At 37.7% G+C, this 288,358-nt stretch overlaps 3 protein-coding genes and 1 long non-coding RNA gene across 4 annotated transcripts; 2 read left to right on the top strand and 2 right to left on the bottom strand.

Moving 5' to 3' along the window:
* Positions 1–84,813: 84,813 nt before the first annotated feature.
* LOC125233063 lies at positions 84,814–86,221 on the bottom strand. Its single transcript, XM_048138910.1, has 2 exons — positions 86,089–86,221; positions 84,814–85,314 (listed from the first exon to the last, which is right to left on the bottom strand). The coding sequence occupies exons 1-2, from the start codon at positions 86,095–86,097 to the stop codon at positions 84,841–84,843; spliced, it is 483 nt and encodes a 160-aa protein (XP_047994867.1). The 5' UTR covers positions 86,098–86,221; the 3' UTR covers positions 84,814–84,840.
* Positions 86,222–116,888: 30,667 nt separating this feature from the next.
* On the top strand, positions 116,889–245,262 carry LOC125233205 (protein eva-1-like). The gene is made up of 9 exons (XM_048139115.1): positions 116,889–117,104; positions 128,656–128,870; positions 176,119–176,336; positions 184,796–184,931; positions 186,804–186,953; positions 202,463–202,606; positions 214,179–214,271; positions 220,090–220,254; positions 241,109–245,262. Exons 2-9 carry the CDS (start codon positions 128,798–128,800, stop codon positions 241,624–241,626), a joined length of 1,497 nt encoding a protein of 498 aa, XP_047995072.1. The 5' UTR covers positions 116,889–117,104; positions 128,656–128,797; the 3' UTR covers positions 241,627–245,262.
* Positions 176,194–181,430, bottom strand: LOC125233206. The gene is made up of 3 exons (XR_007177837.1): positions 181,264–181,430; positions 180,875–180,962; positions 176,194–176,330 (listed from the first exon to the last, which is right to left on the bottom strand). It is a non-coding gene; the product is annotated as an uncharacterized LOC125233206 (long non-coding RNA).
* A 22,659-nt stretch (positions 245,263–267,921) lies between the features above and the next one.
* LOC125233554 (uncharacterized protein K02A2.6-like) lies at positions 267,922–272,043 on the top strand. Its single transcript, XM_048139608.1, is given in 2 exon segments — positions 267,922–269,066; positions 269,069–272,043. Coding segments are annotated over 2 exon segments (4,044 nt in total). The 5' UTR covers positions 267,922–267,997.
* Positions 272,044–288,358: the final 16,315 nt, after the last annotated feature.

Genomic DNA, 288,358 nt, shown 5'->3' with positions numbered 1-288,358 from the left:
TGATCCATTATCAATCGCTATCAGCTAATCATATTTATTTTAATTTAATGCAAAATACTTTTTTCCGAAATTCTCTAATTCAATATACTGCGTGTACTTCGTAAGTATCATTTCGTGGCACTTTATTATTTATTTTGATCAATCAATCAATCAATCAATATCTTTATTGCTTACTTTTACATAAAAGTATAACGTATGACATGAAAATTGGTATATTACAACGCTATTCATATAGATATAACTACTTATTTCTATGAATGGACGTAGAAAGTATAGCGAAAGCAAGCTACCCTCCGTACTAGTATAATACTGTATTACGGCAAGGTACTGTAAGAGGTTTCGCATTCAGAATGAAACCTTTTACAGCAGTCATGGTCGCTGACTGGCAGTCCCTGATTTAAAATTGGAACAGTATAAAAACGTCAAGGAAAACAGACACTTCAATGGGGCATTCATATAGAAGCAGCGATTGAGAGTGAACGGTTGTTACTTAGCTCATAAAATATAAAAAAATATTGATTCAAAGCGTTGTTTAAATGTTTGGATGCTCTCCACTGATAGGCCGACTCTCTTACATGGTGGAGGCGCTAACGTCTGAAAGTTTCCCTTAGTTTCGGTTTCAGAGTTTTCAGACAACGAACCCCGACCTCATAGCGCGAGGAAGCGCATGCCAAGCGATAAGCCAAACGCGCTTTAAGAAGAAGGAAAACAAAGTGACCATCGTCGCCAATACGAAGAGCTATTCCGGGTGATATACTTCTTATTATTTAATACTCATTATCACCCATTCCGTAGTTAAAATATAGCTGTGCAGAATTGACGTAAAAATGGAATGCGAGACATTCAACAGAGCAACGGGCGCTCAAGATTGTGTTATTCAAGAAACGCTACGACTCCTCTTCGGTGACCATGGGCGTCGACGCAAATTGCGTGAACATCAGCTCCATCATACCTATATACTTAATCATACACATATGCAGTAAATCTTCCTAGATATGTAGGTTACATTAGATAGGCAATGTAAATTTAGTTTCAATCTTTTAATTATACATTATATTGTAGAACTTACGGAATAATTGTGATTAGTGAACTAAAATGTACATTATTTCAAAGGAAAAACGACTTGTGACAGAAAATGTCATTTGCCTATCCCTAATGTTAAAAAGGATAATTATTTGTAAATAACCACATAGAACTAATTATTTTGGCGCAATATATAACATGTAGAATACTATACATATTATTTATGCAAGGTTTATATTAGAATAAAAACTATTTGATAGGCTTATTTATTCCATAATGTTTTCCTATAGCTACCAATAAGGTTAAGTTATATAAAAACATGTAAACTGTGGAATAAAACACACCCCAAACTGTAAATATTTAATAAATAGATATAATTGTTTAAAGTTATAGAGTAATACGTCACAACACCCTTATAATTTCCTGACTACAAAGAACAATGTTCATACACATTTCTTTTACATGTATCAAGACAAGGCCGACTAGATGACCAGTTGATCCAGCTGTTCACGGTGTGGCGAGATGGCTGGCGGTCATATGCAACCCCCACTTCGTCGTCATCACCAACGTGCAGCGCACTGCAGCTGCAGCAATCTTCATGAGCCGTTCGGGCTCCACTTCACTTCGCAACCGGCGCGGCGGGAAGATTGGCGGCCATGAGAAGCCCCCACTTCAACGCCACCGCCAACAAGAATCGGCATCTTCAAAATTTATTATGTTTTTTCATGTGAAATAAACGTTTTGCCTTGTTTTTTTACTTGAAGTTAGGAGAATTTGCTAACAGCTGTCATGTCAATGTCATCTAGTCATGGCCACAGACAATTAGCTGTCAGAAAGTTAAAAAAAAAAGGGTTTAGTCGATGGGCAGGGGTTAGGTTTTTGCCATTGGTTTTCCTAACCATAGTCCATATCTGACTAATTTGCGAGGACCTTGGCTATAGTCCAACTATCCAAATTATGGCGGTCTCAACCGTGGACTAGGCAACCACGCAAAGAGCGTTAGATGTTGGCTACCTTGAATGAGGCTGTCACTATTGGGTGTTAGGAGATTTTTTTTTGTGTGTAGGGGGGCCTGGCTTAGGTAGGGCCAACCGGTAGTTAGGGTAGAATAGGATAGGATAGGGTGTAGTATTGTGAACAATGGCTGCTTCTAACATAAGGGGGAGGGATATGTAAGAGGTTTCGCATTCAGAATGAAACCTTTTACAGCAGTCATGGTCGCTGACTGGCAGTCCCTGATTTAAAATTGGAACAGTATAAAAACGTCAAGGAAAACAGACACTTCAATGGGGCATTCATATAGAAGCAGCGATTGAGAGTGAACGGTTGTTACTTAGCTCATAAAATATAAAAAAATATTGATTCAAAGCGTTGTTTAAATGTTTGGATGCTCTCCACTGATAGGCCGACTCTCTTACAGTACCTCCTCCCTTTCTGCCCGCGGTCCATTATGTCAGTTTTAGTGACTTCGTGTAAGAAATTGATTTTATACAGTACCAAAACCCTTATAAGGAATGAAATCAGGCTAGCTGCGTGTGTGTGTGTGTGTGTGTGTGCGGGCGCGCGTGCGTGCGTGTGTGTGCGTGGTGTGTGTGTGTATGTGTGTGTGTGAGAGAAAGAGAGAGAGAGAGAGAGAGTCAGTGAGTGCGTGCGTGTGTGTATGTGTGGATGTGTCTGAAAGTGAATATATGTATGTAGTCAAATAAGCCAAGGTTGTTAACCAAACTCGAAAAGTGTATATGTATAAAAGCACAGGGAAATCCCGACAGATAATAAACAGTAAGAAAAAAACACAACAGTTAACAGTATAAAACAGTGCACAACAGGAACAAACTTCACCAGTTAAATAACAGTCAGTTTTTTGTTCAATTAAGCGTTGCCAGTCATGAAGTCATGATAAAATAGTAATAATTCAGTATCATCATAATTCAGTTGTTTGAGATACGTAGTTACAGCATTTTTGCAACCTCTGCTGGTGTACTTCTGCAGGTCAATATGTTTAGCTAAGCGGTTATACAAGAAGGGCCCCAAGAAGAATTGAAAGTTGTGTGCGAACTTCGTTTTACAAGGTGGAATACTAAAAACTCGATCTCGTCGTCTTTGGATAGTTCTTACACCAGAAATATCCCTGTGCTGTCTACAAACCAGCGCCGCAATGAATAGCTGTCTGACAGTAAGTGCATTAAATTCCTTATAAATAAGAGCTGTAGGATAACTTCTTTTTTTGGAAGTGGAGACCTTGATAATCGCACGCTGGGCGCGCTCAACTTTTATCAGATGAGATTTCTTGGCTGCACCCCACGCTTCAATGCCATATGTTAGTATGGATTGACACAAAGCGAAATAAACACTTTTTACCAACGGTTCTCCTAGGTGCTTAATATTTTTAAAAATATATATTAGTTTTATTACTCGTGTTGAGAGTAAGTTGATCTGAGATATCCAATTTAGGTTTTGATCAATAAGAAGTCCTAGGTACTTTGTTTCACTTGCTGACTCTAATCTATAGCAACCACAAAGCGATATGAAAGGGTAAGCACACGAGTGCGCCTTGATACCGAAAGTATTATCTGGTTGAGTGGAATTCCTTATACTAAAAGTAATATATTTAGTTTTATCAAGGTTCAGAGATACTATAGGGTATTGAATTTGAGCCACTCCATGACTTTAGCTAAGCCTAATTCTGTATTGATTTTAACCTCGTCCCATGATAATCCATGAAAGATTAAAACAGTGTCATCCGCAAAAGTGATAATGTCCGCTTTGTGTAATTGTAGTTGGCACAACCCGTCGATAAAGATAAGAAAGAGGGTAGGACCTAGCACGCTTCCTTGCGGCACTCCAAAGGTTAGAGGTTGCACATCACTCATATATTCACCCACCCTGACAGTCTGTGTTCTTCCGCTGAGGTAACTATTAATTAATCGTAAAGGAATTCCTCTGACACCAAGATGTTCCATTTTGTTTAGAAGTGTTGGGATATGAACAGTATCAAATGCTTTGGCTAAGTCTAAGAAGACTCCCAAGCATTTAGTATTAGAGTCTAGTTTACGAGATATTAGATCAACAACGTGATTTATAGCATCTGTAGTGGATTTTGATGTCTGTCTTAAAATTGTTTATTGTCTGTGTGCTTACGAATATAGTACACTAGCGACCCGTTCCGGCTTCGCACGGGTACTATACCTACATGTAAACCTTGCTCTAGAATCACTCTATCTATTAAAAAAAACCGCATCAAAATCCGTTGCGTAGTTTTAAAAATTTAAGCATACATAGGGACATAGGGACAGAGAAAGCGACTTTGTTTTATACTATGTAGTGCGAAAAAAAGTAAGTTCGAAACGAGTGGCGATAAATTAAATCGAAAAGAGTTACGAATTTCCTTTTCGCACGTGTATCGTACGATGTTTTTTAGTACAGATGAGCCTCCGAAGTTTCGACCTGGCATTTAATGAACCACTTCTCGCACTAGTGCGTAAAAAAAGCACCATCTGTACTGAAATAGTACATTACGATAAAAGTGCGTAAAAAAAAGTTCGAAACGAGTTACGAATTTCCTTTTCGCACGTGTATCGTACGACGTTTTTCAGTACAGATGGCCCTCCGAAGTTTCGACCTGGCATATAATGAACCACTTCTCGCACTAGTGCGTAAAAAAAACACCATCTGTACTGAAAAATCATAATCCTATTCTATTCATTTCACACATTGATAATACTTATGAGTTATGAGCTGTGGAATGGAAGACCGCTTTGATTCTAAAAACAGGTCAATAACTAAACCAAGGCAAACTTTCAGATAATAAGGGACATGTCATTTCACTGGCCATCTACATACAACTTTTGGCCGAGACGCAGGTGGTTTCCGACCTCTGGGGACAATTCTGCAGGATTGAAAAAGAGAACGACGGTCAGAAAACACTTACGGATGTTACCGTCGACCTCTTATATTTTCCAAACGACTACGGGCTTTGCCTCTATCTCATTTAGGCTGTGTAGTTTACATATCCGTCGCGACGCGTCGGCTGGGATACAAAACTCTTGCAAACTGTGTTTATTTAGGTTTATGTAGCAAAGTTTTCCTATGTTACTATTTTTGGCGCGCGTCTTATACACTATTAATAGAACCAAAAATTACATACAATTTCCGAAACGTTTACACTGTCGAGAAACGCATTAAAAACCAGCATCTCTAAAATATAATCTTTTACATTATTTTTCTGAATGAAAATTAGAAGTTTTATACAGAAATTAACAAAGAAAGTTACCTTTTTATGTTTTTAATAAGATACGTATACCTCACCACCTAGTTCAAAAACTTGAAAAGTTTTATTTTGCAGCGGTTATTAGTCTGACAGGCAGGACATAATATTATCTGCATAATGATTGCTTCGTCACGCTCGTATAATTTGTCCGTCTACAATCAATATAATTATTTAAATAAATGAAATGTAAGATGATAAGATGTAATGGAATTTAAACTGTAGTAAGTCCAATAAGAAAAAATATGCAGTAAGTTTTATGTTCGTACCTAATACTTTTTTTTTATTTATCAGAAGAACAAACAGAGTTAAATGTACACAATTTTGTATAAAAACTAACTAAGTACATGGTAAACATGCATTTACCTCCACATCAGTTCTCACCGAGACATACATTGATACATTTCAGTTTACGAAAATAATGTTTGGAAAGTAACTGAATAGTAAAGTAAACATTATGTGACCTACAGCATAATATAGGTATATAATTTTACACATGAAGAAAATGACAGAGGGCTTAGAGCCATATGCCATTCATTTATCTGTCGGAATTGTACAAATGATGGACTTAATGCTAGGTATATCAAAATCAAAATATACATTAGGTACGTACTTGCGTACGGTGTACTTACCTACTGCCATTTTATTTACTTATAAAAAACCGTGATATTTGCGTACAATTTCATGCGCAAAAAAGTTGATCACTACTCGCTTTGTCACTGCTGGGCGAATTGCTTTAAATATCATTCCGAATCCCAAGTAATGTATTCTGGGACGATCCCAATATCGCGGTGTATGGCCAATTTCTCCCAAACAGTTCAGGATGTTGACCTTTGCCTCTAAATTTATTCTGTTGACAAAACAAGCTGCTGTACTCGATATAGCCAGAGGCGAGTTTATAATAAAGTCTGTTTAATATTTTACTTAATCAGGAGTCAATTAGGTATTATGATTTATGAAGGTGGAAAATCGTGCACGATTAGGAGTGCACAAAATAACTGCATAACTTGCATAGAAGTATCAGGCCCCGTAGTTGAATGGAATACGACTGACTGCTGAATGGCATATGACTACGACGCGAAACTAAAACGAAACGCTGCGAAAGGTAGTCTGGCTCTGTCACGAGCGTTTCGTTTCGTGAGCGTTTGTGCATTTGGCTACGCACACAGGATACCATTGCTTATCGTTATCGTAGCGTAACGTTTGCTAACTCGTAGTGTAGCGGTTGTAACGTTTGGTAAATAGCTTGTGCTTTGTCCTTGACAAGCTTATGCCAAATAGATGAAACCATTCTGTCATATTAATTTATAATGTCTTAAAATTTGAATGTGGCATCTTCTGGGACACTGTCAAGTACCGATACTTTTACCGCACTTCATTTTAATCGCGATTTCCAGTCATGAAGAACCGAGGAAGAAGAACTGGCTTCATCGGTAGCAATCGTACATACATACATATAAATCACGCCTTTATCCCATAAATGAGTAGGCAGAGCCAATGAATACTAAGTTTCAGTGCCACTTTTGGCAAAAAGGGGTTGAAAGAAATCCAAATTGTGACATTGCAGTGACAGATTACCAGCCGCTCGCCTACGCCACAATTTAAGCTATATCCCACAGTCGACTTCTACGACACCCGCGGGAAGAAAGGGGGTGGTGAAATTCTTAACGGGGTAGTAGCAATCGTTCACAATAGTATCGTAGTACCTCTATCGCTCTTCCGTATTGGCGCGCCAGAGGCTAGCCACGGAGCGTGAACGATTGCCACATCACATCAGCTATGCCACATGATGACAAAAGAAAATGCACGAGTCATCGTTGACACCCTTTACAACGATGAACAATCTCTATTATTTCCTAATCTGTGTAATAGTTATAGTTGTAGTAAATTTATTTCGGCTAGCTTGCACGTACAGTGAGTAAACATGTTTCAACACGGTATGTAACTGGGATACATGTTTGCATTAATTATCGGTGCAAAATTCGTAGTTACCTACCTCTTTTGATAAAATGGGATTGCGCTTTGTGTGTAGTTTCATAAGTAAAATAAGTAACTTAGCATTATTTGTTTTATATAATTACTAGATTTTCCTCGCGGCTTCGCCCGCGTACTAAAAGTAATCGTATTCAAACGTTTAACTTTGGACCCCCTTTTCACCCCCTTAGAATGTGAATTTTGTAAAATCCTTTCTTAGTACTCCTTTACACCTTATAAGGAACCTACATGCCAAATTTGCAATCTCTAGGACCAGCGGTTTCGGCTGTGCGTTGATATGTCTGTCAGTCAGTTTCTTCTTTTATATATATTATTATATAGACGACCGGTCTGGCTCAGTCGGTAGTGACCCTGCCTGCTGAGCCGCCGTCCCGGGTTCGAATCCCGGTAAGGGCATTTATCTGTGTGACGAGCACAGATATTTGTTCCTGAGTCATGGACGTTTTGTATGTATATAAGTATGTATTTATCTAAGTATGTATATCGTCGCTTAGCACCCATAGTACAAGTTTTGCTTAGTTTGGGGCTAAGTTGATTTGTGTAAGGTGTCCCCAATATTTATTTATTTATTTTATTTATTATTATAAGGAAAACTGTGTTATACAGGTTGTCCCTAAAACCAACGCCAAAATGAAAAGGGGTGACAGAGAATCTCATTAGCTAACTTATTATGGGAATTGGACGTTATTTAAAATGTCATGGCTTTCAAGATATTTACATACGGACATTTGGTATGTATGTGATATCCGTGTGAAGACACAAACTCAACATCGTGTACGTGGGCCATTTTTTATTCAAAGTGGTCCACCCCACTTTTTTGTAACATGGGTATTTTTTACGCGATTAATACTCAAATCGCGAGGTCTTTCGATCTTAATAGGAGGAAAAAATGTCCCAAGATTTCCATACATTTTTTCGAACCTTCCATCCCGTTATCGCCATACAAATGTATGAAAAAATGGTAACGGAATGGGAAAAAAACCTTGGGACACTTTTTTTCCTCCTATTAGAATTGAAAGAGCTCGCGATTCTGAGTGGAAACCGCGTAAAAATTTCCAAATCCAAAAAAAGTGGGGTGGACAACTTTGAAAAAAAATGGCCCACGTATTCTTTTTTTAAAGCTAAAACAGCGAGGTGAAGGGCATATTCTCATGTTAACCCGAATAACTCCGCACTATCGTGACAAATACTGCCGCAGCTGAGCAAGATTAATTAAACGAGAGAACATCCATCATTGGCCATGGATTGCCGTCGTGGAACTTCGCGTCTGCGAGTGCGAAACTCTTACATACTAATTCTAACTTACACTGGTATCGTAATACAAGCAAAGAGGATCGAGTATATTTTAAAGAAGTAGCTTTTGCCCGCGGCTTCACTAGCATTAAATTCGAAAATTACGAAATGCTTCATACAAACTTTCACCCCCCTTTTTACCAGTTAAATGGGGGGTTAGAAAGCGACAAAAAGCCATTGTCACTGTCCATCCCTTCAACTATCTCCACTTAAAAATTCACGTCAACTCGTCGCTCCGTTTTGCCGTTAAAGGCGGACTAAAAAACAGACACACACAGTGCATAGACTGCCATCTTTCGCTCACAGAATTAAAACTTCTTAACCTCAGATTTGAAAATGTATTATCCCACACATTTTTTTCTTTCAATTCAACGCCAAAATAGTAGAAAAAATGCTTCATATGGTTTTACATTTTAAACAGGAGTGTTAACTTATGTACTTACGTCATTACTAGAGAGCGGATCTCAGGTAGCGATTTTCAACATGGATATGACTAGTGCAATTCAAATACATGTCATGTGGTTTATAAGAAGGTCTTACAATATATTTTTGTTATCTATTATTATTACATCGCACACCGCAAACTTCGCTGAAAAATAACATTAATTTAATTTTTGGAACAATCTACATTTAAAGGAAATTATTTTATTCTAAATAAAGGAGTTTGTATACAGGAAGCGAAGTATTTTTATTTTTCTATTGTTTGAGTCGTAATAGAAGTTTTTACTGTGCAATGCGCAAACGAAATATTAAAAAAGAGGAACTTAATAAATTTAATGTTAATAAAAATAACAAACATATTTTTTATTTACTATCATAACAATCTTTGCCCAATATTTTACAATTTAAAAAGGGCTTTATTTTTATGTCCGATACCTTTTTTGTTGTGTGTAGAAAAAGTAATAAATTATGCGAGTCATATCCATATTAATATTTAAATCGCTACATGAAATCCGCTCCCTAGTCATTACGATACGAATACGAACGATAGTACTCTTTATTATACTGTGCTTACCTAAATAATTGCAAATATTGTAATTAATACCCACAATAACGTAGGTAGAGTTTTTGGATGTATATTTTTCGTTGGTAAATCAATTTCATTAAAATTGTAACTCCGATATTGAAAAGGCTCGAAAACGAATGAAAATTACAATGAAAAGGCTCATTCATAGAATTTTTTTTGTAAACTATTTCTCAGCACAAGATTAATTTAAACATTTGGAGCATAGAATAAAATGGGTCATAGGTCCCTACCTACATTTTTAAGTACCTATATTTAACGAAAATTAAATTAAGTAGTTACAGATTTTTCTGAAATTTAATGTTGTTATTGGATGAATAAAGATAATTAAATTTATTTAAAATGTACCTGATAAACATAACTATAATATTGCATCTAAGTTTCCTAGCTTTACCTTATTCAAAATTTGTTGAAAATGGATGACGTGCAAGTGAGAAAACTCCAGCATCTTCGCATTTTATGAAAATAAGGATATTTCCATAGTAGAATTGCAAATTTGAGTGGATACATAACAAGCTCTGCTTCGGTGCCTGCATCTCTATTGCACAAGATGTTTCGTCTCACAAGTGGTGTCTAGTGTCTAGTATAACATTATCTCGAGACCTAAACACAACGAAGACTTATTGCAGACCACGCTAGGATAGTGACTCACTTCGTAAATATTTGTGAATTCTAGGAGATTCATAGGTACCAACTGTTCATCGAGCATAGTACAGTTAGTGTAAGGGTAAAGCCTGAGGACGCTCGAAACGGATTCCGCATCAACTCAGAACACTTGTGTGAAATTCATTTGTTTGACATGATGGGGTGAACTACAGTATGGGGTTCTTCAGAAAAGGAGTGTACCTACAAGTTTCTAATGGGTCGGAAACGCGCATGTGACACCCCTTGAGATGCAGGCGTCCATAGGTTACGATGACCGCTTTCCATCAGGCGGACCGTATACCTGTTTGCCACCGACGTGGTATAAAAAACATGCACGCCGAACGCTCGACCCGGTGCACGCCCAATATCTTTAATCTCTATTCGTAAGAGCCGTATTTAGAAAAAAAAATTGCACACTACTTATTCTTTTATGTATTTTTTAAACATGGTCTAAAAAAGCACACTTTTATCGAAATTTGATTTTAGTGAAGGGTGGTTACATACATGAAATCGACACGTTTGTATTTACCTTTGACTTTTCTAAAAATGCAAGAGAGATTTTCATTTTAAAGTAATTAAAACAAAAGTTATTTCCAAAAACCCAGTTTGTGACCCTAAAATTGTTTAACTTTGATGCAATAACAATATGACAGAAACGATGAGCTGTGAAGGAATTATGAGATACTATTTTGTTTAATGACAATGTTGTGAATATGATAGGTTTTAGAAACTATCATAATATCAACAGATTCAAATCGAAGGTCATTGGCGCAGGGAACGCCCTTAAGTCTTCATCTGAATATATCTATCTGTGACGCTTAATGATCGTGTACGTGTCTCGAAATCTCGTTAATCCGTCTCGCTCTCGCCATGCAATCAATTGGAATATATCTTGGAAATAATCCGACATGCGTACCCTGTCAAAGATTGAGAAGATTTTATCGCAATTATCATGTTGATACTATTCTTTCTTCCCGTGGGTGTCGTAGAAGTCGACTGTGGGATATGGGTTAAATTGTGGCGTAGGCACGAGGCTGGCAAACTGCAATGTCTTAATTTTGAATTCTTTCAACCCCTTTTTGCCAAGAGTGGCACTGAAACCTGAGTAGTTCATGTGCTCTGCCTACCCCTTTATGGGATATAGGTGTGATTATATGTGATTATATGATACTATTTTAACTAAAGAAATATTGTATTAAGTTCTAGTGTGAAAATAAATAACCGAAATCGAACAAATTATGAAACGATCTTTATATAAAAAAATATTGGAGAAACGTAATTTTTCACACTGATGTAAAATATGTCTAAAATTTAAGCCGAAATGAAACGTCTGTTTTCGCAAATCAAATAAGGACCGTTGTTTCTTCATTCTAATCGCCACTCAGCAGGTCTGGTGGACTCTTCAGCGAAAGGTTTGAAATTAAATTGAATAAATTGGACCGTTTTTTCGTAATTTTGGGTAATCTAATTAGAGCCGAGTTAGCGTCGTCGGGCCAGGGTACGTAGCCAAATGAACAAACGCTCACGATAAATTTGTTTTGTAGCTGTGTATCTCTATCGCTCTTGCGTATTGGCGCGACAGAGCTAGACTGCATTTCTGTCGGCGTCAGGCGTCGACGATTGCCATTCGGCCAGCTGATTTGTTTTCGGAGCTACGTATTTTTGTAAATACTTTGTTCGTAACTTAATTAAAAATGTTTTTGTGAAGATTTGCTGAAGTTGCTGTATGTAAATCATAGTTCAATATTTTTGCTGCTTTTCAATCTTGTTTGCTGTTTAGATTTTGGTCGCTATTTTAAATACTTTGAAATAATTCTCTCTTCAGTTGCCAATCTAAACGTACGGACTGTTAGGGTACTTAGTTACTAGTTTGTCCCTATCATGTAAATTTCTGACGACTTTAGGCATTATAAGTAATCTAATTAATAACCTAACCACAAAATTAAAATTTTGAAAAAACCCCCGACCGCGACATAGTGGACCCATTTTCATGAAACATGGCTAAGTACACTCCCGACTAACTCAGCTTTCAGACAAAAAACTAAATCTAAATCGGTTCATCCGTTCAGGAGCTACGATGCCACAGATAGACACACACACAGACAGACAGACAGACAGACAGACACAGACAGACATACACACAGACAGACACGTCAAACTTATTACACCCCGTTGTTTTTGTCAGGACACTGCACTACATTTATGCAGATTTAGAAACTCGGCCTGTGGGCTCCCGGCGCTCAGACATTTTCAGGACTTGTCAAAGAGGCTAGTAGATGCGGCTGGAGACCGCAGGACTGACGATTTTGCCGCACAGCGCATTAGTATTGAAATTGACGGCGCTAGCATCTAGGTACGGCACCATGCCGATTTTTGTAGGTTGGTTAACATGTTCGGTTCTTATGCACTTACTTCGTTCGTGCGATGACCAATAATGTGCATTACCTTCCAACACAAGAGCACACCACCTTGCTCGGTCCAGAGCGATGTCACGCCAGCTTTTGCCGACGCCGATTCACTTAGGTATTCTTATATCTAATCAATGCTATAAATAACCTAACCACAAAATTAAAATTTTGAAAAAAACCCCGACCGCGACATAGTGGACCGATTGTCATGAAACGTGGCTAAGAACATTCCCGATTAACTCAGCTCTTAAACAAAAAAAACTAAATCGAAATCGGTTCATCCGTTCGGGAGCTACGATGCCACAGAGAGACACACACATACATACAGACAGACAGACAGACACGTCAAACTTATAACACCCCGTCGTTTTTGGGTCAGGGGTTAAAAATATAGGGTTAGCGGGTTAATCAATCAAGTGATACGTCGTAAGGTACAGTCAAATTTATCGATATGCTTACATATAACATAACCTAACTTAACCACAAAATTAACATTTTGAAAAACCCCCGACCGCGACATAGTAGACCGATTTTCATGAAACATGGTTAGCAATCGGGAGTGTTCTTAGGAACACTCCCGATTAACTCAGATTTCAGACAAAAAAAACTAAATCTAAATCGGTTTATCCCTTCGGGAGCTACGATACCACAGACAGACACGTCAAACTTATAACACCCCGTCGTTTTTGCGTCGGGGGTTAAAAACATAAAAGGGATGAATTCAGCTCGTCTCTAATTAGTAACACGTAAACCGCTAAAGCCTTTGTTGAATACGATTTAACCGAGGAACCCACTTTAATGTTAGGTAACCGTTTCAGAAGTACATTAAACACTTTGGGCAGAGTGGGGCACAGCGCAGCGCTTGCATTCAACGACAGCCAATTTAACTGTAGGTATAATAAACATTCAAATGTAATTCTTTTAGCAAATTTAACTGTGATGAATGAATTTAAATATGTTACAGCTAGGTTTCTGAAAATCTGAGTAAAATCTATTTTTACCTAGGATTTTTCAGTCGACTTAAAACCGATAGGAAGCAAACAAGCCGACAGGTCGCCAGATGAAAAGCGATTACGCCGTCCATGGACCTTCAAGACACCAGAAATGTGCGCTATATCGCAATTAATGATATAAAGTCTAATTTTACATCAAGTGGAGTAATTCATTTCTGCAATTTTATAAAAAGGCCTTAATGATCTCAGCAATTGAATAGGCGAGACGACTAAAAAAATGTTTAGTCCGTCTGTTAGACCATCAAAAAATTTTGGGCACATATTTTTTCTTTTTTCTCGTAAAGGAAAAATGACGACGGTACGGTGCGTTGAAGTTTTGCGTGACGTCACGCCTAGGTACAATTTTTACCTAACAGTGACGTTACAAGCTTCGGACGTCAAAGTTCCGGAGTGGGGACTCCGGAACTTTGATGCCCTGTATCTTTGTATTTTTTCATTCATTAGATAAAGCGAAAAATATGCACTCGTATTCAGTATTTTTAGACGATCTAACTGACGGACTAAACAGAATGCCATTTTTTTTAATGTAGCCGTCATCCCTATTATCTTCCTCGTCCTGTAGATTTCAAGTAAACTTTTAAAAAGCGTAATGAGCACTAAGAACGTGACAATACGAGTACAAATTAGCCGCGTCTCAGACGTTGCATAAACAATAAACATCGTCTCCATTTCCCGTCACTTTGACGTTTATTAATTTGAACAGCCGGCACTTTTTATTAAATTACGACAAACGCTGAAAGGAAAACATGATTTATAAAGAAACGGCTCCCTAATACAAACCATTGTTTGTGTTTACAGAAAATTTGCTGGATACAACGTTTATTAAATCACCTTTCTCCGTAGGTACTCAATATTGCAGCGGGGTCTAATAAAAATGAAGTAATGGAAATTGGTGCACGTTTTATGCGAATGCTCCGAGTTGGAGAAGTAAAGTGATTAGGGTCCTATACGACCAGACCAGGATTAGTGATGTGACGATGAGAACCTCTTCGTTACTGAGAATTCCTTTCAGAGAAATTTCCAACGACATATTTTATTTAAGTAATTTAGTTTACATCATTTGATTCAAATAACTTTGGTTTTGTGAATTACTGTATTTTATCAATTACTGTATTTTTATATAACCATGAAAATTACAAAGTGTTTGCTTTCACTGCTTCTGTAGTATTTGTATTATCTCCTTTACTAAGCGAATAAACTAACTAATTCAAGTTTACGATGAAAAGGGTTTAAGTCACAGCCGGCCTAGCCGAGGTGACAATCGTGTCTGCCGCGCCACTACAGAAGAGCTATATAGAGAGCTATTAGCTATGACACGTATACGAAACGTAATCGGTTGTGACGTTGGCTAGGTGCCTAGAGACCATTTCCGTTCGTAGAACTGATCGCATCAGAAACAGGGAATTATGCTCCAGAACGGGAGTTGTAGATGTGGGCGTAAAGACCGTTAAGTTAAATTCGGACTGAGCAGGACATGTTTGCCGTATTCTCCCGGACAGGTGGGCCAAAATGGTAACAGACTGGGACCCGCGGAACATCACAGCCGATGCGGCTGGGGTTCGGACAAAACAAAAAGGAGATGGCGGGACGACCTGGACGAATTCTACCCAAAATGGTGGGAAAACGCTGATCACAGGGTTGAGTGGAAAGAACGAGCGGAGGCCTTTGCCCAGCAGTGGGGCACTGAAAGAAGCTAATAATAAATAAAAAATCGGATAAATTTCTCTGTTCCCGGGAAAATTGCGAGAACGGCACATCGCTAACCCAGATTGAATAAAATGCTGTGCAGATAGGCCAAGTTTGTATCGTGTGAAGATTCGTTCTCATTTCATTAAAGATTGAGAGATTGGTAGTGGTCTAGTGGTTTATAATGGCACAGTATAATAAAAAGGGTACAACATTTCAGCTCAATCGGTTATATATATATATATATATATATATATATATATATATATATGTCGCAGGGAAATGGCCAAAACAGAGATTTGATCAAATCTCTAAGGGATATGATCAAATCACGCAGGATGTCAAAATGGCGAATCCATTTTATCATTTCTCTAGAAAATTTCAGTCATTTGACTAAATCCCTGACTCTGTTTAGTGAAATCACAAAATCGGCCAACAGACACGCCACGTCTTGTCATTTTACTAGATTTGTTTAGGGATTTGATAAAATCCCTGAACCACGACAGTAAGTTGACGAAACGAGCTTATAAAGTCAACTAGTTTTATCATTTCGCTAAACAAGTTCAGTGAAAAGTCAAAATGTTTTAATAAAAAAGAAAATAATTAAAAATGAAACATTTTTAGCTTTGTTTCTTCACTTATTTTAATTTTTTTCAAATTTATAGAAAAAAAAATTGATTAATTTACTTAACCCTTAAATCGACAACGTCCACTATACAAGACATCCCAAGTAAAAAATTCTACACCGAATATTAAAGCATATCAATACTTTTGATGCAGCGTAAGTGAATCCTTAGTTATTTTTAAGTAAATAAAAAAATATTAGAAACCAGTGGAGACCTAATATTTGTGTCAAAGTCCTACAGAACACAGACCTTACTAGGAAGCATCCGACTGACTGATATCGTTGCTAGCTGTTTTTATTTTTTTGTATGACAGTATTATGCAGCGTTAAAATATATAATATGTTAATAATTATTTAATAAGTCACAGTCTAAATAACACGAAAAGGTGTTGTTTTTATGGGTATTAGACACTTGAAAAGTGCAGTGTGCAGTATTTTACCCGTTGTCAAGTTCACGATACTTTTGCTACGTCCAGTATGTTGGACGTTGCCAAGTAAACGAAGATTAAAAACAATTCTTTTTTTATGATTTTTTTACTGTAAATAACAATAATATATGATTTTTAGATATTTCAAAACCTCAACAAGTTCGTTATTTGGTATACTACAGGTTATTGAGCCAAATGGATAAAAAAAAAAATATTTTTTACTGAGTACTTTCCCTATTAGTCCGTTACAAGGAAGAGCCAATTTCAATATAGAAATTTCTTATGAAATTTTTGATAAATGCACATGCTTATAATACAAACAATAGCTTCTACGTTACTGTTTCTTATGACATTCGGCTCGTTTAATTTTATGTTAAATATATGTGTCAATAACTGGAAAAATATGACCACCATAAAAGCTATGAAATTATCTCCCAAAAAAATTGGATGACACATGTTTATTATATCAATATATTTTTTATTACAGGATGTTCTTATGGAAAAAACACAAGTGTTTTATAATTAGCAAAACAAAATAATTTGATAGAAAAAACCGTATGCGGATAAAATACCGTATACTCGGCATTGTCCAAAATACTGCACGTCTTCTCCTAACTCCATCCTGACGCCATCATTACAGCAAACCTGGCAGTGTCCAACATACTTGACATAGGTTTTTTTCAAAACTATTATAAATATATTTTTTTTATGATTTTTCTACAATTAATTATCACATAATAACTTCAAAAAACAGATGCAACCCCATTTTTTCGAGATTTTTTTTCCTTGTCGATTTAAGGGTTAAAATGTCTATATGGATCAGATAACAGGGTAAAATGAGTGCTGTAAAGAAATCGCCCACTAATTTTACCAGTGCAATTAGTCAATGCGGGGCAGCTTGTGGCGAGCTGTTGGGGAACAGCGACCTCACGTACCCATGTGCTCCTGGTGAGTTCTGTTAGATTTAGATTCTATTAACTCTCAAATAGTCCTTTACACCCTGGCGGGTGCTGCCTCTGCGTTCGTCCCATGACACGGACAAGGGCAGCATCTGCTCGTTGTACACCTTACATTTCATTAAAGTGCCAAAAGGGCCTCTACATATTGGCTTCAGTTCCGCGCACGCCTCCCAAAGGTCCAGAATACCCTATGGTTTCCATGATGGGATAGACATGTATTATATTCTTTGATAGACATACAAATAATTATATTTCAGTTTACAACCAGCTAGTATTTGATTAAAATTGCTGGTTTTAAAAAGAAGTTTAATACCTATTTGACATTTGACAAATCAAGTGACAAAGGCAAGAATTTAATAAATCAAATTGGATAATATTAGATTCTTGCCTTCGTCAATTCACGAAACCAGTTCAGAGACTTGATCAAATCACCATATACCAGTTGAGACTTTATCATTTCCCTGAATTTGTTTAGCGAAATGTTAAAACTAGTCGACTTTTTGAGTACGTTTCGTCAACTAACTGTCGTGGTTCAGGGATTTTATCAAATCCCTAAACAAATCTAGTGAAATGACAAAACGTGGCGTGTCTGTTGGCCGATTTTGTGATTTCACTAAACAGAGTCAGGGATTTAGTCAAATGACTTAAATTTTCTTTTCATTTTGACATCCTGCGTGATTTGATCATATCCCTTAGAGATTTGATCAAATCTCTGTTTTGGTCATTTCCCTGCGACATATATATATATATATATATATATATATATATATATATATATATATATATATATATATATATATATATATATATATATATATATATATATAACATATATATATATATATAATATCATACAGATAGATATCATATCTTGTTGCACACTGTTAGTTTAATAGCTGTTGGTTCTCCATAATATAAATAAATAAATAAATATCTGCTTCAAAATTGTGTCGCGACATTTCGCCAGTACATACAGTCATACTAACCTACTAATTTATTAGTTTATAGTGTAGTTTTATTTGTATTAGTTTAATTCCTTTTGTATATTATAAATATTTAAACTAACCCACTTAGTTACATTGCAAGTTATATAAAAGCTTTTACACAGTTTTTGTAGAATTATAATATAAGCAATATAAGCATCAATAAATCAAAAAGTCCTTCATTTCACCCAAAAGATTGCTACAAATTGCAAAAGAAAATTGTGATTCTAATTTAGTTGAACGGCTTTGGTCCTGTCTGGAATAGCAGACGGAAATAAATATAAAATGCAATTAATCTTTTCTTCGTAGTAATTTGCCCTTTGCTGACCCCTTTTATTCGAAATCTATTTAAACACCTATTTTTAACCCCCGCCGCGAAATCTACGGGGTGTTATAAGTTTGACGTGTCTGTCTTTCTTGTCTGTTTGTTTGTTTGTCTGTTTTTCTGTTTGTCTGTATGTCTGTTTGTGTATGCGTCTGTCTGTGGCATCGTAGTTCCCGAACGGATGAACCGATTTAGACTTAGTTTTTTTTTGTTTGAAAGCTGAATTAGTAGGAAGTGTTCTTAGCTATGTCTCATGAAAATCGGTCCACTATGTCGCGGTCGGGGATTTTATCAAAATTTTAATTTTGTTGGTAGGTTATATTGTAAACATTTACTTAACATTTTATTTCGAGATAAAAACAATTTTACAATTCCTTTCAAGCATAATAGAGAGTTCTATTTTCGAATTTACATAATTAATGTTATGAAGAAGGCTCAAACAACTCGATATATAATTATAAGTAGGTACTTGAATTCAAACTTCACAATACGCTAAATTTTAGCTCCCGATATGACAATCGTTTTCAATTAAAAACGTCACTTTCAACGTTTTCTTGTATACCCGAGCTTATATTTTGGTTATACACATTTTCAACTTTATGGGAGGAACGTATTCTCAAAGAAACTTAATTTATTTTTCTTGCTTTCCAAGGTACCTTTCGTTCTTATTAGTCTTATTACGTTAGGTAGGTGCCTACCTTTTACTCTTCTCTTCATAAGTCATAATATTCATGTTTCGTAGAAATAATTTACATTTTACTCATACCTATGTATCTTGTAAATATTCATTATATCTTTACTGTTAAAGGTTTTCCTGTACGGTATTATACTTTTTTTATTACAACTTCCAAAGGAGGTATTAGTTGGAAGAATAAAAAATATACTTGCGTGAATTTATTTTAATAATATAGGCGCTAGATGTAAACGCAACCTCACTCATAATTAACGAGTCCTTTAACACTTTCGAAACCGGGCTCTACGCGGCGCTACGACATTTTCGCTACATACGGGGAAACCCATGTAATCGGCTACGCTTCTACGAGCGGTGTGCCCGACAGTCGGGTTCTTGGTAGCGAAAGTGTTAAGAGCGTACAAAATTATTTAACGTAAAATGGCAGACTTTGCGACGTCAATCTTCGGCGTTACATTTCAATTTACTAAGGATTAGTATACTTGAGTGTTTGTAGACCAGCGTTCAATGACCCGTCTGTCCTTTCTTGTACCATTGAGATCAGACTACAAAGGGGAAATGTTATGTACCTCCAAAGTTCAGCTTAAAGTGGTCACGCGTTACACTCCGCGATGCGTTTCGAGTAAAATCTGTTTTCTCTAACAAATTCTGAGACGTGACTCTGTGTGAATAAAGGGATCCCTTTAATGCTGCCTTAAGTTGAGCGGATTTGGGAGTTACTTAATAGATGCCTATCTTAAGGACAAATGGATTACTGTTATACGATCCAAAATTAGGCTGAACATGTCGCGTCCTACTTCTAATTATTAGGGCATTCATAAACACAAACAGAGTGGTGTTACAGGGAAACCTCTGCTACGTTGTTTTTATATTTGACTACTAGTAACTAAGGTTCATCATCATCCTCCTTGCGTTATCCCGGCATTTGCCACGGCTGATGGGAGCCTGGGGTCCGCTTTGACAACTAATCTTAAGATTTGGCGTAGGCACTTGTTTTTACGAAAGCGACTGACATCTGACCTTCCAACCCGAAGGGTAAACTAGACATCGCAATTAGTCCGGTTTCCGCACGATGTTTTCCTTCACCGAAAAGCGACTGGCAAATATCAAATGACATTTCGCACACAAATTCCGAAAAACTCATTGGTGCGAGCCGGGGTTCGAACCCGCGACCTAGTAACTAAGGTTATTAAGTATGAAATGGCGCAGTCAGATTTGAAGAATCAACCTACTACTTAGAGTCTGTTTGGAAAGAGTAGTGTCGTGGAATGTATTGGACCCCACACATTTCACGAAGATTTTGAGAAGGCTTTCCAGGGAATAACACAGGCGCCTATTATTACGACTGCAGAAGACCGTGGGGAGTGGAGAGCTTTGGTGCGAAAAATAACGACCTCATGTGGTCGCGATCCTTAGCCATGAGGAACCGAGGAAGAAAAAGAAGAAGACATTTCACGACTCTTCTCTTTCGGAACAGACTCTACAACGGCATTTATTGGCATTTATAGTTATTCTCACATAAATTAATTATTTGATGTGAGATACCATTAAAAATAACATTACAGTTATTGTCATAAATAATACTAGGAAGTTATATAGGTCACCCTATACCTATTGGAACAATTATCCTCAAAGTTAACGGAAATAAATAAAAACAGATTATATATGCATATAATATTAACAAGCAGAAATAGTTACCAATCATTAATAGAAACCACTATTTACATCAATAATAAATGAAAACTAAACAAACACAAATTGCAGTTATTTAAATATAGAATTATATTATTTGCGTAATGTTGGTTGGATGGAAAAGTAAACAGTATTATAGTCATTAATACTCACTACTACCATAGAAGAACAAGTAAGGGGAGAGATCAGTAAATGCGGGTTATTTGTAGTGACATAAAGCGAGAATAACGCGTCAATCACGAGTCAAATATCGTAAATTATTAGTACCACTACTCGATACTAGGTGTCAACAATGTCTCGTCTGCCAAAAAAATAATATTAGGACAGTTTACAACTATATCATGATTTATTTAATAACACATGGTAAAGTAAATGTACTACATGTTTACAACTTATATTACAAGCAGAAGGAATTGAAAACAGAATACTGATTAATACTATTGTAATATTAGATAAAAATTGGTGAAAATTAGACTCTTCGTTCGTCGCGACATCTATTGACAAGTAGCAGTACTGATAATTTACGCTATTTGATGCGTCATTGACGCGTGATTGTCGCTATATGTCACTATAAAGAACCCGCATTTACTGATGTATGGAGTTACAAATCTCCCCATACTTATTCCTCTATGCTACTACAAGAATTAATTGTTCAAATTTACCCTCAGAATTTCGATGAAAGCGTTACAATATATTTATTATTATAGTCGATTGTTATATTTATTTACCAATTTTACCCTTGAATTACGAGTAGGTATTTAATAAGTACCGAGACACTTAATTCCCTTAGGATTTTGTCTACAAGCCCGTTTATGACGCAAAAAAAAACAGAATTTAGTGATGCATGTATCTCATTAAAGTGTAAATTTCTTTTAAGATGAATACAAATTCTTTTACCACAAAAGTGGTGGATTTTGGCAATCAGACAGCAGACCTATTTGTCCGGTTTGTGAATCTCGGAGACACCCGTCCTCTTCTTGATGTATTAATTAGAGTGGGATGGGTAGTATATCTCGCGCCCATCATGTGCTTGTCCTGCAGATAAGACTTTCATTATCCACCTACCATTTGTCCAAGTCCGAGCAATTTGTCTTCCCGTTAGTTATGTGAAGCACAAAAGACAGGCGATTAGTACTGCAATGTAGACACGATCTTATCTCGTGCCATCTTGGTCAGACAATTCACGTTTCTTTCACTGAACACCTACGGTCTACACATATGGGCTGTTTTCTTCACCACAACTGGTAAATCGTCACTACTTTGAAAAAATCTCGTATCTCACGCTGCTCCTCAAAGTTAAAACGCTGTAAGTCTATATGCATTCCATACATACTTACTACAATTTTCATTTCATTGACAGACGAAGATACAAGTTTTTTTTAAAGTAGTGACGAAATGCTCTCTTGAACGTTCAAAACTGACGAGAAAGTTGTATTTTGAACTAGGTATATGCAAGGACGATATAATACAGGACAGACAAAGCCCATACAAAAAATCGTACCCCTGAAATGTATGAGCCTTTTAGGCTAAAAACTGGATGGTGCTGTTTTGCAGCCTCGAAGTGGCCAAAATCATATTTTCCCCAAATATTTTTACATGTTTTTATTTTTTATGAGAACAAATGACTTGCTTCTTTATTTTAATATCATGATATCACGTCAATACACATTTTGAAAAAAAAAATGTAGGCCGGTATCATAATGCTGAAGATTGTAAATCCTATATAAATTATCCTTGGTTTATGTGAGGTAAAATTTTAGTTGTTTCCACTCATAGCCTTGCGTCAGGTTCACTCGCAATAATAATACTAATAACCACAAAATTAAAATTTTGAAAAAAAACCCCAACCGCGACATAGTATACCGATTTTCATGAAACATGGCTAAGAACAGTCCCGAATAACTCAGCTTTCAGACAAAAAAAAACTAAATCTAAAACACACACACACACACACACACACACACACGAACACACACACACACACACACACACACACACAGACACGTCAAACTTATAACACCCCGTCGTTTTTGCGTCGGGGGTTAAAAACACAGCAAAAATGTGATGCTTAAATAGTGAACTACCTAAAGCCCGTACGTACACGGATGCAAAATCATACACTCGACGATAATCTACTCTTTTCTTTTAAAGGCTGCAGATGAGGGTAGACAGTAAAGTGGCACATTAAATTATGCGTGACGTTAGGTAAAGAGGGATAATCCTACAAAAGTTCCTCCCTTTATTGGACACGGTCGCATTAAGCCTCTCCTTTTTTTTAACGTCATCTGAAATTGTACATCTTTACGCAACCTTTGTCATTATTCAAATTTACATGACAGTGTTGTTAAATAAGGTAGCGATTTTAGGCAGAGTCGTTTGCTTGAGTGGATAACAACGAGGACGAGGTAATGGTAAATAAACTAATACTGAAAAATTAGCTACATTAGGTACTTCTTTGACAATTAGATACCCTATCTTTGTCTGAAGCGACGTGTGTAGTGTAGGTAAAGTAGTCGCAATAATGGTAGTGAGTGAGGAAAGAATGCACATTATTTTGGTAGGTATGCCAGCAATTTTTATACGCCTTTATCAATACAATTTGATTAGGTAAATTAATCTTAGAACGTTGATCAGTTACGCCTTTTCATCTCCTAAAAGCAACCAATCTCACCACCAAGTCACCCATAATATGTAGTATATGTACCCATTCAGATTTTTATTGCACCCATTCTATTCCGTATTGACATTTTGAGTACGAAATATCTACGTATTGGTAGGGACATATTTTTTCTCTCAACACATGTTCAGGCGAAACAAGGAAAATCCATTAGGGATTTACGATTTCCTTGAAACCAGAATAATGCGTTTAATAAAAGAGAATCGATGTTTTGACATGTTATTCCTGTGCTTTTTATCATTAATATAATCCTCTTATGAGACATTTATTACAGGATACGTATATGCATATGTATTTTAAAATAAAGCTTTTATTAAAGGACGAGGTCTGCACGTATTATTCTCATTAGCCTATGATATCAATTATATTTGAAAGAAAGAAATGAAAGAAAATACATTTATTACGACCAAGAAGGTACTTACATACTAAAGTACATAAACACAACATGAAAATACATAAAGTTTGGTATAGTGGTCGCAAAAGGACACCATTCAGCATATGCTCTGGCACAGATGGTACCACAGCGCTGGTCTTCCGTGGAGCCCAGGGTCGGACGATAGTGCAACACAATAAGTGTGGGTGCAGTACAGTAAGATAATATTTATAGAGATACAATACACACTTAACCATAATAAAAAGTCAATAGAAAAATGTATAATTATGCACTATTAAAACAAGACAAAAAAATATATTAGGAGCAGCGAGGAAAAGAAAATAAAATAGGGGGGAAATAAGAAGGAGCTTACTAAAACGTCACTTCTGTGGACAACATTTTAAAAGTTAATGACTATATTATGTAGATACGTATCACATGATTCACATGTAAGAAACATTTAGATCACAACTGTCTCAACATTTCCTTAACTTTTGTCATGTCCATTTCGTGGCACTCCTGTGTTACTTTTCCTTATATTTTGTTGGTATGGTGTGGCATAAAGCATCAAACTCAAAATTATATTGAACTAGCTTTTGCCCGCGGCTTCTCGCGCGTTAGAAAGAGACAATAAGTAGCCTATGTCACTCTCCATCTCTTCAACTATCTCCACTTAAAAAATCACGTCAATTACATACATATAATCACGCCTATATCCCATAAAGGGGTAGGCAGAGCACATGAACTACTAAGGTTCAGTGCCACTCTTGACAAAAACCGGCCAAGAGCGTGTCGGGCCACGCTCAGTGTAGGGTTCCGTAGTTTTCCGTATTTTTCTCAAAAACTACTGAACCTATCAAGTTCAAAACAATTTTCCTAGAAAGTCTTTATAAAGTTCTACTTTTGTGATTTTTTTCATATTTTTTAAACATATGGTTCAAAAGTTAGAGGGGGGGGACGCACTTTTTTTTTCTTTAGGAGCGATTATTTCCGAAAATATTAATATTATCAAAAAACGATCTTAGTAAACCCTTCTTCATTTTTAAATACCTATCCAACAATATATCACACGTTGGGTTTAGAATGAAAAAATATCAGCCCCCACTTTACATGTAGGGGGTACCCTAATAAAACATTTTTTTCCATTTTTTATTTTTGCACTTTGTCGGCGTGATTTAAATACATATTGGTACCAAATTTCAGCTTTCTAGTGCTAACGGTTACTGAGATTATCCGCGGACGGACGGACGGACGGACGGACGGACGGACGGACGGACGGACGGACGGACGGACGGACGGACGGACGGACGGACGGACGGACGGACGGACGGACAGACAGACATGGCGAAACTATAAGGGTTCCTAGTTGACTACGGAACCCTAAAAAGGGGTTGAAAGAAAAACAAATTGTGACATTGCAGTGACAGGTTGCCAGCCTCTCGCCTATTCGCAACAATTTAACCCATATCCCACAGTCGACTTCTACGACACCCACGGGAAGAAAGGGGGTGGTGAAATTCTTAACCCGTCACCACACGGGATCAATTCGTCGCTCCGTTTTGCCGTGAAAGACGGACAAATAAACAGACACATACACTTTCCCATTTATAATAATAGTATAGTATGGATAATAAATACCTAATTAAACATTTATGATTCAAAATCATCATTTGTCAATTTACAGGCCAGTTTAGGACGTCTTTACGGACGACGTTTGACGGACGTAATTACTTTGCACTCTTATGGATAAAATGCAACGAATCCGTTTTCGTTAAAAATCCAGAGAGCCTTTACCGGTTAGTGCGATGTGATATTTTTGTATATTACTTAATTATATGTCTTTGTGCTTAAGATTAAATATTGTCTCTAGTTTAAAAAACCTATAGTGCCATTGCAATTTCCCTCGCAGAATTTTAATACATCAAAATGTTCCAAAGGGTTAAAGTAAACCGTCAAATCTTCAATAACTTTTCCCATAGAGAGAATATCGTTACCAGGTTTGTTTAGCCAGCCCATAAATTCACTCGTCCACCGATATTTCAATTCAGGCCATGCGGTATATCAATCCATGCCAACTACTTCTGTCAAGATCCCAGTAATGTATTGCTCAATTTCTCCCAAGTTAAGATGACCACTACAAATGGAACTGGTACCTCCAAATTAATTGTGGTCGGGTATCCTTTTGCACACAAATTTGGGAAATTATTCATCTATTTTACTGCGTTGGGGAGCTGTTTGTTAGGGAGAGTTGTGACGGATATAACAGAAACTGGAAGGTAAACAGGTATAGTATATTAGTAGTTAGGTGTAGTGTTTTAAAATAAGTTTTTCTGGTGTTTCGGGTGTCCATGGGCGGCAGTGATCGCTTACCATCAGGCGACCTGTCTGCTCGTTTGCCTCCTATCCCATAAAAAAGATATAAATAATTATAAATGTAAATACAAATTTAAGTTTCATATTTAAAATCATTTTCTAAACGTGAAACGCATGGATATTTGGAACTAGGGTGAAATGATTTATTAGAAGAATAAACAAGTTAAAATTTGTACAATAATATCATAGTACATTTCGATACAAGTGCGAAAAAGAGGAAGTTCGAAACCAGTGGAGATAAATTAAAACACTCCCGAAGACACGAATTAAGAATTTCCTTTTCGCACGTGTATCATACGACGTTTTTCAGTACTAATGGGCCTCCGAAGTTTTGACCAGGCATATAATGAACCACTTCTCGCACTAAAAAACACCATGTGTAGTGAAAAATATATTCTATTGATAGTCTTCTTAGACGAATATTTTACGCAGCCGGTATTGAGAGGTCAGAAAAGGCGAGCGGCTTATGTGACAATTCGTAGCGAAGCCGCCACGAGTTTGTTTTGATTCAGGCAAACGACGTTGCACACGAGATTTTTCACGACCTTGCACTTATATTATTTATTAAATAGGTATCAAGAATATTCTTCTAGAAGTACTTACTTTTTACTGGATCTTGGCACAAAGTTCTCATACTAGCTAGACTATTAACGAAAAACGTGTCTATGGTTCACATAATTATATTTGTCAGATGTGACATGTCTTTTTGTTATAACGTGGATGTTAAATAGTCAAAAACTCACGGACACTCAGTTCAGGCTTACTTGTCCGATCATTTAAACAAAGACTGCTGGAAATCATTAACTCAATTTTCTCTGGAATTACACATTAACCATCACTTAAAATGTTATTATAAGTACACTTAAATAAACTCACAAAGTATTGAAATCAATCAAAAAACCAGTGAATAATATCATTTCTAGAACGATTTTCGTCAATAATTTTAATTACGAACGGATGACATAAAAAACTCCTGACATTACGAAGTCTAGATTGTCTATGAGCGATCGATATTAACGTTAGAGTTTGTATAGCTTGGAAAGAATGCATTGATATTAACTACAATAATTTATCAGATTTTTAACCGACTTCTTTACGTAGAAGGAGGAGGTTCTGTATTCAGTTTCGTATTTATGTTTTATGTACTTATGTTCACCGATGACTCCAAGAGCCATGATCCGATTTTAATCATGTTTCTGAAGAAAGCGAAAGTGAGACAAGCCTTTTTCACAGGCTTATTGCAAATGTGACGAAAGAGAATTAAATTTTGGTTTTAACATAGATATTGTGTGACGTAAAATTGAAAATCCTCTGATGACATCAGCAGCGAAATTATCGTTAACACATCATTTTATCGACACTTCCAATCCCTAGTAATTGTCTTTGACCATATTTGACGTTTCGTTTGTTTACTATATTGGACAAGTAAGGCTGAACTGACTTTAGATGGTCTGAGCTATCATGATTAAAACATCTACATATTAGTGCACAAAGCAGTTTGTATCCAAAATGAATCGCATGGAAGTGACACGATAACAATCCATAGAACAAACTATTCCAGCCAAAACAATTTACTTGTGTAATTAATGACTCTCAGTGTTCTTCGCCAACTGCATTTGGAAGCCCAAAACACACCACTGCGCTGATGCAAAATTCTCATATTTGTAAGTGCACATCTTTTATGCACTCCTTATTTTACATTCCGTATGTTTAAGCTGGATTATTTTACATTTTTACCGGAGTATGTATGCATATTTAATGTTTTTAAATTTGCATAATATTCTTCGGGTTATTATTGGTTATTATACGAAGAATATTATTATATTTTCTTTGAACATATTTACATAATTATTTGAAGACTTTAAGTTAGTCTATGAGTTATAAAAAAAAACTACTGTAAGAATTTTATTAGAGACAATAAATACACCTTTACTTAGACATATTGACCGGGATATAGACCGTGATAACATTTTTGATTTTTTAAATATCTGGACCTAAAAAAATATCTATAAGGTAATCATCACGGTCTATATCCCGGTCAATGTCTAATAAAACTAACCGAGAATCATTTAAAACACCTTCACTTAATAAAATAGTTAACGAAGTGTAATGTAAAACAGTCCATTTTATTTTTTTAAGTTTTAAAATATGGTCCTTACACATAGGTGTAAGGACCATTAATATAGATTAATTAAATATAAAAATAACGAAGGGGTATATAATGTATATCTGTGGTCTATATATCTCTAATTGTATTAAAATATTTTCAATGATGTTAGAATAAAGAATAAATAGAGCTTTTTCTAAACGGTATCCCGTTATGATTATTTTATGCATGCAGTGGGGTAGGTAGGTACCATGGTGAAATGAATATTTTCATTTCGGAAATGTGAACTTGTATCGATTTTCGTTGGAACGTTGTAGCATTTTTTTTATTGTAAGTTGCTACTAGTCGGTAATATACCAATGAAAAGGAATTTATGAAAAGTAGTCGGCCGGCGTGTTCTGTTAGTTTCTTCGTCTTCGTTTTTTAACTCGGGTGAAATGCACGTTCAGATGCTCAACTGATCATCGTGAAATGAAAATTTTGTGACCAGATTTTAAGTCTGACCGGTTTTATTTTTAAATTAAAGGAAAAATGAAAAATTCACATATCCTTCCACCTACCTACCTAATCTAAAGCGTTCAAGAATTGAGGGAATCAAGGCAGGCCTCCCTAGCTCGGTTGGTGAGAGCGATGGCTCCGGCAACGCCATAGGTCACAAGTTCGAATTCTGCCGGAGGTATAAAGTTTTCCATTTTTCCATAAATTTGAAGATATGTAGTATCGCTCGCAGACGTTTCTGCAAGATAAAAAACAAATTCCGTCAGGTTTTCTAAAATTTTTAATGGACATTGGCAGAAGGGACTTAAGGTTACTCAAAAAATATTTTTATTTTTTTACGATTAACAGTTAAGTTTATATAACGCATGTACCTTAAAAGAAAAGTAGGTTTCTATAGTGTCATGAATAACGTTTTCAAGAACAACACATCTCTCTTTTGAGTCTTTTGCACATATATTCGACCCATGTTTAGATCTAATTCTAATACGTGTCGTTTCTTACAGTTCGTATCGAGCGAAAAGTCTAAGACACGCCCCCGGGAAAATATTGCCGACGTTAATATTTCAACTACTTGTCACGTTCCCAAAGTTCCAAGCTGCGAGTTAAAAATACTTTTCAAAAGCTTCAAAGTTTGATTGAGATTTTCGTCCCCACCTGGAATTTAAACCCTCCGGTATTAGGAAACTTTTAGCATACATTTTATAAGAAAGGATAACGAAAGTTGATCTCAATTCCCGACTAAGGTACCTATTATAATTATAACCTATTTTAATTATAGCTTGCTATTACTCCTGAAAATATTACATTGAATACTTTTTACATTAACAAACTATAGTATTAATTAGTATTTTAAACATTCTAGGACTTTTAAAAATAGGTTTGAGCGCCTAAAGTTATATATATATATATATATATATATATATATATATATATATATATTTTATTATTATAAATGGGCTTACTCTTGACCACAAATAAATTAAATAATATATAGATACCTACACGTGTTTCATACGACGTTTTACATATAAATAAATAATTATTGGGGACACCTTACAGTCCTTACACAAATCAACTTAGCTCCAAACTAAGCAAAGCTTATACTATGGGTGCTAAGCGAAGCTATACATACTTAAATAGATAAATATATACTTATATTCATAGAAAACATCCATGCCTCAAGAACAAATATCTGTGCTCATCACGCAAATAAATGCCCTTACCGGGATTCGAACCCGGGACCGCAGCTTAGCAGGCGGGGTCACTACCGACTGAGCCAGGCCGGTCGTATTCTTCTGTTATTATGCGATATGCTTTTTGAAGTTTCGACATAATTATGCCCATAAAGCACTATTACTTTGCTAAGTAGTGAGATAAAGAGCATTTGTGTACTATATATTATGTATACAGGGTGATTCATGAGTCGTGAGCAGGAGTGAACAGGGTACTGGGGAGGGTCACGCTGAGCAACTTTCATAATGGGGCAACACTGAATTGTGATTATTTTTCTTAACTATGACTTAATTGATAAGTACTTAATTGATAGCTAATTATCAATTACGTTCTAATTATGACTTAATTGATGATTAACTATCAATTAAGTCATAGTTAAGAAAAAAAATATATCACAATTTAGTGTTGCCCCATTATGAAAGTTGCTCAGTGTGACCCTCCCCATGAGTCGTGAGCAGGAGTGAACAGGGTTGTTCACTCCTGCTCACGACTCATGAATCACCCTGTATAAGCAGGTAAGTCTCATACGGATAACGAGCCACAAAAAAGAACCCTATAACTATTTTGGAACTGACAAAGCAATTTCAAGTTCCGTTTACAACAATTTAAACGTCAAAAGAATATTATTGTATGAGATATTTAATTTCCTTATAAAAGTTCAAATCACTTCGGGAACGGAAGTTGGAAAGTCCAATTTTGTACTTAATTTATGGAAAAAGTTTACCAGCTTGGCATTACTACAAGATTAGTTTGTAAAATTATTTTACAGAATACTGACACAGAAAGTGACTCAAGATAACCGACACCGCATTTCGATAACAGTACGTATGTTTCGTATAGAAACTAGAATTAAGGGATGATTAACAAGGCACGAGATCTTATATGCAAGGTTCAACGTAATGCGTCATTTGTTCGGCCAAGTGACTTGATCACAGAATATAATTATTATCTCTCACTCTTCCGGCCTAATCTAACCATGGTGACTGTTTCCAACTCCGTACGGCCACGTGCTCACATGTGGTCATTTGATTTGCAAACACTCGTGTACACGACGGGCATGACATTCCATCATACGTAATAGCCGCAGGTGGGTGGCCCTTCACATCTCGTCGGATATCGAGTTCCAAAAGTCGACAGGATTGAAATATGTAAGTAAAAGTATCAAAGGCTCATGCTTTGATGTTCACGAATCCAAGGGCATAAGGTGTTCGCGATAAGTAAAATTGCACGAGAGTTCGCTCATATTGTAGGTAAATGGAACAGACTTAATAGGGTCAGCTGAACAAGAGTTTACTAATTTGAACGAAACGTCGGGCTCTGGATTGAAAGCCGCACATTCTTATCACTAAGCGAGCTTTATCAAATAAAAACAGTCTATAAAATTTTAAATACTTATCCGGAATCAAAATAAAGCGATTAATATTTATTTACTTCCGATAGCTGCCAGCGTCATATTATTTCAAAAGCTTTTAAACATTCTTCTTATTCATACAGTGTGTAAACCTTATTCGGGCGATTATAATTATAATATAGAATTCTTTAGTGTTATTATTTAGAGATGTTTTTAAGTTACTCTTAATTTTCACCCCTTATTATTTTTTGAAATTTTTCTCCTTAGCAATGTACCTACTGCATACATGATATTACATGACGCCGTATGTATGAGCTTTTAGAAGGAACTGTCAACGAGCGTTTAACGCAAATGTGTTTCATTATTCATTATAATGATGCTATATTACAATGCTGGTCGAATTATTTTATATAGATAACATTTAAATTTTATTATTATTTATTCTCCGTATTGAAAGTGTAAGGTGTGTAAGGTGTCCCCAATATTTATTTTTTATTTATAATTATTAAGAAAAAGTTATTTATTATGCTCCTATACTAACCCCACCGTTAAGAGATTCGCCCGTATTAGATTTACACACTGTATACGAGCTACAATCATGGCGGCTTTCTCCGAGATTATCTACTTACCTTTTTGTTTACCAGAAATATTTACACCATTAAGTTGAGGAAGTAATGTCCCCTGAGGCGTACTTAAATGGATCTCGGAGTCACCGAAGCTTGCTTATTATTGTGGATTTAACAACGAAGATTTATAACTATGTTGACATTTGTAACTAAGACGGAAAACAATCGTAATACGCGACTAATTAATTACCGGTGCTATATGTATTTATTTTAGTTACAGTTATATACTTATTCATATAACTGTTATAGTTGTAACGCGTAATGTGCTATAGAGACAGACCGAATTGGTAAGAACAGACTAAGTTTTACTGATCACCAGATTATTTAACTAAAAATAATGCGTAAAACCATTTCAATGTACGACAAAAATAGTAATTAAAATTAAATTATAAAAAAATATTAAATAATAACAAAAAAAACCATACTTACGTCAAATAACGTTTTCTATCCTATAAAGATAATTACGACACAATTATCAATGGTTACCTAAAATAGTAAATTATCACTTTATTTTAATGTAAAGTGATAACCAAATGTTAATATAATCGGTATCAAATGACTCTAAAGTTCTTTGATAACTCAAAACAAGTTTATGATTGCCAAAATCGTAATCTTGAAGTTGTGCCTATTTTTAGACAGTTATTATGATAATAATTAGAGATGGGCCGAAAATGGACTTTGCCGAATACGAATATTTGGCCGAACATTCGGTTCAGCTCTTACCGAACCGAACATTCGGCCGAATATTTGGTTACACCATATTTTTAAAGCGAATGTTAAGATAAAAACTATGAAATTATTGATAATGTTCATACATACTACATCTATGTTCTTATGATTTAGTGGATAACTAAAACTTAGTAAAACAACTCTGAACTCTTCTCAACTCTTAAACTACGGTTTTTAAACTTTTTTACAAAACAATTGTGTTTATATTTTGACGCATTTTTAGTAGTTCCTTAGAAAGCCACTAAAATAGGAGCTTATTATCCAATGGAATACATAAGATCTTCATTAGTTATTTACTTTGTTTATTCGGTAAATATTCGGCAATGCATCCGAACTATTTGGCCGAATACGAACATTGAAAAACTTGCCGAATATGCCGAATACCGAATATTTACCGAATATTCGGCCCATCTCTAATAATAATCGTAGTATTTCATTTCGTTTGCAAACAAAAAACGGTTACTTAATATCTACTATGGACGAAGCCTGTTTACTTTACTCATCTAACCATCAACAAAAGAAACAAGATACAGATAATGAAACCTTTGTTATGCCGTTAACAATATCAAGGTAGAATAAAATCAAAAACAACATTACGGCTCCCGGATGCCTAGGTAACGTCACAATCGCTCACTATAATATTATTATAGTACCTATAGCTCTCCCTATCGCCCTTCGTGGCGGGACAGAGTCAGACTAAGTTTCAATCGCCCCATAGCGGCAACCATTGTAACTTCGGATAGGCTGGCCAGTATGACAACACAGCGCAGCGGTATAAAGACGCAGAAAAACAAAATTATTGTTTCTTCTCTTCCCGAAGTAAGCTTGTGTCGTTCACGAACTATGAACTGTTAGGAATAAAATCCCATCAATGACCGAAATGAACTGAATCTTTCCGTGCTCTGTGAATCGGTCTTTGCTCATTTAGTTCAGTATAGGATCGGCGAACGCGAGCGGTTTGGATCAAGAAAGAGTGTGTGACGGCGCCGACCGGGAGCGAGGTATTTAGCAAAGCGACACAAAAACGTCAAGTTTTCATATTAAGCTTCGGTTACTTACAACCTTTCGGCCCGGAATTGTTATTGTCTGTGGAATGTTCGTATCATTTTGACACTAGTCGGTCCCATTCGTTCTGATCTTTCCGACCGTAGTGGTCGCTGGTCTGACTGAACTAAATGAGCAAAGACCTAAAAGAGCGAACTAGTTCGTGGGAGCGATTGAACGAGATCGGAGCGCTCCGATCAACGAACGAAACGGCACAAGCCTATCCCGTCCCGAAGTCAAAACTCCGTCGTCCGTCAGTGACATCCTCGTTTTTGGGTGTTGTACGTTCTTTCCCATTGACCAGTTAATTTTCCTTAATTGCTCTAAGGTTAACTGGAACAAATCCCTAAATGGGATAAGTTCGCCTTTGTACTAATGATGTGTGTGTTATTTTTTTCTGTTTGATATGTTTTTTTTTGTACAATAAAGTGCAGTTTTTGTACAACTACTACTAATTTACGCATAAATCACTCCTACTACCATAAAATTTGGTCCCTACTTAAAGCCTTTATAGGCGTTATTCATAAACGCGTAATTAATCTGAATTAGTAAATAATCGTTTGTCATGTTGATTTATGTATTTGTGAGAAAGGGACGAAACACTTTATAAACAACTATCTTTTTCCCGCGGCTTCGCCAGCGTATGTCTTGTTTTCCCATACAAACTTTGGACTCCCATTTTACCTCCTTAGGAGGTGAATTTTGAAAAATCCTTTCTTAGTGCTACACCTTATAAAAAACCTACGTGCCACATTTGGGATCTCTAGGACCAGCGGTTTCGGCTGTGTTGGTATCAGTTTAGTAAGTTTTTTGTGAATACATAAGGGGTCAATATTTAAAGGAAGGCGGAGGGGGTGATTATTAAAGAGGCATGTGCCAAATGGAAAACCAAAGCTAGTAACAAAAACCGGCCAAGAGCGTGTCGGGCCACGCTCAGTGTAGGGTTCCGTAGTTTTCCGTATTTTTCTCAAAAACTACTGAACCTATCAAGTTCATAACAATTTTCCTAGAAAGTATTTATGAAGTTCTACTTTTGTGATTTTTTTCATATTTTTTAAACATATGGTTCAAAAGTTAGAGGGGGACGCACTTTTTTTCCTTTAGGAGCGATTATTTCCGAAAATATTATTATTATCAAAAAACAATCTTAGCAAACCCTTATTAATTTTTCAATACCTATCCAAAAATATATCACACGTTGGGGTTGGAATGAAAAAAAATATCAGCCCCCAGTTTACATGTAGGGGGGGTACCCTAATAAAACATTTTTTTCCATTTTTTATTTTTGCACTTTGTTGGCGTGATTGATATACATATTGGTACCAAATTTCAGCTTTCTAGTGCTAACGGTTACTGAGATTATCCGCGGACGGACGGACGGACGGACGGACGGACGGACGGACGGACGGACGGACGGACGGACGGACAGACAGACATGGCGAAACTATAAGGGTTCCTAGTTGACTACGGAACCCTAAAAAAGAAATGAATCATCCTCTCATGCCAATTCATGAGTCGTAACCGTCTAACCACAGCGAAATTACACAACACCATGCAAAGTTTACGCAAAAGCATTCTCTCCTTCTTGTATATAAAGTTTTATATTAATTGAACTGAATAGAGCATTAGGGGTGAAAGTGTTAGCGGTGACTATAATACTGGAATGATTAATGTGTGAGTGATTAATCAATTGCCCCATGCAACTGATTGAGGTCAAGATGGTTGTTCTAGTGTTGAGATTAATTTTGCCTGACTACCGGGTGTTACTGTAACACGAGCGAATAATAACAACATAATATTGTATTGTATTCCTCAAACGAATACTTACCTATACGTTTGTTTAGTAACCTTTGAAAGTGTACAATTTTATGATTTCTAAGTAATTTTTAACCCCCGACGCAAAAAAGGTGGGGTGTTATAAGTTTGAAGTGTCTGTCTGTCTGTGTGTGTGTGTGTGTGTGTGTGTGTGTGTGTGTGTGTGTGTGTGTGTGTGTGTGTGTGTGTGTGTGTGTGTGTGTGTGTGTGTGTGTGTGTGTGTGTGTGTGTGTGTGTGTCGTAGCTCTCGAACCGATTTAGATTTGCTTTTATTTTTGTTTGAAAGCTGAACTAGTCGGGAGCTTTGTTAGTCATGTTTCATGAAAATCGGTCCACTATGTCAAGGTTTTTTCAAAATTTTCATTTTGTGGTTAGTTATTCATACTAAATTAGTGTGAGTAAAATTTAGTTTCATTATAAGTATTTTTTGTAACTTAAAAACTTTAAAGAGTGACAAAGACAAACATAAAAAAAAACTATTTGATAAATAAATTGACCGTCCCTCATTGCCGTCACTGGAAACTTAAATTGAGCAATCTAATCTAACCATACAATTAGGTAATTTTAAATTCTTAAGCTGATTTTAGACCGGCAAGTTTTGAGACGCAACTATAGGTAAGAGTGAGTGGCAGATATCTGCATATCTTTCTTGCATATACTTCTGGCTCAAAACTTGCAGCAATAACTTGCACGTCTAAACTCAGCTTACATAAAAAGTCTGAAACAAGCCGAAAGCGGCAAGCTGGTTAGAGCCGGCGTAGCTTTATTTGACGTTCATATGCGCATTGTAATATGCCTACTTGAATAATAAATATTTCATTTTCATTTTCATTTTTTCAAGTCCCACAAACTGTTTCATTTTTGTCTAAGCCAAGATAATATATGGCTCGAGTTAAAACTTAATATTCGCCGCACCTAAGTGTTTTAGGCTAAGTGCTGGAGGCGTGAATATTGCTGCAAAGTGTGTCCATTAACAGTCATTTAAGTTCACCGTTAAACTCCGGATGACGGAAACTGGGGCTTAATTTGAGCCCTTGGGTTCTTTTACGGGGCTATTATTAAAACCCAGCAGATTGGTAATAATATTTTCACACTATATGACACTTGAGAAACGAATGAAAAAGTTACATTTGCTGTTAGTTGCTGCTAGAATTGACGTTTAAATGATGATTTTGAAGTATCTCATCCGTTTTTGAAGAGTCAAGAGAGACTTTACCAGTTGTGTGGTGAAAATTAATATTTACTAATGAATCTTGAAGGCTTCGCACAGGAGATTAAGGAAGGATATGGAAGGGACCATCAGGTACGAGAAAGCAAGGCAAACCCAAAGCCCGATGGACTGACGACATAGTAAGACTTGCTGGTGATCAATGGATGCATAAAGCAAACAATAGAGACGCTTGGAGATCACTAGAGGAGGCCTTCACCTTCGAGTAGCGAGGGGTTCTTACAAACCGCAATAGTTAAAAGTATTAGTATGTAAAATGTATTAGATTAGATTATGTAGAAATAAGTTTAAATGGTATTTTATCGTTTTATAAGTTGTAAGAAATATAAGGCTTTTTTATTTTTATTTATTTATTTTAATGAATCTTGAAGGCTTCGCACAGGAGATTAACGGCCTAGCCACGACAATGGTCTAGCAGCGGCAAGCGATAAGTCACAAAAACAAAAACGCAGCGTGCGCGAGGCATGCCACGACCTTGCCGCTGTTCGAAATCGCGCGCGGGTTTTTACGGGCCTACCCGCGGAAGCGGCGCGCGGGGCGGCGCGCGACGCGACTCAAACAACTGTAGCGCGCCGCGCGGGCACCGCCACCGCCACGACATTACAGCGGCGCGACCGGCCTAGGCGGCTAGATGGGGCTAGCGATTTCGCGCGAAACAAAACATTTTGTTTTTATTATGAGCGTCTTGAACCCGAAACCTTTATTTAATGAAAATTGAATTGTACTTTCGCGTATGTAGTATGTAATAATGTTTTCAAACATATTTTTGTATAGTATTTATTCGTATTTACTCTTAATTTTTTTCTAAGTGTTTATTTATATTAAGTATCATTTAACTAGCCATAAAATAAATTCCATGTACTTAGTCATCACACATATTCTCTTGTACAAGACGTAATTGACTAATTAAAGTATTCTATGCACTTTAGAGTCATATTCGACGGTAAAAAACATGTTTTTAAATATGAAAACGTTTTGGCCGCTCTTAGGCCCTGCCGCCGCTTCTAAAAGTACGTGGCATGGCTAGCGCCCGCGCGCGTTTCCCGCGCAGCCCAGCCGCCCCGCTCGGCGCCTTAGACCATTGTCGTGGCTAGGCCGTAAGGATCGGTTGCACAAAACTGTATGTCACCGTTAAAGCGTTCGTTAAATTTTATTGTATGGGAAGTTCTATAGACGACTGCTGCTTCACGATGATGTGTCTGTCAAATGTGGTTGATGCAACTGGCCCTAACGTATAAAAAACAATTTCAGCATACTTTCAATTGTTATATCTCGAACGATTTTCGAAATCATTAAATGGTCGTAGTAATATTAAAATACCTATACATTCTAACACTAGAACAGTCGTTTATGGGTCTGTTAGACCCAGGACTTTCATATTCAACGCTAACTTGCTCATCTGGTATTAGATGATCAAGTCGTTTTCAGTACCTTCAAGTGCCGTTCCTCGCCGCCATTCGTCATTTAATCCGTCAGGGAGTCATAATTACGAGCGATGAACGTCAACGGGTCTGTTAGACCCCCAGTAGCGGACATTGTAAGATCGAGACAAACTACGAAATTAATGCAATTTGTATGAAATCTACGCAACCGCCGTGCAGTAGGTGTGCGGTTCAAATATAAATTGCAGTCACGTTACATAATATCGTTCGTTTCCATTTTACGATTACTTTAAGTACTGGGTCCAGCGGACCCAGTAGCGACCAAATGTGTTTGAAACCGGGGCGCGACTATTCGAGTGTTAATATTTAATTTAATCCCTGTCAAATATACACGTGCAAAGGCTCGTGTAAATGTACAATACTTATTATTCTATTGTACCTCCCACTCCCACGCACAATACAAAATAATCCCCAAACTCATAGACGTCACGACGACGACACTAAATTTCAAAATCGTCATAAATCTCATTTCATATCGTTCAAAAAAGAGAAACAGAATTTAAGACATAATTCAATTTCATCGCCTCATCGCGACATGTCTCAAACAGCGGGCTGTTTTACGTCAAAATTAAGACAGGTCGGTTATAAAAATCCATGTCACAGGTGCTTTAGATCGTTAAAGAGCAACTTAAAAATTCCAAATGGTCCAAATTATATATGGCAGTCGTACCGAGTCTCGTCAGTCAACGCTCGGTGTTTTATTACAGTCTGAGGCGCTTCGTCTCCCCTCTTAATTATTTCTTCCATTTTGTTCAGAAAAAATCAAGCATCAGATTTTGTGATATATTTAGTTCACCCTCAACTTTTTGCTTTTGCCTCTCGGTGTATAATTAACACCTTTTTCAAGTAGCGTTCGGATTTAGTTTTAAGATAGAAATGATTTTGTTTACGATTTATTTTTCTCTTTATCGTAGGAGTATTTTGATGTCTGGATCTGGATAATAAATATTACGAGTATTCTCAATTTGCGTTAAATGGTTTTGTTTTCAGTAAATTCGACATAAATGTGCATGCTAGCCAGTTTTCATTAATTCGGATAATAAGTATTAAATGTACCTAAGTATGCAATTAATTATGTTCTTCGTTACTGGACTACGTTGTACGTTTACAATTTAGTTATTTCGTTTTCGGAACACACATAACATTCAGTTAATATGATCATCGATCGTATGTTGTCTGTTTATATACAATATAATATTAAATAATACTACTGCACTTTTAAAAAAATATTGAGGTATTAACATACATAGGTAGTTGTTTACAGTTTTTAGGGTTCCGTACCAAAAAGTTACAAAAGGAACCCTTATGGCGACGCTCTGTCCGTCTGTCTGTCTGTCACATTTCTAAATATCTCGAGAACTACTTATGCTATCGAATTGAAATTTGAAACAGTTATGAACATTTATAACCTCTACAAGATGAAACTATTATTTTTTTTAAATATATTAATAATTATTAATTATAGAATATGGCCAAAATGGAAGGGGGAAAAACTGTAAATGTCAAGTTACTAGGTCAAGTGGGGTATCGTTAGAATGTGTTCAAATTATACATATCAAAACTATTTTCTATATTTTTTTTTTTGTAAAAATTTTTAAGAAACATAGGTTTAATACTGAATACTACAGGAAAAATAAAATCGTGTCTGCAATTTCAAAACTTTTTTTTTATAAAAAACTTTTCAGATTTTAGCTTTCATTTTGATTCATTTATTATTTATATGATAAATATATATATTCAGTATTGAAAGTTTGTACGGATACGGAACCCTATGTGGGCGAGCCCGACTCGCACTGGGCCGGTATTTTTTCTTTGAATGTATACCATTTAAATAACAATGATGATTATGTCACTTAAATCACTCTATACTCCATACCTTATGTAATATTCTACTCAATGTAGGTAGGTATCTAACCAACAGTAACTATATCAAATCAACATTAAACATCATTCATCTTTATTCTGCAATAACAAAAAAGGTAATAACACATTATTCAAGTAATTAACCGTCGTATAAAAGTAGTTAGCTCGCAGCAGGTCGTGTTAAACTCGCAGAACCGAGGTGACTTTTTCTTTTATTGCAATTCCTGTCGCCTAGCCAAAGAGACAATCGTTACCGCTAGTGTGGCCATCGAAATGCAGTCTGGCTCTGTCACGCCACTATAGGAGAGCGATAGTGAGAGCTATACTCTGTCAACCAAGTCTGTCATTAAATAAGAACAAAGAAAACTATATGCATCCTTTTCTTTAGGGTGCTAGAGAAAAGGATACCTATAGTTTTCTTAGTTCTTATTTACTGACAGACTTGTTTGACAGAATATAGCTACAAAACGCTCACGAAGCGCAAGCGATTGTGACGTTTGGTTAGGTACCCTGCAGTTACTAACACCTGGTCACCCAATAACGGGCCGATAGATGTTCCCCTGCTGTTATTGGTTCTTATGAATTATTATGAGCAATGTCGTGGTGCCGGGTTATTTGAAAATATAGGTATTTTTTGAAACTGATAATAAACTGTAATAGGCGATGAGGAAGGTTCACCTTCTTTTTCATGAGCTTCAGCTCATGATAGAAGATATTTTTCTAAATAAATCTATCACGGGAAATATTATGTTCATTTAATGTCAAAATGACATTTGAATAAGTCTATTTTAGGTATTTTAGGTACGTAAAATTACAAAAATCTACACAATAACTATAAGACTGACGCCGAGTTGGCGCGACGTCGACGCGGCGTCTTTTTTCATGCAGTTGGCCCGACGCTACGCTCGCGAGACGCTAGATGTGGGGGGTCCTAAGGGTCAGTTGCACCACCGAAAATGGAGGGTTAACCCGAGGTTAACCCACCATTTCATATGGAATTTGACAGTTGACAGTCCACTAACCTTGAGTTAAGCAGGTGGTCCAAGTGGCCCCAAGACATTATTCAAATATCTTTCTGATCCTGATTTTGATTTTGTTCGTTCTGAATGTGTATCAATTATCTTTATTTTTTTTTAAATCGATGCTAGTTCTTTTCGCTGATTGTACTTACTCTTCTTTTAACAGTTAACTAATTCTTTAGGGTAATTCTAACGAACCCAAACAGAAATAATAAGTAGATACTTATAAAAACAAAAAACCTGAAATACATTCACATGGGCTTATGAAAAAAGAAGATTATTTTTTCATAAGCCCATGTGAATGTATCTTGGCTGGGTCGGCAGTCATGGCTTGTATAATGGTTGTCCACAATTATAGTTGCTCCATGTTTTTCGTATACAATTGAAATCAATCAATATTACTATATGTACATATATTCGCCTACTTACTCTACGCACACGTTTTTATTGGCCACCATCTTACTACTTTTACATTCTTACGGCGCTGTTACACGGGCAACACAATTGCCAGCAATTCACATACCATTGCCGCGTTTGTTCATACGCACCAACTAACTATGGAGCAAACGCGGCAATAGTATATGAATTGCTGGCAATTGTGTTGCCCGTGTAACAGCACCTTTATACACTTAGGGCCGGTTGCATCAAACCGTCTGCCACTGTTAAAGCGTTCGTTAAATTTTATTGTATGGGAAATTCCAAAGACGTCTGCTGCGTGACGATGATGAGTCCGTCAAATGTGGTTGATGCAACTAGCCCTTAAAAAAATGATACCCGCCGAAGCACAAATAACAAGTGTAAATCTAAATTCAAACGTAGCAAACGAACTGCCGACACCAAAAAGGTATTCCCACATGTGGCACTTCATTCCGGACGTATCGGAAACGTGTTGCTGCCCAGCACGTGCCTAGGGTACCTATAAATAGAAACGTTTCCCTGTCAAAGGCCAGAACCCTCTTATCATGTATTGTGATCCTTTAAAAGGTATAGACGAGGTATAATCTAATTTCTGTTTAATTTAAAGGAATACTTTAGGAAAACAAGTAGGGACCGACTTTGATCTGCCAAAATGAATGATTAATCATTTAATTTAATCATTTAATCGTTTATTTAAAACATCAACACAAAAGTTTACAGTGTTACACCAAAGCACTTAATAGTGGTAAACATTAATTTATAATATTATTATAACTATTAACTACATCGTGCATCGTAGTTACAAAAAATAAAGAAACAATTATAACATTTATAATAACAATAAAACTTAATGATTGAGACCATTTCTGTTCCGTGACCTCTGGGTTACTTCTATTTATAGTAACCAACGAAAGTAAAAGTTGCTCTGCGTTACGTATATAATTGGGTTACAAAATATTTTTTTAGTACCTAGTTACGTAACAATTATCTTGAGTATAATTATAAATTACTTACGCCCTGCTGCAAAAGGGTTGGATTTCATGGATATTTATATATAACTACATAGTAAATTTGGTTATGTTTTTTCTTGAATTTTTAGAATACTTAAGCACTATCTTGTAAGCGTTTTGGGATCACCTGTAGGCCCACAAGAGTTTAAATAAAATAAAATAAAAGTAATACTAAAGTTCATATTTCGTACATTTTATAATTTTTTCAGATAGGTAGTGTAAGTTCGTTTTCGCACTTTCCGATCCGATATCGGATGTAGGATGTAAGATGTCAAAAATGGCGCTTTTAATATACCTAAAGGTATCGCTGAAATCGCTCTAAGGTGTAGACTTGATATGTCGTATAACAAATTTTCTTAAGTTACTAAAAGTCATCACATACCTATAGATAGCACACATTTTACATCGGTATAACTCGGTAAATATAAATGCATACAATTTAAATATAGGGAGTCAGCCTACCAAAATTGTTTGCAACAAAATGTTCAATTAAATAGCCCTACTTCACAAAACCTTGTATTTAATGTTGAGCGAAGTCTTCAATTACCTTGATCACCGCGATAAAATAATAATTCCAGGCATAGCATGACCGGAAATAATATCCGTTGTTATAAAACAAAGGGAAGTAATGACGGCTCGTTCTTTTAGCAATATCGGGAATTCGCGAGGTGTGGCCGGGCAATAAGTCTCGTCGAGTTTTATTAGGGCTTCATTAAATTATCCAGCAATTTTATTTTTAATCAACGTGAGTAGATACCGCCGGCGTATCTGATTATTAAAGAGAAAGTTTGGGTTCATCATTTTAACTTTTTAGTGTTTGGTAGACAAAATGGCAAAAACGGAACCTATATTGTCTGTCCGTCTGTATATCCTAGTCACAGTAACAAAATTACATGTTGTGCAGTAAATTATATGGGCATTTATATGTCTTACGATACGAGCACAGATATTTAAATGAAGTATTCGTATTTATATCGTTGTATGTATCTGAGTATCCACAACACAAGTTTCTGTTTAAAACATGTCCCATAAAAAAAACATACCATGATTTTTACCAGTACCTGAGTTTCTAAGGACCTGTTTGTTATACAAGATTCTTGCTCGTCTTCGTTTTTCAGATTACTCACGTTCCTAGGACAAACAATTCTAGGAAGCACTTTCTATCAAGCTACATTGTTCACGAGTAGAATAAGTTATCAGATAATTTTTAAGAAAAAAAAACCGTCGCCTTTCGGGTTCTGGTGAAAGTTACTTGCGAATGTTGGATTATGTAGAAATGTGTAGGTATTTTTTAAAACTGCTTTTAATGCTTTAATTATTAGATGGCAACATAAATGAATATACGTATAACGTTAAGGTTTGAGGAGTTTCCTCAATTCCTCATGAATCCGATATTATATTATAAGAAATCGAAGCTTGACAAACTTTGACTTGAAAACTCAATATGCTTAACAAACATAACTAAATAAATAAATGTCACTGTTCTGAACTTAAATGCATGCTTTTCTTGCAAAAATACCAAAGTCACTTATGAGTGTGCCGTTCAGATTTGAGGAGTACGGTTCTGACTATCATCAGCAGTTCCACTGCACCAAATGTCACTGTTCTGGACGCAAGTGCATGCTGTTCTTATAAAAATACCAAAGTCACTATAAGCGTGCCGTTCAGATTTGAGGAGTTCGGTTCTGACCATCAGCAGTTCCACTGTACCAAATGTCACTGTTCTAGACGTAAGCGCATGCTGTTCTTATAAAAATGGCAAAGTCACTATAAGCGTGCCGTTCAGATTTGAGGAGTTCGGTTCTGACCATCATAAGCAATTCCGCTGCACCAAATGTCACTGTTCTGGATGAAAGGGCATGCTGTTCTTATAAAAATACCAAAGTCACTATAAGCGTGCCGTTCAGATTTGAAGAGTTCTATTCTGGCCATCATCAGTAGTTCCACTGCACCAAATGTCACTGTTCCGTACCTAAATGCATGCTGTTCCTTTAAAAACACAAAAATCACTATATGTATGCCTTTCAGATTCGAGGAGTTCCCTCGATTTCTCCAGGATCCCATCATCAGAACTGGGTTCTGAGAAAAATGGGACCAATCTGTATGCATATACATTCAATTAAAAAAAAAATTTCAAAATCGGTCCAGTAACGACGGAGATATCGAGGAACAAACATTAAAAAAAAAAAAAAAAAACATACAGACGACTTGATAACCGTCCTTCTTGAGATATGAGGCGACGGTTAAAAAAGTGATAAGTATTCCTTCAGTGAACAGTTTTTAAAAATCAGACTTGATAACGACTTTAAACTAAATAAATTTATAGTTTAAAAAACTCTAGAAAAACACGCTTTTATAAATGCACGTAAAAGCCAAAAATGAATTATGGATCGTTCAAGTTGTCTCTATTGCTGGGATGAAGAGTAAACTATGTGCTTTTAATTATAATATTTGATTGTAAAAGCGTGGGGCGCTGCAGTCGTGCTGCAAGTCCAGTTAGCGCGCCAATCTGTGTAAACTGCTTCTCGTAATATAGCTTAACTTGATTTCTCAGCAAGTTATACAAAAAGTTTTTCCTGTTACAGCGCCCCACGCTTTTACAATCAAATATTATAATTAAAAGCACATAGTTTACTCTTCATCCCAGCAATAGAGACAACTTGAACGATCCATAATTCATTTTTGGCTTTTACGTGCATTTATAAAAGCGTGTTTTTCTAGAGTTTTTTAAACTATAAATTTATTTTATACTTTTTAGTCGTTAATAATGAAATATATTTAAAATTTAAACAAAAATATTATTTCAAGTAGGCGAATTTCGAAAAGCCATTTGTGGCTTAACACGTATTGCTACTTAATAAGAATTAATACCACCTGATGTATAGGTACCAAGTTTATCGCAATAAAGTCATTCATTTAAAAAAAAAATCATAGTGCTGCGCTAATTTGAAGATTAATGCAATACAGAACTTAAGGATTTCATCTTACAGAGTAGGAAAAAGACAAAAGGTTGAATTTTCTCAGTCGCTCTCTAGTATATTTGCGTGGGGTTGAACCTGGATATGGAACGTGGACGCGACAGTTTGCTAAGCAACTAAAAGACTGATAGTGGCTCTGGGATCTGTAGACCTTCGCAACGTGCTTTAGCAGTGGCGTGGCGTGAAATTTTTCGTTGATAAAGCCCTTACTTTTGCTCTTAAGGGTCACAAGAAAACCCTAACCCAACTTATTTTAAATACTACGTTGATCTTTCTTTTATGCGGGGGGCTTCGCCACCCCGAGCCCCCCTTTTGTTTATTTACTCTTGAGGGTCACAAGAAAACCCTAAACCAACTTATTTTGAATACTACGTTGATATTTTTTTATGCGGGGGGCTTCGCCCCCCGAACCCCCCTTAGTTTTGTTCTTCAAGGTGACAAGAAAACCCTTACCCAACTTATTTTACATACTACGTTGATCCTTTTTTTTGCGAGGGGCTTCGCCCCCCGAGCCCCCATTACTTTTGCTCTTAAGGGTCACAAGAAAACCCTAACCCAACTTATTTTAAATACTACGTTGATCTTTCTTTTATGCGGGGGGCTTCGCCCCCCGAGCCCCCCTTTTGTTTATTTACTCTTGAAGGTCAAAAGAAAACCCGAAACCAACTTATTTTGAATACTACGTTGATATTTTTTTTGAACCCCCCTTAGTTTTGTTCTTCAGGGTCACAAGAAAACCCTAACCCAACTTATTTTACATACTACGTTGATACTTTTTTTGCGGGGGGCTTCGCCCCCCGAGCCCCCCTTTATTTGCTCGTAACCCAACTTATTTTACGTACTACGTTGATCCTTTTTTTTGCGGGGGGCTTCGCCCCCCGAGCCCCCCTTACTTTTGCTCTTAAGGGTCACAAGAAAACCCTAACCCAACTTATTTTAAATACTACGTTGATCTTTCTTTTATGCGGGGGCTTCGCCCCCGAGCCCCCCTTTTGTTTATTTACTCTTGAAGGTCACAAGAAAACCCGAAACCAACTTATTTTGAATACTACGTTGATATTTTTTTTGTGGGGGGCTTCGCCCCCCCCCGAACCCCCATTAGTTTTGTTCTTCAGGGTAACAAGAAAACCCTAACCCAACTTATTTTACATACTACGTTGATACTTTTTTTTTGCGGGGGGCTTCGCCCCCCGAGCCCCCCTTACTTTTGCTCTTAAGGGTCACATGAAAACCCTAACCCAACTTATTTTAAATACTACGTTGATCTTTCTTTTATGCGGGGGCTTCGCCCCCCGAGCCCCCCTTTTGTTTATTTACTCTTGAAGGTCACAAGAAAACCCGAAACCAACTTATTTTGAATACTACGTTGATATTTTTTATTGCGGGGGGTATCGCCCCCCGAACCCCCCTTAGTTTTGTTCTTCAGGGTCACAAGAAAACCCTAACCCAACTTATTTTAAATACTACGTTGATTTTTCTTTTATGCGGGGGGCTTCGCCCCCCGAGCCCCCTTTTGTTTATTTACTCTTGAAGGTCACAAGAAAACCCGAAACCAACTTTTTTTGAATACTACGTTGATTTTTTTTGCGGGGGGCTTCGCCCCCCGTACCCCCCTTAGTTTTGTTCTTTAGAGTCACAAGAAAACCCTAACCCAACTTATTTTACATACTACGTTGATACTTTTTTTTTTGCGGGGGGCTTCGCCCCCCGAGCCCCCCTTTATTTGCTCGTAAGGGTCACAAGAAAACCCTAACCCAACTTATTTTAAATATTACGTTGATCTTTCTTTTATGCGGGGGGCTTCGCCTCCCGAGCCCCCCTTACTTTTGCTCTTAAGGGTCACAAGAAAACCCTAGCCCAACTTATTTTAAAAATTACATTGATCTTCCTTTTATGCCGGGGCTTCGCCCCCCGAGGCCCCCTTTCTTTCCTCTTATGGGTCACAAGAAAACCCTAACCCAACTTATTTTAAATACTACGTTGATCTTTCTTTTATGCGGGGGTCTTCGCCCCCCGAACCCCCTTTAGTTTTGCTCTTAAGGATCACAAAAAAACCCTAACCCAACTTATTTTACATACTTTGTTGATCCTTGTTTTTGCGATGCCATGCCATGCCATCATGGAATGCCAGTGCCAATCTTCGGGCTTCATTATCAGACCTTGAAACCTAGTCGTGGTCAAAATTCATTATAAGACTTTTCTAAGAAACCAGAAAACAGCTATGATACGAAGTTCCATCATGTAGTTCCAGTTCATATCTTCCGGCTCCATCATCAGACCTTGAAACCTATTCGTAGTCAAAGTTCATTACAAGACTTTTCTAAGAAACCCAAAAACTGCTATGATACGATGTTCCATCATGTAGTTCCAGTTCATATCTTCCGGCTCCATCATCAGACCTTGAAACCTAATCGTAGTCAAAGTTTATTACAAGACTTTTCTAAGAAACCCAAAAACAGCTATGATACGATGTTCCATCATGTAGTTCCAGTTCATATCTTCCGGCTCCATCATCAGACTTTGAAACCTAATCGTAGTCAAAGTTCATTACAAGACTTTTCTAAGAAACCCAAAAACAGCTATGATACGATGTTCCATCATGTAGTTCCAGTTCATATCTTCCGGCTCCATCATCAGATCAGTTCAACAGTATCATATTATTGTATTGTCATCAGAACTACATACAGCTGCCAATTTTCATTACGCTACGATCCTTGGAAGATGGTTAAATTAGCCTCCGCAGATTCCATTACATAGTTAGTTACATACACGACGACCTAATAAAAGCGTGTTAAAAATGAATATTAATTATTTAAGAACTCAAGTGCACACTGAAACTGTCTACCAATAAAACAATACAAATACGTACATATAAATACATTATGAAAAACCTAACCTAGGGTGCTGCCAGCAGCGGGGCAGGGCCCAACCTGCCGGTGGTTAGGGCTGCAGAGAGGAACCGTCGGACTATCGCCTTATCCAAGATCTCCGCCTTTTGCATCGCTATTTATTTTATTTTTACTAAAAATATTATTTGTTGTTTTATTTTGAATCCTAATTTAAATTTCAACAGGCCTAATAGTATGTTATAAATATTCATTGTTTACCCGCCACTTCGCAAAATACGCCCCCATCAAATTCCTTAAAATGAGTTGTGGGTTATAAATAACTTATTTACGTAAACAACAGTATTTTATGTTTAATGTAATCTCTCTTGCTATATCGTACCTAATCCTGTAAAGGTTTCGTACATAGAGGTGTAAGCGGGATGTACTGACAGCTTAATCCTGGAGTTGGATAAAGACGACTAGACATTCTAAGATATAAACAAAAAAAAACTGTGCATACATGTGCACATAATCATATAGAAGCAGAAATGATGAGTTTCGCCGTGACGGAATGGCCTAAGGGTTCTTGACATTAGCCCAGATTCGAAGACTAGACACCGGTTCGAATCCGTTCTTCGAAACTGGATGCATCCTTCGTTTTTTCTTAAATATTTATTCTAATCTATCTATGACTTCTTGTTTCAGTTTTTGATCAAATTAATTATCATATCAACGAAATTTTGCCTCCTCCAACAACAAAATGGCTTAGTCATCGATTAGTGGGAAAATATATTTGACTGCGCATATTGTGTCGTGCGTGGTTGAAATTAATTTCGGTTTAATTCCTAACGCAATCCTCCCGTGATTGGGCCAAAAAGGGGTAACCGCACGTTGTTCTAATCTCACCCTTGTACATACAGCCTACATGAGATACCGACTAATTAATAAACATCATGTGCCGCTGTAGAATAAAACAGACTGTGTGCGTAGCCGAATGCATAAACGCTCACGATAATATCTCTTTCGTAACTATCTATCTCTATCGCTCTTGTGTGTTGGCGCGACAGAGCCAGACTACATTTTTGCGGCGTTTCGGTGGCGTTTCGCGTTTTAAAAATGCCATTCGGCTACGGGGCTTGGTAACTTTTAACGTAAGGCCCTTCCTTCGCGAGAACACAGTATAATAAAACCGGCCAAGAGCGTGTCGGGCCACGCTCAGTGTAGGGTTCCGTAGTTTATCGTATTTTTCTCAAAAACTACTGAACCTATCAAGTTCAAAACAATTTTCCTAGAAAGTCTTTATAAAGTTCTACTTTTGTGATTTTTTTCATATTTTTTAAACATATGGTTCAAAAGTTAGAGGGGGGGGGACGCACTTTTTTTCCTTTAGGAGCGATTATTTCCGAAAATATTAATATTATTAAAAAACGATCTTAGTAAACCCTTATTCATTTTTAAATACCTATCCAACAATATATCACACGTAGGGGTTGGAATGAAAAAAAATATCAGCCCCCACTTTACATGTAGGGGGGGTACCCTAATAAAACATTTTTTTCCATTTTTTATTTTTGCACTTTGTTGGCGTGATTGATATACATATTGGTACCAAATTTCAGCTTTCTAGTGCTTACGGTTACTGAGATTATCCGCGGACGGACGGACGGACGGACGGACGGACGGACGGACGGACGGACGGACGGACAGACAGACATGGCGAAACTATAAGGGTTCCTAGTTGACTACGGAACCCTAAAAAGTAGTATGGCCACTCCCGCTCCCCGCTGAAAGTGCTGACGCGAAAATGCGAACAGTCGACCTGTCATATTTCACTCATACAAGCGTAGTACGTGTTCACCTACACGAGCTTAGACAGTGTGCTAGGAACGCGCCTCTTTCATATATTTGAACGCCAGTGTCCGAGGTGTGGCGAGAGTCAAGACTACATAATATATATTCAAATGATACTTAGATGCAACTCGTACACGACACGAGTAGCGAGCGACTAAATAAGGCAGTATCATGTGAGTGATATCAAAGGCGTCGTGAAACGAATAAAATATGACTGATACTAGCGACGCGTAGGATATGCGTACGAAACATAAGTCGCTTGAGAGTAGCCTCGTGAGAGATGGACCTAATGCGTAAAAACATGCGATAGGACTGACCAGGAAATTTAAATGGAAGGACTTCAGAACCAGTTTTCTTTTAACCAAATAATTGTTGTTAGTAAGTTGACATACCTACGTAGTTCAATATGGCACAAAATATTAATGAAGCCTTTGAGCTTTGTTTTACATAATAAACTGCATTGTTTTCTAATTTAAAAAGGCAAAGCCTCAAAAAGAAAACAAATTTACTCTAGAGGTAATATAAAACACACACCAATTTTATTGTTCAACTTTTCTAAATTATTTCTGAACTCTAGGATTGCAGAATTGTAAGGGTTGTCAGGTCAAAAACACTTGAATTATTCTGAGAACTATTAGGCTTCTATTTTTCTTCTTTTCTTAGTATTCAAGAGAAAATATAATTTTGTATAAAAGTAAAAATGTAGGTACATTGTTTGACCATTTCTAAATATTTACGTATATTTTACTAGTTCTATAAAATATGAGTAGAAATGGTATGATACACTTTGGTATCATACAAATTCTACAACTATTTTCAATCGAGTGATACAATTTCTGTAGATTACATTTTAAGAAACTGTTATGTACATCATGTACGTTATGTATTGTCCCTATCCACCACGTATTTTTATTTAAAAAATCTGCAAATTTTCAAGCAAAAAGCAAGTGAGTTTTAACTCCCAAAGATATTTTATAACCAATATACCAACCTATTATCATAGCCCTGTAAATTTTTCAAACGATTGCTCTAATTGAATTGGGTCGGGACGGTGGAGCACTGGATATTAACTGAAAGACAAATGGCCACGTTTCATGCTCAACACCACTAAATTCTCACGGCGCCAATAAATCGTGAGTTCGCTTTCGGTGATTAGGGCACGAATAGATACTTGTTACCTGGCTGTTTTTGCACTCAAACGAGTTAATCTAAATATAGTGGAGGTTCTACGGTGTTGCAATATTCATTATTTATGACTGAAGCATATTAAGGTTTAAGAGAAAGCAAATACGTATAACTCGCGTCGAAGCTGACGATGCCTGCAGAAGATGTTTCAAGCGAGTCCACAGACAAGACCCAAAATAATAATTAATGCCTACCAAACGAATATATATTTACGTACCCCCTTACAGTACGTTTACTAAAGTTAATAAGCCGCTTATGACGAATGACATATTGTATGATTTATAAGTGACAAACGATTTTATAGCAAACTAGCTTTTGCCCGCGGCTTCGCACGCGTTAGAAAGAGACAAAAAGTCCTATGTCACTCTCCATCCCTTCAACTATCTCCACTTAAAAAATCACGTTAATTCGTCGCTCCGTTTGGCCGTGAAAGACGGACAAACAAACAGACACACACACTTTCCCATTTATAATAATAATTATGGATTATGGATGTCATATGATTGTATTCGTACCATGTTGTACACAATAGATACATAATAAAATAATATACTTATTCTAACATTTTGTTGTTGAAATCTGATGAAAAAAATTACACAGCTGAATAGAGATCGGTCTGAGACAACAAAGTAAACAGATGCTTTGTGTTGTATCTTCACTTTCTATCCCACACAAAATTATCCCACAATTTAAATAAATTTATTTAAATATGACGGGAAAGGAATTGCGCAATCCATTACAGATTCGTCTTAATGAGAGTACAAAGTCAGCACATAAAACACGAGACGCATCACACCTCAGGGACCCGAGTACCGCATTTATTCAGAAGCTCACGAATTAACAAAATCCCACACCGATGTTTATACAGGCTGGCAACATGCTTTCGTGATCAATGGAACCAAATGGCAAAATATTTCCGCATTCATCCATTTTCGATAACAGGCCCCGTAGCCGAATGGCATTTTTGCGACGCGAAACGAAAACGAAACGCCGCGAAAGGTAGTCTGGCTCTGTCTCGCCAATACGCAAGAACAATAAAAATATATAGCTACGAAAGAGATATTATCGTGAGCGTTTCGTGAGCGTTTGTACATTTGGCTACACACACAGGTCTGTTAGATTAGCCGAAGTGACAATCGGTAACGGTACGTGGTGTGCGAAACACAGTCTGGATTTGTCACTGAAGACTGAAGAGCGATCGGGAGAACTAGCTACAATTACGCTTACGAAGCGTAAGTCATGGTGACTTTTGCTACTCTGTATTCCTGTCGTAAAGCTTTGTATATTTTCCGATTGTTTGCCTTTCCCTGTTTTCATTATTTCTTATTGAAAGAGAAAGCTGCACTTTTATGAATGTTGAAAGATATCTCGACAATATGGTACAATATGGAATTTATTTTTAGATGTTTCTGCTAGACATCTGGTTTCGATTGTGATTGCAAAGCAGATCTACATACTTACATACGGACGTCAGTTTAAGTATGTGCATCGACATACATGGTAAGAAACGATCAGTTTGATGCCAGAAATTCGTTTTGCACATATTTGTCAGTTTACGGGACTGTTATAAAAATGAAAGAGGATTTTATGTTTACAATCTGTATTTGTATACTCTTTACCTTGAATGTATATTATTCGATTAGTAGACTTATTTTTTGTACCTACGTAAATTCACGTCTTTATGTCCAAAAGAGCTATGTTCTGCCTACATGAACAATTGAAGATTCAGTGCCAATCTTTCTCAATTGACGAGTGAAAAGTAGCCGAAATTGTACATTGCAGTGACAGCATTAGCTACATTCTGAAAGATATTTAACATTCAAAAACCATTCCTGCGATATACCGTCTTTAAAAAACAAAACTACTGTAAAACTGTATTTTTAACCCCCGACGCAAAAACGACGGGGTGTTTAAGTTTGACGTGTCTGTCTGTTGGTTTATCTGTGTGTGTCTGTCTGGGGATACCCCCATTTGCCAGAATTTCATTTGCCATAATTTTATTTGCCATCCTATTCAACAATCATAATATTGTTTCTCATAACATCTTATGCCATAATCATTGTTTACTATATTAATCTAGTGCCAGAAACTTTGTTTCCCATAAAGTCAGTTTCCATAATGTCATTTGTCAGAATCATCGAAATCCGTAATTACCACATTCCATACCATCATTTGTCATACAAATTAGCGTCCAGAAAAGTCAATTTCCATAATGTGCTTTGGCAGAATCGAAAACTACTATAATAGGTACTAGAAGGACTAGAGAATGAAACTGCTATCAGAAAGTAGGTTAGGTTAGAACTGTGACCCCCTGGAAAATGAAACTGCTATCAGAAAGTAGGTTAGGTTAGGTTAGAACTGTGAACCTCTGGAAAAGGAAACTGCTTGAAAAGTAGGTTAGGTTAGGTTAGAACTGTGACCCCCGGAAAATGAAAATACTATCAGACAGTAGGTTAGGTTAGGTTAGAACTGCGACCCCCTGGAAAATGAAACTGCTGGAAAAGTAGGTTAGGTTAGGTTAGAACTGTGACCCCTGGAAAATGAAACTGCTATCAGAAAGTAGGTTAGGTTAGGTAATAATATGGGCAACAATTAATATGGCAATAATTGCTTATGGCGTTTGAATATTCTATGAAACCATATTATTGCACTTAATAATATGGCTAACAAATAGTATGGCATTGTATGATTATGGAAGGTAATATTCGGATAAACAACGAGTATGTCATATGATTTTTATGGTAAACAAATCATTCGGGCAAATGAAATTCAGGCAAGTTAGATTCGGGCAAATGAATATTATGTTAAATGACTGTCGGGCAAACAATAGACAACCGTCTGTCTGTGGCATCGTAGCTCCCGAACGGATGAACCGATTTAGATTTTTTTTTTGTTTGAAAGCTGAATTAGTCGGGAGTGTTCTTAGACATGTTTTATGAAAATCGGTCCACTATGTCGGGGTTTTTTTCAAAAGTTTAATTTGTGGTTAGGTTATAATGGAGTGTATTTCATGGCTGCTAACGCTGTGCAAAAAACATTCCGTAAACTCTTTCACAATATTTGCGCAAGCCATTCAGTTTGTAACTAGCTAAGACTCGTGTAACTCGTGTACTCGCTAAAAGATTTGTGTTTCTGACACCATCAGAAGAAATAAAAATCTCGTCTTTATCGTAATACGTTGTAGATTACATTTTGATATTTTAACTATAAACCGAGAAGCTACCAAGTCTACCGGGGGCCGAGGTAGGAATTGAACCCGGTTCTTCAACGTGGCTTAAGCTGCTAAGATCTGAACCACCCGACCGCCTACCGTCGTTGCCTGCCATCGGTGTACCTACTTTGTCGCTTTTTCTAGTGATACGAGTATGTATTTTGGTTTAATTTTTTAATTTTTTTATTTAAGGTAAATGAGAACGAACCTTTGTGTATGGGAAGGTGAAATGCCGGAGACTTTTAAAGGTACAGTAGCAAGTTTGAAATGAATCCGCATGGCACCATTACTCAGTCAAGCGTAATTTGGCATGTTAATTGCTGGCACATCCCGCGGACAAAAACCTTTTGCACGTCATTCCATCTTGCTTATTAGTGGAAACAGAGTTGTTAATGGAGCCGGCGTATACACGGCGTCAGACCTTTAATGGTTCCCCAGTGAAAAACGGCAGAGTAACGTGTCGTGGAAAACTAGATGGCCGCTGTGAACACCGAAGTTTTCCAGATATTGTTCATTTGTCGTGCTCTGTTCTGCAGGTGTGATTGTTGTTCTAATCTTAGAACAACCATAAGTATTACCTACACTTCTGTGTACCTACTTACAGAAAACGATACATTTCTTTACTAGACATTTTGATTATCCGGTAAATTTTCTTCTATTAATGTACGATAAGGAAGATATGTAATGAATTTAATCTATGTACAATTTACATTCTGATATTTCAAATCCATTCCATAAAGGATAAATTGTTAATTGAAAATGACCTTTTTAAGTTTTCTCAACATCTGCATCCTGCCTATCTTAAGTTATGGCGCTCAAAAATTAATTATAATAATTTCGACTAAAAAGTTTCAGTTAAGGTTTGCAGGATTGATGGAGAGCAGTATACCTACTGGTCGTTCGCAAAAATGATCGAATCAGGAAATCAGAACTGCATTCTAGAACTCGAGTTGTAGATGAAAGTTTCAAGACCGCTTAAGTGGGACTGCAATGTTATGCCGCAAGTACCTACCTACCCTAAACGGTGAGCAAAGTTTCCAAAATAGTCACCGAGTGGGCTTCGGAGCAACTAGATGGTACAATTCGGGGTTAAGGCTTGTCCAGTATGAAAATAATATATGTTAGGTATACGCTTAAGGGCCCATTTAGACGGTACGAGAACTCGCATACGAGTTTTATTACATTGCGGTATTTGATGGCTGTGCAAAATTGTATGTAAACTCAACAGCCCGCAATGTAACTAAAAGCGCATGCGAGTTCACACGCCGTCTAAATCAGGCTTAACAGTCGCCTTACCTTATCGACATTTTTTTTCCGAAAAAGCAAAATGCGGGAAAAATTTGTCATCAGCCAGTAAGAAGATGTTCGTAGTACATAAATAAGTGATGATTTCTGTATCTTGTCGCTTTTAATCGTTTGAAAATTTCGTATGACATTTCAAACAAGACGTTAATGTGACAAGGTATAAAAATCATCACATATTTATGCCGGTGACTGTACGTAAAAGTAATCATAAATCATATTATCAAAAGTTTCAAGTTTTTTATGATCGTATATTTTAGATGACATAAATTATCCTCATTCAGATATTCATGGTAATTAATTTACAAAGTAGTGTAAAATCTATACCACAGTAGAACAATGTCAAATTGTTAATGGTTTAATTTACAAATACACATAGTATTGTCTTCGGTTACCGCGATAATTACTCATGAAATAAAACTATGGAAACGGATTAAATCTCGTATAATGAATTTATAATTCCGAATTGGAAATTATGTATATTTTCGTTTACGAATAGTCGAAATAAAGGAAGGAAATATTCATATCGGTGTGAATAGCAGCTAAAGATAAAAGAAAAAGATGGCAGCGTGTTTTCACTAATTCTGTTAACTGCTAATTTCAGACGAGACTACGAATGTTCTCGACACTGTTTTTTTTATGTTTTGGTCATTCTATTGTTGTTGTTTGTATGTGTATATGTGTCTTGACTTACTTGACTTAATGTCCTATATCCCCTAGGTGGGGCAGAGGGCGTCCACAGTGCGCCGCCACCTCGATCGGTCTTGAGCTTCGTGCTTCAATTCGCTCCAAGTCTTTCCAATAGCCTTAGCCTCTGCAATAATAGTCCGTCGCCAAGTTTGCTTTGGACGGCAACTTTTTCTTTTTCCTTGGAGGTTCCAGTCTAAGGCTTGCCTCGGTATATGGTTTAGACCCCTTCGGAGTGTGTGCCCAATCCAACTCCATGTGTATATGTGTATACGAGTATTATGTTCCATTCCATTCGCGTGAAATTCGCGCCAAAAATTGTTCACTGTACCGACATCAAATAGATTAGAGCAACACTTTAACCGTTGTCATACCATTTTCAATCTCCACTTAACCGACGTATCGCATTTATAAAGTATACTTTAAGCGACAGGTTCGTCCGCGGTAAGAAGTGTCGCTTAAAGCAATTAAATAACAACGTAATTTTTCGTAACATTCATTTAACCGACAATCGTTTTATTAAGCAGTTTTGAAGAACCACTTAATTACAGAATTCAAGATATATGTGCCCGTAATAATCAATTAAGGGACATTACATCGGAAACGAACTCTTTTTAAAAATAGTTTATACGACTGTGGTAATATTGGAGTAGGTTTTAAGTGACACAGATAATATTTTATTCAAATTGTGTGTCGCATAAGGGGTGGTTTTTCAAATTCAGACCTCATTCGTGAATTACTTTAAGCGACATATAACTCATCAGATCGCCGTGAAACCCAATTCAAACGACGCAGAAAAAAACGCTGATTCCAATGATATTTATAACTCATTTTCGACCAAAATGTCGCTTAAGTGGTTCTTCCTTTCCACCGTCGATATAATAAAAAAAAATTAAAAAAAATCTAATAATAATATATTATATTGTCTTCGGTTACCGCGATAGTTACTCGTGAGCTAAAACTATGGAAACGGATTAAATCGCGTATAATGAATTTACAATTCATCCCGACGTTTCGAACACTTAACAGCATTCGTGGTCAACAGGTGACTGAATAATATTATTCAAATTATATTAAGTAAGTACCTACCTAATACCAGTTCGCTCAACTTATCGGGTTTCACCAGTAAACCCTTGATATAAGCATTAGCAACTTGTCTTTTCTAATTTATACTTTCAGAACATTTTGAAGAATTTTATCTAACGAGCGAACCGAACTTCTTACATTCAACTTTACACGGCTGACTAGGGGCACATCACGGTATTTCGATGATTTTAACCTGGCCTGCTAGTCAAATAGCATTTCTGCGACGCCAGACGCCGACAGAAATGCAGTCTAGCTCTGACGCGCCAATACGCAAGAGCAATAGAGATAGATAGCCACGAAAGAGATAATATCGTGAGCGTTTGTGCATTCGGCTACGCACACTGAACTCTGAGAGAAATTCTTGAAACGCGATAACTGTGTAAATGAGTTATAATTGAAATTAAATTCCACTCAGCGTACACCGCGTCTAATAGACGCTGTACTGATTTTTTCACGGAACCCGGAAAATTAATAATTAAAAGTTAGAACTAAAATAAACACAGAACAAAATTCTTAGGGAAAAGAGAACTCATACATGTTGCTGTAATGCCCAACTTCTTTGAAAAGAGGAAGCGTGGGCATATGTTGTCTGGTCAATTGTGGTTAGTACATGAAAAACTCGTTGTAACTAATAGACTTTTCAAATATTCTCGTAATATGAAGGCGTTGGTTTGAAACGCTGTTGATGAGATAAGGATACGGAACATTCTTCTCCAGCACTTCACAAACGTCAATGCGTTGACGGTTTGCAGCTTTCAATATTGCGGGCGAACTACTAGATTTTATAATATTTTTCTACATAGCTATCATTATAGCTAGGTATCATTAAATAAAAAATAGTTATTTGTTATACAAGGGGGCAACGTTGTATTTTAACGCCGAGTGTGGAATTGAAACTTGCGAGTTTTTTAAGACGATACTATACCGAAGCACGAATTCAAATTTGAGATTTTTAGGTCTTTATCGCCGTCGCGCTGACGGGGGCGGCACCCACAGAGAGGCCCTGTGTGCGTGCGCGCGGCGCACGCACACACCCACGTCCGCCGTCGGCGCAAGTACTTACACTACTTACTCGCGCTCAAGCGCTCTCTATATTTGTCTAGTTTCGGACTTGATGCATAATGTTTTGGACTCCGTGAAGATATTAAGTGTACTGATTTGACTGAAATGCAAATTTGTAATGTTTTAAGGAATGGTAGAAACAATTCCTTATCTTATACATAATGTGATTATCTTAAAAGATGATTTCTTTTAAGATAGTCACATTGTTAGCGAAATAAAGTTATTCGGTATGTAAAAAGCTAAAACCTTTTCGATTTCAAAGAGAAGCCATATTAAGTATAGGAGTAGGTACGTACAATCAACCAATTAATCTGAATCCTAGGTCATAGGCCAATCTAGACCCTTTCACAGTAAAAGTAAAACTGACTTCTGTAGCAAATAAAGGACGGTGTCAATACGACAGGGTTCTAGAGTTGCCTAGGATTCTACACAATTGGTTGACAGTATCTACCTACCAAAAATGTATGTGAATCTTATTCTTTTTTTTTGCACATGTTTGACAGAAGTGACAGCGTAGGAAAATTTAACTAGGTAACAATTTGGTACCTATTATACTTACCAGACACCGGATTATGTTTCAAGGTAATTAGAACTTTTTAGCAGAATTCTAACAAAAAATCTGCCAAACAAAATCTTATTGCATATGAAGCATAAGGACCTTTATGGAAAGCTACATATGCATCTTATATTTCTAATTTTCTAGGGTTGTGTATACATATTACCTACCTAGCATTAGAAATACAATGCTTAGCACAGAACAAGACCAACCATAAAAATGCTTAACTAATTTGCCAGCTAAATTTAAACCTAGGTATCGGTACTTAAACGTATAGATACTTTTGATATTTTTATTATTTAAAACTTATTTATACTTACATATCAGCATTTCTGTTACCGTAGAATTAAAACGTATATAACACTCATTTCATCTACCAACTAAGGGCATCCTGTAATCTACATACAAATAAGGCCCGGTTAAAAGTCTCGAAATGTTATGTACATTTTATAATTGTAAATGTAAATGTGTAAATGGGTCAAAAAATTGAGTCCATGTGCAATTGTGCATTAAGTAGGTGCACTTTTCCCAAATTGCTGTATGTATGAAATAAGGCCCATCAGTAACTTAACAGAAAATAAGGTATTTCTTACATACCGAATTAAGCGTAATTGTGTCGCTTAACTTCAAACCTGGATAAATCCATTCTGCTACAAGGTAAATATATATTTTTTATATATTCAATCTTAAAGCAGAATGGATTTAAGTAGCCAAGTTTGAAACTAAGCGACACAATTGATAGTATGTATCTAGGAGATATTTTCTTTACAAAATCGTCTTATTCAAGAGCACAGAACTTAATTTAGATAGAAGAAACAAATTCATATATTTGTGTAGGGGCCGAGCGTGTCAAATTTTGTACTGAAGTTGATTCTTGCCTGGCCCCGTAGCCGAATGGCATTTCTCCGACGCCAAACGAAAGCGATACGCCGCTGGCTCTGTCGCGCCAATACGCAAGCGCGATAGAGATAGATATCTACTAGCGCTTCGTTTCGTGAGCGTTTCGTGAGCGATTGTGCCATTCGGCTAGCCACCCTGTAATTTTAAATATGTCTCAGGCTCTTCATTGTTCATAATTTTTGTGTTGTTGCAATTGAATATCACGTAACGAGGCATTTTTTATGTTTTGGTTGACTTCAACTTACAAAAATTGACGCCCGAAAGCTGCAAGCTGCGAGTAAAGACGGGCAACTCAGTGGATTTCACTGAGTTCATTTGACACGCTAAGTAGATACGTTTGCTTGATCTATGGTATATATGACATCTGTGTTCAAGAGCGCTATGATAAACGCACGTCGAAATAAAGTAAAATTGACAATATTTACCGATGAGATTGTGCTCTGTGTGTAATGGTAAACATTAATAATATGAAAAGTAATTGTTTCAATCAGAGCATCTTCACTCGTCAATTTCGTCTTACTCTTTAGTTGTGAAACATGGGTGACAAAGGACGGTCGCCGGAAGGAAAAGAATAAAAATATATGGATACCTATATATATTATAATATTTATCCCGTAGGACAGCAGGTTACTTCAAAGTACTTTAATTAACTACCTAATTTTAATGTTGTCTTCGGTTCCCGTCGTCGGTCGTCGTTCGTCGAATCCCGGTAAGGGTATTTATTTGTGTGATAAGCACAAATATTTGTTCCTGAGTCATGGATGTTTTCTATGTATATAAGTATGTATTTATCTATTTAAGTATGGTTTTGTATTTATCTATGGGATATGGGTTAAATTGTGGCATAGGCGAGAGGCTGGCAACCTGTCACTGCAATGTCACAGTTTCGTTTTCTTTCAACCCCTTATTTGCCAAGAGTGGCACTGAAGCTTTAGTAGTTTCATGTGTTCTGCCTACCCCTTTATGGGATACAGGCGTGATTGTATGTATGTATGTTATCTATTTAAGTATGTATTATTTATTTATTTATTAGTAAAAACATGTTTACATGACATTACAGTAAAACCAATGCGTCACGAAACTTAGATAACAAAAAAAAAAAAAAACAGTAAGTAAGAACATGAAAAAAAAAACAAACAATAAAGTTTAAAACTAAACAATTTATTTGGGCGATGACGTAACAGCGTGGCTCCGTTGCGTCGTTTGCCCCGGTGTAGGATTCGGCAAGTTGCCCCGGAATCGCCGAAAAACCACACCTTTCGGCCAGAAATCTGCGCTTGCGATGGTGTCCTGCGCTATATCGTCGCCTAGCACCCATAGTACAAGCTTTGCTTAGTTTGGGGCTAAGTTGATCTGTGTAAGGTGTCCCCAATATTTAATTAATTATTTAATTACTTACCATAATGTAATAAAATGTGCATTTTTTCGTGGTTACCAACATGCATACCAACCATAAAAATGCTTAACTAATTTGCCAGCTAAATTTAAACCTAGGCTATTTAAACGTACTACTAATACTTTATATACTTTTATTATTTAGATCTTATTTATACTTTTCGGCAAAGCATTTTTGTTACCGCAGAATTAAAACGTTGGTAATACTCATTTCATCTACCTACTAAGGGCATATGTAATGTCAATGCAAACAAGGCCCGGCTATTAAGTTTCGAAATGTTATGTACATTTTATAACTTGATAAGTGTAAATGGTTCAAAAATTTCGTGCAGTAAGTAAAAAAGTAAAAAGTAAGTATTATTAAACAGAAAAACTATGGGTCTTATTTGATGCAGGTATGAAATAAGGCCCATGCCGCCCATGTGTCCACATGTTCACAACCTTCGATACCCAAGAAGTAGCGCTGCGGAAATAGAGATGGATCGGATATAATCTTCAAAGATGAGCTATCAACAGCGCCAGTATATGAGTGGTGGCCTCAGAGTGGAAGGCGACCCCGCAAACGCCCAGTACTTATGATACACAATACACATAAACACAATACATTATAATATTTATTGCCCCGTAGGACAGCAGGCTACCCCACACTACTTTAATTAAGTACCTAATTTTGTCCCTTTAAACTTAATATGAAATAAAGTCTGCCTATCTTGACCACATTGACCTTGACGCACTGTTTGTTAAGACTTGAACCCCTCTAATTTAGAGTACCATATCCTAAATGCATAGTCCTGAATAAATGTGTTTTAGACGACAGACCGTAGTATAAATACTTATCACAAAAATTGATGATTGAATTCATGAACACAATGTTTACACAAAGTTATAAAACTTAAGAAGCGAGCGATGGGCCTTATTTAGAGAAGTAACTATTTAGGGCATTTTTTGATTCTATGTCTGCGAAGAAAATATACAAAACGGCATGATTGATAAAACTTAGAAGAAATATAAGCACTGGGCCTTATTAAGGGCAGGTACTGTTACTAACCGGAACAAACTATGTATTACTAAATAAGGCTCATTGTTTTTTAAATATTTTAAAACATGACTTAAATTATTAATATTATGTCTGTTTTTATTGTGTGTAAATAAGTACATATAATATGACTAATATAACTACTTACCTAATTGGTGTTCGGCAGAATAGTAATAAATAAACAATGATGACCGAATACCAAATTTTCGGCAAAATGGCTGAAAAGACCGAATACCAAATAGTTGCCTAATATTCGTGGAATCTATCGTAAAATACAGCATTACTTTATAATTGTTACTAGTAAACCAATGACGAGAAAAGTTATGCATGTATAAAATAAACCTATACCTGTATGCAATTGTTACGTACCTATACTTATAAAAATATGGACTTAGTATTTCCACAGAATATATAATACAGATTCAAACTTTCACGATTTTTACACATATTTAAAATTGCAAACGGGACTTAATCGCGTATTACTATGTTTTAAACACTAACCTCCGACGTTTCAAGGACGGCATTGTCCCCGTGGTCTCGGGCAGACTGGTCTTTTTTGGACCACCAATTTTAAATATGAACATATAATAGTACGAGTACGTATTTCTAACTAAAAAGTTCGTCAAACACGGTATGTCGATATTTCGACGTAGTATATCGATAACTTTTCACATCACTAGATTATCGACATTAGATGTCGAGTATTTCCCATCACTTTATTTCAGTGTACGTATATAAAAACTTAGCCCCGCCCCTAAATTTGGTGCGATAGGGACAACTGCAGCTCAGGCGCGAAATCCCGCGTAAAAACTGCAAAAATCGAGGTTCCGCTCTCGACTGTTTCCTCCTCCAAAACTTAACCAATCGTTACGAAATTTGGAAATCAGAATGACAAGGAAATTATCTGTGTCGGACCGTTTCGTTTTTTTGGATAATTGATCTCAGTTTTGAATACCACGCCTTTCTTTCTGGCAAATTCAATTAAGCCGTTTTGGCCAACTTTGAGAGGCTCTAATTCCTTTTAAAACAAAAATATCAAAAAAAGCAAAACGGTCCGACACAGATATTGATAATAAAAGTCTGTGTTGAAAAAACCATTGATCTAGCTTCAAAAACCAGAGAGGAAACAGGCGAGAGCGTTTGTATGGAGAAATGAGGGGTATCGTAGCGTCTTAACACACGAGAAGTAAAATACATTTGTGTAGCACAAAACTTTTCCCCTCACTATAGCGAGGAAACTACAACGCAAAAATTGCGTTTATCACTGCTTCCAGTAGTTCCACAGGTGGTAAATCATCCTTATTACTAGATTCACCTACTTTTATCAATTTTGAAGCAGTTAATTTGACTTTATTCAAGGTCAAATTACTTTACCCACTAGTGGATAAAATGCGTTTTTACCCGCTGGTATTAAAGGACAAAACACGTGTTTCCGAGCTAGTGAGGGGAAAAAGTACTTACTTGTATTATGTGATTATTAATTTTGTATCTGTTACCACTAACTTGCTTTTTTAATTCTAACCCTTGAGGTGCTAGGCTCAATAGACTACTTGACCCTTATTTAAACTCTGTCTTATATGATTAAGTGCTGTCCAATTAACCGAAATAAAATATTACCATATTTTATTATGACTTAAAAACAGCAAAAAATGTTTTTAGGGTTTACTTTTACGTAATGAGGCGAAAACAACACTGTTGATAGATAGATATAAATTGATATGACTGTAGTATAGTCATGTGTGACTTTTTACTCAAAGAAATTGTTGTTTTCAAGTGGAATGACCTGATCCTGATTTACAGATAATCTATAGATTAACATGACTACACGGTCATATTAATCTATATCTATCTATCAACAGTGTTGTTTTCGCCTGATTACGTAAAAGTAAACCTTAAAAACATTTTTGCTGTTTTTAAGTCATAATAAAATATGGTATGAAGGCATAAAGTTCAATATGTCAGTGATTGTTTTGACATGCAGTAGGTAAGGTTCGAATTCGATGACGTCACTACATTGCTGACAGCGTTTTCGGTGGCCAAAATAAATAAAAAATCACAAGCATTTTTACTTAATCGAAAATACCCTAGTCATAGTCACTTTTAATGCCCAAAATCTATAAATATTGTTTTTTTTTAATGTCAAATACTACAGAAGACAATTATTTATTGTGCCTAATTCGATATGAGTCTAGTAATAGAGTAGGAGCGAGTTTTCAGCTGTGAGTTTCTGCAATGGGTACATATATGCCTATATGGGCTAAACAGCAGCGGCCATCCTTTGACATCATCATAATGACGCCATATGTACCTTCATAACATACTCGTTACGTTATACGCATGTCGCGCATAATCCTGTGCCATCGTATTTTCTCGGAAATATTTGTGTTTATCATGCTACTTCAATCAATCCCAGTACCTTTGTACCGAAACTGATTATGGAATGCCACGTTCGTACGTATCCCTGTATACCTGAATAAGTACGTTGAAGCAATGGCTGGCGAAATTAAACATCATGAAAGTGTCGTGTGTTATGGATGTGTATCGTGGGAGCTGAAGCTTTATACGACTTACCAACACTGATGTTTCGTGGTGATTCTCCGTTGATTTAGATATAATCGCATGTTGGAAAAAAGGTACAATCACTTTTCAAAATTAGACAATGCAAGCTTATCAAACTATTATTAAACCGTGCAGTAGTATTAAGTAATAAACTTGATTTTTTTTTCTTACTACGTAATAAGTACTACGTCCTGGTTGTGCATTTGATCAAATCAAGACTTGATATAATCAATCTATCTATCTATCTATATCAGCCTCTAAAGCGCCCGTCTTCGGACATAGGCCTCCTCTCCATTCCTCCACGCTTGTCGGTCCATTGCCATCCGCATCGCATATAATCAATATGCGCTAGTAGTTATCGACATTTGGTTTTTAAATTATAAATTCTTGTTGAATAAGGCCCCTGATTAATACTGAAAATGTAAAGTAAATTACCAACCCTATACTAAAGTAACGATGCGCAAAATAACAAATTACTAATGAGGCAAAGACTCGGGGTTAATTCGCGAAAAACCCATCCCAAAACAATATTAAATGGAATCGCTCCAAAATAAATGGCAGAGAACTCGTCAAAAACAAAGGGAGAGAAAAATATTATGTAAGACGCGGTATTTGTCTACTAAACGCTTGGATGTCTGCAAAGGGGATCTATTGAATAAAAAGCGTAACAATCATTTTTCTTCCTCTTGAATAAAAGTGGAGGCGGCGAAGGGAAATGTCGGAGGCTGTGAGTGCAGTTTCGTGCCGTCGATGTCGTTAGCACGTTTAGTTTTCGGTGTTGTGTTGTTTGACATCGTTTTTTTAAATAGAGAGTGTAATTTTTATAACCGGCAATATTTAAGGAGTTATGTCATTATCATATAGCTGATGGTGTTCCAGGTTTTAAAACTGTATTACTGAATATACTCACAGTCAGCTACAAAATCTTGTACCAAAAATATCATCATTTAACCGGAGTATCAACTCTACAACCACCACTTATTTCAAAATTACTAATTTATACATATTGGTACCTGTTTTTAAGATAGCTGGCTAAGAGATTTATGCATTTCCCCTAATTCCATAAAACTTAAGCTTTTCCAAAAGAATTACATGATCGACCGTATCAAATGCAGAGCTCAAATCTAGGAAAAGACCTACAAGTTTTCTACCAACGTGTAATTTAGTAATCACGTCATCTAGGGCAAATACATTTCGCAAAGGCTTAAGAGGGGGTAGAGCAGGGAGAATTTTCAGAATCTGTCAAATTACCCCATTACACACACAAACACCCTTCACTCACACTACCTCAATTTACTGTGAAAGGTCAGTGACCCTTAATTTTTTTCAAGAGTGTTATTTTGAGTTTGTAGTCAACTACTGACCTCCTTTGAGAAATTAAAACTGTAAAAAAGGTAGCATACAAGAAGACAGAGAAAAAATACGCATCATCTAGCTTTCCTTCTCTGTTCATGTCTCATGTGACTTAAATTTACCTAAATATGTAGATAACGTTCCTTATTCAATTGATTGTTTATCTAGGTGTATTTCAAATTACATTGCACTTCATTTTGCGTTACTTTTCTATACTTAGATTAAAAATCGTCAGCCTGCCTATCCCCGCAAACATTATTCAAAGACGTCTGTGAAGGGCTAAAGGCCGATACCTCCAGGCAAACAATTATGGTCGCGTGATAAATGATAAACCATCAGCCCTATCACACTATTTGTAAGTGCGATAGGGACGGCCCGATGTTATACCATTTATCGCGCGACCATGATTGCCCTGCCGGTCTTCGGAGGCCTGTGCTGTGCATTACGTATATGCGGGGTGTATTAAAGACTAACAGATAGGTACTTTATTCTTTTTGGTCGTTAGGTTTTTTATCAATTTATCATTTATTTTGATACAAAAATAAAGTATGTGTATAAAATAAAAACCTAATGAATAGAGTACAGCTAGCAGCAGTCATGTCAGAGACACAAAGAAAGACAGGGAATATCGACGCATATCTTATCTTATCCAATACTGCCATCGCCATCTGCATCAGACTCTTGATCTTACCCAATTTCCGAGTCCCTTCTCTTAATTTCAGTTCCTTGAGTTGAAAATGTTGAAATTCATACTTAGTATTAAATAAACCACAAATACATATAAAAAGCACAATATAATTTTAAATTATGGCTTAGGCCCTGTACCAGTTGCAGTCGCCACGTCTGTAAAGCCCCTTGTAGTTTCTTTTAAATGGAAAAATACCTAGATGTCATGTCATACACATCTGTGATGTAACTGAAAATTAAAAAACATCGCTTAGAGATAAGGTTCAAATTAGCATGGCAAAAAATACAGTGCAGTCAAAATACCATCAAAATACGAAAAAGCATATGTCAATGTCAATATCTGCCGTATGCCGTATTTCAGGCCATAAGGGCTGTTTTCTCAAATATGAAAAAATCTCAAAAGCAGAACTTTAAATAGTATTTTATGCAACAGGCGTTTAAAGGAGATCAAAAAAGACGAGTGGCGTGGGTAACAATTTGAGGCGAAGCCGAAAATTGTTATTAAGACGCCACGAGTATTTTTTGACTCAGTTAAACACCGTTGCATACAATACTTTTTCTACGACCATGAAAATGAAAAAAATGAAATATTTATTTTTCAAGTAGGCATATTACAATGCGCATATGAACGTCAAATAAAGCTACGCCGGCTCTAACCCTACGCCTCAGCCTCGAGAAGATTTCAGTCCCCCCTCAGTTGGGAGGGGGGTATCCACTATGGGACCGGCAAGAAACTCGGCGGGCAACTTCTTTTCAAAACATTACATCTTATAATTAACATGCATTAAATAACAACATACAATTTAACATGCAAAAGTATTCATCAAAGAATATGAACAGACTAGGTACTCTATGGAAATCAATTTCAATAAATTATATTATTGCTTAATAATACGTCGTTCTTCTTCAGAGAAAACATATCAAATTGTCATAGAAGAAAAAGATAATATGAATCTCAATATCATTAAATATGTAATTTACCTACACAACATAAAATATAAAATATTTGATGTGCTTTCTTATCTGAACTGTGTCCTCTATACATAATACAATTATTTTAATTGCTATTCGTTTTTTGTAGTTTCTGGTTCGGGCCATGCATGTTTGTCTGTCAAATAGTCCTCGACTCTGTAATAAGCCTTTAACATCAATGATTTTTTTAAGTAGTTCTTAAGAGCTGGGAGGGGTAATCTCAAAGCAGTGTCAGGTAACTTATTATAAAAATGAATGCATTGCCCAACAAATGACTTCTGTACTTTACGGACACGAAACTTCTTTATGGCAAGCTTATTTTTGTTTCTAGTGTTATAATTATGGATATCAGAATTCTTAGTGAAACAGTCTAAATTCTTAACAACATAAATTATACTATCATAAATGTATTGGGAAGCTACAGTTAAGATATTAATTTCTTTGAAGAGTTCTCTTACTGATTCACGTGTTCCTAAGTTGTAAATAGAACGAATGGCTCTCTTTTGTAATACAAAGATAGTCTGTATGTCAGCTGCTTTGCCCCAAACCAGAATACCGTATGACATTACACTGTGAAAATAACTATGATACACTAGGCGAGCTGTCTCAACATTAGTCAGTTGCCTGATTCTCCTAACGGCGTATGCGGCTGAACTTAATTTGCTTGCTAGTTTCTTTATATGAGGACTCCATTGTAGATTTTTGTCCAATGTTAAACCAAGAAACAGTGTTGTATCTACCATCTCTAAGCATTCATCATTCAAAAGTATTTTTGTATCGATTGGTTTAACATTCGGCAGAGAAAATCGAATACATTTGGTTTTCTTAGAATTAAGAAGTAAATTGTTGACAGTAAACCACTGCAGTACATCAGCTAACGTGCTATTAATTACATTGTAATCCGTAGATTTTCGGTCAACATTAAAAAGCAGTGATGTATCATCAGCAAAAAGTACTATTTCACAAAAGTTTTTCACTATACATGGCAAATCATTTATATAAACCAAAAACAGGAATGGACCTAAAATTGAGCCTTGTGGCACTCCTAATTGGACTACAGTCCCGCTAGAGCGAGTTTTGTTAACAACTACTGTTTGTGTTCTATTGCTAAGGTAAGAAGACATAAAGTTTAGGGCATTTATAGACAAACCATAGTGTTCTAATTTCAAAATGAGCGTTCCATGATCCACATGCACTTAGTTGTTAATAGGTTTCTCGAATAACTTTCGTGAAATTCACACTGTTTCCTGTATTTTGACGCAAAGGTTTGCACTGTCAGCTCAGCTGCCCAAAGCCTTCCCGCGCACGCGCGCCGTATCGTTATAAGGCGTTGCCATGGTTACAGGGCCAAACAATGCGTTTTCAGTTTTTTCGATACTGCGCGCATGCGCGGAAAGCCGGCGGACACTGGCTTTGGGGAATAGACTTTTATGTAGGGTTTTAAAGATCTATGCACGACCCTGTAAATGACGAATAATAGTTCGGGAGTAGAAAAAAGACTTTCTAGGAAAATTATTTTGAACTTGATAGGTAGAACAATTTTTAAAAGTTGTACAAAAAAAATCTGAACTAAGTTTGTAACTATATGAAAAGCATTTTTTATCTTAGATTGCATATTTTATATACTTACATATTATCGTAACGAATTTTCTTTCAAATAAAAAGAGAATTATTAGAATAGGTTGACGGTGTCTACCGTAAACTGGGGTTACATTGACCAATTTGGGAATTTAAACGTAACGTAACTAAGGAAGAAAAAAAATGGGACCATCAACTTTTTAGGGTTCCGTAGCCAACTAGGAACCCTTATAGTTTCGCCATGTCTGTCTGTCCGTCCGTCCGTCCGTCCGTCCGTCCGTCCGTCCGCGGATAATCTCAGTAACCGTAAGCACTAGAAAGCTGAAATTTGGTACCAATATGTATATCAATCACGCCAACAAAGTGCAAAAATAAAAAATGGAAAAAAATGTTTTATTAGGGTACCCCCCCTACATGTAAAGTGGGGGCTGATTTTTTTTTCATTTCAACCCCAACGTGTGATATGTTGTTGGATAGGTATTTAAAAATGAAGAAGGGTTTACTAAGATTGTTTTTTGATAATATTAATATCTTCGGAAATAATCGCTCCTAAAGGAAAAAAAAGTGCGTCCCCCCCCTCTAACTTTTGAACCATATGTTTAAAAAATATGAAAAAAATCACAAAAGTAGAACATTATAAAAACTTTCTAGGAAAATTGTTTTGAACTTGATAGGTTCAGTAGTTTTTGAGAAAAATACGAAAAACTACGGAACCCTACACTGAGCGTGGCCCGACACGCTCTTGGCCGGTTTTTTCAGTCTTTTCCTGCTAAAAAGCTAACAAGTTAACAAAATAAGTGATATCAGGATTATTGTTTTCTGTCACAATGCCTGCACGTATGAAATGTTTCTTTTTAACCCAGTGGTTGACTGGTAGAGAATGCCTTAAGGCATTATGTCCACCATTTGTACTTATTTTTTTATGTGCAATAAGGAATAAATAAATAAATAAAATAATGTACGCAGAAAAAAACGATGTGATCAAACATAAACTGACATTGGGGTTACTTTGATACACTATATATTTTTTTTAATGATAATCGAATGTAATCCCTTACAAAAGTATTTTATGTCAAGAAAAGATAAAAAAAAATGGTTCGCAGTCAAATATTACAACTCTTTAACGCTATTTTGGGGTTACTTTGATCAAGAATAAAAATTAACATCTTCGAAAAACCAACTTTTTTTGCAATTATTTCAATATTTATCACAAGAAGCGATCAAATTATCAGCCTCAACAAGTACCGTGACAAAATCAGACAATAATTAACTATGTGTCATTATGGTCAATGTTACCCCATGCAAGTGATCAAAGACACCCCACAGAGTAAATCATTACTTAGTAGTAAATACCTAGTTTGACTTTATGATACAAAATTCAATACAATGGTATAGCTAAACACATTTCTGGCAACCTAATATTCACTGTGAACCTTTTACTTTAATACCCACTACGTTAGTTTATAAGTTTATTTAAACATGAAAAATAGCAATAAACTATGCTTATATTTTGACACGTTATCCGCACTGCCCACGACCATACTTACTTATTCACCGCGTCAGAGCACCATCTAACTATAAAGGTTGGTTAAGGGTTATCATAATATGTGTAGATTTCATTACCGACCACTCATAACATATTTAATCCTTATTTTTTGGTAAAATAAATATAATACGCTCGTGACAGGTCATATTTTGTTCGCAATCCGAAAGAGTCAACCCTTTTCCCTATTCACCCCCTTCCCGACCCTATTCACTCCAACGTTAGGGTGAGCGAAAATTACTAAATAAAACGACATATTCTCAAAGACAAACCGAAGTTCACACTGCCGGAAGATTTTTTTGTGTAAAAAATTAGCATGGCACATATAAAAAAACGGCTATCGACGTTCAAAAGTCGGTTTTGGCCCAATTCACCATAAATTACGTTAGTTATACCCGTTCCGACCCCATGAACCCAAAATCTTCAGAAAACGATGTACTATGTAGCCCAATTTTATTTGGTATTTTGGAGGTAACTAGTAAAAATAATTTAGTTTTACAATTGTGCGAAAATAAATTCTCATCTGGCCGGTTTTTTTAACCTGGCCTGGTGGCCTAGTGGTAATAACGTTAGCTGCGTAAGCTGAAGACCCGGATTCGATTCCCGGCTCAGCCACCGTGGGCCTTGTCGTTTTTTCTTTCGTGTATGATATCTATTTCAATATATGTATGTATGTGAACACTTTATTGTACATAAGACAAGTTAGGACATAAAAATACAGTATAGTTATGATGTACAAAGGCGAACTTATCCCTATAAGGGATCTCTTCCAACCTTTGAGCGAATTGAAAATGTATTATTTATATAAACTTGAAAAAGAACAAATCAAAAATGATTCAATAAAATAATTTTATTTCTTCCCTAGTTGTATAGTTTCATACTTATGATTTTTATTTTAAAGTAATCCGTCTATATTATAGCAACCATGGGTGATTTTTGCGGACTTAAGTAGAAACGTGGAGGTAGACAGAAGTGTGATTAACATTTCTAAGTGTTAATTTCTTGTATCTAGTCTAACTACGAAGCAATACATTGACGTATAAATTGCGTCCATATACAGAGAGGTCATTCATAAAAATACCACTTTAGGTAAGTTATTGTATACAATGTGACAAGCATTGACCACACATCCCAATTCACCCCTCTTCCGACCCTAATCAGCCCCTTTGTAAACCTATTCACCCCCTTTGCGACCCGATTCCCCCCATTCCTGATCCCATTCACCCCTCAGGCCGCGGATATTTATTCATCCCGTAAAAATTCCCCAACACAGTTGCATCGCTTTCTTCATGAAAACCATTATAAAAATGAAAATATGTCGTATGATTTTCTGTTATACATAAACTTTAGAAGTGTATACACATTCAAAAGGATAATGAACGATTAAAATGAGTAAAAATCCAATAAATTTGAACGTCAACTTTGACAGACATGAAACTGTAAATAAAAATGTGTGGCTTGCACATTTTCACTGTAATTTTAAATATGTAACACATTTTTTTTTAGTAACATATTGTGTATAATACTTTTCATTCAACAGATAACTGTTATTGGCCTAAGACTATGTAAAAATACCTATGTAAGTTGAATATTTACGGCTGTTGTCCTAAATACCAATAATAATAATAAAAAAAAACATAATATATTATTTTCCTACTTTGATTGCGGAAAATAGAAGGAATATGTCAAGAAATATAATAACATTATATACCCCGGAACCCTTTTCACCCCAAATTACGGTATTTATTAAATTGTCAAGAGTGAACAGGCATCTTCTGGGCGAGCTCACTCCATCGTAGGCCACGTCTTTGCCTTTGGCTAGTCTGTGGTCAAGAGTAAGCCCATTTATAATTAAAAAAAAAAACCGGCCAAGAGCGTGTCGGGCCACGCTCAGTGTAGGGTTCCGTAGTTTTCCGTATTTTTCTCAAAAACTACTGAACCTATCAAGTTCAAAACAATTTTCCTAGAAAGTTTTTATAAAGTTCTACTATTGTGATTTTTTTCATATTTTTTGAACGTAGGGTTCAAAAGTTAGAGGGGGGGGGGACGCACTTTTTTTTCCTTTACAAGCGATTATTTCCGAAACTATTAATATTATCAAAAAACGATCTTAGTAAACCCTTTTTCATTTTTAAATACCTATCCAACAATATATCACACGTTGGGGTTGGAATTAAAAAAAATCTCAGCCCCCACCCTAATAAAACATTTTTTTTTCATTTTTTATTTTTGCACTTTGTTGGCGTGATTGATATACATATTGGTACCAAATTTCAGCTTTCTAGTGCTTACGGTTACTGAGATTATCCGCGGACGGACGGACGGACGGACGGACGGACGGACGGACGGACAGACGGACAGACGGACGGACGGACGGACGGACGGACGGACGGACGGACGGACAGACAGACATGGCGAAACTATAAGGGTTCCTAGTTGACTACGGAACCCTAAAAATTGTCATTATGTAAAATGTCGGAAACTACGAAACCCTACATTGACGCGCTCTTGGTCGATTTTTCGTCTTAATGCTATGTAAGAGATAATAAAAAATTACACCTCCCAATTTATAATAAGTTTTTTTTGCAAAAAAAATATTTATTGCTCTCCGAGACATTTTTAAAAACCCCTGACTCAATGGGTATACGACGTTTCATAACAGAGTTCCTATGATCACCTTTCTGCTCCATCATCAGATTAGCTCCATGATACCATAATATTGCATTGTCACTTGATTTACATAGGTGTGCAAAATTTCAGCTCAATTGGAAACCGGAAAGTGGGTCAAATTTAGCTTCTACGTTTTGACTCAAACTAACATACCTACTAACAAGGCAAGTTGAATAAAAGCTTGTATAAAGGCTCGTTTTCGTGAACTGTCAAATCACCTCATACAATTTACGGCTGTAAGGCAACCAGGTAGAGTTTATTATTGCACTTTAATTACATATTAATGATTTCTAGCCCGTAAGATATATATTTGCTTTAACAATGGATAGATATTTATGCGGGTGAAAGTGTAATTTAGGTTTTTATAAAGAATCAAATATTTTTAAGCGACCCGATCAGATATGTATGCGGATAAGGACCCTCCCACATCTACCGTCTTGCGATCGTAGCGTCGGGCCAACTGTATGGCTAAGCCGCGCTGACGCGGCGTCTTTTTCCATACAGTTGGCCCGACGCTATACGCTCGCGAGACGCTAGAAAGAGAGACGATGTTTTTGCCGGTCACGGAGCATCACAAATTTTTGCCGGGAACATGTCGTCATATACTTATGTTATGGCCCACTATAGAAAATCAGATATTTTTGCACGGCTGTTCATAGTCATTTATGCTGGTCACCAGCTGGTGTTCCATGAATATTTGGTTTAGTTGAGTGGAGAAGTGCCATTCAAAACAAGCGCTTTGTAAACAACGATGTATTTAGGTGATTTATAATTATTATTGTTTTCAACTTACGGTTACGTGTTCGCGGTATGCACAGAGTAAATCTTTAATGAAATTGAGTCATTTTTTTATATACACAATTAAATTTGAACCAGAAGCACTATACCTATACCCGCTCGCATTCCCCTTTTTTCTATTCTAAGTAAGAATCGATTAATACGTATCTGAATATGTATGAATAAATTAAATTGTAATTGTTTACATACAACCTGTGAAGTTTGGTTGACAAAATTTGACGTAGGTACTGTCATATATATTTTTAAAATGACGTATTGTTAATACCAGCGTAATGAAAATGTATTCCAATGAGTAAAACAAAACATTAAACTTTTTTCAATTTAACCGAACTAGAATGAAATCATTTATACTCATTCGGTTGTGTTCGTTATTTTCTTTGATAATGTGATATATTTTTATTTATTTTTTATGCACAAGCCATGCACCTTTAAATTTTAAATGAGATTGGATCTCCACCTGACATATTTGATTTACCCTATTTATTTTGAGCACAGTTTTACACTGGTATGGTTTTTCGTGTACGTACACTATTTTCTGTCAAAATATTTGTCAAATTTAATTGTCAACGCGGAGCGACCGGCGACACGTCTGCCTCCGACGAGCCGCTCACGGCATCTAATCGAAAGGAGAATTCTGACAGCAATGGCGAATGTATGGAAATTTTACGATAGTTTAAATTTAAGGTAAAATTTCTTTGTTGCCTTTGAGAGGAAAAATATAAAAAACCTCAAAACTTCTAGTCCATTTATCTGGCTTTTAGAATCACTTAATGTTATAACTAAAGTATTGAATTTTTTTAACAAAGTTTACTAAACGGCGACATACGTTTTTCTCATTTTAGGTCAACTTTGCGTGGGTTTATTTATTATACCTTTAATAATTAGAGATTCTGAATAGTCAAAAGTTGTAGACACACTCTTTAAGATAATAACTCCATTTATTTTATTTCATTTAATTTAGAAATGTGAGCAGCATTTGTTAAACGCCGAATGCACTTTTCGAGGATTTCGTACAAACGTAGCCTAAAAAAGTAGGTATACGGTCTAGCTAGCTGATAAGTGATAGCATACTCGAAAATTGAAAAGTAGAAAAATGGTGCCTCGCATTTGCTCTTTCGCTTGAATTCACACCTTCTGAGATCTGATCTGATCAGTGATTTGATGATATATTTATGTAAGATCCAGAGGCTACTGGATCACGTCTAATCTAAGGTTAAAAATACAATTCAATTTAAAAATTCTTACTTTACTAACATCGTTCCCAGACGTGTTTGCTTGTGAAAAATTAGTTTTGATAACATCATTTAATCAACGTCTTTCCAAGTGGTTTTGCCATGACGTAAACAGTCTTAGAAATTCTTCTGACTAACAAACAAGAGAGATATTCCTAAGTTTCTACCGTAATTAATGTGGGTTTAATCAACTTAATTTATTAAGTAGACGGCCCTCGTAGTCGAGTGTTATCTCAGCATGCTTAATTTACTAAGCGATAGCCTCGGCCGGCGAAACTTGCTAAGTTTTATGGCGTTTAAATGCTGAAGTCATTTTCACTGGCCCAATTTTCAGTTCATTTGAGATGGCACTTGGTAGGGCACTCATATCGTTTGATAACCGTGTTAACGGTTTCGCCACGAATTTGACGAGTTTTTGGGAATTTATGTAGTTAAAAATTTCAGGTAAATATCATATTGTGTACATGTAGTACATGTAGGAACCAAACTAGTTGATTCATGACGGTCAACTTGTATACAATATCGTGTTTGTCGAGTGCCTTTTTCTTATTTTAAAATTAAGCTATAAATAGGTATAACCCTGTCGGCTGTCTATATGTCTACGTACTTATAAAATTTGTAACCGTTTACATGAAGTCCTGATTTATAACAGGAATCAGGATTTCATGTAAACTCTGTTTTGACTGCTTATTGTTGCTGTAATAATTATACACAAATGTATTAGTTTATAATTTGTACAGGGGTCCATTTTAATAAATTGGCGTGTAATCAATTTCAATTAATCGAAATATTCTCCATTTTTTACTAGGTACTATATTTTGCTTCCACTAGACTAGAGGCCGTAACTAATGCTATCTTATTTTATTTTGGCAGCCTTGCTGGGCCTAAAAAAAGCTAATTACATATTATATCCACTTTAGGTATGTAATTATAATATTTTTGATACAAACAAATAAAACATACAAACCAAATGTACTGAAATATTTAATGATTAGCTGAAAAGACGATGAAATTCTCAGTGTTCGTTATTTTATGTTTATTTACTAATGATAACTTTCTTGTCTAACTACAACAAGATAACATACATTAAATATACAAAAAATATATTATGCCCTGTTTAGTGTGGGATGCTACCTGCGTAGACACATTGGCACCGTCTCACCTCCAACGGACCAAGATAAAAGCGGGCGCAGCGGCAGAAAGTGCCGAAATTTTGAAACGTAATAAATACAAAAATCTTGCCAAAGAATACCTTTTTGTACCCTTTGGTGTAGAAACTCTAGGTCCATGGGGCCCCAGCGCGAACAAGTTGTTCACAGAAATCGCGAAGCGTCTGGTTGAGGTAACTGGTGACCGAAGAGCTGGCGACTTCCTCGCTCAACGTATCAGCATTGCGATACAGCGAGGAAATGTCGCCAGTATCCTTGGTACAATGCCTCAAGGGCCTATTTTAGACATTAGCTAGCTTTTAAGTTAAGTCTTAGTTTCTTATGCCCTTGTATTTGCCAATTATAATGGCTACCTACGACGATTTACTACATTAAATTATGTTTTTTACCAATCCATCAATAGGCTACTTGACCCTTTTTTAAAGTCGGTCTTATATGATTAAGTGCTGTTCAATTAACCGAAATAAAATATTACTATATTTTATTATGACTTGAAAACAGCAAAAAATATTTTCATATATATCTATACGTAATCAGGCGGAAACAACACAGGCCCCGTAGCCGAATGGCATTTCTCCGACGCCAAACGAAAGCGATACGCCGCTGGCTCTGTCGCGCCAATACGCAAGCGCGACAGAGATAGATATCTACTAGCGCTTCGTTTCGTGAGCGTTTCGTGAGCGATTGTGCCATTCGGCTAGCCACCCTGTCATGTTAATCTATAGATTATCTGCGCATCAGGTCATTCTATTCGAAAACAACATTTTCTGTTTTTAACCGACTTCAAAAAAGGAGGAGGTTCTCAATTCGACTGAATGTTTTTTTTTTTTTGTATGTATGTTATTCGATATCTCCGAGAATCGTGGACCGATTTTCAAATTTTTTTTTTGATCGAACCGGTATAACCCCGAGATGGTCCCATTGGCACCAAGTCAGGGTCTGATGATGGGATCCTGGAGAAATCGAGGGAACTCTTCAAATGTTATAGGCACATGTAATGTTTTTAGTCTATTTTTCAAAGGTACACCAGTATTTACGTCTGATGGTAATAATTTCATGTGGCTGAGCTGATGATGGAAGGTCAACTCCTCAATGGTTAGGAGTTAAAGGATAATTCTTTCACTACTGTACATGTATTCGGACTGATACATATAATATCACTAGGAACCACTAAAAATCAACAAATAAATAAACTTTTTAACAAAAAATAAAACCGCCTTCAAAAATAAGCGCGTTACAAAACACGGAGAAACTAAAAAGCCAAAAATAATAAACCTTTCAATTCAGATTTGTTATCGTATTGCAATAAGCTAAACATCCAAATTATAAACAAATCAATTATTTTTGGAGTCGGTACCAGCCTGTGTATGGTTGGGTGGGGCAAACAGGCAATAGCAAGGCGACGAACAGGTCTGGTACCGACTACAAAAATAATTGATTTGTTTATAATTTGGATGTTTAGCTTATTGCAATACGATAACAAATCTGAATTGAAAGGTTTATTATTTTTGGCTTTTTAGTTTCTCCGTGTTTTGTAACGCGCTTATTTTTGAAGGCGGTTTTATTTTTTGTTAAAAAGTTTTTTTAAGGCCGATAGTCCACTATCATATGTTTATCATAGAAATATGATCATAGGTCTGTATGCCCCCCTTTTCCTCCAACGTAAAGAAAAAGGACGGCATGTTGCCTATGATCATATTTCTATGACAAACATATGATAGTGGACTATCGGCCTAAGTATGAAGGCATAAAGTTCAATGTGTCAGTGACTGTTTTGACATGCAGCAAGGTTCGAATTCGATGACGTCACTACATCGCTGACAGCGTTTTCGGTGGCCAAAATAAAGAAAAAATTACATACATTTTTAATCGAAAATATGGTAGTCATCATATTACACTTTTAATACCCAAAATCTATAAATATTGTTTTTTTATGTCAAATACTACAGACGACAATCATTTATTGTGCCAAATTCGATATGAGTCTAGTAGGTAGCCTATTATAATACTAGGTAGGTATTACTTATAACAATATAATGACATGTGATTTGGTTTCAAATAAAACATCTAAATCAGTGATAAGAAATAATATAAAACTATAGATAACGACTTGCCAATAAATCCAAAGTTATACGTCCAAAAAAATAAAAAGTAACTTGTAAGCAAATCTCCATTCTGCTCAGAAGCGTTTTTTTACGAGATGTTTTGGATGATGAACCCTTCCTTGCCAAAGGCAATAAATTACGAAGTAATGAAGACAGCGGCGCTACTACGGGTCAAATCAACTGGAAAAATAATCAAATTAGTGTTTTTTATTTGCAAGCGTTAAGTTTAGTATACACCCTGTTTTGAATTCCGTCAACTGTAAGGAAAGGTTCTTTAGATCAAATATAATTAATTTCTCTAAGAAAGTAGCGTCTTAACTCTTACGGTTATCGAGTTATTAAGAAAATAAAGATAATTACTGAACACGTGTGTGACAGCCTTTACCAATTTCTAATGTTATTTGTTTTGACATGTGCCGTCAATCACTTGACACTAACTTGAATGTTATTCTTAAGAATCTCTCACACTAATAAATTCATTTATTATGTATGAAACTGATGAAATCTGTTTTTTTGCGAATTTAACTAAAACTGATATACAACCTAGCTACGTGTCGAATTTAACGGAAACCAAAAAAAACACGGTGTATATCTGACAGCTTACAAATGGTCACAGTATATTTAATAAAGAATACTATCGTGACATGGTGGTTGGCTTATTTTTTGGCTGATGGCTTATTTTTTGTCTATTATGGCTGATGTATCAGTTAAAAGTCTTGCCGAATGCGATCATTTTCCGAAGCCAACGATTGTAGACGATTCTGCGTATTAAAACGAATTCATAACTATACTTAGGTGCTTTATCAAGCAGAAATTAACTAACTCATGAAATCAAGTAGTTAATTCATTTTCACGATGTTGTTCGTTAATGCCAACAAAATATAAATAGATAGTTATCAATTGATATTACATTACAATAATTACATAGCAAATGATCATTAGTTTTCGTAAATATCCTATTTCAAACTGATAAATAAAACCGCATTGCGCACTAATTTGTTGGTGGAAATCGCTTCAAACTTGACCTAAATAACACTAAACTTCACAATTTTGAAATAATTTATTGCAGTAACAATAACCTAACCACAAAATTAAAATTTAAAAAAAAAACCCCGACCGCGACATAGTAGACCGATTTTCATGAAACTTGGCTAAGAACACTCCCGACTAACTCAGCTTTCAGTAGGCCTAGCACATGATGGCCGCGGGAGTATGTCGCCGCGAGATAGATGACACGTCTTTGTCTAATTGTATTAATGACATAAGGACAGGTAGTCTATCTCGCGGCGACATACTCCCGCGGCCATCATTAGGCCTAGCACATGATGGCCGCGGGAGTATGTCGCCGCGAGATAGATGACACGTCTTTGTCTAATTGTATTAATGAAATAAGGACAGGTAGTCTATCTCGCGGCGACATACTCTCGCGGCCATCATGTGCTAGGCCTGCATGTGCTAGGCCTGCAGGTAAATCTAAATCGGTTCATGCGTTCGGGAGCTACGATGCCACAGACAGACACACACACAGACAGACAGACAAACAGACAGACAGACAGACAACAGATAACAGACAGACAGACAGACAGACAGACAGACAGACAGACAGACAGACAGACAGACAGACAGACAGACAGACAGACAGACGGATAGACAGACAGACAGACAGACAGACAGACAGACGGACAGACGGACGGACGGACGGACGGACGGACGGACGGACGGACGGACGGACGGACGGACGGACGGACGGACGGACGGACGGACGGACGGACGGACGGACGGACGGACGGACGGACGGACGGACGGACGGACGGACGGACGGATGGACGGATGGACAGACAGACAGACACGTCACCTAAGTCCTAAGCCACGTATAATTATATAAGTAGGAACTATCCTCCAATGATTGACCTGAACATATTTCGTTTAAAGTCGGACCAGAAATATGTATATGACTATTTATTGTCAAGAAGGCGCTGCTATTCTGACGTATGCTGTGTCAGTTCAGTAAAATAATTATGAATGATATAGTGATATAACATCGGGCCGTCCCTTTCGCACTATTTGTACTATTTGTAAGTGCGATAGGGACGGCCTGGTGTTTTATCGTTTATCGCGCGACCATGCTATCGGTGCTGGTTAGGCTTCAAATAAATAGTAGGGGTCACGAACTGCTGTAGCTAACGGAACAGTGATCCGATGTCGATGGCCGCCATGATGGATGATCGCCTATCCGAGGACTCTGGATATTAGGAAGTACTTCTATCGTGGGTGTCAACCCTGTGTCATAATTATCATTTTGATGTGTGGGAATATGGTATGGAATGATTATGTAAATAATTCATAGTGAATGTGCTATATTTTGGTCATACATACGAAGAGATATTGTCTGTAAGTGATAACTTTTAATGCACGGATTATTAATAAGTTACTAACGTAACAGATCCTTCACTTGGCCACAAAACGACAAATATGCTTTAATTAACTAATACAAATAAAATAAAACTATGGAAACGGATTAAATCGCGTATAATGAATTTAAAATTCATCCCGACGTTTCGAACTCTTTATAGCGTTCGTGGTCAACGGGTGACTGAGGAAAATTACAATGTGCAAAAGCTACCCACATACAAGAAATATTAACGAACCATGACCACATGTAAATAATATAGATTTCTAAGGCAGGTTCACACACTATTAATAAAGCTAGTTATACAATATTCAATAACTTTACCATTACTATATATACCATTATAAACCATTATATTTCGGTTAAAATGAATCGAACGCGGAGACGGAAGCGCCCCCGTCGGCCGTTACGACTCACGTTGTATAATGTAGTCGGCCAGTTTCAGAAGGCGTCGTCCCTTAATATGTAGGTACTTTATATGTATTGTAAGCGATTAGTTCCAATCTGAAAAAACACACGTCTTGATTTATGATTATCATATGAGCCAGGGGGCCGATTTTTGAATGTTGGCCATTCGATTTCGTGAAATTCGTTCAATAATATTTCCACTACTAGCGATTTAAATTATACTAACAGAATCGAAAACGAGTGGTCATTACCATTAGTTTTAAAGTTACTAGCCGTCCTTTTTCAAAAGTAGAATTACGTCGTTTTCCAAATACTTTCGAACGGCTAATTCGTGTGTTCGAAGTTCAAAAATCGATCCCCTGTTATGAGCAAATGTGTTGAAGAATAAATTAATAATACAATACTTACCAGACACCCGGACGCCGAACAATTATCGTAAATTGATGTTTTCTTAGCTCGCACGTGTATTTAACTGTTTGTTACATGTATTTCGTAACAAAATCAGGTTTCCCTTTCCGAATGAATTTATTTATACAAACTGTGAATGTAAAACGTGCATTTTCGCGGTATTCAAAATTCCATATACTTACAAGAGGCCTACAGAATAAATACCTTACAAAATTTATACTAGAGGTGTATATTTTTCGCGAGGGGCACGGCACATCTTAAAAGCATAAAAATCAAAATCTGACGCTTCCTTGCTGCTGAAACTACACTCATGCCAATAATGAATTTGGGCATAATGAATTTTCCTTTGCGCTAACTTTTTAGTTTTTACTACTTATTGTAGTGTGTGGAAAAACGTTTTTTGGCGTTTTTAGCAAACTAGAAATAATAGAAAAATCACAACCTACGGATTTCAAGCGTGTTTTTAGAGTTTTCACATGGCACCTTTAGCCGGCCTTATTGATCTATTATTATACATATAACGGGAATTGCGAAAATTACGTAGACATAGAGAATATCCGCATTTTACCATTAGACTCTTAGACGTACGGCCGGTTTCCGTCCTTACTTGGTAGATATTTCGCGAATTCGCATGAAGCGTTTTGCTTCTTCTTTTCTTACGCGCACTGCCAAGGAGTGAAATTCCTTGCCGGCGGCTATATTTCTGAGCTCATAATATAACCCGGCAACCTTCAAATCAAGAGTGAACAGGCATCTTCTGGACGAGCTCACTTCACCGTAGGCCACGTCTTTGCTGAGATAAATTGAGATTAAAGCCGCAAAAATTTTGCAATGTTGTAGACTTAATAATTTAAATGGTTTTGACAACCTATACAATCGCCATGTTATCAGATGGCTCTCGCGCACAACTTTCATTAATAACTTAATAAGTTTTGCAGGGTTTTTTGAATGGTGGTTTTCTCCAGAGGTGGAGATACTGAGGCTGACAGCAAGTTTCAAAATGCACCAATAATATTAAATCGACATTTATTTGATTGGTGGATTTTGAAGCTTGTTTGAACGGTTAAGAAAACTCTTATTACAGTGAGCTATACATATCAAGGTCACCATGATATATCAAAACCGGAACAAGTTATAACTTCTGAAGCTGACCTCGATGCATTATTGAAGTTGCAGCAAAAATCAAAACTTTATTAGGCACGAGAAGTATAAAATGCAATTAAAGTACGACCTACAAAATGCAATTAAGTGAAGGAGTGCACCCGCCCGATACCGTGCCTTTTGAACTTTATTTTAATATTATTGCGTTTTCACATTACCCGATCCGATATCGGATGTAGAAGGGATGTCAAAAAAAATCAAAGATGGGGCCTTTAATGTATGGGATATCGGTATATCCGATATCTGGTCGGAAAATGTGAAAACGCACTTATGGTACTTCAAATAGATACGATTTGGATCGGATGTCAAAGTTAAAAACGAGGTTATGTCAAACAAAAGACGTCACATTTTTATGTTGATTTAGGTATCTATGTGATCCATATCGTACATAGTTTACTGTTTAAATTATACATTATTTTAAAGTCCGAATTGCGCCAATAGTACTTTTTACCTCAAAGTACATAATTCCCAGAGGCAACCGTCTAACTATTTCATTTCATATAACTCATAAAATAAAGATATCCAAATGGTTAAAGGAAAGAAATGAATGTAGAATTATAAAAAAAAATTGATGACGTTTGAGTTATTATTTCGGTATGTTTTGTTTTGTTTATTTTTGATTAGACAGTTCAATTAGCAATCATTATTAAACGTGTGTAAAAGAATATTGATAATATCTGGGGTTGACTAGGACCCTCGTGTCTTGGCTATTCGATTTTATTACCAATTATATTTTCATATATAGTAACTACTAGAAGTTAGATGTTTCAAGAATAAAAATAAAATAAATAACCAAAAAATGGAAAGAAATAATTAAACTGATGTAAATATTCTTAAATGAAAATGTGTCATCAATCAAGCATTCTTAAGACCAGTGGCTCGCTCCTCAAAGGTGTATTAGTCCCATTTTCTTCTCGTTGCCTCAACGCCTTTGCAATTTGCCATTCTCTCAAAGTCATCACCTGAGTTCCTGGCACTATCGAGTCGTCCGTGTAAGTGGCATTATGTAACTCGTCTCTGTAAGTAAGCAGCTGTTCCTTTATGTAGTCTATGGGTATTTGCGATATAGCTATCACTGACGGCTTGTAGTCATGCGATGATGGAGTGTTAGGTATATTCTTAGTTTCGTATAGCTCGTAGATTAAATGTTTGTCGTCGTCGACAGGTGTTCTGAGGAATATTGAGTAATCGTTGCCGATGTGGAGAAAGCCTTCAAGGTTTGAGTCGTAGCGTAGTGCTGAACCGCCGTCTACTAGTTCAAAGAGCCTTTGGAGCCTTACTGCTGTGCATGGTGCCGTTAACAAACAGAGCGCGGTGAAAATTTTCTGCAGAAGATACATATAACTATTGAAGATTCAGAACATTTCAGTATCCTATTTCAGGTCTATTTTAATAATTTTTGTATGATATAAATATTTCAAATTTACACGAAATCATAGAATAGTTTTTCTATGAAACACTGGAGCAAATCCGGTTGATATACTATACACAGTGCTTTTTTGATTCCCGTTAAACTCGACGCGTCATCGTTAAGCTCACTCACGAAAGTTACCATGTTATAATCCCTTTGTGTGAAATTTGAACAAAAACATTTCTTTTTCGTTAATAATTTAATTAATAAGTGTGAGAGAACTTTAAGACTAGCATAAAAGTTTGTGTCAAATACCTGACGGCACATGTCAAAATAAGAGTAGTGGTTGTGATACACTTGATGAGTCATTATATTTTCTCTCTGTAGTAACTCATTTGGGAAATTAAATGCATTTGACCTATCACAACCTGCCCTTAAATTTAACGAAAAAAAACACAATGTACCTACATATAAAACTGTATATTATTACATTCTGGAATGTATTACAAAGATATGATTTAATCACTGGCCGTGAAACCATAGAACTACAAACTGGCACGCAAATGAATGCTGACTTTATTAAACATATTCCATGGAATAACCAAAAATAATTATTGACTATTAATGTTAATCGAATGGCTGTAATGTTAATCGCTTGCCTTAACATGAGTAATACCTCAAAAATAAAATACTTCAGTATTATACACATTCTAATAAAGTATAACTTTAGATTTCAAACAGAACTTACCAAATCCATAACTTAAATAAATAAACCTAGTAGTAAAACATTGCATTCGGGAGAAATAAAATAAAGAATGCGACATTACTTGTAGTCATTTTATTTACGCGTAAATGGTTTTAGTTTCATAGCTGTAGTAAAAACTTCAAACTGTTTTACTTTTGAAAATAGTTTTTAAAGTTTGGTAGGTATATATGTTTCAGTATGTAACTATTAAAATACATTATACACAGTGTAAGATGAGGAACCCGAAAGATTTTTAACCACGCATTTCTGAGGCCAAACGTAAGAAAAATAGTTACAGGAGTTAAATTTTGGCAAAATTAAAGTTAATATACTTTATTGCACCACAAAGATAACATATTTAAAAGTAAAATAATTACAATAAACTAACTTTTAAATATAAAATAACTCTTGTTTAGTTTTTAAATATACTTTCACTTTAAAGGTAACATAAAATCTATTTTTTGATATGTGTTACTGGTCACCTTTTGACATCAATAAAGATAATTAAATTATGCTACATAATGGTATCATCCAACACCATCAAAAAAACATTTTTTTAATATGAAATAATAATATAAATATTTATATTTACAACTGTTAAAATTATTCGGTTTCCTCCTGTCACACCATGTATAGTGCCTACATGTGCCTTACTGTCTTGTATGTGTAATGCTCAATTTTTTTCTATCGAGCCGATTTCGTTAAATCGTGTATCGAGTACGGCTATGTTTGAAATATAATGAATAATAACATATAATTTACTTGCCTTACTAAAACTAATAGTTTGTCTTAAAAAACTGCGCAAGTAACATCAATTTTGCGCAGTTGGGTGTTGTCAGCCCCTTAAGATAATTGTTAAGACGCTGACAACACTCAATGACCTTGACGCTAGCGTACACTGTCTAATTGTCTATTCGCATGGGAGTAAGTGAGAGCGCGATGTCACTAAAACAGGGCGGCTTGGTACGAAAAGTACGGAAAAATATTAAAATAAAATAGAAAGATACATTATTTGTGGAATATGTTTCGTCAGTGTTTTAGATATGTATATTTTTGTTATTGTAATTTTAATTAAAGACAACTAAGTGAATAATTTAACGACATAGAACCGTTAAATGACGAACTCGAGACCAGTCTTTGCAATTTTTTTCTATCGAGCCGATTTCGTTAAATCGTGTATCGAGTACGGCTATGTTCGTTGAAATATAATGAATAATAACATATAATTTACTTGCCTTACTAAAACTAATAGTTTGTCTTAAAAAACTGCGCAAGTAACATCAATTTTGCGCAGTTGGGTGTTGTCAGCCCCTTAAGATATATTATATGCGTCAAAGCTAGATATCATCTTGCTACCATAGGATTAATACTGCATGACTGCATCTTTATTAATATTATAGGGGGAATTGCAAGTAACTGGTCACCCATTATCATTTATTAACTTGGTTACCCATTATTATTTATTATTTTTAGCACAAGGTGGACAGTTACTGAAAGGGGACCAGTTACTTGTAATTTTCTAATTATGTTTTAAAAACATTATCAAAGAAGAGCCAGGAATTAAAAAGTGTCCTCGATCAGGTTTCACTTTGATACCTCTTCTGAAACGACACAGACAATAACACGGGTACTTAATCTAATACGGGGAAGAGATTAACTACATTTTACATTTTATGTAATCACATAGATTTACGGCTCAGGTCGCCATAAATCTCTGCTGCGATTACAATTAATACGGTTTTAATATTTTACCTCGTTAGAGGCTCGGTATCCTTGGTTATCCTTGATTATCCTTGGTTAATTAGTATGTGATTTATCACCAAATCCATTTTCAATGTAAAATCCAGAATCAAAATGAAGCTATAACGCTTGCGTTGACATAAGTATGTATCAGATATCTATTAAAGTCAAGCTTCTAAATGTACATGCTCCTTCTTTACAAACTCTTGTGTGTGTGTGTGTGTGTGTGTGTGTGTGTGTGTGTGTGTGTGTGTGTGTGTGTGTGTGTGTGTGTGTGTGTGTGTGTGTGTGTGTGTGTGTGTGTGTGTGTGTGTGTGTGTGTGTGTGTGTGTTTATATAGTGTGCGTGTGGATTGAGTGAGCACCTTCCGAAAATTAAAAAAAATATAATAAAGCACCACAGAAACTCTAAAGTACAACAACATCGGAAGGCGGGGAAAATCAGGAGCCGACATAGTGTGGCCACCCTACATGATACATTTGTATGAGAAAAGTTATATCTGAATATCTTTAAAACCAGACAACGAATATAAAATATTAGAGAATGTTGAAGTACTTTAGGGTTTCTGTGGTGCTACAAATCTTAAGATATCACATAATCTTAAGATAAACATTTTTAACTTTCTCAAAACGTGTGGACTGAGTGAGCACTTACAAAAATTTATTATAAAAAAACCTGACACGTTAGTGGTTCGTGTTGTATTTTACAAATTCCCATATTAGTTTTACTAAACTATACACATATAATAGCGGTCTAAATCTTATGTTTTTCATCAAAATTCGGGTTTTCAAAAGTGGGAGGATTGAGTAAGCATAAGAAACTATTTGTAAAAAATTAAATAAGTCACTAGGTGATCTAAAATGCATAGAGGTAAGTTGGCATATTTTTTACTAAATGTTAGTATATAAATATTATATGTTAAATGAATACATTCACTGTTTTCGTCGGTAGTTTGTGAGAACTGAGTGAGCACATGTTAATAAGTGTAGGTATCTTTTCATTTATCTTTTTACAAATTCAAAGATTCGTTTTACAATTGTTTTAGAACTTTTACTAAATGATCAGCATTATTTTTTTAATTTTCGGAAGGTGCTCACTCAATCCACACGCACACGTTTATATATTAAAAATATGTCTCACAAAAATACTTGTATAAAACCTAAATTGTCTAAAAACCTGTTATCTTTGTAATTCTTATTTGAAAATTATCGGGTACGAAATGTCGGGTTAAAATTGTAGCTTTTAGAAAATTACAAAGTCAGCATTTTGTGTGCCCGAAGCCATATTCTGAAAGTATTCGATTACAAACTACTTCGTTTCATTTTGTTAGTGTTATTTTACTTTTGTTTTGCTTCTATTATTTAACTCTATCGTTACCTTTTTGCGTTAAAACTGCGATGTTTTTCAACTAACACTATTTATTAAAAGAGTCTGCAGTGACATCTCAAACCCTTTAATATAAAGTTCTTATAATGTCAAAGTTTTAAATCGCAAAACTCTATCACTGTCTCGTACAGATAATCCTTTTGTGCGTATTTGTTGGCTAGTGCCAAGTCGACGCCCTGTCTCAGGTTTGTTAGCCTCAATTTTCATTCTGACGCTGTAGAATCATACATATATATTCAGCAACGATGTCGTTACTTCTGCGATTGAGCTGGAAACAGAAATGGCTTTATCTTTTCAACATTTTACACGAGGGATGATGAATAACATACTGTACAGTTTTTATCTGCATAATTTTTTCTAGTTAATGATATAGATTATAGTAGTTAATGATATACTATCACATCAAACACAAAATAAGTAGGCAAGATATAAATAATACGCGTCTAGAGATATAAATAATACGCGTCTTTGACAACTCTGCTGACAAAAAAATAAGATCTACGTGGGTGCCAAGTTAAAGTTCAGTTAATAAATAATAATGAATATTAAAGGACATTCTTACACAGATTGACTGACGATAAGCTCAAGGAGACTCAGACACATCCCACGTAGGTAATTAAAAGGTCAGAATTCGACCTTTAACCTAATATTTACAGGCAGTTTATTTGTCTATATTAATTTATCGACGATTATATTTGCGTGCTCTTTCGTACGAAGAGCGGTGCGTGCCGCTCAGAACTTCATAGATGAGAGCCTCTTGCCTCAGTATAAACCAGTAATAACTCTTCTAAAAAACGCACACAAGCGAGCAAGATATAATGTGGTATTATTATACTAATACTTATAGTTAATAGTATTAAATATCAATATCTTTCTTTGGACGATGTCGAGTAACATTTAATAGTCATTTTGTTCAACCACGTACTTTCGAACGCAGTAGGTACCTTTCGCGTCGCCGCTGCCGGAGAGTAATTACTGAGTCGTCCTTATACTGTGCTCTTGCTAAACGTAGAATCGTTGACGCTCCGTGGCGAATGATACGCATTTGGCTTTGCCACGCCAATACAAAGGAGCTATAGAGAGAGATACGGACCGTCAAAGATTTTTTTTTTTATACTACGTCGGTGGCAAACAAGCATACGGTCCGCCTGATGTAAAACGGTCACCGTAACCTATGGACGCCTGCAACTCAAACAGTGTCACAAGCGCGTTGCCACCCTATTAGAAACTTGTACACTCCCTTTTGCTGTGTTAAGTACACAGCAAAAAGGAATGTACAAGTTCTAAGGAGGGTTCGGGTTGCCGACGACTCAAAGGACAATAGACGGAACAAGTTAGTTCCGTAAGTCCTCCCGTCATCAGCACACCGCACCCTCATTGAGCTCTGGCAGCCTTACTCACCGTCAGGAACACAACACTATGAGTAGGGTCTAGTGCTATTTGGCTGCGGTCTTCTGTAAGGCGGAGGTACTACCCCAGTTGGGCTCTGCTCTAGATTCGAGCGAGATGATATCCGCTGTGCTGTGCCCTACCACACAAAGCGGAATATCATTCGCTATGCCCTACTTCCTTCTAGATTACTTTGTTGGTTACGTTGCGCAAAGCAGCTTTGGGCAAAGCAAACGTATGGAGGAAAATCTCACTAGCGAAACGTCATTGTCGCATTCCAATTCATCGTTTTGCACTTTGCAACGATATGTGATTATAATAGGCGAGACGACTAAATAGTTATTTGTTATACAAGGGGGCAAAGTTGTATTTTAATGCCGAGTGTGGAATCGAAAAACGAGCAAGTGAAAGGATTCTATAGTTGAACCACGAGCGAAGCGAGTGGTTCGAGAATAGAATCCTGAACTTGCGAGTTTTTTAACACACGAGAAGTAAAATACATTTGCACCCGAGTGTAACACAAAACTTTTCCCCTCACTATAGCGAGGAAACTACAACGCAAAAAATGCGTTTAACACTGCTTCCAGTAGTTCCACATGTGGTAAATCATCTTTATTACTAGATTCACCTACTTTTATCAATTTTAAAGCAGTTAATTTGACTTTATTCAAGGTCAAATTACTTTACCCACTAGTGGATAAAATGCGTTTTTACCCGCTGGTATTAAAGGACAAAACACGTGTTTCCGAGCTAGTGAGGGGAAAAAATTAATTAGTCCGTCAGTTAGATTATCAAAGAATTTTAGACACGTAATTTTTTCTTTTTTCTCGTAAACGAAAAATGACGACGGTACAGTGCGTTGAAGTTTCGTGTGACGTCACGCCTAGGTACAATTTTATGAGTTGGAAGTGACGTCACAAGCCCCCACTCCGGAATTTTGATGCTCTAATAAGAAAAAGCGAAAAATATGTGTTCAGTATTTTTGGACGATCTAACTGACGGACTTAACAGAATGCCATTTTTTTATGTAGTCGTCATCCCTATAGTACCTATCTTCATTGGTATACTTAAAACTAGTTTTGAACGTTTGTAATTTGTATTTGAAAAGGGCACGTCCTTGATAATAATATTTATAGACAAAAAACATCCCATTCAGGCTACTTGTCTTTGATTTATTTATGATTTTATTGTGGATTATATTGTTAGTGCCTGGCTGCGACGCGACGTGCCATTTTGTACAATGCCCTTTACTGTTTGTTTTCTTTAACATAGCATATATTTACTGTAGTAAATCTATTATATATCTTTCATATCGTCATGAAGGTACCTAGCCTAATATACAATAGGCTAGTTTCCTACTATAGTCAAATCAGCTTCTTTTTAAGAACTGTCAAAACGATTTGCTAATATGGAATTACTATGAAATACTGAGGAGTGACGTCACGGTCAATTAATTTACTTTATATCTTTTTCTTTGACTTTAGAAATTATGTTTAAACATAACTACTGTCCATATTTTTCTTCTAATTATTTCTTGTGGTGCTTTATTTCGTGCTCCATTTTTTTAAATTTAATATCTACACTTTAAATGCATCTTACGTACAAACTTACTATACGTCTGATATTAATATTACGTATGACTGAACAAAAATTTAATATATTTAGACCCACTTGCACCAACCACTTAACTCAGGGTTAGTGGGCTGTCAACTGTCAAATTCTATATAAAATGGTGGGTTAACCCTCCATTTTCGTTGGTGCAAGTGACCCTTAGGAGGCTTTTGGGGAACTCGACAAAGATCAAAAACGTAATCAGTGTAATCACGGTCTACATCCGTCAAAGTATGTAAAATATAAATACTTATATTTTTGTATTCCCGTTTGGCTCGCAATCTAATAACATCAAAAGTACGTATCTGAAACCCGTCAGTCGTTTGGTAAGTCAGTGGTGGCCGACACAGACGGGTCGAGTCTGTCCAACTGGAAGAGATAGTGCATATCGCCATCTCGCTATTTAATCCGGGCTAAACGACACAGATACTTACTGCAGATAAAGTGACTATTTTCTTTACTAAAACTGACGGCAATGGCATGTTATATTTATACCTACCTATTTTTTTTTTAACTCTCGACGAAAAACGACGACGGGGTGTTATAAGTTTGACGTGTCTGTTCAGATTGTTCTGTTGTTTATTTGCATAAAGTACAAGGTATTTAGTATTTACAACTATTTACATTATTTACATCAATTAGCAAATCTCTGTATCTGTAAAATAACTATCAATCTGTCTGTCTGTCTCTCTGTTTGTCTGTCTGTCTGTGTGTATGTCTGTCTGTGGCATCGTAGCTCCCGAATGGATGAACCGATTCAGATTATTTTGTTTTTGTTTGAAAGCTGAGTTAGTCGGGAGTGTTCTTAGCCATGTTTCACGAAAATCGGTCCACTATGTTGGGGATTTTTCAAAATTTTAATTTTGTTGTTTAGGTTAGGTTATTAAGTACTTCCTTTATTTCTCTGTTTGGTGACCGGTTAAGAATTTGACTAACCCTTTTTCTGAATTGTTGCTTTGTATACTTCGAGTACTACTATTTCTTAAAATAAAAGCTAATCGCAATATCAATTTATTGATGCATAAAATATTACAAGCTCTATGAATGATAATTAAGCAAAATTATGATTGTTGATGTTAAAGAATACACTTAGTACCAGGTATTTATTGTATTAAATCGATGTTTCTTCCCCTGTTTTTATGTTCATCGATATTACTTTGCTAGAAATTGAATAGTTTCATCCTATTATTACTTTATTAACGAAGATGCACTTAGCAAAGAAGATTTCATAGTCTCGGAAACTTTATCTAGTTAAATCTTTTCTTGTTAGCATGGTTTAAACAAATAATGATGTAATTATCCAAGTGTGCGATAATTGTACTTTTAGGGTTCTGTAGCCAACAAGGGTAAAAACGGAATCCTTAATATTTAAATTAGTCGGGTACGACACTGTTCCAATCAGGCGATTTTGGCTCCGTTCGACTAGTATTGCTGCGTAGGCAATAGGCGAGACGACTAAAAAAAACTAATTAGTCCGTCAGTTAGATTATCAAAGAATTTTAGACACAGAAAAAATACTTTTTTTTTTCTCGTAAACGAAAAATGACGGTACAGTACAGTGCGTTGAAGTTTCTCGTGACTTCACGCCTAGGTACAATTTTTACTTATTAGGGTTCCGTAGTCAACTAGGAACCCTTATAGTTTCGCCATGTCTGTCCGTCCGTCCGTCCGTCCGTTCGCGGATAATCTCAGTAACACTAGAAAGCTGAAATTTGGTCCCAATATCAATCCCGCCAACAAAGTGCAAAAATAAAAAATGGAAAAAAGTGTTTTATTAGGGTACCCCCCTACATGTAAAGTGGGGCTGATATTTTTTTTTCATTCCAACCCCAACATGTGATATATTTTTGGATAGGTATTTAAAAATGAATAAGGGTTTACTAAGATCGTTTTCTGATAATATTAACATTTTTGGAAATAATCGCTCCTAAAGGAAAAAAATGTACGTCCCCCCCCCTCTAACTTTTGAACCATATGTTTAAAAAATATGAAAAAAATCACAAAAGTAGAACTTTATAAATACTTTCTAGGAAAATTATTTTGAACTTGATAGGCTTAGTAGTTTTTGAGAAAACGCTCTTGGCCGGTTTTTTTACTTAGAAGTGACGTCACAAGACCCCACCCACCCACTCCGGAACTTTGATGCTAAATATCTTTGTATTTTTTCATTAATTAGAAAAAGCGAAAAATATATTGTGTTCAGTATTTTTGGACGATCTAACTGACGGACTAAACAGAATGCCATTTTTAACCCCCGACGCAAAAAGGGGTGTTATAAATTTGACGTGTCTGTCTGTGTGTTTGTTTGTCTGTCTGTCTGTCTGTCTGTCTGTCTGTTTGTCTGTCTGTCAGTGCGTGTGTCTGTCTGTGGCATCGTAGCTCCCGAACGGATGAACCGATTTAGATTTAGTTTTTTTTTTGTCTGAAAGCTGAGTTAGTCGGGAGTGTTCTTAGCCATGTTTCATGAAAATCGGTGTACTATGTCGTGGCAGGGGGTTTTTTCAAAATTTTAATTTTGTGGTTAGGTTATTTTATGTAGTCGTCATCCCTATTATTAGGGTTGATACAACTTGATATCCCTTTACGTGTGTTACGAACATAATAGGTAGGTACTAGAGAGCGGACAAACTGCCGCCGGCGGAGGTCGCTGTGAAAGTGTGTGTTGACAGCTCACCGGTCGTTCGCATGTACAAAAACATGGAAATGATACACGTGAATCGGAGCGTCCCCACAAGTGTGTGGGTTCAATATCTTGCGACAGGCGTATTCAATACAAATCGCCCGGCATATCCGGTTTCCTTCTCTCCTATATCTGTAATTGTAACACCCATAATAATTATTTCCACTTCACAAGTACTTTAGATTTGGACTAACTTCAACTATAAAAGTACCTGTTTATCACGATTCATCGAGATTTCGCTATAATAATGCAGTGAATACAGGTAAGCCGGAGAGCCGGGAACTTCCCGTAAATTCATTCATTCAGTGTAAAATAAAATTTATTTGCTCGTGCCGCAAATCATGGTTCTGAATAATATAATAAAGCTGCGCTCAACTACTTTTTTAGTGATGGTTATTGGATTCTTAATTTAGCTAGAGGTTTTTTCCACAATTTCACAATTATTAAGAGCTGATATGAAATCTTAATCACATCTAAGACAGACGAGGATATCTAGAAGAGTGTCGGATGCATAATTATTAGACCCAGTTTCTCTGAAAATAAAAAATTACAATTTTCATTCAGCAATTTCCATGGCGTCTTACCCCCAAGGTAGTCCGTTTATAACGAATTCTTAGCCACATACGCGACTTGAAAAATATGCTATTAAATCTGCTATATTCATTTGCTGACGGTACGTGGACAGCCTAACTATTGCCGCAGAAAAGACATAGGTATACAGGATGTAAACATGTTTTTCAAACTCGTTTTCCTATTGCTGACACACTATGTTAGGTCGCGTGTTAATAAACAAGTTAATAATCATTGTTTTCCTAAATCCTGTTATTTTGGTTTGTTATAATCAACACCTTGATAAGACACCTACAAATGACGTATAGCAAGATGCCATGACATCACAATGAGTGACCACATTTCGAGAATTTTATTTATTTATTTTGTTAGAAAATTAGCAAAATTTAATTACGTAGAATGTTAAGACTTGGATACGTGCAATATGCTCTTCGTCGATAATAGAGCCGGAATCACATATTTTGTATTACGTTCATTGAAACACCCTGTATATACATGAACAGTGCATACATACGTTCAGTGACAGTACGGCGACAGGCGGAGCACTGTCATCATACTCCATATGGAAAATTCAATTTCAATTTCAATTTATTTATTTCAATATAACAATATACATTGTGTGTGTACTTTAGGTACCTATACACGATGATTTTTAATCCGTGAACAGGATCCATTTTTTCTAACTCAGTAATTGATGGGGATTACGTTAAAATAGTAATTACGTGGAAACAAACTTGTTCTTTTTTAAATCCTAATTTTAATTTTGAGTTAAATTTTATCCTAAAATCCTTGTCACTCTACTACCTTATCAGTTTTAATGAGTTTGTAACCTTTACAAACTTATTAGTAATTGACAATTTATGAGTAAATCTTGTCATTGACATTGTCAATTACTTTTGTCATACGCGTAAACAAAGTCAGATTCGTGGATATTGAATGAGAAAATTATAATTTATTTTCTAAAAGTCATGCCTCAACCATATCCGTACTCAAATATCGAGCGTTACGATATTATACGTTTGTCGATACAAACAAACAGCACAAGACGAACCCAACAGTTATTCCACGAACTTCATCCAAACGTCCCGATTCCCAGACACAATTTGATAAACCGCATGCACCAAAACCTACGTGACGTGACTTCGGACAGTTTACAGTGCCGCAACATGCTCAAGCACCCGGACGACCTCATCGTCATCCTGACGATCTGGATCGACGAATCTTAAGATTCTTTGCTCGGGATCCACGAAGGACCACTAGGCAAGCAGCAAGAAGATTTCGAGTGAGTCAATCCTTCGTGTGGCGGCTGCTTAACTCGTCCGATTTACATCCCTTTCATTTTCGACCTGTGCAAGATATTCTACCAACAGATTTTGAAGGGAGGGTTGCTTTCTGTCAGTGGTTCGAGAGAAACATCGAAACCAATATCTTGTGGTCGGATGAATCGACCTTCACGCGTGTCGGTCTATTTAGTGTCCATAATGAACACTTTTGGGCTGCCGAAAATCCACGGCTCACCCGAAGAAACGCGTTTCAAGTGCGTTTCTCGGTAAATGTGTGGGCAGGGATAATTAATGAGACATTAATTGGACCCATATTCATAGAAGAGAGATTAAATGGAGGAAACTACCTAAATTTGCTAAGGCATATGGTGACAGAACTGTTGGACGAAGTGCCCCTGCGGAATTTGAACAACCTGCATTTCCAGCATGATGGTGCCCCTGCACATTTCGAATATAGGGTTCGCGACTACCTGAACGCGGAATTCCCTGGGCGGTGGATCGGCCGCGGCGGTCCCATCGCATGGCCTCCACGCAGTCCAGATCTCACTCCATTGGATTTTTACCTTTGGAGTGACGTAAAACGAATTGTTTACGAACAAGATTCTAATACTGTCCATCAAGAACTCCGCCAAAGAATATGCAACGCATTTGACGAAATAAGGGCTAGCAATTCTCTCCGCAGAATTAAAAATAATCACAGGCGTCGAGCGGAGCTGTGTCAAGAACAACACGGTGGTCATTTTGAACACTTGTTAAATTATGTTTAAAATATTTTTTTTTATGTTTTAGTTGGTCAGGTACGCAGTTGCTTTTATTGTTTTTTATTTATTAATTAAATTGTACGGTTTAAAAACGAATCGTTTATCGTTTTACTTGTTCAACATTTAACTTGTACAAGAAGTAGCTTGCAAATAAAAGTTTAGGTAAGTAATGCACTTTATGTTAATCACCTATCAATTATTTTCGTCGTTATCAGTGCAGCACTAATAAGAGTGATAAGACTACAAGTACATAGAAGTATTTATTGACATAAGATCCGTCAAATTTCCCGCCATACTGATGACACTTGACGTATCGTAGTTAAACTTTATTTATACTGTAGGGTGACCATGTATTCAGTGGTTAGACTTATATTGACCGGGATATAGACCGTGATTACCTTTTTGATTTTTGTCGAGCTCCCGATATTTCGACGCAGTTGCATGCATCATGATCACGGAAAACTGACGAAGGCGGGTGGATGTTAAAGTTGTATAGACAGCGCGCGATCTACCCTCCTTCGCGCGCGTCGGCTGCGTTCACTTTCAGCGTTACCACTGGTCTCGTTCACACTCGATGGTCTGTCCAAACACACTACACTCACAATGTCACTACGTTTGTTCAATTCTGACGTCACCGGTTTTTTACACAAACAAATCACTGGATTCCATACATTAGATAGTTTGAAGCCATCCTCACGATTGAAATTTTTATATTTGTGAATCTCAATGGCTTCTCTTACCAATCTCGGTATGTAGTGGCGTTCCGTCGAAATTACCTTAGGACTATGCAACTCGATCCAATGATTTGCATCGAGTGTGAACGAGACCAGTGGTAACGCTGAAAGTGAACGCAGCCGACGCGCGCGAAGGAGGGTAGATCGCGCGCTGTCTATACAACTTTAACATCCACCCGCCTTCGTCAGTTTTCCGTGATCATGATGCATGCAACTGCGTCGAAATATCGGGAGCTCGACAAAAATCAAAAAGGTAATCACGGTCTATATCCCGGTCAATATAAGTCTAATGAAAATAACCGTGAATCATTCAAAACTCTTATTCAGTGGTTATTTGTTTTAATTATGTTTTCACTTTTAATTAATTAAACAGTGAAGAAATAACGCGAGACCTCGCCGAATAAGTTTAATTTGGGCTAAATTTTAATATTTTTCCACTCCTGTTCACGGAATAAAAATCATCGTGTAAATAACTTAACCTATACACATATTTATATCAAATATTAATAAAATAACATTTGTTACATAATAATCATTAAATTGTTTCATTAAATAAAAAAATACACTAATTACATTATTGACATTAAGTTTTTTACAATAAAATTTACAATTTAATTATTTTTTTTTTTCGGAGGTTAAATTATATCAATATAGCAAAAAAAAATCATAGGTTGAATAAAATAAGTACCGTTCTACTCATTATATGGCTACACGGAGCACAGTACGCGGAATACACGGTGTAGCCGCCGTGAGCACTCATATTATCATGTCTGATGAAGAGTCACTTCAGACTCGAAACGTTTCGCCAATAGCGATATATAATAAACATGATTATAATCGTGCTTTTCGATATGTAAAATATGTCTCAAATATCAAATATCTTTATTTTGCATAAAATATGGTACACAAGGTGGACTTAATATAATTTAGGACATGCATATTTCACCAGCAGTAGCTGGCATGCAAAAACACAAACATATACAAATCTAGTTTTTTAAGGCCCACTTTCACCAACTACTTAACTTTTTTTTTTTTTAGTATGAATAGGTAGAAGTTTGACCACGATCACACCTGATGGTAAGTGATGATGCGGTCTACGGTGGAGCACGCTTACCTATGAGATACCTATTTACTCTTGCTTTAAAGAGACCTGGATTGTACTCATGTGGAAACACAGACTCAGGCAGGGCGTTCCACTCCTTGGCGGTTCGCAAAATAAATGTTGAAGCGAAACGCTTAGTGCGTATTTTTGGAATACTAACCGTGAAGCGGTGCCGCATTGCCGATTGTCTGATGGTCCGAGTTAGTGGGCTGTCAACTGTCAAATTCCATATAAAATGGTGGGTTAACCCTCCATTTTCATTGGTGCAAGTGACCGTTAGCAAGGCTAAAAATTTGAGGTACATGTCAATTCTTATAATTCCCAAAACAAAACAGTTTAATTTGTAAAAAATGCGTACTTTTCCAAAAAAATATTCTAATTAATCTTATTATCCTTGATAGAATCCATCCATCATTAATTTTAAGTTTTAGTAACATCAGCTTCCAGAAACACTCTGAAATCCCGACTGCTTGACTCTTGAATTACAGACTACCATACAGTAGTCTTCAATGAGACTAAGGGCCACTTGCACCACCCGCTTAACTCAAGGTTAGTGGGCTGTCAACTGTCAAATTCCATATAAAATGGTGAGTTAACCTAAGGTTAACCGTCCATTTGCTGTGGTGCGACTGGTGGTGGTGAGTGATTTTAAAGTTATGACATAAATTATGATTTTAGATCAATATACTCACGCTATATTCGCTACGGAACGAGCAATTCTGACGTTGACTAGGTACTTTGAACGTAAAGCTAACAATAGTGTACATATAACAGACTTGCTATATGTTAATTGGATAGCTAGGAACGGGATACGTTGGCGAATATTAACGATCACTGTTGCGGACTCCTTTCTAAAACGAACTTGCATCCTAGCCTTTTATTTCTTTCATAGATTTTTCTCAAGACACATGTCAGTCAAAAACGAATTACTTTAAAAAACATATATGTCAATATATCGAATTACTTTAAAAAACATATATTGACATATATGTTTTTTAAAGTAATTCGTTTTTGACTGACATGTGTCTTGAGAAAAATCTATGAAAGTAAACACTACAAATATATGGAAAGTTGTTTATTTCGTAAGAATGTGATTTTAGTGTATGAATAGGAAACATACGTATGTATCGTGTTGCCGCGAGTCGGCAACATAGTGGTCCATCGAGCCGCACGATCCAGCGCCGCGCCGCCGTTGACTCCCCCTGCAAACCGAACCGAACTGAACCATGTCGGGGCCAGTCACGAGGAGCCGCGCCAAGAACCAGCGAGAACTAGAACCAGAACCGGAACCGGGTACGTCTGCAGATAATAAAGAACCGATCACGTCTACCCCTATGACAGAGAAATCTGATGAACTAAGATCGAAAGAAAGTATTATCAGCTACAATCAATCTGAACGAAATCACACCATTCGATCTAATGTTAGTAGCGTACTAGTTCGAAAAAAGGAGGCTGAACTAGCAGCCGCAAAACGATTAGCTGAACTGAACTTAGAGAGAACCCTTATACAAAAAGAACTAGAAATAACGTTAGCACGCCTAGATGCCAAGGGAAGCCATCGCTCTCGATCAAGCCGAACTAGTCGAAGCCGCGTTCAAGAATGGTCGACAACGAAGCTACACGCCCCTGAACAAGAAGATCCAGCCCGTAGCTATGAATCAGCGAACGATCTGAAACGTGAACATGTCGAACGAGATCAGATACGTAAACCGCCGAATGAGGAGTTCATCCATACCCGTTCTAACCCCAAGCTCTCGGACATGCAACTCCTAGCTCGAGAGATTGCCGACCTGCGTCATCCAACTGATGCAAAAGATTTGCCCTACTACAACAGAAATGTAAACGAATGGCTTTCGTTTAAAGCCGCCGTTGCAGATACTAGAGCCTCGTCGATCGAAAACGAACTCATTTCCAAACTCCGCCGCTGCTTAAAGGGAGAAGCGCGCGTCACTGTTGCTGCGCTCTTAGATACGCATGTCTCTGTCGCCGAGATTATGGAGGCTCTGGAACTAGTTTACACAGACTTCGCTAAAGCGTTCGACAAAATATCTTACAGTACACTTTTGTTGAAACTTTGGAACCTTGGCATTCATGGTGACCTATTTAGATGGGTAAAATCGTATATAGAAAATAGGTCCCAAAGTGTTGTGCTCGAGGGTTTATCATCAGTTTTTAAAATAACCACTTCAGGTGTCCCCCAAGGGTCCCATTTGGGCCCATTGTTGTTTATTTTATATATAAATGATATCACAGACTGTCTGAGAAATTCTAAAGCACTTTTATACGCCGATGATACTAAAATATTTAGAGTCATTAAAACTGACGCCGATTGTGTTCTATTGCAGGATGATTTAACTAGATTTGAAACATATTGTGTGGATAATAATTTATTTTTAAATAGTGACAAATGTTCAGTTATTAGTTTCACCAGGAAAAGGGATCCCATCGTTTTCAATTACCGTCTGTGTGGCAATACTCTTACAAGACAGTATAATATACGTGACCTAGGGGTAATAATGGATGCAAGACTAACGTTTAATCCCCATATAGATCATATATTAAGTAAGGCGTACAAACAATTGGGCTTTGTTCTTCGCGTGGCAAAACCTTTTCGAAGACCACTTACGTATAAACTGCTTTATAATAGTTACGTTCGTAGTAGACTAGAATTTGCTTCTGTGGTTTGGAATCCTTTATTTAATGTCCATAAGACCCGCATTGAAAGAGTGCAGAAAAAGTTCATCAAAGCACTGGAATTTCGAGTCGGTCGTACCTATGTTAATTATTCTTCCTCGGTTAAACATCATAACATCCAACCGCTTTCACTTAGACGGTCTTGTACATATATGGTATTTTTATATAAATTGATAAATAAACCCCGCATCCGCATTATTACATAAAATAGGTTTTCGTGTCCCCAGACGAAATGAACGTACTTGTCGCAGTAAGGCATTATTTAGCATTCCTAACAGTAGAACAAAATATGCACAGCATTCATATATGACTGTATAGGGCGCGCATGTAAGCAGTATAACGAAACTTGTATGGACGCAGATTTGTTTGGCAGTTCACTAGGACTCTTTAAAAGTACCGTGTATTCTCTATTAAAATAAAAATACATACATACATACATACATACAATCACGCCTGTATCCCATAAAGGGGTAGGCAGAACACATGAAACTACTAAAGCTTCAGTGCCACTCTTGGCAAATAAGGGGTTGAAAGAAAACGAAACTGTGACATTGCAGTGACAGGTTGCCAGCCTCTCGCCTACGCCACAATTTAACCCAAAAAAATAATTAGTACCTATATTATAAGTATTCAGACTGTACTTCCATTTTGAATTAATTTCTCTTACACTTTTTAATGTATTTAACTACACCGCCTATCATATAGTAGGTAATAAATATACTTTAATACTCTTATTGTAACTCGATTTTTGTAAATTGGAGAACTATAGGTCTATAATTAATTAAATTTTGGCAATATAGCTAAGTTTACATATGTATATTGTATGACTGTTTGTTCTTTAATAATAAAAAAAAAACTACGGTTTGGCTTACCGGAACTGATACTCCAAGAGGAAATACAGGCGCTCAAAGACTTACCCAAGCTTGTCGACAATACTGAACAACTCAGCAAGTTTGCCTGTAAGGTTCGAAATTGCGTCTCAACTATCAGAGCCCTTAAAAAGCCTGAACACCTACACAACATGGAGCTTTTACGAACCCTGAAACAGAAGATGCCCCACCTCAAGACACGCTGGCTGACATACGCCCTGGAACATGAACACGAGGAAGAACCTGAACTTGTCAAGCTGTCAGAGTTTTTAAAGAAGGAGGCCCAAGCTACGTCAAAGTACTGGATGCACGAGACTACCCGCACCGCAATAAAACCGGTACAACAGCACAAGACCCATTACGCTGTATCTGAAGATAGCGATTCTGATCCTGAACCTGAACCCTGCTATGCTTCGAAACAGCCTTATGGTCCCCTTGAAATGTTATGCCTGTACTGCAACTCTAAGACTCATCTCCTCAAGAATTGCGAACAGTTTCTCATGTCAACTGACAACCGATGGAAATGGGCGAAAGAGGCTAAGGTGTGTTTCAAGTGCCAGAAGTCTAGACACCAAAGAGACAACTGCCGAGCCCGTCCATGTGGTAGGGAGGGATGCTGGATGTCTCATAACAGACTACTTCATTCTCCAACGCCTCGTCAATCCGAATTATCAGCTTGCGTACACCCATCAATATCAAATCCTCAACCGACCCTGGAGATAGAACCTGAGAAACCAACACAAGAAACAACGGCTTGTGGCAGAACCACCAAATCTCGAGTTCTATTAAAGTTTATTCCAGTTCGAATCCAAGGACCAATCAAATCCAAATTAACTTACGCTTTTCTGGACGGAGGAAGTACACTTACCCTTCTAAAGCAAGATCTAGCGAATGAAATTGGCCTGAAGGGTATCGCTGAACCTATGAGCCTGTCTGGCGTGAATGTCACCGCCGATCATCACGGATCTCATCGTCTCGACGTCGTAATTACTGGACCGTCCAATGTGCCATTGAAATTGTATGACGTTCGAACAGTAGAAGATTGCCGATTTAGTCCCAGACTGTAGCCGACATCGACAGCTACGAGCACCTGAAAGACCTACCTAAGACTGGACTATGCTATGAACGCGGAGTCCCAGAGCTACTGATTGGTCTAGATAACTGGCACGCGACCATAACAAAAGATGTTCGTAAAGGAAAGAGAACCGAACCTCTAGCCACTTTGACTCCACTTGGGTGGGTAGTGTATGGCTTTTCTCCTTCGTATATCAACGCCGTACACTTCGTAGGATTTACTGACGAAGATCTGCATCGGGACGAAAAAGGGAATGAAAGATCCATCGCAATTCTACAAGAGACAACGAGGAGGGTAGAAGATGGAAAGAGATGCCCTATAGGGATGAACACTGCCAAGTCTTATCAACTATTCCTTCCGCTTGGCGATTTACCTCCAACTAAATTTGCGCACTATCACCCACCATTCAACGATTGGACTCGCCCGATATGTATACGAAAGCGTTGGGTTCACGCATACCTGCCAACGTTGTTACCCAGATCGCATGTTCGCGGACGACCGAACTTAAAAAAGACGATGAGACAGCTGACCCCGGATTAAGCATCATCTGGCCGAAGGGCACAATAATTAAAATGTTCACAGGAGCTGATGGATGCGTACGAGTCGCTGACGGCCGCACTGCCGGGGAGCGCAGCGGCGCTCCGCTGTGAAGATAGTCCGCCTTCCGACTGATGCTGAATGCGCTTAGTCGCGCATTGTCGGGGAGTATGTTGCGGACTCCTTTCTAAAACGAACTTGCATCCTAGCCTTTTATTTATATTGACATATACGTTTTTAAAGTAATTCGTTTTTGACTGACATGTGTCTTGAGAAAAATCTATGAAAGTAAACACTACAAATATATGAAAAGTTGTTTATTTCGTAAGAATGTGATTTTAGTGCATGAATAGGAAACATACGTATGTATCGTGTTGCCGCGAGTCGGCAACAATCACAACAATAAATTACTTAACATACAATCACAATTTCGTATCGGGCTACTGTTGAGTAAAATAACAAAAATAGCCAATTTTATAAATTAAGACACTGATTAAATTAGTGCAAATCAGTTTAAATTATGACTAAGTAATTTAATTTTACGCTTATTTACTTTTCGTTCGTCAGATTAATTTCGATAATGGTCTTTATTCTTATGCATACATATAATAATTATTGTACACTATTATCCGGCATCGGGTTATATTGGACTACTAGCGGGGGTGCCCCGGATTCGCACGGGGAGTAATACATAATAATGAGTATAGTAAGTTTTCCTTAAAAGATAGACATATACCATAATTAACTTTTTTGTAGACCCATAAGAGAGACACAATTTCGCCATACATTGTTTTAATTTAGCTCAAACGGTTTGGGAAACTAGCGGGTTTTTGTCTGATTTGATTAGCAAATATCGTCATATTACAACCAACCTACACAAAATCTTAACAATTTACCTACCTTTACCTAACAATTACCCAATCATTTTTTTTTACAATTACTCTATCCATAAGCATAAATTAAATAATAATATTTATAATAGTCATACTTGTTATGGAGAATTTTTGACCAAAAGCTGCACTTTTAGATGGAAGCAAGCCGCTTTGCATGGTGATAGTAAACATCATAGTAAACAATTTTTTCCGAGGATATCGAAATTTCATCCCTTAGGAAGCCAAGCGCAGCGAGGTGTTTTATGAAAATGAATAAAATTCTATCTTTTTATCATATGGTCCGATTTTGACAAATCGTATCTCAAATGAAAGATATTGATTAGTGCAACTAAAAAAAAAATTAAAAAAAAATATTGTTCAGAAAAAGTAACAGAAAAATTGAAAAATGTAAATTTACGTATCGCATTAAACAACTTCAAAGAATGAATGACAAAATGTAGAATATCGATATACGAGTTTTTTTATATCAAAGACAGGTAAATTCATAATTGAAAACTAAAAACCGCATCGAAATCGGATCAGTAGTTTTTAAGGTACAAGTTGCCAAAGTTGGAAAAGTTTAGTTTATATGATCACTTTGCAATTCTTTTGCGAGAAAGTCAGAAATAATCTATTTTTCTTAGACATAAAAGTACACAGTGACAGTACACATCAAAATAAAAGTTTTTTTCTCGAGGATGTCATAATTTAAGCCCTTAGAAGGACGAGCGTAGTGAGGACTATTAAAAACTGTTAAAAAAAATTCTATTATTTTTGTGCTTTGTCCGATTTTGACAAAAAATATGTCAATTGAAAGGTATTGTTTAATGTAATCGAAAAAAAAATTCAAAAAAAAATTGCTAAAAACGTGTAAGAAAAAATTAAAAAAACCTTAAATTTTCGTATCACGCTGAATAACTGCTAAGAACGACAGATAAGATATACAATGTCGATATATGAGTTTTTAAAATCAAAAACAAATAAATTCATAATTATAAACTGAAAACCGAATCGAAATCGGATCAGTAGTTTTTAAGATACAAGTTGCCAAAGTTGGCTTAGTTTGTTTATATGGTCGCTTTTAAATTATTCAGCCAAAAAGTCAGAAATAATATATTTTTCTTACAGCTAAGAACTTATGCATTGATAGAAGACATCATAATAAATGATTTTCGCTGAGGATATAAAAATTTCATCCCTTAGGAATCCGAGCGTAGCGAGGTCTGCAACGAAAAACAACAAAAAACCAAGTTTTTTTTTATGTTACATAAATTATATAATTTCTTTCAACTGACACACGTTTTGTAAAAATCAGACCACCCAAAAAAAAACTTGTTTTCATAGTTTTCAAGTCATATATCTGAAACGGTTCACTTTTCAGGGTTTTAATTAAGGGCATCTATAGAGGTAGATAGGTTAGGTGAGGTTAGGTTTGTTTTATGGCAACACTGAAAAATTACGTGTTTCAGAGAAAAACCAAATGATGAATAACAAAAATGTGGACAAACGATACATTATGACTTAAGACTTCATGGAAACTAATGGAGACCCTAGATAAACATTATGAGTAACATTTTATTGCAGCGCAAGAGAACGTCACCTAGGCTAGGCCATCTATTTGTATTCCGGCAATGAACGGCCAGGCGACTAATTAGCTGGCTTGTAAAATTATAACTAGCGGTGGTAAGCCTGATCCCTTATTACATGTTAACTAGGTTACAGTGGCGGCTGGTGAAAATTTCTGCTAGGCAACACTGAGCACAAAGAAACCTACTTTAACATTAGGTACTTTACTAGTAATCAATTTTAGGCAAGCCGGTGGGAATCGGCTTGTATGGACCAGCCGCTGCTGCTAGGTTATTTACCTTTATGTATTTTATTAACCAAAACCAAACGGTCTTAACTTTTGTTCTGTAAAACACGAATACAAGTCTTTATTGTCATCAGACGGATTATATGCTTATTTTCCACCGACGACAGCAACTTTCAAATAATAAAATATGTATGATTTCATGTCAAATTTTACATACATTTTTATGAAATTATTGATGAAATATACAGCAGATAGTTGGTGCTTTACAATATGAAACCATTACATGATTGGATGAGCCGTTAATTTCCGGTGGCGTCGATGAAAATGTTTCATGCAAAACGGTTTAATAACGTCACCGTCATTTGCGGATGTATCCGGTGACATCCGACACATCCATCGTGGACAAAAGTACAAACACGATAAATGGGATTCTTTAATTTCACAATGGACTCTTTGAGCCAATTTCCGCACAAACAGGCTCTGTACGTACTTAAATTAACCCCATTCTTTTTATGCTGCGTCAGTGGGAAACAAGCTTACAGGCCACCCGGTAAGTAGTCTTTGTAACCTACGGAGGTATTCCATGGGCATTGATGACCTTAAGACTTTACGCCCTCGTTGGGCCCAGGCAACACTATGAGATAAGTAAGAGTAAAGTAATAAGGAAAGTAGGTATTCCTTACCATTTCTTACCCATAATTTTACATAATAAATTACAATTAGAACTTAATATTGTACAATAATTATTTATGGTTCATTAATATTTTTTAAGATGTGGGGCTGGCGTCGAATGGCAAGGATCAGTTGGACTCAAATGAAAACTAACGAAGAGGTTTTAAATATAATAGGAGAAAAAAGAAGTTAGCTGAGAACTATAAATCACAGAAGAGGGAAAATGCTTGGGCACCTGACACGACACGACGAATTCATTAAAAACATACTAGAAAGAAGAATTGAGGCAAGAAGGCAAAGTGAGAGACGAAGGAGAGCGTATATGACCCAAATAAAGGAAAAAATCAACGTCGTGTCGTATCAGGAAGTCAAAAGGAAGGCAAAAGACCGGCACTCATGGAAGTTGCTCCACCGACAAGAGTCTAACTCTTAAATGATTGATGATGATGAATATTTTTTAAATGTACCTAGTAGTTTTATCATTATAATTTTTCCTCGGTTTGAGACGTCGGGATGTATTCTAAATTTACCAGTAATATACGCGGTAAACTCCGGTTCCATAGTTATATTTCATTTACTTATGTTATTGCACCTAATCCATACTAATACTAATATACTAATATACTTATACTAATATACTAATATACTAATATACTAATATACTAATTACTAATATTACTAATTACTAATTTATTTACTAATTTACTAATTTACTAATTTTACTAATAATATTATAAATGCGAAAGTAACTCTGTCTGTCTGTCTGTCTGTCTGTCTGTCTGTCTGTCTGTCTGTCTGTCTGTCTGTTACGCTTTCCCGCTTAAACCACGCAACCGATTTTGATGAAATTTGGAACAGACAATCTTTAGACCCTGAGACAGAACATAGGCTACTTTTTATTTCGAAAAAAAGGGATGTTGGGGTTGAAAAAGAGGTTGAAAGTTTGTATGGGATTTCTTAATTTTAAATGATAAAACCATGAAACTTTATATTTTAGCACTTGATAAGAAATCATTAAACATATATTTAAAGTCACATACAGGTCGAACGCGATTAATTAACATTATTTTTACCTTTAAAATAAACATGGTGGGAAATAAACATTAACTAAAAGCGGGTAGATTATATTTATTTGTCTACCCCGAACATTTATATAAATTAATATCGGGTAGTTTTGTGTTGTTTACATCTCCGGTGACATTTTGCTGGGACGTCAGTCTTCCGCGACCACGGCCAGTGCAACCTGGCCGAAACGTTGGGAAAAAAGGTAAAAATAATGTTAATCGCGTTCGACCTGTATGTGACTTTAAATATGTGTACAAAGCGCGAGAACTTAAAGTGTTATATCATTAAACATCTTGATAAGGGATAGGGATAGGGATAGGGATAGCGATAGGGATAGCGATAGGGAAAGCGATAGGGATAGCGATAGGGATAGCGATAGGGATAGCGATAGGGATAGCGATAGGGATAGCGATAGGGATAGGAATAGCGATAGCGATAGCGATAGCGATAGCGATAGCGATATCGATAGCGATAGCGATAGCGATACGGATACGGATACGGATAATATGGGTATCGTTAGCGGGATACGGATAATCGGTCGGCGGTCTCTTACAATCAATGTGCTCTAAGACGATCGTTGTTTGCTTGCTTGAAGATTACGTTTGCGATAAGTATAAGCAAAATGTAAAAAATTGTAAGGGATAATAGAAAAAAGTACTTTTTACCCACCGATCATAGTGTCGAAATACGGGCTATGTGGGATGTTTATAAAGGTTTCCCCAGCGTATATAGAATTACCTACGCTGTGGTCGATGTGTAATATTTCTACAATCATTGCAAGCAAAAGTATTATGTGCAATCGAAATAGTCGCAGATAAATATACCTACAGAGAAACCTACGGTCCCTACGGATCCAAATGAAAATCTTAATGAATACTTTTATTACGCGGGCGAAGCCGCGGGTAAAAGCTAGTAACAGTTATAACGTTCAAAATATCGGGCCAGGGCGCGGAGAAACAGCCTGGATGTGTGAAGTTGAATGTAGGAACTTCGCTTCGCTTGTTCGATTATTGATAATTAGTACTAAACTGCTCTTAATTAAACTCGCTCACAATCCAGGAGCAAAATTATTATCTTAGTATTAGCAAGAGTTTAAATTTCAAGGATAAAGTAAACTGTTGCTTGTATAAACTTTCTAGCGACAAAGTAGACTAACCGGGACCACTTTCATCTAATTTCCTAGTTGCTTTACCGAGTAAAATCATTTTTAGGTCCTCCCCATGCGGTACTCGAGTTCAAGTGGTCTGCCTACCAGAGCTATACTAGTAGCTATACAATGCCGAAGCTGAATGCTGATGCTAGGTACGAGCCCAGTTTTTACACAAACCAGTTATGTGTGACCTCAAAGATTTAAAAAGAAATGATAGACTCTTTAATACAACGCGAGCGAACGAGAATTCAAACAAAAATGCTCACAAACAACATTTGTGCTTCAACGAACTGTCGATGCCGGCATAGCCGAAGTCGTACAGTCGTCTTATAAAATACTAGCTTTTGCCTGCGACTTCGCTCGCGTCAGAAAGAGACAGAAAGTAGCCTATGTCACTCTCCAACCCTTCAACTAGCTATCTCCACTTAAAAAAATCACGTCAATTCGTTGCTCTGTTTTTCAGTGAAAGACGGACAAACAAACAGACACACACACTTTCCCATTTATAAATATTAGTACGGATTAATACGGATAATGTCAGATTGCCAGCACCTTGTTGTCCTGAAAGCGATGAGAACGGAATAATACGAGTACCTCGCTTCTGGAGTCGGGAACTCTGAATTAGATGTATATTCGTTTTCGCATGAAATCATTTAATGAATTGCGAATTCGGATGAATTGCGAATGCCGCGATGATTTTGTAAGCCCTAATTACATAATGGGTCGTAAAACTAACCTATATTCGAACGAAAACCAATATTAGAACGATAAATAAATAATTTTCTTCAGTTACTGTACATTTTGCCCGTAAACTGTCCGTAGTTCCGTACACCATTTTGTAAGAATAACCTAGAAACTATAATTTTCTTTGAAAGGACAATCCTTCGGAAATACATTTTTAGTAGCTTTTTTTACTGACGGAATCTTGCCAGACTATATATATGGATGTTGGATGGTAAATGTCGACGTGATAGGAAGATCCCAAATTGCAATGGAGAGTGCATACCTTGCTCTTGAAAAATCAGCTGCAGGGGCCGGTCTCCAAGTTAACATGAACAAGACGAAATACCTGAAAGCGTCAAAAGCGACAAAAGACCAACTAGCACTACTACAAGGAATTAACATTGGCAATAACACCTTCGCTAGGGTCAACGAATTCGTGTACCTGGGATCCTTAGTAACCGATACCAACGAGGCATCTTCAGAAATTAGCAGGAGAATAATGGCCGCTAACAAGTGCTACTTCGGCCTGCTAAGATACTTTCGTTCGAAACTTCTTTCAAGGAGCATAAAACTTCTTTTGTACAAAACCTTACTAAGGCCCATACTCACCTACGGTTCTGAATGCTGGGTGCTGAGCAAAAAAGACGAAAATTCCTTGTTGGTATTTGAGCGCAAAATCCTAAGACGCATTTTCGGAGCTGTGATGGAGGATGAGAGATGGAGAACGCGTTATAATCATGAGCTATATCAAATGTACAATGAGCCTAACGTCATTAAGACCATAAAAATCGGACGCCTGCGATGGGCAGGACACGTGATTAGAATGGACGAGGCCAGAGTACCCAAACGCCTTTTAGATGGCCGACCGGAGGGCAGCAGAGGTAGAGGCAAGCCCAAGCTCAGATGGTTAGACGGCGAATACCAGGACATCAGGACCCTAGGAGTGAAAAGTTGGAGAAGGAAGGCCACAAATAGATCGGACTGGAGAGACCTGCTTGACCAGGCTAAGGCCCACCCGCGGCTGTAATGCCTCAGATGATGATGATGATGATGATGGATGGTAAATGGTAATTGCGATTAACTTGTGCAGTAGCTAGTGGTTAGGATGCGCCTCTAGAGTGCTCTGCAGCGTTCAGTGACACTTCGATTTACAGCATCGCTCTAGATTAATGAAATCTGGGGATGTAGCTATAAATATCAGGTATATAAAACGGACATTAGACAGAATGCAGACACTGAAACAAAATAACATAATTTAAATGCATGATTTAAGTTTTATTCTAATAAATCATAAAATCAGATTCATGTAATAATATATTTTTTTCAATTCGAAGTCTATATTTACATGAACATAATTATTTACATAATTATATAAGAAACTAAGGCTAAACTTAAAAGCTAGCTAATGTCTAAAATAGGCCCTCGAGGCATTGCACCAAAAATACTGGCGTTTCCTCGCTGTATCGCAATGCTGATACGTTTTGCGAGGAAGTAATAAATCGAAGATAAAATAAAAAAGTAATATTACAATTTTAATCTGCATGTATGTACGTATTTATTTTATTTACGAATAATAACTATAACGGAATAACGGATCCCGATTGCTTTCTTTGACATAATGATCGAAAGTCATAGTCATAATGGTTGCCAGATTATCATTAGTCATAACTCTGAAACAGTTAACTTTTCAGGGGTTTCATCATTGAGGTGTAGGACGCTGCGAACAAAAAATTTGTGCCACAAACATAAGTCCATGGACATTATGTTGCCTCAGTCAGTCTCTGCGCGTGGCGTGAGGAGGTTGTTTCTGCCTGCACACAAATAAAATGAAAAAAAAAAATGCCTTCCTGCGCAATAAGATAATGTTTATGCCATACGAGAAAATCGAATAAAAGTGACGGTGTCACATTTCATCGGATAATAGTAGACAAGCCATTTTGATCTAGCTTAATTTAAGTAATTATTTTAATATAGGGACGCGCTCCTCAAACGCGAAGCTATGGCCGCCATTTTGTCGAACGAAATCATAGATTAATCGCGCATACATGACATGTAGGTAATAAAGTAAAATAATTGTGATTATACTCGTATTCTGTTTTCAATATACTTATGAAAGAGAAATGTTTATTTCACGTTATAGTTATGAATATTACACAGTTCTAATACGAGTTTTAATCGATATTTTCATACAATAATTATGATTTTATTCAAGGGCAATTAAAGTTTATGAAAAAACATATATAATGTATTTTTATTTGACTCAGTAGAACTTAAACATAACAAACACAATGTATGACAGTGGTGAAGTAAACTTCTTAGTATTTTACAAAAGGCATAAAACAAAGGTCTACACCAAAAGTGTCGCGTCTAGGTGGTCATTGGTCAAGTCGTACTCTATGATACATTACCTCCCCTCGCATGCGCCCCGCGGTACCGGCCGGAGCACAGACTTTCATTGGGTGGTCATTTCTAGTACGTTAGTACATAGTAATTAAATGGGTTTCATTAAGGTCATCGATAGGTTGGGTTAGGTTAGAATTGTTTTATGGCAATCCTGAAAAGTTACGCGTTTCTGAGAAAAACCAAATTATGACTAACGAAAATGTGGACAAACAATACATTATGACTTAAGACTTTATGGAAACCAATAGAGACTCTAATTATATTAATACTTTCTAAGCTCCAATAGTAGTTACTACAAACTTTCTAACCACACTCGATATCGTGCAAAAATCAATAGACAAAACAAAAGACATTCGGAATTGGAGTACCTTTTGTGGATCTTGTATCAGAATTCGCAAGAAAGAGAAATCGTAATATTGTTCAATAATGTCAGGAACGTGACATACCTAGGTAGTAGGCAACTACTCACGGGACGGGAGTCAGTTGAAAATATTTGAGCGCAATGATGGATGGATATTTTTTCCCCTTACTAGCTCGGAAACACGTGTTCTTAAAAAACGCATTTTATCCACTTGTGGGTAAAGTAATTTGACCTTGAATTAAGTCAAATTAACTGCTTTAAAATTGATAAAAGAAGATGAATCTGGTAATAAAGATGATTTACTTACCACCTGTGGAACTACTGGAAGCAGTGATAAACGCATTTTTTGCGTTGTAGTTTCCTACAAGTGAGGGGAAAAGTTTTGTGTTACACTCGGGTGCAAATGTATTTTACTTCTCGTGTGTTAAAAAACTCGCAAGTTCAGGATTCTATTCTCGAACCATTCGCTACGCTCGTGGTTCAACTATAGAATTCTTTCAATTGCTCGTTTTTCAATTCCACACTCGGCGTTAAAATACAACTTTGCCCCCTTGTATAACAAATAACTATCATTAATCACCTCCATATTACCCTTGTTTTACGATCGTGATATGAATTTCTGTAGATTGAAATGCAATTTTTACTGTAATTTTTATTATGAAATAAATGAATCTCATCTAATCTATTCTATAGCCTCTCCCAGAATTAAATTATTTATTGTATTAACTGGAGTAAATTGCTCTATCGGTATTAAGAACTTCGAAATGAAGTTCTGAAATGCCGCGATAAAGTTTAGCGGCTTATTGTTTTATTTACACAATACACACCGTTTACACGTTTAGGGGATTATGCAAAGTGACGCCAGGCCCCGTAGCCGAATGGCATTTCTCCGACGCCAAACGAAAGCGATACGCCGCTGGCTCTGTCGCGCCAATACGCAAGCGCGATAGAGATAGATATCTACTAGCGCTTCGTTTCGTGAGCGTTTCGTGAGCGATTGTGCCATTCGGCTAGCCACCCAGGTCTGTACCTCTATAGTCATTTAAATTAATCAAAGGAAGCGCGCGCCGAGAACTGGCACGATCGACCGCAGATTCTGCACAGTTGACAGTATGAAAATAGTAATAAGACATACATACATAAACTTACGCCCGCATTCTCAAGAGGGGTGTCGATATAATATCTGTAGTAGCCTTAGATCTCCGCTATCCGATTTCTTTCCGTTATTCTTCGGATCTAGTGCGTAAATAAAATACTATACTAAAGAGTTCCACGGCTACTACTTGAAATGTTTATGTAAATGCGCCATACGAAAAAAAAAACTGGCCAAGAGCGTGTCGGGCCACGCTCAGTGTAGAGTTCCGTAGTTTCCCGTATTTTTTTCAAAAACTGTTCAACCTATCAAGTTCAAAATAATTTTCCTAGAAAGTGTTTATAAATATCTACTTATGTGATTTTTTTCATATTTTTTAAACTTATGGTTTACAAGTTATTGGGGGGGGGGCACATTTTTTTTACTTTAGGAGCGATTATTTCCGAAAATATGAGCATTACCAAAAAATGGTTCTAGTAAACCCCTATTCATTTTTAAATACCTATCCAACAATATATCATACGTTAGGGTTGAAATGAAAAAAAAATCATCGACATCGTTTAAATAACTTCGGGCGCGCTACCGCCAGGTGTCGCCACTGAGCCGGTTATTCTAGTCAAATTCGTATGAAAATTTATAGAAATTAGACGGAAACGGATATGCTCTCTCAATCATAAAGCTTCCAGTGACGGTCAAGCTATTTAATAAAACATTTTTTTCCACTTTTTATTTTTGCACTTTTGCTTTCCTAGTTGACTACGGAACCCTAAAAAATACGGCTACTCCGAATTTTCAAGGATTCGGATAGGAAGTAGTGCGAAACCTAAGGGATTGAATTAAAACGAAATTGTAATATTGCAGTGACAAATGGCTTGTTAACTCATCGCCTACATTAGGTACAGTTGGACATAAAATATCTCGCAGTCGACTTCTACGACACCCACGAGAGGTAAGGGGGTTGTTGTTAAGCCGTCTCGACACGGGCAAAAATCCTGGTAGCTTGAATTACTTACATATTTATTATTATTTATTTATAGATTTTTTATTATACTGTAAAAACATTCAATTACAAAAGACGTACTAAGTGCGTTTTCACATTATCTGATCCGATATCGGATGTAGGACCGATATCCCATACATTCAAGCCGCCATCTTTGATTTTTGCCTTTGAAATTCTTCCGACATCCGATATCGGATCAGATAATGTGCAAACGCACTTAATGTTACATGGCATTCTCTAGATATCAGTAAATATTGCCACTGTAGAACTATGTCATAGTGACGTTATAAATCAGTTTGTAAGCAATCTCTTACTGCTTGTCATTTTGACATGGTTGTAGAGTGGCCTAGGGTTCCAATTGGTTGACTGTACCTATGTAAAAAAAGTTGGATTTGTTTTTCGAACAGCTAATTAAAATTATTCCGAATTGGGAATTTATTAAGGCCCACTTGCACCAACCACTTAACTCAGGGTTAGTGGGCTGTCATCTGTCAAATTCCATAGGGTGGGTTAACCCTCCTTTTCGTTGGTGCAAGTGGCCCTAAATGTATCATACTGCTTGCGAAATATAACAATATGTATATGTATATCGTTTAGACAGTAAAGATTGCAATAAGTGTGGGAAAGAAGGATAATATTCTTAATTAAAAATTCACTACTACCTCTCACGGGAACTAGCATACTAACCCTATTTTGATGTACCTAGTTACCATGCTGCTTGAAATACTTCTTTCCTACTACTACTACTACTACTACTACTACTTCTTTCTTTGTTATATTTGTACTACTTTTTATAAATATACATATTGGTTAGTATTAATATTATGTCTATCACTAGTAGAAAATGACTGTCCGTGTCCCATTTGATATAGATATATAAATCTAAATAGCTACCAACTTACTTGTGTCATATAACTGCAAATACAACGCAGCTACTACCTTTATCAATTTAAACATTTTAAAATGTCAGTGCACGAATCCAATACCAGTTAATACCACTTCGGCAATATTTCAGCGACAGTCCGCGTTATACCTCTATGATAACCGTTCTGCGCAGAGAATCTGGCGAAAGCTCTGAAATACAGTCATCTGAATGGGCCAGTCGTCCGCCAACCGCCGCCGCATCGGGACGCGTGCGTGTCGACTCGTTCATTCATTCATTCGCGCGTGCACCATTCATAGTAACTTTACGGACCTAATTCAAAAATGGAAAACGAACGCCGGTGATTTTGTGCCAGTGCTAACTGTAGTAACCGTTAAGTGAGTTTTGAATTTAATTCCAAATACAAATTAAAGCAGTTCGAAATTCAAGTGTTTGCTTGGTGTTGATTGTGAAGCGACTGATTATATTTTGGAGGTGTTAATTAAAGGACGCATTGGATGTTTATATTTTAATCATGAAACTTGGATGAATGAAACGGATTTTATTTGCACCAGTAAGTGTTTATATTCAACATGCTCCCCATTGAAGTATATATTTTGCTATTCATCGACTATTGTTTATTGAATATAAATACGAATAATGGATAAAAAAATCCATCTAGATAATGTAAATATTATTACCTACGTATTCATAAAACATGGTAGATTTTGTACTTACTCAATTCATATTCAGTACTTCTCATGCATGGTATGAATGCTTTTTGCACGAAGCAAATTTTGTACAATTATACTTATGTAGTTTATTATAATCATTCATCATTTAATACTAGTACATTACGATACAAGTGCGTAAAAAAAGGAAGTTCGAAACGAGTGGCGATAAATTAAAACACGAGTTACGAATTTCCTTTTCGCACGTGTATCGTACGACGTTTTTCAGTACAGATGACCCTCCGAAGTTTCGACCTGCCATATAATGAACCACTTTTCGCACTAGTGCGTAAAAAAACACCATCTGTACTGAAATAGTACATTAATTACGATACAAGTGCGTAAAAAAGGAAGTTCGAAACGAGTGGCGATAAATCGACCGAAGGGAGTGTTTTAAATCGACACGAGTTACGAATTTCCTTTTCGCAAGTGTGTCGTACGACGTTTTTCTCCATCTGTACTGAAAAATAATATTCAAACTTCTATTTGAATACCTATAATAAATGTGAACCTAATGGTTGCTGCAATTTAAAATAGGTATTTAAGTTTCTACTCCAAATAGTCTCCGTTAAAAACTTCATCCTTCCAACTCTCTTGACGGATGAACTTCCAAAGGTGTTTTTTTTCCAATAGGTATCCATTCGTTTCTCTTGTACACTTTAGAGAAGCAGCAACCTATTGTGAAAATTTCGATTGCGTTCATAAACCAATTGATGTTTGTTAACGAGTTAGGTACAATTTCAAAGGGTGGTTGTTTGCTTCATGATTAACCTGCAAGAATGAAATATGTTAGACGGGGCCCGATGGGTCGGAGCCGGAGCTTTCGGCACTTCGAGCTTCGCTTTAGATCATGTGGTTGACGTGATCACCGATCAACCGCCATAGAAAATGACGTGTCTTGGCGGATCGTCGCATTCTAGCGTTAGCGTTCCTTCAGTTAGATAAGGACGTACATACCTACACATAATTTACGTCTTGTTTAGTTAATAAATGTATGGGTCAGTTGCAGAAAATTTGTACCTACCTAGCTTTATTATTATAAGCACCAAAGTGATGATGATGATGCAGCGACTGCGTGTTCTGGAACAGACAGTTTCAAGAAAGCGAGTGTAGCTGTTCCACTCTTCGGTGTGGCTCGCGTACCCTATCTTATGGCTAAATTAAGCTGACTAAGTAACTAAAACTATTTCAATAACGAAATTCTTCATAAATCGTGTTTTCCTATTTCAGTAACATCTTTTTACATAACCGAGTGTTGTAGGAATTTCCAAGTCCTATTTACAAGGTTTTCCTTTACCGAAAAGCAATCGCTGAAACTCTAAAGTTATTATTTCGTTCCTCGATTCCCGGAAACTCATTTGCTATAAATAAATTGAGGTCTTAGAGCATCCAGACAGGACGGGAGACGCCACTTACGTCATTTTTCACAAAAAAGTCTTCCAACTTTTGTGGAGAGGGGTCATGTCCAATTGTCCATAGCTCGGAAAGGACATCAGACATGTCAAGTTATTGTGGAAAATAGCTCACACTGTTCGACGAGTAGACATTACTTAGGTTTAACAAATATATGGCTGTTTGTAAGTACCGTTAAGTTATACATGTCAGATAAATAAATGTCACTCCATACCTACATAAGTATGACCTTTGGCCGAATATTTTGGCCGAGGGATAAGCCTCTTGGAATGGACGGTAAACATAGACGGCTTTAATATGTACGGAAACAAAATAGTTGGATTTTTATTGGTTATTTTATTTCTGTTTTTTGTTTTTGTTTACAGACTCTAGTGGAAGAACCGTGGAGGCTTAAAACGAGGGTGAACTGGCCGAAACTAATTGTATTATGTACTGAAATGCCATAGCGTGCAAAACAGACTTACTAATCAAGAAAAAAAGACAAGACGTAGGAATGCCTATATTTCATGTTTTAGCCAAAACTCGTGATTTTGTTAGTAGGTCATCTGGGACTGCGGGTGTTCACTGGAGGGTTTATTTATCATACACACTGACGCTTCTGTGCCGCGTTGTCTCGGGACACTTGGGGTTTTATACTGAGCGGCATGCAGTGTGAATTTGAGTGGAAACTGTATGATAATATTGTGTAAATAAAGGTTTTATTTAGCGATGTTTTTCATGTAAAGATACGGAAGTAACACATGCCATATACTACGGCTGGTACATAATTGTATAGGTAGGAAAAGAAACATTTTTAATGATATTTTATTGCTATTTTAACAAAAACCTTTTACTTGATTGTCACGTTTTATTTTCGATATGATTTCAACCCGTATAAAACTCTCAACTTTATTCATTTTCAGGACAGCTAGCAAATGTAATTGTGAATGAAATGTTTTCCATTAACTGAAAATATGATTGTTTCATTGCGAATAAGAGCGATTCATTATCTCCCACATTGTCTGCCTACTGAGGTGAGAACGAGGTCGAATGTTTGCTTATGGTTGTCTATTGTTTGCCCGACAGTCATTTAACATAATATTCATTTGCCCGAATCTAACTTGCCTGAATTTCATTTGCCCGAATGATTTGTTTACCATAAAAATCATATGTCATACTCGTTGTTTATCCGAATATTACCTTCCATAATCATACAATGCCATACTATTTGTTAGCCATATTATTAAGTGCAATAATATGGTTTCATAGAATATTCAAACGCCATAAGCAATTATTGCCATATTAATTGTTGCCCATATTATTACCTAACCTAACCTACTTTCTGATAGCAGTTTCATTTTCCAGGGGTCACAGTTCTAACCTAACCTAACCTACTTTTCCAGCAGTTTCATTCTCCAGGGGTCACAGTTCTAACCTAACCTACTTTCTGATAGCAGTTTCATTTTCCAGGGGGTCGCAGTTCTAACCTAACCTAATCTACTGTCTGATAGTATTTTCATTTTCTGGGGGGTCACAGTTCTAACCTAACCTAACCTACTTTACAAGCAGTTTCCTTTTCCAGAGGTTCACAGTTCTAACCTACTTTCTGATAGCAGTTTCATTTTCCAGGGGGTCACAGTTCTAACCTAACCTAACCTACTTTCTGATAGCAGTTTCATTCTCTAGTCCTTCTAGTACCTAATATAGTAGTTTTCGATTCTGCCAAAGCACATTATGGAAATTGACTTTTCTGGACGCTAATTTGTATGACAAATGATGGTATGGAATGTGGTAATTACGGATTTCGATGATTCTGACAAATGAAATTATGGAAACTGACTTTATGGGAAACAAAGTTTCTGGCACTAGATTAATATAGTAAACAATGATTATGGCATAAGATGTTATGAGAAACAATATTATGATTGTTGAATAGGATGGCAAATAAAATTATGGCAAATGAAATTCTGGCAAATGGGGGTATCCCGTTTGCTTATATATGGAGGTAAACTAGATTTCACCTAAAGGTAAAATTTGTATGGCAACAGAACAGTTATTCATGTGACTTTTACACAATAAGAGGCATTAAAACACGAGTGTTGTTTTATAAAACCAGCAGCTGGCGCCTGCTTTCTGATAGAAAACTTAAAAATCTGCCAATCATATTAAATCGACATTTTTAGATTTTAAATTTTACTGTCAGAAAGATCTGGCACATCAATATCGCCGCCTACAAAAACGGTTTAGAAAACCCTCATAGCACTTAAATTCTATTTTACAGCTCAAAGTCCCCCTATAAAAAAGCAACAGAAGATAAAAATAAAAATTACCAAGGCGTAAGACTAAGATTTACATCTGTCCATAAATTATTTCAATTTAAAAACCTCCACCCACCAGCGTCATTCTATCCCCAGGCGTAAAGGCAAACTTGCTTAAGTGGAATTCCGGAATAAATGAAGGAAATTGGGGTCCGCATTATATTTAATTTTTCCTCTGTAAAGTGTTTTATGTCTCTCAAATGTGACTTGACAACAGCATCATATTTCAAGATAGGTACATCAACATCACTATGTAATTACATCTTGCTCCCGCACATTTTTTACAAAAATAATATTAAGTAGGTCTGGATTGTATTAGTGTTAAAAAACTTTTTTTCTCAAACATGCAATGAAATATTGTCTTTACGTTCCTTAAAATGGGCTGGGAAGTATCGCTTTTTGGGCGCAACAACTCGAGAGGACTGTAAAGGGATTTCATATTATTTTTCAGCCCTAGGTCTGCAAAGTAACTTTTTTTATAAAATATTGTCCTTTAGAGCATTTTTTATTTTATTTCATTGTATGTTTGAGAAAAGCACTATACATGCCTCGGCGTGAAAACGGATTCCCGGCCTCGTATCCCTATCCGGCCTCGCTCGCACGCTCGCTCGGCCGTATATACCCACTTGGCCGGAAATCCTCATTTTCCCGGCCTCTGATGTAATGTACTATTTTAATAGTGTTGGCTCCGTTCGGCTCTAACCGCTCGTTTCGGCTGTGTACCTTACACACAGTACACAAACATACTTGGATACACACTCCTGACACTCAATTAACTATATTTTTCAATTGCTCTAAAATTTCCAATGGATTCTATTATCAAGTAAAATAAAGGTGACAGCTGGTAACTAGAGCTACCAAAAGCAACAGAGTGGGAAAATTATACGAATAAACATAAAACATAAACATAAACATAAACATAATTTTTATTGAAAACAAGTATTGCATATTTACATTACATCCAACAAATACTTAAAATTATCGATGATTTACATTTGCCTGAACTAGGGAAACCCTGTGTTTCAGGCGAGAGGTACGGCAAAACAAGGTTCAAACTTAATTTAATTCAATTTTAATGTTCACTTACAAAATGTATTTATTTATCATTTATTCATTTCACTACTTAAGTTATTTATATAATATAACTATTTACATTATTATTTGCTTTAGCAGATCAATACCATTGTTATACATAATATATTAATAATCTTATTTATCTCAATGTGTGTTTAGACCTACCTATTACCTATCTATATATTCATTTTATAACTAATAGTAGATTCTCTGTGTCTTCGTACGTCATATTTTGGAGGGCTTTTCGGAGAGTTTCCTTACACTTCGTGTAGCTAAGTGAGTATAAATCTAAAATTGCATTAAGCTTGTTATATAAAAAAGGACCTAGAGCGATGAAAAATCTCATAGAAAAGGCATATTTCCTATGAATGTTTTGTTGACAAACAATATCTTTGCGCCTCTTGTTAGTATGTTCAGTGTTGTACGGGGTTGCGGCGTGCTGTTTTAATACAATGTTCAAAATAAACAATTGTCTAACAGTAAGGACCCCAAAGGACTTGTAAAGAAGGTTACATGGGAAGAGGAATGGGCGGAAAGTAGCTACCTTTAGAACGGCTCTCTGGGCTCTTTCAATATGTTAATGTTCAATATGTTATATTAATGTTTGTTAACCAACTGGGTATGTTATATATGTTATCAAATTAGTGACGGATATTTTAAGGAGCGTTAATTAACATCAAAACAATTAACTTTTACTAGAAATTAATACAAAATTATCATATGATTTTTTTTCATTTCCTTAACAAAATAAATATTTTAATTTATTTTCTAAATAACCATCCTCTATAATGTAATTGCCTGTCAGGATATTATTTAACACTTGTCTCTCATGTTACGTTAATAGTGTCTAGAGAGATCTCATTTAATTATTTTATTAACAGGGTGTTTTAACATTGCACATTTGTTTCCTAGTTTCCTCCAAAAAAACATAACAAAACCTATGATGTTTCATACATAAATATACTCCAGGGGCGGAGTACCTATCAGCCGTAAAAATATCCGTGACTAATTTGTTAACACCTTATATTGTCGTACCTAATGGAAAAGTGGTGCCAGAATGACGTTACACATTCGTAATCTTCTTTTAATCTATGGCGTAGAATACCAAAATTCGAAGCTCGGTAACCCTGTGTTTGATTTGGAACATAACAGTTCTTAAACAGCTAATAATAGGCCCATTATGAGGAACACTTCAAATTTTCCGTCCATACTTAAGTATCTACTCTTATAAAATGATAAATACCTGGATATTTCTCCTTGCTAAATGCCCAATTTGAAAATTAATAAATGATAATTATTTGATGTATCTATCAGGGGCCCGTTTCTCGAAAGGTACAAGCCTTGTATTACAAGTGCGCGAACTGTCAAATCGTATGGGTTGTCATGGAAACACACTTGTAATACAAGGCTTATACCTTTCGAGAAACGGGCCACTGATCTGTAAGGGCCACTTGCACCAACGAAACTGAAGGGTTAACCCGAGGAAGGGAGGCCCACTAACCCTGGGTTAAGTGGTTGGTGCAAGTGGGCTTTAGTCAATCATATCGGTCGGAACGGATATATTGTCAGAAATGACATTTTGAAATTAAACGTCGCTTTATACCCTGACAGATCGATATATACAGCAGTGACGTTTTAATCAAATCTTAGAAGCGTTGTTTGAATACGGCAATAGATATGTCTATTATCTAGTAATCATTAAATGTCGAATAGTTCACATAAAAATGTCTTTTGGTCATAAAATAAATGTAACGTTATTGACCGGAGCGATAGCTCTAGGCTATTTATCTACGACGGTTAACTCGATTTGCTTTTTGTACAATGGGATTGAATGGGATGAGAGGACATTTTCCCCTGCGGTCGCAATCGTCAACAGATTAACGTGTATATGTTTTTTCGATTCAGTTTTTTCAATTATTTCCAAAATGCGGATATTCCCATAGCACGAGTAATCGTGGCTTGGACTAAGCGTTTTTCACTTTTTCGTTTTTTATGAGCACTAATAGTTTTGCAGGTAATTTATGTATTCATTATAATGTATTATAATCCAACAATATCATCATGGTCGCATAATATTTATGAGTGCGTCCTTGTTGCAATTTTTGTTTATACACTACGGTGACTGCTTATCTTCAGGTGGGACATAATAATATTTAAAAAAAAAGTTTTACAGCTACAGGAAGTAATCATTTAAATTAATTTTACTTAACTGAAAACATTAAATTCAATTACCATTCAGAATAAGTTAAAAGCGATTTTGATAAGGAAAGACTTTGCACGTGTAAAGTGAAAGTCACCACCATTTTATCAAAGTTTGATTTTTATTCAGTGGTGTGTTATTATTATTTATATTTCTCTTTATTTCTTTTAAGTCTTAGGCTAGGCTATTTATAATACGAATATAAAAGTAAAATACTAAACCACTTACAAAACAATAAAAAATATATAAACATATTATAAAAAACCTAACCTAGGGTGCCGCCAGCAGCAGGGCAGGGCCCAAGCTGCCGGTGGTTAGGGCTGCAGAGAGAGGAACCGTCGGACTATCCGCGCCGTGTCCAAGATCACCGCCTTCTGCATCTGACCCTTCATCCAACCACCTAGCGAGAGTCTCTCGAGATGTTGGTCGAGACTCTTCGGTATTTATTTATTACAATCAAAGGTAACAATAGAATAAATATAAGTACAGTGCTCCACAAAACTATGATATAAGTTTGACTGTAATCGTAATCTACTTACTATTGTCTAAAATTTAAAGAAGTAAAAGATACAAATACAAATATTAAATAAATGTCATATACAAAGAAAAAGTGACCAAGGCCTCCAAGTGTTCCGAGCTGGAATCGAACCAGCGGACGGATGCCTAAACCACTCGGCCGAATTTTTGAAAGAATTTTTATATTTAATTTTTATAACATAATAGTAGTGTGACTACTTATAAATACAAGTTAAAATATTTTCTATGAAAATAATATAATTTGTTCTTAGAGTAGGTACAAATACAAGTATTAAGTTTTGCCGGGCACTCAATAGTAGCCAGTAAAGTAATCTCGTAGTACCTAATCTGAGGCTTTCTTTTTTACTGGTTAAGGTGTGTACGTAAGTATACTATTTTTGTGTTCGACGGAGCCGGAAAGCAGTAACTTCGTTTAGAGCAGCGGAGGATAGAAAAAACAATGTTTCGTGTTCTTAAATAATCTATGAAATGACATGTTAAGTACATTTATTATATCTTCGTTACTAAATTTCAAAAATATTATGTCAAAAGAGGTTCTTACAGTTTATGGAGAATAATTAAAGTTTGGTGACTTATTCTTTAAAAAAACATACGGTCTCAGTTAAAATGTGTTTTATCTCTTTCTCACTTGACGGATATGTGTGGTGCATAACTTCAAACTTGGGTAAATACGTTATGATTTAAGGTTGAATAGGTATATAAAAAATATAATATTGAGCTGAAAGATAATCAACCATATAGCAGAATGGATTTACCCTAGTTTGAATTTAAGCGATACCGTGTCAAATACGTAAGTCAATATGACAGGTAATGATAAACTTTTATCTGCTAATTCAGGTTTATAAATAAAGCGTTTATTAACAACATTTGTATGATGTAGATTGTAGAAAATAGAAAAGAAATTATCAATATCTACCTATTCATTATGATGTCTACAAATCTAAGAATCTTACAAAAAACCGGCCAAGAGCGTGTCGGGCCACGCTCAGTGTAGGGTTCCGTAATTTTCCGTATTTTTCTCAAAAACTACTGAACCTATCAAGTTCAAAACAATTTTCCTAGAAAGTATTTATAAAGTTCTACTTTTGTGATTTTTTCATATTTTTTAAACATTTGGTTCAAAAGTTAGATGGGGGGGACGCACTTTTTTTCCTTTAGGAGCAATTATTTCCGAAAATATTAATATTATCAAAAAACGATCTTAGTAAACCCTTATTCATTTTTAAATACCTATCCAACAATATATCACACGTTGGGGTTGGAATGAAAAAAAATATCAGCCCCCACTTTACATGTAGGGGGGGTACCCTAATAAAACATTTTTTTCCATTTTTTATTTTTGCACTTTGTTGGCGTGATTGATGTACATATTGGTACCAAATTTCGGCTTTCTAGTGCTTACTGAGATTATCCGCGGACGGACGGACGGACGGACGGACGGACGGACGGACGGACGGACGGACGGACGGACGGACGGACGGACGGACGGACAGACAGACATGGCGAAACTATAAGGGTTCCTAGTTGACTACGGAACCCTAAAAAACTGTCTCGTTACGTCCTCTCAATAAAGTACCTAATTTACTTACGTGTATTGATGAGCCATAAAAATATTAAAAATATTTACCCGTGTGTATTATGTAATAGGTAACTTACTTATTTCTTGTACAAAATAATCAGTTAGGTATAGTCAAACGTATATAATATGTAGATTAAAATTTAGGTTTTATTATTAAGTTGTTTATAAGATTTTTTATGTCTAGCGATATATTTAGATATAACATTAATTTTATATCGTTATTAACCGACTTCGAAAAAAGGAGGAGGTTCTCAATTCGACTGATTTTTTTTTCAATATTCAGAATTAAAAACCTATAAAATGACGATAAGTAAATCCACAATATATGCTAGGGTTCATTTGGTTTATCGACGCAAGAGATAAATATAAAAATAAGTTTCAAAACATTGAACAATCAATGTACTTGTAGACAACTGATTTGACATATTATTTGGTAGATAACGTAAGGAATATCCATAATACATTTTTGTCCCAAATTTCGTATTTATTCTGATCAGAATCAGAAGCTCTTTCAAAATCAAATAAAAGAGGTATTTCAATGGCTATTGTTGACATAAATTATAATATTTACGTTTGTTACGTTTAATTTGTAAAAAGTTGTAACAAATCAATTTTATTTAAGTTCATGTTATATTTGATTTTATATGGCTCATAACTACGACAATAAAGATACTCTCTTGTTATTATAATATACATCTTAAGTCTCGCCACCCAGCATGCGTTACAGACCAAAAACTGAATGATTTTGACCTCGAACAGAGTTGGAAATACGAGTGGAGTAAAACTACTGCTGGAACTCTACTGCCAACCATGGATCCCATAGCGAAGCGTGTCGAGTGAACAGACTGAGGACTGGTCACGGGCGCTGTAATTACTTTCGCCACAAATGGGGTTGACGGGACTCTGCGCTCTGCGAATGTGGTGAAGAGGCTCAAAGACAGAGAACCTCCTATAGAGTAGCAATTTTGTATATTTTGTTCGCGATTCGAGTCACCAGTGTTTGGGGTGCGAGGAGCGGGCGGGGAATGTGTTAAGCGCGCTGTGATTGGCCGTTTCAAGGACGGCGGGCAGTCGCGCCAGATGAAAAGGGACAGAAGTATGACTGTCCCTCTACTGACGCGTAAGTGGCCAATGTAAGTTGACCTATGCCGGCTCTGAATAAATTATAAATATGACTTATTTGTGGAATGTAATGCCGTCTGTTTTTAAATTTGAGCTTCTTGTTACCTTTCCACACCATTTCACACTACAGGTGGACATCTTTAAGGCATCAAAATACCCTTTTCCAATTTTTTAGTGCGAAAAACACGCGCTGCTTTCGGGTCTGTTACTTGGTCGATACTGATCGGGCACGGCGAGCGCCCGCGCTTATATCAGTGCAAATACTAGGAAGGCTGGCGACCGCGAGTCGTCTTGTAATGGATGTCTATAGGGGTTGGTCTGTGGGCTCAAACCATTGAGCACATTATACAGCGCTGTCCTCTGCATGCTTTCCCAGGCCCTCCGGAAGACCTGTTTAAATTAACACCTGACGCAATCTCGTGACTTGGGACCCTGAATGTGGACTTATAATTTTCTAGCTACATATTGTTTGAAAGTTTATGTAAATGCGCCATACGAATAAATAAATAAAATTATAATATTATTTTTTTCCACATCATATAAATCATATGCTTAATGACAATACCTACATACTGTGTAAACAACTTTAATTTTACGAGTACACTACCTTCTATAAAATGCGATGCCCAAATCACAATGCGGTTTAGGCCCACTTGCACCAACCACAACTCAGGGTTAGTGGGCTGTCATCTGTCAAATTCCATATAAAATGGTGGGTTAACCCTCCATTTTCGTTGGTGCAAGTATCCCTTATAGTCATAAATCATCTAAACTGTTTTAAATCTACACCACCAAGCTACGTGCCCAAGCTTCATATCATCATCCTCCTTGCGTTCTCCCGGCATTTGCCACGGCTCCTGGGAGCCTGGGGTCCGCTTTGACAACTAATCCCAAGATTTGGCATAGGCACTAGTTTTTACGAAAGCGACTGCCAGCTGACCTTCCAACCCGAAGGGTAAACTAGACCTTATTGGAATTAGTCCGGTTTCCTCACGATGTTTTCCTTCACCGAAAAGCGACTGGCAAATATCAAATGACCTATCGCACATAAATTCCGAATAACTCATTGGTGCGAGCCGGAGCCCGCGACCTCCGGAACGAAAGTCGCACGTACTTACCGCTAGGCTGCCAGTGCCCAAGCTTCATATAACCACTGTATATTTTTGTTACAGATAAATCGCCAATCAGCATGTATTCGGCCTCGAATACTAGTTTTGTGCACCGGTGATGGTCAACATGCGGTTTAAACACAGCTGTCAAACATGTGTGAACTGATCGGACCAGTGTAACGTGACCGCAGACGTGCGCGCAGCAATGGCGCGGAAAACAGGCATCCTCGTCCTACTGTGGATAGCAATTTTCCCATTGTACCGAGCGGATAATCTTGGTGAGTCTGTTCAAATTGAAACTTCTATCCCATCGTCGTATTCCCGACTGAAATGGATAGTATTAGAGCCTATTTTACTCTGTTTAATGCACGCATGTGGTAAACGGATTAACGTTCAATCTATTTCCTCACTTAGGTTAAATATTTTCTGGGTGATGATACGGAAAATAAGATAGCGGAGTATTTGTCAAGTTTTCAACAGTTCAGTTCTTTTTTTTTTGTATTCGATATCAACCGATTACAAGTCATATAACACAAAGAAACAGTTGTTCTTCGTTTGAAAGGAATGTATGATTCTGTTAAAAGATTATTACAAAAAATATAAGCACATAACTTTATACAACAGGCGGTCTTATTTCTAAGGCTATATCTTCCAGACAACTGTAAGTCTAAACAAACGTAAGTGACTCTAAAAAGATTCGTGTATTAAATTGCGTGTAATGTAGGTACTGTAAATAACTGTCACTACATACAAAAATAACGTAATAAATGATCATGATAAGGTACAGCGGCGCAAATCTCGACTGGGGGTCAATTGTAACTGGTCCATTTTTTCCATGTTTTACAATGTTTGCATTGTTAAATAAAGTTTCCACCGGTTATAATATAACACTGACACTCATATAATATATTATAATATGGTAGACGTGTTCAGTGGATACATGTAGAACTCAACATCATATAGTAATAATGCAAAAAAATGGATCAGTTACAATTGCCCCCCAGTCGAGATTTTCCCCGCTGTACCTTAGGTAAAATGAAGTTGACTTTTACCTTAGATTTTCTTAGATCTTTATTATTATACAGGTACATTGACGAATTTCCTACAAATCCTCCGAGCATGTAATTGCCAAAATTACTTTCCACGATATTCTTGTAAATTGTAAACGATAAAATACACACGTCCTCACAGAAAATTAAATGTGTCATTAAATGAAAACGTGACAGGCATCGTCTCAACTGAACCCAGTGCGATATGTATTTATATTATATGTATATCGTTGCAAAAGAAAAAAAAAAAACATTTTTTAAAATATATTTCTTCATTCAAATTCTCATTTTTTTGTAACAATTTTCCTGGTTCGCTGCTGTCCTTGTGTTATTTAAACGTACTTCGAAGCTTTACCCTCCAAAGATCAAAGGGACTTCTTAGGACCTGTTTTAAAAAGTTTTAAAAATGTAAGAAAGATATAGTATAAGATGTAGCGAACGACATAAGTTCCTTCACACCTTTCTTAGGCTAAGGAATACGTATCTAACTGAATAATGTAAATGGGTCAATCTATTCAGTCCCACATATTTGTTATGACACATATTTGTGACATGTTTTCGGTCTAGTAGGTGTATATATATAGGATTTACAATCTTCATACTAAGAATCGTACCTCGATAACACTGATGATGCCTAAAAATTTATTATTGTCAAAATGTGTATTGTCGTGATATCATGATATTAAAATAAAGAAGCGTGTCATTTGTTTTTATAAAAAAATAAAAGTACAAAAAACACGCAGACATGGGAGAAAATATGATTTTGGGCACTTCCAGGGTGCGAAACAGCGCCATCTAGTTTTAAGCCTAAAATGCCCATACATTTCAGGGGTACGCTTTTTTGTATGGGCTTTGTCTGTCCCGTATTATATCATCCTTGGTATAAGTAATTGTTTTTTTTTTTTATTATTATAAATGGGCTTACTCTTGACCACAGACTAGCCAAAGGCGTGGCCTACGATGCAGTGAGCTCGCCCAGAAGATGCCTGTTCACTCTTGATTTGTTCGGCGTGTTGAGTTGTTCACTTTATACAATGAATGTATTGTAATTTCCCGTGACGATTACGCTTTTGACACACGTAGGTATTTAAAACTCGGGAAGCCGCAAAGTTCAAAATTCGTGATATGAGATTTGTAGAACGGTATTCTTTCTTGATTGAAAGTGATTATCACTATAAATAATTACAAGCTTTTATTTAATTACTCTTGTATAAATAACTGTCTTTGTAAATGTAAAAATAACATTAGCAGAAGATAATACACTCTTCTACTAATGTATAGATTACTAATTTTCAATTTTATAGTAACAGTTAAATTATAGCTGCACCGTGTTGTGACCGGTTAAGAATTTCACCACCCCCTTTCTTCCCGTGGGTGCGCAGAAGTCGACTAGGCGAGAGGCTGGCAACCTGTCACTGCAATGTCACAATTTGGATTTCTTTCAACCCCTTTTTGCCAAGAGTGGCACTGAAACTTAGTAGTTCATGTGCTTTTGCCTACCCATTTATGGGATACAGGCGTAATTATATGTATATGTATGTAACTTATAGTTAATGATTATAATAAATAAATAATAATAAATAAATATTGGGGACACCTTACACAGATCAACTTAGCCCCAAACTAAGCAAAGCTTGAACTATGGGTGCTAAGCGACGATATACATACTTAAATAGATAAATACATACTTATATACATAGAAAACATCCATGACTCAGGAACAAATATCATCACATAAATAAATGCCCTTACCGGGATTCGAACCCAGGACCGCGGCTCAGCAAGCAGGGTCACTATCGACTGAGCCAGACCGGTTGTCCGGTTATTACTTTATATTTATGAATAGGTAGTGTGTTTTTGTTGACTATTATACGTATAGGTCACTCTAAAGTCCAGTAAAAGTCAGTCCGCTAATGCAAAAAGGTTCCATAAGTCTATTTCTAGACTGCACTGAATATGTCTGTGCTGCGAGTAACGAACGACTTTGCCCTCGCATTCGCTCCAGCGAACTGAAAACGCTCCGTGAGGTGAGGAAGCCTAATACAAAAATCATGTTACGTTTCGTGAAACTAAAATCCGTTGCTGATCGAGTTCTCGGGTTTTGCCCAATCCCACGTCCACGTGAGTACGTGTCACATACTATATTCCGTCGGTTTATAGACTATTTATATAGGTGATGATGATGTGTCTCGAGAGATTCTAGCGGTCATGAACTGGCTTTGTAGAGTATGTCGTCGCGAGATACAATTAGAAAAAGATATGTGATCTACGTCGATACGAGATATTGTCGCTCCAATCATGTGCTAGCCTCTTGCAGTGATTAAATTATTAAACATACTTTTGTAAGTGATACAGGCTTGTGAGTACGTAAGCCATTAGTAGTTAAAGGAGGAGATATGATTACATTACATACATACATAATATACTCACGCCTATATTCCCATAAGGGGTAAGCAGAACACATGAAACCGCTGAAGTTCAGTGACGTACATAGTCATCCCTTCGGCTACGATACCCACGGGAGCAAGGAGATGGAGAATTTCATAACCCAGGCAATAATATTAATATTAAACGTACATACGTACGTGCGTATGCCCGTGTGGTGACGTGCCCGTGTGGTGACGGGTTAAGAATTTCACCACCCCTTTCTTCCCGTGGGTGTCGTAGAAGGCGACTGTGGGATATGGGTTAAATTGTGGCGTAGGCGAGAGGCTGGCAACCTGTCACTGCAATGTCACAGTTTCATTTTCTTTCAACCCTTTATTTGCCAAGAGTGGCACTGAAACTTGAGTAGTTTCATGTGCTCTGCCTACCCCTTCATGATATACAGGCGTGATTGTATGTATGTAAACGTACATACGAGTATATTAAGTATGTGCGATCGTAAATGCCTATAACATGCAGGCTAAATCTAGCTGAAATCGATAGAACATGAGAATGTTATCTCTCCTTAATCGACACAAAAAAGAATTTTAAGTTCGACAAAAATATGGCATTTAAATTCTTATTACAGTTTCCTTTTTATTTTTAAAATCTTCAAGACTGTGATTTTGGGAGCGTTTTGTGAGTACCTACCGAATGTATGTACCTTATAACAGACTTTGACTATCATTTCTGAAGTTGTATTGCTCTGCTCATGAAGTAATAGTCTCTAAAAGACAGTTGTGAACAACTAGTACCCTTAAAACTTGTGATCTAGGCTATTATCAAGGATCTAAAAATTAAAACGGTCACCTGGGAGTACAGAAGCCAGCGACAGCGGACGTCCTACTGCGAACCATGTTCGGCAAATTGGGTCTCTGTCGCACTTGTCAATCCGTACATCAGTGTGACAGGGAGGCAATACGTTGAACGTGGTTCGGGTAAGTCCCCAGCCAATGAGGACTCTGAACTTCTCACGTAAGACCGGATAATCTCCAAGCTTTGCCCAGTCGGGCTAGCCGGACAAACAATCGTTGATGCTACGTGGCAATCGAAACGCAGCCAGTGTGCGTAGCCAAATGCACAAATGGCCACAATATACCTTTCGTAGTTTCTGCGGCATTTCGTATCGCAGAAATGCCATACGGCTACGGGGCCAGTCCTTTAAACTATAATAGTTAATAGTTTTTGCCCGCGGCTTCACTCACGTTAGAAAGAGACAAACTGTAGCCTTTGTCACTTTCCATCCCTTTAACTATCTCCACTACAAAAATGACGTCAATTCGTCATTCCGTTTTGCCGTGAAAGACGGACAAACAAACAGACACATATACTTTCCCATTTACAATATTAGTATGGATAATATAACCTGCGATAACAGTTTGTATATTATAGTTAGTACTTTTGTTAAATATTTATTTGAAACATTCAACAATTCTAATACTTACCTAAAAAAAATGCACAAACTCTTGGAGCATTCATTAAATAACGTCGAAAGTATCATGTAACAAAGAGGAAAATTTTACTCGGGAGCTTATTAGAATTTTTTTTACTTTCCTTATGAAATGAATGCTTTTTGTCCCCAGTATTAACTGCTACAAGTAATTAGAATCATTTTTTGCGGATAAAGTTGGTAGCTGGCTAATACGGTATCAGTTTATTTTACTAGTAACTTATACCTTTAAACGAGCAATTCTTGATAGATGTGGCTGATATTTGTTATGTGAGGGTTTTCAGGGGTGAAAAATTGATCTAGCTTAGTTTTAGGTCCCGAAAAACGCGAATTTTCCAGTTGTCGAACTCCGAGTGAAGCTCGGTTGCCCAGATGCTTATAAGTATTAAAGTAAGCCTGTCTGTGTTGCCTCTTTAAGTTTAATGCTGCTGCACCGATTTAGTTGAACAAATAGGTAGCTTCGAGACTCTTTGTAGGACGTAGGGTAGTTTTTATTAATTATTATCATCATTCTACGATGACGAAATCTCGGGCAGAGCCAGTTTCATATAATTCTCTTCAATAAAAGCCCTTCGTGTTAGGTGACACATTGTCTATCCTCGGTACCTAGCTCACGTCACAATCGCTTACGCTTCGTAAACATATTGTAGCTTGCTCTCCCTTTCGCTCTTCTGTAGTGACTCGACATAGACTGCGTTTCAATCGCTATGTAGCGACAATGACTGTCACTTCGGCTAGACTGGTTTGATCCTCCATCACGACATCTAATGGGTATTTCCCGTGTACAATCGTTAGTGGAGACATTGTGTATACCCAGCCGAGCTTACGGAACTCTCGCTCGAGCAATCAACCAATTCGTAATTGTAAAAATATCGCAATCGTCTCTAATAATCTAATAAATATAACCCTGAACGTGCTTGTAATGCCAAATAAACCCCAACGTTTGATCGGTTCGTGGAGGGACGATTATTAACGGAAATAAGCTTTTCTTAATAATGTGAACCTGAATAGTGTATATTTTTTATTCAAATGACATAAAATACTTATACTAAATATACAGACTGAAAATTATGAAATCAAAACTAAAGTTTAAACTAACTGAATGGCCATAAAACAATGCCTAACTAAATTTAAATAACAAACCGATAAAATATTATTAATTTAATTTGATTAAAACTATATGTGTAAAGAATGTAAATATTCAAAAGTTGATCGTTATGTACACAGACCAACCCCTATAGACATCCATTACAAGACGACTCGCGGTCGCCAGCCTTCCTAGTATTTGCACTGATATAAGCGCGGGCGCTCGCCGTGCCCGATCAGTATCGACCAAGTAACAGACCCGAAAGCAGCGCGTGTTTTTCGCACTAAAAAATTGGAAAAGGGTATTTTGATGCCTTAAAGATGTCCACCTGTAGTGTGAAATGGTGTGGAAAGGTAACAAGAAGCTCAAATTTAAAAACAGACGGCATTACATTCCACAAATAAGTCATATTTATAATTTATTCAGAGCCGGCATAGGTCAACTTACATTGGCCACTTACGCGTCAGTAGAGGGACAGTCATACTTCTGTCCCTTTTCATCTGGCGCGACTGCCCGCCGTCCTTGAAACGGCCAATCACAGCGCGCTTAACACATTCCCCGCCCGCTCCTCGCACCCCAAACACTGGTGACTCGAATCGCGAACAAAATATACAAAATTGCTACTCTATAGGAGGTTCTCTGTGGTTATGTATCAACAGACCGCCGTGTCACACCAATGTCATGATTAAGACGCAACCAGAACGGTCAATTCTCCATAAAAACGCTTTCGACTACTTCCTCCCTGGTTTTTGAATCTAAAGCAATTATGTTTTCAACACAACTCTTATTTTTAAAGGCGCTAAAATAGCCCATCAAAATTTTCCAAAAACAACCAAATTGTTTATGCCACAAAAAAGGTGTGATTGTTCAGAATTCATAACAATTAGCCAAAACACTAAACGGTCCGATACAGATTATCTCATTGCTATTCAGATTCTCAAATTTCGTTCGGGTTGGTAAATATTTGGAAAAAGAAACATTCGAGAGCGGTACCTCTATTTTAAGGATTTATTCGCAATATCCATTGACTGAATTGTACTCAACGGACAATTTTTTTTCTATAAATTGAAGGGCTCCTTTCCATTTTAGCATTTTCGCTCCTGCAGATGCAGAATGCAATGTGTGATATGCTGCAATCTGGCAGCAGAATATTGCCGTGATATTCCCCCTTGGCCTGGCGAGCTCGCTACGGTGTAGCCGGACTCATCTTTTATACGACACCGGCAGTCTGTGATATACCGCCGCGTCACGACCTGCCTCCTGCGACCGCACAGTGCACTCGGAAACAGCGACAGACTGTCTGGTTAAGTTTACAGTCCTTTTGTGCTAGATATGTTGGTTAAACTTTATTTCCCTCAGTGTATGGGTATATAATATATAATACACACCTAAAGTGCAAGAAAGGAAAGCGACGGATTGCGGTCCCTGTTTGATTGATGTGTTTACATCATTGACCATATAATATGGGACAGACAAAGCCCATACAAAAAGCGTACCCCTGAAATGTATGGGCCTTTAAGGCTTAAAACTAGATGGCGCTGTTCGCAGTCTGGAAGTGGCCAAAATCATATTTTCCCGAAATATTTTTTCGTGTTTTTATTTTTAACATCTTACATTACTAGAAATAACGATAAATTTTACAAATTGTTCGAATATATTATTTTAGTGAAAGTAACATCAATAGTTTGTCTACTTATTATTATCATTTATATTTAAATATTTAGGGGACAAATTACACATTATTATCCTCCATAAATTCAGCAATTGAGTACTTAGTAACACTTTTCCACCAGCTTACATTTAAGTCGATTTATGAAGTTTAAATTTGTTTGTTCGGTTTTTAAGTATTGAGGGACTTTATTATAGATTTGTATGGCTCTGTAATACGGTCCGTTCTTATACATTTCCATTTTGGGCTGACATCGGGAGTTCTAAATATTGTAGGCGTCGAGGGTTTTGGCAAAATTTGTAATATAGGTGATTCTTTCTCGCTCGGCAACGCCCGCTTTAATTCTGTGTACGGAAAGAAATCACTAAAATCACTAAGTGGTCTGCCTTTCGCTAAAGTATGCTCTTTGAAGCATGGCAGGGTTTTGTTTTCTTATCGTAACACATGGTCAGAGATAAAAGGTTATGTGCTAATGCAAGATTCAACATTTAGTTCTACTGTGCTTAGCTTAAGGTTTAAAGTAGGTATTATATTAGGTAACTTAAATGTTAATAATTCTTAATACACTGGCTATGGGCATTACCAAATAAAAACACTCAAAATGTAACACAGTAAACTTGTCGTCATCAAGTACGGGGCACGGGCAGTTTGCGTTAAACCCTGTAGCTCAGTGTGCGTAGCCAAATGGCACAAACGCTCACGAAATAAAACGCTCGTAGATATCTATCTCTATCGCTCTTGCGTATTGGTGCGACAGAGACAGACTACCTTTCGCGGCGTTTCGTTTCGCGTCGTTGAAATGCCATTCGGCTTCGGCACCTGATTTATACGAACGTGTATAAACATAAACAAGTCTACAAACAGTTTATGCGCCGAACTTTGTCAAAAATTGTATAGATACAGTACATATTGCATGCGCCGCTCGAGGTCACAAACTAGGATTTTCATTGAGCCACATCATAAACAAATCTATAAATAACAGAACAAACTGTTACCGGGAAAACTCTGCGGATGTCCCAAAACAAAGCCAGTTAGTGTTTTGAAATGTCCTTTGCTGAGTTTTGATCTGGGGCGCTGCACGTAGTCATTAATAGAGTACCTAACTGGAGTAATGTCCGTGCACGCATCCCTCAACTTCTGGATGGTTTCTTGGTACAAGTGGACCATAAATCGCTTTTTCACCAGACCTATGTATATTTCAGAAACGAATGACAAGGTTGCATTTTATTTACAACACTGCAAAGTAATTTTAAAGAATATTTAACTTGATGCCCAAAGATAATTCGTAAAATTGAAGTTTAAATGATGATGTACTTTGATGTTTTACAGACAATATTTACCACCTGTTGATGTGATATGAACAATTTGTGTGTCACTCACTCGATGCCAAAATTAGCTTAACCTGTGTGCCTTGGAATCCGTATGGCATGAGCCAAGTAACTACAAATGTCACAGTAGGCCTAGCACGTGATTGCCGCGAGATAGACTACTCGTCCTTATGTCATTTAATACTGACGATGAAGATGACGTGTGATCTATTTCGCGGCGACATACTCTCGCGTCAATCATGTGCTCAGCTTACAGATCTATCAAGGAAATTGATATTCTCTTCTTAATTTTGAAATTGATCCTCCCCATCCCTCACCTACACTCAAAATCTTGGCGGTTCCATTTCTTAAATACATCAGGAAGATTAATTCTGCCAGAGGAAATCTTTTGTTCAGTCAACGCCGTACTTAACCTTTTTTAAGCTTCTGCAGGAGCAACTAATTACAAGTGTCCAACGTTTTAGCAGGGAATTAATTATGTGTGTACAGAATAATTTGATGACATAGCTAAATAATGTATGTACACCAAACTACCACCTACATCGCAGAAAAGTTACAGACTTGTACTATAAGCGTTCGATACACACTAACTTATGGTTATGATGATGTTGAAGTTGTTGCTAACCAAATATCAAACAGAAACGGCTGTCTGCGCACAGCAAACGATACTTAGAGTTTTAAATTAAAATTTACATACATACAATCACGCCTGTGTCCCATGAAGGGGTAGGCAGAGCACAATACAAATAATAGAGCAAATTAAAATTTAACGTTTAATTATCACGTTTACAAACAATTCATAACTTAATACATTTTTTCCGGATTTTATAATACGAGTGTTAAATGAAAAATACATTAATTTCTACTTAAGAAAGAATGCATGGGTATACGTACTTATTTAAAATTTTCATTAAGTTACGGGGAGACAATCTCTATTGGCGAAGCGTTTTACTAATGATTTTTGCCATATTTTTGATTATATATTAACTAGGATAGGTCCCAATATGGCACGAGGATACATAATTATGGCACTCTAGTTAATAATGAAAAACATGGAAAATATTTCGATTAAGTAGTATATAATTTTTAAGAAAAAAAAACCGCCTTCCTTTGGGGTTCTGGTGATAAATACTTATACTTTCAAATGTTGGATTATGTTATCAATTCGTCTGTATATTTTTTAATGTTTGTTATTCGATATCTCCGTCATTTCTGAACCAATTTTGAAATCTGGATGATTCTGAAGTACTTACAGATGAGAATGATTATCAGAACGGAACTCTAACCAGGGGCGGCTCACTCTTCATCAGCAGTTCCACTGCACCAAATGTCACTGTTCTGGACGTAAGTGCATGCTGTTCTTATAAAAATACCAAAGTCACTATAAGTGTGCCGTTCAGATTTGAGGAGTTCCGTTCTGACCATCATCAGCAATTCCACTGCACCAAATATCACTGTTCTGGACGTAAGTGCATGCTGTTCTTATAAAAATACCAAAGTCACTATAAGCGTGCCGTTCAGATTTGAGGAGTTCGGTTCTGACCATCATCAGAAATTCCACTGCACCAAATGTCACTGTTCTGGACGAAAGTGCATGCTGTTCGTATAAAAATACCAAAGTCACTATAAGCGTGCCATTCAGATTTGAGGAGTTCGGTTCTGACCATCATCAGAAATTCCACTGCACCAAATGTCACTGTTCTGGACGAAAGTGCATGCTGTTCGTATAAAAATACCAAAGTCACTATAAGCGTGCCGTTCAGATTTGAAGAGTTCCGTTCTGGCCATCATCAGCAGTTCCACTGCACCAAATGTCACTGTTCCGTACCTAAATGCATGCTGTTCCTTTAAAAACACAAAAATCACCATATGTATGCCTTTCAGATTTGAGGAGTTCCCTCGATTTCTCCAGGATCCCATCATCAGAACTGGGTTCTGAGAAAAATGGGACCAATCTGTATCCATATACATTCAATAAAAAAAAAAATTTTCAAAATCGGTCTAGTAACGACGGAGATATCGAGGAACAAACATAAAAAAAAAAAAAAAAAAAAAAACATACAGACGACTTGATAACCCCTTCCTTTGAGATTTGGAAGGCGGTTAAAAATGTTGAAATGATTGCCACCCTGTACCTGCCTTAATTAAATTACTCGTACCTACCACTCTGGCTGTTTGCTATGGCAACCCCTGAAGTTACGCAACAGACCAACATGCTGACACCATCAGAATACAAATCACTAACTCTTGTTAGTCGACTAAGTCGTGGCAACCATCTGCCTTATGATTTGCCGTTTGCATGTATATTGGATTTAATGCGATCTATTCTAGCTAGCGTTGTGTTAATATGAGAGTGTACAGTCAACCAATTGGAACCCTAGGCCAATGTATAACTATGTCATAGTGACGTTATAGGTTAGATTGTAAGAAATATCTTACTACTTGTCATTTTGACATGGTTGTAGAGTGGCCTAAGGTTCCAATTGGTTGACTGTACCTAGTATATTCTGGTTTTCATTGAAACGACATTGTTTTACACACTTTAATTGATTGTTATGCAACGACAAAATGGGACTATACAAAGTGGTTCTCTACGAATGTTATAATATTAAAAACATTTAATATTGTCTTCGGTTACCGCGATAGTTACTCGTGAAATAATAAAAATAAATTGTAATATTTCCTCAGTCACCCGTTGACCATCACGAATGCTGTAAAGTGTTCGAAATGTCGGGATGAATTGTAAATACGCGATATAATCCGTTTCCATAGTTTTATTTCATTAAAAGCATTTTTTATTTATTTACATGGTCTGATTTACACATATTAGGAAGACTAATCATAAAAGCTTATCTAGTTTAAATCCGATTGATCAATTTGGATAGTTTTGGTCGTGTCGAAACAAATTAAAACCATAAAACATTTAGAAGTCACAACAGGCACTTTTCGTTCTCCTCATCTCAGTAGTAGTCGGGCACTGTCCCGAATGAGTGATTCGGGCTTCATTCGGAATGGTTACGTAGCAATTATTAGGGTTAGTACAACTTTTTGGGACTCCTTTTGCGTGACACTATATTGCGTGATAGTTGAAAGAGATAGTGCCATGCATTAGAAAGGAACACAATCGGCACTGAACCACCTGAACCTTTCGTAGTGTCCCTTCTGTGCGTTAGTAGTGTGATGTATTCTGTGTTCTCTTCTCATAGTTTGCGCATGTTCATTAGTAACGTCAAAATGTAAGAGTTTGAAAATATCGTGTTCGTTCCTAATAACGCCGATAACGGGGAAGATGAGGCACCAGCAGGGTGGGGGTAGCAGTTTAGCGTGGAACGGACATGTAATAAAGGAGGGATAAATCTCAATAGACGTACATTTTTTGGTGTACTTATGTTGATGGATGGAAAATGAGAGGTCAAACAGCGATAGAAGGATTGTGTGAAAAAGGATAGGAGAAAAAAAAGAAGTAAGTGCCGAGATAACGAAAGATAAAGAAGAATGGAACAAGTAGTACCGACCCCACATATTGGGAATAAGAAGAGTTGTTCATCTTTAAGTTGGTTCTGGGTTCAAAAGCTGATTTGCAAATATTAATTATTTTAACGGATCAAGCAAGCGGACCTAGAACTTGTGCACTGAGCAGTATACAGAAATAGCCAGATTAACAACAAAAATATTGCCAACCAAGCAACTCAAATACCACACAGTACAACGAAGTTCGTTAGGGTGACTTCAGATGTTTGTTCAAAGTGAGGCCAGAGGTATTGTTTGTACGACCGGGTTAGTGGGGAACTTTGGCTCAATCACACCCTGTTCAAAGCTTTATGATACACTTAGGTTGGAAGTTAAGAGAGTTTACGTTCTAACGAGTGAAGTGTTAGTTAGAGTCCGTGAAAACTTACAACTTTGTATAACGAGATTGGTAATAGTGGATATTTATTTATGACTAATTTCATCATGAGATCATGATGCATATAACTGCGTCGAAATATCGGGAGATCGAGGAATAAAAAAGGTAATCACGGCCTTTGTCTCGGTCAATCTAACTCTAATGAAACTAACCGTGAGTCATTCAAAACTCTTAAATAGATTTAGCTCTGCTATAGATACCACCTAAAACAATATTAAGTAACACGTTTGTAAACAAGGAGCCGCCGAACGGTCTGTGGTGGACAGATTTAACGAAAACGGCAAGAAAGGCCTGCCAGTGACAGTGAGACGGGGTTCGGCGAGAAAAATTGACAATTTTATTGTATTTTGTCTTGCCGCTGTCAACGTTTTAATGATACTTTTTTTATTGGGAAAAGTATTTTTATCTCCTTTGAAGCGTGATTTACACGATACGAGACTTCGTATGCTATTATCATTACAATACGGCATTTAATCGTTCGGTTGGATTTGTCTTTAATCGTATTTTATGTGAATTCGCATGCAAAACTAGTTCGCATGCCGTGTAAATGGGTCATATGTCTACTTGAAATATAAGTTAAGTACCCCATATAACCATAATCGGTCGCCGTTCCTACGCAAATCCTCCTATTTTGTGTACACACAGGTCTTCGGGTCTCAATGCTTAGTCGCAGTACGGTCGACGTTTAGTCGCGGCGACCCAAATGGGGACGATTGGTAACAGGCACAAATGGTCACAGAAGTGACAGAAGTGTGCACTACGCGTGCACACATTGTTACCGTTTGGCGACTACTTTCCCAAAATCATTCGTTCATTTCATTCTTTTCAAATGGCGACTGTCAGAGACGTCAAACTAAAAAAGAAATAAAATCATTTGACATTAAAATGTAATGGCGTAAGAATTTGTTAAAGATAAATATTGTTTGCATTTGTAATATAAAGTGGGCTAATTACCATGGCCAATTAAATTGCTCGAGTGATTTCATAAAATAAGTCTAAATTTATCAACGCGCCATCAATTTACCTCAGTTTAACCAGTAATAATATTATTGACTACTCGGTGTTTGCGTGTTATGTATATTGATTGGTGAAGTTTTAGTGCTCCGGTGCATATACTATACTGAAATAATAAAAATAATGCCTAGAAAACCAATAAAGTTGTTAAAATATGGATTAAGACGGTAATATTCCATGTAAAAAACAGTCGCCAAACGGTCACCAAACGGTCGACAAACGGTCGCAAAATGGTCGCAGCGTACACGCGTGACCGAAAGCAGTGAATATTTATTATATTTTCAAAATGGCTTCTTGTATTAAAAACTTTATAAACAATTAAATATGCCGTCGTACTCAGTTGCCCTCACTAAAGAAGATTTAAAAAAAATTGTAACGTGCGTACCGAGCTGCTGGGTTGTAAAGGATCGGGGATCATATTATTATGGTCTTCTATAGAGCAACTAGTATTTTGCGGCATTTCACAATTGACACTTGTTGAAGTAGTCGTCATTAATATTACTATCAACATTAATTTCAGCGATCTGTACTTCTTTTGACAAGATTTTTGTATAGATAAGTGTCTACAAATTTGTAATGTTAAAGAGACATAAATAAAACGTAGTAGAGTAAATAATGTGTTTTTTTGTAACCCAAACAAAATACTTGTAGATACGAGTGCGGAAAAGAGGAAAATCGATACGAGTAGCGATAAATTAATACACGAACGAAGGGAGTGTTTTAAATCGACACGAGTTGTGAATGTCCTTTTCGCACGTGTATCGTACGACGATTTTCAGTACCTAAATCTAAGCTAAGAGTTTCGACCAGACAAGAAATGAATCATTGCTTGATTTACTCGCACTACTGCGTTAAGAAAAGCAGCATCTGTACTGAAAAAAAACTATCATTGCGCAACAGAAATTCTATTAATATCACAGTAAATACTCTATTTCATTTGATTCCTACTTTTATTGTGTAAAGCAACACTACACTTCATTTTTATCAATAAGAATTAAAAATTATATATTTAATACATTAAGTAACTATAAAGTGCTTATCTATTTGTTAATATCATTCTGCACTTTTCTTAACTTTCCCACATTTCTATAAAATGTCGAAGAGTGCTTAAATGGTCGTCGTCGTTTATTATTATTTAATTCGCTCATATTTAAATGATTCAAAGCAACCAGTCCACAACTTCACAAGACAGTTTGAGAAACCTTCGTATTTCAGATTGTCATTTGCGGATACAGTGGTTTAGGAGCAGTTCGGTAATCAGACCTACACATGTGTGTACAAATTCTGTCAATGTCACTGTCAGAAACCGTTATGACAGTGACAATGACAGCCACAAATTCGTCCACATGTTGTTACCGTTATGTGTGCAAACGTCGACTAATAAAGTGTCGTTAAAAGTCATTCTGACAGTGACATTGACAGCCACAAATTCGTACACATTTTGTTACCGTAACGAGTGCACACGACGACTACATTTTGTTATTGTATCAATACGGTCGCATTGTTTGCACGACGTTACCACGCGTTATGTCACATTTGACAGTTAGTTACTGATTTGAAGATTTTGCGACTGAAATGGTTGTATGGGACTTGTTTGCCACCGACGTAGTATAAAAAAAAAAAGTTTTTTGAACCAGACGAAGCATTAAAAAAATCACTGTTATATATCATATACCGTGTAATAATTTACTTCTTGACAACATATCCGATGAGTTGTGTTGATATCCAAGTTGAAATGTTTTTAAAAAATAACAAATATCGTCTTATGAGATTGACACCTGTAGGCCTAGCACATGATGGCCGCGAGAGTATGTCGCCGCGAGACAGATGACACGTCTTCTTCTAACTGTATTAATGACATAAGGATGGGTAGTCTATCTCGCGGCGACATACTCTCGCGGCAATCATGTGCTAACCCTGCAGGTGTACCTAATATATCCGCTAAGGTATATTTCGTGTAATCCACAGTGATTCACAGATTTGTCAAATCTAATCTTCGATAATTCTATATCACAAGACAAGGTCTCAGTTTCACATTGTGTCTCTTATAAGGGCATACCAAAGTGCACAAAAAAAATACGAATTGGCACTGGCACCTAAGATGGCTCGATTCTTAAGCTTACTCACTTTCAAAATTTTATAATTTTGTAACTATACAGGGTGTAAACCTAATACGGGCGAACCTCTTAACGGTGGTGAGTATAGGACGTATAAAATGTAGTTAGATAACTTTTACTTATAATTGAAATATTTTTTTTTATCCATACAAATTAATTCGGCCCGCAACGTAATGCAAACACACTCGCGTTAAACGCTCGTTGACAGTTGTCATTGATTGTCATCGCAACCACGTTTACAGTACATTGCTGCTGAGATTTTTTTCAAAAATTCATTATGGGGTGAAAATTAAGAGTAACTCAAAAACACCTCTTAATTAATGATAACCATATTGAATTATACGCCTGGTTTCATTTATCGCCCTTATTACGTTTACCCGCTGTATATTAATAAGCTTAAAATTATATGTTCAGGATTGTTAGCGTCATAAAACACTGCTAGTTTATAGGTATTTATATATATAAAGAATGATGATTGATGAATTCAATAGGGAACTTGACCATTCTTAAAATAAAATATTTTATACCATGCACGAAATAAAGCATCAGATAATTATAAAAAAAATCATGGACAGAAGTTTTTTAAAAATCCAATTTTTATTTAATAAGTCAGGTACAAATATATAAAGTAACTGAATTGACTGCGACGTCACTCAAATATTAATTCCGTTTTAGCAAGTCGGTCAAATTCGTTTTGACAGTTCTTAAAAAGAATCTGATTTGACTAGGAGGCAAGTAGCCCATACAAACATATTTTTAAATGTCATACATTTGTCGAAAACCACACCCAACCACCAAATACAATACACATGAGTAAACATTGTTACCAATTAACATTTCTAACCGCATGAAAGCGATTTAAATGGTTTATTATATTGCAACGTAACTCTGTAAAATATTGCACGTCACTATTGCGTGTTGAAAATCTGCTTCCTCAATCAGAAACCCCTTCTGACCTGGCTGCCGTATAGAAACGTTCACTTTAGGTTGAGAGAAAGGGACAGATATATGTAACTGGTATATATCTGTCTCTTTCTCTCAACCTAAAATGAACGGCTTTAGTACTTCTTGGTAAACTCCACTAACTTGGCCGCTGTATATTATATTTGCTGACGAGTCCAGTCTTCAGCAATCCTCAGTTTTCAAGATATGTATTAACAAAATGATAATATTACACAATTTTTTATATATGAAGATAGAAAACAAAGCCCCTAGCTATATTTGTTTTTAATTATAATAAGATAGGAAACTTTACATGAAATGTGTTTTTGCTTCAGCAATCCATAAACGATGAATAGTAAAACGTAGGGGCATAAGTAGCTAAAATGGCTCATACATCAAATTGTGTAATACTAGATTAGGTACACACTTTGGCCAGTAAATAAGTACAGCCCAATGTTACATCTGTATGCGTAGCTGTCCAGGAATGTGGACAAAGGGATAGCACAGGGAGAGCGAGACCAAACAACCGGCTTCCAGCTAAAATATATATTGAAAACATGACAACTAAAACATCAAACGAGAAAACAAAATATATACATAAACGTCATTGTAAAAAACCATAAATAAAAGGTATAAAAAGTATACAGATATACAACCTATCGTCTGCGACAGTAGCCGAATGCACAAACGCTCACCAAAAGCTTACGAAACGAAACGCTCGTAGATGTCTATCTCTATCGCTCTTGTGTATCGGCGCCAGACTACCTTTCGCGGCGTTTCGTTTTCGTTTCGCGTCGTAGAAATGCCATTCGGCTACGGGGTCTGGTCACATCTGACACTTTTTTTATTTACTACGAAGGTTTTTACAATGTATAGTATTTTTCTGTTCGACTAATGCGGGAAGGGGTAACTTCGTTTAGCACAGTGGCCTGAAAATTTGACACTCTTCGGCCGGATTACAGGGAATAATATTTCGCATAGTGTTAACCCTTAAATACATGACCTTGACAAAGATTTATTCAGATTTGAATTTTGACATTCTGTCAATGATGCATAAATATATGTCGCAGTAAGATAGATAAAGCCGTTATATAGTCATTACCCTAGGAATATAATTATACGTCGTAACATAGTTTAACGAAAGCGTTTAATTGCTATCTTACTAGGAATATAAGTATAAAACCTTACTAGTTTAGTCATATAGTTATATGACTGGATTCAGTTTAGTGAAATGATTGTAGGCAGGAGTGCGGCGGTGCGGCGGAGGTATAGTTATAACTCTAGGGATATAATTATATGCCGGTGCTCCTGGTTCTTTTCAAAATATCCGATTTACTCATTTTTTTAATTGTATCTGCATTTGGATTTGTGCGATGGCAGTTTTAATTTAATCTGACAAGATAAACATGAACAAATAGTGCAATTTGCAGCACTATTACACTGCTACAATTATACTACTGAACTTAATCCAGTAATATAAGTATATTACTTAACTAGAGATGTATTATAATTATATCCCTAGACTAAGTTTAATCCAGTGATATCATTATATAACTAAACTAGTAACGTGTTATAATTATATTACTAGTAAGATGGTAAGGAATTGCTTTTGTTTAGCTATGTTACGGCATATAATTATATCCCTAGGGTTATAACTATACCTCCGCCGCACCGCCACACTCCTGCCTACAATCATTTCACTAAACTTAATCCAGTCATATAATAATAAGACTAAACTAGTAACGTATTATAGTTATATTCCTAGTAAGATAGCAATTAATCGCCTTCGTTTAACTATGTTACGACGTATAATTATATTCCTAGGGTTATAACTATATAACGGCTTTATCTATCTTACTGCGACATATACATCACTATGCATTTAAGGGTTAAAACTGTTAAGGTCTAGACTCTAGAGATGAATATCGGGATTACTTTTCTTCCTATTGTCGCGCATTGTGGTTGGCTTGATTTTTAGACTCGCCTGTGCAATGGGAAAGCGACCTGCATACTATAAATCACCGCAGAGTAGGTATTACAAAAGAAAATAAGTAAGAATTTCTAATATTAATGCATACTTCTTACTAATACGTTACTCAGAAATGTTGACATTATTAAGCTACAAAAGGGTCGCTTTATTAGTCATATTAAAACAACATAAAATGTATTTTTATAAATTCTAAGACGTTCTCTTTTTGTTAACGAAAATGTATAGAAATGTGGTAAGAAAAAAGGCATTTTGGGAACTCTGGAAGATCTCCGGGAATTGTAGACAGCTTACCAATTTTTATCAATATCCAAGACGTGATCCAAATGTTCTTTTTGAAAAATTGTCATTAATATTGTGTGTAAAATATTCATAATTTCAACTACTGTGTCCTTGGGTTGTATAAATTAAATGTCAATGGTTATTTTTTCCCCTCTATTCGGTAAAGTCCAATGCGTTCAAAACTACGTCCATCGCATAAAACAACCGCCAGCTTAAACAAAACATCACCATTTTATCTGCACAAACTGTCACATACATCATAGAATAGGAAGCTGATAACATAATTATAGATGTCACCAAATCGGGCACATCACGACATTAAAGCTGTGTGAATACGGCCCCCGGGGCTCGTGAACAACATTCAATATATACCAATCTTTCCACACGACCTGTCGCCTATACCTTCAACTCTCAAGACACCGCTTGCTTGTTCGAATTTACGTGTATTGTTTATTTTTAAGAGGATTGCAACGGACATGATTATGGATGAAAATATGTTATGTTTTCGGGCACAGATGAATAAAAGTGTACGCTTATCCTTTAGCTCCTGATTGACGCTGCTTGTACACTCTTGTAAGTTACTTCGGAGACCTTTGATAGTTATTTATTTGCCTTAGAACCTCGAGGAGACCTCTAAATAATAAAGCTTAAAAACTAGAGAGGAATCTGGCCAAACCAAAATAGTAAATGTAAAACGAAACACAGTGAAAAACAAAATAGGTACCCTACGTCATGTATTTATGTGATAGAAGGCAAACGAGCAGGCAGGTCACCATGGTAATTCCCCATTATCATCAAAATAGTTTAAGTAAACACAGTAAGATTCGAACCGCGAGATCGCTAGGACAGTATAGTTGCCAGTTGTATTGCGCGGAATGCTAAATTTAAGTTGCAATTTGCATGTAAGATTGTGAACTTGCCTTTCGATAAAAAAAAACAAAATAGTAAGCCGCGCATTCATGCCATCTCAGTTAGGTATTGGTAAAATTGACAACATGAGCAAAAAAAATTCTTTTCAACCAAGATACACCCTACAACCTATACTAAAAGGACAGTATATTTCTCGTTTAAATCTTTGTCGTACACAATATTGATGTAATTAACATTTTATGTAATAAATCCACGCAATAACAATAAACGATTAGATTACACAAAAGCACTTTCATAGAATAATTGATTTACATCAATTAATTACTGGTCATTAATATGAATTAGTCAGCCATTTCCCTAATTCAATTATGCCGATTCAATTATTTTAAATTAACTGGTGCACGAGGAGACCTACGGTATTCAGAAAAACAAAATACATAAGTATACATTATAAAACCCGCCCGTGTGGTGACGGGTTAAGAATTTCACCACCCCCTTTCTTCCCGTGGGTGTCGTAGAAGGCGACTGTGGGATATGGGTTAAATTGTGGCGTAGGCGAGAGGCTGGCAACCTGTCACTGCAATGTCACAGTTTCGTTTTCTTTCAATCCCTTATTTGCCACGAGTGGCACTGAAACTTGAGTAGTTTCATGTGCTCTGCCTACCCCTTCATGGGATACAGGCGTGATTGTATGTTGTATGTATGTATGTACATTATAAAATAACAATGCAAGTACCTATAAAAATAAAATAAAAATACAATGTATATTAGGGTGGAGCTAAAACACTTTTCTGGAATTAGCAAACCTAATAGTTATCAATCAATGAACAAAAATCAATCATGAAAATATAGCGTCAAAAATCGCCAAAGTTCGCCTCTTGCTAGTTTCTTGTAATGATATGTATCAATAATGTATACTGAACAATATACTGCCGAAAAACATTTTTTATCTGAAAGTTTAATTTTCAGGTTTGTATGAGATTTTCAAAATTTCAAACCTAATGCGGAGACGGAAGATGTTGATTTAAAAAGCTGAAAATTTGCACAAAAGTTTCATAGACTAAGGGTCATTGATTGATAACTATTAGGTTTGCTAATTCCAGAAAAGTGTTTTTTCGCTCCACCCTAATGTATATAAACCAAACTCGTATAACGTTCACAATAACTTTAAATAACAAAAATTATATCTAAACTATACTTATTTTTTTTTATTACTATAATTTTATTTACATGAACATAAGATTTTAGGTTTACACATATAACCTTTAATACTTAACTATTTAATACTAGGTTTAATACATAATACTACTACTATACCTACTTATTTAACCCATTTCGCATTGTGCTTGACGCAAAGGGTGTCCATCACGGTGGCTACCACATTTCTACATTCCTACCTTTGAACCATAACATATATATGAATAAACAACTTCTGCACTGATTGATTAGTGCATTATCCATTTGCGGATTTGTAAAGCAATTTTATAGGCTTGATAACCCCATGGTTTACTTTAATCACGTTCTAGGAAATGGCACTTAATTATGTAAAATTTTAGTTAATATTAGTTCGAAATAACGTAACGTAACGTAACGTATAACGAAAAAATTACTTTATGAACTTTATGCACAGTTTTTGTTAAGTTCCCTGTTGGGCTCCCGCACTATAATCCGCAGTTTGCCTTGGTTACTTCAGGGCCTTGAGGCATATAAAATGCAGGCAGTACCCACCAATTTTTAAAAAAGTTAAGAAGGTGGCTCTTAGAGTAGTCCTTCTATGACATAAAAGATTTCTTTGACCTACCAAATAACTTATAATATTAGAATAAAATAATAATTATGTATAAAATCAAATTAACAAATCTAAATGGCATATCATATGTAATATAATCAATGAATGCATCTTTCAATTAAATATTCGAAATTATAACTAGACTGAAATTGTAATAATCTTAATTTAATTGCTGTTACATAATTTTATTGATGAACGTGTAATATTTATAATATTATTAATAAAATGTCTATGTCTATAGGTTGGACGTAACAAAGCTTCGTGCATTGTTGTTCCCAAGTGTAAAAAGTACTTAAACTATTTAAAAATATTTTAAGCGGGTTACTCACGTATTAAGTCGATATAGCGTTCGACATGTTTCGGTTCAATTTCGAGAACCTTTCTCAAGAGTAGCGACACCCCGCCTTTACATGTCGAGAGCGCGACGCATACTGCGGGCGCTTGCTCGGTGCGCGCGCCCGCAGTATGCGTCGCGCTCTCGACATGTAAAGGCGGGGTGTCGCTACTCTTGAGAAAGGTTCTCGAAATTGAACCGAAACATGTCGAACGCTATATCGACTTAATACGTGAGTAACCCGCTTAAAATATTTTTAAATATGTATGAGTCTCACGGGAGTTTTATAGTTAAAAGTACTTAAACTCTTCCCTTTTAAGACAAACTTACCGGTGTTTACTGGCTTTAATACATAATCTTAGCTATCTAACCTAAGTCGTCATTCATAGATATAACTGCTTCACCAAGGATTTCTATGACAAAATGAGTATGTACATTACAGTATCAATGTTTGTAGATATTGTTCATATTCATTGCCTGATGTCATCGTTCCATAGAAGTTTGAGATTTAAAATAATACTTGCACCGACGAAGGTGTTAAAGTTGCTGTCAACTTAGCTTGGTCACACCATTTAATGTTATATTATTTACATTTGATAGATTTATTTAAAAACTCGACAAAGTTTACATAAACGCTATTTTAAGAATCTTGGTAAGATCTTTAAAGTTTTCAATTAAACTTGTATTTTTCAGGCGATCACAAACATTGAAAATACATTTAACAAACTGTATGTGCATATTTATTTAACCACTGGCTTGCTTACATTACATAAAAGAAATATACTCGTACCTACGATTTGTGCACAACTTGCACAAAGTCTTATTAGAATTTTCCAACTAATAATTGCAATTCTGCTGCAAGAAACGTCGTTTTAGTTTCATAAATAAATAAATAAATATTATAGGACATTGTTACACAGATTGACTCAAGAAGGCTTGTGTTGCAGGTACTCAGACAACGATATATATAATATATAAATAATATACATAGAAAACATCCATGACTCAGGAACAAATATCTGTGCTCATCACACAAATAAATGCCCTTACCGGGATTCGAACCCGGGACCATATTTCATATTATGATAGTTACATTAATGTGATCATATTTGGATAGGGATTTCATTACATTACTGTAATAAGCCAAGTATATTACGACGAACGCTAAAAAATGCATATACATAGATATATCTCTGCGTAAAGAGAAAGGACAGACATCGTACCTAGGTATCCCGGTCCTGCTGCCAAGAGTACAATCGTTGACGCACCGTGGCAAACGAAACGTAGCTCGCTCTGTCGCAGCAATACGGAAGAGCAATAGACAGAGAGAGAGAGAGAGAAAAAAAAAACTACATTACACATAAGATTCTTCGACGTTTGTTTAACAACCGAAGCTATATTGTTGAAACCGTTTACGCACTAAAATAAGCAATTAATTGAAGATATGTTTGCAGCTGTGTCTTTTATGTTTTTCAACGAAATGGTAATAAATCAGTCACTCGGGGCCGTTTTCTAGTATTGACCATGTAAGACGCAGGGGAATTTTTAGGTGCAATTCATAGGATATAGCGATTTATCGATCGTCAACATGTGAATTCAGTTAGCCATTTGAATTTGAAGATAATTTAGAGTTTGCTTGCTAAAGCTCGCTGGTTTCCTTAGATAGCAGTGATACGTTAGTCTCCATACTTAGTAATACTAGTACTTTGTAGTATGAAGTATGGAAACAACCGCTATATGACGATACCGCTAAGGAAACGAGAGTTTTATTGGCTAGGCGAAGTTACTATTTCTTACGTAGGTACGGTCATCCAATTGGAACCCTAGGCCACTCTACAATCATGTCAAAATGACAAGCAGTAAGAGCTTTCTTACAATCTGATTTATAACGTCACTATGACATAGTTCTACAGTGGCCTAGGGTTCCAATTGGTTGACTGTACATACCAAATGGTCACAATGATTCGCCAAAGACCGCTACAGGCGGACTGCAACCAGTGCAACCCGATTAGAACTTGTATAGGAACTGCAAGTTAATTTTTAACCCCCGACGCAAAAACGACGGGGTGTAATACGTTTGACCTGTCTGTCTGTTTGTCTGTCTGTCTGTGCGTGTGTCTATCTGTGGCATCGTAGCTCCCGACGAACGAACCGATTCAGATTTAGTTTTTTATGTTGAAAGCTGAGTTAGTCGGGAGTGTTCTTAGCTATGTTTCATGAAAATCGGTCCACGAGGTCGGGGGTTATTTCAAAATTTTAATTTTGTTTTTAGGTAATTAATATTTAAAAAATCGTCTTAACTTTCAACAGCAAAAATATTGAGTGCGATGTTGTTAGGTACCTATAATATAGTTATTAGGTATCTATACAAGGTGCTCGCGAGGAACCCATATAACTTTAACGGCATATTCTTGGTCACATTTTAAGACTAAAATGTCATATAAACTTTTCTAGATTTCGTCTAGTTTCAGAGTTATTGCCAATTAAAAAAAAACATTTCCGTATTGTTACTCAATAGAAACAGTCTTCTTAACGGCGCTGATGCGCAATTGTGGAGCATGGTCTCACAGTAGTCGTTGATAGATGTCAAAATGTGACAAGAAAAACTTCCAAAAAATTTGGTTTTTAGAAAAATAAATTAAGGAATTCATTTTAATTGCCAACTTTATGGATAAAAATTACTTTTTATGTAAAAATACGTCCAAAAAAGTAAAAAAAAAAAAAAAAAAAAGATTTTTCGCGAAAAATTTTAAAATTCATATAACATTTTTTCTTTCTTGTGGCTTCAGAAACGCCTGGTTCAAGTTATGCGGGTTCCTCGCAAGCACCTTGTATATTATGCTGTCTTGTAAGAAAGTTTCCACTTCAAAATTCTAAACAAATTAAACGAAGACACACTGAATGCTTTCACGCTTACGCTTCTGACTTCACCGAGTCAGTAATAAAAACGTTTTGACGGGACGTGCGGGCAATACATTCCACTGACATTAATGTCGAGCCATCCCTCGTGTCTCCGTCAGGCTTTTTTCTCTCTGGCGGCCGTAAAACGATCTCTTTGAGTGATTCCTTTGAATATAAATAATTTAGTTCAGTATGGTTCACTTCAAAGAATGCATTGTACTGTAAGTACGAACAAGCCATGGCTTAGTCTTTGTTGGAATATTTGTAACGATTTTCTTTCTATGCCTTTGACTTCTTTTTATTAAAGTAATTTTGCGAAATATTAACTTGCGTTTTAGATAGGGTTAATACCCATAGACTAACATTAATCTATTTGTAAAATTATTTAATAATATTCCTATGTTTCGGCTAAAGTTCACATCTCACAATCCATCTATTTAACCTATCAGTTTATTTCGATCAGAAAGAAAGCGAAAACATTGAGGAATCACTATTCCCATCGAAGATTTTTTCCGAAACTTCATTCCGGTGAATAGAAAAGTTTGGGATTTAAAAAAAATAGTGGAACTGCAAAATGTAATTGTATTATTAGTTCCGTAATAGTACATATTAGTATAATAATAGTCTTAATAGGTTTGCCCGTTCCAAATATCTTTCTGATTTGTAAGTACATTATGTTAATTTTCTTCTGTATGTTATTTATAATTTGTATGTGGTTACCCCATTTTATTGGAAGATCAGCGCTGAAAGTCGCCAGGAATATGCTGTTATTAGGCCATTTCTTGGTACCTTCTGCTTTTATTTTTATGCTAGTATAATTTATCTTTTTCGTGTATGTTTGCGAATAAATGAATTCTATTCTATCCTATTCCAATAAAGTTAATATAAATGTACCTATGATAAGAAGTTTTGCCAATAACAGACTACTAAATATGTAGATGATCATACCTTATTGGTTAACTTTATACTAACAGGCAACTCAATATCATACACAATCCATATCAATATTATAAATGGGAAAGTGTGTGTGTCTGTTTGTCCGACTTTTATGGCAAAACAGAGCGACGAATTGACGTGATTTTTTAAGTGGGGATAGTTGAAAGGATGGAGAGTAACATAGGCTACTTTTTGTCTCTTTCTAACTCCCCAATTTCCTAAAATGGGGGGTGGAAGTTTGTATGAAGCATTCCGCAATTTTCAAATTGAACGCGAGCGAAACCGCGGGCGAAAGATAGTATTACATAAAGACTTCTAAATAAAAATCTTACGGGGCATCGTGCTCCAGGAAATTTGAACCAGCGTCGAAATAACCCAGAACACATTTCGTTTCGGGCTCGAAACTCGAGCATCGTATTCCTAAAGGACATCACAGGTGCCTCACTTAAACCGATGCTTTTAACTCCAGGCGTTCCGTTTTTCCTGGAAATTTGTACAGAAAACGGCAGATTCTGCCGCTGACAGTTTCTTCGCAATATGGAAGTTAATAGTGTGTAAAATAAACTCGGCGTATATTGCTGTATATCGCGCGTATATTGAGCTGCTGAGAATGCGATGGACTCGACACGATCAAATTTATTTTGATAAAATTCTTAGATGGATCTGTTGATTAAATCATATAATTTTTTTGAAAAGCTATGCGAATAGTGTGGTCAACATTTACCGGTATACAATGCAAATAAAAGACTCGCAACATAATTATAGGCTATCATGACTACGGCCAATGCAATGCATTGTTTATTCAACTGTAATATCACAAAAATTCGTTTTTGCCGATTCCAAAGTGGCACTGAAATTTGAGCAGTTTTTTGCCGGATGCCAACCTCATTTGGGAATAGGTACACGAGTGAAATGTATATGTACCTATGTAAGTGGAATTGTTGATTATAGTTGTTGATGAACATTCAGTCACTCAAACTAAGCTAGCTGCGCGTAGACAAGCGACCAATGGTGCAAGTTCCGTAGCGTATCGTAGTTTTATTTCTTTATCGATTTGAAATCTCATAAATAGAAGGGAAGATGAATGCTCCTATCGCACAAAACACGCGCATTTTCATGATTGTGTTTCACAAACGACCAGCAAGACGTGGCATCAAGCACGCACACAACGACCACTGAATGCTCAAGGAGCTAACAACTACGACACGGCTACCGGCGCCTTGTCCGCTCTTTAGTAAGTATAGTCCCTGAGAACGCGACAACGAGAGATATCAAGATAACTACGATACGCTACAGAACATAAACCTGTGTCAAAGAATAATTCTGTGGGCCTAGTGAAAAAGGGTATAACTCAAATTGACTCGGTGAAAAAGGTCACAAGTCCGAGATGGGACTTGTGCCCTTTTTCACCGAGTCAATTTGAGTTATACCCTTTTTCACTAGGCCCACAGAATTTATATAGGAAAAGCTTTTGCTCGCGGCTTCGCTCGCGTTAGAAAGAGACAAAAAGAAGCCTTTGCCACTCTCCATCCCTTAAACTATTTCCACTTAAAAGTCACGTCAATTCATTCGCTCCATTTTGCCGTGAAAGACGGACAAACAAACATACACACACACTTTCGCATTTATAATTGTTTATATTAGTATGGATTTACAATCTTCATACTAAGAATCGTACCTACATTTTTTAGCGCCACCTATTAAATACCATCATTAATAACTACATTGATGATGCCTACATATTTATTTTTTTCAAAATGTGTATTGACATGATATCATGATATTTAAACAAAGAACATAAAAAGAAGAAAGCACAGGTTCGACCACATAATTATGGATATAGATGGATATTCTTCCACTTTGGCTTTATCCAACGTTGGACAGTTCGTATTGTTGGAGATCCCGAACTCACAGTCGGTTTAGATCCTCTTAGCCTTCGGAGAGATGTTGGCTCTCTGTGCTTGTTATCCCTTCTGTACAACGGGGAATATTCTGAAGTACTTTTTGACCTGGTGCCACCATCGCGCTTTTATTACCGCACCTCCCGCCAAAGAAACAAAGTTCATCCTCACTTTCTGAGCACGTGGCAAACCAAGAACAAACGGGCCTCTCGCTCGTTTTTGCCCAGAACATGCAAGTTGTGGAATGAGCTACCTTCTCAGGTGTTCCCCTTGCGCTATGACATGGGGTTCTTCAAGAAGCAGGTATACAGGGTTCTCAAAGGTCGGCAACGCATAAGTGACTCCCCTGGTATTGCTTATGTCCATGGGCGGCGATGACTGCTTCCTATCAGGCGGCGACAGAAATGCAGTCTAGCTCTATCGCGCCAATACGCAAGAGCGATAGAGATACCCAGATAGCTACGAAACAGATATTATCATGAGCGTTTGTGCATTTGTCAGCGTACCCAGATGAACTCATTCTCGCATCGTCAGGTTTTTTTTTAATCAGTCTTATTATTACAAAATATTTTAAGCTTACATTAAGGTATAATATAATATGAAAATAATGATAATGTTATAACGCGTAACTGACGCTCATTATTTACCTCTGCAAAATTTGATAAGTCTCTAGTGTTTTTGTTAAGCTTAATTATAATGGATCCTTTCAAATGAAGTATATTTTACATTATAATTATTACTAGCCATCTGAATACAGCGTACCTAAAAGGTGAACATTCTCTCACACCAAATTAATTTTAAAATATGCAACCAACCGCTTGTGCCGTATTCAGAAATTAATTTCTCGATTTGGATTAGACATCAATCTCATCTCATCGCGAGTTTCAACAGTAATAAATAAATAATAAATAAATATTACAGGACATTCTTACAGTGGCGAATTGAATTTCCTTTTCAACAGTGGCGTTAATCTTTGGAGAAAATATAGGACTGTAGGAAACACGGACTATTTGAATTAGGTACTCAACGGCTGGAACTTTCAAACTTACCTGTGTCCAAAATTTTAATAGTTATTTGTTATACAAGGGAGCAAAGTTGTATTTTAACCGAGTGTGGAATTGCGACACGAACTAGCGTAGGATTCTAGGGTTGAACTACGAGCAATTAGCGAATGGATTCTATATGGTTGAACCACGAGCGAAGCGAGTGGTTCGAAAATAGAATCCTGAGCGAAGCGAGTAGTTCAAAAATAGAATCCTGAGCGTAGAGAGTGTTGCAACACACACGGTATAATAACTTTGCATCCCGTGTGTAACACATAACTTTTCACCTCACTAAAGCGAGGAAACAAGCAAAAAAAAAACAACTGGAACATAATTGCACAGAAATAAGTCAATTTGCGTTTATTACCTACAATTTCCACGATGCACCGACCGACCCCACAAGTTTCAAATTAAGAATCAAAAATAAAAATCTATTTGGGTGCGTTCCATTTCATGCATTTTGAGATTGCAATGTTACTTAAGGTGCGTTCTGAATAAGTACAATGGAAGTGTCAAAAATACAATTTCTTGTACGATTTCAAGTGTCTTATCAATAAAATTGTTTGAATTTTATGTTTTTAGTCGGATACAATTACCTAGATATGAAATTATTTTTACGTTTGCATCACATGATTTGTTAAGACAATTTACACAGGGAGAAAATTGTCCTGTCTGGGACATGCCTTTACAAGAAATTATATTTAAAAAAGTAACTAATGACACGTTCGGATTTCAAATATTCTTTGCACTCTTGTGGATAAAATGCGATTTTGCTATCTGTTTTTGAAGAATAAAAACGTCCTTTCCGAGCTAGTGAGGTGAAAAAGTAATTTCTCGCTGCAACGATGCTGTCAATCTGATCGTTACCTTAAGCATATAATCATTTAATTAATGCTTCATTGCACGACATTGCTACATTAGGTGACGAACAGATCATCAATCATAAGAAATTGCTAAAAGCGCTAACAGACTACCGCACCGCACCAAGGTCAAAGCAATATCGAGAGAGAGCGAGTAAAAAATATCACAGAATGTAACTTTCTTCCTCTCGATTATGAGTGACTTAAATTCGGTGTGCTGTCCGATGTCCGATAGCTTTAATAATCAAGCCTTTACCCCAGTAGGGCTAGAACATGATTGTCGTGAGAGTATATCGCCGCGAGATAGACTACCCGTCCTTATGTCATTAATACAATTAGACAAAGACGTGTCATGATGAAATATCCTAGGCCTATGATGAAAGGTCTTCTCTTTCAGGCGCGTCTTGAAAAGATGCAAGTCATATATTTTCATAGTAAATTATGACACAAGTGCGGATAAAAGAAAGTTCGAAACGAGTGGCGACAAATTAAAACCCGGCCGAAGGGAGTATTTTAAATCGACACGAGTTACGAATTTCCTTTTCGCACGTGTATCGTATCTACGACGTTTTTCAGTATAAATGGCCGGCCGTCCGAAGTTTCGACCTGACAAGAAATTTAACCCGACGAAACCGACGAGCGTGTATGAGAAATGTTATGAAAGTGTGTGAAGCGAAAGTGGTTTGTCAGGATCGTAGTAAATGGAAATCCGTGATCTCTGCCTACCCCTCTGGGAAACAGGCGTGATTGTATGTATGTATGTAAGAAATTTACCACTTCTCGCACTAGTGGTGTTTTTTTACGATCTAGTGCGAGAAGTGGTTCATTATATGCCAGGTCGAAACTTCGGAGGGCCATCTGTACTGAAAAACGTCGTACGATACACGTGCGAAAAGGAAATTCGTAATTTATCGCCTCGTTTCGAACTTCCTTTTTTACACACTTGTATCGTACTTAATGTACTATTAAAGCGGGTTATTAAATATTTTAAATATGTTTGAGTGAGACTCGAACGAGAGTTTTATAGTTCAAGAACGCTGTTTACGCTACATATCGTATTGCTATTATCTCCCTCAATCGCTCTTCTGTATTAGTGCGATATAAGCAGTTGCGTCTCATTTGCCACTGAGCGTTAACGAGTAACATCTTGTGATAAACAGTTGATATCAATATCCACCAGCTTAACTTTCTGCGTATGAAAATCACGTAAAACCTAAAACTAATTAAGGGGCCGCAGGCGAGGCATAACCCAGGGGAAATCTGTGTGACTCTCACTGAACACGGTGCCAGTATAAATATTAAAAGGAAAAACCGCGACGGTGTGACCTGGTTAGTCAAAGTGCATGCTAGATGAAAACAGTTATGGAAGTCATTTTTTTTTTGCTTTTTTTGTTCTTTGTCGAAGATCCCTTTTTCCTGCTCCGTTGAATTGAAATACACTCGAAATTAATTCATTTTTATCCACCTACTCGTAAAGCTACCTTTTCATAAAGTAAAGTATCAGAAAATATTTTTCAATACTTCAAATTTATTAAAATTTTCCTCGTCGGTATTATATCACAAGTATTTCACAAATTAAATAATATTGAAACAGCGCGATAATTTTTGGAATAATTGATACCTGTCATCCAGTTAAAATATTAATTAACTCTGATTGCAAATAAGACGTACGATGTTTTATTTTTGGGAAATTCGACATATGTTCGGCATATAATATACGATCTCCTTATCAATCGTTAACCGCTCAGGCCCCGTAGCCGAACGGAATTTCTGCGATGCGAAACGAAACCGAAACGTCGCAGAAAGGTAGGTAGTCTGGCTCTGTCGCGCCTACATGCAAGAGCGATAGAGATAGATAGCTACGAAAGAGATTATTATCGTGAGCGGTTCGTGAGTTTACAAACCGTTTATTGAATAGAATGGCTCAACATCAGACGGTCTAGCTGAAGTTATAATCGTTGACGTTACATGGCGACCGACAAGTGGTTAGGCTCTGGCAAACCATTATATCAGAAGAGCGATATGAGGAGAGCCAGCTATGATACGCTTACGAAGCGTAAGTTGGCTAGGAATCCATTCGTATCGTAACACTCCACCGATATAGTTGTGTTGTGTCAGATATTTTTATCCACTCTACAGGGATGAGTGCTTTACAAGAGGGGAGCTCTTTGTCCGCTGTAATCCAAGAAAACATCTGTATCTATATTTATATGATTTCTGTTTGTTTGATGTACGATTGTTTTTGTTTTATGTTCTTAAAATAATGTAATGAATATTACGAAAAAAATCTTCCTACAAAATATACGTATAAAAATATATATCCGTTCAGTAATTTTTTGAGTGCCACATGCACCACACAAGCAGACAGATTTTTATAAAGTGTAGTGACAGCAATAGATATAGAGATAGCGATAGTGATTGTACGTAAAATCATATTATGATGCGTCAGTTCCTAAACAAACAGCGGCTAGCCCCAAAAAGTTTCCGTCCAAACGAGAACTGGGAAGCATCCCCGTGGGGACACAGGCTCATTTCCCCGTGATTCAATATTAATAACAAAACATTGTGATACAAACCGGCAAAACAATGATGCCAACACTCCAATTATTTTAACGAAGTAAGCTAAACGTGAGAGTTTATTCCACGAATGGAACGCACTATGGTTTAAGTGAGTCACAGCTATATGCTGCAGATTATCGTCAATGTTATACAAAAAAGTAGTTTCAGTGAACGGGCATTTTCGTGAAAAAAGATCCAAAACCTTTTTCCTATAATAGGTAAATTTAATGTTTTTCCTACTCAGAATCACGAGCCCTTTCAAACCTACTAGGTAAAATACCGTCCGTCCCACTTCGTTACTATTTTTCAAATACATTATTTGTACAGCGGGTACAAAGTGGAAAGTATGCAAAATAATAGAAAATTTTGGGACCATTTTTTTTTGTCTCTTGTTTTTTGTTCTAGACCGAAAAGGCTCGTGATTCTGAGTAAGAAAAACATAAAATTTACCTTTTCTTTTATTTAGCCTATAATGGTGTCCCACTGCATAGGCCTCTCCCCTTAACCTCCGTGACTCCCGGTTTAGTGCCTCTTCCGGCCAGTTAGTGAGGATAGTGTCCTAAGTCATCCCTCCATCTTCTTCTGGGCCTGCCGCGTCCGCGCTCTATTTGTGGCATCCACTTAGTGGCTACACTAGCCCATCTGTCAGGATGCATGCGGCAGACGTGACCAGCCCAGTCCCATTTGAGCCTGGCAGTCCTCTCGCCGTCGTCGGCAATGCGGGTTTTTGAACGCAGCGTGGTGTTCCTGATACGATAAAATTTACCTACCTTAGAAAAAATATTTTTAGTGATTGTTCTCGCGAAAATGCCCGACCGGTATCATAGCAAAGTCTTGACTAACATTTTGACAGACTTACTAGGTAGTTAGGTGGTTAGATGCAGAAGCAATATTGGACGCGGCGCGGTAAGTCCGGCGGTTCCTCTATCTGCAAGCCCTGGCCACCGGTAGTTTGGGCCGTGCCCCGTTGCTGGCAACACACTAGGTTAGGTTTCTATAATGTGTTTAAATGTATTTTTTATCGTTTTTTTTAACTACATTTTACCTTATATTTTACTTTTATGTACTTACATTTTATAAAATACCTAATCGGAAATATAAGACGAATAAAGAGAAATAATAGGAGACATCAACATAATTCACTCAACAATCATTCACTTTTAAGCACATCGAAGCCCGCCGCTGCGTTTTAAAAGCGTTTCCCTATTGGATCCGAAATGGCGCTACAAAACTGTCATCCTATATTTATGTGACAAAGACAAATGGCCCGCTAACCGTGTCTTCATCAAGCTCACCTCTCATTATGGAGCTTCCCCTTAAGGGCTGCATGTTAACCACGAGACAGATGCTCGCGGTTTTGGTACAAGATTCTGAGCGTTCAGTGTTTAAGAGGGCTTTCGTGTTAAAAATAGTGAAATCGCAACCGAGCGCTTGATCATACCGTGTGTGGTATCAAATTAAAGGGCTTTGCGAGTAGTTTATAAATATATATCACATTATAGGACTTTTTCTACTTGGTCTAACAAAATATGAGAAAATGTTCAAAAGTGGTAATAATTGTACCGGTGAAGGCTCGTTTTCAAAAAATTGGCAAAAATCAATAATAGCAATTTATAATCACTAAGGCATAACAGCAATTTAAGTAAACGTTGCAGATTAATTTAGTACAAAACTTACTTCGATGTGATGTAGATTTTCAAAGAAATTGTCACTTAATTTTAGGTAATTTCTGAAAAAAATTGAATTCGCCTTAGGCTAGTTTACTCTATTTCAAAAACTTAAAATAAAAATCTAGTCTGAAATGATTGTGGTACAGGATATACGAATTATAAATTTACCCGTTTTAATATTCAAAATTGTCCAAATTTTACAAATAAGATCGACTGATTCAGCTCTATAGGTGCGTTTTTCTAAACGTGCATTAGAGAAAAATTCATAATTAATTTAATGAGTTAGTTTTCAAAAATCCAGTCTTATAAAAATCAAGATAATAAGATGATCTAACTGGAACTTGAATTAAATAAATCTATTGGATAACGGAAAGTGTAGTATTTCACCGACTAAAACTATCAATTTTACATTCTTTTGACGTTTTTTTTGAAAGCAGCCTTAAAAAAGTTGCGTTCTTTTGTTTTAGGAGTGGCCCAATCAAAATTGATGTTGGTTGTTTGTAAAAGTTTTTCATACTTGAATATTAATTTCTTTGTAAGCTGTTTATGATTCCACGTCGATAACGTTATACTTTACGAAGTCACATGGGTTCAGGATATTTTTAAAAGGTTCAAAACCTGAATCACTTAGGACACGCTAAGTATTTGTACTACTTACTCAATAAATATTGTTTTAAACCTAAGCGATATCCCGCTGCCGTCGGCGATATTGATAAAAACTGGAGGGACGAAAACCAAACATACATGTGTATGCCAAGCCACATAAAAAATACTGAAAGTTCAGACCTCGATAAAAGTCAAGTGGCTTCTGTTGCTATCTCTACGAATTCATCCTTATTTTGGAGCTGGTACTTCAACTACCTATTTTACAGTAGGCATGACTGTGTTTGTGTATGGTTCAATTGCCAATTTTATTCGAGTGAATTGATCGGTTTAGTAAAAAAATATTATTGCTATCGAACATCAATCCTATTAACCCATAATATATATGACCAGTAGCTCCTGTTTGTCCCGAAAATTAGGTGTCGTGATGTATAGCGCCATCTATGAGAGGGCAATGGAACTTTTTTCTAAAACAAATAAAAAGATATTGGTATCATTACAAGTTATTATAATACGTGTTAGATCTACCTATAATCGGGGTTATGTTATCGTTATTTATCTTTTTATTAGAAGTGATAAAATTAGCTCTAAAATAATAAAACGGAATAAAAAAAATATCTGGTTTACAACTGAACTGATGAATTGACTCTTACAACATGTCGCTTTATTTATTTATGATCACGTAGCATTCTGTACTAATATAAACACAAACACCAATAATAATATGGAAAGTTCTTATTTAAAATGCAGTTCCATATGTCTTCGTAACCTACGTATTTATGCCTACTATGGAGGCTGAAACGGCCCACTTATTATTAGCAGAAGTCGGCCAGGGTGAGCTATTTTCATACTAATATGATGTCAGACATGACAAATTATGTCAAATTAGTAGGAATATAGCTCAACCCTGCCGACCTCTGATTATCAGTTCGCTGGGCAATAAGGGCCTGGCAGTTATTAGGCGCTGCCGCCTGTACCTTTTTAATTCTACAGACCAAAATCGTCCTTCAAACTGCTAGTCAGTGGTTTTCTTTATGGCGGACAATCGGACATCATGCGAAGATTGATAATCTATATGACAGTTTCCCCAATTTTTTTTTTAGGTATTTTTGTTCTAATAATTGAAATAGGTTTTAACAGGTTCTTTTACTAAATTGTAAAATTTTAAGATAGAAAAATGTGTTATAGTAACCATACACAATCCAAAAACATTTCATATTGCCAATTGTGTCGCTTAACTTCAATTCATTCTGCTTTAGGTAAATAAAATAATAAACCTTAAAGCAGAATAGATTAACCCGAGTTTTAAGTTAAGCGACACAATTTTGAAGTACCTATGAAAATAAACTTTCATACGGACCATTGTTCCGCGCGTCATGTATAATAAGAAAACCGCTACAGTCCATGTCTTGCGTCGCGCACAAAATCGTCCGCACCACGTGCGCCCTATTACGCCTCTCGTCGGCTATGAAATACGAGCACACGCTATAAATAGATCACTTCCCCTTAATGACCCGTTGTTTAAGCGGCTCTTGTGCCCTAAGCTCTGAACAAGTGAACAGTTGCGCTTGTAAATGTTTTTATCTCGATATAATGCTGGCAGCTCCGCTTTAGTAAGTCAATCCACTTATAATATACGTGCTTAAGACGATACAGGGGCGAAAATGCTAAAATGGAAAGGGGGGCTCCTTTCGAATTGGGAATTTTAGTTAAATATACTAGTGTTATTAACTAGATTTATCGAAAAAAAATTGTCCATTAAGAACAACTCAGTTAAAAGATATTGCGAAAAAATCGAGGTTCCGCTCTCGACTGTTTCCTCCTTCAAAACTTAATCAATCCCCAAGTTGTGGAATGAGCTACCTTCTGATGTGTTTCCCTCGCGCTATGATACGGGGTTCTTCAAGAAGCAGGTATATAGGGTTCTCAAAGGTCGGCAACGCATAAGCGACTCCCCTGATGTTGCTTATGTCCATGGGCGGCGATGACTGCTTCCCATCAGGCGGCTCGTTTGCTGTCTATTTCATAAACAAAATACAATTATGAGATCCGTACTTTATATAGTCAGTGACACTTCTATTTTTATAAACAGGGAAATATCAAACCAATTTGTACTACGTAGGTTCTCTTATTCTTCTCCATGTAATATCAATAAAATACAGCTAGGTTAAAACGAGAACAAATTAAAAAAAAAAAGAATATTTATTTTTTTAGGTTACGATTTACGAATACATATCTGATACTGACATTTTCATTTTTAAAAATCATTTGTTATTGAGGTTTGTTGTGTCTCGATGTGTTTTTAATTGAATTTACCACGCCGTTGTACAAATCAACATTTTTGTTTTAAAATTGTGTAAGTATTTTTTTATTTTAAACCTAGTTTATTGAAGCATATGTGAGAATGACAACCATAAAATAGTCAAACAGCGCACTTGAAACTTACGTTTTATGTTTATAAATAGCAAAAAAAATGGAAACGCATTTAATACGAATCATCCTAATATAGTAGGTACTTTTGAATAAATATTTATAAAAGCGTTGAGAATTACAATCTCCCTTCGTTTATCTGGATTAACGGTGTTTATAATAAACGAGATAATGTAAACAAGAGATTCTTTCTAACTTGTGTATGGTTGTAAATATCCCATAATAATAAACAATGAAATCTTCATCTCATAGTCTAATCCATTAAACTGTTCTTAGAACCCTGATAGTTTGAAAACCACTTTGATTGAACGCAAAGTTTAAACTACTTACCACAAAATTTAATTGGTTATAATACGGGGTGAAATTTATATGGAACATCAATAGGGATAAGGTTCTGACAACCCCACCGCCGGACGTGTTGTAGGTGTTAGCTCATTGAGCATACAGCTATAGTTGTGTGCGTAGGTGATGACACGACTCGCTTAGCGAGGGCACTCAATACATGTAATAAATCAAATATAAATGAAAACAAGGTTAATTCGAACGAACGGAAACAGAGTCATAATACGGCACCGTGTATTTGTTGAATTTTTGCGGCGCCGCGGGTCCTTGCGGCGCGGTGCCACCAGGGACCGGAAAACCCCTTTTTAGGCTTAACTTCATCAATTTGCTTACCCAATCAATTTTCTTACTAAATAAAACGGTAAGCTTTTTTAAAGGTAACCTTTTAAAACGGTAAGCTTATTGAATCTGTTACTTTGAGGTTACCATAACTACTAACTAAGTTAACTCCGAAACCCTATCGCGATAGGGTTTTTAAAACCTGTTTTCATTGAGTTATGGTAAGCTTTATCCGTTCCTTGTTGTCTTTCTACATTGAAACTGGTTTGCTATAGATAGAGCTTGTCTCAGACGCATGCACTCGAATTTGCGTAGTTATTAGTGTTATTACCATTTGACATGTACGTCATTTAGTTTATGTATTTGATAGTACAATTATTGACCTACTCGTACTCATCAGTATATTATAAGGGAATAAAATGAAGTAGGTTTTTACAGCAAGCAAGGTTTTGTACCTACTTTTAGGGTTCCGTAGTCAACTAGGAACCCTTATAGTTTCGCCATGTCTGTCTGTCCGTCCGTCCGTCCGTCCGTCCGTCCGTCCGTCCGCGGATAATCTCAGTAACCGTTAGCACTAGACAGCTGAAATTTGGTACCAATATGTATATTAATCACGCCAACAAAGTTCAAAAATAAAAAATGGAAAAAAAATGTTTTATTGGGGTACCCCTACATGTAAAGTGGGGGCTGAATTTTTTTTTTATTCCAACCCCAACGTATGATATATTTTTAGATAGGTATTTAAAAATGAATAAGGGTTTACTAAGATCGTTTTTTGATTATATTAATATTTTTGGAAATAATCGCTCCTAAAGGAAAAAAAATGCTTCCCGCCCCCCTCTAACTTTTGAACCATATGTTTAAAAAATATGAAAAAAAATCACAAATGTAGAACTTTATAAAAACTTTCTAGGAAAATTGTTTTGAAGTTGATAGGTTCAGTAGTTTTTGAGAAAAATACGGAAAACTACGGAACCCTACACTGAGCGTGGCCCGACACGCTCTTGGCCGGTTTTTTACTTTTAATTTTTATTTATTTTGAACTTCACTATCAGTCTCATAAAAATAACTATAACAATGCATGTGCTCAAAAAGTGCGTTTACAATGCATGTGATCGAAAAGTACGTTTTTTACGAAGCAAAATCGTGCAGCAAGTAGTAGGTACTTTTAAAGTAGTACTTTTCCATACTAGTTCTTTTTACTTTAAATTTTGAACTTCACTATCACTCCCATAAAAATAGCTATAACAATGTATGTGCTCGAAAAGTGCGTTTTCTATAAAACAAAATCATGCGGAAAGTAGTAGGTACTTTTCGGCACTAGTGTTTTTTACATTCCAATTTTATTTAAATTTTGAAGGCCACCATCCGTCCCAGAAAAATCGTTCGGAAAGTTGTACATTTTCGCACTAGGGTTTTTTACTTTTTTTTTTTAATTATGAACTTCGCTATCAGTCCCGTAAAAATAGCTATTATAATGTATGTGCTCGGAAAGTGCGATTTATATGTAGCAACATTGTGCGGAAAGTAGTACTTTTCCGCACTAGCGCTTTTTACTTTTCAAATGTTTTTAAATTTTGAACTTCACTATACGTCCCAGAAAAATCGTGTGGAAAGTAGTACTTTTTCAAACTAGTGCTTTTTACTTTAATTTTTTTTTTATTATGAACTTCGCTATGAGACTCATAAAAATAGCTATTATAATGTATGTGTGCTCGAGAAGTGCGTTTCCTATGAAACAAAATCGTGCGGAAAGTAATACTTTTCCACACTAGTGCTTTTTATTTTTATTTTTTTTTACATTTTGAACTTCACTATCCGTCCCCGGAAAATCGTGCGGAAAGTAGTACTTTTCCGCACTAGTGTTTTTTACTTTTAATTTTGAACTTAACTATCAGTCCCATAAAAATAGCTATTACAAAAGTGCGTTTTCTATAAAGTAAGATCGTGCGGAAAGTAGAGTACTTTTCGGCACTGGTACTTTTTAGTTTTAATTTTTTATTTTATTTAGGACTTCACTATCAGTCCCATAAAAATAGCTATTACAATGTATGTGCTCGAAAAGTGCGTATTCTATGAAGCAAAATTGTGCGGATAGTAGTACCTACTTTTCCGCACTAGTCACTAGTGCTTTTTACTTTTAATTTTTTTTTAAATTTTGAACTTCACTGTCTATCCCAGAAAAATCGTGCGGAAAGTAGTACTTTTCCGTACTAGTGCTTTTTACTTTTTTTTTAATTTGTTACTTCTCTATCAGTCCCATAAAAATAGCACTGTATGTCCTCGAAAAGTGCGTTTTCTATGAAGCAAAATCGTGCGGAAAGTACTTTTCCGCACTAGTGCTTTTTACTTTTCATTTTTCTTTAAATTTTGAACTTCACTATTAGTCCCATAAAAATAGCTATTAGAATGTATGTGCTCGAAAAGTGCGTTTTCTATGAAGCAAAATTGTGCGGAAAGAAGTAGGTACTTTTCCACAATATTCACTGGTGCTTTTAACATTTTTTTTTATTTTGCTTTTAACTTTAACTTTACTAATGACTGGGACTGATAGTGAAGTTAAAGTTAAGTTTAACTTTACTATCAGTCCCATAAAAATCGTGTGGAAAGTAATACTTTTCCGCACTAGTGCTTTTTAATTTTCAATTTTTTTATTTTATTTTGAACTTTACTATTATAAGTCCCATAAAACCAATGTCTTTCAAATTCGAAAATTGTACTAACATAACTTTTAATTTTAATAATTACTAAAGTATTTTGTCTTATTGTTTTTTTATTTACTCGCACAATGCAAAGTAAAGCATTGTTTGAAAACTTTGAAACATGTGCGCAAAGATGATTTCCGAAATTCCGACTCGTATCGGCTTATATGACACTCATCAGAAATCACCTACTTTCCGCACTTGTTGCATAAATAGCTATTTTGACATTTTTAACAAAGCCCAATTGAGAAGATGTTTTCAATTATCTAATCGTAAGACATCGATATAATTATTTGCTTTGTTCTTTCACAATATTTTTTTTAGTTAGTTCTTTACTAAAATTTGCTCTCGAGTATGAGCGTCTTTGCTGAGATGGTCCGACGGCCAAACAAAAGGTTGATCTTTAAAAAGCTAAAACTAGAATTGTTCGGAAACGCACAGGTAAGATAGATAAACAATAGAACGACCCGGCGCGCGCTACGAATGCATTCAATGTCAAAACACACTATGATAATTCAGGTCAGTTATGTTTTAAATTTTAGTGTAAGGTTTTAAAGTCCAATATTGTTTGAATCGACATAAAACTACGTTATTTGAATCGACATAAACTTGTTTAGAGACGATACGTGAGCTTGTACTCGCTATGGTTATTCAATAATAAGTTGAATTTCAATGTGCGCAGAGATTAAAGTTGCTTAAACGGTTTAATAATTAAAATGATAGGGTAACCTTTAAGACGGGTTTTGGTTTTCGTTAGAGGTTATTTAAGTTAACTGTATCAGATAGGCTTACCCTATCAAACAGTCACCCTTACAAAAGGTTACCATTATGGTTGGGGTTTTTAAAACAACTTCTAAAATAAGCCTATGAAAAACCCCGGTTATGGTAAGCGGTTCCGGTCCCTGGGTGCCACACCGCAGGTTTTTGCGGTGCGTTGCCGCGCCGCGAGATTTTTGCGGTGCCGCAACGTGACGCAAGTTATTGCGTCGCGGTGCCGCGCCGCAGATTTTTTGCGGTGCGTCGCCGCAACGCGCCCATGTGGCCAGGTCCTTAGTCGTGCGCGTGAATTCGGCATTAGGAGCGTCCATCTTCAACTGTATGTGCTTTGTGTAAGTTCAAGAACTTACAACAGACATTATTCAATACAAATCGCCCGGCGTGCCCAATATCCTTCTTACCTACAGACAAGCAAGTATGGTCGCGCGATAAATGATAAAACATCTGGCCGTCCGTATCGCACTTACAAATAGTGCGATAGGGACGGCCTGATGCTTTATCATTAACGCGCAACTATACTTATATGCTATATGTACTGAATATATAACAATAGGCTAGTTTCCTATACTTAAAATAAAATATTTTATGCAGTGCACAAAATAAAGCACCACATAATTAGTAGAAAAATATGGACATTGGTTTTGTTTAAACATAATTTCTATTTAATGTCACAGATAAATATACAAAATAGAATTGGCCGTGACGTCACTTCTCAGTATTTCATAGTAATTCCATATTAGCAAATCGTTTTGACAGTTCTTAAAAAAAAGCTAATTTGACTAGTAGGAAACTAGCCTAATATAGTTAGTAAGATACAGAATGCGCACTAACTATATCCGTTGGGTAAATAGGTTTCACAGCGTCTCCGGTAATAAAATTCTAAAAAATCAGGCTGGAAATGAACAAAGTATAATTGAAAAAAAAAAAGTAATGACCCAGGGCCTCACAAAGAAATTAGTTCTTAACATGCTGTGCCATGACCAAGGTGAATATTTTATTTAGTTAAGCTATGTATTTTAAAAACAATGTATACGTATTTTTACAAAGGTCAGTAAAGATAAGCAACAGCAAGGCAAACAAATATTAGGTCACATATCGCATATCGCCTAGACTGGCAAATACTATCTACCTATGTATATCTAAAAGATTGACCGGAGAGAAACTCCAAAGTATTAGTAGTACCAAAGACATATATAACTCTGTATAGACAGATAAAGTCTAAGAAAAAAACGTACCTCGGTACCTACCTTACAGAAAAAGATAAGGTACGCTCAGCTAGATGGCGCTAATATTAATATTTGACATTTTAAAACATATCAAGCTAAGAATATGGACCAAGTTGTCAAAACTGAGGTTCAAAAGTTTTAAGCCTGTGTCAAGAGATGGCAGTCTATGCACTGTGATTCCACGTACATTTTACTTCGACAGTAACTCTCTATAATACTCGATCCTCTTTGGTAGTACGAACAAAATATTGTTATTTTGACTTGTCTCTTTTTTGTAAACCAACGGTGTTATACAAAGGAATTTGAATAAAACCGACCTCTTTGAAGAAGTTTCGTGTTTTCAAGTTTATCTTCAGATCTCAAAGAAGTACATGTGTATATGTATTTTTATATATAGGTACGTGATATTATGCTAGTACGAAAGAAATGCATAGAAAATGAGTTAGGCACACGCTAGCAAACAGTCTCTTCCAAACTCGTTATAAGGTTACAAATAGAGTTTGACTTAACATCAAATCTAATATACGTTTACACACTGAACATTTTGTCGTTGTGAAAGAGACCTGTTGAATAAACTATTAGTTTAATCAAATACTGCTTTGATTATATCGTAGATAATTAAATTTGAATAATGATTAATACACTAATTTAACGTTCATTGTTCACTCACTCATTTAATAGTCACCTTTAGTTCCACTATTAGCTCATAATAAAATATGGTGTCGCATAAACAAACCAGTAGGTAATAACATTTTCATCACATTTGCTGTTTAAAGGTATCATTGCGTCTACGTGTACTGAAGAATAATGTACTATTATTTGTGTGATGGTGACAGATATAATTTTTAGTATTTTCATTATTTACCTACTTATTAAATTTAAGTACTTAAGTAAGTATGCAACGACGCTTAATAGTTACGTCCAATTGTACCTAAATATGTGGCATACTTCAGAAGATATTGTTTTTACAAACAACTTACAGTCTGACCAAAAAGTGTAGAAATTAAAAAGTAACAACATCGTAGTGTCGTCCCGTTTTCTCACACCCATTGATTTGAAAGGGATGGCACTACAATGTTGCCACTTTTTGACTTCTACTTTTTTTGGTCAGACTGTACGAAATGTACAAATAATATTCGGAATTTTTAGCCTTGTTTTAATGTAGGTATATAAGAAAACTACTAAATATTCTCCTACCTAATAAATTAAATAAAGGACTTCCGGTTCGAATGCCATCTTAGCGGTATCGTGTCATGAATAATTTCTTTTTCTTTTGCTCATTAATGTTGTTTAAAGTGTAATATCGATAGCTTATTAAACAGTAAACTAATGTTCTAGTGAGAAGCTGATGAAGAATTAATCTCGAAACGCGTGTAGCCATTTTTTTGTCGTCAACGGCCGGTAGTCCACGTGCTCTTGTAAAATCTAGCTATCAATTTACAAGTGATAATTCACCGTATACTGTCGTACTTACCGTACAAAAATTATTAATAATTAGCTCATATCACCTTGACACTGGCGAAATAGTCCTAATGGACTGAAGCCATTTAATTTTAAAAACTGAACTGAACTGAAATTAAATAAAGCCAGTAGATGTAGATAGTTGCTAGCAACGTGGCAGAAACTGCCAATTTCGAAATGCTTTTGTACAAGACTTGCTTAAAGCGTACGCATTTGAGTGTAATTATGACGCAGAACATACGGGGTGCTGTCACGTTCTGCAAGTTCAGTCAGCTTTTTACAAGCTTTTATACAACTTGCAATGTAAGTATTATACTCAATTTTGAAGCAGATAGATATCTTTTAACGATTGTAATTGTACCTGAGGTTTTACACACATACTTATGTAAATTATTATACAATGCAATGTTATGGTATCATGGAGCTGATCTGATGATGGAGCCGAAAGGTGGCCATAGGAACTCTGTCGTAACCCCATAAAGTAAGGGTTTTTTAGAAACGTCTCGGAGAACAGTAGATGACTGTTGAAATAAAAGTACAGACAGCGATAAAAGCTTGTGGCAAAAACAACGTTTTTGAGAAAAACATTTTTAAGAGGGGGAATGCATTTCACATAGGTCCCTAACATGCGGCCACGGGCCAGGGATGATTTTACTAGTATAATATATGATTCTTTACAAAGCGTAAGTGATTCTAATTTTGGCTAGGCCGACAGTGCTTTGTTCTTGAAGAGTATATATATACTATTCAATATTATTAAAATCGGCATCTTTTTGGTTTTACTTCAAAGCAAAGACATATGTAACTCCGTATAGACGGATAAAGTCTAAGAAAAAAACGTACCTCAAAGCCCTAGAGAAAAAGGTACGGTGGCTTGGATGGCGTAACACCTTTGGGGAACGCTCGGCTAGATGGCGCTAATATTAATATTTGACATTTTAACACATATCAAGCTAACAATATGGGCCTAATTGTCAAAACTGAGGTTCAAAAGTTTTAAGCCTGTGTCGAGAGATGGCAGTCTATGCACTGTGATTACACATTTTACTTCGACAGTAACTCTCTATAATACTCGATCCTCTTTGCTTCAAAGTAAATACAGTCTCTCACAGTGTGATTACCACAAGTATCTAATTTGATAATTCAATTCTTCGTTATACTTTGTAATAATTGTGTGCAATGTCTTTTTACTAAGTATCATCAATGATCCCTGGCGCTAGGCCGGGCAAACGCTAGGTTGAAAAAGATCATCAATGATCTTGAAAAAAAAATGTACCTACTAGCTTTTGCCCGCGGCTTCGCTCGCGTTAGAAAGAGACAAAAGGTAGACTGTGTCACTCAGTTGAAGGGATGGAGAGTTGTCTGTATAGTTATCTCCACCTAAAAAATCACGTTAATTCGTCGCTTCGTTTTGCCGTGAAAGACGGACAAACAAACAGACACACACACTTTCCGATTTATAATATTAGTATGGATATTTTCTGCAATCGAAATAAACGTCTTATCTATCAACTTGATTATCTTGGTTGCTATTCTGTCCGCCGCCACACATATCCGTATGTTCAACGCTTCCACGCGGAACATTCCGTCTTTGTATACTATATCAAAGTGACACTCAGTCGGCTGCTGCCATTAGGGGTAATTGTACTACAATCTTACATATGGAAATCTTGAACTACAGATTTGCTTTGTCAATCTGACTTCCTGTTCCCTTTGCTCTTATTTGTAATGCGAAAAGTTAAACAGACAAGTGAAATGTATTAAGAGAGTGTATGTTGGCTGTCAGACTTTTGTTTTCTTACGCCTACACAATCTTAGTCAGTAGGTTATTTTAAACTGATTCAACGGGATGGCTACTTCGTTAGTCAGGGCCAGTGACTTACCTAGGTATGATTAAATTAGGTCCCTACGTTAATTACGGAGTGAATATATTGCTCATACTGAGCACGTTTACCTACTACACGAGCGATTCCGAAGTCAGGAACAAAATTCTCTCAGATAAATTGACAATGTCAGACAGACAAAATATGACCAAAATGTGAAACAGACTACTTTTTATTTTATTTCGGCGTTGGTTGGTATACATAGTTCCATGCTAAACTTTGCTTATTATGATTTCTATTTTCACCTCTTGTAGCACGCACATATTTCATGAACTATAGATCCCAGATAAAAAGTGTGAATTCCTTTTTTGTAGAAAATTTTATGAAAATTGTTTGTATCTCAGGACATGTGCCACAGTTTAAGAGCTATTTGCGAAAAACTAAAAAAGGGACCTTTGCACTTCCCTCCACCCGTTAGCTCCCCCACCACCCCTCAGTACTTTTAGTATGTGGATTAGAACGGTTGTCTATTGTTTGCCCGAGAGTCATCTAACATAATATTCATATGCCCGAATCTAACTTGCCTGAATTTCATTTGCCCGAATGATTTGTTTACCATAAAAATTGTATGACATCCTGGTTGTTATACTATTTGTTAGCCATATTATTAAGTGCAATAATATGGTTTAATATAATATTCAAACGCCATAAGCAATTTATTGCCATATTAATTGTTGCCCATATTATTACCTAACCTACTTTCTGATAGCAGTTTCATTTTCCAGGGGGTCACAGTTCTAACCTAACCTAACCTACTTTTCAAGCAGTTTCATTTTCCAGGGGGTCACAGTTCTAACCTAACCTAACCTACTTTCTGATAGCAGTTTTATTTTCCAGGGGGTCGCAGTTCTAACCTAACCTAACCTACTTTTCAAGCAGTTTCATTTTCCAGGGGGTCACAGTTCTAACCTAACCTAACCTACTTTCTGATAGCAGTTTCATTTTCCAGGGGGTCACAGTTCTAACCTAACCTACTTTCTGATAGCATTTTTATTTTCGGGGGGGGGGGGGGTCACAGTTCTAACCTAACCTAACCTACTTTCTGATAGCAGATTCATTCTTTAGTACTTCTAGTAGTGTCGTCTCTGTGATAATTACGCATTTCGATGATTCTGCCAAATCACATTATGGAAATTGACTTTTCTGGTCGCTAATTTGGATGACAAATGATGGTATGGAATGTGGTAATTACTGATTTCGATGATTCTGACAAATGACATTATGGAAACTGACTTCATGGGAAACAAAGTTTCTGGCACTTGATTAATATAGTAAACAATGATTATGGCATAAGATGTTATGCAAATAAAATTATGGCAAATGAAATTCTGGCAAATGGGGGTATCCCGGATTGGAACACCGTTCCCTACAACTGTGCCAAAATTCGCTTATACACGAGTTTTTTCCGATGAGGTAGGCTTCGTTGAGTGAGTTATTAAATTATTGTGGGTGACAAGAAAATAAACCTGTATAGTTCACTTCTAACTTTAAACTCGCAATTGCCGAAAAGTACCGCGTCTTTTTGATTTCTAACTGATCCCGGACTATTTATCGCTATTCAAAAATAAAACTAAATGTCAAAATGAACCATAAAACAAATATTTCTTACTTATCCTTTTCATATGCCTAGGTTTTTAATGCCGGGAATATTGAACTGTTTTTGTGAATCATGTCAATAATATTCGTATTGCGTATTGTCCACAGAACTGCTTCTTGGCACGCTTCGAACCCACCAAAAAGCCGCCTGCGACGAGGAAATGGTGTCCCTCATATGTCCCCGCGGCACCACCATCAGCATCCAAGTAGCGCAGTACGGGGCATCAGCGTCCCAGGGTTCCTGTGCCTCGGAACTGGCGGAGTACCAGCCGGTAGCTGTGGAGGTGGTGGGGGAGACCAGTTGCTCATGGCCTGCGGCGCTGCAGGTAAATCAAGTCGATAATATAAAAATTAGTCGAGCTAAGTCTAGTCTTAAATAAAAAATATATTTTTTTTCTTCCAATTGCAAACGGGACTTAATAGCGTATTACTATGTTTTTAAACTAACCTCCAACGTTTCAAGGTCGGCCTTTTCCCCCATCGTGAAAGGTCTTCTCCGAGACCACGTACCATCCCGATGTAAGTCCCGTTTGCATGGTTTTGTATGTGTAAAAATCGTGAAGGTTTCAAGGTATATATATAGTTTGTTTCACGTTATAATTTTGATCGAAAAAGGTATTCATTTCGTACCACAAACAATACCTATGTTTGAGACTATTAAGATAAGGATAGAAGACTTAGAAACTCGACTTTTGAAAATTTATTCAAATTATGTTATGGATTCTGCAAATTTCACATTCCTCAAGGTTGCAAAGTTTAATTGAGATTTTTATAAATTTTCTTCTTACAAAAAAAAAAAAAAAAAATAAAAAAAATAATAATAATAAAATAAAAAATAAAAAAAATAAAATGCATTTATTTCAAGCACAATTGCTCATAGAGTACAGATTTAAAATAATAATAATTCCTAATATAATAATTAACCTATTTCTAACATAACTAACAACTATTTATCTACAAATCTAGCCTATTCCAGTTTTTACATGCCTGTCGCAGCAGTGCTTTATATAGGGACAGTCCAGTCTGGCCGCGATCATCGCCAGGACGGCGTTGGAGCTGCTCCGCACCCGCTGTACCATAGATGCTGCGCGCACGCGCATGGTGGCATGAAAGCATGGCGTGCGAGCCTCCGCAAACATGCCCGACGCACTGCAGTAGCGAGGCAGCCCCATCACCGCCCTGAAGGCGTTGTTATATTGGACGCGGAGTGCGTTGTACGCTTTCTGCGTGTAGTTAGCCCACAGGTTACAAGTGTACAGCGACGTGCAGTATGCTTTGAATAAAGTTAACTTTACGCCGCTAGAGCACCGCGCGAACCTGCGAGCCAACATGTTCGCCCTCACACACAACGCCCTCCGCTCCCGCTCCATGTCTTCATCATCTTTGAGATCTGCCGTAACTACGTGCCCAAGATACTTAAAACTATATACACGCTCCAAACGAGTCCCGCCAAGCAGAACAGGTGGTATATTGGACAGTTTGTTATCTCCGGTCTCAAATACCATGAATTTACTTTTATTCACGTTATATTTCAACCTATGACTGAAAGCGTACTCCTCACATGTTCGTAACAGCCGCCTGAGACCGCAAACTGACGTGCTCAGCAGGACCATGTCGTCGGCGTAGCTTAAATTATTTACGCACACTCCGTCCACCTGACAACCGGCATGCTGCCTGCTGAGCGCCTCAATCAGCCCGTTCATGTACAGGTTGAACAATGCGGGAGAGGTTAAGCCCCCCTGCCTCACCCCGCACTCCAAACCATACTCTTCAGACAATACCCCCGCCCATCTAACATTGTTGATCTGATGTCCATACCAGTACTGCAGGATGCTAATCAATTCCCTGGGTAATTTAATTGATTTAAGCTTTTCCCACAGCACTTCGTAGGACACCAGATCAAAAGCCTTCGACAGATCGAGGAAGCAAGCAAAAATCGGGGTGTCACGATCTGTATAATATCTGACGGTATGCTTAAGACACAGTATAGCACTTTCTGTGGACAGGCCAGGCCGAAACCCAAACTGGTTGTCGTGCAAGTGTAGGTATTTGTCCAACTGTGTATTAAGCATAGCGTCAAATACCTTTGCTATGATCGTAGCAAGAGAAATGGGCCTGTAGTTACTTTTATCAGCTAAATCGCCAGTTTTGTTCTTCACTACAGGCACCACTATCGTCTTCAGCATGTCCATAGGCATATATGAGTGGCTCATGCACAGATTATAAAACATAGCCAGTATTCTATTTATATGTGGGCCGGCATGGTGCAGGTGCTCGATGCTCAGGCCGTCATGGCCTGGGGATTTACCTCTCGAGATGGATTTAATCGCGATCGCCACATTCTTAGCCGTAAATAAAGTTCCTAACGTTTCATCCTCGGTCTGCTCATCGAGTATCACCTGCCTACTAGGACCCAGCTGAGATTGTACTTAGAAAGTGGTTCTTAAAAATATTTGCTATGCCTTTCGGATCACTCACACCCCCGATACTCACCGGTATGCCAGGTCGCACGTTTACTTTTTTCGTACTACGCCAAAATCCCCGAAAGTTGCCACTGGCATGTTGTTCCGCCAGAGCATCCATTTTCAATTGCTCTTCGTGAGTTTGGCACCACCTTAAACGTGACTTGAATAGCTTGCGACTTGCACGCATTTCGTCAAACACCAAACCTATCCTCGGCTTTCCACATGCCACCCAGTCTATGAACTTTGACCTGGCCTCCCGGTGAGCATCCGCGACGTGTGCATTCCATCCTACCACTCGCCGCCCCTTGCCACCCCGACCCCCGCCCTTTCTTTCACATACCGCTGCCTCAGACAAAGCTGTCACAATACAATCATACACATCATCAAGAATACGCCTATGAGCCAGATTATTACAATAGCTATCAGCACATTTAGAAAAGTTGCTATCAAAATCAATGTCTCTTAACCTAATATGAACCTCCTTGCCATAAAGAGCTATTTGCTCCTCTGACCTTTCACCCCAAACCACCTTATTGCTTGAAAATATTCTACTAGATTGTTTAGGTATTATAAGTTGCAAATCGCACTCCATGACAAGTGGGAAATGATCAGACCAATAACAATCATATTGCACATATACATTGCGCACAGAATACACCGCTGCCTGGGTAAGGATACCGTGATCGAGCCAACTAGTCGTGCCGTGCGCGTCACTAACAAAGTTATAAGTTTTAGAATTTAAGCCTAATATATCTACATCGACACACGACCACTGTTGTTCCTGACAAAAATTTATTAATTCATTAAAAAATAACTCTCCGGGGGTAGCATTAAAATCGCCTAATATATATACAGATTCTATTCCATAGTCATCTATAATAGCACTTACCGTACCCAGGCAGTCCGTGAATTCCGGCAGATTCACAGACGAGTTAGTAGGCATGTATATACTCATAACAATAATTATTATAGGATGACCGTTAACCGCCACTTTAATCGCACACACTCTATTGCTTTTACACTCGATTACAGGTACGTCCGGGAACACCTCATTTCTCCATAGGAGACCAACACCACCGTAAGGTCTTCCTGTTAAGATTCCGGTTGCCGTGTCCACTGCTGACTTCCCCGTATATCCAAAAGAGTCGTTTATGGTACCGAGAAACGGGAGGTCTTCCGGAAGCAGCCACAATTCTTGCAAGGCAACTAAGTCACATTTTCGGCATAATTCCCTGACACCATCTATGGAGCGTTTTACCGACTTACAATTAAAACTTGCGAATTTACAAAGTCGGTTATTTTTCATTAAATATTTATTTGATCTTTTACGTCAGAGGTACCTCTGTTCGAATATTCGTACTTATCGTTTATAAAACGTCTGAAAATTATATTTTCAGGCCAAAGCTTTTCGTCCAAATACATTTTCAGTTTATTTTCCGACACGTACAACTTATATGCTTTGTAATCGCATTGTTTTTTAATGTATATTTCTCGCAAGGATACTTTTTCTTTCGTTTGCCTGCAAATGTATTGAATTATGTCTTGCTGCGTGGTACCCTTATGCACATTCGTAATCAGAACAGGAATTTTTCTTTCCGCTGCTTTAAAATTACATAGCGGGTCTCGAGCCACACCATATTTGCCCTGAAAACGATATTTCAATGGTTTACGACGTTTACCCGCCAATTGTTATCCCTCATTCTCGTCATTTTCCTGCTCACTTGTCGCTTGCTGAGTTTTATTTATATTGATAATTGAACATATCTCCGCATTCGATTTCACTGCAATATTCGAGTTGTTTACGTGAGATAACAGCTGTTTATGACGTTCGGCCGGCCTCGCTGTGTCAGAGTGTTCGGGTGCGCCGCTCGGTTCGACCGAATAAGAAGCAAATAACCGAACAAAACGCGCTACCTATTCAAAGAATTTCTCTCAATTTAGGTACTATATTATGTTTCTATTGCATGAATCTAACTAGAAGTCCTTCGTGCAATTCAGAGTCCTTCGGTTTTATGTTACGGACACTATGTTGCTATCTAGCTCTAACAATCACGGAGGAATGGACTCCTCGGACGGATAGATGAACAGTTAAACGGACAACGGACCTTAGTAGGATCAGATCTAAACAGTGCTGGGGTAATCAGAACCCATTAGGGTAGTCTTTAGGGTTCTGATTACCCCAGTATTATTTAGATCTGATTCCAATTTGATCTTATTATTGGGCAGAAAGTCGCATCTAAATTATAGCGTCTGATATTAAATACATTATTTTTACATTGAATGACAATAAAGAATTGCTGAAGTGCGAGCAATCTTTTTAACAGCGTAAAATGCTAAAGTGCAACGCGCTATAAGTAAAAAAGTCTGAATGTATGCCGAGTGAAATGGTTGATACTTACCTACTGCGTTGTGTATTCGGGTCAAGTTGGTCCAAATGAATGGCAAATGGAAATCCATGGAATGGATGCAAATGTTACGTTAGTGTACCTGCAAATATGGTGAACTCAAACCGAAAATTCAAACTAACTTATTTCAAGATCGGAATGCACCTGTACACAATCGGTTAAGACCCACAATAAGACAAAGAATTGCGATGTAAGTAAAAACCTACTCAGAAAACGATAAGTACAAGTACATGTACAATATTACGCACTGTATAAACAAAATTAAATAGGCTCTTTAATACATAGGAAGCAACCATGACGTTATACAAATCATAATCGTTATATGAATCATAATTCATTTCATAACCAACCCGTACGATTCGAATCACTACCAACCTTCATACCTGGGGTCACTTTGTGGCTATATGAAGTTAGATTTTGTGGTCACAGCCTAGATATTGCTCCCGTGACTGGATTGAAAGCTCCTTTAAGTTTTCTAGACACCTGCTTTTCTTCTTTAAACTATACTAGGGATTGCGTAGACTTGCAAAACACGTTTTAGGTCGCACAGTACAATCCACGGCATTGTGCATGGCGTGGCATCAGTTAGGAGAGTAATCTTGAACGTATTTTGCAGTATTCATTGCATCAGGCATATGGCCCATAAAACGTTAGGTAGCCTATCGTTATTCACCACGACTCGAGTTTGATCGCCCATGAATCCATTTACAGCTATGGTTTATCGCTTTTATAGGTACTTGCCGCAATAAGAATCCTAGTGTTTCCCAAACAGACCACACATGAGTAAAGTTTATTGAATTTCTATTTTGGTTATTGTTGTTTGTATTGCGGATATTTAGTGGTAATATCTAATAAAATGTGGTAGAATATTCTATTTGCTTTTAGCGAGCTCTGCTCCGTTTACCTCATCATTGTTTCGAGAAATTATTGGAGTAGTTCCAACTTGACACCCCTTTGCGTGCGCAACTACAAATTATTTAATTTGATTTTGAGAACCCCATATTTAATGGAAAGGTAAAGTGCAAGTTTACTTTCACAAAAAGTTCATAATAATAGAATAGAGATCTACTAGAACAGTTAGATAATGGATAGCACTGATATACAAAACGTTTTTATTATGCAAAAAATGTATTAGAATCCTAGCAAATATACATCAAGCAGACCCCATTTCAAAAACTTAAACCTGTTGACCCTCCCTTCCCTGTATATTCTGGAAGTTGCATCATTTGTTAGAAAAAATCTACATTTATTTAAATTTTGTCAAAATCCTCGCCGCCATCAGTATCTAGAACTACCAGAACCTATTAAATTAGAAATATTTAAAAACGGACCATTTTACAGAGCCATCAATATCTATAATAAAATCCCCACACACTTAAAAACTGAAAAACTAGACTCAGTCTTTATAAGCCGACTTAAATCTATACTGGTGGATAAATGTTACTACAAAATAGCAGATTTTTTAGATGATGATACAATGTAATTTTATAGTACAATCATAAATATTATAAATAAGCAAACTGTACCTATAATTATTAGTATTAGTTAGTACCTAAGTGGCACATCTGTACTTTGCTACACCCTTATCAGGTTCCATGTATGTAATACATATGTATTGTATGTGGTATGCAAATAAATTCTCTATTCTATTCTAAGTTCGTTTCTTAAAATCATGTGCTTACGCCAATTCTCGGGATTAGTTAGTAAGGAGGACCGCAGGGTAAATTAACCCTGGCAAAATACCGGAATAATGCCAGGAAGAAAAAGAAGTAGATATAGTAGCAAGTGGTATTAAATAGCTTATATTATTTAATTTTAATCCAAAGAATTTAATTACAAAAACTTTGTGGTAGAATTTTGTGATCGAAGTTCTTTTATTAAGTTTATATTATTATTTTTTCGGAGTAGATGCCTGATCGTATTAAACTTGGCTCCTCCATAGATTACTTACGTTTTTCAAAATGTCGTCCACGCAGTGAGCCAACGGATGCCAAAGCGTTCATATGGATACGCCTGTGGAGGCGGCCACCAATCTGTTAACATTTTAGTCCTCCTGCCCTCACTCCACCTGGCAACATGTCCCACCCAGCAACTCTATTTTGCGTTATTTTTGTCCATTTTAGTCATTTCTAAATATGTTTACTGATATTTTTCTATGATGAGCCATATTAGCCATGCAGTAGATATTTCCATACTTGAAGTACTATTTAAAAATAGAGACCAACAAGAGTGAAATTCTTCTTCAACACTAACATTTGTAGTGTTTCCGCTACTGATTTATGACCGAAGCTGAGCTTGAAACGCAAATATGCAACAAATCAACGGATCGAGAATTCAAGGAATGCTTTCTCGTTTTGTACAATTTAATTTTGCTGCAGATTCTATTAATGTTACTACTTACTTGGGAGGGAAATAATTTGAAGAAGTAGTTATTTACATTACGTACAGGGTGTATTTTGATAGTGAGTCAGTGAGGGCAGCTTCCCAAACCCATGCTCACCTGCTAATCCTGCTATGTCCAAATGATCTTAGAAGGTCCTTCGATTTTAAATGAATGAAGATTCGCATTTAGAAATTTTGGATTAAACATATAGCGAGAACAAGGTCATAAGTTATGAACTTTTTTCTTTTATTTTTTCCATGTATGTACTTACTTTGTTTTATGCTAATCGATTCCATTATTTGCTAGTATTTATCAATAGTTCTACAACAGTGTACTAAAATGCCACCACCAAAACAACAATTTATTAATAGGTATTTTTATTTTACATTGTATTTAAAACTAGCCACAACAAACAATATTCAATCTGCGCCTTATGGTTTTATGACACATTACCCTTTTCCCGTACCTGTATTTTGTCAAAGTTTCCCGAAGAATGAAGCTGTCAAAGCTCACAAAGCCGTGGCAAAAAGGAAGGAAAACTAACGTAGTGAAACATGGCCAGCCCCGGTCGGGAACTCGCACCGCATACTAAATATCCTATAGAATAAATCTGATACAATTGTACTGAATAAACATACAGAAACAAACATTTTGAATAAAAGTTGATACACACGTTTATTAGCGTGCATAAAATGTGCATTCTATTCTGTTATTGAATCAGTGTGATAAAAATACAGTTTTAGTTTAAATAAACGTAACTAAACTCTTCGTTGCTTTATTTTACCTGTATTTGATATACCTAATTTTTATATAGATGTTTATTTAGATCACCTGAAATAATTTAAGGGTTTACTATAAATATGTTATCCTTTACTAAAGGCACCATTATTTCCCAGTCGATTTCGGTGATATTTTTAGTGTTATTTAGTACATAATATATACATACCAGTATGCGTAGCCGAATGCACAAACGCTCACGAAAAGCTCACGATAATATCTCTTTCATAGCTATCTGTCTCTATCGCTCTTGCGTATTGGCGCGACAGAGCCAGGCTACATTTCTGCGGCGTTTCGGTGGCGTATCGCGTCGCAGAAATGCCGAGGCCAGCAGCTAGCCTGAGTTGCAATTTGCAATCTCCCGTACAAATTCATGCTTGAAGTTGTGCTTGTACATTTCTCTCCAGAACGTAACTCACGCCTCAGCCACGACATTGCGCGAGCTATATGTGGAAGCGAAAGGTCCGATCACTGTGACTCGCTCCAACCTATGGTTGTCGCTGTCACCGCTGCCGATCGTACAAAGTCGTGGCCGAGTCGTCAGATTAAAAGCAGGGTACGTAGCCGAATGGCACAAACGCTCATGAAACGCTCACGAAACGAAACGCTCGTAGATATCAATCTCTATTGCTCTTGCGTATTGGCGCGACAGAGCCAGACTACCTTTCGCGGCGTTTCGTTTTCGTTTCGCGTCGTAGAAATGCCATTCGGCTCCGGGGCCTGGCCTTTACAGACAAACTAACCGAGATGTGCAGTATTCATTGTTGCAGACGGTCGTGGAAGCGTGTCAGAAGAAGCGGCAGTGCAAGTTCCATACCAGTCCGAAAGCCTTCGGAGTGGACCCGTGCCCGGGGAGGAGGTTCGTCGAAGTGGCCTACAAATGCCGTCCTTGTAAGTCATATTAAATTTAATTAGATTGTACATAATGTTATATTTTACATGATACAAGATATATGTAAGCGACTGTAACATACTATGATAAACATAAGGGTCAGCAATTTTTTTGCCGTCATTCAGTAAAGTTCGATGTAAGAAAATACAGAATTTTCTTTAATTCGATTATGGAGTTATTTCTATTGCACTTCGTGAATGACTGGTAGTGCCCTCATTTTATGGACTTTTCTTATATATGTTAAATTGTATGATATCATATTAGTTCCAACGACCTCCGCTAGCATTAATGGCGCAATTTTATTAGTCGATAACTCGTTCGGTATACAGCATACGGGGAGTCCCCGCAGGCAATATAACAACCAATGAAAGTGGTGCAAATTGATTGGTCGTTATGCAGCATACGGGGACTCCCCGCAGGCGAGATAACAACCAATGAAAGTTACTATTACTATTTCATTTCCCGAATGCGGGCCCTGTGGCATGTGATCCAGAAATCTCTCGTACCCCGCATGCGGGCCCTGCCGACTAATGAATTTGCGCCATAATTTTGGACGTAAGATGACGTGTCATGTGTGACAATTAGCGTCACACACAATATTAAAAGTTAATTATAGAAATTAGTAAAATCGCGTGCATATCTCTTGGATCATGTAAAAAATATAACATCTTGTAAGTATATGTTTAAAATGTAGAGATCCATTTTATTTATATCAAAGCAAATTATTTAGGTTTTTTTTTATGTAACCATCAATAAATTTGTTACATAAAAACAGCAATGGAATATATTGTATAGACGAGAGAACAAAACGAACATAATGAAAAAACAGACTATTATGCGAGTAACGCTTATTTAATCTGAGATGTCATCATTACCAAGTGTAAATGGAATTCGGCGGGACACGTTGCCAGGCAGAGTGATGGCAGGTGGATCAATATGCTAACAGAATTGTGGTCGCTTTCGGATGTACTAAGCTGGCATCCGTTGGAACGTTGGGTGGACGACATTCGGAAAACTGCGGGATAAGTGGCGAACACGAAGGGAGGCATATGCTCAGCAGTGGACGATTCAAGGTGGAAATGATGATGATGATGATTTGTATCACTGAAAGTCATCTATTCTCCAAAAAATATACCCCATTTACAAAATTAAAAAAATTAAACCAAAAATCAAAACTGAAATAAATTACACATATGAAAGAAAAAGTGACCAAGGCCTCTAGTGCCTAAGGCTGGAATCGAACCAGCGTACTCTGCAATCGCGGCAGATGCCTATTTATCCGCTCGGCCACCCAGGTCACAGTTGCTGAGGTCGAAATTATCTCTCATATGAGGACTCGTAGGCTACGAGTCGTAGCGCCCTCTGACCATCCCTAGGGTAGAACGGTATGGTTCTTGCCCCCCATGTCTCTCTCATCATGTCATCTGCCGCGATTGCAGAGTACGCTGGTTCGATTCCCTCAGGCACTAGAGACCTTGGTCACTTTTTCTTTCATATGTGTAATTTATTTCGGTTTTAATTTATATATATAGTGGTGTGACTACTTTAAGATAGCAGAAGATGAAATATTTTCATTAGGTACATTATAATTTGACTTGTGTTACTTAGAATTAACCAAAAATCTTTCGAATTCGTAAAAAAAAAATTGTGATTTATATTGAATAAATACAGACTATTATTACCTCTTTATTAATTTGGCGAACTAACAAAATCCATTTTCAGAACCGCAATAAATGTAGTGTAATAATAAATTCATATTTTATTTCATATTCAATACCATCTAATACATTTCTGTGCGAATACATAAATAAATAAACTCGATTAATTTCCATTTGCTTTATTTATCTGAATAAAAATAATGTTTGTTCCAGACGAGTTTCGCAGTAAAGTTGGTTGCGAGAATGACGTTTTGCATCTCAGTTGCAATCCGCACTCAAGAGTAGCGATTTACTCCGCTCAGTACGGGCGCACCGAGTATGACTCCATACAGTGTCCGCAGCCAAGAGGAATGAAGGAGGAAAGTAAGTCTTTACTGACTTCATTTGTTTTAGCCCAGAGTTAAAAAAAAATAAGCGGCTTACTCACCTTCACGTTTATTTAAGTTGCAAAAAGCTCGATATGTTCCGATCCATTTTCAGAGAGTAACGACCGTTAGCGGGGCTCACTCGGCGGGTGCGCGCTGTGTACTTTTTGAAAAAGAACGTCGATATAGGGTGAATACATGCGAGCGTTTTTTGACTTAATTATATATACGTGAGTAAACCGCTGTATAGTCGAGTCTCACGGGAGTTTTATAGTAGTTGATAGTAATAAGAATCGTAGTGTAAGATATGATCAGCTGACACCATGCATATTTCCAAGATTGTCATCAGCTAGACGCGCCTCACACTTTCTGATTCTCTAAAAATACAAATGTCCCACTAGTAACTCATTAGAATATGGAGAAGTAGAAAATTATCAAAATGTATTGGACATAGAAGTTAAACTTGGTGACAAACAATGTAAATGCCTACCTAAGCTATACAAAGTGGCTGTTTGTTCGATGTTACAAACTCAAACTCAAAACTCAACGTGTACTTATATTACTTATGAATTGTTGATTGTTGATTACATTGATATTATCACAAAGTACATAAACTAACTGTCAGAGAAATGTATTGATGTTACTGTTGTTGTACACTAGAATAGTTGAGAGTTACTTTATAACTGTCGCAGGGAAATGGCCAAAACAGAGATTTCATCAAATCACTAAGCGATATGATCAAATCACGCAGGATGTCAAAATGGCGAATCCATTTTATCATTTCTCTAAAAAAATTCAGTCATTGGACTAAATCCCTTACTCTGTTTAGTGAAATCACAAAATCGACCAATAGACACGCCACGTTTCGTCATTTCACTAGATTTGTTTAGGGATTTGGTAAAATCCCTGAACCACGTTAGTAAGTTGACGAAACGAGCTTATTAAGACAACCAGTTTTATCATTTCGCTAATCAAGTTCAGTGAAAAGACAAAATGTTTTAATAAATATGAAAATAATTTAAAATGAAACATTTTTAGCTTTGTTTCTACACTTATTCTATTTTTTTTTCTTATTTATAGAAAACCAAAAACTCTTAAAAACGGATTCAATTTTACCATTTCACTAATCTAGTTAAGGATTCAATCAAATCAAGTGACAAAGGCAAGGGTCTAATAAATCTAATTGAATATATTAGATTCTTGGCTTTGTCATTTCACAAAACCGGTTCAGACATTTGATCAAATCACCAGTTGAGACTTTATCATTTCCCTAAATTTGTTTAGGGAAATGTTAAAACTAGTTGACTTTTTGAGTTCGTTTCGTCAATTCACTGTCGTGGTTCAGGGATTTTATCAAATCCCTAAACACATATAGTGAAATGACTAAACGTTGCGTGTCTATTGGCCGATTTTGTGATCTCACTAAATGGAGTCAGGGATTTAGTCAAATGACTGAAATTTTCTAGAGAAATGATGAAATGGATTCGCCATTTTGACATCCTGCGTGATTTGATCAAATCCCTCAGAGATTTGATCAAATCTCTGTTTTGGCCATTTCCCTGCGACATAACTACGAAACTAAGTAAGAATTCTGTATTCCTATATTTTATATAGTTTCTGGTTTTATGTTGCCATAAAAAAATTAAAAAATTAAAAACGTAATTTTTGACAAACTCTCGATTTAACCTGTATGACAATGGTGTTTATAAGACACTCGGCGTTAACAAATTAAAAAAACTGAAATCTATTCAATTACCATGACTATTATACAGATCAGACCATTTAGCACAACTTGACTTGTCGCGCGCGAGTCCATACATCATCAAGCGCGACTTCAAGTATGGACTCGCGCGCGACAAGGCAAGTTGTGCTAGAGAGGCAGACTCTTTAGCACAACTGGTCTTGTCGCGCGCGAGTCCATACATCAAGCGCGACTTCAAGTATGGACTCGCGCGCGAGAAGGCAAGTTGTGCTAGAGGGTCAGATACTACATATATATTGTAAAAGAAGGAAAATAATATAGTTAAAATATTATTTATATAACCCGATACTTTACAGTACATTATGGCCATTTATAGTAAGACATAGACACATAAATGGTTGACTGGTAGAGAATGCCTTTTGGCATTAAGTCCGCCATTTGTACATGTTTCCTTAGTTGTGCAATAAAGTTTAATTAAATAAAAAAATAAAAAAGTGCAGGTTTGAGTTTGAGTGCAGGAGCAATAAAACAGACTTGTTTGTCCTCTAAAAATATTTTAACAAATATAAACATCTGCCAACGAAATTAAATTTTTTCTAGTAAATAACATGAATGGAACGAATTCCTAAGACGAGGATGCAAGAAGTCCTGCCGTGACCCAAAAAAATTCAATTTTCCTATTTCATATTAAACCAAGTAAAAAATATCGTAAATGATTTCCTCGTTCTTAATTTATGCGAAATGATACTAAATAGGTAAGTCCGATATTTACTAAAGAAATTGTGTTTCCATCTCTCCCCATTTTAGGGGTGACATCCCCCGGCTTTCCCCCTAAGCTCCCTTTTCACGCTTACGATTTGATTTTGAAAGGGGTTTATTTCGGGTGATTTTTATTTTTCTTTTGATTTTCTTATACGCTTTGGCTTTGCTTTCAATGATTAGGCGAATGTAGTGCATAATATTTGCTATCGTATTTACTTATGGGCCCATTGTAACGTTAAATTTATTTAAGTTTCAAAGAGATTTTTATACGTGGCTTCAGCTTCGCGCACGGTTTTGGACGGAATAACTAATAATGAATAATCTCAAACTCGGACTAAAATCTAAGAAAGTTTTTATAGATTTGGTAAAGTAGGTGCGTAGTAGGTGTGTATAATAATTATTTATATGACTTTATTTATATTTGTGCTAAGATAAACTTCCTACTCAAGTAAATCTAATTATAGTCGCCATGGGGGATGTCTGAAAATTTTAAAATCGCCTGATATTTTTTCTGGTGATAGGAATAAGCATTTCTATTTACAGAAAAGAGTTACAGATTTTTTGGAAGCACCATACATTTTATAAAAATAAAAACGTGTTGCTCGACTGCGCGTACGACACACTTCGGCAGTTATGAGATTTGTCTTAGTCTTTAAAAAAATTCCATTTTGAATCTGTGCTGGCCATAGACACTGACAGTTTGTCAGCTTGACATTTTTCTCGGAGAATTTATAACCATATCTGGTGAACTATTTATTACTGTTTTCGACTCATTTTCTCTCCCTGGCCTCTGATTTTGCCTCCTTCTACGACTACCTTCGCTCTCGAACCCCGGACGTTGATTTTACTGGCTTAAAACGACGACCTTTGATATTAACCTCTGGACCTGATTCTGCTTGCATTAACGAAGACGTTTGCTTTTAAACACTGGACCTGATCCTGCTGAACTGTTTACGATCCGTTTTGCCTCCCTGACTTCTGATTTTGCTTGATATAAGGACGATCATCGCTTTTAAGTTCCGGACACTATTTGTTATAATGAATGCAAGTACATAAACACGATATAAGGATCCCAAAACATGCTTTATACCAACTTGTTCTAAAACCAACCAGAAAAACCCAGATTTAAAATTGTTCATATTAAGAAAGGAGCTGAAGGAAAGTTGGTGTCAATAGGTTGGCAGGAACTGCCCAACCAGAGTGCGATTTTGCTGTGAAGACCACCTGAGTGTAAGATACCGTGTCTTGTTTACCAACCTTAAAATGCAGTTACACGCTGGCAATAATATCATAAAAAAGAAAGCCTTAAATATCTGACACGGTGGCATTTTATAAAATGTGTATTTTTTGGATAGACCAATAGGAAAAATATGGTAAAATACATTTTTTATAATTTGCAATGTCCTATAATAAAATATAATTGATTTATTTTATTGTGTTGTTTTATTTTACTTGTGTGTGTCATGTGTGTCGAGTTACTGTCAAGTTACTATCAAATTCAGTCGGCTATGGCTTTCCATATTCTTCTATGGCCCTCCATACTGTTAAAGCATGATTAACAGCACTATAGTAGATTGTGTTACGAGGGAGCAAAATTGCATATTTATAGCGAGGATATAAATTGAATTGTGAACAAAGTGAAGTATTCTATATGTAATTGAATACTGAGTGTAGTGACTGGGATTCGAAAAGAAAGGGTTATTTTCTTCCCTGCACTGCGAGGAGGGTGCAAAGAGGCACTTTTCCTCTTTGCTATTAGGGACCAAAGTGATACTTTTCCCTTCAAGGACACATTTTTTACATGGTTACATAACATACCATTTTTTATGTTCATATAACATATCATTATATATAAATTTCCTAAAAGTTGATGTTAATATGTGTAGCAAATTTAATTCCACCTTGTGTCTTAACACTTGAATCCCTCACTACGCTCAGGATTAAATTTAAGAATACCTTGCTACACTCAAGATATATATCTCATTTTTCTCCCTTGTTGCACAATCTACTATTGCTACCATTTGACACTTTTTTTTTCATATCATATAAGCAAAATACTAAAATATGAATCAGGTCTGTTGTAAAAATATTATGCACTTAATCTACACAATTTTTTTATACATAATATTAAAATATGTTACAACATAAAAATGTTCTCATAGCAATATTATATAGGTATTAAGATTTATAAGATTGTAAGTATTAAGATTTTTAGTTATTAAGAACTATATTTGCAGTGCCCTTACAGGGTTCATAGCTGTGCTATACCTACTGAAATGTACCAACTTATGTACCTATGATAGCAATAAAGAATTACTGATTACTGATTATTACTTATGTGCAAACACTTTCCGTGGCGTTAATATTTTATACAGGCCAGACAGAGTTATTGAACAGAAAAGTGTCACTTAATTCCCTCCTAACAGGGCCGAAAAGTACCCTTTCTGAATGGGTGATGTGAAAAGCAGTAGGCGTCACACCGCAAACTCATTTCCTTTTTGAGCACTAACTACTTAAAGCAGACAATAAACCAACAATCTAAAGTTATTTGTTTAGGGCACAGGTCCTTCTCTAGTTCTCATCTGTAGGCAGGTGCGCTTATGAATCACTACTAGGAGTTAGCCTGTTTTCACATTACCCAATCCAATATCGGATGTCGGAAGGATTTCAATGGAAAAAATCCAAGACGACGCCTGTAATGTATGGGATATCGGTCCAACATCTGGTATTAGATCGAATAATGTGAAAACGTACTTATGGGTGCTAAAATGAGTAATAATGTTAATATAGATCAAGACAAATTTATGTTTATTACACTCTAATAACATGTAGTTGCACTTTTCAAAATTAATGGGATACACATTCTCTGTCCAAAATATCTCTGCATCTTTCATCAATTTCTTCTTCACAGGCATTGTGTTTGTCGCTGTTCCACATTTTGGCAAATTAGATGAACTAGCTCTTACAAAATCGCTAGTACCTATCCACGTTTTCCCAATTCAATGGGCTTAAAAATTGTAATCAGGTCCGGGGTTCAACGCAAAGGCCGTCGGCAGCAAGCAGGGCAAGCACACGTCTTCGTTAATGCAAGTAGAATCAGGTCCAGGGTTTAAAATCAAAGGTCGTCGTTTTAAGCCAGTAAAATCACGGTCCGGGGTTCGAGAGCGAAGGTAGTCGTAGAAGGAGGCAAAATCAGAGGCCAGGGAGAGAAAATGAGTCGAAAACAGTAATAAATAGTTCACCAGATATGGTTATGAATTCTCCGAGAAAAATGTCAAGCTGACAATCAACTGTCAGTGTCTGTGGCCAGCACAGATTCAAAATGGAATTTTTTAAAGACTAAGACAAATCTCATAACTGCCGAAGTGGGTCGTACGCGCAGTCGAGCAACACGTTTTTATTTTTATAAAATGTATGGTGCTTCCAAAAAATCTGTAACTTTTTTCTGTAAATAGAAATGCTTATTCCTATCACCAGAAAAAATATCAGGCGATTTTAAAATTTTCAGACATCCCCCATTGTTCACATTCTATTCTGTTATTGTCTGAATCTTGAAAATACTCCGTTGAATTTTGGGCAAATACCATAAATAATGAATTTTTTTTTATTTTTTTATTATAAATGGGCTTACTCTTGACCACAGACTAGCCAAAGGCAAAGACGTGGCCTACGATGGAGTGAGCTCGCCCAGAAGATGCCTGTTCACTCTTGATTTGAAGAGATTTAACAGCGATACAGTATTATTTTGCAGTTTCGTAGATTTGATGTCTTTGGTACAAATATTTTGAATACTTTTCTTCGTTTGTTATGATAAACGAAATATACCTATTAATTCCTATTTCATGAACTGTTTTTAATAGTTATTTTCACATTTTATTTTTTGACCCTTTCCGTGCCAGTGTATTAGGTACGTGCTAGAACCGTAGCCGATACATCGTATGTATAATAAGCAACTAAGCATGTTACGAATGAAATACTTAGTAGTAGGTATTTAGCGACAAGCGACTATGAGGAGTGACGGCCTGAATAGGCTACTTGACCCTTTTTTAAAGTTTTTCTTATATTATTACTTACTGTTCAAGTAACCGAAAAAAAATATCACTATATTTTATTGTGACCAAAACCGCAAAAAATATTTTTAAAGAACACTTTTACGTAATCAGGCAAAAACAACATCAGCCATGTCATCTATAGATTTTCTGTGAATGAAGTCATTCAGTGCGAAAACAACACTTTCTGACACTTTTAAGTACGAGGCATAAAGGTCACTATGTCAGTGATTGATTTAACATGAATTCTATGACGTCACTACACGGCCGACAGGGTTTTTGGAGGCAAAAATAAAAAAAAATTACCTACTCGCATTTTTAAATTAAAAATACTTAGTCATCGTACACATTTAATACCCAAAATCATTAAATATTGGGTTCTTATGTCAAATATTACAGAAGACAATCATTTCTTGTGCCAAATTAGATATGAGTCTAGTAGCCTATTGAACTTTAGATACAATTCCGATTGGATTGTCAAAAAATGATATTTATGAAATTTCCGATGTTTGGCTTTGTGCAAGCTCCCGCCAATCGCTACAAAATGAGTCCAGGGTAAGAACCCTGCCATCGTCAACATCGCTTAGGTTCCGAAGCGAGTAACTAGCTTACTCTTTTGCCCTTATGTAATTCCCTATTGGAGCGATAGAGAGAGCTAAGTACAATAGCAATCCGTTTCGCCATCGCATTTTTGGCCTGCCTCGGCCTCGGGTAATTTGTTATGCCCGTTCGTTCGGCATTTTCCCCACAATTGGCGTTTTATTTATTTTATTGAATATTCGAAGTTATTACGACCAATTGTTAAAGTTGGCAACAAATCAAATGTTTGGAAACTCAGCACATTTACATTATCTTCTTTTGCGTATAGGTTGTTTGCAAAACGAAAATCAGTTTATTGAAAACATCATGATGAAATTCTCGCATGAAAAAATTACTAGCAGAAATACAATATTATGTTCAGTTCAACATATTTAAATATGTGTACGTAATGTTCACCAAAAAATAATAAAATAACAATACCATGTTTATTTATAATTTATAATTATGTATTGTATAGCTTCGGTTCCGCGCTAGCCTCTCAATGGTCCGGAATACCTACCCAATATAATTATGGTTCCGTGATAGGAAAAACATTTAAAACACAAACTAGGAAATAAATAAAATTATTTTATTTTAGGCGGATTTGTTTTTAGGCGACTACTTTTTTATGGGATAGGAGGCAAACGAGCAGCGCCTGTAGCGATCACTGCCCCCCGAAACACCAGAAGTGTTGGAGGTGCATTGCCTTTAAGATGGGATATGGGATGGGATGGGGTATGTGATGGATATTTTTTTTTTCAATTGTCCCCGTCCTCGGGAACTCTCGGTACGATTCTCAGCTTGTCCAGGTGGACTTGGTCGCTTTTTGTTTTTAAATTAATGGTCATCTATTTTAGATTAATAATACACCAGTCAACACTTGATCGACTTGTTATGATGAACCTATTCCATGAAATAAAATATCTTTACTTATTTCTTTTTTCAATATTTAACTGTCAACCCTCCATCATACAATAAACAAATATTCTTTGTTTAGTTTTCGTAGATTCATATTGACAGATAATGATTGAACACAAACATCTACTTAGGGTCTATATTAATTCGCATAACTGAATACTCCTAATATGAATTGGCATACCGTTTATTACGCATAACGTTAAATACGCATATCATTATTTCGCATAACAGATTACGTATAATGCTAATGCGCATAATGTAAATTGGTATAACGATGAATTGGTATAAGTATAATAAGCATAACTTTGTTTCGTAGAATTATTAAATGGCATACAAGAAAATTATATTTTCACCACACTAACGGGTAAAGACTTACTTTGCTGTTCGAAAACAGATAGCAAATTTGCATTTTATCCACAAGATTGCAAAGTAATTTCATACAAATTTTATTTATTTAGTGAGGCTACTGGCCTGTTATTAAAATCACATGTCATGCAAATACTTCAAAAAGTCAGTGTCACAAATATTTAAGCGAGAGAGCAGAAATTATAAATAATAACATAATTTGAATACGTATAAACCAGAAGAAGCAGAAGCAGAGGCCTCTGCCAACTCCAACTGTCGCCGCATCAGGTAAGCCAACTAGCTCCATATGCAAGGTACGGCCTTACTTTTTTATCACACAATACAGTCCATTTTTAACATCTCCTGGCTTTAAGCCACACTATTTGATAGAATTTTACCTATAAATGATGATTTTGAATCATAAATATTGAAGAAATCGATGGATTTGATTTAGTTTGATGTTTTATAGTCAGTATTTTGTTCGTGTTGGGGTGGTGAAAAATGTTGTGGTTAATAATAATAATAAAAAAAAAAAAATGACGCTGTCAACGTCAGACGTGTTTTCGAAATTCTCTTCTATAATTTTTTACATTTTATGTTTACATGTTGCTTTTTAATCTTATTTATGTGGAAAATATTGCCCCGGACATGACATGATGCCATCACTAAATTGGGCTTGAAGCTGCAAAAGAAATAAGTTCAACATGTACATAGAACAAAAATGATTACGAGAAGTAAAACACGAGCTCTACAAGCGTCACCACGAGTAAACGCACGCCCACCATCCTCGCCCGCCTCGTCCGTCTCCTCGCAACCGCCGTCGAGTGACGAGTTCGCCACCGCGGCCGACACCAGCGAGTCGAGCGACGAGAGCGGGCCGCCGCCGCCGCCGCCACGACCACCTGCGCGACGAGGGCGGCCACCGCTGCCGGCACGCTTGGGGCCTGCGGGACATCCTGCCCCGCCCACGGCTCCCGCTGCCGGTGGTGTAGTGCGTCGCATGACATGGACTCGAGAAATAAACGAGAATGTCATGCGCGCCTATTACGGGGCCACAGAGGGGGGAACCCGGCTATCCGCGTACCGTTCGAGAATGCTGCCTCTGTTTCAGGCACTCGAGCCATCCACCACCGTATCGGAGCAGCGGCTATCGGATCAGGTGCGCGTCATTCAGCGGTCAAAGCGGTTGGATGACGCCACACTTGATCGGCTCCGCCAGGAGGCTCTCGCTACTCGCGCGGACCCTGCCTCGGGGCGGGATTTGCCCGCCATGTCGCCGGACCCGGTGCCCGAACCCGACCTGGCACCGGAGGCGCCGCGGGTTGATTCCGGAAACGACGGCGGGGACTTCGCGAGTCAGAGCGTGAGTGAGCCTGCCAATGAGCAACTGAGGAGGTCTTTGGAAGAGGCGATTACGCAGTATCGCTCCACAAGCAATCCTAGGCCACGATTACCACGTCTGCCCATGAATAGACGCAATCTAGCGCTAATAGGAGCCTTAAATGCTTTACTAGATCCATATATGCGGACTAGTAAAGATCTAGATGATACACACTCGATCATGTACTGCGGGGCCATCGCGGCGTGCCGTGTTGCTCGAGTCAAGTTTCCGGACGCTGACCGTGCAACTAGGACCGCCGAAGGTGTCCCTGCATGGCAAGTACGGATCGAACGTCGTATCAACTCGTTTAGGACTCTCATTGCAAAGCTGATCTGCTTCAGAGGGGGTAATAATCGCCCCCGAGTAATGCGCTTTGTGAACCAGGCGTTCGCGGGGACGGACATCAGGCCCCGCGACTATTTGGCCAATGTCACAGAGCGCATCGACTTCCTGAAGCAGAAAGTCTATGCATGGGCAAGCCGTATTCGCCGCTACAGAAAGCGTGTGGACCGATTCCAGCAGAATCGTCTTTTTCAAAGCGACCAAAGGAAGGTATACCGAAGGTGGGAGGAAACCGACCCTCGTGTGTCTGACGTGCGGCTGCCGGATGCTACTGCCATGTCTGATTTCTGGCGTAGCATCTGGTCGGTGCCCGTCGAACACACGGAGGGTGAGTGGATGACCGTTGTCGAACGCGAGTGCGAGAGCATCGAGCCTATGGGGGCTATCACCATCAGCCCCGACGACGTAAGTTGTGCTACCCGTACGGCCCAGAACTGGAAAAGTCCTGGACCGGACGGATTGCACAACTTCTGGCTAAAATGGTTTCGATGCTCGCACTCGCGTTTAGCAACGCAATTTCAACAAGCCCTCGATCTTGGTTCTCTCCCACCTTCCCTAACAACTGGTGTTACTTTCCTGCTCTATAAGTCCGGTAGTACCACGGAAGCAAAAAACTACAGACCCATCACGTGCTTGCCTACACTTTACAAGCTCCTTACATCCATTTTGAGAGCAAAAATTAACGCGCATATGTCGCTAACAACATTCTGGCTCCCGCTCAAAATGGATGTAGGGTTGGGTCCCGTGGTACTAAAGAGCTCCTCCTCATAGACATGACCATCTGCCAACAAGTTCGGCGGAACAAGGGGGCCATTTCGGCCGCTTGGATTGACTATAAGAAGGCCTATGATTCGGTGCCTCATTCATGGCTGAGAAGGGTATTGGAGCTGTATAAACTTGATGCAGCTTTAATATCCTTCCTGGCTGCATGTATGAGGCAGTGGACCACAGTCCTTCGTCAACCAGGAGGCAGGGATGGCCCCCCTGGCCCGCAGGACTTCATAAGGATTGAGCGAGGAATATTCCAGGGTGACAGTTTGAGTCCATTATGGTTCTGCCTAGCTCTGAATCCCCTCAGCACGCTGCTGAAGGATTCTGGGCTAGGTTGCCGGCTTCGGAGAGAGGGTGAAGTCATCTCTCACCTTCTGTACATGGACGATCTCAAACTATTTGCACCGAACACCCAAGACCTGATGGTGCTATTGAAAACCACAGAAGTTTTCAGTACCGCCATCAGAATGGAGTTTGGTGTCGATAAGTGTGCGGTCATGCATGTACAGCGGGGGGAGGTTGTAAATTCAGAAAATTTACAACTTTCTGAGACGATGTCGTTCAGATCTATCTCTGAATCAGAAACCTATAAGTACCTTGGTATGTCACAGTCGTTGGGTATTGAGGATGTTGGCATTAGACGGTCGGTGAAGGAGCGCTTTTTCAGTCGGCTGACAAAAGTCCTTAACAGTCTTTTGTCAGGAGGCAACAAAGTGCGCGCCTTTAACGCCTGGGTAATGCCTCTACTCACATACTCCTTTGGCATACTACGGTGGACCCAGACTGAGCTGGACGCCCTGGATCGGAGGGTCCGCTCACTGCTTACCACACACCGTATGTTACACCCGCGCTCGTCTGTTATGAGATTGTACATCCCACGGAAGTGCGGAGGTCGAGGCTTCCTAAACGCCAAAGATCTCCACAACCGTGAGGTGTACAATCTCAGGAATTACTTCCTTAACAACGAGTGCGGGATGCATCGTGATGTGGTGGCAGTGGACGGAAACCTCACGCCGCTCTCCTTGGCGAAAGAGAACTGGCGCAAACCTGTGGTACTAAATACTGCGGACCGCAAGGCGGTATGGGAGAGCAAGCAGCTACACGGGCGGTTCTACAAGGCCCTCACGGGACCCGATGTAGATCTGCTCGCATCGGTGAACTGGTTACGATTCGGGGACCTCTTCGGAGAAACCGAGGGTTTCGCCTGTGCAATTGCGGACGAAGTTATGATGACGAACAACTACCGGAAATATATCCTGAAGGACGGTACGGTCGACATTTGTCGGGCATGCCGCCGTCCCGGAGAGTCACTCAGGCATATTATTTCCGGTTGTTCTCATCTTGCTAACGGCGAGTACTTGCACAGACATAATCTCGTAGCCAGGATTATTCACCAGCAACTTGCTCTTCAATACGGCCTTGTGGACCGCGAAGTACCGTACTACAAGTACTTACCTGCGCCAGTTCTCGAAAATGGTCGTGCCACGCTCTATTGGGATCGATCTATTATCACTGACAGGACTATTGTAGCCAATAAGCCTGACATTGTGATAATAGATCGACTGCAACGCCGGGCAGTGCTCGTTGACATCACCATCCCCCATGATGAGAATCTCGTGAAAGCCGAGAAGGACAAGTCCAGTAAGTACCTAGACTTGGCTCACGAGATAACCGCCATGTGGGATGTTGAATCAACGATCATTGTTCCGATAGTCGTTTCAGCGAACGGTCTCATAGCGAAGAGTCTCGACCAACATCTTAAGAGACTCTCGCTAGGTGGCTGGATCAAGGGCCAGATGCAGAAGGCGGTGATCTTGGACACAGCGCGGATAGTTCGACGGTTCCTCTCTCTGCAGCCCTAACCACCGGCAGCTTGGGCCCTGCCCCGCTGCTGGCGGCACCCTAGGTTAGGTTTTTTATAATGTGTTTATATGTGTTTTATATTGTTTTGTAAGTGGTTTTGTATTTTACTTTTATACTCATATTATAAACAGCCTAGCCTAAGATTTGAAAGAAATAAAGAAAAATAATAATAATAATAAATGTTTTATTGCAGGCAAAAAAAACCCATACATGTCTTAAGAACTATCTATAAAACTATCTATAAACTAGCTAATATTAGTATTCCAAAATAATAATTCTATTATTATTTCCGATTCTCGTTCTGGTGAACAGATAGCCAATGCCTAAAAATATGACTATTTGGGTTCTCGCAGATTGTCTCTAAAATTTCGTTTTTGGAGTTCCTAATAGCTGTCCAAAATGAGGCAACTCTAGCTCTTAGGATCGCGAAAAAATCAGGTACTCTGGCCGTCGCAAACATGTCTGATGCACTGCAGTATCTAGGCTTTCTCATCAGGATACGATATGCATCATTATATTGTACCCTGATGCTACTGTATGCCCGTCTCGTGTACTTTGTCCACAGCTGACACGTATAAAAACTTTGGCAATATGCTTTAAAAAGCGATATTTTAACCTCATCTGAGCAACGACCAAATTTACGCGCCAGCATGTTACAACGAACGGACAGAGCCCTTCTTTCTCTCTCTATATCGTCGTCATCGTTTAAGGTCCCTGTCAGAATATGACCTAGATATTTGACCGATGTTGCAACCCGAACTGGTTGTCCATCCAAAAACACTGTGGGAATCCTGTCCGGACCCCTTCCACATCTAAAAACCAGTAATTCAGATTTGTTTACGTTATACAGCAATCCATGATTGGCGGCATATCGCTCACAAATCGCTAGTAGGTCACTGATACCATGAATCGAGGGACTCAGAAGCACCATATCGTCAGCATAGCTAAGGTTATTAAAACAAACATTACCTATGTGACAGCCTGTTCTGGCGCCTCTCAGCTCCTCGATCAGGCCATTGACATAGATGTTGAACAGGTCCGGAGAGGTTAGCCCTCCTTGTCGCACGCCACATTCTAACCTATAATCGTTAGATAGTACGTCTCCCCATCTTACATTGTTTGTTTGGTTCTCGTACCAAAATCTCAACAGACTCACGACATTTGATGCTACCCCAGACTCAAGCAGTTTTTTCCAAAGAAGGTTGTAATTAACCAGATCGAAAGCCCTGCTCAGGTCTAGGAAGCACGCGTACACCGATGTACCTCTTTGGGTGTAATAATTTACACAGTGCTTAAGCGCAAATATGGCGGAGTCTGTCGAGAGTTGGGGCCGAAAACCAAACTGTGCATCGCTTATTTTAACATTCTTCATCAGTTCGGGTTGCAACAATCTCTCAAGGATCTTACCTACAACAGTACCAAGAGATATTGGTCGGTAGTTTTTAAGGCTGGATAAATCACCCGTCTTGTTTTTAGGCACTGGCGTCACAACAGTACGCATTAAATCGTTAGGCAGGTAGGAGTACTTAATGCACATGTTAAAAAATACACAAAGTACGTTAAATATTTCATCCCCAGCATAGAGAATGTGCTCCACACTGAGACCATCAAAACCCGGCGATTTCCCATGTTTCATAGATCTCACTGTCTTAAGGATCTGTTTCGGGATGAATTTTAATTCTAAACTCCCATGGGGTTGATCAACAGTGTGGTGCGCATCACAAGATTCACATGCCGTGGGTAAGGGATCGGTTTTAAAGTGTTGAGCAAATAAATTGGCAATTTCAAAAGAATTTTGACACTTCTCTATATTGTTAGGTAGATTCGTTTTCGGATTTAGTTAAAACTCGGTGGCAAAGTTTAACGTGCTGTACGAAGGTTAAGGTGCCTTGAAACCCTCGCAACGCTCAAGATTCCACTTTTTGAACCACACTCTCTTTACACTCTATTTAATAATGCAAACATTGTAAAACATGGGAGAAATGGACCAGTTACATCTGCCCCCCACTCGAGATTTGCCCCACTGTACCTTACTTGCCCCTATTTTTTTCATGCTTAGTAAGCGAGACAGTATAAAATTAAACACTCAAAATCGAGCGCTCGAAATTGGAAAATCAGCCCCTGATTGATCCAATCGCTTGCTACATACAGTTAGTAAGTATGGCAATTCATTTTAGGATAATTAAAGTTATACGTAATAATAGTATGCAAATTTCAATTATGCAGATTCATTGTTATGCGAAATAAGAATTATGCATTTTTAATATTATGCTTATTCAATGTTATGAACAATTATGTTATGCCAAATCTGTTATGAGAATTCAAATTATGCGAATTAATGATAGGCGAAATAGAGGGCACCCATCTACTTAACTGCAAACTATCGGCAACGACATCATATTTTCTTCGCCCATCTTATTATATACTAATAGATGCGCCGACGACCGAAACCGACCAATCAGAACACTAGGTTTATTTCGACGCCATATTAGTTTATACTTTGTATAATATACAACTTGACACTTCCGTTTGGATAGACTATAGTATTGTAGGTTAACAAATAACTTACAATCTTGGTAGTAATGAAATAACTACAATTTACAGCGACATAATCTTTGAAGTTATTTTACAATAAACAGAACATTTAATTATATCGGTGTGCTGCGCCGTCAACCATCAGCGACATGCCTGCTCTGAGTGTTGCCAGCACATCCCCCTTTATTCAGACACATCACAATATCAAATGTTTGTTTTTGGCGGTACAATGAAGTTCATACTTTACTTTTCTTTCCCAGCATGCTTAGAGCCCTACGCGACAGAAACAGCGATGCGAGAGTGCCACGGGAAGAGGAGATGCGTGTTGTCCGCCGATAGCAACATGTTCGGCAAGCCCTGCAGAATGGGCAGCCGGACTTACCTCAAGGTCGTTTATACCTGCGGTAAGTAGATACTGCAGCTACTTAACCTATGTATAGTATATTTAAAGTGTTAAGATAAGTACCCTATTTTATTTTTCTGGTTTAGCCTATTGGTTGACTGGCCCGATGTACTTACCTTCATCCATTGTATTAAATAAACAAATAAAGTATTGTAGCAATAAATACTAAGTCTACTGTACTAATACATACAGACTTAAATCCACGCATATACTCATTTCTAAAAACGGTAAGCTAAGCACATATAAGTAATTGTAAAACATAACCTACTCCAAAATTAAAATAAAAAAAAACCCCGACCGCGACATTGTAGACCGATTTTCATAAAACACTCCCGATTAACTCAGCTTTCAGACATTCCCCGGGATGTCCCGAAGGGCGTCCTCTTTTGGGTAAGATACAATATCGCTCTAAATTCCAATCACTCGTATTAAAAAAAAAAAAGCTTTCACAAAAAAAAACGAAATCTAAAGTTATCTAAGTTTTTCCGTTCGGGAGCTACGATGCCACAGACAGACACACACACACAGACAGACAGACAAACTGACAGACAGACAGACAGACAAACTGACAGACAGACAGACAGACAGACAGACAGACACGTCAAACTTATAACACCCCGTCCTTTTTGCGTCGGGGGTTAAAAACCGCTCAGTTTCAGTAGCACGTTTAGCAATGCAGGGTTGAATTAAAACAACAAATAACAACTGAACTCGTATCCTAAAGTCGACTTCTACGATATCCACGGGAGAAAAGGGGGTGGTGAACTTTATAATTCGTCACTGCATTGGGGGATTAAAAAATAACACTTTAAAATAAAATTATCCTATAAACTTAAACAAAGGATACTATAGACTAGACAGCCAAATAATAATACCACTACCGAACGAGATGGTCACATACAAATTATAATAAGAGTGACAGAGAGCAAAATGTTATTTTTTGTCTTTGTCATAGTTTCACTTTTCCGCCGTTGCCACAAACGAGTTTGTGGCAAACAATAAGGACGTGACTTGTCAAGCTTACTATCCGCCCAAATTACGTAGGTTGTTTATGGTAAACTGTCAGCCATTTTTAAAGTGATTCTTAAATTCGGTCCATTATTCTATATCTGTCCCTTACGGGTGTACGCTTGCGTCAAGTCTATAGTATCCTTCGTCTGAGCCTATAAATTGTTCCACTCTTGAGCAAAGACCTCTTACCTAGACTTCCGATTCCAACCTTTTCAATTAACTGCAAGATCCGGCCAGTTGCTGAAAAATGCGTCCTGGGGGGTTACCATGACGTGCTAAAGCCGTTCAGTTTAGGTTGAGAGAGAGGGACGGAGCTACGTAACAGCTATAGCTGTGTCCCTTTCTCTCAACCTAAACTGAACGTCTTTAGTACGTCATGGTAACCCCCCTGGCCCCGTAGCCGTGAAACGCCGTAGACTTGCAGTCTGGCGTCAATACGCAAGAGCGATAGAGACAGATTGCATTTCTACAGCGTTTCGCGTCGCAGAAATGCCATTCGGCTATTCCGGGGCCAGGGGGCCGATTTTTGAGTCTCACTGTCACTAAAATACTGGTTGAAAACGGTGAATTATTGCCTATTATTTTCAGTGACAATTTTCTGAATTCGAACGCCGTGAGACTCAAAAATCGGCCCCCGGTCGCCGCGCCATTTCCTTTTAAGTGAAGTGAACCATAGTGGCTATTGTACTTTATAACGCTTTATTAATTATTTTTTCTACTCTCGTAGATACTTTAATTTGTAACTAGTGTTAAACTCGAAAATTGCGGAATGCTCCGTTCAAACTTCCACCCCCCCCATTTTTGGGAAGTGGGGGGTCAGAAATAGATACTAAAAGTAGCCTATGTCACGCTCCAATCTCCATCCTTTTACTCGTAAGTTTCTCCATTTAAAAAATTACGTTTTGCCGTGAAACACGGACAAATAAATAGACACACACACTTTCCCATTTATAATATTAGTATGGATACATATACATAAGTTGGTTGCTATGGTAACATTAAATTTATCACCTGCGCTAGGAAATTTAGGAATATTATTTAATAGCCGCGGGTTCGCTCGCGATAGAAAGAGACAAAAACAGTAGCCTATGTCACTCTCCGTCCCTTTAAGTATCTCCACTTAAAAAGAAATCACGACAATTCGTCACTCCGTTTTGCCGTGAAAGACCGACAAACAAACAGACACACACACTTTCCTATTTATAATATTAGTATTGATTATACATTTTGTGAGTACGACACCGAAACACTTTGTGTCTCTCTATCGCTCCGCTCTTCCGTTATTAGCGTGACAATAATCATCGCTTGCCACGTAAACAATTTTCAAACAAAACTTTGATTATCAATCAATGTTATATAATATGTTACGACACATAATTATCGACATTCACGAAATAATCAGACCGGAAACGGAAACCATCGGTCTGACTGATACTTGAAAACTAGTTTATCATTCTTCCTTTTCCTTATTTTCATCTCATTGAGAGTTTTGTCGTAATTCCGACAAAGGCCTCGTGTTTCCTCGATCTTTTATGATTTTGTTTTCTTTAGGTTGATTCTCGTTAAACATGATAAGAGTTCAAGGCTAGTTGCGTAAATACCTAATCTGTGGCCTCCATTTAGAGTGCCTTTTCAAGGACGATATTGTCTTTTCATTTGTAGTAAAATATGTGTTTTAAGTTATTGTAATCTTGTTATTTTGGAGGGAAAAGGGGTGCCGAGAAATGAGACACGGCCGGTTCACGTATCGGTATATTTCGACTGACGATGACAGTTGCCGGGCGCAGCCGGCTGGCGGGGAGATCCCATCTACCCGATATCTTAAACCTAACAAATATATATTCTGATAAAAGGGAAATGGATCAAATTTTATTATATATTTATATGCATAAGTAAATACATACGACATGTCTCTGACTACTGGCAGAAGTCTTGTCATAAGGCATCTACTACCATATCGCGACCGTAAGTTAAAAGCAAAAAGTGACAGTCCCAAATAATTCACATTCCCCTTTGCTTCACTCGAAACCCTTTATTACAAACGGTCGCGATGTCTGACGGTCGTTCACATCTTAAAACCTCGAAAGTTACGTGTAAGCCATAAACTTTGCAAACAGCTCTCAGATCTTGGATTTATTGAATGGAAATATCCAGATAAAACGTTCCGTCCCTTTCCCCTACTTGTTATTCTCCAAAATGCAAACTCATGTAATGATCTGCATAAATGGGCAACCAACCTTCTATTGAAAACCTTTTATAAGTTTAACATAGTTAGGGCGATATCCCGTCATTTTATGTCGGGATTCTATTTTCGTTGGGCCTTTTGGTGCTATGCAATTTTTTCTGTTTAGTGATACGTCTCATCTGTTATAACAAAAATACCTAAATGTTATTTTAAACTAAACCGGACTTGAAACTTCCAATATGAAACGGCACTGAAATATTCAGCACATATATTTACATTTAGCACTTTCATATATTTCGTGTGTGGAGGGAAAGTTATTTCCAGCAGTAAATCAAGGTTTTAACTGATCAAAAAGTTGCACAGTTGAAACGTGTGTACCTATATTATTCCTACTTATGTTTGTGTTACATTTTTTTAATATATGTATTTTTTGACAGCCGATAAGTTGGAATGGATAAATTATTTTTTCAATTTCTGTATTTTTTTTACAGTCTAAAGGGATTGGAATCGATAAATAAAATAGGTCAATTCAAACGTACGTTAAACTAATAACTAACATCAGAACGATATCCAAAAGAAATTCAGTCATCTTGCGTTTTTCCACGTTTGCCCGCACTGGTAAGCTGCTCGTGCAACATCCCGGATATCCGGATGACATCTTATATGATATAGGATGATAATGATATCAGTGTAAGTTAGTTTTGGCCTGATGACCAAAAAGCGACGTTCCAAACCGATCTGTTATATCATAATATAGAGAGTTGAATGACGCACTTTGACATTATATTAACTAATATTATTTCAAAGTTCGAATCATTTCGTAGGTGGAGGACAATGGATGACAACACCTCTAATTGAATATTACTTCGAAATTAGTTTAGAGTTTAGACACCGGATGATGATTGATTGAATTTAATTAAGTAGATTTGGTAGGTTAATCTATGTGCAGTGTATATACATTGTACAATGTACATTAAAGTAAGTACATGAAAGTGTACACTAAAGTTGCCGTCAATAGAAATTGCGAACAATGTAAACAAACCTGTAGTAAGTCGAACTGTGTTTAATTTCCTTTCTAACTCGTCAAATACTGGCGAAACACTGTGTTATTTAATCAATGTGCATCACATGATTATCCTAAAACAATCAAAGAGTGCTAGAATACGGATATTACATTGGCTGGTTTGTTTACATACTTTACAATATTTATTCTACGTATAAAAGAAATACTTCACAAAGAATCAATTCATTTTATACGGCTATCGTTGATTATCTTTTTGTGATTCTATTATTAAGAGGATACGGTAGCGAAAATGCTAAAATGGAAAGTAGCCCCCCCTTTCAACTTGGGAATGTTAGTTAAATATACAAGTGCTATTAACTAGATTTATCGAAAAAAAAATGTCCATCAAAAAAATATTTAAAATCGAGGTTCCGCTCTCGACTCTTTCCTCCTTCAAAACTTAATCAATCGGAACAAAATTTGAGAATCTGAATAACAATGAAATAATCTATGTCGGACCGTTTAGCATTTTTGGTTAATTGTTACCAATCTTGAGTATCATCACACCTTTTTTGCGCCACAATGAAAAAGGCCGTTTTTGGAAATTTTTGATTGGCTCTAGAGTCTTTAAAAAGCAGAATATCAAAAAAATCAAAACGGTCCGACACAGATAAAAATAATAACAATCTGTGTTGAAAAAATCATTGCTCTATCTTCAAAAACCAGGGAGGAAATAGTCGAGAGCGTTTGTATGGAGAATTGACCCCTACCGTATCGTCTTAAAATGGTTCATTATTGCTTTTCGTACGCTGATAATACTTGGGTTATTTGTTAATTATAAATGAACACGGTTTTTATTAAATAATGTGAAGTGAATTGTAACTGAAAATATAGTGACCGCTAGGTAATTCAAGTGCAGTCAACCAATTGGAACCCTAAGAACTATGTCACGTCACAGTGACGTTATACCTAAATCAGGCTGTAGGAAATCTCTTACTGCTTGTCATTTTGACATGGTTGTAGAGTGGCCTAGGGTTCCAACTGGTTGACTGTACCTACGGACGTCAAATACTAGATATAATATGGATCGAATGCCTTCTTTACTAAGAAAACCCCTTACTTTGGACCGTTACATACCGTTTAGAAAATGCATTAAGTAAATAAAAGTTCCACCAATGTTTAAAAGGCAAATGTATGTGGTAACGACCAGCGTACTCGTATGTGGTAATATTAAACAATATTTTGAGCAGATTACGCTAAAATAAGTCAAAATATCGATGGACATGTTTTCATTTTCGATGATTTTCTTTAAATAATAGTGTGTGGTAATTGTTACCCGTATGTTAACGGGTTAAAAAATTATTATTTATTTATTTATTTAATCTTTATTGCACAACAAAATAAGGTACAAATGGCGGACTTAATGCCTCAAGGCATTCTCTACCAGTCAACCAATGGGCTAAACCAGAAAGATTAAGTAGGTGAAATTTCACCACCCCCTGTATATTGTAGGATATGGTTTGGACAATGGGCTGGCAACTTGTCACTGCAATAACTCGATTTCGTTTTTAACCCCCGACGCAAAAACGTCGGGGTGTTACAAGTTTGGCGTGTCTGTCTGTCTGTTTGTCCATGTGTGTGTGTATATGTGTGTATCTGTGGCATCGTAGCATCCGAACGGATAAATGAAGATTTCGTTTTTTTTATTTGGAACTGAATTAGTCGGGAGTGTTCTTAAGTAGTCATGTTTCATGAAAATCGGTGCACTATGTCGGGGTTTTTTTTTTTTAATTTAAAATTTGTGGTAGGTTATTATCTTTCAACACGTCAAATGTTAAGTGGCACTGAAATAGTACATTACGATACAAGTGCGTAAAAAAGGAAGTTCGAAACGAGTGGCGATAAATTTGCGGCGGCATTGCGGCGAGTGGCGACACGAGTTACGAATTTCCTTTTCGCAGGTTTACTGACGATTCGCCAAAAAACGTTTCCCAAAGTTTCACATCCCAAACTATTATTCCCAAATTATCATTTCCCAAATAAACGTTTGGCAAAACAACTTATCGCAAATTGACATTTAGCAAAACTTTTTTTGGCAAGTATTTGTTTCCCAAAATATTTACTTGGTCAAATCTCATTTTACCAAATATTATTTAGTCAAATGTATTGTTAGGCAAAGTTTCCATTTCCCAATAAATTGTAGTTAAATGGCGCACTAGAAATTAGTTTGTTGATTTTATACTTTGTGTCCAAGATTTGTGTGAAATAATGTGTATGTCGTACTTTTTTTCCTCTTGCTGCAAATGTCAAGGATGACATTTTCACTTACATGTCCGGATACATTTTATTAAAAAGAAACCTGATGTTTTCAAGACCATTATGTTCTATTAATATTTAATTACATTAAAAAGTCATTTCCGGTTTGCTCACTGTCAACCTAACACGCTCCTCCTCGCTTCGCTCGTCGTCGCACCTAAACTGACGCTGTCACACACGAGTTTTCTGTTACAATACTAATAAAATTATTACATTACATTTATGCCTTATAATATTTATTGTCAAACGTGGTTTTGCATGGTATAATTTGAAGAAACATTTTTTGACAAAAAAATAGTTGACAAAATAATTTTGTCCAGTAATTAATTTGACAAAAATAAAGTTGAGTAAACTTTTCTTGTCCAGCTGAAGCACTTAGGAATGAAACAGTAAAAAAGTTTGGGAAATTATCATTTGACAGAATTTAAGTTTGTCAAATGGGTAGTTGGCAAAATTTGACAAAAAAATCTTCGGTAAATTAAATGGATCCCGTAGAAATGAAAATGCAAATGCCTAAATATTTTCGAAATATGCGATGTGATATTTTGACCAAACATGTTTTTGGGATATAAGTTTTGCCATTAAAAACGTTTGCGAAATAAAGTTTTGTCTAAATAAAATTTGACTAAGTAAAATTGTGCCAAATGATAATTTGACCAAACAAATTCATTGCGAAACATACCTTTGCCAAACAATAATTTGGGAAATGAAACTTTTGCGATCTGATTATTGGGAAATGAAATTTGACGAAACGTTTTTCGGCGAAACGGCAGGACACCCTTTTCGTACGTGTATCGTACGACGTTTTTCAGTACAGATGAGCCTCCGAAGTTTCGACCTGGCATATGATGAACCACTTCTCGCACTAGTGCGTAAAAAAAACACCATCTGTACCTACTCAAAATTTAGTTTCATGTTTTTTGCCAACCCCGTTAGGGAATACAGTGACGTGAGTTTGTGATGTTTATATATCGAGGTAGTATGTATTTGAAAATGTCTATTCGTCTGTTTCTTTACACACAAGTTTAGAAGGATGTGACGAGAACTTTTAATGAATTGAGATTGATAGTTGGCATTATTTTTGTGTACCTACTTTATCAGTAAATGTAAGACTTACCTGATGTTTTAGCACGTATCTAGACCTGTGCTCACTGAACACTGTTGTAAAACACACTCAACTATCGCTGTCGTAAAATAAAAAAAATGATGCTTAATTTAGTTACTCGTTATTAAGGGATTTAAGTTTGTGGATTTAAAAATAAACTGTGCATTTATAGCCAAAAAAATGCTATTTCCAAATGAATCGTATATCAAATGTTATGACTGGTATTACTTAAATAGTTTACCAACTCAATATATTTAAAAAATTACAAAAATACCTATATACTTGAATGACGAAAATGTTGGCATAAAAAAACTTTAGTAAACAATTTATATCAATTCATATACTTTATCGTTTTTCTTCGTCGGACGACCCTCACTATTATAATTCACGTCCTATCACAGAATACATAATAGTACAAGTACAGAAGGCTCACTCTTTTGATGTTCACAAAATGCTGCCGTTCTAAATTCTTACCTACATTAACAAACGGACCGCACGCGAGCAGCCGACATTGAATTTTATTGCGCCGCGCGAAGGTCGTCAGCACTGAATGGGCCGCGAACTGGCGGCCGCCGACATGTACTTGTAGCGCGGCGATAGAATCGCGGAGTAAGCCGCCCCTGGTCCTACTCGCTCGAGGATTTAATATTATAAGTATTTAGTAATATGTCAGTCTAGCATTAATAACAATAAAAGCAAATGGGTAAGAATAAAATATACTTTTTCTACTCCCGAACTGTTATTCGTCATTAGCCGCCTTTACACAGACGCTCTATCGCGCGTGATTGCGCAATCGCGTATGAAAGAATGCGCGTGTAAAGACGACGGGAAGGGAAGGAAAGAACGCGCGATTGCGTGCGCTGGAGCGGACTCGCAATCGCGTGGTTGAGGTTGTCTTTACACGTACGTTCATTCGCGCGCGCAAGATGGCGGACACACGCTCGTGGACTAAATAATTAGTGGTTGAATTACTTGCTCTTTATAAATCGATACTATTAATAACAATAAACAATAATAACCAGTATATCGCGCACGATTAGCCTTTACACGCACGCTCTTTTCGTTCTCAAAAACTTCGACGCGCAATCACGCGCCAAAGAACGTGAAACTTAAAAACCAACAACACGCAATCGCGCGCGATTGCGCGCACAGGCTTAAACGCGCGCTATCCTGTACGCTCCGGGAATGCGCGATAGAGCGACTGTGTAAAGGCGGCTATTTACAGGGTCGTGCATAGATCTTTAAAACCCTACATAAAAGTCTATTCCCCAAAGCCAGCGTCCGCCGGCTTCCCGCGCATGCGCGCAGTATCGAAAAAACTGAAAAGGCATTGTTTGGCTCTGTAACCATGGCAACGCATTGTTATAACAATACTGCGCGCGTGCGCGGGAAGGCTTTGGGCAGCTGAACTGACAGTGCAAACCTTTACGTCGAATACAGGAAACAGTGTGAATTTCACGAAAGTTATTCAAGAAAACTATTAAAAACTAAGTGCAGGGTCGTAGAAAAAGTATTGTATGCAACGGTGTTTAACTGAGTCCTACTTTAAACGCCTGTTGCATAATTAGTACATTACGATACAAGTGCGAAAAAATCGACACGAGCTACGAATTTCCTTTTTGCACGTGTATCGTACGACGTTTTACAGTACAGATGGCCCTCTGAAGTTTCGACTTGGCATATAATGAACCACTTCTCGCACTAGTGCGTAAAAAAACACAGTCTGTACTGAAAAATATATTTCTCTCTCTGATTCTCTTTTTAGCTTGTACCTACCGCACGTATTTATAGCAAGACTAAATAATTATTTCAAACAAGATTAGTCTGCTGTTTGAACGTTTTCAAAGCCTAAATTATAATTGAACGGTTTGACCTATTATTTTAATATGATGCTTTATTAAACAATTTAAGCCTTTGCTTATTTTGTTGCAGTTATTACAATCCATGAAAAGCGGTATCAATAAAAATTAAGTATATTATGAAATAAAACTATGGAAACGGATTATATCGCGTATAATGAATTTACAATTCATCCCGACGTTTCGAACACTTTACATCATTTGTGGTCAACGGGTGACTGAACACGAATGCTGTAAAGTGTTCGAAACGTCGGGATGAATCGTAAATTCATTATACGCGATAATTAAACCCGTTTCCATAGTTTTATTTCATAAGTAACTATCGCGGTAACCGAAGACAATATTATGAAGTATATAGCTAGTGTACATTTAAATCACGCCCTGCTGTTATTTGCTGACCTGCTGAGAACAAATATTGATTGAAGTATTGATGAAAGATTGGCAGGAATATAATATCGTATGCAACGGCTTTTTAGTTTTACGTAGTTTTACACCATTTACACGTCTGCACAAAAATCGGCTTTCAAACAAAAAACTACCTAACTCTAAATCGGTTCATCCGTTCGGGAACTACGATGCCACAGACACACACACAAACAGACAGACAGACATGTCAAGCTTATAACACCCCGTCGTTTTGCGTCGGGGGTTAAAAAAAGAGATAATGTACCTACGAATCTCCCAAATCGACATTCACCAAATTTGAATAGTCTCGCGAATAATACCAACTTGGAACTCTGGCAGATCCTTACAATAGCTCTGTGATTATAATAGAACCCAGTCTACAAAGATGATAGATTCACAATAAGCGCCTTAGATTTATATAACTGAATGCCTACTCGCCTAGGCTTTCTTTTGCTGCGAAGCGAACCATTGATCACGGTTCGCGGCATCACTTGCAGAGCTTCGGCAGTACTAAAGTCTAGCCAAGTTGAAAAATACAGATCGGAAGAAAACTGTAGATAAATCTTTCACGATAAATGCACGTGACAATGCTTTTTGAATTCAACTTGTTTACGTCTAGTTTAACATGGATATTCCACAGATCTTTGTAATACATTAGATATGTTCTCAAGTGCAATTTAGTCCTTTGGATGTCGATCCTTACATTTTTAACCGTTATGCTCGTTGAGTGACGACTGAAGAGGTATCATTAGAACTGAGATTAATGACAACTCATATTTTGTAATTTCAAACAGTCTACTTTGTCAAACTGAAGAGTGAACTTGATATTTTACATAAGTACATATCTAAATTATTATAAAAACAGCATTCGAGTGAATTTATAACAAATTACATACTCATAGTATCCGTGAAAAGAATAAAGTCTATCCCTTTTCAAACCATAATTAAGCGTTATTTAAATAAAGCGTTGAAAATTGCATTAAAATTCTTTAGTTTCAACTGCTTTATTAGCAGCAGTTAGTTAAAGAGTAATAAAAAAGTAACTAATGGTTTCGTCAGTTTATATTTGTTTTCGGACCACCAAAGCGAAAGAATCTGACGAGTTTTAATGCAGATTGAGATTTTGGTACATAAACCGGAAACAAAAATCTGTGATAAAGGACTCATGGCGGTGCTTTTAAAAATAGCATAAAAATGCTCAAGCTTTTTTAGTTTAAAGCCCACTTGCACCAACCACTTAACTGAGGGTTAGTGGGCTGTCATCTGTCAAATTCCTTATAAAATGGTGGGTTAACCCTCCATTTTCGTTGGTGCAAGTGGCCCTAACAATTTAGAAGTTAAAAATGCATTAAATAGTGAGTGAGTTTCTGTGAACGTTTTAAATATTCATACAAAATAGGAAATAACTGGCCCCGCAATCTAAACATTGAGGTGTCAAGATGCCCAAAATAACTCAACGTGAGATTTCTTTATAATAATAAAACCAGTAGCGCATGACAACGACACGTCTCTCCAAGATGTCAATCCTGCGTCCTCGTAAAACTCACTTTTAAACATAAAAAAAAATAAAGATACCAGCCCCTAACCCCGTCTAAAATTAACGTTTAAGTGTCAAGGAGTCCACTTGAGCTTATCCTTAATAAAATGTGAGTCTTATACAAGGTTGGTTGAGAGTATTTTCGGTTGCAGTGCCCCGGACGGTTTTGAAGGAGCGGTACGAGAGTGCTCCCGAGGAGGACGAGGTTGCTCACGACGTATCGGAGCTCGAACATGACGATGTCGGTGAGTGGTCTTTTAATTATTTTTGACGTTTTAGCCGCGTAGGCAAAATCACTGGGGCGTGAGGAATTTGAAGTTAGGAGTCGGCGCTCTGGAGGAAGTTAATTTAGAATATATTTAAGTGCGCACGATCATTTTAGGATTGGTACTTATTTTGTATGGTGAATATTTTAAAAGTTTATCACATTATTATCATCCTTAGGTACAAACATATATTAATAATTTTTGACGGCGTCGTTTGGACCGGCTAAACTACCCTATGTACGATTATTTAAAATGTTGTTAGAGATTGGTACCTACTTAATAATTTTGTTTAGTGAATATTTGGGATTGCAAAATAATTATTAGAAGATTGTACTCATCAACAACACACACGGGACAAAATGAGATAAGTTTTAACTATGGCAAAATATTTTACACATATTGATTCTATTCCAGTTAAATTCGTCATCAGTACAGTCAACATCAATAGTAGGTAATGAAACAATGGATCAAAAAAAACTATATAACATCCTGAATATTTTTTCTAAATGTATGTAGATAATTCTGTACAGTTCGTGGTCAATTATGTATTTCTAATAATATATTGTTTTCTATGTTTTTTGTTTAGTGATTACTTCTGATTCTTCTGAAGCGTTACTAGATCGACTATTTTTGACTCTGACTGTACTTATTAATTAGATGAAGTCTGGTATCGAAAATATTATCAAATAGTAGGTATGGAAAAACGACTAATTTAGATCAAAGTACATCTCATAGCAGATTTTCCTTAATAATATAATGTGCCGAAAAGGCAGAACTTAGAGCTAATAAAGCAAGATTATGAGGAGCCGGCGGATCCTTGCGAGCCTTTTATCATTTAATCCACTTTTGCCCTGACGTGGTGAAGTGTTGATGCGGGCTTATATAGTTGAGTTACGTAAATTATGAATATAAATAGGTACTAAAATGTCATCATCATCATCCTCTTTGCGTTATCCCGGCATTTGCTCATGGGAGCCTGGGGTCCGCTTTGACAACTAATCCCAAGATTTGGCGTAGGCACTAGTGTTTACGAAAGCGACTGCCATCTGACCTTCCAATCCGAAGGGTAAACTAGACCTTATTGGAATTAGTCCGGTTTCCTCACGATGTTTTCCTTCACCGAAAAGCGACTGGCAAATATCAAATGACATTGGTGCGAGCCGGGGTTCGAACCCGCGACCTCCGGAACTAAAGTCGCACGTACTTACCGCTAGGCCACCAGTGCTAGGCCTCCAGGTACTAAAATGTACTAAAGTAAATTTTGAACATATACTGCATAGCTGTTTTCCTGCGTAAATGATTTGTATTTGTATTTCCTAAAATAGGCTAATTGTATATCGTGTAGTGGAAGCCACTTTTGTGGCTGAGTTTTAGTGGTCTGTCATGTCAATATTACTCGTAAATTGGCAAATCATTTGTAATGAAAATTGATTATAAGTACAATACATATTCGTGTTAATATATTTTGCGCGTAATTACCGCTCTCCTAATACAAGGTTAATTTCTTTTCCACTCACTTTCTTGATGATCCTCAGTGGAATCCATTAGTACGATTAGGTAAAATAAAAAAAAGCACCTTAAAAATCAAAGAAGTATAAAACTTTTGTCACGTTGCTAAAATCTTTAACAAACACCCTTTACAATATAAATAATATTATATTAAATTCAACCTAATTGCAATAAGATTAAGCTGATGAAATACGAACACATTTAAAATAAGTATTCAAAACAACATAATATAAAGTGCGATAATAGAATTCGCCACTTTTTATGTAACTGACTCACTTTGAACATAAAATGCTTAAATATGCCAAAACTCTTGTAGGGTAAAATTTAGTTTCAAGTTATTTCATTTGTACAATCATATATTCCACTATCTCCTACTACAAAGTCTAAAATTGTACGCCATACTGCACATCTTAAGAAAACACAATAGAACTAACGAGACCTTCGACGACGATGTAGCCTTTATAGATACAGTTGACAAAGTTTTAACAATTCCGTATTTATTAAGTTTGATTTTACAGGTATATTCATTTTAAAGTAATGTGCCACATAACAAATCCTATACAACAAAATGCTCCTTGGCACGTGTACGCATGTAGGTATATATTTTATGTGACAGCGCCTAGCCACCGTGACCGTCGCTTTCGCTACGAAAACGAAACCATTTATGTCTGTTTGATAGCTACTTGACAACGCGCTCAGACCGCGTACCAGAAGGCGCGTCTTTCTAGCGCATCAAAGGAGGTCTATCGCGACTCATGTTCATCGTATTACCCCTTTGTCGTACTTGCTGCACATGAGTGTGACAGGGAAGCAACACATAAAACGTGACACGCGGCGAGTCCTCTGGAAACAAACCAGCTTAATGCATCAATATCATATTGAAAACCCTCAAAAACTTGTCCTCGCGAGGTCTACAGCTCACAGAGCCACTAGTCTATAGTTATGTAAGTGTGATCCTGCATTCTGGCAGAAGTAAATTCCCGTAGTATTCTCTATTCCCACGTTGGCTACGCAGGCTAAGTTATAACCAAGTGACAACTAAGAACATGAGTCGAGGTGCGACCCAGTTAGCAGAGTAAATACACTAAATTCCTCCATCCAAAGGCTCTTTAATATATGTCAAAGTCATATGTTGATTAAATTGGCAACTTGCGCTTGGCTTCCGCACATTCCGTTACACGTGAGAGGTTGAGTGAGCTCGTCTCGAGTTTTACGTGGTCTCGGCACGTATTTAAGTAGTTGTTTACGGTGCAGAAAAATTTGAAAACTTGCCAGGAGAAAGCGTAAAATGTAACACTTGTAACAAAGATGATAGGCAACATTGACTGAAGCTGAGGATACTTTTTCATCAGAAAAAAAACACACCTCTACACAACTATTCTTATCTGGATTACAACTAGATTCTCTTTGCACCAATCACTTAACTCAGGGTTAGTGGGCTGTCATCTGTCAGATTCCATGTAAAATAGTGGGTTTACCCTCCATTTTCGTTGGTGCAAGTGGCCCTTAGAGTTGTAACATGTAACACGCACTGTCAGTACCTACAAGAATTTTATTACCAGAATCCTCCTAAATAGAATATTGGTTTTCATTAGATAGCGCCTCAATTCTAATGTATTTATATTCTATTTTATTTATCAATCACAGAAATTGTCATTTGTGCCATCACTAAACGATAACTCACAAAAATCTTGTAGCTAATTCCACAAATAGCAGTAGATGTTGCCTCATCGTAAAAGCGTACATTACAAACTTCGAAACGAATACAGCCACTGAAGACAATACAGACCTAGCCGTCACAATCGCTTGACGCTTCGTAAGCGTATCGTGGCTAGTTGTCCCTATCGTTCTTAGTGGTGCGACAGAGCCAGACTGCGTTTCGATAGCCACGTAGCATCAACGATTGCCATTTCGGCTAGGCTGGCAGACCCGAGTAATTTCATCCTCAGAGTTTATTGCGGGTAACACCTTTATTGCCTCACTATAAAACTCCTCGCTTCGACCTGAAGCGATTTACTGGATTGCTGTCTGCGGAACATCAATGAGTTTATCGTTTGCCGGGTTCGACTACTTTAGGTAGCTGTGTTTCTTAAAGTTGATCGGGAACTAAGTAATGTGGTTCAGAAAGGAAACTCCACTGATTACCAATTCGTTAGTTATTCGTAGTTAAAATTGGTAACTTTTGTGATTAATCTACATGTACAAAAGATTTGGAGACTAATTTTATTAAGTTATTGGTTGTGTGTTTGTTGCAATAGGATTTATCACACATACCTACTAAATCATATTCTTAAAACATAGAGTTTTTCGTAATATTCGCTATTGTCCATTATGCTATTTGCGCTCAGTGCAATGTTGGCGGTTTCTTGTTTTGTTATATAATATGTATAATGAATACCTACATAATTATATGATTGTTGTATTGTACAACATCTACCGCGGAATGGAATAGGTATCGAGACAAACCTTATTGGTTTGACGATACTGTGTAAATTAATTAGAGATTTATGTTTGTAATTACCTAAAATAATAATAATAATTAAGAAACATACAAAACAGCCAAAACGCCAAAAACCACTCTGACAAAAGTGTCTGAGAAAAAAGAAGATATTTTATATGACAGAATTACGCCGTGTCTTGAGTGGGCGACGGTCGCGCGACCGTCGCGCGACCGGCGCCGTCACGTCTCGTGCTTCCATATCGATAAGATTTGATTTCGTATGCGTCGCATCGCCGTCGCGCGACCATCGCGCGACCGTCGCCCACGCAAGCCACGGCGTTAGTTGTTTGAATAAAAAATAATTAGCGTTTCTCTAAAACGAGATTTTGAACTGTAGGAAATCTTAATGAGGAATAAGCCTAAGATCACTTAGTTTTAATTGAAATAATTGTCTGAAAATACAACGATGTTTCAGAGAGTGTATTTTCGTAAAATAAATAAGAATTAAAACTCTGTCAATGACGTCTTTATCTGACTTTGGCTCGTATTTAATTTGTCTCATTTTATGTTCGTATCATTTTCTGAGCTTCCAGTTTAATAATATACTATAGGTAATGAGGAGCTTGTATGTGATTATCCTGCTCTCGTCTCTAGACAACGCAAGCGCTTAAGCATTCTCTTTGAGTTTATGGTCCAAGTTGGGGCTACTATGTTTAAATAAACAGTAGGAACGATTATACGAGTAGGAAAGCACTAGCTCTATTTTAAGTATAGACAGAAAAAAATATAGACGGATGGTATTAAGCAGGATTCAAATAAGCTTATGTGATCATGTACAGTGTACACTCTCATGAAAGGTATGACATACACCGTGTTTTTTTTGTTTTTCGTTAAATTCGACACGTAGCTAGGTTCATTATCAGGTACCACCCTGTATATCACTTTTAGTTAAATTCGCAAAAAATTTTTTTTTCATCATTTTCATACATAATAAATGAATTTATTAGTGTGAGAGACCCTTAAGAATAACATTCAAGTTAGTGTCAAGTGATTGACGGCACATGCCAAAACAAATAACATTAAGAATTGGTAAAGGCTGTCACGCACGTATTCAGTAATTATCTTTAATTTAATATTTTTTTAATAACTCGATAACCGTAAGAGTTAAGACGCTAGTTTCTTAGAGACATTAATTGTATTTGATCTAAAGAATCTTCCCTTAAAGTTAACGGTATTCAATAAAAACAGGTTGTATGTATGTATGTATGTATATACTGAAAGATACGGATACACGTAGCCACTCTACTCGATTCTTAAACCGTAACGTGGTGCCGCTTTTTTTTTAAATTTATGAAGGTTATATGAATATTTGGTGATCATTTGTAGCTATAATACGTCATATATTGTCGAAATGGAAAAGTAGTGCTAGGATGACGTCACATACACTGAGGAAAATACAAACAGTTTTCATGTTCGTTCAACAAGTTTTTTGGTTAAAATAGCGCCTACGTGCTCTTTGGTTCAAACAACAAGCTACTTGTCATTTGAATCGGCAATATATTTGAATCAACAAGTCGATTTTATAAAAACAACCTGACACATATTGTTTTAAACATACGTTTGGCTGATTCAAACGGATAAACCGCAACAAGTCGAACTTGTTAAATTCACAATGCAAATTTCTCTCAGTGTAGGTCACGTGAGTCACGTCCTCTAGGGGTTTCTACTCGTACAGTCTATGGATTTAATAAAACTGCGCATAAATTGCCTATTTCGACATTTTATTTGATTTATTCGAAATCCGAACCGACATGAAAACAAATTGCTTCAACACTTTTTTATCTCCAGATGAATCCAACGACCGATGGTGGGGGGAGTCAGCAGTACCGCCCGCGCCGGCGGTGGCTGCCGTGCCTCCGCGACCCTCCGTGGCCACTACTGCCAATGTCACTAGCATCGTTAGAAGCGAGCCCGCGCCTTTTCCCAAACCTGGGAAAGATGGTACACATGATGGTGAGGATTTCCTCTTTTCTACTTTGCCACTGACCTTTATCTCTAGACGAATTCGAGGATCGAGGACCGATGGTTGGGTAAAGTGGCAGTGCCGCTCGCGCCAGCGGCAGCTAATCAGCCTTCCGCAACACTCCGTGGCCACTGCAGCCAATTACACTAACACCGTAAGTGCGCCCGCCATTTCACCTTAGCCTGAGAGAGATGGTACAAGTGATGGTAAGGGTTATTTTACGACTTTATAAAGCGACTGAGCGCTGACCTTTAAAACTCAGAAAATTAAATAACGTTATCTTCCTAGACATTTTGTTATGCCGTACAATCCAGCTAAGCTAAAACGGTATATAAAATAAAACAAGTAATGAGACGTATTTTAACGTACTTTAAATAAATTAAATACTTAGTACAAAAATATATTTCTTTTTTTTTATAATAATCTCCGTGTGAGAGATGCAAACGGATAAACGTTTGGCTATTATTTTTGCTATCAAATAAAATATACGAGTATATACCTAAGTATTAAATAAGTTTATGTATTTTTATCATACGCCGAAAAACATAAGCTTCGAGTGCATGAAAAAAAATCATTGTGTTAAATAAAGAACTATTCATAATTGCTATTATTAATATAATAATATGTATGTCAGTCATGTCATGAAGCATGACAGATGTTGTGGAGTGCAGGACTGCGCTCGTTGACCGGCGTAGAAGCTTGTAGACGCGCTGACAGGAACCTCGTACCAATTACCATGCTACCAATACCAAGGCTACCAGGGTTACCAGGGCTACCAGGGTTAGTAAGGTAAAGACATGTTAAGATGTTATGCTCGTGAGCGTAGTGAGCGGAATGAGGGAGCGGAGGCGGCGTGGGTGCTTATGTAACAGCGCGCCCCTCCATGCCGTGTAGCTCCGCCCCTTTCACTTCGCGCGCTACACATCGCGAATGTATTTATTAATCCAAATAACCAATCATGATACAGTGTTAGTTTTTATGATTAACTTAATCTATATTATTAAAATTAGTAGCATGCAAGGGTAGTTTTATTAGTACATGCTAAGACACACAAAAGACAATACAACAGGCACAAAAATACAACACAAAAGCAAATAAAACACGACAAAGAATAAAAATAGAGACATAACTTAACCTATATGCGACAATCTCCCCCGCGTGTGCTAACACCGTCTGAGTGGACAGAGCATATGGGAATAAGCCTGGAAACTGGGCGACGTACTTCTCCTGCGCGGGTACGAACTATGGCTACTCTTACGTGGCCATCAGGGCCGGGAAAGAGTTGTGTGATTACACCTCTAGGCCAAGTTCCGCGGGGCATAGAGCCGTCGGCCACTATCACTATGTCTCCTTCGTGTAGCTTGTGCACCTGCTGATGAGCGCTCGACCGAGGGAGTAAGCTGGGCCGGTATTCCTTTATCCAGCGCCTCCAAAAGTGATCGGCCAAGTTCTGAGCTGTTTTCCATGACGATAGGGTCAACACGGAGTCGGTGAACACGCCTAGCGGCGACAGCGCGCTCGAACGGCCGATGAGAAAGTGGTTCGGCGTCAGAGCTTCGTCGTCGAGGTCTGGGTTCACTGGCGTCAGCGGTCTCGAGTTGACTATATGCTCGGCTTCTAGCAACAGCGTGTGCAGAACTTCTTCATGAGGAGCTCTTTCTTTCAGTGTCACTTTTAAAGCGGTCTTAACACTGCCCACCAGGCGCTCCCACGCGCCGCCTGCTGAGGGGTTTCCAGGTGGAATCTTCTTCCAGGTCATCTCGCGTTCGGACAGGAAGGGCTTCAGGCTGTCAGGCAGTGTTCTCTTAGCTTCCGCTAGTTCTCTCTCGGCGCCGTAAAAGTTAGTGGCGTTGTCCGAGTACAGAACTGTAGGCGCGCCGCGTCGAGCTATCATTCTTCTTAGTGATAGTATCATGGAGGATGCCGATAAGGAGGCGGCAAGCTCTAGATGTACAGCTCGAGTTGTGAGGCAAGTGAACAACACTCCCCATCTCTTTTCGCGGCGGCGGCCTATTGTAATATTCATCGGGCCGAACAAATCGACGGCGGCGGCAGTGAATGGCGGTTGATTCGCCTGGAGCCTCTCTGCTGGTAAGTCGCCTACGGGAACTTTGAGGGTAGTCCCTTTATAGGTCCGACACCATTGGCACTTGTTTGTAATATATCGTATTGTGCCGCGCAGCCCGATAATATAATATCTCTGTTTCAGCTCGTTAATGACGGTTGAGTGGTTGCCGTGATTGTACAGAGCGTGAAAATGATATATCAGCAAATTCGTGAAATCTTCCTTCGCGTGCAGCACTGGGATGTGGACGTCTTTGTCGATCCTCGCGTTCAGAGTGATGATCCCGTTTTTATCCAGCTTCACAGCGACCTTGTGCAGCGGTGATTTCTTAGGTAGCGCGCGCCCAGTTTCCAGCAACTTAATTTCCTCCGGGAATGACGCGTGCTGACTCCGACGAATGAGCAATATCTCCGCCAGTCTGATATGTTCATTGTTCATTTCTGTTTCCGTTTTCTTTTTGAGCAATAAGGCTTTGAAAGCCTCAGCGGCAACCAGAACGAGAGCAGTGACTCTAACTAAACGTTTAAAACGCGGAAACCTATTTATACCTGGTAGGTAGTCGAACGTTTTCCTAGTAACGCCTAGCGAGCAAACTACTTTCGCTGCGCGCTCTTCGCCCGTGTCTGCGACAGGCGCGAGCGTTTTTTCTACCGGCCAATAAGACTCGCTTTTCCGTATGAATTCTGGCCCAACGAACCACCGGTGGTCGGCCCCAAAATGCGCCGGGACGCCCCGAGTGGCGTCGTCCGCTACGTTAGCGGCACTAGGCACCCATCGCCAGTTAGCGGGGGTGGTAGTGTTTTCTATCTCAGCTAACCTATGAGCGACGTACGTCTTATATTTACGCGGGTCTGAGCGAATCCAAGCGAGTGCCGTCTTCGAGTCTGACCAAAAATATTTTTCCTTAATTACGTAGTCCGACTCTTTTATTATCGTATCTGCTAGACGCGTGGCTAGCACACAGCTCTGTAATTCCATTCGCGGAATGCTAACTACGCGAAGAGGCGCGACGCGGGCCTTTGCGGCTACTAACGCGGACGTACGCTCTCCCTCGGGCGTTATGCTAACCAGATACACGGCCGCGGCGTATATTTTTTCACTAGCGTCGCAAAATACATGCATGTGCGCTTCGCGGTTGTACGCGGGTACGTGTCTAGGAATTTCGAGCTGTTTTAACTGCTGTACGTTTTCTATAAACGAACGCCAGGCGGGCGCGAGCGTAACGGGAATGGGCGTGTCCCAACCGATCCCAGTGCGCCATATCTCTTGCATTAACGCTTTACCTAGCACTGATATGGGGCTAATGTAACCTATGGGGTCGAATATGGACATCGCACTACTCGTGACCTGCCTTTTTGTGGGTAATTCGCGGCCGTCGAGTACGTTTTCGGGCGTGTTCCTAAAATTCACGTTAAACCCTAACGTATCGCGTTTATGATTCCACTTTAAGCCTAGCGTGCGTTCGCTATCGCTAGCGCCTATGACCGTAGTCTCCTCCTTACTGTTGACTACGTCCGCGATCACCTCCGGATGATTCGACGCGAAACCTCGAAGTTCAAACGACGCGCGCATGTTCAGTTCGTAAACATCGTTCACAACGCGCCTAGCTTCCTGTTCGCTCATGTCGAGTGCTATCAACATGTCATCCATATACGTATTTTTGATCGTTTTCTCCGCAGCGATCGGAAACTCTGCACTATGTTCTTTCGCGTTTTCGTTTTTTACATACAGCGCGGTGGTAGGTGACGACGCTGAGCCGAATATTAGCCTTTTCATTCTATATTCCTGCGGCGGTCCGTCGCGGTCCTCCCCCCTAAAAACGAAACGTAAAGCGTCCCGATCCTGTTCCACAATCTCGATCTGGAGAAACATTTCTTTAACGTCCGCTATTACCGCGATTTTTCCCTCGCGGAAGCGAACCAATACTCCGAATAGCGACTCTAACAAGTCTGGCCCGGCCAGTAACGCGCTATTTAATGACCTGCCGTAGGCCATAGCCGCTGCGTCCCAAACTAGACGCATTTTTCCACGTTGCGGATGAAAAACCGGGAAATGCGCGAGATACCATGCCCGGGGCGAGTCGGGGGCGGGGGCGAGTCCATTTTCTCCGCGTAGCCTTTCTCTAGCAAATTGTTCATGTGCTTCGAATACTCGGCTTTAAGATTCGCGTCGCGGTCTAATTTTCGTTCTAAACTATATAACCGTTTTAACGCCTGCGCGCGATTGTCTGGGAGAGTTTCGTCGTCGCTCCGCCATAATAGTCCCGCTCGATACCTATTCTCCCCCGGTATCTTTTCGCACGTTGCCCTTAAAATATCTAACGCGCGTTGATCCGGGTCGGCCCTAGGCAGCTGCTTTGACACGCCTAACGCCTCGATATCGAAATGCTGCTTCATTAATTCGACGGCTTCGTCGTCCGCGGTCTTAGGCCTAGCGTGCCCTACGAAATGTACCGCGGCGCGGGTCGTCTTATCTGGTCCGTGCAGAACCCAGCCTAATCGCGTGAGACTAGCTACGGGAAGATGTGGCGGTCCGCTAATAATCTGCCGCGTGATAATTAGATGCCAATTATCCTGTCCTATCAAAATAGTAGGCTTCGCGGGCGGATACCACAGCTCGTCTGCGATTTCCTTCAAGTGATCGCACTTGTCGACCGTACTACGCGGAACGCATTGCACGCCTACTCCGAACGTACTAATCGTAACGGCCTCCATGATTTCCATATGACGACTACAAAAGCCTCGAATAGCGACCTGCATAGTATACGAATCTTGATCGCTCACTACACCGCCTACGCCCGTGATGTCGAGAGGTTGACCTCTGACCCGTGGTGCGATTTTATCAGCGGTTTCGTGTAAAATTAACGTCATTTCCGCGCCTTCGTCTAGTAGCGCGAGGGTTTGCACTGTGCCTAACGGCCCAGATACCTCTACAGGAATGACTTTTAAATACGTGTGCGCGCACGAGATAGTATTAATTGCTCCCGTCCTATTACTACCGTTCGCGGGGCGACCGCGCTCAGTCCGTGTAGTAACTTATGATGACCCGCTTCGCATTGGTTTACACCACACGCGACGTATTTGCATTTAACAGGTCGACGGTGAGTCAAGTCTAAACACCTAAAGCAGAGCTTCGAGCTCCTAACTAATTCCCAACGTTCTGCCACCGAGGCCGCGATAAGCTTAGGGCACGACACGTTTTTGTGCTCACTACTAGCGCATATGGCGCAAGCGTGACTTTGCGCGACGGGGGTGGAGTTGTACGTCTTAGGCTTCGATGAAGCGACCACGGTTTTTTTTATGTTCGCGGTGCTTCACTTGAGCTACTATAGGCGGATTTACTTTAGCATGACTTTTTCTATCGTACGTACGCGGACGTGCGTCGCGAGATTCTTCCGAACCGGTACTGATATCGCGCGTGTATTCGGGGGCTCGACGCCCAGATGCCCTAGGCTCGTGCTCATATAAAACCGTATGCACGGCGGTTCTCAGTTTATGCGTCGGTTTACGGATAATGCGCTTCGCGGCTATGCTAATCTCGTTTAAAAACTCAGAGACCGCGACGAGGTCTGGGGAACTGGGATTAGCACGTCTGTATTTCGACCACTCATATCGCACTATTAAACTTAATTTGTCAACTATTTTATTGACCAATTCCGGCGCGTGTAGATACTTGTCCTGCCCGAGTGATTTTATTGTAGCCACGGCGTTTGCTACGTGCGCGGCGAACGACGCAATGTTACTATTGTCTTCTGCCAAACGTGGCATACGTTTAACACTATGCAATTCGGTTAACACTATTTCGTCCGGATCGCCGAACTGACGCTCTAACGCGTCCATTATCACTCGCGGGTCTTGAACAGTATACATAATCGATTTCACTGCCGTTCGTGCGTCTCCTTTGAGAGCACGCCTAATCCTACTCACGTTGTTTACGTCACTGAACATAGGCGAAGTGTCGTTGAATTCCGCGCGGAAAGCTATCCATTCTGTTACGTTGCCGTCGAAGCTAGGCAACTCAGGAGGTTTGTGGACTATCGGCGCGAAATGACTACCGTACGGTTTAGGACGCTCGGGCTTAACTTCCATTTTGCTAGTCGGCGCGGGAATGACATTCTCGGTTTTCGCGAGCTCCGTATGCCTAGCCTGTCGTTCTACCCAACTCTTGGTGCGCTCGTGAGCAGCCGACGAAACGCTCGCACAGTCAGATTGCGCTTCACATTGCGCAATCTGCAACTTAATCTGTGCGGTTTCGTTCTGCCTCTGAGCAACAACCAAGGCGGCTTTACGAACTTCGAGCTCGGCCATTAGAACTGCTAACTTACTATCCCTTTGCGACGCGGCGCAACTACCTTTCGCGGACGCGGCGCGACTACCTTTCGCGGACGCGGCGCGACTACCTTTCGCGGGCGCGGCGCGGCTTTTACTCGCGATTGGTTGCCCGACCAATGTGCCTTCACGACTCCTAACCGTGTGGTCGAATTCTACGGATTCGCTATCACTGACTACACGCTCTTCGTCTGGGTTGCCGCCGGTGCCTTTGCTCCACGTATTTGTCTCCGCCGAGGTGGTGAGACCCGACGACGGAGTCGGATTTGACGACGCGGGGGCAACCGTGCCCGGTTTATTGCGGGGACGAAGGTTTCTTCCTGCTTCGGACATCTTTTTCTTCTCGTACTCTTGCTGTCTTCTTTTTAGCACACGCGGGGGTCCCTAACTATCACTGACCTACCTATCGCCTATGTGCGGACGCTACAGAACGCAGCGTGAACGAACGAACGAGTCTTCATCGATCTTCCTCAGATGAGGATATCGGTGGCCTTTCCATCCTTGGTTTTGGATTTTTGGCGGTTTTCTGCCGCCGCCCACGACAGTGGGCGGGTCTTTTCATTGCCCTTTTGAAGGGCTCAGGTAGCGTTAAGCTTTGTCAGGCCAGGGTGGCCTTTCATGGCTTATGTTTCTTCTTTTTCTTCTGTCTCTACTCCTCGTACTCTTCTTCGGGCATCGCCAGGCTCCTGGGGAGTGGGCGCTGCCGGCAGCGGTACTGGAACTCCGGTGGTCGGGCGTGTAGAGGCGCGATCCCTTGCAGATGTGGGTGCCGAGAGATGTCAGCGCGCGCGAACATCTTTTTGGATAGGCTGCGTATGAAGGCATCCAGGCTTTGCCAGTTTAGTCCCCGGCTGATGTCAACGTTACGCACGTAGCGGGGGGCTTTTACTATCATGCGTAGGGTCATGTTCTCCTGCGCACGCAGACGCTTCTTCTGGGATTCTGCCACCAGCGCGTACCAGGCAGGCGCTGCGTACGTCAGGCGGGACCGTATGTATGTCTTCGCTATCCCCAGCTTCGTGCGGCGAGGGAGGTTGCTCAGGAATATGGGTTTCAGCTTGGCTCTGGCAGTTTTCGCACGGCTGATCACGTCGTCGATGTGGGGCTTCATGGATAGGCGCCGATCGATACTGACTCCCAGGTATTTTATCTTCGGCGCCCATTCTATGTTCTCTCCATTGAGACGGAGACGTGGCGGCGGTTTGTTGGTGTTGCCGGTGAGTAGCGCCTGGGTCTTTCCCACATTGATCGATAACCTCCACCTGGATAGCCAGTCGGGCAGTGCGTCAAGGGACCTCTGGATTTTCTTGGCCGCTTGCTTGGGGTTCATTGACGTGGCAAAGAGTGCCGCGTCATCAGCATAGAGGCCCAGCTTGACTCCTGGTTCGACTGGCAGGTCATCGGTGTAGAGGGCGTAACAGGTCGGTGATAGTACGCTGCCCTGTGGAACTCCCGCATGGATCGGGTGTTCTTCCGAGATGGCGTCCTCCACTGCTACTTGGAAGCGGCGGTTTGTCAAGAAGGAGGCCACCACCTTGACAATTCGCCTGGGTGCTTCGGTCTTCGACAGCTTGTAGGTAAGTCCCTCGTGCCACACTCTGTCGAAGGCCTTTTCCATATCAAGGCATACGGCTGCGGTGAACTCCTTCTTGTTCATGGCCTCGGTCATAATGTGTATGACCCTGGTCAGCTGGAGCGTCGTGGAGTGTCCTTCCCGGAAGCCGAATTGTTCTGGGCGGGGCTCTACATAGGGCTGGAGTTTGCCCAGTAGTAGTCTCTCGAACACTTTGGAGAGGGTGCTCAGCAGGGTGATCGGACGATAGCTCTCCGGTCTTCCTCTTTCCTTTCCGGGTTTTGGGAGCATGATGACCCGACCAAGTTTCCACGGTGTCGGGTAGTGGCCCGAGCGCATGATCCCGTTAAACAGGCGCGTCACCGCCACAACAGTGTGTTGCGGCAGGTGTCTGAGCGCCATGTTTGGGATCTCGTCGGGGCCCGGGGCTTTCCTGGGGTTACAGCGGTGGAGAGCTCGCTGCACTTGGCCGGGGGTGAAGAAGACCGGGTTGTCTTCTGCTGCCAGCGGCTGCTGGAAGTATCTCTCCAAGTGTTCGGTGACCTCTGCGACGTGCTGGTGATCTCGGGCTGGGTTCGGCTGGAACTGTCGGCTTAGGCATTCGGCGAAGATTTCTGCCCTATCTTCTGCCTTGTATTTTGGGTGTCCTTGGGAGTCCTTGAGTGGGCGAATCGAGTCTTGCGTCGTGCCGAGTTGACGGCATAGACGGTGAATGGAGGGAACATCACCGTCTATGGACGCAATGTGATTCTCCCAGCTCGTTGCTGCGTGTTCGCTCAGCTCCTTCTGAACTCTCTTCACCAGGGAGTTCAGTTCGGTCTTGAGTGTAGGGCATCTAGTCACCTGCCATCTTCTTCTCAGGACGTGTTTGCGCTTTATGAGGTCCAGCACCCTTTGAGGCAGGGGAGATATTCTCCTGCTTCGCCGGGTGGTGTGCGCTGCGGTGTTGAGTGCGTCCTGGATGTCGCTGGTGATGGCTGTGGCTGCGGTTTCCACTTCTTCTGCTGAGGAGACCGCCATGGTCTGGGGTTTCCCTCCATGGCTTGGACGTAAGTCTCCCAGCAGATGCGGCGTCCGGGTCGTGGGTTGATTTGGACTGGGAGGTCCTCCAGCGTCAGCAGGATCGGGCGGGTCCGATGGCAGGTCGGGGAGGGCCTCTTGTCGAATGGTGGCTGTGATGTCTTTGTAGACCGCAAAATCAAGGATGTCTGCCCCGTGCGCGTCGTAGTGCGTCGGCTCCTCGGGTCCAGACACCTCGAAATTGTGGTCCACTGCTGCGTTGTAGATAGCACGGCCAGCGGAGCACTGCCTCGACGCGTGCCATGCCGTGTGCTTGGCGTTCCAGTCCCCCGCCAGGAGGATCGGCATTGGGGGACTTAGAAGCTTCAGCAGGTCTCGTTGGAGGTGGCGAGGGGGGCCGCCTGGTCTGTAGACGGCGTACAGTCGGAGGTCGTGGCCCGAGACTCTGATGTCGACTCCCAGGGCGTAGAGAGAGTCGAGGGGCTGGTATTCCACCGGCTGGTGGATGATGGACCTCCGAACTAGTACTGCCAGGCCACGGTACGCTGTGCCGTTCTGTTGCGTCTCCTCCTTCCTGTACACAACGTAGCCGGGGATCTTCAGGGGGGCGTCGGCGCGCAGGAAAGTTTCGCTCAGCAGCATCACGTCCACGTTCTGTGCCAAGACGAAACGGCGTACGAGTCCTATCTTGGACTTCAGCCCCTGCGCATTCCAGTGGATCACACGTAAGTTTTGTGTAATTACGGTGATTGCGTATGGGCGAGGGCATCTGTGAGCGCCTTGGCCACTTGCGCAAGTTGGGCCGCTATTGCGGCGAGCTCGGGCATGGCGGTGGGCGGTGAGGTGGAAGCCAGTGCAGGGCTTGGTTTTTTCTGCTGGGCTGGTCCTGGCTTGGCAGAGGAGGCTTCAGGCGGAGAGGTCTTCTTCTTCTTTTTGTTTCTTGGCTTTTTGGAGCCCTTTGCAGCTGTTGGTTGTGCTGCTGATGCCCCCCTTTGGGTGGGGGGGTTGGCCGGGGCCATCAATGAAGCTGGCGCCGATTCTTCCACCGTGGGAGTAGGGACCGAAGCTCTGGTGGTGGGGCCCGGGCGTAGGGGGGCCAGGAGGGCAGTCTTCCCGGCCTTCCACAGCCTGAAGGCCTTTTTGTAGGCTGGGCAATTGCGATGGTTGCCTGGGTGAGGGCCCCCGCAGTTCTTGCAGGTGGCCTTCTGGTCGCGGGGTCTGGTGCACTGGTTCGCCAGGTGAGGCTCGGCGCAGCGGACGCAGGCGAGTTCGCGATGGCAGCCGTGGGAGGAGTGGCCAAAACCTTGGCAGTTGTGGCACTGAGGGGGCCCCTTCTTCCCCCTCCATGCCTCCACCTTGATCCCCTGGATGTGGAGAAGCTCGTTGACTCCGTAGATACCCGCGTGTTCCTTGGCGGAGCCCTTGAGCTGCACGAAGTAGATGCAGCCCGAGCGCCCCGCCCTGGCGTTGATCTGCTTCGCGTACTCCACGGGATATCCGAGCTTCTCCAGGGCTGCGCTTAGGGTCTCGATCGGAGTCTTCACTGGGAGGCCTCTGATGGCCACCTTGAACCGCTTCTCTTCCTCCAGCCCGTAGATATTGAAAAGCGGCTTGGTGACGTCAGAGGCTTTCCCCTCTTTTTTGGCGGCTTTGATGGCGGCAATCGACTCGTTCTCCAGCTTCGTTAGATGCCGGATGATGAGTCGGTACTCGGTGTCGGAGTGCGGGGTGAAAATCACCCCTTCCCCCTTCGGCTTCGCGTTCGCTGACTCTCCCAGCTCCGCGGCGATGTCCGCCAGGACCGTCGGCCAGTTCGGGAGTACGTCGGCGACGATGGGTGGGTATTTGAGTTTTTTGGGAACTCTGCTACCCTCCATGTCGCCGTCGCTGCAAGGCTGCGTGCTGTCATTGCTCTTTTTGACAGCTTGTGTATTATTTTTTTGGGTGCTGTTATTTTTTTTTTGTGTGTTGTTTTTTTTTTGGTTGCATGCAGCCTTGCTTTCGACGGGCCCGGCGGTCGTCGGGGAGCCTGGGGCCGAAGGGATGGCCGCGGCTGAGGCGTAGCTGGTGCTGGGGGCTGCTGCAGATGGGAGTGTGGGCTGCTGGGCGGCTCCTTGGCGTGCGCGGAGCCGCGGGTCGGTCGGCGGCGAAATGTTGTTGCAAGTCCTCTTCAAGGCCTGCGTGGCTGGGGGGCTGTCGTCCTGTTTCCTCTTCAGTTTCAGGGGCTTGAAGAAGTCCTGCGCTACAAGCTCGTCGAGGATTCGGTGCAGCGGGGCGTCTTGGGGTTTCAGCTCAACCTCTTCGCCGATGACGAGGGCTTGGAGTCTTAGGAATGTGCACATCCATGTGAAAAATGGATGCCGCATATACCCCAACTCCCCAGTCTCGATACCAGAATACTAGCGTGATTCAGTATCTCGACGGGTGAGGCCTCCATCGGGATCGGCGAAAAAGTGCGGCCGGGGGCCGTGTTGGTGGGCTCAGGTGAAGCGGCGCTGTTGATGATGTTGTGCATAACTTCCTCAACATGTTCCGTGGAGTCGTCTGCTTCTTGCGGTATGTCGGAAAAACCGCTCGCCTGGCTACCGTCCTTCTCCACATCGGCGGAGCGGTCGGCTGCCTTCGGCAATTTTTCCGTCGGTAGTTGACAAAACTCCCGTTTCGAACTACCCACCCTATCCGCGGGAACGGGGGGGGTCGGGAGCTTCGTGTCGGCGGCTGCGGGTGGATCGGAAAACGATGCGAGCCGAGTACCCACCCGCCCCGCGGGGGCAGGGGGGGGCAACGGCCGATCGTCCGACATCGGGTTCAGTCGGTGTTAGTAGGCGGGCCGGGTGCGACGCATTGCCGCCGGTCGGGCCTAGCTTCCAGACCTAGTCTAGGTGACACCGTTTGAGCGGAACCTAAACCGGTGGTCTGGGGCTAAGTCGACAAGCGGGGCAGCGTGACGAGCAGCGGGCTTCCCCTCCGGCGAAGGCCGGGCGCGATCCGGCGAGTTTTTCACACAGGAAAGAACGGCTGGATGAGCTGGTGCTGGAGATGGGTGGAGCGTCCGAGCAGCAGTGAGGTCCGAGTGGCTTTCCATGAGGGAGCGGAGGCGGCGTGGGTGCTTATGTAACAGCGCGCCCCTCCATGCCGTGTAGCTCCGCCCCTTTCACTTCGCGCGCTACACATCGCGAATGTATTTATTAATCCAAATAACCAATCATGATACAGTGTTAGTTTTTATGATTAACTTAATCTATATTATTAAAATTAGTAGCATGCAAGGGTAGTTTTATTAGTACATGCTAAGACACACAAAAGACAATACAACAGGCACAAAAATACAACACAAAAGCAAATAAAACACGACAAAGAATAAAAATAGAGACATAACTTAACCTATATGCGACAGATGTACTGCGGAAAGCTTTTCCTTTGTATTTGTACGGAAGCGTACGAACGTGTCATGTTATAAATTTTAACTTCTGATTAGCAGAAACGTCTGCAATCGATGCCACTGATGTTTAAGAAGTTTAACACTCTTACGGTAGATGTCGCTACGGGTCCCATTGACCTTAGTAGTGGAAAAATTTCGCTGGCTTGGTTGAAGTCTTGGTGGCTCAGTTGGCAGAGCGCTGGAGTATCGATCCAGAGGCCGTGAGTTCAAGTCTCACCCAAGGCAGACATTTTCCACTTTTAAATTTATTCTAAGCCTAGTGGCATCGATTGCAGACGTTTCTGCTAATCAGAAGTTAAAATTTAGCATGGTTAGCGCATCGTAACTGGTGAATTTCCAATATGACTTGGAACTCCGGTTGCCGTTTAAGAAGTTTAACACTCTTACGGTAGATGTCGCTACGGGTCCCATTTACCTTAGTAGTGGAAAAATTTCGCTGGCTTGGTTGAAGTCTTGGTGGCTCAGTTGGCAGAGCGCTGGAGTATCGATCCAGAGGCCGTGAGTTCAAGTCTCACCCAAGGCAGACATTTTCCAGTTTTAAATTTGTGTCATGTTATTTCAGTCAGTCTGAACTAAATACGAACGTTTCCGGAAAAATACGAAGGGAAAGCTTTTCGCACTACATATGAACAACAGTCCTTCTGTCATAGACAATGACTTAAGATTGAAAGTGGCATCTACTCTGACTCTGTAGAGCACTGCAGGGCTAGCACATACTTGGCGCAAGATCATCTCTCCGGAACATATCATCATCCTCTTTGCTTTATCCCGGCATTTTCCACGACTCATGGGAGCCTGGGGTCCGCTTTGACAACTACTCCCAAGATTTGGCGTAGGCACTAGTTTTACGAAAGCGACTGCCATCTGACCTTCCAACCCGAAGGGTAACTAGGCCTTATTGGAATTAATCCGGTTTCCTCACGATGTTTTCCTTCACCGAAAAGCGACTGGCAAATATCAAATGACATTTCGCACATAAGTTCATAAAAACTCATTGGTACGAGCCGGGTTCGAACCCGTGACCTCCGGATCGAAAGTCGCACGCTCTTACCGCCACCAGCGCTTATATCTCTCCTGAACATATACCCTCATGTAATTTACTTATATAGTGTATAGGAAATGACACACAATTAGAAACGTGTTATCTATGTCGCGGCGAGACACTGTATAGCGTCAATCATTTGCTCCAAGGTATTTTTACACTGCAAAATTATTATTGAGGAGGCCCTAAAATTGTAAAACAAATATTAGGTATACCTACATAATTTATAACAGCTTCAATTTATCATTTCAAGAGATCCAATGTCAACCAGTTATTTGGGATCAGTTTAATAATTAATTAGAATCTAATGAGCTTCATTCTCCGAAATCTTGAAATGAAAGCTGACATTTACAATTAGAGACAGTATATTTATAACGAGAAATTAATTGCCTCACAACATAAAGTACCTAGATTGAAATAGATATCATACGCGAAAGAAAAAACGACAAGGCCCACTGGTGGCCGAGCCGGGAATCGAACCCGGGTCTTCAGCTTACGCGGCTAACGTCATTAACACTAGGCCACCCGCGCGCGCCAAAGTGCCGCAGTGGTAATGACGTTAGCCGCGTAAGCTGAAGACCCGGGTTCGATTCCCTGCAATCCCGGCTCAGCCACCAGTGGGCCTTGTCGTTTTTTCTTTCGTGTATGATAATCTAAATATTTCAATTTATAATTTATTTTACTTGAAAAAGAACAAATCAAAAATAAATATTCAATAAAATAATTTGGTTTGTTCCCTAGTTGTATAAGGTACGTAGATTTACCATTATCAGGGAGCGTACTTTTCGTGCCGATGACATCAATTTGACGTCACGCTCCATATAGGGTGATCACAAATTGTTTTATTGTAAATTATTAATCATTAGTCATCAATCATTTTAAGTTATGAATTTCTTTGCATGGTAATGAATGCAAGAAGGATGGTGTGCTTTACGTTAGAGAGAAATTCTCTTTTCTACGTATTTATTGTAATGTGTTGTTAATAAATACTATTTAATTAAATTTGTTTATAAAAACAAATCGAATAATTTTATTCACGTTTCACATTTCAAGTAGGTATTATTTATGGCACATGTAAATGGACTACTGTATTTGAAGTAATTTGTACACGATTAAAATTATTAACGACTAATGATTAATAATTTACAATAAAACTATTTGGGATCACCCTATACGGAGCGTGACGTCAGATTAATGTCATCGGCATGAAAAGTACGCTCCCTGACCATTATACAGAGTGGGGCCTGTAACAAAGGCGAAGAAATTGAACTCTAGGCTATTCTCCTTATACTGATCAACATTTGTTCGGCGACTTTTAAAAATAACTTGTATTTTGATTTTTATCACCCTTGAAAGTTTTTTCTAAGAGGTAATGTATTGCGAATTCTGTTAAGTCTAAAGTGTGACAGACAACGTAAATGACAACAATAATGGCGTACATTGAAGCTAATATTTATTTTGTATGAAAAATTAAAAATTTAAAGACTTCATAATTTTTTAAAGTCACTGAACAAATGTTGATCAGTATAATGAGAATAGCCTACAGTACAATTCTTCGCCTTTGTTACAGGCCCCACCCTGTATAGCTACCAAAATAGTACATTACGATACAAGTGCGTAAAAAAGGAAGTTCGAAACGAGTGGCGATAAATTAAAACACGACCGAAGGGAGTGTTATATCGACACGAGTTACAAATTTCCTTTTCGCACGTGTATCGTACGACGTTTTTCAGTACAGATGAGCCTCCGAAGTTTCGACCTGGCATATAATGAACCACTTCTCGAACTAGTGCGTAAAAAAACGACCATCTGTACTGAAAACATATTTTCGCCGGCTTATTTTAATTTTAAATGTCTAAATTGTACGCCATATTTTTATAGGGGAAGGTTTTTTTTGCCCAAGCGAAATCATTGTTTTCCTTTTTGAATATGACATTACTTATGGCATAATCATCATCATTCGCCTGCCCTTATCCCATTTATTTGGGGTCGGCGCAGCATGTCTTCCACTTCCATACCTCCCTATCATCCGTCATCTCATCATTTACTTATGGCATATAGTTTTATACTTTTTATTTATTTATTTATTTAAAACATCAACACAAAAGTTTACAATACAACTCGTTGTGTGGTTAACCATAGTAATAAGGAAAAGGTTTTCTCAATTTCTGGCATTTCTAATTGGATTTTTTTGATCCTTTTAATCCTAGATAGGAATAAGATCGATTTTAAAAGAGTTTGCCAGAAATGCCCTTTTTCTCGCAAACTGTATCATCTTTTCAAAATACACATTGTACTCGCATTTTTTTGCTTTACGAAAACAAATAATAGTTCCGAAAAACTGATTAATTAATATCGATTCAATTTCATTAGGAACTGTCAGCCTCTTATCAATGAATATTTTACTCCTTTTTAGGGTTCCGTAGTCAACTAGGAACCCTTAAAGTTTCGCCATGTCTGTCTGTCCGTCCGTCGGTCCGTCCGTCCGTCCGTCCGCGGATAATCTCAGTGACCGTTAGTACTAGGAAGCTGAAATTTGGTACCAATATGTACGAGTACATATATCAATCACGCCGAAAAAGTGGTAAAATAAAAAAAGAAAAAAAAAAGTTTTATTAACTAGTATAGGTACACGTGAAGTGGGGAGTGATTTTTTTTTTCATTTCAACCCTAACGTGTGATATATTGTTGGATAGGTGTTGAAAAATGTGTCCCCCCCCCCCCCTCTAACTATTGAACCATAAGTTTAAAAAATATGAAAAAAAACACTAAAGTAGAACTTTATAAAGACTTAATATTATCTTCGGTTACTGCGATAGTTACTCATGAAATAAAAATATGGAAACGGATTAAATCGCGTATAATGAATTTACAATTCATCCGGGATGAATTTTAAATTCATTATACGCGATTTAATCCGTTTGCATAGTTTTATTTCTTATAAAAAGACTTTCTAGAAAAATTATTTTGAACTTGATAGGTTGAACAGTTTTTGAAAATAATACGGGAAACTACGGAACCCTACACTGAGCGTGGCCCGACACGCTCTTGGCCGGTTTTATATAACTCATATTAAAACTGAAGTTTTTAATTACCTTTTGAATAATCTTGGTCACCGTTACTTATTTTCTGTAAAATCACGATTAAAAACCTTTATATTACGGAAATAATTGAGTTACATTCATATTAAAATTATGAAAGCTGAAATTGGTTAGAAAATATTAAACAATTTCTAAGTTACAATGAAAGTGGCTATAAATAAAGCATTACGCTCAGCGCAGAGAAAATCCACTATTTTAAACGGCGCTTAAGAGAATATTTTTATTTTGCTCCTACATTAGAGAATAGGATCTGTACAAACTCTTTATTTAAAGAAACTCTGATTGGATTCGACTTACATGTTTGCCTTTGTTTTTATTTATTGCTTTTATTTATTAAGTTTCCTATTGTTGTAGATATTTATATTTTTAGAATAAGCTAGTTTCCTACTAGTCAAATCAGCTTTTTTTATGAACTGTCAAAACGATCTGCTAATATGAAATTGCTATGAAATACTAAGGAGTGACGACACGGTCAATTTATTTATTTTATATCTTTCTCTTTGACTTGTTGAATATTATAAATTATGTTTAAACATAACTACTGTTCATATTTCTCTTGTGATTAGGTGGTGCTTTATTTCGTGGACTGCATAAAATATTTTATTTTAAGTATAGGAAACTAGCCTATTAGTTCAATTCACTCTGAAGTATAATTTTATCTGTGTAAACTTGTCTTTCTTTGCCTCCACTTTGCTTTATTTCTAACTAGCTTTTTCCTACGGCATCGCTCGCGTTAGAAAGAGACAAAAAGTAGCCTATGCCACTCTCCATCCCTTTATGTATGAATTTTCTGTGATGCACTTTTCGCTTTTGCCCTAATCTGCTAAACAAAGGCCTTTATTTCTATTATTCGCTCCCGCAGGGTTAGCTCCCGTTTAAACGGCACGTGTCTCAGTGTAGTTAAAAAGCAACTATCATGATAGCAATAAGGTTCAAATCCATAAAAAGCCCTTTCCGAGATAACACGTTTTGTCATCTTCAAAAAAGTTACCTGCACACTGCAAACTGTTTAATAAATTTGAACCTTATTGCTATCATGATAGTTGCTTTTTAACTACACTGAGACTTTAGCACGTGCTGTGGAAACGGGAGCTAACCACCGCGAATAATAGAAACAAAGGCCTTTGTTTAACAGATTAGGGCAAAACCGAAAAGTTCATCTCAGAAAATTCATACTATAACTATCTCCACCTAAAAAATCACATCAATTCTTCGCTCCGTTTTGCCGTATTATTTATCGTATGGCAAATTGGACAGTGTTATGGAATAAGCGATCAAGCGACAGTTAGATGAAATCGAGAAAATGAGCTAGAAAGATTTGAAATTTGAATCAGTTGTTGTAAGCTTGTTCATTTATAAAGCAAAAAGTTAATTTTGACATTGAACCTATAAAAGTGTTCATAATTTAAATTGATAAAAAAAATAACACCATACCTATTCAAGTTTCGAAGTTATTAACGTTTTTCCGCTTGATTCTTTATTGAACTAATACTGCGATGAGGTTAATTTATTTCGCCGTAGCGTACTATGAGACATATTTTGTCGCTTGATTCTTTAATGCAAATTGTTAGAGGTAAAGTGAATACTGGAATAAAATAAAATTCCATATATTTGAGTAAATAGTGCTATTGTAAATAAATTAACAACAATGTTTTCCTCCACAATGATTAGGAACTAATCCGTCTAACAATTTAGTTTTGTTCTGCAATCAACTTTTTTTAATAAATGTCAAAAAAATCAGCATATATGGCAAAATTGGCATTGTAACTAATAATAATTCATTAGTACTAGCCAGGATTACACACATAATATATTATGATATAACAAAACCTCTTGATACTTAGTTCTCATTAAGCGAAATATCCTGCAATTTCAAATATGTAACAACGAATTAAACGACACCAATAGGGCGGTTAAATCGATATTGCGTTTATAAATCATCAAAACTTTAAACCAAAACGAATTAATAACATCTTTATGGCGTTTAACTCGATTTTGCGATTTAGAATATACGCTTATTATAATTTGTAAAAGTAAATTTGGCGTTCAATTCGTTTTTACGTAACGACTTAGTACACAGGGCCATACAAATTTTAACGTGTCGCTTGATTCTACCCCTTAAAATAAGGCTGTAAGCATGATTTTTCAACAAAGAAATAATCAATACTATAGATTATCACATTTATATCCGAACTGCATTCATAACTTTTTTTTCGGATTTTGGCGCTTAGTTCGCTATTCCATAACACCGTCCAATTTACAATCTTACATGCAAATCACAACTTAAATTTAGCATTCCGTAAATAGTCGATAGCGTCGCTCGTGAGGTTTTTGAAGTCCGTTGCCGTGAAAGACGGACAAACAAACAGACACACACACTTTCCTATTTATAATATTAGTATGGATGTTAATGGACAGTCTACATTGGTATACTTAACACTTTCGCTACCAAGAACCCGACTGTCGGGCACACCGCTCGTAGAAGCGTAGCCGATTACATGGGTTTCCCCGTATGTAGCGAAAATGTCGTAGCGCCGCGTAGAGCCCGGTTTCGAAAGTGTTAAGTAGTTCCATGTCTCGTCTTGTGACAGTTAATATTAACTCAAATTTTAGTAGTCTTTTATCAACACTGTAACATTCATTGTCATCGTCTCGTCAGTGTATTTTACTTTAGTGTCTATTACATTTTCAGTTTATTCCTCAGTCCAAAGACAATGTTACTCAGATAATCTTAGTGGAAATAGTCTCAGGAAGGATGTTGTCTTTTTTCTCCATAATTTTCTTATGCCTGTTTTTTTTTCTCATTATAGAAAACAAAATACCTAAAATACAAAAATAGTTATGAATACAGGTACTAAACATTACAATTTTAGATTACAATAGTTATTTGTTTTACAAGGGGGCAAAGTTGTTGTTTAACTGCACGTGCCGATATTGATACCCGAGCAGCAAGCGATAGATTCCAATATTGAAGTAGCGAGTGGTTCAAAAAGTAGAATCTTGAGCGTTGCGAGGACCAAGGCACGAAGGTTAAGCAAACTTTGCCACCGAGTGAAACACAAAATTTTTCACCACACCAACACTGTGAAAATATGAATTGTAAAACATCAAAATAAATAAAATAGTTAAATTTTTTTTAACATTTATGATTCAAAATCATCATTTATAAGTATACGTGAATTCCAACACCCAGCTTTAAACATCAATTTAAAAGAATGAAATTTTCACAATACTGCACTCTTGTGGATAAAATGCAATATTGCTATCTGTTTTCGAATAGCAAAGTAAGCCTTTACGTTGGTGTGGTGAAAAAATATTTTTACTTATTTTTCCTTTGGGATGTTTTAGCTTAAAAATAATACATCTATCGACGCGGATTCGGCAAAAGCCGACAGGTAAATGAATTATGTCCACACACAAAAAGAGTAAAAATGACGTTCGAACTGGTTCCGCTCGGCTAAGGCTTGACGATTTGTCCACGTTTAATTTGCACTACAGCGGAGGCGTAAAGTTTGTTTAAATAAAATATATAAATAAATATTGGGGGACACCTTACACAGATCAACCTAGCCCCAAACTAAGCAAAGCTTGTACTATGGGTGCTAGGCGACGATATACTTACTTATACATACCTATATAAATAGAAAACATCCATGACTCATGCAGAAACAAATATCTGTGTTCATCACACAAATGAATGCCCTTACCGGGATTCGAACCCGGGACAAATTTCAAAATATTAAATATAAATTAGCAAAAGATGCTTTATATTATAGTTATAATTGTATCCAGTCTAGTAAAGGCTGTTCAAAAAGAGAAGAGGTGTGAAATATACCTATGTATAGAATGTATTCTATGAATATTATTTATTCATATCTATACTACATGTTACATAATACATATTTATATATTATTAATATTATAAATGGGAAAGTGTGTGTGTCTGTTTGTACGTCTTTCACGGCTAAACGGAGCGACGAATTGACGTGATTTTTTAAGTGGAGACTGAAGGGATGGAGAGTGACATAGGCTATTTTTTATCTCTTCCTGGCCCCCACTTCCCTAAAATGAGGGTTGAAGTTTGTATATAGCATTCCTTAATTTGCGAGCGAAGCTGCGGGCAACAGCTAGTACTCCATATTTATGAAATGTCATGTCATTATACATACATACACATAATCACGCCTGTGTCTCATAGAGGCGTAGGTAGAGCACATGAACTAAATATGTAAAATATGTATGAAAGAGAAACTTATCAAAATTTTATTTTCAGATACATTGACCACCATGTACGCGTACATCATTGCGGGAGTGGCCGGCGCCATGTTGCTGTGCGCTGTCGCCGTGGTGGCGCGGTGCGTGCTGCGCAAGCGCGGCCGCGACCGCCCCAAGGGCCCCGACGTCTCCGCCAGTACCGACATCCCCAACGGCTTCAACGACAGCATATCAGAGGTCGATAACGACATCAACATCACCAGCCTATCTGTCCCGGTCGATACCGTCGATTCTGGCTTGAAGCCAGAAATGCAATTCACCGACGTTGCTCTCAGTCCGAAAATCAATCGGTATGTCGGCCGACCTGTGCCTAATACCTACCCTCACGTCAGCACTAACATGTACGGGCAGGTTGCCGAATTCCCCATAGAAATGCCTCTCCGAACTATGCCCCACGGCACGTTAGGTCGCGGCGTAGCGGTCAAAACACTGCCTCGCGTCCAAGTGCAAAACGAGACGGACCCTAACACCAGGAGTTTATATCGATATTCCAACGCCCAGTACTACTTTGGGTGACAACAAGAAAATCAAGGTACAGACGTATCTAGGACTTATTGTTTTTAGTGCAATGTAGTGAAGTGAATATAGGACTTAGTGGATTATGAACAATGTCCTACTTTTAACACTGTGATACTGTGATATTAATAAAAGATCTTTCATAATAAATGCCACAGATTTCTGTAAAATATAGTACCTAATATGATGAAATGCGTTATTGTATCGGAAAGATATTCTGTCTAGTTAATTAATATGGAGAGTTTACTTGTGAGATTACTTCTTATATTTAGATGAGGTTTGCAGTTGTAGTTTTGAATTGAGTTTATTGATAATAATGATACGTGTTTTACCTAACTGATCGATGACATTAATTATGTATTACTTGTTTACCATTTACGTTCAAAACAACCTCCACCGAATTTAGATTATTACTTCGTGAACCCATTTATATTTTATTTACAATCTCTTGAAAGTAGATTTAAGATAAACATTCATTATACGTTCGGCGCAGAAAGCTTACACGTGTCGTAGTAAAGAGTTCGGGTACTTCCTCATTATTTTCTACTTTTTTTATGATCTGATATTTCGCAAAAAACTGAATTTTTGCCTAAATATATTTTTTCTACGTTTGAATAACTTCTTTGTTTTCAAGTTAATTTCATTATGTACTAAGTTGATAGCGTTTTTGATAGGTGAAAGATCAAATCAAAATAAGTAAGTAAGTAAGTAAGTAAATACTTTATTGTACAGGAAAATAATACAGCACATAATATTTAAAATAAAAAGTTTCAGTACAAAGGCGAACTTATCCCTTCAAAAGAATCCCTTCCCTTATTCCTTCCCTTTATTATAAGATTCAGACCAACCGTTTAAAACAGAATCTGTTTCTCGGGTTGAGACGGAATTTGACCGATAAAAACCCGAGTAAATATAATTATTAGCCACAAAGCACAAACCACTTTACCGCTCGAATATTTCCTTACTAAACTCACCCTATCGTGCTCGAGGTTACCAATTTGTATGGAAATGTACTCAACCGGTTAAGAAGGTTCTAGGCAGGGCGAAGCTTTGCTTATAATATTGTATCGACCTCACTCATAAGAAAATGAAATCGCAGCCCCACAATCGTTAGCTAGGAACTGGATTTGATTCTATTATAGTATGTGTATAATTGGTTTTTATCTTTATATCGACTGTAGTTATTCAAAGTGGTTTGAATAAACTAAGATTAAGTATACTTCGTGGCCTTTTACGGCCATTAATATGATCGTTTCGGGTACTCTTCACAGTATGTAAGTATCTAACTGATACAGATACAAGTAATACATTTAATGTTATCGATTTATCATAAGGTAGGAATGAATGAGCAATTCTGTTCATATGGTACTCTAGTTAATAATTAAAAAAAAATCAATACCTCGATTCTCGATTGAAATTATCCCTAGTCGAGATTGTCCCCTGTACCTTACAATAAGGTACAGCGGGGCAATTTTGACTGGGGGACAAATGCAACCGATCCATTTTTTTCCATGTTTTAAAGTGTCAACTGGTTGTATATGGCACGAGTATTGAGTGGATACATGTGGAACTGAACTTAAAAAAATGGATCAGTTACAATTGTGCCCCAGTCGAGATTTGCCCCATTGTACCTTACACAGTTTTCTAATATCCCGTCGTACTCGTACTCCAAAAGAAGAATATTAGCAGATTGTGTAACAAGGCAGAAAAATAAGATGTTTACTGCAGTAAGTCTATATGCATTCCATACATACTTACTACAATTTTCTTTTCATTGACAGACGAAGATACAAGTTTTTTAAAAGTAGTGACGATTTGCGTAGGAAGGCTATTTATAGCAGTAGGTACGTATAAAAATGATGTCACTTCAAACTTCAAATCTGACGTTCTCAAGTAAAATGTACAAAATCGTCGCTTTCCATAATTAATGTGCTCGTATCTTTAAGCGAATAGGCTAGTTTCCTATACTTAAAAGAAAATATTTTATGCAGTACACGACAGTGCTTAATGTCGTGTACTAGTAAATATTATGCGACCTGTTTTAGTAGTTCCCGACATTTGCGTTCGGGTGATACGTAATGCTAGAGGTGATGGTGGATTTCTCAGAGTGATACGTAATGCCATATTACGTGTTCAAGTGATATCACATTTGTGATATTACTCGCATTACTTACACATGTCTATTAAGCACCACATAATTAGAAGAAAAATATGGACAGTAGTTATTTTTAAACATAATATCTATTAATAAGTCAAAGAGAAAGATATATTAAAATAAAGTAAATGAATTGACCGTGACGTCACTCCTCATTATTTCATACTAATTCCATAATAACAAATCGTTTTGACAGTTTATAAAAAGAAGCTGATTTGACTACTAGGAAACTAGCCTGTTACACGGTAGAGCGTCTTTAATCTTGTGCCTAATACATTTGTCCTACCCATAGGATATAAACCGGCGGTATGTATGTCCAGGAGGTTAATGTTCTTAGGTTTTTGTTTAAGAACGGTATAAATCCTAATTTCCACTAAATTAATGCCACTGTTGATCTGGACAACTTATCCTCGTAGAGATCTTTGTGAGATTACATTGTAAATCACTGTCTTATAGAAAACTATGTTTTGTTTAGTATATTGAAGAGACTCGATATCATTGTGGAATAAGATTGTGACAAGGACGTGTCTTGCAGTTTTGTATTTAAAACATTTAGGCCCACTTGCACCAATCACTTAACTCAGGGTTAGTGGGCTGTCATCTGTCAAATTCCATATAAAATGGTGGCTCTATTTTTGTTGGTGCAAGTGGCCCTTATCCTGATTAAGACCCAGAGCAATAATAATTTTGAAGATTCTTTGATTTCTAAATATAAAAGTTCAAAGCTCGAATATAACTTGCATAAGCACGCGAGGACTTACGAGGTTAAAATAGCATGGAATTATGTACTAAGGTACAGTGGGGCAAATCTCGACTAGGGGCAAATGTAACTGGTCCATTTTTTTCATGTTTTACAATGTTTGCATTATTAAATAGAGTGTCCACCGGTTATATACGGTAGGCGTGTTCAATGGATACATGTAGAACTCAACATCATAGTGTAATAATGGAAAAAATGGATCAGTTATAACTGCCCCCCAGTCGAGATTTGCCCCAGTGTACTTTATACGAACTATAGCATGCATCTGTAACACTGATTGTCACAAATACACGTCATCTTAAGAGCATGTCCAACATTGTTGTTAGCGGCGGCCATTGGAACTACTTTGATACTAAAATTTAACATGGATCAGCCCACAAAATGAGCGAACATATTCGAACATAGCGAATAATATTCGAATATAATTCGAATAAAGCGTCGTCGGGCATATGATTATGAAGACGAAGATATTCATTTTGTAACATGGGTTGTAACATCTTATCAAAAAAAATAGGTATCAGTTGGATGGAACTACATAATAATAAAGTACCAATAAGTGGGAAAGTATCGTCATGTGGTACACAATGGCTCTATTAAAAAAATGACTGATAATTAAATTACTATCTAGAACACATTATTTGATACTTTAAGTATAAAATAAGCTCTGTACAGAAACTTTTTATGTGGTACATCGATTAATAATTAAATTATATGCACTAAAGTATTTTGTTTTATTGTTACTCTAAAAATATTTTAGAATTGCAATGCAATCGTTGTACTTAGGTTGTAGGTAGTCCGTAAACGTAAAAAAATCTATCTTTATTTGCAGTTACAATTCGACAAAAAGAATTGCTGTAATGTGCTAATGCAATTCGAGTGCATTAATACGCTTATCCTTCACCGTCACATGCAATTTAATGGATACTTAAATCATTCATGATTAAGGGACAATTGCATCAACCACATTTGACAGACACATCATCGTCACTCAGCAGATGTTTATGGAACTTCCCATACAATAAAATTTAACGAACACTTTAACGGTGACAAACGGTTTGATGCAACCGGCCCTAAAGGATGATTTTTTTAGTGTACAATTTTATATATTTTTTACAACCATTTAGTGAAAAACATAAATAAAATATCTATGATGCAATCAATATTGAAAAATGGTATTTAAATTGAGATGAATGACAGGTTTAATTTAGATATCATAATTTTTAAGAAAAAAAAACCGCCTTCCTTTGGGGTTCTGGTGATAAATACTTTCAAATGTTGGATTATGTTATCAATTCGTCTGTATATTTTTTAATGTTTGTTATTCGATATCTCCGTCATTTCTGAACCAATTTTGAAATTTGGATGATTCTGAAGTACTTACAGATGAGAATGATTATCAGAACGGAACTCTAACCAGGGGCACAGTATAATAATGAGTACTATCGTACAGTATGGCCACTCCCGCTCCCCGCTGAAAGTGCCGCCCACCCCCTCTCGGTTACCTCACAGTTACCACCTGTCAAAAACGCGAACAGTCGACCTGTCATATGTCACTCATACAAGCATAGTACGTGTTCACCTACACGAGCTTAGACTGTGTGCTAGGAACGCGCCTCTTTCATATATTTGATCGCTTGTGTCCGAGATGTGCTAGGGGCGGCTCACTCTTCATCAGCAGTTCCACTGCACCAAATGTCTGGACGTAAGTGCATGCTGTTCTTATAAAAATACCAAAGTCACTATAAGGTCTATAAGTGTGCCGTTAAGATTTGAGGAGTTCCGTTCTGACCACCATCAGCAGTTCCACTGCACCAAATGTCACTGTTCTGGACGTAAGTGCATGCTGTTCTTATAAAAATACCAAAGTCACTATATAATAAGTGTGCCGTTCAGATTTGAGGAGTTCCATTCTGACCATCATCAGGAGTTCCACTGCACCAAATGTCACTGTTCCGTACGTAAATGCATGCTGTTCCTTTAAAAACACAAAAATCACCATATGTATGCCTTTCAGATTTGAGGAGTTCCCTCGATTTCTCCAGGATCCCACCACCAGAACTGGGTTCTGAGAAAAATGGGACCAATCTGTATGCATAAACATTCAATCAAAAAAATAATTTTCAAAATCGGTCCAGTAACGACGGAGATATCGAGGAACAAACATTAAAAAAAATAAAAAAATACAGACGAATTGAGAACCCCTTCCCTTGAGATTTGGAAGGCGGTTAAAAATAACTACTGTCTATAAAGATAAATTCATAGAAAAATGTCCAAAATTAAAACAATCACAATTCTCTTAAATAATGCTTAAAAACTATAAATATAGGACATAAATTGTATAAATGCTCCGTTTAGATTTGAACAATTCCCTTGGTTCCTCATGAATAAATAAATAAATATTGGGGACATCTTACACAGATTAACTTAGCCCCAAACTAAGTAAAACTTGTACTATGGGTGCTAAGCGACGATATACATACTTAAATAGATAAATAGGTACATACTTATATACATAAAAAGCATCCATGACTCAGAACAAATATCTGTGCTCATCACACAAATAAATGCCCTTACCGGGATTCGAACCCAGGATCGCGGCATAGCAGGCAGGGTCACTACCGACTGAGCCAGACCAGTCGTATACATACATAAAATATATAAAAGTCACTATTAAGGGTGACGTTCAGACTGAGTGGATCATCAGCAGTTCCACTTCACCAAATGTCTCAATTATGAACGTAAATGCATGCTGTTCTTATAAAAATACCAAAGTCACTATAAGTGTGCCGTTCAGATTTGAGGAGTTCCGTTCTGATCTTCATCAGCAGTTCCACTGCACCAAATGTCACTGTTCTGGACGTAAGTGCATGCTGTTCTTATAAAAATACCAAAGTCACTATAAGTGTGCCGTTCAGATTTGAGGAGTTCCGTTCTGACCATCATCAGCAGTTCTACTGCACCAAATTTCGCTGTTCCGTACGTAAATGCATGCTGTTCCTTTAAAAACACAAAAATTATCATATGTATGCCTTTAAGATTTGAGGAGTTCCCTCGATTTCTCCAGGATTCCATCATCAGAACTGGGTTTTGATAAAAATGGGACCAATCTGTATATATATATATATATATATACATTCAATAAAAATAAAAAAATTCAAAATCGGTCCAGTAATGAGGGAGATATCGAGGAACAAACATTAAAAAAAAAAAAAAAAAAAATAAAAATAAAAAACATACAGACGAATTGAGAACCCCTTCCCTTGAGATATGGAAGGCGGTTAAAAATAACAGGAGCAGACCCTTTAGCACAACTTGCCTTGTCGCGCTCGAGTCCATACATCAATCGCCACATCAAGTATGGACTCGCGCGCGACAAGGCAAGTTGTGCTAGAGGGGCAGGTAAGTAATTTAGGGTTACTACAGTCCAAATATTTTGGACTAAAGCGTTGCTTGGCAGGTTGACTGACATCTACTTTTTCGCAGACGAAAAATTCTACGCAATCAAAAATGCATGATAATTCCCCAAACTTCCGGGAGCAAGTGAAGATAAAATTTAAATCGTTAAAAATTTAGCGCTCGACCTACATTAATAAATCAGGGTACCACCTTGATTTATTATTGCAGTCCAGAAATGGGTGAAAAAACTGTAAAATTATTTTTTGCATAATCGTAATATATTTCGGTGCCAGTGATAATCACCTAAATTTGAATAACAAATGTTGCCTTTTTGACCCAAAAACGACGGGGTGTTATAAGTTTGACGTGTCTGTCTGTCTGTCTATTTCGATTTAGTTTTTTTTTGTTTGAAAGCTGAGTTATTTAGTCGGGAGTGTTCTTCGCCATGTTTCATGAAAATCGGTCTACTATGTCGCGGTCGGGGGTTTTATCAAAATTTAAATTTTGTGGGATATCTTGCAAGTATGATTTTATAACACTAAGTTTTCGCGTTTTGTACATATATTTAAAATCACTTACAGGTCGATTGAATATCATTCTTTTAACTTTCATGAGCACGGCCAGTGCATAGAAATAAAATATTTATTTGGCAATACATAACCTAACCTAACCACAAAATTAAAATTTTGAAAAAACCCCCGACTTCGACATAGTAGACCTGTTTTCATGAAACATGGCTAAGAACACTCCGGACTAACTCAGCTTTCAGATAAAAAAACTAAATCTAAATCGGTTCATCCGTTCGGGAGCTACGATGCCACAGACAGACAAACACACACAGACAGACAGACAGACAAACAGACAGACATACACACAGACAAACACGTCAAACTTATAACACCCCTTCGTTTTTGCGCCAGGGGTTAAAAATAACAAGTAATCAAAAACTACATAGTACACCAAATAGGATGTCACTCAGGGTATACCGTGTCTAATAGACGCGGCACTGGTTTTCAGGGCACCAGTGGCCGAAAAGTGGCCGAAACGTCGGATCAAAGTTAAAATAACGATATTTCATCGCGTTCAAACTTTAAGTGACTTTAAATAAGTATGATTTTGAAAAGAACAATACCAAGTGTTGCTATTTTTTTATTTCAGTATTTTTTTGTTCGATTGTACAGTCGAGTTCATAAATATGTGTACATTTCTTCACCTTAGGTCGTTGCCTTTAGGTGAAAAAGTGTACGCATATTTATGAACTCGACTGTAACTACTATATTCTAAAAAAAAAAAATTGGTGCAATTACGTCAATATTAAAAAAATATAATGCTTAGCTTTATAGGCTTACATGCAATTATTCTAATAACCAAGCGCTGGTAGCCTAGCGGTTAGTACGTGCGACTTTCGTTCCAGAGGTCGCGAGTTCGAACCCCGGCTCGCACCAATGATTTTTTCGGAATTTATGTGCGAAATGTCATTTGATATTTGCCAGTCGCTTTTCGGTGAAGGAAAACATCATGAGGAAACCGGACTAATTCCAATAAGGTCTAGTTTACCCTTCGGGTTGGAAGGTCAGATGGCAGTGGCTTTCGTAAAAACTAGTGCCAAATCTTGGAATTAGTTGTCAAAGCGGACCCCAGGCTCCCATGAGCCGTGGCAAATGCCGGGATAACGCAAGGAGGATGATGATTCTAATAACCAATGCGTCCCGACACTGAGACTGACATAACAAAAATGAGGCATAGGTACTTATATACATACACCTACTTATATACATACACCTACAACATTTTGTATGGGGGCAGTTGAAGACCTAGCACGATGGCTCACAAAATCTCAAGCATTCACTACAAACTTCCGGCCATCGCTACGCAAACAAGTCGCACTCAGGCGCACTCAGGTGTCGATGCCAGAAGCACATTCAGCTTTGAGAGGGCGCGGGGCAGCAGCGGCGAGTTCCTGTACGATATTTTCTTAAATAATATATTTGTTAAAAACTAATCTGGTAACTTATTAAATGTACTTACTTATACATTTTTTCCTAGACAGTTAAATAAAAAAATCGAATCGAATATTCTGTTTGATAATGATATTCTACGTAGTTTAAAAAAAATTGGACACAGATTGACTAAACCCTACGAAGGCTTATATTGTATACTCAAACAATGATTCATAATTATAATAATTATGTAGGTATACAACTACCTACTTAAATATTTAGAAAATATCCTTAAATAAATATGCATACGCCCAAGCTCATCCTGGGATTCGAACCCAGTAATCTTTCAATATGTATAGGTTATTTCTTAACACAAACTCCAAGTAGTGATGAAAATATTTAAATAATGACCAGATTTTTACAATATTAACTAAAGTGTACAAGGTTTGTACCTAAACAAAGATGTAGGTATATTGAGGGTGTCGATGTTTTTACCATCAAGGGTTTTAATGTCGGATGCAGATTTAATGGCACTTAATGCTCAAATAATTAGGACCTTTTCAGATTTTTTCCAGAATTTTCTGTAGGTTCACTTAAATAAGTGTATTACATCCTGTACAAGAATAGAATAGAATAGAATAGAATAAACATTTATTCGTGAACACAGACAAGACAAAGAACACATAATAACAACAAGACAGAAAGTAATGAAGTGCCACAAATGGCCTCATCTCAGCGTGTTGCTGGTGACTTCCAGCGCTGATCTTCCGATGAGACCATCAAGTGAGAAAGATTCACGGAGGGTAACAGACAGAACAAATGCAAAATATATGTGATACAAGAAAAATGGACTACAGTTAAAAAGAATAAAATTGAAAACATTACAAGAAAAATAACAACAGGCTGTGATATAAGAAAGATCTAAGTATACAAAAGAATAATAACAAACAGAACAGGACAGAACACATTAAATTAATAAAAAGAAAAAAGGAAAGCGTCATACACCAGATCGCACACCTATTAATATAAGGTAAAATACCCTATAATGGACAAAAAAACACAAATCCTTAAAATAAGTATCTAAAATTAGTTTCTAAAAACTGACGGCAATGTACTAACTAGAGTTGTAGAGCTGTTTCATTTTGAAGTTTCAATTAATTCGGTTATTTCTGAAGGATTTGGCGGCAAGGTAAAATTCACCAGTTTACTGAAAAAAATATCAAGACAAATTCTTTTTTTTTTTTATATATAAGTAAGTTAACTTTTAATAACTAGATGTAAAAAGAGACGAATTCTTAGTAATGTTGCTAAGAGAGTTGAGTTCATGTATACAAAAATAAAAAAAATAATACTCGGTGTAAACTTGATGGAGTTTTACTTACTGCATTAAGCATGAGATAAGGTATAAAACATACTAGTTTGTTGCTCCAAAGATATAAAGAAATAGCGTTATTTTGCGAGTGTCCATTACTGGAACCGGAAAACTGCGTACCTCCTATGTTGGACGAGGAACAATTTACAAGAAACAGTCCTATGTTAAAATAACCCAAACTTATTTTATTTATGGCATATAAAATTGACTCATTGAGTATCAGTTGGCTTTAAAAGTAAAATTTTAAACCTATTTCACTGTCCATAATGGGGGATCCATTACTGGAGAACTGCCGTCCATAATTGGAGAAAAAACACCTAGTTTTAATTTGTTAACTATGAAGAAACCAATAGGAGTATCTATTCTGCAATACGCTTTTAATGTAAAAGAAGGATAGGACATTCAAGATTTAACACGCTTAGCGGTAGAATTTTTACATTTATCAGTGAAATATCAAAAAGAGGCGAATTTTTTTCTTAAACTGTCTATGATTGGGTCCGTTACCTTATAGTGTTTATTTTATTTTTTATATTTGAGTGCGTTTTGTTAAGATAGGTACTTTGCGATACAACATTTCGATTTTGCTATGACATATTATGTTAGATAGTTCGTGATCCGTAAATCAGAATAGACTACACGATCAGCCGATAAAGAGACATACTGAGAAAAATAGTGTATAACTATATCTTGGCCAGTAAATAAAAAACCTTAGATCATATTCATGATTGTTGACCTAGGTTCCGCCTCGGCTCACAATTATAAGTGATCTGAGACATTTCTTATCTTATCGGCCTATGTGTACTAATGTAAGCCAGGCCAAAACGGGGACCCGGCAGACCACGTATGCGATGGTGGAAGGGAACGAGCTAGACTCCTTTTTGGAAGAATGGCCGAGGACTGCTCATGTGCTCAACACAGGGAAGAGTCCACTCTTCCCGCTTCCCCTCTTGGAAGAAGCGGGGGGAAGCCTTTGCCCAGCAATGGGACATGACAGGCTCTCAATAATTATACATAAATAATAATGTGTAATGTATCCAGGGAAATCCTAGCAGCGGGAGCACAAGAAAACACAGCCGTTAGGAATCAATAATACGTATAGGCTACTAGACTCATATCGAATTTGGCACAATACATGATTGTCTTCTGTAGAATTTGACATAAAAAAACAAAGTATTAAAAGTGTGTGATGACTACGTATTTTCGATTAAAAATGAATATTTATTTTTTATTTTTTTTGGCCACCGAAAACGCTGTCAGCGATGTAGTGTGACATGTGAAGATTTTTTCGCAATATTTTTTAACTGAGTTGTTCTTATTGGACAATTTTTTTTCGATAAATATAGTTAATAACACTAAGTAGTATATTTAACTATAGTTCCCAAATTGAAAGGGGGGGGGGGGCTCCTTTCCATTTTAGCATTTTTGCTTCTGTAGCGTCTTAATACTCTTTAATTTATCCAGAAGCATATCTAAACCGATGGATACGATGGTGGATGATGCCGATGATCATACCGTTTATGAGTACTTGTCAGTATATTAAAATTACATATTACACTTTGATACTTCCTCGCTTATTATTTTGTGTACATTTACGATACTTCTTAAGGCTCTGGACGTTAAAATTACCCAGAATTATTTTGTATTCCATTCATCAATATGTAATACGTCGTTGAGATTGCCAATTCCGTTATGTGCATTTTTTCGATATTTCGTTTTTTGCAGATTTGCCTTTAAAATTGTATTCCACGTCTAATGCAAAAACCAGCATACGCAAATTCTCCTTGGATCATGTTTTAACTAAACGCATTTGTGATTTTATCCCCAAAAATAAATACACATGTACTTCCAAGCACATAAAAGTTTTGGTAACCAAGTAAAATAAACGAAATTGATAATTACTACTGCACATGTGTGGATTCAGTATGGATTGTTGCTTAGTGTGCTTATGAGTTTCGGTCATATATCTTTATTTTTCAATTTATTTTTTTGTTTTCTGGTATTCAAAGCTAAATATTTTTACCGTAAAGTATAACTTATTGTGTTTAATATTGTAAAGTACCTTTTTGTCGTCGATTATTCGGAAAGTTTTTCACATTTTCTAAGACAGTAAGGGCGTAGCAATTATACTTCATTCTAACGTTCTTGATACTGATAAATTATGATAGCTTCATATCTGACTTATTTTAACACTATTTTAAAAGTAATTGTTTATTGGTGTAGTTGGGCATCAGCTACTGTGTAGTATATCCGGCGTAAGGGTAGCACCAACCCTGGTAAGAAGAACGAGGGTGTTGTAAAAGGCGACTAAGTTCACAAACGAAGCAGCTAATAGCTAAAGGGGAGATGAGCCACTTGTCTTGGAAAACTACTAACTCGAGCCCGGGACGGAATCCCCGTTAGGCGCCAGTAAGGTCCAAGCTGAAATATGTGGTAAACTCCTCAACCTCCAACGGCCAGTTTCCAAGAGGGTGGCGCAGGTGCGGGGAATCACAGCGATTTCCTTGACTCCTCAGTCCCTGGTGGTGTGTCTGCCGAGGTGTGCGATAGGCCTGCGTTTTAGCTCCTACCGTGTACCGTGTGTGTCTTTGCTGCTTTGGTATTCATCTGCATATAAGAGGCGATAGAAAGTTCAAAGTTGTACAACACATCACTCCTCAAATCACAGAAGAAACGCATGAACTTTTAATTGGCAGCCTTTATGTCAATACTTTATGGCGATGACGCAGCCTTTGTTGCTACCTCTGTGAGCTTCAGCTAATGATGGGTCCAATCTCCAAGGCAGCAATTCCACTCGATGGCACGCTGTTGGAGACAACCTTACGGCAATAACCGACAATCTTTCGCCCTAGGCAGAGGTTGACATTTGCATCGGCAAGGCAGCTACCACTTTTGGGAAGCTTAGTGCTCTTATGGCAAACAGACTACTGACTACTAAGACCAAGGTGTTAGTCTTTCAGGCTTGTGTATAAACTATACTCTTGTACGAAGCCGAGACGTATGCCAAAGTCAAACGCCGTGGCATCTCCTTCTATAAGCGATGCCTGCGTAAGATGTTGGGCATATCATCACAGGTGGTCAAACCAGAGAGTTCTAGAAATCGCTGCCCGGTATGACCGTGCTTCTCAAACAGACGCGACTGCGTTGATGGGGTATATGCACAGGATGGAACCCTCTCGTTTACCACGCCGTGTTCTTCTGGGCACAGTAGCGAATGCCAAAAAAGATGTTGGGAGTTCATTGCTTCGCTTCAAAGACTGCGCCAAGAGGTACTATTAGCTGCAAAAGTGCGTGGAGAAGTTAGGAATGAATTCATTGATAAATGCCTTTAAGATCGACTACCGAAACTAGGACAGGCGAATCGATTTTTTGTCTCTCCTGAAAAGTAGTTAAAATGCACATAGCGGAATTGGCAATCTCACCGACGGACTATGTAATAATTGATGTTCCGGGATGGGTGGTGGTGATTTATTACTATCAGGTGAGCCATCTGTTTGTTTGCCTCCTTTCTCATTAAACATCTCTGAAGCTAAAAGAAAGAAAGAAAAGGCATTTATTGCAAACAGTTACATAGGGTTTGTGGTTGCAACAGGACACCACTCAGCATGTGCTCTGGCGCCGATGGTGCCACAGCGCTGGTCTTCCGTGGAGCCCTGGGAGCGTCTATACGCTACGTATACCATTTACCACAAGGTGTATCGTATGTCTGTTTGTCAACAACGTATAAAGCAATATAATTTTATGAAATAAATAATATCAATATCAATATTTACTATGACTGACCACAAAATTAATATTTTGAAAAAAAAAAAAAAAAAAAACCCCCAACCGCGACGTAGTGGACCGATTTTCATGAAACATGCCTAAGAACACACCCGACCAATTCAGCTTTCAAACAAAAAAAACTAAATCTAAATCGGTTCATCCGTTCGGGATCTACGATGCCACAGACAGACACACACACAAACAGACAGACAGACAGACACGTCAAACTTATAACACCCCGTCGTTTTTGCGTCGGGGGTTAAAAAAGGTAAAAGCGAAAATGCTCTTGACGTTATTATTAGCCAAAATGTTTTTTACTTGGTTCGTTTGTTTGCGTTTAATTAAGGACAACCCTACCCTCCCCACATTGTTTTGAATAACACGGTAACAGGGTGTTTTAATTTAAATATGTAGATGTAGGAAGTGAGCGAAATGAAGTGAGGAAATTCGTGTTTTTTGTTACTTTAGGCGTAAAGCGGGGACTGTTTTAAATCTAAGTAGTAGTTTGATATATGATGACGGATAAGTAAGAATTTGAATTCACGGAACAACCCACCTCACAGCGGGGTTAGTAGGTAGTTTTATTGAAGTAGTAACTCTTAAGTGGAACTGGGCTGGACATGTCTGCCGCATGCACCCTGAACGGTGGGCCAAAATGGTTACCGAGTGGGACCCACGGAACACCGTAGAGGGTGCAACCCGGGGTTCAGGCAGACTTGAACGCATTCCATCCAAGCTGGCAGAATTATGCACATGCAGGGTTGAGTGGAAGAAGCGAGGGGAGGCCTTTGCCCAGCAGTGGGACACTACAACAGGCTAATTAAATTAAAAAAAGTAATCAATAAAATCGGAACTAGCCGCGCTCGTTTCTGAAGTATTTATATATACCCACATCTACACACATACATCTGCCCTATAATCCTTTATCAAACACAACTCTCGGACACTACAAAGAATTAAAATTTACGCACCCAAGCGTCGTAACTTTTAATGTGTTACCCAATAAACGTTCAATATCGTGATTGTACGTGACCGGGGTTTCCATGGGCAGGTAAACCCGGTCCTTTCTTACAGGAAGGGAATAGTAATAAAAATCATTAAGCGAAGGGTCGCGCTTGACCGCTTCGGGTCACCTGCGGGCGGCAATAATACCTTTGGTCGGACTTGAAACTAATGTCCGTACTTACCGAACCGATCTCGTGAATATTAAATTATTGTATTTATTGCTTCAAATATTCTTCTTTTCACAGATAACCCTAAATACAAAAAATCTTACCCCTGGATTTTTCGGGATAGTTTGGTATATTGTCACTTACCCATTAGAAAAGCCAACCAGTGGGTTAAATTAATAATGAAAAATAGTTAATACAATTGAGTAAGTATAAAAAATAGGTTCATTCCACCGGGGAATATTAAATGCATGCGCCGGCTGACGGAACGGATTGAAATGAACATTTTGATATTTTTACAATTATTTGTCTTATTTAATGTACAGTTGCCATTAGATATATCGAGGTAGCCAAGAAATATATTTTAATTATTAATCACCATTTAGTTTACATTCAGACAATTTAATACAGACTGAATTGCCATGTTATGCAATTAAAAGAACGCAACAGAAGATTCACTTTTTTTTTTGTCGGCCACTCATTAACTAAGGATCTTAACCAACACCTGGGTGAATTTCTCAGCGTGATTTTTTTGTGGCGGAGCTGAAATTCATTGTGTGGGCTAATTGTTTCCGGGTTTTTATTTTTTTTATGAAAACCAATCCTAAAATACTACCTTCGGCAACATTGCAAATTGTTACAAGTGTTATGTATATTTATTTAAAAATAATTTTCCATCGAAATTCTAATTTTGGTGTAGCGTCCAGAGCCTGTTTTTAGCGGATTATTGCTATGGTAAATCCAGTAAATCCGCAGCTATAAAGATAACTTGCCATAACTTCATTCTTTATTACATTAAGTATATTTTAAGATGACATAAGTCAATATTATTATACAATTTGACACTTATAACTGAGCACCAAAAGTTGTCCGGGGGAAAGAACCAATTTTGGTGGTAAGTATTGAAATCATTTTTATGGTTAAACGAGATGCAGCAAGACGAACAAACGTGTCGTAACATGACCATTCAGGTTCGTTCCTGCATTTAGACATGACACAAGTGTCATACTTTGCTGGATTGGTCCGCCCCACACAAAAATATCTAATTTTGGTGGGTCGTAATACTTTTTCCACCAAAATTGCATAAATTTTGGTGGTGAACAAATTGAGGGCAATAACGTTTTTGTTTCTATTCGAAAAGTATTTATTACATGTTAAAAGTTTATTATTTCAAGTAGAAAATAATAGAAAAATGAATAAAAGGCTTTATTTTTGTTTTTATTTTTTATTTTTGTGGGTAGACCAATTTTGGTGGCGACCATGTCATTGAAATCGTAATTTCTCTAAAACTACTTATTATAATGAAAGGTCATTGATACATAACATTGCTAATAATTAGTTATGTAACATCAGTACATAATTTCAGCAAAAATTACAAAACTAAAAAAATCCACCAAAATTAGGCAAATTTCGAGTATGTTGAAATTCACCCACCTACTGTTACTTTGTCTCTATTCATTCACAAACAAGCAGTCTTATATCGTTGCTAGACAAACGTTTAGGTTCATCTTATTCTTCCACATAACCTTATACTGAGCGATCTCCCAGCAGTATGTCAAAGAGTTTACGTAAGTTCGTTCCGCAATCTCCGTAAAACTTCCAACCACGTACAAACACCACTACACAAAATAACATCAAATATAACCTAACCACAAAATTAAAATTTTGAAAAAACCCCCTACCGCGACATAGTGGATCGATTTTTATGAAACATGGCTAAGAACACTCCCGACTAACAAAACTAAATCGAAATCGGTTCATCCGTTCGGGAGCTACGATGCCACAGACAGACACACACACAGACAGACAGACAAACAGACAAACAGACAGACATACAAACAGACAGACAGACAGATACGTCAAACTTATAACACCCCGTAGTTTTTGCGTCGTGGGTTAAAAATAAAACTCAACTAAATACAAATATTGAGAACGTTAAGAAAAAATATTTAAAATACACAGGTGACGTTCGCTTTTATAAAAATTCTGGCTTACCATTTATGAAAGAACGTGCACAGAGAGCCAATAGTGAAAATATTCATGAAAGGCATATTCGGGCCGACCTTTTGCGGGGAGATTTGGCAATAAACGACGGGACCGAAACATAATTTGAATGTTTACTGCTATGTCCATAACAAATATAATTATGCATATAATTCCTACGCACGGTTTACATCTTTGGGGCTTTTGTTTAAAACAACGTCTAACATCAGTTAACATGAATTCGTGAGAACTTTGTACGTATAATTTGTAATCCTGGGGCGTGTTCAGCAGCGGTAGCTAAAATATACATGTAATGGCCGCTGTACACACATGGCCAACAGCTCCACCAACCCCCTTGGCCATGTGTGTAGAGGGCTACTTGGCCGTAAGTTGGCAGTTGGCGCTTGCGCTTGCCGGCCAACCGATTCGTGTCGGTTTTTTGTCCACATAACAATATATATGATTTTAATAACATATTCCCGGATATGTATGTATGTGAAGTGTAAGTACCCGGAAGAAAATATGGAAGATACTAGTATTCTGTTAATATTATAGGTATATTTATGCCTAACTATAAGTATTGAAGAGTTGGCAAGAATCTGTCTAAATAGGCACTATTTGATTTGTGTTCCAGTTTTCTACTGACATTTACAGGTATTTTACCTATATGTATACTGAATAAATAAATAAAATAAATAATAAATAAATATTACAGGCCATTCTTACACAAATTGACCGAGTCCCACGGTAAGCTCAAGAAGGCTTGTGTTGTGGGTACTCAGACAGCTATATATATAATATACAAATACTTATATACATAGAAAATATCCATGACTCAAGAACAAATATCTGTGCTCATCACACAAATAAATGCCTTGACCGGGATTCGAACCCGGGACCGCGGCGTAGCAGGCAGGGTCACTACGCGCTAGGCCAGACCGGTCGTCAAAATCGTGCATAGTATATGTGTATAAAATATGCTTATAATTAACCGAAGTATTGTTATTTAAATACAAATAACAATACTTCGATCTCCATGACAAACGTGTTCTCCAACAATGCGTTTCCCCAGATTCGTCCTGTATAACTGCACAACTAAACTCTGCAATGAATTTTTGCTTGCGGTATTTCCGGATTGATACGACCTAACCGCCAATGAACATATAACGACGTATGTAAATCAATTTTAGTAATAACCAGTACGTAGAAACGAAGCCATAATTGACTAAAACAGTTGAAACGTACATGTACCTTACCTAATAATTTGAATAAATATTTTTTGACAATATCCAACATATGTATGTTTATTTGTTTATGAAATATGTGTATATATATATTTCAATCTGACCATATATAGGTATATTTATATTTATTATACATAAGTGTGTAATTGAGATTGCAATCTGGACTTGTGTTTTCATATTTAATTTTAAAATCGTGCACCAAACTAACTGTTTCTGTTTAGCCCGATGGTTGACAGGTAGAGAATGCCTCAAGGCGTTAAGTCCGCCATTTGTACTCTTTTTTTGTAAATTTTTAATAAACTTTAAATAAATAACTAAATATACATATAGAAATACAAATGATAAGTAAATGATTATATGATTATAAATATAGTTAGACGATAAATAAAACACTTACATACGCATGAATCGAAAAGTATTTACAAGCTTACGTAATAAATAACACTTAAGTGTCCATTGTCCAGCTATAGCTTGCGAAATTGGAATTATGTTTGATAGGACGGGATCTTGTCACTGATTAGTGTTACTACTAAACTGTACGTTCACTGAACTGCGAACTGATATCTCCTAAACGACAGAAGATATTGGAAATATCTGTCGAAGAAAACCAGAGGTTTGAATACGTATAAAACATTTCACTTTACGAAAATATCAGACCTCTGGCATATAAGCAATCGTCGACACTCTACACATCTACTATTTGTACGATTAAATACGATAAGTAAGGTACAGCGGGGCAAATCACAACTAGGCGGTAAATGTAACTAGTCCATTTTTTACATGTTTTACAATGTTTGCATTATTAAATAGTGTCCACCGGTTATATATGGTAGGCGTGTTCAGGGGATAGAACTCAACATCATAGTGTAATAATGGAGAAAAATGGATCAAATACCCCAGTCGAGATTTGCCCCGCTGTACTTTACCCGTTTATGCTTTACTGTTCACTTTGTTACGTTCAAGGAAAGACGTCTTTCTATAGTAGTGTAGTCGTTATTATGAAATATACATTGTATGATAAAAAAATTGGTTAAGGCAAATTTTAACTAGACTTGCATTGCAAGTTACTACCAGGAAAAGCAATTTTCCAGTCACAGAAAAAAGCTAGTATTTAGCTGGAGCTCTCCCAGGTGTCAAGTTAAAATTTTTAATTTAGAAGTCTGTCGCAGCGCTGCAGAGCACAAACCATTTAGAGGCACCATTATAAAGAGACACCTGAGCTGGAAACCATTTGGCTCAGTGCCGGGACGGTACAATGCCTCTATTTTTTCCTAGCCGTCAAACTAGGTAGCCCTATTTGAGATGTCCGTTGGGTTGATAAAGACTAAACTTTGGGATTTACATTTTTGAAATATTTATGGACTCCTTTTTTACTGCCATAGACTTTGATTAAAAACAGGTTAATGTATTAAGTTTTGTCATGTACCATTCTGAAGGAAAGTCGAAGGTCTAACTGAATTTCAAAGAAGGCAGACTTAATCAAATACATAAGCATTGGTATTTTTGCATATAAATGTAAGCATGTTTTGTAGACTCAACTAAATACATGAATAATTATTGTACCTACGTGTATTTACAATTTGCTTGGTTCACTGTCGATTAGATGTTAAGGGGCTTACTAGATATACCAGTTCGCTGGATGATTTCTGTTCAGCCTGTTACGATACTATTACTTTCTGCGATTAACTGTTAGGCAGATTCCAGCGAACAGCGGTATCAGCACGGTCGCGTGATGTACTTATAGTCTATTTCTATAAAGCTATATTACACTAGTGTGCTAAGCCCGCTTGTAATTTGTGGGCGTCTTAACACGTTCACGGACAGTACGTCGAGAAACGTAAAAAGAGACCCTCGTGATATAGCACCACGTCTGTGGCCGATGATTTTAACTTGGTCATAACCGCTATTCCGTCTACAGACGTTGCATTTACGTAGGATTATAATGAGGTCGAGTATCTTGTGCCATTTTAGACACTCCACAAAGCTCACTCAGCTCACAACAAAATCCTCAAAGTGACTTATCAACTTCATGCGTCACCAGTATAAATAAAGCCACGACGCATGCTGCGGCACAACACGGCTGAGGACGTTACGGCTGTGGACGAGGAGCCGTAACGTGAGCTTCTTCAATATGTGAAGATGTATACAAACTAACCTATCCATATTTTTGTAGAAAGAGCGATGTGGCACTACGTCCATCGACGGCTAAACATCTTGTATGAAATTTTTCTGTGCCGCATCACGCAGTTTCTAGAATGACGCTGTGTCCGTGACATCAGTTATTCGCAAAAGGTAAAATTGACAAATCAAACGAACTGATAAAAACTCCTCAAGAGCATATTATAGTGTGTAAGTATAGTCCGTTGAACCGAAATTCTGGTTGAACCAACCTCTTCCAAATCCCAGATCAGGTGCAGTTGCACAAATGACATGAACGTGACGCTATTCACTGCGAGACTCGATTTTGTGAGCTGTGAAGCTCGAATTTTGCCGCCGATTCGGTTAGTGGCTTTTATGTCAGACACTACGCGATCTCAAACTTATAGCACAGATAATACAAGTATGAAATACGCAATTTTTGCAACGAAAAACATACGCTGTTCAATCTTTTTACGGTTGGTGGAATTCAGCGCTGAATAGGTAATACGCTTAAAAACTTGTTATTATTATCGTACATTGTATTCATTTAATTCTAATAATATATTCCTTAATGTAATTTAAAAATGTATTAGCATATTTTGAGACATTTAACTATGAATATAATTAAGAGAAAAGATAAATAAAGGAAATATAATTTTAATATTAATTATGTACCTAAATCAATTGTGACATGTAAATATGTATTGTGAATTGGTTTGCAGGTTTTTGAGTAATCGTAAAATTTAGATAAGGAAATTAATTGATTCACTTACACACAAGTTAAGGATGAATAAGCACGAGCACTAAGAACCCAGAAAGCTAGTTAAACAATATTCTCACAAAATGAAGACTCTTAGAACAAGAAATAGTTAATCTATGGTTAAGGTCGTTCCATTTCACTGGACATGAATAGTCTTATCTCAGTTTTACACTTACTGACTCACTGTCTTTGTATCAATAAAATGAAATCAACTGAAAACAATTCGTTTTAATGGAATACGTAACAATTTCATACAATTCAAAATACCAAAAAAGTTATTTCTATAGATAAAACTGAGTTTCATGTGAAACTAGGAAACAAGAAGTGTCATGCCATGTTTTACAAAAAAATGCTTTTTTCACACGAGTGTAAGGTATCTCATTCTATCAAATGAAAACATAAAACCATTATTCAATACTGAAGAATAAAAACATCTCTTATTATAAAAAAATAAAGTACTGAAAATAAATTCGGCTACACACATACTTTATCAGAGTATGCATTAGTTGTAATTCCGAAAGTCGTATAATTACCAAAGTCGCATAAAAATCACCATTATTTCCATCATATCAAGATTCCTCTTTCGGAATTACCAGAGCATTTCTGTCATTCGGAATTACCCTAATGCACCTTGTAAGCTTTACGACAACGTGCTAAATACAAACGCTGTAACGCCACTTCACCGAAGTCGATTCATCAGTTATTGGTGTTAAACTTACCGTCAAAAAATATAGATATACTCGTACGTCGGTTGGTGCGGAAATGTTTAAGAGGATACGGTAGCGAAAATGCTAAAATGGAAAGGAGCCCCCCTTTCAACTTGGGAATTTTAGTTAAATATACAAGTGTTATTAACTAGATTTATCGAAAAAAAATTGCCCATTAAGAACAACTCAGTCAAAAGATATTTCAAAAAAATCTTTAAAATCGAGGTTCCGCTCTTGACTCTTTCCTCCTTCAAATCTTAATCAATCGGAACGAAATTTGAGAATCTGAATAACAATGAAATAATCTATGTCGGACCGTTTAGCTTTTTTGGTTAATTGTTACCAATCTTGAGTACCACACCTTTTTTTGCGCCACAATGAAAAAGGCCATTTTTGGAAATTTTTGATTGACTCTAGAGTCTTTAAAAAGCAGAATGTCAAAAAAATCAAAACGGATAAAAATAATAACAATCTGTGTTGAAAAAATCATTGCTTTATCTTCAAAAACCAGGGAGGAAATAGTCGAGAGCGTTTGTATGGAGAATTGACCCCTACCGTATCGTCTTAAAGACTGGCATACAATTTGACTTAAAACCCACATCACACCATCACCGGTTGGCCTGGATATCGATATGGCGGATGCGACCCCAAACTATTCCATTAAATGTCCATGGATAATAGCACAACTAATGAGACATCAACTAATGGAAGTAATCTTCACGATTTCAGCAATGAAAACGATATCATTTCGATTACTTCCTTAACCAAGACCATTTAGTTAATGAAGTCAGCTTATGCGCAATTCATTAATTTAGAGGATACAGAGGTTTTACTTCCGTATATTTTGTAGAGCAGCAAAGTCTAAATCTTGTAGTTTTAATATATTTATCGTTATAAATTGAAATAGATATCATACACAAAAGAAAAAACGGCAAGGCCCACTGGTGGTTTATATTCAATAAAATAATTTGATTTGTTCCCTAGTTATATTTATCGTTACTGTTCAAACCTACCATAATATATATGTGGCTAAAAAAGTTTGAATTTAGGACGATTTATGATCTTACATAGTCTAAAAAAGGAGGTATGTTGTACGGAACAAGGTGAAATTTTCTAAATTACTAACCTAACCTTTGTGTGAAAAACTGATTTAAACTTTCACGATATTTACACATACTTAACCCTTAAATGCATATTGTTGCCATCATATTGTTAGCGTAGTTCGGAACGTCCCCGAGCTGACAGCTCGGCAGTGGGTGGACGAGAAGTCAAGATGGCTACCGCCCTGGATCGTAGCAGCGTCGGTCTAAGTGCTGTCATACATTTTACGTGGAAATAAATTAATAATTCAAGACTCAGTGCGTTTTACTGTTAATAATTCAGAAGTGCGATCTCTGAATTTCATGCCTACGTAGTATTTCGGTCAAATTAGTTAATAATCGAACTGTTTGAAGAAGCGTCATTTGCGCGCGAAATGGGCGCGTACGCACTTTGGTAAAATAATGGTAAAATGCATTAAGTTTTGAGTCGCGAAGTGTTTAAATGGTTTGTTGAAAAGTTATTCAATAAATGTATGATATTTTCATAACGAAAAAGTACGCAAGTACAACAAAATTGTCGCCTGGCGACTGCGGTAAGTTACGAGCATGAGTCGAGGCAATAACACTCGATTACGAATGTGTTACACTGGTTGGATGTGGCTATTACCATCCCTGAATACAGGTATGTTCAATTGTTCAAATACGTGAACGTTTTCTGTCAAGAAATTGTAATAAACAATTACGCACCAATAACCTAACGCGTAAGATGATAATGGACTTTGATCCTTATTGTGTGAAGTCCAGTAGATAAATACTAACAGGAATGTACATTTTGAAGTTGGTGTATATCATTTGGTGTGTTTCTGGTATGAAACTTATACATTATTATTACATAAATGCATGCACAACATGCATTGGTATTTATTATAATACCACTCTAGTCTTAGAGTGGCTGTGCTGGTTTTGAGCTTAATTTACAGAACAGAAATGATAACTTCAACTCCATGGCATACCGGTGTTTGATGATGGTACAAATATGAATGCCTTGGGACAAAATGATGTGAAACAAAATATCTGGATGTAATAATCAACATGACTGAGATCCCGTCCCAGCCTGATGTTGGCTTACAAGGTAACAAAGTGAACTGCTTATGGATAACAAAGCAGGTACTACTCTAAGATATTATGTTTTATACATGTTTAGAAATAATAAATATAAAATGTGTACAGTGAACTCGGTGAACATTCACCTAAAATGCGCAAAGTGTGATATTTCATTAATGATGGGTTGCACATGGTTTAGTTTGTGCTGTTGGGAAATTATACAAGTGATCATAATAAAATTGTGTTACACAATAATTATTGCAAGTCAAGGAGCAAGGGTTTATGGTTTCAAGTCTAAGAATAAGTATTCTTAGTAAGTGTACAATATATGAAATTGGTATCTTGAAGATGAGACTATCTTGATGACTGTGATGTGTATTGAAGACTGATTTCAATATTGAATAATGATTATGATGTGTTCAGTAAAGTTTTAGTAACCACTGAGGTAAGGTAATGCGAATGTGAGTGTAATATTGCTGAAGGTTTACCGGAGCCATATTAGACAAGTTAGCTTCTCGCCTATCAGCGGAGGAAGTTATAGCATGATATTTAAGTCATTTAAAATTACATTTAGTAAATACTTTCAATTAAAAAAAAAAATGTATGATGTTAAAAATAAAAGTGGTTGGCACTTGATAGTACCTAATGCGGTACAGTAATGTTGCCGATGACAACAGTATTGGTGACTACCCGAGACTACAACAAAAATTCAATGGTCATTTTATTATGATCCCATTTAAGTTTAATTGATTGATGATTAATTATTCAGCTTAGTTCCTCTTAGTGAAAGGAGTGATTTTATTATTACATTGTCATTTATTGACTGGCATGAAGGAAATGTTGTACTTTGCTGAAAGTATAGTAAGTCTGTTGGTGTGATTTTGAATATTGTTACTATTTCTTACTGTTTGATTGTTTTGAGATGTGTGTCTGTGTACTCTGTGTGTGTGCTCACATTATGTTTACAGATATTACTTATGGTGTAATATTGACCTGTTTAACAAATACAAGTATAAGTTCAGCAATGGCTGTGGAATTGTGGATTCCGCAAGAGGAATCATGAGAAAACTGACCGCTACCTGTTGAACAGTTGTGGGAATGTAAACACATCTCAAATTAGTCTTAAAGCAAAAGGTATGATGAGGTGTGCCTATAAGAAGTATTTATGCAGAATATCAACAAAGTACACATGTAAAGTATGGGTATTTATTGTTATCAAAGTATTGTTTTGTGTTGTGAGCATGTCTGTGTTTAAATGTTCACAGATAGCAATTGTGGTGGAATGTTGGCCTGCAAAATGCAAAATGTGATACTAATAATTGCTGCTTGGTTCACAAGAGCAGTAGTGTGGATTTACTAAGCATTTTGTAGTCAAGTGTTTGCAACACATGTGGACAGTTTTACCAGCAGAAAATAATAGTGATGAGGGTGTATCCCTGCACAATTAATACAGTATACTGATTTACTGTTATCAAAGTACTACTTGTCTTTCTGTGTGTGTTTTTACATTATAATTAATTTGATGTAATTAGTGTTTAATTTTAGTGTATTATTCGTTTTTTGTGTGTCATGTCTCAATTATTTTGTTCTTTGTTGTTTAAGTGTATTATGGATTATTAATCTGAAATAAATGAATTATTATTATTATTATCGGAAAGGTTGGTTTTCTCAGCTCTAGGCTGGTAACTAAGCTACATTTACGGGTTATCCACCAAGTAAATGCAGCAGAGATTGTTAATTTGTTTCCTGACTATCGTTTTCTGTGTCAAGTTGCATGAATTTTCTCACAATTCGGCATGTATTTAATATAGCGGCTTTTTGTAAGGTAGTGTAAATGTATGATTTTAGGTCCAGTAATTTTAAACTATGGTGAAGGTGTTTTGGGATGACGCCTGTTGTGGATAAAACTATTGGAACTACGTACACTTTCTCCTGTCTCCATATCCTATAAACTTCGTCTTTTAGTTCTGCATATTTTGTTATTTTTTCTGTGATGGTCTTCTGTATATTGTGTGTGTTAGGGACTGAGATATCTATCAGGTAAGTAATCTTCTTTATTTTGTCTATTAACGTAATGTCTGGTCGATTATAGTGGATAGTGCGATCTGTCAGTATAGCTCGGTCGTAGTATAATTTGTGTGTTGTGTTCTCTAGAACTACCTGTGGCTTGTATTTGTAGTATGGTGTATGGTTGTTTTGAATGAGATTATGTTTGTGTGCTAGGTTTTGATGAATGATGTTTGCAATTTGATTGTGTCTGTGTGTGTAGTCTGTCTGTGTAAGTGTTGTACATGCTCCGGTTATGTGTTGTATGGTTTCCGACTGAGTGTGGCATCTACGGCATTTGTCATTTGTAACTGTTGGGTCTTTTATGATGTATTTTCGGTAGTTTTTGGTGTTTACTATTTGGTCCTGAATTGCAATAATGAAGCCTTCGGTTTCTGGGAACAAATTACCTATTTTCAGCCAAGTGTTTGATGCAGTCGTGTCTATGTGGGTTTGTTCTATGTCATGAGGATGTCGTCCGTGAAGTACCTTTTTCTTCCAGTTGTCGATCTGTTTAGTTTGTGGGTCATCATCGAGATGTCGCGTTTCAAGTGGTTGGTTTAGATTATTATTATTATTATTATTATGTTCACAGATAGTAAATGTGATAGAATATTGTTGTATATGTATATATACCTAGCTATAGCGGGTCGGTGCCGCGACCCATACTTAAGTTAATACTTCGCTTGAATAAGACTAGTGTGATATCAGCCGTCGTTCGTTTCACTCATTCCCTGTCACATACCGAACAGTGGCGACGAATCTACCCGCGTTATAAAAAAGTGAAAAGTAAAATGTCTCATTTTGGAATTTTAACAAGTTTTGATCATAATTCTGGAACGTGGCAGGTGTATAAAAATCGGTTGTCACAATGGTTTATCGCGAACGATATAACCAACGCAGCCGACGCTACAGGAGTGAAGAGGCGCGCGATATTGCTGAGCGCACTCGGTGAAGCTACCTACAAGTTAGCGGCAGATTTAGCTTTGCCTAAAGTACTACATGATTTGCCATACGAAGATATCCTCGGTATTTTGGATACACACTTTTCCCCTAAACGGTGTATTTTTGGTGAAAGGTTTATGTTTTATTCCGCCGTACAGAAAGAGGGGGAAAGTTACACAGAATGGGCTGCAAGATTACGTGGACTGACGGAACATTGCAGCTTTTCAAACCTCGAGGACGCATTAAGGGACCGTTTTATAATGGGAATGCTTCCTGGGAAGGAGAGAGAAAAGCTGTTTGCCTTAGAACCTGACAAGGTCACCTTGGCAAAAGCAGTCGAGTTGGCAGAAAGCCTGCGCAGCGCGCGCGCAGGCGCTGGCCCGGCCGCAGCGCAGGCCTCGTCGGCAGCGGCACCTGATCAGCTGTTCAAGATTGCTACAAAACCTAGTGCTAGTAGTGTTAATGCTAATGCTAAAGTGAAGTGCGCGGTATGTGGTTTTAAAAATCACACTACAGAGCAGTGTCGGTTCGCTAACTATACTTGCAGGAAGTGTAACAAAAAGGGTCATTTGAATAGGATGTGCAAAAAAATTAATTTTGTGGAAAACGAGAACGAGAGTGTCGGTGAGAACGGCGATGACGGTGAGTTGCTTAATATTCGTACTGTTCATGGGGAGCCAATGACAGAAATGATTGACGTGCACGGGGTGAGAATGAAGTTTCAATATGACTGCGGCTCAGCGGTTACTGCGATTTCTGAACAAGTTTATTTACAATACTACAAACATGTGCCGTTATCCCAACCTAAACAACGGTTACATACTTATATAGGCAATAATATTTGTTGTGTCGGTATAGCCCCGTTGATTTTTTATTTTTTGGACAAACCTCATACCTTTGACGTTAACGTTATCCGAAATGGGGGCCTCCGATTTTGGGTAGGGATTTTATGGCACATTACGGTCTGAAAATTACAAAACCGGTTAATTTTTGCGAGTCATCAGATTCGATTGTAGATTTATTACAAAAACAATATCCCGCGGTTTTCTCTGATGAACTAGGCACTTTTAATAAATACAAAATTAAACTATTTCTCAAAAGTGACTCAAAGCCAATATTTTTCAAAGCGCGTCCAATGGCTTTCGCTTTACGCCAAAAAGTTGAAAATGAATTAGAGCGATTAGTACGAGTAGGTATTTTAAAGCCGGTCGAATACTCGGAGTACGCGTCGCCGGTCGTGCCGGTCTTAAAACGCGACGGGTCTTTACGTCTTTGTGCAGATTATTCTGTCTCAATTAATAAACAGCTGTTAGTGGAACAGTACCCGCTACCCACTGCACAAGAATTGTTTACTAAGTTGCATGGCGGACAACAATTTAGTAAATTAGATTTATCACAAGCATACGCGCAGTGCGTTCTTGACGATGAATCTCAAAAACTCACTTGTATCAACACGCACAAAGGGCTATTTCTTTATACCAGATTAGTATACGGTTTAGCCAGCGCGCCGGCTATTTTCCAGCGCGTTATGGAGTGCGTGTTGGCAGGTATGGACGGGGTTCTATGTATGCTGGACGACGTGTTGGTGACGGGGAATAACAGGGAGGAGCATTTGACGAGGTTGCGGGCAGTACTTCAAAAACTGCAAGATGCCGGTCTAACCTTACAAAAAGCTAAGTGTGATTTTTTCAAGGACGAGTTAGAGTACTTAGGTTACACTATAAATAAACACGGCTTGAAAAAATCACCCAAAAAAGTTGAAGCTATTATGAATGCACCCACCCCGACAAATGTAGCGAGTTTACAGTCATTTTTAGGGTTAGTAAACTACTATCGGAATTTCGTACCCGGCGCGTCATCAATGCTTAGTCCGTTATACCAATTATTACAGAAAGGGGTTAAATGGGTTTGGAATACTGAACATAACGACGCTTTTTTGGCTATCAAAAGACATTTATCTTCAGATCAGCTATTGGCCCACTTTAACCCAAACGCGACTATAATTTTGACCACAGACGCATCCCCGTACGGCCTTGGGGCAATATTATCACTAATCGATTCTGATGGCGTCGAACGTCCCGTGTCGTATGCCTCTAGAACGTTAAACGCCGCCGAGAAACGTTATTCCCAACTACAGAAAGAAGCCACGTCGATTATTTTCGGAGTCCGGCGGTTTCATCAATATCTGTATGGCAGGGCAACTCCTTTTGTTTTGCGCACTGACCATAAACCTCTTATATCAATATTCGGTCCATACAAAGGAATTCCAGAGGTGTCAGCAAACAGATTACAGCGCTACGCTATGTTTCTAAGCGCGTATAACTATACAATAGAATACATACGTAGTGCTGATAACAGCGCTGACTACCTATCCCGCGCAACCCTGCCCGATGACGCTTGCGCCGGCGCGCCGTCGGGCCACGAAACCGGTTCAGCGGCTGAGTTTATTGACGATAGGGCTTCATACGTTAACTTTGTAGTTGATGATTCACTACCTATCACATTCGATACCTTACGTAACGAATGTAAAAGTGACGTGACCTTAAGGAAAGTGATAAAATATGTCGAAGACGGGTGGCCAAGAAAAGTATCTGATTCAGATATACAGCCCTATTTTTTTTGTAGGAACCAACTTTCACTTGAAAACGGGTGTCTAATGCGGGGTCATAAGATTGTGATACCCCTACGATTGCAGCCAAAAATATTAGCTGAACTGCATAAATCGCATTTAGGTATCGTCAAATGCAAAGCGGAAGCACGTAGTAGGTTATGGTTCCCGGGAATAGATAAGGCAATTGAAAATGTTATTGGGAGTTGCCTCATCTGTTCACAGCTCCGGCCAACACCTCCCCGTGCACCGCTGGCAGTGTGGCCCTACCCGCCGCAGGCTTTCTACAGAATACATATAGACATACTTGGGCCGGTAAATAATAAGTCTTATTTAGTAGTCGTCGATGCCTACTCGAAATGGGTAGAAGTTTATTCTTTGAACAATACAACTTCGCAGGTAGTTATAGCCAAATTATATGACTTTATGTCTAGATTCGGTCTTATGCATACCTTGGTTAGTGATAACGGTACCTGTTTCACGTCAAGTGAATTTGCGCGTTTTTGTGAAGTAAATGGTATTACGCATGTAACTTCTCCCGCATATAACGCGGCCAGTAATGGCCAGGCGGAAAGCCTAATTAAGGTTACCAAAAGAGGTATACGGGCATGTTTGCTAAGTAGTAGTGCCAAAGATATTGATCAAAATTTATTAAAATACCTATTCGATTATAGAAACTCAGTCCACACTACTACAGGCGTTCCGCCTGCCCAGCTGGTATACGGGCGGAAACTTCGTTCGCGCCTTGATTTGCTTATACCTAATGTACCTATCGCCGCCGCCGCGCCGTCGGCGTCCTCACACGACACTCTCGCTGAGGTTGTAAAGTATCAACAGTGTTTGCAGACTAAAGCATATGGTGGCACCAATAGGCAATGTTTTAAGCCGGGTGAAAAAGTCATGTTTAAAAAATATTTAAACAAAAATAAATTTACATGGAATAGAGGTGTAATAATTAAGAGACTGGGAAAAACTGTATATATTGTGCAAGAGTGTGTAACTGCATTGCAATTAAAAAAACATAAAAACCAATTGGTATCGTTTAAAGGGACAGAGGCAAACAATTATAGCGGTACGGCAGACATCGATACCTCCATTGAGTCCACATCGGGTGACGAAATTGACCTGTCTCCATCTGAGCTACGCAGCGAGGAACCCGTAGTGACACGACTAGATCCAGCGGAGCCCCCGCAGTCCCTCGCGGTGGAGGGGAGTGGAGCCACGCCGGCATCCTCTGCGACTGCGACGTCGTCGCCGGCCCGGCAATCGGTGGTCTGCGCAATGTGAAATGTGACAGTAGTAGTCACTGCTTGTTGCTGCTTGTTTCACAAGAATGGATTAAGGGTTACATTGATAACCTTGTGGTCAAGTGTTTGTAACACATGATCAATGAATGGCTAGTACAAAATAATAGCAAAAGGGGTTTATTCATGCACAATGGATATGGTATGGTGATTTAATGTTATCAAAGTTGTTGTATTAGTGTATGTTTACATTATGTTCTTTGATCATTGTGAAAGTGGAATGAAGGCCTGAACAATGCAAAATGTGACTCTAATAGTTACTGCTTGCTTCACAAGATAGAAACAGAGGATGAATTGATCATAATTATTATGGCCAAGTCTGTTTATAACACATGTTCAACTTACAAAAAAACGTATAAGAGTTTTATTCATGCAAAATGAGTATGGTATGGTGATTACTGTTATCAAAGTATTATTTGTCTCTGTGTGTGTTCTTACATTGTGTTCACAGATAGTATTTGTGATGGAAAATTGGCACATAAACTAAAGCAAGCATGGTGTTAGCTGGTGAGGCTGTTGTGTAAAGTTCATACAAGATAAAAATAAATATGCTTGTTGAAAGACTGTAAACGTATTTCAAGTGGGAAATAATGGTGAGACGGATACTTAAGGTTGTTGTTGCCCATTGCAATTTAATCAAGTGAGTGTGCAGTAGGCTGATTTTGACAAAATTATTAATCATGGTGATCTTTATACAAAAGGTTAACTAAGTGTTGGATCCTTTACTGGACCAATGGTATGATATGATTGATTTAATTATGCTGCACAAGCTGCTAAACTGCACAAGTAATAATTTGCCACTGTAGGCCGTACTGTATAATTTCTATTTCCCAATTAAATGTTGGAGTAAGTTATGTATTGTTAAGTGCTCTAACACTGTTGGTGGCTTGATTTTATGAATAACATCTGGTATGAGTACCTAAAGGAATTAATGTCCAACTGAAACTGAGTAAACATGGATAATTTGAAGTCTGAGGTTCTGGGTTTTGGAATCTTTTCAAAGCTGAGTAAAATATCAGTGTAATGGAACACGGTAGTATTATATGAAACAACATAAAGCCAATGGTGCTACATTGTGTGGAACAATTTACTGCTTTTAGTATGGTTTCAGAGGAAACATATGCAAGTATGTGTTCGGTTTGGAGTATTGCTGGCATTGCTGCTAGTGAGAAATGCTGACATGGCTGATGCGCGACAAGGCATGGTCGCGGTTGCCAATGAGAAGTACTGAACAGTAAGCTGTCAGCGTGAGACTCCCAAGAGGATGAAGTAAGTTGTTTTCACACGCCTCTGGGCGGTGATGCCTGTAGTCACGACGCTTGTTGCGGTGACATGTGTTTTCACACGCCTCTGGCGGTGATGTCTGTAGTCACGACGCTTGTTGCGGTGACATGTGTTTTCACACGCCTCTGGGCGGTGATGCCTGTAGTCACGACGCTTGTTGCGGTGACATGTGTTTTCACACGCCTCTGGCGGTGATGTCTGTAGTCACGACGCTTGTTGCGGTGACATGTGTTTTCACACGCCTCTGGGCGGAGATAGCTGTAGTCACGACGCTTGTTGCGGTGACATGTGTTTTCACACGCCTCTGGCGGTGATGTCTGTAGTCACGATGCTTGTTGCGGTGACATGTGTTTTCACACGCCTCTGGCGGTGATGTCTGTAGTCACGACGCTTGTTGCGGTGACATGTGTTTTCACACGCCTCTGGCGGTGATGTCTGTAGTCACGACGCTTGTTGCGGTGACATGTGTTTTCACACACCTCTGGCGGTGATGTCTGTAGTCACGACGCTTGTTGCGGTGACATGTGTTTTCACACGCCTCTGGCGGTGATGTCTGTAGTCACGACGCTTGTTGCGGTGACATGTGTTTTCACACGCCTCTGGCGGTGATGTCTGTAGTCACGACGCTTGTAGCGGTGACATGTGTTTTCACACGCCTGTGTGCGGTGATGTCTGTCTGTAGTCACGACGCTTGTAGCGGTGACATGTGTTTTCACACGCCTGTGTGCGGTGATGTCTGTAGTCACGACGCTTGTAGCGGTGACATGTGTTTTCACACGCCTGTGTGCGGTGATGTCTGTCTGTAGTCACGACGCTTGTAGCGGTGACATGTGTTTTCACACGCCTGTGTGCGGTGATGTCTGTAGTCACGACGCTTGTAGCGGTGATATGTGTTTTCACACGCCTGTGTGCGGTGTTGCCTGTAGTCACTAGGTTTCTCGCGGTGACGCCTGTTTCATTAACGCCTGTGTGTGGTGTTGCCTGTAGTCACTACGCTTCTCGCGGTGACGCCTGTTTCATTAACGCCTGTGTGTGGTGTTGCCTGTAGTCACCAAGCTTCTCGCGGTGACGCCTGTTCCATTAACGCCTGTGTGCGGTGTTGCCTGTAGTCACTACGCTTCTCGCGGTGACGCCTGTTTCATCAACGCCTGTGTGTGGTGTTGCCCGTAGTCACTAGGCTTCTCGCGGTGACGCCTGTTTCATTAACGCCTGTGTGTGGTGTTGCCTGTAGTCACTACGCTTCTCGCAGTGACGCCTGTTCCATTAACGCCTGTGTGTGGTGTTGCCTGTAGTCACTACGCTTCTCGCGGTGACGCCTGTTCCATTAACGCCTGTGTGCGGTGTTGTCTGTAGTCACTACGCTTTTCGCGGTGAAGCCTGTTCTATTAACGCTTGTGTGCGGTGTTGCCTGTAGTCACTACGCTTCTCGCGGTGACGCCTGTTTCATGAACGCCTGGTGCGGTATTGTCTGTAGTCACTACGCTTTTTGCGGTGATGCTTGTTTCCAAGACGCCTTCGGGTCGTCAATCATGACTTGTCTGTAGTCACGACGCTTCTTGCGGTGACGTCTATTTTCAGGACGCCCTGTGTGGCGTTACCTCCCATGATGCTTTGGGCGGAGAAGTTCTGTACCTACTGTGTATGCCAGACTGAGAGAAGTGGATAACGTCATTCTCTGCAGTCTCTGCACTCGTGACGAAGTCGCAAGATACGGCTGCTATTGCGCGGTGGCGGTGACTGTGAACTCGATGGAGTTTGCGGCATGGGCCTGAGATGAACATTGAGGATAGTCGGTAACACGTATGGTGCTGGTAAGGCAGAACACAACATTAATTACGAGTAAAGTTTAGATGTACCCTAGTTATGTTTGAGGGTCAATGACTACTTTAACTTTGGTCAATACAAAATTGGTATTGAGACAAGACAACAGACTACTATGATCTGTTTGTGTAATGTTCTGTAGCCCGTTGATAAGATGTAAATTGTAATAATGTTTCACAGTTCAGGTTGGACTATGAAATGCACGGTTATTCTGAAATCATATTGTTCGTTGTGATAAAACGGAACACGTGTAACATTAATAATATGAATTACAGAATTGGAGAGACTATAATGGCTGGTTAATATCTATGCTTCGGATTGGAGGCGGCCGTAGACGTGGAGTTAGGCGCTTGGTGTACAGCCGAGGCCCACCGAGCCGAGCGAGTGTCTTGTGCTGACCCTGCGTGGAGCACGCATCTTTGGATTGGAGGCTGCCGTAGACGTGGAGCTAGGCGCTTGGTGTACAGCCGAGGCCCACCGAGCCGAGCGAGTGTCTTGTGCAGGGACCGGAACCGCTTACCATAACCGGGGTTTTTCATAGGCTTATTTTAGAAGTTGTTTTAAAAACCCCAACCATAATGGTAACCTTTTGTAAGGGTGACTGTTTGATAGGGTAAGCCTATCTGATACAGTTAACTTAAATAACCTCTAACGAAAACCAAACCCAGTCTTAAAGGTTACCCTATCATTTTAATTATTAAACCGTTTAAGCAACTTTAATCTCTGCGCACATTGAAATTCAACTTATTATTGAATAACCATAGCGAGTACAAGCTCATACGTATCGTCTCTAAACAAGTTTATGTCGATTCAAATAACGTAGTTTTATGTCGATTCAAACAATATTGGACTTTAAAACCTTACACTAAAATTTAAAACATAACTGACCTGAATTATCATAGTGTGTTTTGACATTGAATGCATTCGCAGCGCGCGCCGGGTCGTTCTATTGTTTATCTATCTTACCTGTGCGTTTCCGAACAAGCTTTTTAAAGATCAACCTTTTGTTTGGCCGTCGGACCATCTCAGCAAAGACGCTCATACTCGAGAGCAAATTTTAGTAAAGAACTAACTAAAAAAAATATTGTAAAAGAACAAAGCAAATAATTATATCGATATCTTACGATTAGATAATTGAAAACATCTTCTCAATTGGGCTTTGTTAAAAATGTCAAAATAGCTATTTATGCAACAAATGCGGAAAGTAGGTGATTTCTGATGAGTGTCATATAAGCCGATACGAGTCGGAATTTCGGAAATCATCTTTGCGCACATGTTTCAAAGTTTTCAAACAATGCTTTACTTTGCATTGTGCGAGTAAATAAAAAAACATAATAAGACAAAATATTTTAGTAATTATTAAAATTAAAAGTTATGTTAGTACAATTTTCGAATTTGAAAGACATTGGTTTTATGGGACTTATAATAGTAAAGTTCAAAATAAAATAAAAAAATTGAATTTTAAAAAGCACTAGTGCGGAAAAGTATTACTTTCCACACGATTTTTATGGGACTGATAGTGAAGTTAAAGTTAAGTTTAACTTCACTATCAGTCCCAGTCATCAGTTAAGTTAAAGTTAAAAGCAAAATAAAAAAAAATGTTAAAAGCACCAGTGAATATTGTGGAAAAGTACCTACTTCTTTCCGCACAATTTTGCTTCATAGAAAACGCACTTTTCGAGCACATACATTCTAATAGCTATTTTTATGGGACTAATAGTGAAGTTCAAAATTTAAAGAAAAATGAAAAGTAAAAAGCACTAGTGCGGAAAAGTACTTTCCGCACGATTTTGCTTCATAGAAAACGCACTTTTCGAGCACATACAGTGCTATTTTTATGGGACTGATAGAGAAGTAACAAATTAAAAAAAAAGTAAAAAGCACTAGTACGGAAAAGTACTACTTTCCGCACGATTTTTCTGGGATAGACAGTGAAGTTCAAAATTTAAAAAAAAAATAAAAGTAAAAAGCACTAGTGACTAGTGCGGAAAAGTAGGTACTACTATCCGCACAATTTTGCTTCATAGAATACGCACTTTTCAAACACATACATTGTAATAGCTATTTTTATGAGACTGATAGTGAAGTCCTAAATAAAATAAAAAATTAAAAGTAAAAAGTACCAGTGCCGAAAAGTACTCTACTTTCCGCACGATCTTACTTTATAGAAAACGCACTTTTGTAATAGCTATTTTTATGGGACTGATAGTGAAGTTCAAAATTAAAAGTAAAAAACACTAGTGCGGAAAAGTACTACTTTCCGCACAATTTTCCGGGGACGGATAGTGAAGTTCAAAATGTAAAAAAAAAAAGAAAAGTAAAAAGCACTAGTGTGGAAAAGTATTACTTTCCGCACGATTTTGTTTCATAGGAAACGCACTTCTCGAGCACACATACATTATAATAGCTATTTTTATGAGACTCATAGCGAAGTTCATAATAAAAAAAAAATTAAAGTAAAAAGCACTAGTTTGAAAAAGTACTACTTTCCACACGATTTTTCTGGGACGTATAGTAAAGTTCAAAATTTAAAAACATTTGAAAAGTAAAAAGCGCTAGTGCGGAAAAGTACTACTTTCCGCACAATGTTGCTACATATAAATCGCACTTTCCGAGCACATACATTATAATAGCTATTTTTACGGGACTGATAGCGAAGTTCATAATTAAAAAAAAAAAGTAAAAAACCCTAGTGCGAAAATGTACAACTTTCCGAACGATTTTTCTGAGATGGTGGCCTTCAAAATTTAAATAAAATTGGAATGTAAAAAACACTAGTGCGGAAAAGTACTACTTTCTGCATGATTTTGTTTTATAGAAAACGCACTTTTCGAGCACATACATTGTTATAGCTATTTTTATGGGAGTGATGGTGAAGTTCAAAATTTAAAGTAAAAAGAACTAGTATGGAAAAGTACTACTTTAAAAGTACCTACTACTTGCTGCATGATTTTGCTTCGTAAAAAACGTACTTTTCGAGCACATGCATTGTAAACGCACTTTTTGAGCACATGCATTGTTATAGTTATTTTTATGAGACTGATAGTGAAGTTCAAAATAAATAAAAATTAAAAGTAAAAAACCGGCCAAGAGCGTGTCGGGCCACGCTCAGTGTAGGGTTCCGTAGTTTTCCGTATTTTTCTTAAAAACTACTGAACCTATCAAGTTCAAAACAATTTTCCTAGAAAGTTTTTATAAAGTTCTACATTTGTGATTTTTTTCATATTTTTTAAACATATGGTTCAAAAGTTAGAGGGGGGGGAAGCATTTTTTTTCCTTTAGGAGCGATTATTTCCAAAAATATTAATATTATCAAAAAACGATCTTAGTAAACCCTTATTCATTTTAAATACCTATCTAAAAACATATCATACGTTGGGGTTGGAATAAAAAAAAAATTCAGCCCCCACTTTACATGTAGGGGGGGTACCCCAATAAAACATTTTTTTCCATTTTTTATTTTCGAACTTTGTTGGCGTGATTAATATACATATTGGTACCAAATTTCAGCTGTCTAGTGCTAACGGTTACTGAGATTATCCGCGGACGGACGGACGGACGGACGGACGGACGGACGGACGGACGGACGGACGGACGGACGGACGGACGGACGGACAGACAGACATGGCGAAACTATAAGGGTTCCTAGTTGACTACGGAACCCTAAAAGTAGGTACAAAACCTTGCTTGCTGTAAAAACCTACTTCATTTTATTCCCTTATAATATACTGATGAGTACGAGTAGGTCAATAATTGTACTATCAAATACAGAAACTAAATGACGTACATGTCAAATGGTAATAACTACGCAAATTCGAGTGCATGCGTCTGAGACAAGCTCTATCCATAGCAAACCAGTTTCAATGTAGAAAGACAACAAGGAACGGATAAAGCTTACCATAACTCAATGAAAACAGGTTTTAAAAACCCTATCGCGATAGGGTTTCGGAGTTAACTTAGTTAGTAGTTATGGTAACCTCATAGTAACAGATTCAATAAGCTTACCGTTTTAAAAGGTTACCTTTAAAAAAGCTTACCGTTTTATTTAGTAAGAAAATTGATTGGGTAAGCAAATTGATGAAGTTAAGCCTAAAAAGGGGTTTTCCGGTCCCTGGTCTTGTGCTGACCCTGCGTGAAGCACGCATCTTCTACATCACTGACGTCAGACGTGAGCCCGTTCCATGTTTTTGTTATAACAGCGTGGTGCATATGCACCTATAACTTTTCTGGTCTGAAGGTCATGCAAGTCATGCATCATAATTTTTTTTATTATTATTATTATTATTTATTAATCAGGCAGGCAGTTATAACAACTGATAGTTGCCTGTATCCAACAATTCTTTCTTAAGATGTGTTCTTTAAATTTGTTAAGTAGTTATCTAGTCGGTTCTTAAACTGGTTAACATTCAGTGCTGAGATCACGTCCTCTGGTAGTTTGTTCCATGTTTTGACCACTCTGTTGCTGAGAAAATGTTTGCGAGGGTTGTTTTTAGACAGTTCAGATATTAGTTTGTACTGGTGGCCTCGCAGACGGGTGTTATTATTGCGCTTGTACAGGTCTTGAAACTGGTCTATGTCATAGTGCCCCGTTAAAATCTTGAACGTTTCAATGAGGTCTCCACGCTCTCGGCGTTCTTTTAGCGTTGTAAGCTTCAGCACTTTAAGTCGTTCTTCGTAAGACATTTTTTTTAGTTGTTTGGGTATTTTTGTGAAACTACGTTGCACTTTCTCAAGCATCTCAACATCTTTGGCGAAATAAGGGTTCCAGACTTGGAAAGCGTACTCTAAGATGGGTCTAACATATGTCTTGTATATCTTAAGCATGAGTTCAGGCGTTAGTATCCCAAAGGCTTTTCTAGCGAGGTATATTAAAGATTTAGCTCTTTTGGTGATACTTGTTAGATGTTCTTCCCACTTGAGGTTTTCGGTAATTTTGACTCCCAAGTCTGTTTGCACTTTAACTGGTGTAAGTTTCGTTCCTTCCAGGGTGTAAGCAAGATGTGGATTGCGGTTACCAACTTGTAGCACTGTACATTTTTCAGCATTCAAACTTATGAGCCATTCCTTTGACCATTTTGCTATCTCGTCTAGATCCTTTTGAAGTTGGTCGAAATCATGTAGAGGGTTAGAAAATAACTTCGTGTCGTCGGCAAAAATACTGACGCTACATTGGACATTATGAGGCAGGTCGAATGTGTATATTATATAAAGCACAGGTCCAAGGACTGATCCTTGAGGTACACCGCTGTGAATTTCTCGCTGCTCTGACAATGTATCGCCAACTCGTACACAGAAAGTTCTTTCTCGAAGGAACGCCTCGATCCAAGTGAGAAGCCTACCTCGTATACCCTGGAATATACCGTGGAAATATTTTATGATTGAATTAATTTCAAGTAGTTCTTAAATATAATTTTCGACGTTGGATAATTGAAGGTCTGTTGAGCCTTGATTGAAAATATCTTATAAGTTTTCTCGTTTAGCTATGGAAACAGTAGAAGTGACTTGTGGGTGTATTTTCTTATACTGATAGAATAGAAATCTAGAATGTATCTATTCTCACGAAAACAATAATTTGGTGAGAGACTTACTAGTGTCCTGAACGGATCTGGGTTTGGTATTCTGGAAGGATGATGAAAAGCCTCTTGAAACAATGGCTTGCATTCGGGCAAAGCATTCACATGAATTTGGTTGTTTCGCAGAGTTAGCGGACTAGTGGGCTAACTGCCACTGGTGAGCTGAGCTGCGAAGTGCGTGGTGGACTGGTGGTGAAGTTCAGTGGCCCACGCGTGGGAGATTTCCTTTGTGGGCAAAGGATAAGGTCGAATGGCCGATCTGTTAGCGTAGTTCGGAACGTCCCCGAGCTGACAGCTCGGCAGTGGGTGGACGAGAAGTCAAGATGGCTACCGCCCTGGATCGTAGCAGCGTCGGTCTAAGTGCTGTCATACATTTTACGTGGAAATAAATTAATAATTCAAGACTCAGTGCGTTTTACTGTTAATAATATATTTTTAAATATACTATCCAAATTATGTATGTATAAGCTGGACGTTTTTATTTATTTTTCCTAGATCCTATTTATATCTAAGTAGGTAACTAAATAAAAACATTATTTCTGACCAAAAATAAAAAAAATCATGCATTTAAGAATTAAGAATAAAGATAAAATGGCGGAAAAGTGAGAAAAAACTGGGTGATGGCGATTTTTAGTATATGATTTAGGCAGTTTTTTCAGAGTTGGTAAACTTGGTAACTATTTGATGTTTAAACATTTTATCATAGGGGTTTCTCAAATAGTGTACCTTTCTAACAGTAGTAAAACTTTTGATATTTTACCAATAAAGATATATTTATATAAATAAGATGTAGCCCATTTTACTTCTAACTCTGATTTAGTATTAAAATGGATGTTAATTTTATTTTTTCCTAGAGTCAGAAAACCATTGTCTATTACATATATTAATTTCTCGTTAAAAGAAAAAATCATGCATTTAAGGGTTAAAATTACAAAAGGTAGTCAGGGCCAAGGGCGGGTACTTAGGAAAACTAGTACAGCTAAAAGATGTTGATGTCAACTTTAGCCAGACTGCTCGAGACCACGGGGACAATTCTGTCCTTCCAATGTCGGAGGTTGGTTTTTATAACGTTGTTTTACGCGATTAAGTCCCGTTTGTAATTTTAAGAACCTTAGTGTGTTTCTAAAAATGCTAAAAAACTGGTTTGTGATTTTATTTGGTTTCTGTACCGGAATTTTAGCAGATTAACTACCCTATTATGCACACGAGTTAATTGTTTTTTCGCCCACTCGATGTTATTTTGTTAGTGTACTGTACTCTTGTACAGTACTTACAATATTTGTACAGTAATAATTATTAGCTCGTCTTTACCGTAACGTTACACCAACAAATCGTTTTCCTAGAACGATCTGTAAATATCATGAAATTGAACATGAATTTTAATTTAGTGAAACATTTTCATTGAAATAAACCAATTTTCTTTTGAAATAAAGGCTAGTATTTCAGCAATCGAGATACCTAATTTATAAACCGTGTAAGCAAAATGAAATAAAAATGATTTTTATTTCATTTTGCTTTTTTCAGAATTTCACACTCGTGTATGTCCAAATAATCCACTTAAAATTGGAATGTGTAGGGAGTGCGACGTAAAACATAAATGTACATAAAAGGTAAATACCCTTCGAATATTGTACAATTATCTGTTCCGGGCAATGGTGGGGCTTCCTCGATACTGCAGCGTGTCCGGTATGTTTGCCAACGCGCACACTGATGATTTTTATGCACTTATGCGCAATAAAGTCGCGTCGCTCATCAGATGGGTCAGGGGAAGCGCCAACAGTCTCCTGCAGGTCGTGGCCGGCAGGCCAGACAGCGCCGTGTTCGGCAGGTTTATCGAGCTGCATGCCCCGGTGGTGCGTGTGTGGCTCAATAATCCGGTCAGCAATAAGTTAAAATGTACGTAATACTTAAGACTCCTGCCGAAATCGATGTGTCCAGATGAAGATAATAATTGGAATTTGCAGAAGGTACAGAATTATAATTTACTGCCGTTTTAATTTAAATAAAACGTGGATATTAACGTCTAAACGAATTTAAAATCCAATATTGTTAATAAATTCGCAGCATGCAACGTTTATAAAAACTTAATTTTATTTGTTGGCTTGTGTTCTGAACACGTACGGCCTTTTCCCTGCACTTTATGAGAGCGCGAGTGTATCGTAAATATTTACGTATAAGTGCATTTATGTACAGCTATTACTTTGATTTCATTTTAAATTATCCAGCTAAATGAAATGCATAATTTAAGTAATGTTAAAATGGAACATAAAATTAAGTAATGTAGGTATACTTGTATAAAATTGCGTGACATTAGGATGCATTTTTAAAAACGCGCTTTAATTTCATCGAAAAGATACACAATGAATATGAGCCCCTTTAACTCTTCATGATTCATTTACGTAGTTTGAACCAAAACAGAAGTAGATATGGGTATATTGGGCAGGTAAATTTCATTGAGGATAGGCAAATTATATATTTTTCTGAAAGAATACTTTATAACGATCACGGAAAGGTGGCTCTTTTATTTTTATTTCGTATTATTAATTAACTATCTTTTTTAAGTGACAGAAATGACGTTTGTGAAATTTAATGGCAGATTAGGTGACAAGCCCTTTGCGTGTGCCAAATGTAAGATATTAAAAAAAAACAACGTCAACTGTCAGTGTCAATTAGTGTTTCTTTGTCTAATTTCTTACATTCAACACGCATTGTTAAATAGAGCTTAGAATCTATGCACACTATAGTACCTAAAGTTTAAAGTCTGAAAAAGACGATGCGACTAGTGTTGGGGGACTAGTGAGATTGATGATGAAAACTATTACTTGTAACACTTTTACTTTATTCGTTTATTACAAACACAATAACAACCAACTTACAATAAGTATTTCAAGACTTCTTCACTATAACTCGTCTGTACTCGAACTGGCCAACCGTCACCACATTCCCGCTGTTTCTATAACACTCCAAGATGGCGGGAACCAGTGACTAGTACCTAAAAGTCAATTGATATTCTTTAATACTTTCATCGTAAATAACAGTAAGATAAATCAAAAAATAAGGCATTAATAAATAATTACTCTTGCACTAGGCTTCACCAGAACAAAACTGGCTGTAAACAATCTTATATCGAGGGAAAACATTAAATTAATTACAAACAAAACTGTCTACAAGAAAAAAGTAATTTAACGTAAAAAAAGGAAAATGTTGCTTTTAAGTCTTTCTTCTGAAATTGAGTCGGCGTATTATCGACAAAAAGTAACAAGGAAAACACCTACTGAATATTTTAGTAGATAAATTTTGTTTGCGGTTCGGTATACATTAACGGTGTTCAAAGGAGCTTTTCAATTAATCGCCATTGCCAAATGGCGAATCAACAATGTTCAAAAACAATTTCGGCGTTAGCCCAAGAGCGCTAACACGCGAGATATCGCGTGCTACATAAAGCATCTATAGTTTTATGTAATGAGCAAAGTGAAGTTCTTACATTCATTTTCACACGACCGGGGGACCGATTTTTGCTACGCGATTTTTGCTATTGTAATGCTACGACTCTCGAACGGCGAATTCATGCGTTCGAGATTCAAAAATCGGTCCCCGGGTGAGGGAACGACATTTCGATCTCTGAGAGAAATTATTGTTTTAATCTGTGTGGCTTCAGAGCAATCAACAATTTTTTTTTTTTTATGAAATAGGCAGCAAACGAGCAGACGAGCCGCCTAATGGTAAGCAGTCATCGCCGCCCATGGACATAAGCAACATCATGGGAGCCACTTATGCGTTGCCGACCTTTAAAATTATTAGAAACTTGTACACTCCCTTTTGCTGTGTTAAGTACACAGCAAAAAAGGAATGTACAAGTTCTAAGGAGGGTTCGGGTTGCCGACGACTCAAAGGACAATAGACGGAACAAGTTAGTTCCGTCACTCCTCCCGTCATCAGCACACCGCACCCTCGTTGAGCTCTGGCAGCCTTACTCACCGGCAGGAACACAACACTATGAGTAGGGTCTAGTGCTATTTGGCTGTGGTCTTCTGTAAGGCGGAGGTACTACCCCAGTTGGGCTCTGCTCTAGATTCGAGCGAGACGATATCCGCTGTGCTGTGCCCTACCACACAAAGCGGAATATCATTCGCTATGCCCTACCTCCTTCATAAACAATTAAAGGAGACTAAATATAAGAATCTCGGCCCCGAACATCATTTCGTACCATTTTGCGTAGCATCGAGACTTTTGGCCCGTGGGGTCCGAGTAGCAACCGAATGTGTTTGAAACTAGGGCGCGACTGTTCTAAAGTGAATATTACTGAGAACGTGGTGTTTAACTTTGTTAACCACATACAGAATAGTTCCTAATACAAATTATTTTTCGACGTAGCACTACTAGTTTTTACCCAAGAGTTTGTGGCAGAAATTTTTAGAGAATAAGTTAGCTTCGTGTTAAAACGGAAAAGTAAAATACGAGACATAATTTGATTTCGTATTTAGCAAAAAAGTCTGCAAACTATGCTATTAAGCTTAGAATATAATAATATGTTTTCATTATCGGTTCATTACCAGAATAGTTATTATTTTGAAATGCAATATGAGCATTTGGAAAAAAAGAAATCTCATAATAGGTTAATGTAGAATTTATTGGTCCCCATATATAATAGAAAGAGAAAGCTCATAGAATAGGTATATTCGATGAGCTTTCTCTTTCAGCGAACTCTATTAAAATGTCCTCACGAAATGAGATAGCTAAGCCAATGCTTATGCCGGATAAACCATACAGTATCATACGTTTTACTTGGAAGATATCATTACTTTACAATTGGCAATGTTTTCTGTTTTTAGCAGTGAACTTGTAAATTCACATCTTCTGCACATGCCATGATGGCTTGTCCAGCGCATAAAGGATAATTTAATGTATTTAAAGTAACAGCTGGCCTAGCCGAAATAACAATCATTGACTAATCTGAATCGCTAAAAGCCGATCGCAACGCAGTCTGGCTCTGTCACGCCAATACGGAAGAGTGATATGGATAGCTAGCTTCGGTAACGATATAATGTTTGTGCATTTTGCTACGTACCCAGGCTTGAAAATGTTCTCACGGAATAAGATAGCTAAGCCAATGCAGCAATAGGCTAGTTTCCTATGCTTATAGTATATTATATAACGGTAACGTTATGAACCTCGTACCTTACTTTAGGCCACTCGGCAAGCCTCGTGACCTAACAGCGGTACTCAACTTTTATAGGCTTCATAATGTTACGATTGTATACTATACTTTTTCTACGACAGCCAAATACATACCGTCACTACTTTTAAAAAATCTCGTATCTCACGCAGTTCCTCAAAGTTAAAACGCAGTAAGTCTATATGCATTCCATACATACTTACTTAGACCAAGGACGATTATAAAGGACCAGCAGAGTCCATACTAAATACCGTACCCCGTTGGCAGCCGTAAATCTATGTCACTAGATGTCACTAAGAGTGTCATTTGAATAAAAATGTCGTTTTTTTTTAAAATACGCACGCGGTAGTTCAACGGCATTACAAGTGATACAGTGAAAAGTATATAGATGACGCTAGGGGCCCGTGTCATGTTTCAGTCCCTGTTTACAACGCAAACCATCGTTCTTATTTTGAATTATGACAATCATGCAAAAGAGTACCATACTGTCAAATTTTCTATCTCTTTCATTTTGAGCGTGACGTCAATGATTAGTAATATTACTTTAAATATATTTAAAATTTAGATTTTAATGAGGCCATTTCGAACGGTGTTTATGATAGATATCATGTTGACAATCAATCTCCTGACCGTCTCGCTCATACCAATCCTATCCTATATTTGAACGAGTGCGACCGAAACAGTTGAGTATTATTGAAGATTTTTGAATGTCTAAAATCTTATTGGTACTTAGTTGTCGAAAACCCGCTTTTTCCATAAAGTGTTGGCGCGACGTCAAGTGGGTGATAGGCGTACGAGCAAGTACGCGTTGGATGGTCGACTACTATGCGCAGCGGTTTTTACGCGTACTTACGGTGACACACAATCGAAAAAGGTGGTCGAGCCATAAGTACGCATACCTGCTCGTATCGTACGTTTATCACCCACTTCAGACTGCGTTTCGATCGGCGTTTAGCGTCAATGATTATCAGCTCGGCTTCATGGCTTTACGAACCTTAGCTCGGACCATCGAATATGAAACTTATAAACTTCTTTATACACAAGGGTATAAAGAAGTTTATAACCAGGTGCTCCATGACACCATTGCACCAATCTGTCGCCAGCACCGCTACACTTCAACGGCCAAGTCACACAACATCCATACTAATATTATAAATGGGAAAGTGTGTGTGTCTGTTTGTTTGTCCATCTTTCACGGCAAAACGGAGCGACGTATTGACGTGATTTTTTAAGTGGAGATAGTTGACTGGATGGAAAGTGACATAGGCTACTTTTTGTCTCTTTTTATATCCCCCCACTTCCTTAGAATGGAGGATGGAAGTTTGTGGAGAGATTTTCGAATTTAACGCGAGCGAAGCCGCGGGCAAAGGCTAGTTAACTATAATAATAAAGAAATCGCAGTAAGGAACTTTATGTAGATTTCATTACTTTTTAGAGATAAACAAGCAGCTCCATCGAGACGGCTATTTTTTACAGAATGTTTTTGGTGGGATATACATAGGCATAGGTATATAACACTAACAAGGTATCTATTGTCTTAGTCCGTTTTCACATTATCCGATCCGATATCGGATGTCGGAAGGATTTAAATGGAAAAAATCCAAGATAGCGCCTGTAATGTATGGGGTATCAGTCCTACATCCGATATCGGATCGGATAATGTGAAAACGCATTTAGTCTCATTAATTATTACTTCTATCAGAGTTTCACTAATTATTTCCTTTTATTCATTTATTATCTCAGTTTAGGTTTATACGAGTACCAAACGAGTATAGTATACGAGTAGAAAATATATTACCAAAACAATACAAACTATCATTAATTTATTATAAAAACGTAATCCAAAGTGCCACACCTGGCGGCCTAACTATCGGCGTTGTGTCGACCTGACCGACGAAGCTAGCAAGTCTCTCTACATGTTAGCTGAAATACTGTCAAACCATTCACTGTGATTACTCAGATTATTATAAGCAAAATGATCTTCGAATGAACTTTCTGGACAATTGAGATGCATGGGCGCAGTCGAAACCAGCTCGCCCCTTCAGCCGTGTCCCGTTGAAAATCGGAAAGATTCTTTTCCTTAGCACATTAAATTTAATGTTTACAAATTGGATTCGCCTTCTGTCACCTAAACTGGTAATTTTATGTATGAGGTCATTGGTCATACAATTATTAATTTATACAGTTATTAATTCTGTATCTCTACTCGCATTGCTGCTGCGATTCTAAAATATTTAATATCCATATATTATGAATATTCAATAAATCATACAATGACATTTGTGATGTGACATGGATGTCAGATGTCACTGGATGTCACATCTGTTGGCACAATGATTGCGTTTTGTTGAACGTATTTGAGCTCAACATATAGGTTTATTATCACTAAGTATATTATATTAATGAACAACGAAACGGATGTGACATTTTCCTAGTCCACCAAC

The sequence above is a fragment of the Leguminivora glycinivorella genome, chromosome 14 (genome assembly GCF_023078275.1).
Source record: "Leguminivora glycinivorella isolate SPB_JAAS2020 chromosome 14, LegGlyc_1.1, whole genome shotgun sequence".
In the NCBI taxonomy this organism is placed as follows: Eukaryota; Metazoa; Arthropoda; class Insecta; order Lepidoptera; family Tortricidae; genus Leguminivora; species Leguminivora glycinivorella.
Note: the sequence above shows the minus strand (reverse complement) of the source record. Positions and strands in the feature narration are given on the sequence as shown.

Coding starts and splice junctions, on each gene's coding strand:
- LOC125233205 (XM_048139115.1), top strand. CDS start 128,798: ATGGCGCGGAAAACAGGCATCCTCGTCCTACTGTGGATAGCAATTTTC. Junction 202,607..214,178: donor CAAGGTCGTTTATACCTGCG/GTAAGTAGATAC, acceptor TTTCGGTTGCAG/TGCCCCGGACGGTTTTGAAG. Junction 220,255..241,108: donor GAAAGATGGTACACATGATG/GTGAGGATTTCC, acceptor TTTTATTTTCAG/ATACATTGACCACCATGTAC.